General features: G+C 38.8%; 10 protein-coding genes and 1 long non-coding RNA gene across 17 annotated transcripts in view; 7 read left to right on the forward strand and 4 right to left on the reverse strand.

The window, feature by feature from the left end:
* Positions 1-8,748: 8,748 nt before the first annotated feature.
* Positions 8,749-14,710, forward strand: LOC306834271 (uncharacterized protein). Its single transcript, XM_079360103.1, has 6 exons — positions 8,749-8,906; positions 9,475-9,512; positions 9,974-10,088; positions 11,440-11,746; positions 14,260-14,398; positions 14,486-14,710. The coding sequence occupies exons 1-6, from the start codon at positions 8,762-8,764 to the stop codon at positions 14,669-14,671; spliced, it is 930 nt and encodes a 309-aa protein (XP_079216229.1). The 5' UTR covers positions 8,749-8,761; the 3' UTR covers positions 14,672-14,710.
* Positions 14,711-28,152: 13,442 nt separating this feature from the next.
* On the forward strand, positions 28,153-42,645 carry ttc34 (tetratricopeptide repeat domain 34). 3 transcript variants are annotated; one of them, XM_079359587.1, is made up of 9 exons: positions 28,153-28,467; positions 29,231-29,278; positions 29,418-31,192; positions 31,498-31,720; positions 32,343-32,535; positions 33,934-34,100; positions 34,503-34,776; positions 34,938-35,152; positions 41,501-42,645. In XM_079359587.1, the coding sequence occupies exons 3-9, from the start codon at positions 29,487-29,489 to the stop codon at positions 42,044-42,046; spliced, it is 3,324 nt and encodes a 1,107-aa protein (XP_079215713.1). In that variant the 5' UTR covers positions 28,153-28,467; positions 29,231-29,278; positions 29,418-29,486; the 3' UTR covers positions 42,047-42,645. The 3 variants fall into 3 exon arrangements, with proteins under 3 accessions (XP_079215713.1, XP_079215712.1, XP_079215714.1); XM_079359586.1 differs by lacking the exon at positions 29,231-29,278; XM_079359588.1 differs by lacking the exon at positions 29,231-29,278 and having other exon boundaries at positions 28,153-28,307.
* A 110-nt stretch (positions 42,646-42,755) lies between these two features.
* LOC306833944 (5-aminolevulinate synthase, erythroid-specific, mitochondrial-like) lies at positions 42,756-48,902 on the reverse strand. Of its 2 annotated transcripts, XM_079359589.1 has the most exons (10): positions 48,776-48,902; positions 47,549-47,907; positions 47,320-47,415; positions 47,011-47,233; positions 46,360-46,544; positions 45,979-46,158; positions 45,276-45,440; positions 43,882-44,150; positions 43,548-43,710; positions 42,756-43,338 (listed from the first exon to the last, which is right to left on the reverse strand). In XM_079359589.1, the coding sequence occupies exons 2-10, from the start codon at positions 47,877-47,879 to the stop codon at positions 43,175-43,177; spliced, it is 1,776 nt and encodes a 591-aa protein (XP_079215715.1). In that variant the 5' UTR covers positions 47,880-47,907; positions 48,776-48,902; the 3' UTR covers positions 42,756-43,174. The 2 variants fall into 2 exon arrangements, with proteins under 2 accessions (XP_079215715.1, XP_079215716.1); XM_079359590.1 differs by lacking the exon at positions 47,320-47,415.
* Positions 48,903-55,864: 6,962 nt separating this feature from the next.
* On the forward strand, positions 55,865-62,834 carry LOC306834284 (uncharacterized protein). The gene is made up of 4 exons (XM_079360115.1): positions 55,865-56,241; positions 61,143-61,308; positions 61,396-61,511; positions 61,757-62,834. The coding sequence occupies exons 1-4, from the start codon at positions 56,101-56,103 to the stop codon at positions 62,567-62,569; spliced, it is 1,236 nt and encodes a 411-aa protein (XP_079216241.1). The 5' UTR covers positions 55,865-56,100; the 3' UTR covers positions 62,570-62,834.
* Positions 62,835-62,991: 157 nt separating this feature from the next.
* On the reverse strand, positions 62,992-64,291 carry LOC306834352. 2 transcript variants are annotated; one of them, XR_013780480.1, is made up of 3 exons: positions 64,022-64,291; positions 63,771-63,940; positions 62,992-63,689 (listed from the first exon to the last, which is right to left on the reverse strand). It is a non-coding gene; the product is annotated as an uncharacterized lncRNA (long non-coding RNA). The 2 variants fall into 2 exon arrangements; XR_013780481.1 differs by having other exon boundaries at positions 62,992-63,940.
* Positions 64,292-71,660: 7,369 nt separating this feature from the next.
* On the forward strand, positions 71,661-104,642 carry LOC306833866 (N-terminal EF-hand calcium-binding protein 1-like). Its single transcript, XM_079359473.1, has 12 exons — positions 71,661-71,982; positions 87,449-87,473; positions 92,818-92,926; positions 94,700-94,725; positions 94,925-95,022; positions 100,265-100,523; positions 100,674-100,753; positions 101,756-101,809; positions 101,961-102,073; positions 102,229-102,306; positions 102,409-102,500; positions 103,372-104,642. The coding sequence occupies exons 1-12, from the start codon at positions 71,866-71,868 to the stop codon at positions 103,398-103,400; spliced, it is 1,080 nt and encodes a 359-aa protein (XP_079215599.1). The 5' UTR covers positions 71,661-71,865; the 3' UTR covers positions 103,401-104,642.
* A 6,969-nt stretch (positions 104,643-111,611) lies between these two features.
* On the forward strand, positions 111,612-120,842 carry LOC306833945 (large neutral amino acids transporter small subunit 1-like). Its single transcript, XM_079359591.1, has 11 exons — positions 111,612-112,595; positions 113,055-113,588; positions 113,734-113,859; positions 115,678-115,783; positions 115,919-115,963; positions 116,299-116,422; positions 116,540-116,643; positions 117,129-117,225; positions 117,525-117,674; positions 119,071-119,245; positions 119,515-120,842. Exons 1-11 carry the CDS (start codon positions 112,520-112,522, stop codon positions 119,589-119,591), a joined length of 1,614 nt encoding a protein of 537 aa, XP_079215717.1. The 5' UTR covers positions 111,612-112,519; the 3' UTR covers positions 119,592-120,842.
* A 3,046-nt stretch (positions 120,843-123,888) lies between these two features.
* On the reverse strand, positions 123,889-192,793 carry LOC306833862 (TOX high mobility group box family member 2-like). 2 transcript variants are annotated; one of them, XM_079359467.1, is made up of 9 exons: positions 192,153-192,792; positions 167,230-167,322; positions 158,490-158,549; positions 145,615-145,872; positions 132,067-132,297; positions 130,117-130,197; positions 127,142-127,540; positions 126,422-126,561; positions 123,889-125,503 (listed from the first exon to the last, which is right to left on the reverse strand). In XM_079359467.1, exons 1-9 carry the CDS (start codon positions 192,255-192,257, stop codon positions 125,461-125,463), a joined length of 1,410 nt encoding a protein of 469 aa, XP_079215593.1. In that variant the 5' UTR covers positions 192,258-192,792; the 3' UTR covers positions 123,889-125,460. The 2 variants fall into 2 exon arrangements, with proteins under 2 accessions (XP_079215593.1, XP_079215594.1); XM_079359468.1 differs by lacking the exon at positions 167,230-167,322 and having other exon boundaries at positions 192,153-192,793.
* Positions 192,794-222,161: 29,368 nt separating this feature from the next.
* On the forward strand, positions 222,162-223,761 carry wfdc2 (WAP four-disulfide core domain 2). Its single transcript, XM_079359340.1, has 4 exons — positions 222,162-222,332; positions 222,498-222,641; positions 222,814-222,951; positions 223,057-223,761. The coding sequence occupies exons 1-4, from the start codon at positions 222,239-222,241 to the stop codon at positions 223,188-223,190; spliced, it is 510 nt and encodes a 169-aa protein (XP_079215466.1). The 5' UTR covers positions 222,162-222,238; the 3' UTR covers positions 223,191-223,761.
* A 1,510-nt stretch (positions 223,762-225,271) lies between these two features.
* On the reverse strand, positions 225,272-232,685 carry pigt (phosphatidylinositol glycan anchor biosynthesis, class T). Its single transcript, XM_079359339.1, has 11 exons — positions 232,243-232,685; positions 231,944-232,121; positions 231,027-231,154; positions 230,764-230,864; positions 230,454-230,628; positions 230,225-230,322; positions 229,176-229,332; positions 228,664-228,864; positions 227,542-227,707; positions 226,906-226,989; positions 225,272-226,818 (listed from the first exon to the last, which is right to left on the reverse strand). The coding sequence occupies exons 1-11, from the start codon at positions 232,628-232,630 to the stop codon at positions 226,569-226,571; spliced, it is 1,926 nt and encodes a 641-aa protein (XP_079215465.1). The 5' UTR covers positions 232,631-232,685; the 3' UTR covers positions 225,272-226,568.
* Positions 232,686-233,431: 746 nt separating this feature from the next.
* The window catches only part of phactr3a (phosphatase and actin regulator 3a), a 30,662-nt gene continuing 28,189 nt past the window's right edge, over positions 233,432-235,904 (forward strand). Inside the window, exon 1 of one of the 2 annotated variants that reach the window (XM_079359465.1) lies at positions 233,432-233,734. In XM_079359465.1, the coding sequence (XP_079215591.1) occupies positions 233,632-233,734 (103 nt within the window). In that variant the 5' untranslated portion in view covers positions 233,432-233,631. The remainder of the gene's footprint in view (positions 233,735-235,904) is intronic. The other variant, XM_079359464.1, reaches the window with a different exon arrangement.

A 235,904-nucleotide genomic window follows, 5' to 3' on the forward strand; every position in this document is an offset into this window, starting at 1 on the left:
CTTTAAAAGTGCTATACAAGCTCAAGTCCCTTTACCATTTAATATTTACACAGAAATACACATTTCTAACTCACCTGTTATAGAAATTGTAGTAATACATACATGTTGCTTCTATTCAAATTTCAATTAAGTCCACTTTCAAGTTAGGGTTTTCTTGCAGATCCTGTGTTATATAGAATCTAATCTTGCAGCTTTGGTAGTGGCCTTTGCTTTCCTTGATAAAAAAGTTTCTGAAGCCATTAATATGCTTTAGAGCTTAAATTGCACTCTGACAAAAATACTCTACCTCAATCTCACTCCTATTTTGGCTCCTGTCTGCCTCTATCTCTTTTGTCTGAACCCCATCATCATCAGAGAGGTAAAATGGAATTATTGTAACAGAGGAACCCTATGTACTGTCACCTAAAGCAGTGGGTGGATTTTGATGTGTTTCCTGTTTCTCTGAAGACTCAAATACATACACACAGATCTTTGGTCGGAAATCTACAGATGACTTAAAGTGAGAGTGTTGCTTCTTGTTTTTGAATGCATTGATGTTTTATGGTGATATATTTTCATGAGCTGTCTGTTCCTATGAGTCGAACTAACACTCAGACGCTTATAATTTCCACACGGTCTAATGTGCCAGCATGGACGAGGTAAGTAATTTATTTCAGGTATTGTCTGTGGATCAGCTTAACAGTTTTACTGAAATATATTGTATGTGACTACAATTTAAATATCAACACCCATGTAATGGAACATTTTGTTACAATTTAGATGTTACCATGACAGTGAGAGTGACATAGAAAAATTTAAGAATAAACATTTGCTATGAGATTGGTTATAGGGACTTTTTTTTTATCATTTTATATGCTTATCATGTTTTGAGAACTTGTCATCTTCTGACTGCTGTGTGAGAGATGATCACGATATAAGAACAATGGCTAAACACGCTGCTTTTTACATCAAATCTTTAAAAACCCAACACATCCTGGATATAATGGGAGACCTTTTCATGGTTAATCAGTTGGTCTGCAAAATGTTTGGTGGATGGAAAAAGGTGCCCACAAAGTCTGTCAAAGATTATCCAAATAGTTGTGGACTGTTTTTTTTAAGTCAAATGCATTATTTTTTAAATTGTTAAACATTTGTAAGATATGGTTTATCAATGACCAAATGTGACGCATTGCTGAAACATCTATACCATAGTTAAAAAGAGATAATTTGTTAAAATGCAAACACATTTTTTTAAACCTTTTTTGTGTTTTCATGGGGATAATGAAGAGTTGTATTTCTTATATAAATGGTACACGTTTGCGGTCTGTTGCCTGGAGGGGGGGGGGGGGGTTCGATTGGGGTTCGATACCCAGCTCCTGCAGCAATATGTCTGATGTCCTTGGTCAAGACACATAACCCTGAATTGCTCCCGCTGCTAGCATTTGTGTGTTTCCGTTTCTGTGAAGACTCAAACACATACACAGACCTTGGTAGGAATTCTGATTAATACTCTGATTAATATTATTAATGTTTGATAAAACATTATTGTTTTATGTTGTTTAACATTTACAAAATATGGTTTATCAATGACCAAAATATCTGATGACACATTGCCGAAAAATGTATGTACTTAAGTTGAAAAGAGAATCCATACAACTGCATCTCTTTTCAGAGACAAACATGTATATTTTTTCTGTTAGCATTGGGTATTGTTCACTCCCAATTAATATTAATCTTTTTCAGTTCAGAGTTCTTTACAGGCCCCATTGAAAAGCAAAAATTGCAAAACTAAAACTCAAGCTTCAGGCATACAGGCCAAAGGCAGTTCAGGAGGACGGCCCATAGGCCGACCAGACACAGGGGATAAGTCAGGTGAGCGGCCAGGAGACTGACCAAACCCAGGGAATAGTCCAGGTTGGCGGCCGGGAGGCAGACCAAACGCGGGGGACAGATCAGGTGGATGGCCTGTAGGTCGACAAAACACAAGGGAAAGTTCTGGTGGGCGACCAGGAGGCCGAGCAAACCTCGGGGATTGTTCAGGTGGGCAGCCGGGAGGCCGAGCAGACACGGGGCAGAGTTCAGGTGGCTGATCAACCACGGGGACCAGTTCAGGGGGGCAGCCAAGTGGCTGACCGACCACCGGATTAAATTCAGGCTGACGGCCGGGTGACCAATCAGCGAAGGGCAGGACCTCCGCCAAGGGCCCAGGAGCCAGCAAAACCAACGATGAGAGGTCAGGAGCCAGCTGGACCACCGACAAGAGGCCACGAGCCGGGGAACTTCCCTCGGAGAGTCAAGAGCAGGCGGAACCTCCCTCGGAGAGCCAGGAACGGGCGGAACCTCCCTCGGAGAGCCAGGAACGGGCGGAACCTCCCTCGGAGAGCCAGGAGCGGGCGGAACCTCCCACGGAGAGCCAGGAGCGGGCATAACCTCCCATGGAGAGCCAGGAATGATCCCGAGGGAAATTCAAGGCATCCAGTAGCAGTATACAAGACATGCAGGACACAAGACATTAGTTACAATACACACTCGCTGTCCCCCTCCCCTCTGTATACAATAATCCCCAAACAAGATTTAGAAGCCTTCCTATGTGACTAAGAGTAAACATAATTACAGAATAAACCTGTGCCGCCAGGAGCGGGGGGAACCTCCCACAGAGAGACAGGAGTGGGCAGGTCCTCCCACGAAGAGAAATGAGCGAGGCAGACCACCGTGGTAACATCAGGCGTCCGCCAGACCGGCGAGATGTCATTGGGCTTCGGCCCGGCCCGCCTTAGAGATGTCATCGGGTGTCGGTAGGACCGCCGTAGAGACGTCATCGGACCGCCGGGTGAACATCAGGCATTAGCCTGACCGCGGGAATATGTACAGAAAGCATGAGGCGCTCAGCAGGACCAGGAACAGGAGGCAGATGGTGCTCTGCAGGAATGGGGACAGGAGGCAGATGGCGCTCTTCAGGATCAGGGACAGGAGGCAAAGGCAGCGCTCTGCAGGATCGGGGACAGGAAGTAGACAGCACTTTGCAGGAACAGGGACAGCAAGCAGACAGCGCTTTGCAGGAACAGGATCAGGAAACAGAATGCGCTCAGCGGGACCAGGAAGCAGGGAACATTCTGCAGAATCAGGAACTGGAATCCGGGGGCGTTCTGTGGGATCAGGAAGCAAGGAGTGCCCTTCGGAATCATGAACAGGAATCAGGGGGCCCTCTGCGGAATCAGTAGCAGGAAGCCGGGGCCTGGACTGAGGCTTGAGCTGAGGCTTTGTGGCACACAAGGACAGAGTCACTTGGGCGCTCAGCAAACGGGAACCATGGCGGCCACTTCTTCTTCTTTGGACCCCATGAGTACCAGTAAAAATGGCCAGGCGGGTGCCAGTAAATGGACACTGCTCAGAGGTAGTAGTGCTTCGGGCCAAACAATTTAAAAAAAAAATAAATAAAGAATGGTGGAAAAAGGGATCATATTATCAAAGTTTACTGCTGGGTCCATGTTTTTGGTCAGTTCATTCTGTCACGGGAACGGGCAGAAAAAAGGGAGGAGGACCCAAATGCAGGTAAATCAAAAGGAGCTGATTTATTGCCTTTATAAAGGCAAAACAAAAACTTACTTAAAAAAACAAATCCAAAATGTCCAAAATCCACAAGGAGAAAAACAAAGTAAATCCAGGAAGCAGAGGAAATAAACGACAGACTACAGACTGACTACACATGGCAATCAACAAACTAGACACAGATGAGACTGATGACACGGGTAAAAATAATCATGGTAATCAATAAGGTGGGAAACACAAGGAACACAGAACACAAGACCAGAACACTGAGGACAAGTACAAAACAAAACCTGACACTGAAAACACAACCCTTCCTGGGGTCGGCTGGACCCCAGGAAGACTAGCTGTCGTCTTGGCGTCAGCTAATGGGGATCCTTTTAAATAAACAAATAAACAAATAAACCTAAACAAGATATTACAAACTAGGGTCCTAAAAACAAGTTCATTCTGGTTCTTTTTATTTTTATTTTTTAAATTACTGTAGTTGTTTTACATCAAACAAAACACAGGAAATAAACTTACAGGCAACACAGGGAAACACACTGAAGACTTAAGTAAACAAATCTAGGAAACATAAAAACTCACATGGGAATCAATCAACACTAGGAAAAATAAACACAGAACACTGAGGAAAGAATGTAAACTAAAATTAAAACCGCAAGCGGTGATGAAGGGACCGAAGCACCCCGCGCATGTCAGCGCGTGTCGCGACCGCGAGAGTGCGACCGCGGGAGTGCAGCCGCGACAAGGGGCCAAGCAGCAGGCCTTACAGTCATCGAAGGTTAAAAAATTGGAGTGCGCCGAGACATCAAAGTTTGATGGTACGCCATGGCCACGCCCTTAAACGAAATAACGTGCGGAGCACAACGAGAGATCTTCAACATGTCTAGAATACACTGACAATGAGTTCACGATGATCGGATAAACGCTGTTGGAGTAGCTATGCAGTGAAACAGGAATTTCGGCCGTTTTTCTTGCATTCAAAAAATTATGGCGGACTTCCTGTTTAGTTTTGACTATGGGTGTAAGAGGATTTTATGTAGCTCCTGACATGCCCAATGAGCATAGAAAATGTCGTGCATGTAGGACAAAAAAACCTCAATGGGGAGGCCTTTTTGAAAATTTCAAGGGGGCGCCACTGAGTCATTTAGCCACACCCACTTTTTATGCCAACATGTCTAGTTTTATTTTTCCACTGGGATCATGTGTGTGATGTCTGATGAATGTATGACTATATTAAGGCCCGTAACAAACTACTTCCTGTTTGTGACGAACAACGCCTCCGTATGACCACGCCCTTTGAGGAAATAACGTGCAGAGCACAACAAGAGATCTTCAACATGTCGAGAACACACTGACATTCTCATTGTGTTAATCGGATAATTGCTTTTTTAGGAGTTCGTTCAAATAGCTAACCTTTCGCCATTGAAAAAAAATATGGCAGACTTCCTATTTGGTTTTGACTATGGGTGTAAGAGGATTTTATGTGAGATGTGTGCCTAAAAATTGTCGTGCACGTACGATGAAAAAACCTCAATGGGGAGGCCCTTTTGAAAATTTGAAGGGGGAGCCACTGAGTCATTTTGCGAATTTTTATTACGAAATGACGAGAATATCAAATTTTTCGCCAGACCCGATGACGTTGGAGATTTTGATGAGTTTTCATTCACGTTCAAGCCGTCAAAAATGGCGTCAAAGAGGAAGAAGAAGAAAAAAAAAAAGGAGAAAAATAATAATTCGAAAAACAATAGGGTCCTTCGCACTGGTCAGTGCTTCGGTCCCTAACAAGACAAAACACAGAACCAAAACATTACAAAGTCCCTTTTAATTTTTTATCACACAGTAGTTTTTCTCAACTGTCTAATGGCCCCATTTGAGGTTGCTCCTGCAGACTCAAAGATAATTGTAACCAAGCTGACTGATACACCTTTTGTTAGATTCCCTGATAGAATTTTTATTTTAGGACAGTGTATATAGTAAATATATTAAAAACATATGATTACCTATTACAGCCGTGTGTGACGTGACGTGTGTGTGTGTGTGTGTGTGTGTGTGTGTGTGTGTGTGTGTGTGTGTGTAATGTATCTAGTGTGCATTAGTCTATAGGGCCCGTCAAAATAGGTTGTTCTGGGTTCTGTCATGACCGCCGATGCCACTGATGCTGGATATCAAAGCTTTATAAAATTGACATATTATAATCATAGACGGTAAATATTGATGGACAAAGCCTGAGTGACGTGGGTCATCTGTTAAGGCAGGGGGCTCAGCAGGCCCATCAGCAGCAGCTGCCATGCTGGAAATCCTGTCTCAGCCTAAATTTCATTCAACCTAATGACAGGCTTAGAGCCGAAGCTGATGTGTGGGGTTTAAGCCTTTTGAAGAACCATTACATCGCACCCACTTCTCAGTCTTATCAGTTACGCGGCTAACTATAGATAACATGTATCCTTTTTCAAAATCAAAACAGAGTCGTTGAAAAAAAAAAGAACCCCGTCCAGGGTGTGCCACTGATGACAATAACTAATCAGACCATTTCATTTTTGTACCAGTCTGCACAAAAATTGTATTGTACAGCCTGGTATCTGTATTCATGCTGTAAAAATGTTTTTCTTTGCTAGTTATGTGTATGTGACTGGGTGTTCCTGGAGCCAGCCTCAAGAGAGCACTTGACAAACTGAAGGATTTTGCACTTCCTCATTTGCTTCATTTTTCAAGACAGGAGTTTGCCGCTTGATTTTAAGCCTATGATATGCCTTGATGATTAATACAAGCCAATATTCCAGAGTTGTCCTTTTGTATTGGTAGCTATGGTGTCAAAGTGTCAGGTGTTGCATCATTTATTTTATTCGAACTATATTGCTTATTATTGTTTACCTATGTTTCATATCATTATTAAGATGTAATATTTTATTATATTTTTCTCTCTTCCTAATGTTGTTGTAAGTGCAACTAACCTAATATTTCCCGGGATTTACGAAAGTGCTTCTGAATCAAATTATGATGATATAAATATTTTATCTTTTCACAGATTGTCCTGATACTTGCCTTCCTATCAACTGGACTGGGTTACGTCACTTTGACACAACAAACCAACATTTCATGTCATGCAAAGTGTCCAGCTGGTAAGCCATACGAAAGAACTGTATCCACTGACAAAGTCTTGTGTAACAGAATTATAGTGAAGTTATCACATTTTCACTCATTACCTTTTTTTTTATTCTGCTCCCAAGGATATTATAAAATTGGTGGCTGTGGAAATCCATTAAAAGAGTCCAAATGTAAAAAATGTGATAATGGCACATTCACAGATATACAAAACACTTTATCAAAGTGTGAGAGGTGTAGTGTGTGTAAACGTAAGTATCATGTCATTAATCATTTTGGGTAAAAGAAAAGTCTTGGTGTCTTATACATTGTTTATTCTTTTTAATTTTGATTTGGGCAATGAACATGGATTGGATAAATTGTTGAGGTTATGTTTGTGCTATTTGTGGTAGTTAGCACACAGCTCTTTAATGATCAAATTATCATTCTATTTAGACTAATTGATGGTATTAAGAAGTAGTTATTTAGCAAAATAAAATGTTTACTTTTTTTATATGCAATGACAATTATATTTTGTATTGTGAAGGAAGCACTGTTTATTTTGTTTCCTATAGACCAGGAGGTGGAAATTGAGCACTGTACCTACAATAGTGATACAAAATGTGACTGTCCAATAAATCATTACTATGTACGTGACCGTGCCTTTGGGAACTGCAGGCCATGCCCGAATAAACATTGTGAAGGTAGGTGAATTCAAAGAAAATGTAAGCTTTACTTAAGCATTTTCTATTGCCACATAGGTATAATCTGGCTAATGCACTTTAGTATAAACACATAAAAGTAAGATGCATCTTTTTTAATTCTCACAATCACAAATGTTTTTCAGAGGCTGCTGATTATGATGACTGCAAAAGGAAGTGTCAGAGGTAGGAATCAATTATACATGCTTCTTTCTTGGATACGCTGTTGATTATTTACATTGATAACTGACAACTTTTCCATAAACGAAGAAAAAAATAGCACTTTTATGATACTTTTATTAAAAGTCTTGATCTATATAAAGCCTGACATGATTTCACTTAATGGGGCATGTGGTGTTCTTGTCAGAGTGGAGGAAATGTTTTTACTCCCTATAAGACACTGAGTAGCCTATTTGTGGTTTTTAGTGAGGCCCTGCATTACCTGCTTTTAGCTTTGTGGCTAGGAGGCTGTGAATGTTAAAGTCTTTACATGAAAACATGTTTGCGAAAACGGCGAGGCTGTCTTTGTTGATAAAGTGTTGTAAGTGTGTACAAGATTTAACCTCCATTCCTTTTAAAATCCCTCAAACAAATGGGTACACAACTTTGGAGTAGTACTGTTAAAACATTAGAACAATCTTCTTGCTTAAAGCATTATTTTGGTTAATACCAACTGATATAACAGTGTGGACAATATCCACAGTTCTCATTTGGATGTGTGTGTGTGGATTTACTTTTAACAAAAGAAAAAGTAATCATATATGTCACTTATACACAAAGACAATGTGTGTGCGTGTAGGGGAGCTTCAGTCCATTTTTAGTAAATTCAAGCATGTAGCATATACTTTATTAGTGTTTATTTGTCATTTTAATTATCTAATCAGCCTGTCATATGGCAACAACCTGATGCATAGGCAAATAGACATGGCCATTATCCATTACTTTCAATGAAATCACAGTAGAAAAGTATCCTTTATTAGAATATGCAGAGTTAATACAGTAAGAAAGAACTGACTCAGTGTTCACAGATGGACTAGATTATTTGTAAGATTATTTGTAAGATTGAAAAAAATGGGGTATCCTTTGGTGTATGGTAAAATATGCTTCTGTTGTTATTTATATAAGTTTCTCTTTTTTTCAGCACAACTCTAGGTATTACTTCATTGATGTATGTACCTACAACTACATCTACAGTAAAACGTACGGGTATGAGAGCTACATCGAGCTTCAGACACTCCTGAAATGAACCCAATTCCACGTAACTGTTAATTTAATAATTTGAACAAGTAATGTAATGTGTTTTATTAGTATATGGATTAAATGCCTTTAAACTTACAATAGTTGTGACTATTTGTACATGTTTAACAGATCCTGAATGTTTCCTCTCGCTTTTAGATTGATTTTGGTGTTCGTTTGGTTTTTTTTCCATAGCAAGTGACCAATTGTCCATGTGGTTTCTGGTTGGAGTTGCAGTTTTTACTTTTCTGGTACTTCTGCTTCTTATCAAGAACATACAAAAATACCATGCCAGTTGTCCATTTTGGTGTATAAAGAAAGACCTGGAACTGCCTGTCGAGGAGCCAAAATTCAACGGTAACTATGCATAAAATTTAACTCAGCACTTGCACTCATTTAGCGTAATTAAGCACAGTTTGTTGTACTTGATTCATACTTGAGTATTTTTTTTAACCTTTAGGAAGAAAAGCTCATTGAGATTAAAAAACTCTTTTTTTAATAGTGTGACTTTGATTTTATGCAACTCATACATTTTCTTCACTATATTTCAGAGGCATACATTGTCCTTGCTATTTCTTTAATTTGGTAACTATAAATACCAAGTTACTTTAGACATGCAGTATATCTTTAAAAAGCAACATAAGATCAGCCAGTTTAGATACTGTATATATTCTTAAAAATTAAACTACCCAACTGTATCAGTAATTCCCTCTAATGATACTTGAACACTGCTAGGAGTTCCTCTATCTTAATTAATACCTTTTTAATTTTTGTCTTCACACTTATTGTCCCTCCACATGAATTTCATATTTATTTCACGTTTTTTTTCTCAGAAATTTTACTGATTACTTTTGAAAGTGTGCTCCTTAACCGAAAATGTGTTCAGACGGAAGCTTATAGATAACATCTGCTTTCCTCCTACTAGAACAAAACAATCTTCAAGGCAGCAGCCTGACCACACTGGTAAGTGCTAAACTTTGCACATTTTTTGTTCTGCATAGATAGAGCTCAAGTTTGTCAAAGGAAAGACAGAGGAATGTTTGAGTAAAGGGAGACATGCACCTAAAGGTCAATGTGAAAAAAAGTTCATTTTATATGTATGTATGTATGTATGTATGTATGTATGTATGTATGTATGTATGTATGTATGTATGTATGTATGTATGTATGTATGTATGTATGTGTGTGTGTGTGTGTGTGTGTGTGTGTGTGTGTATATATATATATATATATATATATATATACACAAAATTTGAGTAGCAAATTTTAAAGGAGCAGTGATGGGTCCAGAGACTAGACGACATAGTGTGACTGTGACATAGTGTGTCAGACAGTCTGATGAATTTCACCAATTGCACTCTGACACTTTAAAAAGTTTTTTGCCACAATGATATTTACTCCTCTTTGTTGTTTGTCCTTTTTAGACATTAAACATACCTGAGGAAACGCCGATAAAGACTCCAAAACAGGTGCTGGTTGCACAAGAACATCCCACACCAACCCACGACAGTCCTCTACTGCCAGTCACTGAACACAAAGGTAGGTTTCACTGCTTGATGTCAGGCAACAATACACAGTATGTAAACTGTAAACTGTTTGGAATTAGTTCAATTTATTGTGATCTTTGACATCCCTGTTTCTTACTGGTACAGGGGTATTTGATTTATAATACGTAAATGTGAATATATATGGTTATAAATATTTGGCCTAAAGCTTTAATTGGAATATGAATGAAGGAAGTAGCTGTTTGCGGCTGACTAATATTTTTCAGTTTGTATTGCATTTCTGTATAAAACAAATGTAACATGATACGGCATGTTAAAAATTCTCACTACTTGCAACTGTCAGAAAGGTTTACAAATGACTCACGAGCAATTATTGAGTTTAACTGGACAAAACTCCCAAGGAGGGAGGTTCTCACTTGACAACCCCAGCGACATCCTGGATCCATCAGTCCATCAGTCTACAAGTTGAGTTGTGAGGGCCAATAGGGCCATGTGGTAGGGTATAGTATCAGTGTTTTCCCAACATGACTAGCTTTAATAAACAGAGTCAGGGTCTGTTGAAGGTTGCTTTGCTGACAAGTAACAAAGTCCCATAAGGTAGGTTATGTAACTTTTCAGTAGGGCATAGGGCCATAAGTGGGAGGAGGGGTTTCTTCACTAAGCGCCTGTCCTTTCATTAGAGCACAAGTACCTTGTGTTACTTTTAAATTAAATAAAAGTTGAGTTGATAAATGGCAAAAACATTCAACTTTTATGTGAGAGTAATGATTTAACTTATCAGCATGAGAACATACAGTAGTTTGTTATCAAAGATATTAAACAGTTCTATCAAACTATTGCCTTAGGACACACAGTGGAAGTTTACCCTCAGAAGACATGAAGCTGCTAATGCCAAATGTTGAAATGAACAGAATGTCAAACTTGTTCTTTTTGTGGTCTTTTATCTTGAGCTTCAGCCTTTTTCATCTATGCCTGTTCAGCATGCAAGTTATCAATGATCACCCTCACTTGTACTGTCAGCTAGTCGGCCTTTGCAAATCAGATACGACTACATGTAACTGAACTGCAATTGCATCCTCTTCCTTCATGTGAAAATGTGAAAGGAGGAAAAATTCATGTATAATACCTATAATTATGTATATCTGTAAGCTGTTGTTGTCCTTTTGTGTTACTATGTATCATTTTGTAGAGTGACTTGACCACATGGCTGTTAGATCTGTTGCTATAGGTTTTGATCCCTATTTAGAAATGTAGAAAATAAATAAGGCATCTAGGAATCAGAAATAATTGTACTGGTAGCAGTGCTGCAACAGTTAAGTACACTGGATTCACTGCACATTAATGCAAGTTGTTCACCTCTGGTGCCTGTGATTCTTTCCGTACAGCTGGCGGAAAAGATGAACATTCAGAGCGCTGGCCTGCCATCGTCCTGTATGCGATTATCAAGGAGGTGCCCTTGCGTAGATGGAAGGAGTTCTTGCGTCTGCTCTCAGTGGCTGACCAGCAGCTGGAGCGGGTGGAGATGGAGGCTGGTTTAAGTCTGGACTCTAAAGAGAGGCAGTACCAGATGCTGAAGCTGTGGAGTCAGTGCTCCTCAGCGAGCTTGAAAGATGTCTTCTCTGCCTTGCATCACATGGATTTATCAAGCTCTGCACAGCTGCTTCAGGAAAGCCTAGAGAAGCTGCATTTGAGGTTGGACCTGAAGCAAGTTGTCACAGCAAGCACAAATTTCACACAATATGGTGAACGGGGCAATGCAGGAAACCGAAAGTTACATCTGCAGTGTAAAAGTACCACATTATCATTAAATTAGATTAGTCATCTAAACTAGAAAAGTACAGTTCCAGGACAGGGCATTATAGACCATGTATCCAATACATTGTTCAGCCATAGAAAACTTCAAAAATGACTGATACTTCAATCTAGCTAAGAGCTAATGTAGGCATCATGAAGCTCTGTTGTAATCCAAACAGGCTAAACAGGAATTTACATTTTTGCTGCATTTGTACTTCATGTAATGGCTAAATAGCATAAATTAACTTAATCCAAACACTTCCTTTCTTTGTGTTGTTTGGGTTGAGATTTATTTGTTTCTGAATAAGCTTGCGAAATTCACCACGTTCATACTAAATTAACGCATTTGTTGTATTCCAGAGTTAGCTTATCAGCAGTAACTTCATTTTAAGAATATTACAGCCTTTTCACTCTTCACTCAATCCTTTAATGTAGAAGGAAAAAACAAATAAAAAAACAAAACAAAGGGAAATCCCTGTTCTATCTTCAGAACACCTTAAAGCCCAACAATTATCTTTTAGCTCCTTGTGGTGTCTCTTAAATGCCAACAGTGTAGGGCTGTGGTTTTAAAGCTGAATTGTGCAATTGTTCAAGAAAAATCCTAGTTTGAATTCTAAAAACTTTTCCTACTTTGACCAGTCTATGTAAATATCTTCTAATTTAAATATTCACAATGTGTGAACTTTTCAGTTGACATCTGTGATGTTCTCCTTCATCTCTTTTGACTTGAAAGTTTGTTGTAGAAAACTCAGCCACTGGATTTTTACTGCACACCGTCACAAGGTTAGAAAACTGAAATCCCCACTGGACGTCATACTTTCAATTTCCTGTAAACAAATTGTGTCAGTGTGCAGCAAGCTGGGTTTTTCCTAACCACATATCCAGTCTGATGATTTTCTGCAGTTAGGTAGGGGTGTCTCACTTTGAGATTTTTTTTTACGTTAATTCAGTAATATCCAAAAGAGTAGTAGGACACTCCATTTATTGAAGTCTATAAGTGTATGTTTTTATATTAATGTCTGTAGTTTTTGGCTACAGGCCCAGAGACACATGTTGGCATATCAATATTTTTTGTTATGGGTATCATTTTCTAATAATGCTCATGGGTGGTTGCATATTTTATTACAGAGTTTAATGAGTTGATTATAAGTTGTATTTATTTTGTGAGCAAATTCCTGGCCACAAGGTGGGAGTATTGGCTTAGTGGCTTAACAACAGCAGTAGTTGCTAAGAACTTTAATTCACAAGTGTAAAACAAGAAAATGTTTGGATAGTGCTCAAGGAGCTAATACTCCTTAGCTGGATTAGTTAAATCTCATGAATGCTGATTCTGTTTCACTACAGGAACAGCTGCCCTCGGCTTCATTGTTGATTCAAAAACACTGGCACTATGTACGAACAGCTATGTCATTTATTTGCAGGAGCCCTATACACAAACATATTTGTATTCTAAAGCAGCTCTTTGCTTAGTAAATCATTGTATACATTTCAATTCCAACTGCTGTTTTGAGATGAAATATTAATTTAGTTGAATTCAACATTTGGATTTTATCTTATCACAGTCTATTTTGTTTTTTTCTTAAAGCAAAGATACAGTATAATTATGAATAACAAGCACATAGAAAGAATTTGAACACTTCAATAAATGTTGAGTTTCAAAGTTTTGGGTCTCGATCATGTAATTGACTATTAAAGGCCTATTAAAAGCAAGGTCATAACCAGGGTTTAAAAAATAGTGAGGTCTAAAATGTTTTATTTCAATGTATCATATTGAAGACATTATGGGGCATGCACAATTCATGCCCAACTGATATAGGAATGCAACCCAAGCTAAACATCTGACAGACAAACTCACACACATTACTTTCCATTTGTAACGTGAATGTGGGTTGTCATCTAAACAGAGCATCCAAGCCATTACAAAATTAAATTGGCCTTATTTACTGTTTAGTTCGTACAATGGAAAGGTGGAGTCTCCCCCAGAAATTTTTAAGCAGGCTGCATCTTTTGCTGAATTCTGGTCAGTTTTTCTTCACCAATTTTATTTTTTCTGCTTATAGTTTGTTTGTTTTTTCAGTTTGTGCCCTATACACAAAAATTAATGCAGTCATTTAAAACGTTTATAAACCTGTGGACTAGACAGTTGTTTCTGTACCATTACAGCCCTTCAAAGTTTCTTGGCCAAAGTATAGCCTAACTGTAAAGCTGATATCATTTAATATGAAATTCATTTGTTTTGCTTATGCACAAACAATATGAACATTTACACATCATCCAGTGGTGATTCATTTTCTGTTACACAATGGTATACACTACAGTTGTCATGATCCCTATCATGGCAGGTCCTTCCTTTCCTGTTGTGTGTTTCTTTGTATTCCCTGTCTGTGATCCTTGTTTCTTTCCTTTGTTAGTCTCTGTGTGTGTGGCAGTGGCCGTGGCTACCTGTGTGCAGGCTGCACCAGGTGTACCTCATATTCTCATCAACCCTGGCTGTACTTAAATCCGGATTTCCTCTGCCTCTGCGCCAGATCGTTTCGTCATACCAGTGTGGTAGTGGTGTTTATTAGATCACAGCCTTTGTATTCACCTATCTTTGTTAAGCTGGGTAACTAACTCCTCTGTGCTTTTCTACTTCAGATTACCATTGTTCGTAGACTCTTGTGTAACATTCTCACTGCCTGTTGCTACGACTCAGGAGGAACTTCACTACAGGATTGTTTGGAACACTCTTCACACTCAGACCGAGTGTACCACTGGGATCCCTGGACACTTCACCCCTTCTCCCTCACTGTCACTTATTGCTTCATTGTATCTGGATTGTGAGTTGTGCTTTGGGGTCCAATCCAGTAAGAGATCGTAACAACAGTGATCTTATATATATATATATATATATATATATATATATATATATATAGAGAGAGAGAGAGAGAGAGAGAGAGCAAAAAAACGAACAAAAAAAAAGACATTTAATGATATGCCTACAATAACAGATGCGTTCAAGGACTCAGTGGACACCGCACACCTCAAAGGAAGTGAATGGCAGTCTGTGACTTTGTAGTGTTTCTATGAGTATTTTAAAAAGCATCTGCGCTTCAAACATTGGTAGGCTAACCATTTTTGCTGTCTTGTTTTTAAAAACAATGACCAAGGTGTCCTAATAGATTACAACGAGATTACAACATCATAACATGTTGTCTAACATAAATGAGCGATTCACGATCGTTGTAGCCCTTCCCAGATAAAGAGATAAAGTGAGGCCCATTTCTGCTTCTGGAATATCTGTTCATTTACAGCCTGATGGACGCCTTTATGGAGATGCGCAAACACATTTTCTCATAACTTTTAATGTTGTTTTCACCTTTCCTAGAAACAGGGGCGTCACTAGGTTTTAAGGACAGGGGAGATGCACAGGATGTGAGCAAACGTAGCACGCGAACACAAAATTTCACAAACAGCTAACAAAGTTTGCACAGTAACAGTGTGTGTGTGTGTGTGTGTATATATATATATATATATATATATATATATATATATATATATATATATATATATATATATATATATATATGTGTGCGTGTGTGTGTGTAGGCTGTGTGGAGAATATTGGCTTTCTCCACTTTCAGATCTTTACTCTCCTTAATATAAGCTCAAGTTAAATAAGTCTTATATGGTGCACCTTGAGTGAAATGTTTCAAATTTCATATTCATATTGAATTCCATCATATTCAAGGACTGTCTGCATCACTAATGACTCTATCCTGTGAAATCATTTGGACTCACCTTTCCAGTAGAGAGCTCATCCCTCTGACTCCCTGTGCTTCTCTGCCCTGACTCCTACAGATCAATGGGGTGGTGGAGTGATTACTATTATTAGTGTATTGTTATCATTGTTATTATCCAGTGAATGAGCTCAGCCCTGTTTCAGGTGTGTATCCATAGATACAGTTAGAAACACAGTTGATGCTCCAGAAGGAAATCACCCCAAAGATAGTTTATGGTAAAGAAAGTGCACACTTAACTCTATAAACAACCAGGGCCTTCACAATGCATTTCACACTAACTAGCAAGCTAAGTTGTAGAATTCTTTTAGAGCTGGAATTAGTAAGGCTATTTTATCAGATATTTGGCCAATCTGGGAATACATTCCTTACCAATAGATTTCTTCACAACCGTGTTCATAAAGGTGTCTTATAACACATGTAAAAACATTTAAATCTAACTCGTCTAGGAAAATCTGTGAGAGCGACTCAAAGGCGGGGTACCTGGAATAGCACCTTATTGGTACCATATACTTATTGGTGAAATTTTGAAAATGTTAACCTTTGCTTTAGGTAGCTTGTGACGGGTCAAACTAGGGGTTCTTTGGGATTCTGAATCCATTGCAAATGTTTATTTTGCAAAAAAATCCACTCCTTGGTGGAGAAATGGCCACGCCCACTTTTACATGTAAATTTACAGTAGCTTTATATGTTGATTTTAATATCTCGAATACTAGTTAAAAAATATATTGCACCATATTGCTAAATGTAATAGGGGTCCAGGTCTGAGTTTTCTCCACACTACTGTTCTTAAAGTGGGGATTGGGACCCCCTGGGGGCTTGTGAGACACCTGAGAGGGGGGTCGTGAGATGCTTTCCATCACCAAATACAAAAGTTGAATGATCTAAAATTTCATATCTTACCCACTTTGGTGGAAAACATTCAAATATTCGTTGAATTTTAACTAATGATTAAAAAATGGTTGACAGTGGCAAAGTAATTTATGCTTCCCATAATTGAAACAATGCAGGTGTCTGCTGCTCCCTATGAATGAAATTTGACACCTACATAAACTGAGTGTCTGTTAAGGAAATTGTGAATGTCCACTCAGTCCTACTGTTTATACTAGAGCTGCAGCTATCGAATATTTTAGTAATCGAGTATTCTATCGAATATCCCGATCGATTAATCGAGTAATCGAATAAATCATACTTTTGCTTAATTAAGGTTTAACTCGTCTTGGGTCGTCCCTACAAACCTGCTTCTTTGCAGTTACCGTGGTAACGCCTGCTTGTTACAACCAACCACCTCTGCTCTACAGCTGCTGACACTCACTATATTACTGACAGGGTCCCAAATAAACTTTTTGATTCACTGGTCAAGGTGGCAGGTAAATTAAAAATACAGGCCAAACATGTTTTAATGGCTGAAATAGCAAATAGTGTTTTGTGTAGCCTACACATCTGTTACAGTACATTTAATTGAGAAAGCATTATGTTCTGTTGAATCAATCACAGAATCAATCATTATGTTAGATAAGGAAATTGAGAAACTTTAAATATATATTTGCTAAATTATTATTCCACAAACAAGTTCTGTCTTGATTTAGCTTTGAAGACATTAGACATTTCATATTATCAGCCTGTATATTGTTAAAAGTGTATCTCTGTCTGCTCCTGCAGCGCGTACATTCAGCGCGCTCACAGACTACAGAGACCATAGACATACGTCTGTGACAGAGACTGTGAGAGGACGTTGCTATCGTTATGTTAGCTGCAAACACGGAGAGAGTGAACGGAGAAAAGCCGACCGTTTGACCGGATCACGTGTTCCCGACTGGGTCGTCTGGATCACGGATCAACTGTGTGCTGAATAAAAGTTAAAAGGGGCGCGCCGCGCTCGCGTGTGTGCGTGTTAGCGCTGAAGTGTCTGTGCGTAAGAGAGAGGAGCTGCAGCTACATTAAACGTGTTTTATACACATAGCAAAGTTTTGATGACGCAAAAAAAAAAACTTAACGAAGCTTCGAGGCAGCGAAAATTCCTCGATTAATTTTTTTAATCGAATTATTCGAGTTATTCGAGGAATCGTTTCAGCTCTAGTTTATACATAACATTATTATACAGCCTTTCTTAGATTACTCTGCTGAAATCGAGACAGTGGGGTTCCCTGGTCTCTAGCAGTTATTTTGGGGCTCCAAAGCTGACATTTTTGGGAACCTCTGCATATCATAATTGATACAGTTCTTGCAAGTCATACCTTTGCCATTTAGCTTAAACTGTGCCCAATCCAACCTGACCTGAGCCAATGCAGGTTGTTACTCCCTCCGAGGTCTTAATCAAGGCTCAAGTCGTTCGTTTTGCTCACAGACATTTATTTCGCCACGTCTTCTTCTTGTTACCAACGATGCCAAAACAGTGCCAAATAATGCCGTCAGAACTAATAAAATAAGCAAACAAAACTTACAATTAGTCTGACATCCAAAAAGAAAACACATTAATTTCACATACATCAGAAATAATCATACCTCATTGGCCTCATGAACTCCAAGGGAATAAAGTTTCTTTTAATCCGAGACTCCATTAACTCTTCCAAACACTTGTCGTCCCATGCTTCTTTCTTAATGCGTCACCTATTAATTTGTCCCCCCAACAACGTAATCAACCGGAACAAAAAATATGTTCCCCACTCAATATACATGGGCTTGTAACCAAAATAAAAGGTACATGAACTTGCATAAATTAACGTAAAACATACCTTTTTAAATCACATTTTATGTACAATATGAACTCTATTTATGCATTGTATTTATTTATCTTCACCAACTATGAAAATTATGAATTATATACATGTTGCTTCTATCAGCAGCTACACAGGTTCTCTCTGAGCCCAGCCTGTCCTTTCAACTGTATTTGCGGGCTGAGCCTGACCAAAACCTTACAAGGTGACTTTTATAATTTGAGTTTGCACTTTTCGAATCAGATATCTGTTTACCTTCTTTTTGCACTGGTTGAAGTATTAGCCATTTTAGTTCAAACTGGTCATAATTGAAATAAATAATGAACACGATTCTGCCCGATGCAGCAGCGTTTAGTTTTTTTTTTTTTAAATTGCTCATTATGTCTAATGCCGCTCTGTGATGTTTTTTTTTTTTTTTTTTAACTTTCTTTTTTATTAATTTTCTTACATGAACAAAGAACATGAGAACATCATGGGTGTCACAGGCAAAACATCATCATAGTCTCTACATATACATCACAGTATAGTATTGTACAGTTCAGGGTGCATACACAATCCATTTTTCCCAGCTCTCAAGACATTTTCCCAGCTGAAGTCTTAAAACAAGGGTAAGTCTCTCCATATAGTAGATATCCTGGACTATCCCACGCCACTGGACCAGTGTAGGGGGGTCTGGTTGCAACCATTTTCTCGTTATAGCTTTCCTACTACACGCTAAGAGAATCTTCAGCAGGTATTTACCTTTCTGTGGGACTGACACCGGTATTTTACCGAGATATAAAGTAAGAAAAGAGAAGTCTAATTTCACTCCAATTATTCCATTAATCTCATTAGTAACGTCTCTCCAGAACGATTGGATTCTGGGACAGGCCCAAAAAATATGAAAGTGATTGGCCATGGGGATTCCACACTGTCTCCAACAGGAGCCTCGGCTCTGTGTGCCTGATTGCAAAGCTGATATTTTAGGGGTTATGAAAAATCTCACAGCATTCTTCCAGCCGAACTCTCTCAATGATCTTGAATTTGCAGTGGTCGCCTGTGTCTCACATATTTCCAACCAGATCTCTTCTGATATTTGCGTTCCTGATTCCTTCTCCCATTTTTGTTTAATGTACAGGGTAGAGTGATTTTTAGAGGCTTGTATAATGGCATATAGTCTTGAGATCAACTTGAAATTAAATCGTACTCCATCACCTCATCCCTCCGTAGTTTTTTATTATAGTAATCTCTGGCCTGTAGAAACCTAAAGAAGTCCTTCTTTCCAAGTCCAAATGTGCCTGAAATTAATTCATAACTCATAAACTTTCCTTTTGAGGTGAGAGAGCAGAAGGAAGTGATACCTCTCCCAGTCCACTGTTTAAAGCCCCTGTCCAATCTAGCAGGTTCAAACTCTGGATCAAATGCAACCCAGTTCAGGACCCCCATCTGTTTCTCTATGTGTAACTTCCCCAAAACCTTGAACCATAGCTTTAGCGTGAATAAGGTCCATTGATTCAAACTGTTATAATATATTGCGGCCAGGTTTTTATTTCCTAGTAAAGACTGTATTGGGATTTCGATCTGCGTACTTTCCAAGGTTTTCCACTGAGATTCATGATTTGGAGCACACCAATAAACTAAGGGTTTCAACTGAGCAGCATAGTAATAATCCTGTAAGCATGGTAAGGCTCTACCTCCCTTCCCTTTTTCCAGCTGCAGTGTCCTGAACTGGACCCTAGGCCTTCTATTATTCCAAATGAACCGTGAAATCCAGGCATTCCACTCATCAAATTGTCGTTGGGGTACCTCTAGGGGCAGGGACTGGAAGAGAAAAAGGAGTCGTGGCAACACGTTCATCTTAATTATTTCTATTCTGTTACTGATATCTAGTGGGAGGAGGGACCACCTCGAGACATCAGATTTAATCTCTTTATTAATGAGGCCGTAGTTGTTTTCAAAAAGTAGTGACATATCTTTAGTGAGGATTATTCCTAAATACTTAATGTTGGGCGAGTCCCATTTGAGATCATACTTCAATTGCGTATCTGGATGGGGAGAATATAATTGAATGCGAGGGTTTGCGTTTTATGAATATTCAACTTGTACCCTGAATATGAGTTATATTCATTTAGCAGGGACATCAACTTGGGGATGCTTGAATCTGGGTTTGTAATAAAGAGCAGAACATCGTCTGCGAAACATACAGATCTTGTGCTCTTCTCCTCTGATCATAACCCCCTTTATCTCTGGGTCCTCTCTGATTGCTTGAGCCAATGGTTCGATAAACAACGCAAATAGGGTCGGGCTCAGGGGACAGCCCTGACGCGTTCCCCTTCCCAGATGAATGGTTTGAGACAGTTGACCATTAACCCTGATCCTAGCTGTTGGAAAAAAGTATAACGCTCTGATACATTTGATAAACCCATCATTAAAGCCGAATCTTGCAAGTACCCTGCATAAATATTCCCAACCTACCGAGTCAAATGCCTTTTCGGCGTCTAGGCTGACCAACACTGCACCGATATTTTCTGATGTGATATGACTCATTACTTGTAGTGTTCTCCTTAAATTATCCTGGGTCTGTCTATTCAATACAAAGCCCGTTTGATCTAAGTCTACCAGCTCTGGGACAATGAGTTCTAATCTCTTAGCCAGGATTGAGGCAAACAATTTATAGTCTACATTTAAAACCGATATTGGTCTGTATGAGCTACATTCCTTCTTGTCCTTTCCTTCTTTGTGAATGATTGAGATAACTGCCTCCTTCCATGATTGAGGGGCTACCCCTGTTCTCAGAGTATAGTTAAAACTGTCAAGCAGAACAGGAGCTATCTGAGGTTTAAATGTTTTATACCACTCGGAGGGGAAACCGTCCGAGCCCGGAGCCTTGTTAGCTTTCAGTCTCGAGATGGCCCTATTTAGCTCTTCCGGTGTTATCTCAGCTATTATTTCTTTATTTTGTTGTTCACCTATGGATGGAAGGTCGAGAGAGCTTAGGAAAGACTCTATTACTGTATTATCAGCCCTGTCTGGTTGGGTGTACAATTCTTTATAGTACAGTTCAAAAGCACGTTGGATACCCTCTGGTTCACTGCAAATCTTTTGCGTCTTGGGATTCCTGATCATATAAATCGTATTCTTACCCCGCTGTTTTCGTATCCTCCAAGAAAGAAGTTTATTGCCTTAGACCCAGTCTCATAATACCGTTGCTTGGTAAATTTAAGTTGTTTTTCAATTTCCTCATCATATAAACCATTCAGTTCTTGTTTAATTCTGTTTAGCTTTGTTAGAGTCTGGGCATCCTTTTGCTCTGAGTGTCTGGTTTCTAATGATTTCATTTCCTCTTGTAGTTCAAGAAGTCTTCTCTGTTTCTCCTTTTTCCGAAAAGCCGTGAGTGCAATTATTTTTCCCCGGACGACTGCCTTTGCAGCATCCCATAAAGTGTTAGGGGACACTTCTCCATTATCATTATTTTGTAAATATGTTTCAAATTCCTGTTGGATTTGTTTCTGCACAGTTTTGTCATTCAAAATGCTTGTATTGAGTCTCCAAAGAGTATTTTTCCGTTGGGTAGTTAAGTGCAGGGTTAAGTAAACCCCTGAGTGGTCAGATACATCCCTAATCCCTATTTTACAGTCCCTAATTCTGTGCCAGTCTGATTTATATACAAATAGATAGTCAATTCTTGAATAAACGGAATAATAAGTGAATTGTCTTACTCCTGGATGGGATTCTCTCCACACATCAATCATGTCTAGCTCAGAAAGCAACCGCTGGACCAAGATTGCACTTGGACTTTTCTTTTGACGTCGAGACGACATATCTAAATTAGGTTGGAGTTGGACATTAAGATCACCGCCAAAAATTAAAGTTCCCTGCGCTTCCAAGACTAACAATTCAAATATTTTCCTGAAAAACGTTTTTTTGCTTCCCGGAGGGGCATATACATTGAACAGAGTTACCTCTACACCGTCTAATTTGCCCTTCACTAAAACAAATCTCCCTTCCTTGTCCTTCAGAGATAAATTCAAAATTGACTGCATTAGGGATCAGTATGGCCACTCCCCTCCTACGGCCTGATTTGTGAGACGAGTGATATGTATTTTGGAATCCAATTTTTTTTAATTTTTCATGTTCCGAAGGGGACAGATGGGTCTCCTGTCAAAAAACTACCTGCAGCTTTTCTCGTTTCATTTTAGCTATAATTTTACTCCTTTTGATTGGGTTATGCAGCCCATTGACATTTAGTGTGACTATCTTATACTCCTGATGATGCATATACTCCTTACAAACTGTCTACACCTAAGTAACATTACCCATGACATCTCAAACGTGAAAACAACAAAACACACAAACACGAACAAATGACTTCCAAGTCCGAAGTTCAAGTAAAACTTCAAGTTGAGAGGAAATCCTCAAATCTTTCAAGGGCCTTTCGAGGGTATCCAAAGGGATACTAGTCCGCACTGACAACATATTCAGGTCAGTAACCCCATTATTGGTATAAAGCTCCGTTCAGTCAAGCTCAGTAAATAATAATATCAAGACTCTTCTTAATTCTGCAGAGAGTCAGGAAACAAATATTGCTCATATCAGAATGATCACTTTTAGAAAGGGAAATTAAATTCCTTCTAGATTGAGAAGTAAATTACAACAGCTTTTCCCTTTTACAGGTGTAGAAAACAAGGTAAATTTGCGGCTAACCCAACATAACAAGAAGACTAGATTCGAAAACTCAAAAAAGAAAAAAAACAAACCCGAGTATTAAAGTTTCACATAAATCACCCACCTTACATGAGTTTACAACACTATTGGCCCGGAGACCAGTATTAAAGGTAAGAGTCCCCGTTGGGGCTTAAGGCCAGGTCCAGGTGATAGATGACATTTCAATTAACAGTTGTTGGGTTTACCTTCTATAGAGGTACATGGCTCCAGCCGGTAGCCACTCATCCTGTGATTTCGACGCAATGTTTACCCTCTGGCACTTCACTCGCCAGCAGCAGCTGCTCCCGGCGGCGCGCGATGAAAGCTCCGCAGCCTCTCTCTTATCTGCTTGTGGTCCACCACCCGTCTGTGGCTAGCTGCCCCTGTTTTTTCCCACGTAGAAAATCTCCGCTGCTTCGACTCTGGCTCCTTAACGTTTTCCATCGGAAATCCTCTCTTCTTCAGATCTTTACACGCCTCCGCTGCACTCTCGTAAACCTGTGTGCCGCTGTCAAAAAACACCTTCAGTTTAGCCAGGTGTGGCGTCTGGAAGCGGATTCCCTTGGCTTTGAGCTCTCTCAGTATCCCCACAGCCTTTCTTTTCTTTAATATCTCAGGAGGGTCATCTTGATCGAAATAGATCCTTTTCCCCTCATAGCGAACATCTTTCTTTTTCCACGCAGTATGCAGCACCTGTTCTTTCACTCTGAACTCCAAGAAACAGATCACCAGTGATCTAGGCGGCGCGTCATGGGGAGGCTTTGGGGCAAGTGCCCGGTGGCAGCGTTGTATTCCGAGGTCCATGTCCGCAACCGGCAGGCCGACCTCCGATAGTATCAGCTTCGTAACAAACTCCGATAGATTAGGCCCCTCTGATCCCTCTGGTACTCCGTATATACGCAGATTGTTCCGACGCGAGCGAGCCTCTAGCTCAGTTAGCCTAGCCTGCAAGACCTCCTGGTTCTCGAGAGCTTGAGTGAGAGCCTCCCTCGCAGCTACGTCCCATTCTTCAATGTCGGATATACGCTGTTCGGTGTCAGCCACACGAGCCGTCATAGCCTGTAGTTCACTTGTAGTTTCCTGTAGCCTCCGGTTGATTTCTCCTCTAAACTCACTCAACTCCTTCTTCATGTCGGCGCGAAGGGAATTTCGGAGTTCACTCATTTCACCTTTAATATCTGACCTGAGAGCACGAATCTCGTTATAAATTGCCTGCATGACAGGAGTAGCTGTGTCTTCAGTAGCAGCGCCATTGTTCTCATGGTTGTCCTCCTCGCTGTATGTTTCCCCAACTATCTCTCCTTTGTCACGTCTTGAGCCCTGTTTACATTTGTTTTTTTTATATTTATCCCCTTCCATGATAAATTTCAGTACAGTTTTTAACTTAATGTTCTTCCAAGGGGATAAATTTCCAATCAGTTGGGAGCACGGTTTTTAAGCCGCCATTCGTTTCAGCGCCACCGGAAGTCACACATTTAGAAATCGCTCTGTGATGTTTGGATGTACTTATTGTAATTTGAATTAGTGATTTTGATCTTATTTTAGCACAACACAGAAGCATCTATTATATAGAAAACAGCATATTTATAAGGTTCCCTGAGAAACACGTATCAAAACACAACAACATACTATTTTTACAAACTGTCTGCTCGTCTGCGATTGAGTTTCTAAGCAATAATCTAATAGTGTGAGTGTACCTCTACATTTAGCTCTGGATCATCGTGGTCCTGTGTCTCTGCTTGTGTTGTTACTATAGGCTGTAAATATGAATGGCAGAGTCTGAGTGACGTCACATCACCCATCTGTTACTGCAGGGGGCTTTGTAAACCGATTATATGCTCAAAATCCGGTCTCAACCTAACTTTCAGTAAACCTAACTTTGAGTCAACCTAACTACAGGCTGAGAGCTGGAGCTGAGGCAGGTTTTGAGCATTTTGACAACCAGCTACACCACGTCCGCCTGTCAGCTACTCGCCTTATTGTGAATGACTCTTATCCTTCAGCCAATCAAAACTGATGAGTCATCAAAACATTCACCCCCCCCCCCCCCTCTTTTACAGTGTGTGTGGATGGAGACATGAGCTAATCACACCTATTTTTTTTTTTTTTTAACCAGGCTGTGAACATGTTCATGTCTGCTGTAAAAACAGGCTTTTTGAATGGGTGTGTATGTAACTTCCTGTGCTTCTGCAGCCAGCCTCTAATGGACACTCGACGCACTGCAAGATTTGACACTTTCACATCGGCTTCATTTTTCAACATTAGAGGTTGCTGCACAAATGCACCAGGTACTTTGCACTTGGTGCCAAATGTACCATATCTGGTCAAATCTGTTGATCAAAACAGGAGTTCTTGGTTATAACAGTGAACTTTTTGCAAGTTACTATAGCCATCAAAGAACTGGTATCCACATTTTCTAACACACATATCATGCACCATATATTACTCTATACCTGGTGTCATTGTGTCTGATTTGATACAGGTTCTTATGGAAGGCAATGGCTGAGTTAATCTAACTCGAAACTGTACCTACAACAGAGGGTGAAGCTGCATAGCGATCTCTCCAGGCCTGTATCAAAACCTGGGATTGGAAGGTTCAACAGAGCATGTCTTTTGGACCCCAGTGACTATGGATGGGTGGGAGGACTATATGGTTATGAGCTGCTTCTAACACAGGACACCATGGCTCCTGAGGAGCCACTCTGGTTCACAAGCTTTAATTGTATGGAGAAAGGTGTTGAATGTATCTTGGCATGCAGAAATGGTAAAGGTACAGCGCGCAAGAACTGTATCAATGATGATGTAGAGAAGAAGTTACCATACATTTCAGCTTTGGACCCCCACAATAACTATGCTATAGACCGGGGACCCCGACTTATTTTAGAAATCTGTTGTAAGAAAGGCTAGAAGCAGAACATAAGTAATCTCTGTGTGTATAAACTGTAGGACTGAGTGGACATTCAACATTTAAGAAACAGACACTCAGGTGATGTCTGTATGTTTTCATTTGCTGGGAGCAACAAACACCTACATTGTTTTAATTGCTGTATGTCAATACCTCAATTAATTTTTTAACCATCAATTTAATTTCAGCAAAATTACTTTGCTACTGTAGTCGTATTTAAAATTCAACTAATATTTGAATGTTTTTTTCCACCATAATGGGAAAGGTATGAAATTTTAGATCGTATTTAAAATTCAACTAATATTTGAATGTTTTTTTCCACCATAATGGGAAAGGTATGAAATTTTAGATCATTCAACTTTTTTATTTGGTGATGGAAAGCATCTTGCGACCCCCCTCTCAGTGTCTCACAAGCCCCCAGGGGGTCCCAATCCCCACTTTAAGAACAGTAGAGTGTGGAGAAAACTCAGACCTGGACCCCTATTACATTTAGCAATATGGTGCAGTATATTTTTTAACTAGTATTCGAGATATTAAAATCAACATATAAAGCTACTGTAAATTTACATGTAAAAGTGGGCGTGGCCATTTCACGACCAAGGAGTGGATTTTTGCAAAACAAAAGGTTGCAATGGATTCAGAATTCCAAAGAACCCCTAGTTTTACCCCTCACAATCTACCAAAAGCAAAGGTTAACATTTTCAAATGTTCACCAATAAGTATATGGTACCAATAAGGTGCTATTCTAGGTACCCCGATTTTGAGTCGCTCTCACGGATTTTCCTAGACGAGTTGGATTTAAATGTTTTATATGTGTTATAAGACCCTTTATGAACACATTTGTGAAGAAATCTATTGGTAAGGAATTTATTCCCAGATTTTTTGCAATATTCCCTTACTAAATGTAACTAACAACGAAACAACGTGAATACGTGCATACTGTGCAAGCTAGGTTTTTATTTATTTGTCAAACTGGGAGCACTTGCTTCATTACATGGGACTTTCTGCTGTTAGCTGGGGGCTGCAGCTAACTAATTATTACTACCAGCAGAGAAGAATACTGACTTTCTTGAAAAACTTTCTGATATCCATTCTGCATTCACGTCCTTCTCCTAACGCTGTTCTATTACAGTCTGTGTTGTAGTCGCTCTGTGTGTGTACTTCATCTTACACACACAAATGCAGGAGTGCAAGCTAGGTCGCAGGGAAAACGCGGACTGAATTTTTAGTTATGTGGACGTTCTCTATATGAACAAGTGGAATGGATTGGATAACGAAGCTCTGAAGGGCCTCTCTCTACCTAACACGATGAAGTAAAAAGAAACTGACAGATTCATTATCATATTTAAGCAAATAATGACCGGTTACATGATTATGTATTTACGCACATATTCTGGCCACTTTATATTTAATTTGTCAGCACCTAAAAAAAAAGAATAAAAATAAATTATAAAAACACCAAATTATTTGGGGGGCTTCAGACCCCCTAAATGATAAAATAAGCCTAACGACGCTACTGCCTAGAACAGGGGTCGGCAACCCCTTTACCACTCAAAGAGCCATTTGGATCCTTTTCACACAGTAAAGAAAACACTGGGAGCCACAAAACTCGTTTGAAATTTAAAATGAAATAACACTGCATATAACGTTTTTTTTTTTTGCTTTTTGCTATGTGTATGTGTTATAAACAAACTATATATGTGTTACATTTATGAAATCAATGAACGACTGCAGAGAAAATGAAATAACATTTCTGCATGCAACAAAACATTTTTAACTCCGAAAAAAAGACGTCGGGTTGAAGGTTAAGTAAAATACTCAATGTCTACTTCACTCCTTCTTGTAGTAATGAAAAAACAAAACGCCGAATTTAAATTATCCACTGGCAGCAAACCAAAAATGCCGCTCTCTCTTTGTGTGACGTTATCCTTTTACTGGCGCTGTGCAGTCAGCTGTCAACCTGAATAATAAATTGTCTATTTCACTGAACAATTAAAATGTGATTTCTGCTCCTGAACCTCAGCACACAGCGTCTGCACATCGGGGCTGTATGACGTCACCTTCATCTTCACACAGGATTGTAAACTGTCATCTGAGCCGCATCAGAGGGATCAAAGAGCCGCATTCGGCTCCGGAGCCGCGGGTTGCCGACCCCTGGCCTAGAAGCACTAGCTACACATTTTGTCCGAGTCAAAGTGAGGAAACTAATAAGGAGCTGGTGTCTGCATTGTGGTGGCCTTCCCGGGATAACGAGCATTAATGGTTTCCACTGGCAACCGGGCCCATGCTTAGGAACAATATCACGCGCATCAGGGAAGTGTCATTCCGAAAACAGAAGAGGACACTGCAAGGAGGTGTTTGAAGCTTTCTTATGGGTCGGTGGAGCCTGCTTCTGTCTGCGGGAGCTTTTGTTGTATGAGTTTTCACGTTGTCATGGCAACCCTGAGCAGCCGGGCTATTAAATTACAATAATGGAGCCAATGTTTTCTACACGGAACGTTTAGTCATAGAAAATAAACGACAACAACCGTGTCGGTAAGTAGGCTAATTTCCATGTATAAAAAGTCACGAATTGAGTTTTTTTTTTTTTTAAGTTTTGTTACTGGTGTAGCTGCTAATGTTTGCAACATGAGGCTTTGTGCAGGTAGGATGCAGAAAATGCAAGAAACCGCCCTTTAACAGAGTCAAATTGGCCTACGCAGTGTTTTCATATCGCGATTACAGGTGTGCTATCCTAAAAGCTGTATGCAATTGGGCTTCTAGCCTAAATGAAATCGGTGAGTGTCCGACGTTTATATAATTATAGTAGGATAGCCTACAATGCGCGCAGCTCATTAACTTTTTATGCAGAACATGATTGGGTGAATGTGTGGCAAAAAGTTGGTGTCATCACCTCCCTTTCTCCTCTCTGTTCAAAAAAAAAAAAATGATACACTGCAACATCCCATCAAAAAAAGGAGGGGAGGTCAGTCATAGAATTCTCCAGGCTTATATCAGCTCATCCAGATAGATAGACCATCTCACAGCCATTTCTACTGTAAGGCATGTCAGTGGCCCTCAGTGTGACTCTTAATATGACCTCATCATCAAAAGGGATAATTAATTTAAACTGGTCAAATGAAAATAAATCATGAGAAAAATTACTTATAGGTCTATGATGAAAGTCATTTGGGTTACAGCCAAATAGATGCATGTTATTCTCAATGCTGAGATTAATTTAAATGTTTTGTTTGTTGTGCGGGTTTTGAAAAACAATCAATCATTCAATGTCTGCTTCCTCTATTTCCCCAATAAATAGTTGGACAGTTCCCTCAATAAAATGTTTCAATCTCACCACTGGTCACAAGTAACACGTGCTTTTCTTTAATTAACAATCAATGTCTGTTGTGAGACATTTTGTATCAGTACACTGAGAATGGACTTTTACATTGCTCAAAAGCCTTCAAATTATGTTTGACCTTATTTCCTTTTTATTAAACCATCAGGTGACATTAACGCTGTAATCACTCTCAATTACTGGGATGAGTAAGGAAAAAAGTGCCTGCTGACTGATCATGACTGCTGTGGTGCAACCTGGGATCAACGTTTCAGGGCTATGTGAGGAAGGAGACAAGTTCCTTGAAGCTGGAGAACTGGAGAAGGCTACCACTCTCTACATGGCTGCCTTTAGGACTCATGCTGCCTCTACTATGTCCCACATGCGGAAACTGAAGTCCAGCCTGGGTGGAGTGATCTCTACTATAGAAGGCTGGTTTGATGGAGACAACCAGCCTGCTGGTGGTCTAAATAAAGGCCTTGCAGCCGTGTTTTTGTCCACACTCTGCCCCAACAATCTGTCCGCCACCATTTTCAAAATGGAGTCTCTCCTTCAGAATGGTGGACAAAGCTGTGAGGAGATTTTTGCTCGCTGCACTGCTCTGCTTGAAGGGAAGCATGATTTTCATTCACAACGTAATACTGGTATTTTGTTGGAGATAACACAAGCTCTGGCTTGCTTGTTCTCTGAGCCACACAGTGTCAAGGGGCTGAAGATTTACCTTAGAGCTTACCTGAGAAATAAATCTGAAACTGTCACACTCATTCAAAGAAGACAACATCAGCACCTCCCCAAAATAGTGGGGGCTTATAGAGACCAACTACTGCAAATAATTCCTTCTTTGATGTTTGATAATGATTGTGCTGTTATGACAAAGGAGTATGAAAAGCTTGGTGTGGAGACTTCTTCAAAAGTTATTGAGTTTTTGTTAAAAATCTCCCCAGATAACAGTGAAGTGCAGGAACTCCAAGCAGCATATTTATTTTTGACAGGCAAGTTTGGTGACAGTGCAGAGGTTTACTCAGCTCTTTTGCTTCATGGTCATTGTCAGAAAACAGAGAGCAGTGAAGACATGTCATTCAAAGAAACTCACAAAAGAAGAGCAAAGCTCTTAACGTGTCATGCAGCAGCCTGCTTGTCAGCAGGTGGAAGGACTACAGAGGCATGCAGGGACCTGGGAGAGGCATTTGAGAGTCATCCTGCAACTGCCAGGATTTATTTCCAAAAGTTATTCACAGATCAAGGTACAGGGATGGCTGTTCGCAATCATCTCCGTCAGGAGGCAGAGAGGGGCCTGTCTGGTTACAGAGAACGGGTCCTCATCCGTCCAGACCTTCGATCTACTGATGGAGTTGAACTCCTGGATCCTGTGATCAGTCAGTTACAGACGCTGTGCCATTTGGAGCCTAACGGAGGAAGCAGAGAGCTGCGAGTACGACTAGCTGACTCTCTTTTACTCAGAGGGGAACACAAAGAGGCCCTCTCTATCTGCAGCCAGCTAGCTACTGCTAGAGGTCAGCAAAGCTATCAAAACACTGTACAGGTTCTTCGTGGATATGCACGACTTCTCTCTAATGAGCACAAGGGGGCGTTAGAAGACTTCCAGGCTGTGATTGAACACAGCGCCCCCCACCCAACCAGCTGTGTACGGGCACTGTGTGGAAGGGGCCTCCTGCGCATGATGGGCAGCTTAAATTACCTCACAGCTCTGGACTATGTGACCGCCAGCAGGCTACAGCCTCAAGAAACAGCACTGACTGTTCGCTGCTTGGTGCCGTGGAACTACCGGGGACTCCTGATCACTGTTTTACTGGAGCAGGGACGAATAATGCTGGAGGGGACAGGAGATTATGAATCCATGTCCTGTTCCCATGAAGACTCCCAACAACATCAGAAAGGGGATCATCTGCAAGCTCCATCAAAGAGAGACAATCAGAGATCAGGGTATAATGCTTGCCTCACATTTAGTTATAAATACTTTTTTTTTTTTGACAGTTTGACATGTGATGTTATCAAAATCCCTAGAAAGTCCTGCCTGTTTTATAAAGACATAACAAAGACCAACATAAATCTTTAAGAAATCCCATCAGGGATTATTAAAGTGAATGTTTGTAGAAGTCTGGTAATCTGCTAAAGTTTAGGTAATCAATTCGAAATACATTGTCAACAGTGCTAGTCTTGTTAATAAAATCAAAAGGTCCTCTTTCAGGATTGTTAATTTGTTGTTACTCTTCCCCTCTGTGCATCAGAATTCCTGCAGGTGTCCACTCCCTGGCATTGCTGTTGATGGAGCTCCAGCCCAGGAATGATGAGTCTCAGATAATAGCGGCGGATGCATTGTACCAGCTGGGCCGGGTGGAAGAAGCCTATCGGCTACTACTTTCCATTGGCCCCAGTAGTCCACGAGCATCCATACTGGCTCGCCTCGCTCTGCTGCAGCTGCACAGAGGCTTTTTATATGACACCAATCAGGTATGTAGGTTCAAGTCAGTGGGTCTAAAACTCTTGTTTTGTATAAAATGTTTGCTACAGTTGGGTTTGTAATTGCCTGTGCTTTTCTCATTCACTAAGATTGATCCCAAGAAAAAGCCTTAAAATAGCTAAATATGTAAAGGACCGTAACGACTATTTTACATCCCTCAAGTTGGATTTCTTTATTTGCGAAAGTATTTGTTAGAAATTTATCCATTGGATGTCAGTACATTAAATCTTTACTTGTCTCAATACTTAGAAGAACAGTCACACCAATATAAATATATTATTTTATTCATATTGCAGTGAGGGGGCATTTAATCATACATATAACCTGTTCCTTGCCAGTCTTAAGATTTAGAACTATACATAATGTTTTCTCATTTATTCTCTTCTCATTTATCTATAAAACTTCTGTGAATGGAATGATAAACAGTCAACACTACCTTTATTCTTCAAACAATGTACCTTATTATGACCTACAGAATTGTGACCGTGGATGTCCTTTTATTGAAAGAAGAAACATATTCCTCCAAACTAAAAAAAACATCTTAGTTTGGGAATGTCAGCTAGCGTTTATCACTAATTACAGATGAAACAGGCCATTTCATTTTTCTTACAGCTATTGAAAAAGCTCATCCATTGTGGCGATACATGCTGCTTGGGCCCTCTGTTGGCGGTGTCACAGCAAAAGGATCGGGCACTCCTGCAGGCACACTGTCACTCTGCTGCTAAACGCATCCTGGAGGGCACACAAGAGGAAAGCGCAGTGAGGGAGGCTGTGGCATATCTTTCCATTGCCATCATCGCATCTGGTTATTAATTTTAGTTAGTTAGTTGTTAGTAATTATCTTTTCATGACATGTGGATGTTTGTTATTTCAAATGTATGACTTTATTACTATAGTGGGTAATACTTACCTTTAGATTAGCTTATTTATTAAAGAAATAATAATTTTTGAATTGGCGTAATGATTAAAGAGATAAAGGTATTGGACTACGCAGATGTTTTTTTTTTCTTACTTGTTTGGCTTTGATAAAACAGAGGTACATAGGCTCACTAATTCTTAAGAATTGGGACAAAACCCTATGTTTGTTGTTTTTGAAAATTGACTAAGCTGAGAAAATATATTTTAGAAGATCAACATCAAGGCTATTAAACTTTCAATGTGCAGGTTGGCATAAACTCTTTGTATGAATTAGTGTGAACATAAATGTAATTATTATAACAAAAAAATACATCTCAAGGTGACACCTTAGCAATGGAGTTGACAGCCATCTGACTGAGATGACATCATATAAAGACTTGAGACTAAAATTTGCATCCCTAGTAGTAATTTAATTGACAATAAAGTTCTTATTCATTTGTTAACACATTATTCAATTATTAAAGGGAATTGAGTTAAATTACACCTGTCTGATGGAATATCTTAAAGAGTTGACATCTTACAGAGCACAAATGTTATATTTTTTCATTTGACAGCATAGCCATGGTCATTTGCGAATTTAGTTGCTTAGAGCTCTCTCAATACTAACCTAAACACAGATTTGTAAACAATTTTCCATATTTAGTTCTGATTTTGAGGTGATATAGAGTTAACCTGTTATGACTGGGACACACACAGTGGCAATATCATTTAATGAATTTCTAGGAAAACTAGAAAGCCTAATGATGTTTGAACAGCATAACCTCCTTTTTTGAATCCAGAAATGTAGACAGGCATCATTTAGCTGTTGCTTAATCCTTTATGTCTGCTTATATTAACTTTTTGTAAAAGTCAGACAGAGTTGAAAAAAATCTGGGACACAACTTGATTGGGATTATAAGAAAATCAATTTAAATGTAAATGGCAATAATAGTATCTGTGCTATTGGTGGGTATTGTAGGTATGATATTTTGAACGCTTTGCTTTAAACATCATGAAGGTTTAGAAGTTCAAAAAAATTAAAGTACAGCAAACATTTGACATTTCATATTTGAAATTATGAAATTTTACAGTATATATACAGTATAATATACATATTTCATATATAATATATATATATATAATGTGTATACACATACAGTACAATATACATATTTCATATATATATATATGCACACACACACACACACACACACACTCACACGTTTATAGATAAAGTTAGTAGAATGAAACATTTTAATGCTGTAAATATTTATATCATGTCACTCACATAACTGCATTGTTGTAGGTGGTGAGGCAGAAGACTCATTGCTGGAAAGAGCCAGGTGTTATGCATTGCTGGGCCAAGGAAAGACTGCCATCTTTGATTTCAGTGCCATTTTAAAGTGTCACCCAAAACATGTTCATGCACTCTGTGGAAGAGGCTTCACCTATCTAATGCTGAACAAACAACAGGTATTCTATTTACTGTCTATCATACTTTACAGATGTCTAGACTTTAATATTCATTTTTCAGATTTTCAAATTACGAACTGCTACCAGCTGTAAAAAGAAACTTAAAATTTTTTTAAGGTACACTTTGACTACATAGTAGATCACAATGCTCAGAAAAGATGTATGTTTTATGTTGGTAGATTTGTGAGCACACATACAGTATGTCTGTGGTTCAAGATATTAGGGAAACGTATTTCTCTTACATATTTTGCTGATACGATAGTAGATAGATAGATAGATAGATACTTTATTGATCCCGAGGGAAATTCAAGTCATAGTCATAGCTTAACAAAAAGTTGTTATAGCTGTAGGCAATATGCAATTCATAAAAACATAATAATTTTGAAATCTTTTTCCCTTTAGGAATGCACCAATGATATCTTGTCAGCACTTCAGATAAACCCAGAAATAGTCACCAAAGACATCCTGTCCCTCAAGGACAAGGCACGCAAGCTAGTCTGTGATTGGCTGCATCAGTTCTGTCGGTCTAATCTGTCAGACATCCTGGTCACTAACCCTGTCCCCTGCCACGAAGAGCACCTTAGAGGGGCTTTTATAATAAGTGGAGCTTTGATGAGGACTGACTGCAAAGACCCCAAGTGGCATCTTCTATATGTGGACACACTGTTAGCCAAAGGTGAAATTTTTATTTTTATTGGGCTGCTTGAAGTCAGTGTAAGCATTATGGTTACATTACATTATGGTTCAGGCTGTTTCCACTTTGATAAATGACATTCTATCAGGTACTCCTTGCTTACATTTATCCCTACCCCTACTGTTGTTGTCCATCTTCTCCAGGTGAAGTGAAAGTCGCAGGTGCTCATCTGGGCCAGATGTTTGGCCAGGAGCCAAGAGATGCAGAGGCTCAGGCCAGGCTGGGTGTAGTGGAGGCCTGGCAGAGTAACTATCACTGTGCAGCTCGTAGGCTCAGCAAACTTAATGAGAAAGAATCATCTAATCTGGATTTTCTGCTGTCCCTGATGCCAGTAAATAAGCGAAAACTCATTGCACAGGTATGTCTAGAACAAGCAGCCTCAATTCAGTATGGAGTCAGTTCCATTAATAACTTGATTGTGATAGCTTTTGATACATTTTTGTTTTACAACCATCAACAAATTAGTGTTTTTCTGCAAATTATTTCACATGACAAGAACAAAAACATGTCCATATCTCTGCTTCTTACAAGATTATTTAATTTCATTTTGCACTGTGTGATATTTAATTAAAAGTAAAAAAAAAAAAAAGCTCACCGATAATGTACTTTTATTAAAAGTCACTAGTTACTTTTTCTTTTTGTGTTTTCAATTGAAGGCAAAGCTTTACAAACAAACATTAACAGGGACAGGATGTTTCCTGCAAACATTCTCTTTGTACTCCAATAACAAAAACAAAATATAAAATACAAAGAGTCTTTTACTGTTTTCAGTTGAATTATTCTGTGGCTGCTTCATCTCAAATGCAGTCAAATGTCCTCAAAGGCTAATTTAGCTGAAACTAAAATGCACCAAGCCATAAGAAAGGTACTCTTGTTACTCCAGTTCAATGGCGTAAATCATTGATAGCAGGCCTCTATTTTTTACTCATTAGTGGATGTAATTTAAAATGTATGACAGAAAACTTACTCAAATAAAAACAAAGGTACAGATTTTAAAAACCACTTCAATATAATTTGTTACTTTACACCTCTTGTCTTGGTCCATCCATATTTGTTTATCAATTACAGAAGCAGCTTTTTGCATCCAGACTACATCTCTGACTGAGAGTAATTTTGTCTTCTAAGTACTCCTTATGGGTAACTAGAAAAACTTTGCCCAATTTATTCGCTCCTGTAATTGCCTTTGCAGCCTCATCAGCCACTTTGTTACTTTATGTGATTACCCACTAGTCGTATTTGGTTAAGTTTTCAAATAATTTCCTGGTCTTGTTCTTTCTGATCATGCTCTTTTTTCTAATATAGCTCAACTTGAAGTGCTATTTGATTTATATGCCCACTTTTCACCATACTTCCGAGACCAACCACCTCTGCTAATTTCCTCCGCACTGGCAGGGGAAGCCCCTTCTGTATCTTAGATCTCAAAATTTATCTTGAAAATTGAGGTCATTTCCTGTGACACTTCTGATGAGCCCTTGACACATAAGCTCTTGGGTTTTCCTGTGGGCCTAATGACTCAATGAAGATATTATCAGGTGTACGTTTGTTGCAATTGCATCTCTCAATGCTCTCCACGTTCGTCCTCTGTTTGCAGCCAACAATTCAACATCATACACTGCAGTCGCCACATATCTCTTAAGACCTGCAGCCTGCAGGATATCCTCCATTGCTGGGACCACAATAAGGCTACTTTTCACGTATTTGTGACATGTTTTTACTCTAAATATTGTCCTCATACAATCACTGGACACATCTTATCAAGTCTCTTTCCTTTTCTTTGATGCAAAGTGTATCCTAAAGTGTCAGACGTTTGAGCTTCATTTGAATCACTTTCACTTTCATCGTCAGTTTACAGTCTCTGAAATTGCTGTCCGCTCCAACTTCCAGACCAGGTCTTCTTTTTAGTGTTGCAGCTTGGGTACATCTTTATGGCAGGATAAGCCTTTCCTCACTCTTTGATTTGCTCATCGTCATCTGTGATGTGATAGTTACTTTCCTGTCTAATCACTGGGAGCCGAGGATAAAGATCAGCAAACTTCACCTCCTTCTCATTAGGTGGGGGCTTCTTTATTGATGCAGTATGTGAAAAAGATGTGTTTACCTTCTCCATCAACTTCTCTTTTGCCTTATCATGTGTTTTTATTAATTGTATACTGCTTTCTCTTTTTTTCACTTGCTTTTAACAGTTTCTGCCCCTCATTTTCAAACAACTACAGAATGCCATGTTCAGTTTGTCTTTTTTCCTTACGTCGCTTTCCCTTTTTTCCTTTCTTTTGGTTTGCTTTATAAGTAGACACAAGCACCTGCATTGTTTTAATCACACTGGATTCAAAGTCCCTTCCACTAGCCAAGGTCGATCAATGTCAGGCCAACGCTTGCTCCACTGAGTCATTATTCCTTTGATTTACCAAAAGTTTCAAATAGTCAGTTTGTTGCCAAGAACCCCTACGAACTAATTACAATGTTAGATATAAAAAGAAATACTGTACGCCTGTATGTGAGAAAAACTAACAAAAATTTATCAGAAATATTAGCTATCAATGAATGTATATTCATATAGATAAATGCAGGTTTCTTTTTGGAAGAGTTTGTAAATAAAACCTCACAGGCCTTGTTTAAGATGGCTTAAGAATCCACACACACAGCATCTGCCTTTTGGACTGATTTGCTTCAGACACGTAATTTCCTCTGTCTTTCTTCCTCCAGTGCTCTCACAATCATAGGAAAATAGAGGAGACAAAAAAAGAAAGAAACATAACAGAAGTTTAGTGTCTGAGACTTTCAATTCTTGTACACATTGCAATAACAATTTATGATTTGTGAATCATGCACACTTTATCTGTAAATACTTTGGCTCACTTTAATCTATCTCAATAGAATAGAATAGAATGCCTTTATTGTCATTATACAAATTGTACAACGAGATTACTTGGCTTCACCTTAAAGTCCACACAGCTAAAAACAAAAAACCACAATAAGAGTATGGGTCAAAAAATAAAGAAAAAAAGAGTGACCCTAGTTAACGGAAGGTGGTGTGGTAAGACTCATTACAGTTTGCAGCATACTAAATTTAAATGGACAAACAGCTGTCTTCATGTAAAAGTGTTCTCACATGCCCAACCAGGGGCCTCATTGTAGGGGAAACGTGAGACTATACGTAAGGATCCAATGTAGAGGGAGCCAATGATCTTAATTCTTTTTTTTGTTGTATTCTCCAAGTTATAGCTGCAAAAAGATAACTAAATTGTCAGAATTAACAAACAAACAATAAAAATTCCTGTCTTGAAAAAATGTTGACTCTCTCTTAGAGGGCTCCTCTCCCCCCTACTGAATATACAGAATGGTTTAGTCTGACTGCTCCTGTCTCCTAAATCAAGAGTGAGAGTGAGTGCAGGCTGCAACTTAAGCTAACAAGAATTCAGAAATGGTTCATATCTATGTTTTTTCCTGTATAAATGTATCTCATTAATCTGCCCCTATTGGTGTGATTTCATATAACCCTATTTGATAAAGGTGCTATTAATTCCTTTCTCATTGAGCTACAGTGGCATCTTTTATATCAACAGATTTTCATTATAAACTGTAAATTCAAATAATATCAATACAACTTTGAACTGCTACTTCTGTGCAAAATGGAAGTAAGCTCTGAGCTTAGAGGAACTAATACAACTTTATTTTAAAGTCATACCAACAAGTGTAGCACCATCTAATTCAGATTTCTTTTACGTTTACGTTTATTGTTCATGTCAGTAGAATTCCATTGTAATTATTTAACCAACGCAATCACTGTTTTACAATCAAGAAATGGTTCAAATGTCTGCAAGATGAATATACTAGACAGTTTAAACTATTTTCTAAGCTATGGGGACAAATTAAAGTAGTTATTTATTTCCTATTTTAAGAGTGGAAAACAAAGCATAGTTCTCTAAAGTCCGATTTGGTCATTTGCATAATGGATGCATGCACATACTAGTGAGCTCCAACAGATTCCTCATTTCTTATGCTTTTTAAATTGATCAATTCTTAATTTTACCTATGTCTAAAAGCCCAAATCATTCATAATTCAGCCAGACATCTCCCCCAATTCCTCCTTTTTTATTTCTCTTTTTATTCCTCTCTCCATCCAACAGAGAAAGAGTGGGGGCTCATTCTTCTCCCCTCTGATGGAGACTTTAAAGCACCTCCTCTAGCGCCACCTTTTAAATTTAGCTTCCAGTACAGTCTGGCTATCAGATAGTCAACATCCTCTCTAAGGTCTCTTTTAAGGTGCAGATCCACTCAGTGCACGGAGTCAACAAGCACACACATGGTCGAGCAGTCTTCTTCCAGTCAGGAGCCAAAATATAAAATGAATACTTACTAACTTCTCCTAACTATGCACATTTATAGTTTGTTTTTTCAGATTTAAACTTTTAGCAGGAGATTTTTGTCTTCTCTTTCTCCTTTAATCAATATTCTACTGTAATTGCCTATAATTATTATATTTTGTTTATCAGCTACACTTAAACAATAACATTTAACAGGCTTTTACACACAAATAATTCACTGTGCAGCACCGACACCCACACCCACACCCACACCCACACCCACACGCACACACACACACACACACACACACACACACACACACACACACACACACACATATATACACAGGCTGTCCAGCAGCACAGCCACAAATCTCCAAAGACTCCATTCTCTTTAGTCGATTCATTTAATATTTTCCTCTATTCCTTCATTAAAAATGTCACTTTTGTAAAAACTTTTTAGCAAATTGTTAGAGGGTTATTCCACAAAGCATGCTCAATGCACACTTTTTTTTCACTTAGTGCTTCTATTTTTCATACTTTTTCTTAAACTTCTTATTTTTCATTTATCATTTCTTCATCTCATCTTCATTTCTCTTATTTTCATTATTCATCTTCATTCCTACACTACAGTTAAATTCTATTAATTCCCCTGGCCAGGGTTATTTCCCTGTTTTTATTTTACACAAACTAGACTATTTCTCATTAAAGCCAACTTTCACTCCATAGTTAATATACATATGTCTTACCCTTAAGAAGATGTGGGCCCTGACTTCATTAATCCTGCATAGTGTTATTTAACTACCTTTTTTTTTTTGCTAATCATTGCGCTTATTCTAAATATTTACCTATATTTTCCGACTCCATTGTCAGAAAATATTTAGTGTCTTTACACTTCATTTCTTATTTATCTTTATTTTATTCCTTTCTGTTATTTTCCTACCATTTTAACTCAATAAAACTGCAATTTAGAAGGAAAATCACTTCAAAATCAACACATCATCTCCTGTCCATACAAGTTCTTTGATAAGTTGAGCCAAGGTCCCCAGGGCATGAAATGTCTGACGTGTACTCAGTTTGAACTAAAAAAAAAAAACAAAGTCATAAGTAGCCTTAAATAACTCAAAACGGATTTATTTTCCTGTGTGGTTCCAATAACCAAAACGCTCAAAATACAAAGAAAATAAGAGCACAGTCGAAACTATTTGCTCCTTCCACACCATCCTTAAACATTAATCACAGCATCTTAAAACACCTGTAGCCACCCTCAGCCCACACAAGGTGGCACCCCAGCCTGACCTCTGGTGGCCTGGGGTAAAACAATCATGGCTCTTACAGCAAAGGATTCAGGGACACCTTGCCTTGTCAATCCTTGGCTTTAAGGAGAAGAATGCAGTGTTCATGTTTCAATGTTTCAGTGTCTTATAAAACTCAACTGTGTATCAATCCAGCTCTGCATGGGCTCTTGCCAGACTGCATGGACATAGCTGCTGCTCTATCACTGATGAACGATAGATTTTTTTCCAAGTCAATAACAACATCAGGGCAGATATAAGTTATATTAAGTGAATTCCAAAAAATGTCCAAGTGTGAAATATCTTCTTCATTTTCAGAAGTATATGGTGAGATTAAAGACCCTTTCGTCTGTGTCCACCACCTTATCTGTATTTTACACATGGTGATGGCGTTGCTATTTTGTTAACTCTCCCTCTCACAGACGCACCCAACCACACACACACACACACTTTTGCCACTTTGTTTGTTTGTAAATACTTTGGTGCTGTAGCTTAGTTTATAATAGTTATTTGTTTGATTGAGTTTAATTGATTGCAGTTGATGTGCTTTGTTAAATATATTCTGGTGATGTCCATTGTTGTGTTTGTGTAGGTCGGTCCGGATATGTTTGTCCGCCGCCTTGTTTGCCTCTGATGGACCCACTGCCCAACAGACCTGTAGTATTGCTTAATGAGTGAATTATGTAATCTGGAACTTGACTCTATCTAATACCATATATATATATATATATATACACACACACACACACACATATATACATACATACATAGTATATGATATAATAATGAATAATTAATTAATATTGACAGTTATCTGTCATTAGGTGCTATTTTTTTCTCCAACTTTTTCCTCATTTGTCCCTTCTGTTGCGTCTATTGTGTGCTAGCTAGCCAATCGCATTTGCTATCAAGATCGTCAATCGTCATTGCACATTTTCACATTGTGATGACTAAAGTGGTTAATTGTTCAGACCTACTAATAATGATACATTGTTTGTATTTGGATAAGTACAGTTTCTTTTCTTAAAGCTTAAATGCTGTAAATAAGGAATGATGCATTTATCAACTGCGCATTTACTCTCTGCCTTTTTCTCCACACTATTACAGGCAGCAGCAGAGGTAGTCAGCAGTGTGTCATCAGGTGGTCACTGGGATCAGGCCCTGACACTCCTGAATGTTGCAGTTCATGCAGCGGGCAATCAAAGACTTCAGTATCTTCGTCAGCGGGCTGCCTGTCTTGCTCAGCTGGGCTTACACGAACATGCTATAGCTGACCTTGATAGAGTTATCCAGAGACACCAGGGAGCTGACTCCAGCTGCTCAGATGAACCTCAAGTTTGGGCGGAGGACCTCTGTAGACGTGGCCACAGCCTGTTAATTTGTTCCAGAGAGGGAGCAGCCCTAGACGACTTTACTCAAGCTTTGGAACTCCATAAAGACCAGACCATCCAATGTGTGGAGATTGGTGTGGGGAGGCTGTGTCTGGCTGAGTGCTTCCTGCGGGGGGCCCTGCAGCACTATGGAGCACATCAGCTCAGTAAAGCGTGGGCATTTATTGAATGTGGGCTAATTATCAACTGTGAGAATCCAGAGCTTCGAAGACTGAAGGCAAAGGTCAAAAGAGAAGTTGCCAGCCCCTGCAATGTCAACTAGTGAGGATCGTTAGAATCATTAAGTAGCTTTGGCGGAGGTCACATAATGTAATCATGCAAGTGCCGATACCTCTAGGCTCCTTTAAGTAACTTTTGGTTTAAATGCATTTTGGCAATCCCTGTGGACAAAGTAGTACCTCTAATCTTTTTGCTGACATTGACCTCCTGATTAATAATTTGCATTTTCTTCATTAAAAGTCTCAACCTGTAAAACATATTTCCCATCATGAATCAGAAGTTATAGGCATTACAAATTACTGTAATAATCCATTTAATTGCTGATGTTCTTGTTTTCTTTAAGTAAATATATGAGGCATTGTTATTAATTTCATTTTGTTTCATTACCAAAAACTCCTCATTGGAGCTGCAGCGTGTCATAGAACGAAATTGATTGGAGCTGAAGTACAGGGCTAAAATATATAGTTACAAGTTTGAACATTTTTAGAGGACACTTAACAACACACATCTTATGTCTTCCATTTTCAATTCAAGTCTTAAGGTTAACTGGAATGGTATGTATGCTCTATAATTTATTGTGATGTATCTTGCATCATATATAATTAATTCTTCATATAATTATTATATTACAGTATGAATGGTGTACCAAATAACTTTGATAGTGCATCAATTACTGAATGAAACATTAGTTGATACATTGTGAATAAACAGACAATAATCATCATGAGTACATTGTATGAAATCACACCACATAAGATTAAATATTGTTTTATTCAATTCATGACAACCAAGTAAGAGATTTAAGAAAGTGCCTAATGTGCAGGTTTTTATGCTCCTATAATTAAGAAGGCACACTTGAAAAAATCCTATCCATTATAGCAAACTCAATTTAGTATTGTTGCATGAAAACAAATTAATACTGGAATTACTCCATATCACTGACATTAAGTAATGTTGAAATTATAACTTCAGTACTCTCCCCGGTGCACCTGAAGTATGTCTGTATGATTTATCAATCAATTAATCAATCTTTATTTGTATAGCGTCAATTCATAACAGGTGTTTTCTCGAGACAGTTTACAAAAAGCAGGTAAAGGACCTTACTAAATAGATGTAAGTATACATTTACATTTTTATGTTGCTATGCTGATGATTACTGTTAAGACAATAATTATACAGACACTGTTATGTATTGTGGTTCCATGTTGCCAAAGTAGGATTTTTCCCACTCACTCATAAGGTCGAAGTGCAGTGGACGGTCACAGAAGGTGCAAGATGCCCTGGCAGCACTGTTGAGCCTGAGCCCGGAGTCCTGCCACACCTCCACCAGTTTCTCTGTGATAAAACACAAGCATTCATAAACATGAACACTTACATGCAGATATTTACTTCTTTACTACTTTTTGGCTTAAAAACAAATATCTAGTCATTAAGATTACTGTGTTATTTTTGTGATGGGAGCATTGTTCCCCCATAGACTAACAAACAAAATTCACTAACAAAAACAACACAGATCTAGTTTCTCTCAGGTTTCCTGCACTCACCCACAAAATAGTTCATCATCGTGGGATCATGATGAGGGGATGGAGCCAGACGTAATAGCTCTTCACCTCGAGGCACTGTTGGGTAGTTGATGGCCTGGACATAGATGTTGTGTCTCTCAAGAAGTGTGTCACACACCTTACTGTTCAGCTCAGCGTTGCCCACCTAAAATGTTTTTATTAAAAGTTAATTGTTTTTCCAGTCCTATTATAGATAAATACTGTACATCCTTTCATATGATAAACATCTGATCTTAAACTCTAACTACCAGAAAAGTCAGATGATGATTTGCTGAAGTGATGGTCTTAATGTACCAGCACTGCTAGACTCTCATACCTGAATGGGTATGATGTGACTGGGACAGTTGACCACAGGTAGGCCCTTATCCATCAGTAGCTGTCTCATGTGTTTGACGTTCCTCTGGTGGGCTCTGCGGAGCCCCTGGCCCTCAGGACTCTTTAGGACCCGGACTGACTCCAGAGCTCCAGACAGGACCATGGGGGGCAAGGCAGTTGTGAAGATGAAGCCTGCAGCGTAGGAGCGCACAGTATCAACCAGGGCGGCGCTGCTGGCAATGTAGCCTCCAACGCAGCCGAAGGCTTTGCCTGGAACAGCAACAGATGATAAAAAAGTATGTTAGGGGAGTGAACAGAAATAATTCCGAGATTGAAATCATTGATGATCCAAATGCGACATATTGTGACTATTATGACTTTATATTGCTCGTTTTACTTAGAACTTAAAGGTAAAGTGACATTGAAGATTAACATTTCACATTTGAACATATTTAATTCTGAGCACACAAAACATATATTTTACTACAATGTGACACTTTGAAAAGTGGTACATTTTTTAAAACATGCACTAAAATATTTAAATGGTAAATGGACTTCTATTGTTCTCAATACTCCGAGCACTTTTACACTGCAGGCTCACCCATTCACACCCATTTACACACTGATGGCAGAGGGTCCTATGTTAAGTGTACACTAGTAATAACTAATCCGATTCATCCATGTTTATACCACACCAAAAAAGCAGTGAAAAAGGCATTAAAGGAGCGCTCCGCTGTACTCCTAATATTTACAGTCTATGACTGTACTTCAGCCATAGACAGCAACACTACCGCTAGGCCTACTGTTAAACTATTCACGTTGCTCTTTGTAGTGACTGTTACTGCTGTTACTATTACTTTTTCTTCCTTTTGAGCAATTGCAACCATATAGCCTAAGTAAAGTTGATGTTGAAACTGTTGACAGGGACTCCTACCTAAAACCATTCGTCTGTCTTAAGGCTACACAGCATGAAATCCCTATTGATGGTTTTATAAGAGCAATCAGAGAGGGAGTAGAGCTGGCACCCAGCAGATACAGTATCTGCTTCCTCTGAGCTCTCTCGTCCTCTACTGTCCTCATTTAACCTATATATGAGAAGTGACATGCTTTTTCAGAGATAGCCTATTGCTGCCTTTTTGCACTACAACAGTTTTTGTCAGTTCAATTGACTGGAAGTGAGAGTTTTTCTAAGAAGACGGGCAATAATCTGCGACAGTTTGAGGCTGTTTGCCTTGCCCTTGTAAAAGGACATACTGTTTAGGACAACAGTTATCAGCTAAGGAGTGGCCTTAAATATATGTATTTTATGCATAGGATATATCATCATCATAATGATTAAATAAAACAGGTGGGTAACAAAGATGTAACGTTTTTCAAAGAAGGCACATTTCTCACCTAAGGTCCCAGAAACAATGTCAATCTTGTGCATCACATTGTCCCTCTCTCCCACTCCAGCTCCATGTGCTCCATACAGACCCACAGCATGAACCTCATCAACAAACGTCAGAGCTCCGTAACGGTGAGACACATCGCACAGCTCTTCCAGAGGACATATGCCCCCTGAAAGCCACACAGAATAAAATTGTATAAGTGAGCCATAAAGGTGATCAGCAGGAAATATGTGCTGCAAATTTCCCTAAAGTCTATAATCTAGATATTCATTATTCACTTAAAATACATGTTGGGAGTTATCTACATTGTTTTTGAAAGTCAGGCAACTGACTTTCTCTTTATTAGCTATTGATTATGAATTTTAATGATCATTAGGTAGGCCTACTAGACTTAATTGACAAAATACATAAAGAATTACATGTCAATTTATTTAATTAGCAATGTATATACAACTTTGAAAATTCCAAACTTGTTCAGACTTTTATAACTTTCTCCTTTTTCACATTATAAACTATTATACACACAATTGTATACAGTAATTTATTGAGTAAATACACATAAAGAATACAATTGCATATAAATTATCGTATTATTTAAAGAAAATATAATAAAAGCTTAGTTTCAGTATTTTAACTACACCATATGTTTGAATCAATTACATAAAAAAAGTTACTCTAGCACTGCAAATATACATAAATATTCTCACCGTCCATTGAGTGCACAGTTTCAAAGGCCACTATTTTGGGAATCTTTGGATCAGAGCGTTGCAGCAGCTCCTCGAGGTGCTGGCTATCGTTGTGGCGGAATATGAAGCGTTTGACTCTGCTATTCCTGATTCCTTGAATCATTGATGCGTGGTTTCCTGCATCAGAGTAGATTTCGCAACCTGCACAGTAAACACATAATAAAACCAGTGAAGTTGATTTCTCTCTGAACATAACAAATCCTAATAACATGTTATATATGTAATATACTGTATCTGTAGTATTTAATATAATAAATTAACAGGCCATATCACCTCTGAAACGTTTCTGATAGACTTCACTATTCATTACTGTTGAATCTATTCCATCAAACCATTGTTTACCTGGAAGCATCTTTGCCAAAGTGAAGAGAGTGGAGTCATTTGCCACATAGCAAGAGGAGAAGACCAGAGCTGCTTTTTTCTGGTGCAGCTCAGCAAGCTCCTTTTCCAGAGACACGTGAAAATGACTGGTGCCTGATATGTTCCTGGTCCCCCCTGCTCCTGCACCGTGTCTCTCCAGGGCATCACTGAGGACATCCAGAACACAATGATGGAACATCATGCCACAAAAGCTATCCAATCCTTTTTTTCAATTATATTTTAATTCAAAGCTTTGTAATATTTGCATGTACTGCAAAACCCACTCAATAAATGGGTCTTAAAAGTGGCTGTTGCTGTTTCACTGGTAGTTCTCCACATTTGCCTCCTTGACTAAAGAGTAGATAGAAGTAAAAACATTAAAGTCTCAAAAGTTTAACCTGGTATAACAACGTAGGAATAAAAAAACATGAAAAAGGCATTCATAGACTGGTCCTTTCACACAATAATTAATCACTGACACTACAAATTCAATGGACGTTAGAGCCATTATGTAAAATAATAACCCATAAACAGTTTTGAACTGCAAAATTCAGTTTTAGAAAACTAAAGTTTGAGCTCATCTTTTAAACTTTAACACAATAATTTCACATTTGTATTTCTGTCTCACTTTACCTGATTGCACTGAGAACCTTAGGGTGCCGACTCATTCCCAGATAGTCGTTGCTGCACCAGACAGACACTTGGGAGCCCTCTCGCCCGATGACAGAATAATCATCAGCAAAAGGGAATACCTCAGCACTTCTGTTGACTGTTTTAAAGACTCTGTATGTGTGGTCCTTCTTTTTCTCTGCAATCTTTTCAATGAAGAAATGATCATAGTCGTAGCTGGGGCCAACTGCAAGAAGAACAGTGTTATTTTTTTGAATGAGTGCAAATAACAGGTTATATAAGCTTTTTGATTATTTTGGCTATAAGACATACTCATGTTGTCTTTAAGAAGGTGGGTGACAGTGTTTGTTTGAGCAGATTTTTGGAGAATTGAATCCTTTAAACCCTTCAAGAGAGAGCTCATCAAACCTGAAAAAGGGAGTGAGGGTCTATCAAATCTTGGATTCTTTTTGGTATTTAAAAGTAGCTTTGCCTCTGTTTGAATTCAAATTTTATTCCTCTGATGTTGGATGTGTTTCTTGCAGAATCAACAATTACTTACCTTCTTTGACGTCCTCCTGCACTTCAGGGCTGGCTTTGACCATCCCAATCTGAGTGGTGACAAAAGGGCAGCTTTTTGACAGAGACATAGCTACTTGAGTAGCTGTTTGGGCATACAGCTGCCTTTGGTCCACAGTGGGGAGAAGGTGTCTCTTTGTTTTTGTGGGTGAGACAGTCAGCTTGTTCTCTAGAGAGCCCAGGCCGCTCAAACATATCTGTCGAGTGATGATTGGACATTGGTCGGCCATAGACAGCAGGGTGGCTCCGGTTCTTCTCAAAGCTGGCTTAGGCACGGACTTAAGGAAGGGACAGTGATGTAGGAAGGCTGCCATTGTTCTTCAATGAAGTGATGTTCTGAGTCTAAGTTAAAATTGAGTCAAAACAAAAGAAACATTTGAAAACAGGAAGGAAGAAACAGGAAGAAAACATGATCCAACTTGAAACTTAGCTCCATAAAATTAACATCCCATCATTCCAAAGTATGTTATTAATGAAGGCAATATGATGTATGTATTGGTTTAGTTAAGCTATAGGAACCAGTAGGTGCCTCCTCCAGGGTGCGGCAGGTTGCTGCTTCTTATCTTTACCCTGCAGACACTCAAGAGCTGCCCTGACAGACGTCATTAACTCTTTCTATGCACTGACTAATATGTATAAAACACTCAATAATTTATTAAACAGTGTCAAAAATTGTTGATACTCTTTAATATTTGCTGATGATACTATTTAGTTAAAGATGGACCATCCCTACAATTTCCAGCACAATCTCCTGCGGTCTGCAGATAAGAGCAATTCTTGGGATTGTGGCTCTCTTGTGGTTAGATGTTATCTAAGTCACGAGTGCCTTTAAACACAAGAAGTACATAACTCGATTTTGTGTGTAATTTCTTTCCAAAACATTACATTTTTGATCACATTATAAAAATATATCCTTTAGCCACAGTTTGTAAATCTAATACAATATTGTTTTGGCAAAACTGTGCTTTAAACTTAATTAATCTAACAATACAATTGTTAAACAGTGATGTTTAACATTGTATATTACAACAGGACTGCTACTAATAATGTTTATGATATTGCTAAAAGTGATACAACTCGTACTATTACTACAAAATAATGAAAGACATGTTGACAGCAAAATTTACAAAAAAAGACAAAGCCTCTACTTACTACCAATATAAAATAAATGAATAAAAAATGTAAGAGAAAACAAAGTCAGAAAGCTTACCTGTTGACCTGCACTGAGGACGAACTTCAAAACAGCAAATAGGCAAAGGTATTGCAGTTAACTGGATGAATGTTAAAGACTTAAGACCTGACACATGCATCAGGCTCCCTATAACCCTTCAGATAAGTCAGATGGGGTTCAACTTGGGGGCCAGTCTAGGAGTTATGTAAGGCGTATGCCTGTGGGTGTGTGTGTGCGCGCGCATGTGCGTGTGTGCATGGGAGGTGCAAAGTAATGATAGAGCTCCACAGAACCTGAAAATGTTTGGACATGTATTAACAGTTTGAACAATGATGACGCCTTTTCAAAAATATAAATACATAAAAAATGTTTTGACAAACATCAAAGTGATGCTAATTGTAATGATAGAAAAAGTAACCTTGTGTTTTTACATTCCCATTTTTAAGTGTGACATAAAAACAACAACATATACCCGCCAGTAAACTTTAGGAACATTTTATGCATGAAAGTGTAATAAATACCTACTTTGAACTATGTTGTTTATAAAATGAATCAGGGTAATAAAGACCTAGGATTAATTACGTTTGTAGTTCTTCCTACTTCTTTTTGTTTATGTGAAATGGTGAAAAAAAAACAGTTTTTTGTTGTTCCTTTTTTTTTTTTTTTTTACACATTTTTCATATAGCACTTGTTGGTGTTTCATACTACACGGAAAAAAAGGCATCAATCAATCAAAAAAATCAATCACTCAATAGCCTAATGGTTCACAATAGAGTCAACTACACATGCACGATTAGTGTAGAAGGGTCCAGGGGTAAAAAGGAAACTTGAGACCTATCATGATTTAATTGTAATATGCAAATTACAAGTGGGATTAAAATGTTAAGCGTCATAACTACTCAACCACTTTAAGGAATCATTACTGCTGAGTGTCACTGTAATGATTCCTTAAAGTGGTTGCTGTCCTGAAAACCAATGTAGCCACAATGATTTGGCCTGTTTTTTTGTTTTGGAATCATAGTGGTGATTAAAGGAATAAATATAGCCAAAGTGAAAATACACATATTTAGCCTAATGTTACTCTGATAAAAATATTTTAAAAGTCCGGATTCAAATTTGATGGTTTAGCCTTGTTAGTACAAAAGTAGTTCATTTTTCTCAGTCGCTATGGTAAATTTCTCGAATCATCCTCTATATTTGCAAAACAGTGACAGTAAATATTTCTCAAAACAATTCATACAAATACAGGCAAAACACCATGGCTCAAATAAGATTAAATTGCTTAGTCATGTTGTCAATACTGTTGTCAGTACTCTGGAGGGAGGTTCTGATGTAAATCATGGCTAAAGTTTTGATGACAATCATTGTAAATTGGAGGTTATATTGTCGTGTATGTGGGAGTTTTATTGCAAGAGACTGGACAAAATTCACATTCACGCTTTAATGGTTTGTACTGTAATTTGTTGACAGAACACGTCATTGTGATACAGAGAGGGAAAGACAACACTGCATAGTACAGAGAAAAAGAAACAAAAGTAGAAACGTAAACATAGGACTATCTACCTAGGAAAAACTGTACATGCAGTGCTGTAGGAATTACAGTTGCAAACCATTGCCTGGTGATGTTGAAGTGATGAAAAATGACATTGTCCCAAACTGTCACATACTTTGGCAGGTCATCTCCAATCTGACCCCTCTCTTCTTTAGGGTTAAGATCCCTGTAGAGTAGTGTTTAATAAGGTGACAAGACGCTCTGTGTTATACAGCCCAATAATGGGAATATGCCTTGGTACACCATTCTCAGAGATAGCAGCACCCATGATTATGTTTCCGCCCCAATCAACTGTAGCTCTGTGGCCGACAAAATTTCAACCATGCCTTCTGAGTTTTGTTAGATTGAAGCCAGCCTCATCCATCATACGCTATATCCAGAAAATGACAGATGAATTTGATGACTTACATGCATTTTCATTTGGGAAAGATACAGTTACATCACATACGGATTGGATCTGCTTTTCTATAGCCATAGCAAATGTGTAAAGGTCACACTTAGGGCCTGATTTACTAAACATTTGCGTGTATTAAAACGTGTGCAAACTTGATACCACCAGCAAAAAATTTACTATCTGATTTACTAACAGCGTGCAGTGAGGATTGCATCTTTCAAATGAGCAAAACAACACGTATTGTCCAAATAGTTTGCCTTAATGAATATGCAATACGAGGCGTTTCTGCCTCAGCGTGCAAAATACTGGGAGGAGAAAATGCAATGAAGTTAAGTTAGTACACGCGATGTGATTTAACAAGCCAGGCAAAAATTGCGGTGATTGTGACGGTGTTTGAATTTAACACCTTTGAAAAGAACGTGCTAATCCAAGAGCCCCAGTGTTACACACAGCAGGCTGCAGTTAGGAGGAGACATAGGCACAATAAAAGACGTGTTAACATGTTTAAATGACAGAAAAATTAAGGGTATGCATTTTTTTTTTATCTTGCTTTAATAATAGTTTAAAACAAATGCCATGATTAAACTATAACTGAACATTCACAGCGTCTGCATTCTAAAGAATTTCAACATTGACATGTCGTCCTATTTCCCTCTTTTCGCCAACATTACATTCTAAACTGGGCATTTCATTTTCTCGGTTTGCGTGTCTCTGGTGCGCGCCAGGCGCGCTCGTCTCTTTACTCTACATCCCTCTACCTCGCTGCTGCACTGTGGGACGCTTGAATGCGGGGCTTACCATGTTTGTACCCTCAACTTCAGTACCTGTTGCCATGGCATTTATGTCCGATCAGACACAGCGCTGACCAGCTTCTGCTGCGCAACGATGGCACGAGTGGCACACACACTGAGCACCAGTGCCACAGAGGACTCGCACCTCCTGCGCAATGTATTACAATTCATTCAAAAGAGGGAGGGAAGAAAAGAGAGGCCCTGTTTAATACTGAGGTTTTCTTATAAGCCACTTTTTCCTTTTGTTATATTCATATTTATCTGCTATTATTTGAAAATACTTGACGTTCATTTGCCTCTCACTAAGACATATTTTGTACTGTCAGTCGTCCAGCTTTCCGTCCAAACTCTCTGTGATGTAAACCAGTAGAACACACAAAAGCTTGACAGAAATACTACCGCCTCCACAAGGTTTGCACCTGACATCATTCACGCAAATGTTCTTAATAAATCACGTCCGCAAAACGCCCACAAGCCAAATGTGCAAACTTTTGCAATGAACATGCAATTTAGTACTTTTTAATTGAATCTTAGTAAATCAGGCCCTTACTTACGTATATCACTATACAATGTTGTACTGTTGTACTGTGATGCCGCATGCTCATACATGTCTTACCTGTGCATACTGGTAGTGCAGCTCCTTCACTCTTTCACCATTTATTTCAAATGAAACGGTGTACAGCTGCTTCACACACACACATTTGGTGTCTTTTCAGCACCAATCAGCATCCGCATCAATGGTTGAGATGCTGATGTTGAATGTTATTAAAAAATGCTGTTGTCCTCTATAATGGCACTCTGTATCTCCCTTAGTCCGATGGCATTGTTTTCTACAACAATGGTGCAAATAGCCTCCCCTGTTCAGGTGTGAAAAGGGGCCTCTGCCACCCCTGTGAGGTTGTCTTGTGGAAAAAAGACTAATCCAAAAGATTAATCGAAAACAAAACAAAAATGTCACTTTTTATACACTTACAATTATACTTACTGTATAATGTAAAATGCGAGTGGAATAATGTAATATTGTATTAAGCGTGTATTAAGCGTGCAGCAAAGACATCGAGCTGCTGGCGGTAGGTCTCCGTCCATATTACATGCCCAGGGAGTTCTCCCACGCCATTGTTGTTTGTGTTTACATTCCTCCGCGAGCGCACGTCGAGACTGCGTGTGACGTCATCCAGTCGAACATCTCAAGATTACAAACACTGCACCCTGATGCTTTCATTGCCATCTCAGGGGACTTTAACCATGTTCCATTGAACACTACACTACCGGACTTTCACCAGTTTGTAAGCTGTCCCACCAGGAAGAACAGGACAATAGACCTCCTGTATGCAAACGTGAAGGACGCCGACACTGCCACCCCCTTACCACCTCTGGGGAAGTCCGATCACAACCTGGTCCTACTCAAACCACAGTACAAGACAAAGATCCAGAGACAACCGGTAACGACAAGCACCTTCAAAAAGTGGTCTCGTGAGGCAGAGAAGGCTCTCAGAGACTGTTTTGAGACCACTGACTGGAGTGCCCTGCACTGTCTCTACACATGGTGAGAACATTGAGGGGGTCACACATTGCACAACTGACTACATGAACTTCTGTATGGACGTTGTGGTTCCCACTAAAACTGTGCGCTGCTTCCCAAACAACAAGCCCTGGATTACCAGCGATGTCAAGGAGATCCTCAACAGGAAGAAAAGGGCATTCAAGGAGAGAGACCAGGCAGAGCTGAAGCGTGTGCAGGGGGAACTCAAGGTCAGACTCCGAGAGGCAAAGGAGGAGTATAGAAGAAAGGTAGCGCAGAAGCTGCAGAAGAACAACATGAGGGAGGTCTGGGAGGGCATGAAAACCATCACAGGCTGTAAGAAGAAAAACAACAATGCAGAAGACGGGGACCCTGAGAGAACAAACCAGCTCAACTTGTTTTTTAACAGGTTTGACTGCCCCATCGCTGCAGACAGTGCCTGTCCCCCCAGCACCCCTCTACACACCCCCTCCCTCTCTCTCACCCCCCCCAACACCTCCACTAGGACAAACACAACATCCCAGGACTGCGCAACCCCCTCCATCTCCAGAGACATCATCCCCCCTCCCCTCCACCATCACTAGACAGTGCCTGTCCCCCCAGCACCCCTCTACACACCCCCTCCCTCCCTCTCACTCCCCCCAACACTCCCACCAGGACAAACACAATCTCCAGAGACAATTCACCCCCCCCCCCCCCCCCCCCCCCCCCATCACCAGGGACCAGGTGAGCAAGGAGCTGAAAAGACTCCGCCCCAGGAAGGCAGCAGGCCCAGACAAGGTGTGTCCCAGGATGCTAAAGACCTGCTCTGCTGAGCTGGGGGAGCCGCTTCAGCACGTCTTCAACATGAGCCTGCGGCTTGGGAAGGTTCCTGTGCTCTGGAGACTTCGTGCCTCCCCAAGAAGAAAAACCCCAGTGAGCCAGGCGACTTCAGACCAATTGCTCTGACATCCCACGTTATGAAGACCTTTGAACGGCTGCTGCTCCAACATCTCAGACCCCAGGTCCAACACACACAGGATCCCCTGCAGTTTGCATACCAGGCAAAGGTGGGCGTGGACGATGCCATCCTCTATCTTCTACACAGGGCTTACTCTCATCTGGACAAAGGGAGCAGCGTGATATGAGTCATGTTCTTTGATTTCTCAAGCGCCTTTGACACCATCCATCCCCTCCTACTGAGAGACAAGCTGACCGAGTTGAGGGTGGACTCGCACCTGGTGAGGTGGATCACTGACTACCTCACAGAGAGACCACAGTACGTCAGACTGAAGGACTGCACATCTGACACTGTGCGATCTTATGTTAAAGCAATGAGTGGTTTCAAGAAGAGCTTGGTTTAACATCAACAAGCATGCAGTGGTTTATTAGGGGTCGTTTCCTTAAGACTGATTAGGATAACATTTGGGTCTAAAACAGGAGTAAACTGGTGTTGATCCTGAGAAAGAGATCATAAAAGTCAACCCGGCATGGAGTTGTAAATCTTAAGGCCATAAGTTCAGAGTAAGTTTAAGGAGGCTAACAGTTGTTGTCCTAAGTCCAAATAAGGACTTGGATGGTTTTCTGTTTTCTTTGACCAATGCTGTATAAGTACGAGTGTCTTTCTTTGTTTGAGGGGGCTCACATTTCGCTGGTGACTCTCCCAGGTGCCATGGCTAACCTGGACTGACGCTGTTTCTTGTCTTTGTAAATAAATGTCTTACATTACAAGCAAGTCAGTGTCAGCGGATATTTCTTCATCATCTATACATCATCGTCAAAGGAGGAGAACTTAAGAAACTACATTAATGGCGCTCCAAGCAGGGTCAGTTTGGAGCGTTATTGCAGCTAGAAGCTTCTTCAATTCTACAGCATTTTGGGTGAGTGAACACATGTCAGAGTGCTGATTTATGTTGAGGTAGTTGTGCTGGCTCCACTGTCAAAGAACTTGGAGTGAAAAGAGATGATGTGTTGATGTTTGAAGTAATTTCTGTTTAAATTGGGATTTATTGAGAAACAAGAAAGAAAGAAGAAGAAAGAAAGAAGAAGAAAAAGAGTTAGAGTTAGTATAGCAGAATTAGTAATAAGGAAGTTGGAAAAAAAACCATGCAAGAGTATGAATCAGGGCCCAGATCATAACAGTAAGACATGTGTATTTTAGCTTCTGCGTGAAAGTTGGCTTTAATGGGATGTAGTCTGATTTGTGAACTGAATTATGAGGGTGATAACTAAAAGATAAACTAAACGTATAGTCAAGAAGTAAGACATAAAAAAGGAAAGAGTTAAAAGACTAAAATCTGGATAAAGTGAAAGTATCTGGAGATAAGAAGTGTGGGTTAAAAGCATGCAGGAAAAAATAAAAGACAAAATGTGGCAACAAAGAATTTTTGTTGATACATTAGAGAGAAATCTTAGACTTTAACAAAAAACAAAACTTTAAAGTAACATAGAATGGTGGAGTTCTTTGGAGGTGTGTGTGCTAATGGATCCTGGGTGTGTGAGAATGTGGGCTGCAGGACAGTCTTTTTGTGTGTGTTGAGCTCTGTGTAATGTCTGTGTTTATGTGTATGTGTTAAAATATGTTTAGGTTGATGTATTGGTGTGTGGTTTCTGTCTTTTTCTGTGTGTATGTGTGATTTTTGTGGTGTTGGTTTGACCTGACTTAAAGAGGATCTTTAGATAGGATGTTCACTCTCTGATAGTCAGCCCATACTGGAAGTGATTGCTAAATTTAAGAGGTGGCGCAAAGGGAGGTGCTTTAAATGTGTTAAAGAGTTTATTGCTTCTGAGAGAGGAGAGAGAGCCATCTCCTTTCTTTTTCTCTTTTTTAGATAAGAGAGATACAATAAAGCCAAAGAGATATCAGAGTGAATGATATGCTCTTAAGGCCGGTTCACACGGCAGGATTTTAAAATTGTCGGCCGATTTCCCAAACTGTAGAGACCACACACATGGCGATAAATAATCGGAGGTTTTACAGTTTCGGTCGTACAGTGTGTGGTGTGCAGCCACACGGCAACATCAACACACCACACACGAACCGATTTCACTCGCGAACATCCCCCGATCAGACAGGAAATCTCGCAAAACCTCACGAGATTAAACGTGATTCCAGAGTAAACAAACATGACGGGCGAAGAGGATGCGGTTTTGATCGTTAGTGCTGTGTTTTTATGCGACAAAACACGTTTTAAAAAGAAAAGGCGTTGGTCAAAGGAGTGGAGACAACGGGAGCGTGGACTGTACGTGCTCCATGATGATATCGCGGTGAGTAGTTGTTTTTTTCTCATAGAAATGTCGTTACGTACAACCCTGATTGTTTACCATTGAAATAAACGTTCATAAACGTTTTTACATTCATAAGATACATAATACATAAGAGTTTTTGCGTTCCTGAAACACAGTATAATCACGTATATATGTATATGTATATATATATATCACTCATTCTTGAGATAAGGGACAAAACAGGTTTTAAAAATGTTTTTTTTAAATGCACACAGCATTCTTTGTATGTGCATATGTTTGTAGAGAAATGTCTCAACAATTTAACCATGTAAAGGAACAGGTCCTAAATGAAATATTTTTTAATGAAAATTATCATGTTGCATTTTGGAACTTGATTTGTGTCAACTCCGTCAGACACACTAAAAAGTATAGAATTTTAACTCCTCCAGTCCAAGAAAAATCCAAAGTCCTGAAATAGATTGCTGTAGTGTTTAGTTACTCTGATATGCCATAAAATATAATATATAAACTTCTATTGTGATGTCACACTATTTTGAAAACCCCAATTTCTAAATATCTGCATTTTCAATATTTGTTTTTAATTTTAGTATTATAAAAACAATTTTCTTAAATAAATAAGACATAAGACATGTAGATAAGACAGTCTTTAATAACATTGAAAACACAAACTGAATAAAAAACAAACTGTATTTATCAAAAATCAACAAAAACATGTATCTGACGGTGTTGACATTGAACTGACGGTGTTGACATTGAACTGACGGTGTTGACGTCTATTACAAAACATTGTAGAACAGAACAATAAGCGCCATTCTCCTCCTCTTCTTGCTCTCCCCATCCCCATCCATGTCTTCTTCTCCACTTGTTCCTCTCCTCCACATCATCTCCCTGTACTTCCCTTCCTCTCCTCCTGTGTTCCTCTCCCCTTCATTTTGCTCTATTAATGCTCTTCTTTTCTCCTCAATCTGCGTCGGATGTGCTCACGCTCTATGAAGTCCATCATATCAGTGGCTATGGTATACATCTCTCTCGTTGGGCTTGACTTGAGTGGTGTTGCATTTCCCATTAGTTTTACAATGATGTCTTCAACTGGGCAGAAACAGACATCCCTCCAGCCAGACTTTGGTTTGAACTTTGTTGTTGGACCATGGGGATGTAGAAACTCGACTTTCACATCTTGGTGCTCAGTATCCACAGCAATGGTCCTGGCTAGCCACCAGTGGTCATCATACACAACTGCAAGCCAGTCTCCATTATTAAGGCTGCCAACAGTAGGTGCTAACAAAGCACTATCAGGATGTTTTAAAGGCTCCTCATCCAACTCCCCCTCCATCACATCTTCCCTCTCCTCCTCCATCTCTCCTTCCATCTCCCCTTCCATCTCCTCCATCAACACAGCCAAAGGTCCTTTCTTCCTTGCAGTCCTTGCATCACACTGCTGTTCCTCTGTGTAGACAGGGAAATAGACAGAAGCTGGGCAGAAGCACTGGCAAACCAACATCTCACTGCAAAAGCAGGATAGTTGTCTGTGGTAGATTCTGTTCTCATATGTTATGACCTGATGTATTTGTCTTGTTGAGGGAATCTGTTTGAGAGGTTGCATTAGAAGTGTGTCATATGTTTGCATGTCTTCTTCTGCAATATAGTACAGCTCAACACCCTTCAGACTGTTTGAGACCTTTTCAAAGAATGTATTTCCATCTGCCACGTCATTTCCTCTTAGGACCAAGTTGTCAGCTGTTCTTTTCACTGTTCCTCCAATGCCGTCAGGGGCGCCCTTACCATGGGAAGTGGGGAAGAAGTTCCATGTTGCTCTTTCAAAACCCAGTGTAGGTGGGACAGCAGAGACAAGAAAAAAATTCTTCTTGTTCTTATACTGTTTGCTTGGACCATCAGACCAAAAGTGCACAGTGATAATCTGTGGATATTTCATCTTGATTTCTTTTAGGACAGGATCCATGTGTGTCCAGATTGCTGCAGCATCCTGTCTCTTCGACTCTGAAACTGTGCAAAACCCTGCCTTTCCACCCTTAGTGTAATACATCCCAGTATGCAGTGTTATCTGTGGCAAATTTTGTCCAAAATGGCAGGCCTGAACTTCTGATTGATACCGGCATCTCCATGATTCAGCAAAGTCAACATGGACAATTGCTGTACTTTCATCACAGTTCTCAATTAGGTTTCTGTATTCTTTTGACTGGTTTCGCATTTGACACACATGTGTTGTAGTTTCATTTCTGAGTTTTTGCTCATAGAGTTTGATGAGCTCTGAAAGACTGCCACTGTGTTGGACAAGCTTAGTGTTCACATGGATTCCATTGGCTGTGTCCTCTTTTACTCTCTCCCACTGCTTCCACTGCACATGAATGTTGTCTTGCTCATGGGTTGGAACTGTGCATTTGCTTAGACATCTTGAGCAGGTGCGAAGAAGACAGGCCTCACTTACTGGACAGCAACACACTAATCGAAAACTTTCATCCAGTTTGTTCGACTTCACAATACCAGTCGATCTCAGGACCTCAAGCATTAAGCATGCATTTTCATGCATTTGGCACAGACATGTCTTCCGATCAGAAGCTTTTGGGGCTGTAACATAGAATGGCCTCAGAGTACAGAATGCAGAATAGCTTAGCTTCAAAGTTGGGTTTCTAATGAGGAAATCAGTGTGGAGGTTGATCATGGAGTCTGTAAGGATCATTCTCTGGTGCTTCATCTTTTTCCTTGTGATGGTGTCCATTTTATCAGTTGTTACATGTGCAGAGTTGATGAGGAAATCTTGAACAGTCTGTGTGATACCTTGGAGGAATGTTTTCTTTTTCTGTGCTGTCTGTTTCTTTCCTCTTATTAATTTGTAAGTTAATCCAAACTCTTGGATTTTGTTAAGGAGGCGATACTTCTTCAAAATCCTGCCTGACAAACTTAGCAATGGTGAAGGACGCCGTAACACAGGAGTTTGTTTGTTTTCCTGAAGCTCTCTTCTGAGAATGTTGTGGAAAAGAAGGGCTTTCTTGATTTCTGGATTTACAAGTTTGCTTCCTGACAGCATTTTCTTAGTTTCTGTCCCTGGGGAGTCCAGTATTGTTTTAATTGTAGCCTTTTTTCCTCGCCATTTTTGCTTTCTCAATTTGTTTCGCTCTTTTGCTACTTTCTTAAGCTTCTCTTTCAAAGCTTGTATTTCTCTTGAATGCCTTTTCCTACTTTTTCTTCTCTCCCTTTCACTTCTGCGAGACTGTCTGGTATTGCATTCATCAATACTCTGATCTAGTGGACTGTCTGGGGGTGTGTCTCCTTGCAGCAGTGCACCTTCACTGGACATTCGCTGTCTGGACCTTTTCTTTGCATCTCTCCAATACTTTCTCTTTTGCCTTTTTGCCCTGTCTCCTATGTTGCCTATTTGCATTACTTTTTTGTCTTGAACTCTTTTCTTCCACCTTTGTCTTTCCTTCTCTTGCATCTCATTTTTTATCTGGGGGTCACTGTTCAATTTCTCTCTTCTCTTTTTTTGGTAATCTCTATTTCTTCTCCTTTGCTCCTCAACAGACAATTTCTGTCTAGCCATGTTTTCCTACAATATAGTGAGAAATAATTAAAAAAAATCCAATCATATTAGAACAAACTGCTAAAATCAGCAACTTTTATTTAATATAGAATTATAATATATAAATTCTGGGACTGTTACACAGTAATAAGTAGACCACATTCTGTCCATACTCTACAAGTCAGAAGTGTAGGGGATGCATCACAAAGGTTAATAACACAATTCATGTTATATATGTACATTTGTGTGTTAATATACCACTGAAATAACATTTCAATCTTTTACTTTGTTTACAGATAATATTATATTTGCACATTTAGAGGTTCTTGGTGGATTTTTCAACTCCGTCAGCTTTCATGTCAACTCCGTCAGTTATAAAAACTGACGGAGTTGACGTCTGACGGAGTTGACAAAAGGGAATTTTTTTCCCTCCAAAACTTGTATTGTTCTCTGCAGCTAGCTGGATTGTTCTCAGTTGCTAGATGCCCAAACAACCTTACTAAAAAGCCTAAATTCTATTCACTACTGTTTTAAAAAAATCATGTTAAAGGGGAGACGGTGTTGACATATTCTAGCTGTGACCTTTGTAATATCAACTTTGTTTATCTAAAATATTAAAAAATGTCAAACTTACCAGAGCATCAGTGCTAGTGCTGCACTCAGCACAGTCAGGAAGAGGAAAGGGAGTCTTCAGGGATATAGTTTACCACACTATTGTCTAATTTAGTGGGGATTGCTGAAAAATCTGACGGAGTTGACAGAAACTGAGGACATAACTTTGATAGGCAGGTTTATGGGGAAAATATTATTTAAACTTCACTGTATATATTTTTTTATAAATTCATGACCATTCTTTTTATTGAAAATATATGTTTCTGAACTTGTACAGTTTTTTAAAGTTTTTTTGGGCATGTGAATATTTTGTCCTCTTACTGAGGACAGGTTGAATAACATGGACCCCCAACGACAGACCAGACAATCAAAGAAATTCACACAAAATAATAAAAAAATGGATGATAAAAATTACATAGGTATACTCAATTCCTTCAGATTGAACTTTTTAAGCATGGGAATCATGATGAATGTATTGATTTTTAACATAAATCTGACTTTTTTTGGTAGGACATGTTTTGTCCCAGTTTTCAAGAATGAGTGATATATATATATACATATATACACACACACATATATATATATATATATATATATATGTATATGTATGTATATGTATATGTGTATATATATATATGTGTGTGTGTGTGTGTGTGTGTGTGTGTGTGTGTGTGTGTGTGTATATGTATATATATATGTATATTCTGTACTCTGGTGGACTGCAGCTGTGGATGTTTATGCCGATCATTTATATTTTCATATTTCACAGGTCTCTGACAGAGAAGGGGTCAGGGAGTTACTGCGAATGAATATGGAGGAGCTTGAGTTTGTCCTCAATAAAGTAGCCCCATTGATCACAAAGCAGGACACAAACATGAGGCTGTCCATTTCTGCGAAGGAGAGACTGGTGTTAACGCTAAGATTCTTGGCAACAGGTTTGTTTGCAAAAGTCTGCTTTGTTTATCGTGTTTACTTTTACTTAATCGGGTGAATGAAACTCATGTTGTTTCTTTATCTTGTAGGAGACTCCTTTTCATCATTAAACTTCCAGTTTAGAGTTGGAAAGTCAACCATTTCCAAGATTGTCACCGAAACATGTGAAGCCCTGTACCAAGCATTTGCTAAGGATTATCTCAAGGTAAGTCTAATTAAATGTTTTTTTGAAATACACACACAAATTAAACACATACTGCATGTGATCTCTTTTTATATATCAGTATGTATTTGATTTTAACAGTAAACATTTTTAAAATGTATTTCTTTAAAATATGTTCTCAGTATTATTTATATGTGAAATACAGAAAGCCAAGGAAAAAGATATATACACAATGGAAGTTGAACTATTTGAGGTCTTTTCCCATATGCATAATTCTGTCATTTCAGACACCAACTACAGAGGAGGAATGGCTGGAGATTGCGCAAGATTTTCATCAGAAGTGGCAGTTCCCCCATTGTCTTGGTGCCCTAGATGGCAAACATATCAGCATTTTGCCCCCTGCTCATAGTGGAAGTGTCTTCCGTAATTACAAGGGGCATTTCTCTGTATTAATGATGGCTCTTGTTGATGCAAAGTATCAGTTTCTTTATGTTAGTGTGGGGGCACAGGGAAGAGCGTCAGATGCAGGTGTGTTTAATGAATCGGATTTCAAGAAAGCGCTGGACCAGGGCCTTCTAAATATCCCTGCAGCAAAACCACTTCCACAGTCAGACATAGAAGCACCCTTTGTGATCCTGGGTGATGATGCTTATCCTTTGCGCACGGACCTCATGAAGCCGTACTCCTTTCGTCAAATGGACTATGAGCAGAGAGTCTTTAACTACAGGCTTTCTCGAGCACGCAGAGTGGTCGAAAATGGATTTGGAATACTTGCCAACAGGTGGAGAGTTTTCCGCACCACCATAATGCTCGACGCAGACAAGGTACAGAAGGTTGCCTTAGCATGTGTTTGTCTCCACAATTATTTATGTGGGATTAGGTCTGCCACATATGCACCTCCAGCCCTGATGGACTCAGACGACTGTTACCACAGAATTGTTGAGGGTACCTGGAGACAAAATGGTCTGGCACCCATGCTCCCTCTTCAACCAGGAAAACCCTGCAATAGCTCCATTGCTGCCAAACAAAACAGAGACAAGCTGAAGAGCTACTTTGTTTCCTCTGCAGGCAAGATTCCCTGGCAGGACAACTACATATAGGCTTTGGCATGTTAAAGCCTCTTAAAGCTGACGTAACGTTTTTTTTTTATAGCATTTAATATGTTGTTATAATACATTTCTGGAAATTAAAAAATAATTAGAAATTGAAATGTAATGGATAAACTTTTAATATTCCAAGATTTAGAATATTTTATATACACACCTTTTGTTTGTGCTTCTTTGTTTATTTTAGTGTTCAAATTTATATAGTATTTATATTTTGATATTTGATTTACCTGAAATTCCCTGTGCAAAAAATTAAACTTTCTCCATGTCCAATTGCTCTTGCATCTTCATATTTGAATGAAATACTTGTGTTGCTTTTTCTACTTGTATTATTTTTATGAAATTCCATATTTCAATCCTGAAGCCATCTATCCAGTTGGATAGAGGTCAACTTTGAAAACATGAAAAACAGTCTGTGGGATCAAATAAATAACTTTATTATTCACTTCAGGATACAAGCAATCTTTACTCCTATATATAACAAAAGTTCAATTAAAACGAAGACATCAAAAAAGAATGCAACTGAAGATGCACTTGAAAATAACCACAAAACAGGTAGTTGAGTCTGACAATCTCCCCCTGTATGTATTCACTCGTCTTCTAACATTCTCCTGTAGTTATGTATGTAGTGATATGGCTCTTGTTGAATTGTGTGTGTGAGTAGAGGGGTTGGTTGTGTGTTTGGCATATGTACAGAGGAGGGTACAGGGTAAATAGGTGGCACCTGTGCATCATTCTCCTGAGCCTCATATAAATCGTTCATGATTTTTCTCTTTATTCTTGTCTTTAGCACAGCGTTTTTAATTGACCTCAACTCCTCAGCTACTTGTTGTCCAAAGTGGCTGTCACTATCTTTGCTTCTTCCAGCGTTAAAAGCTGTTGACATCTGCTGTAAAATTTTCAGTTTTTCGATTTCAATTACATCATTAGATTGGCTTTTCTTAAGCTTTTTCGCAGGTGGTACATGAGCTACAGGAGGGGAAGGGTCGTCATCATTTTGTAGAAAAAATGTATCCTCAGCAGATGTTTCCTCAGAGGCCGGAGAGAGGTCATCATCTACATCACTCAGGAGGTCCCTCTCAGCAGCCAGAGCATCTTTAATTGTTTGAGGCAGCTATAAAAGTTATAAAAAATATTAATGGATATTTAGACAACACTTAAATATTGATAAGAAGTCTACAATCAGGATACATACACTGCTTTCAGTTGGACGTTGGGTGACATGCTTCTTCAGAAACATCAGTGTCTTCATGAGCCACCTTTGTTTGCTTGTTAGTGGCTTTTGCAAACTCCCACTGGGTTTACTTTTCAGAAGCTTGCTGTACTGGGTCCTCAAAGTTGTGGCCCGTGTCTTTACTTCTTCCACTGTCATTAACAATAACAAGACATTTACATGAATGACCGTTATCATCAAGTTAACGGTTGGTAGTGTAGAAGAAAAGTTACCGTTTATCTCAAGTGCAGCGGCAATTTCTGTCCAACTCCTCTCCTTGTCCTGTCGGTTATGATACTCTTTGCATGAAACATTGTATAAACATTCATGATGTTGCCATAGGTTGACGAGTTGGTCCTCCATCTCCGATGTCCACCGGACTTTCTGTTGCGCCATCATGACAGCTGTTTTTTTTTATGCTCCCGGAGTTTCCTCGCCTCTACGTCACCTCGCTTTCTGATTGGCTACACATCAACCGTCAACAGGCTCGTGCTCGTTTTCTCCTCGGGAGACACCACACATGATGAGAGATCGGGCCAAAACAATCCAACATGTTGAATATCCCCGATTTGAGATCGGAGCGGTCCCGACATTCTTCCGACCAGACGAGAGCGGTCTGAACACACCACACACGGCAGGATGATCTTATAAGATTATTTTATGATGATCGGGCGTCCTTAAGATTATCGGAAGGAGAGAATCGGAGCCGAAATCGGCGTGATTATCCTGCCGTGTGAACCAGGCTTTAGGGTTTTTAAATACAAAATAGAATTTAGTAATGATCAATTTAAACCGTAGGTTAAAACTTCAAGAATATACACATTTATCCCTCATTCTGAAAATGACCCATTTAGTTATTTTTAGGAAATAAACAAACATTGTTTACTGTGTAAATCCTATTATCTTATTGGTAAAATAATTCAATTAAAATTCCACTAATATTAATGATGAAATATAAACATAAAACAAACCTGAACTACACTGTGTCACACTTCTTTAAAACAAAAATTATAATAGTTCTTTTTAGTTTTGAGTTCATTTTCATTGTTTCAACATTGAATTATCTGTTGTTTTATATCTGAAGCTTAAAATGTTGTGTATAAGAATCTGGAGTGACTAAGACATTAACCTTCTGTTTTGTTTTCTATTTTTTCATATGTTGTGTGAGAGCTGGAGTAAAGACAGAGGAGATGGAATGTGTCTGAAGTGAAGCAGTCCAAAAGGCAGATGAGAGGACACCATGCAGTGATTCATGGACACTGAAGCTTTGCAGATTACAACTCAGAGGAATCCTGAATTCAGCTTGATCAAGGCCAGTACGATTTTATTCATAAACTCTTTCAACAAACACCTGCATTTATCTATGAGCATACATTCATTTGTAAACTAGTAGTTTATGATATGTTTGGTTTGTTTTCGCATATAGGATTATGGTAAATTACATTGTAATTTTTTAGGAGGAATCTTGGCAACAGACTGATTAATTTATGCATCTGGTTGACTAATGAAGCAGTGTTGGTTGGGTTGCTTATTGTGTTGGAAAGTTGATTTGATTCAAAGGTGTTGAGTGCTGTGAATGTTGGTTTCATCATCTGAGGAAGGTTTAGTTTGATGTGAGTTTGTCTTGAGATGGAACATTGACTCTATTTCCATAGTTTTGAGATATTTGGGTGTGATTGGTGATACAGGGTTGCTTGGCACTCACGGTTGGCTGGATCTCTGCCAGGGTATGTGATGTCCATGATGAAAGGGCTGGAGGCTGCATTCTCAGCCAGGCTTAAGGCTGCAGAGGCTCATGAGAGGTAAAAAATGTATCATGAAACCAATGTTTGTCACGATGCTTATAAGATGGGTGAGATGGTGTGGTTGAATAACAGATGAAGTTGGCACCTCATTGGAAGGGCCCATACCGGGTCATGGAGGTGTTGGCGGCTGGGAGTGAGGCTGCATTAACTTACCACATCATCGATCCACTGGACTCTCTGGAGAGGACTCAGGTGATGACAGACTGAAACGTTACACTTTGCCGGTGCCTTCAGTGACTGTTAGTGGCTCTTCTCCTTCCATTCAAGCATCTCCTCTTTTGGGGGCTTTGCCACTCCCCTTGTCGCCACAGATGGGTGAGCAACAGGTGCTTGGGGGGTTTTTAGGGACTGAACTAGGGCAATCGCGTGGGGGATGTGTACTGCGGCCACCATCACACCTTAAGGATGTTGTGAGGTTCTGAATGGTTTTCATTGGTGGTGGGACTTTCTTGAAAAACTAATTAACTCAGGGCTTTCTAATTAACTAATCAAAATTAATTGCATCCATTTAGCGATTGAATTTGTGACTTGGTTGAGTTTGGGCTGCAAACGCCTCTTGTTTGTACTAGTAGCCGTTAGCTGTATGTTAGCTAGCACTAGTAGCTCCAATGGTTTGTGTGCTTACTCTGACGTGCTTTGCATTGAGATGGTACTGGAGTGTTGAATTGCCTCGGTGGTATGCAAGCTCTTTTATTGCAGTTTGCCCAGAACCACGCCTTTATCAAGGCTACCATCAGGTCGTTTCTTGAAATAAGAATTATTTCAATAAGTACTTGCATTGGCTATAACAGTGTGCTTTCATCCAGGTATTTTGGTAGCCTTTGGCCAAACTCTGACATCACATGTGCATCAGTGTAATCGGAGTACCTGAAAAAATGTGCAATGACAAACAGTTCCGCCTTGTTTATGAAGCAAGCAGAGGTTGTCATAGGGTTTTGTCTTTTCTCAGGTATAGTTCTGTTCATGGTCTGTTTCAAGGGGTTTCCTGTCTTCTCATGTATGTCTGCACTGTTGAAAGTGAAACAAGGACGTTGTAGGAGCTTATTGTTAGCATGTTATTTAGTTTTGATATTTCTTGCATATTATTTTCCACTCGTGACACTGAAGGCACAGGGGTGTGTTTATCTATGAGCATAGGTGACAAGAAGAGGAGGGAAACAGGAAGGGGGAGCACAAACAGTTCTCACCAGACCAGCACTCATGTGACAACCAGCACTCAGAAAAACCACTGGAAATGGTATGTTTTTTTTCTCATTTTTTATTAATCAAATCACTACAATAAACCATCAAGTCAACAACAATTACGACTGGATTATCATGATTGCGTCTGCGTAAAACTTCATCCCTGCCTGCCTGTTAATGGCAATCATTGGAAAGGAGGATCAAAATTGGAAAATTGCCATTACAGAGGGGGGAGTTGAGGGGGGAACATATGCAACAGATTGTTGTGTGGTTGCTATTGGTACAGTTTCTAGAGTGAAGTGTTTCTAGAGAGTTACCGAAGGTACCGTAAAGCGGTGGCGGGGATTGTTATCCAGTTGGCTGTACTACAGGTGGGTAAAAATAAAGTGGAAGCCACGACTGAGGAAGCTCCTTGTCCAGTGCTGGCCCGTCGCTAGTGCCCCAAATGAGTGAGGAAAAAACGTTGAAGATAAGAAGAAGAAATAGAAGAAAAAATGTGTTTGAATATGACTAAATATGATTAGTCTATAATCATTTTCATGCTATTATTTAGTAATGTTACAAAATAAGCCATGTACACAAAGCTACATCACATATTTTTAAAGGCTCTGTTTTCTTGGCTCCTGCTAGCAGTGCAAGTGCTTGTTACCTGCTTATTGTGGAGGAGAAGGGAAGCTGACTCTTTAGAAGTAAGTGACACAGATCGTACAGATTAATATCACGTTATAAACGACCGTGAAGTAAAAACGACGACAAAGTGACCAGGAGCCCAGGGACTAAAAAGTAGAAGAGGAGGAAGAATCTGAAGAAGACAAAGACGTAACGAGATGCACGGATCAATGATTTATCAGTTGGATTTAAACTAGCTTATTATGGATGGATGATAGCGACTTCAGTAGAACCTTTTTCCTAATCAATCGCTAGATTTAACCTAAGTTATTCCACTGTAGCCTACTTTTAATTTACTTTCATTCTTATTTAGTCTTTATTCACTTATTTTGCCCTTATGTTGTTCTAGGCGGAAAACCTACTTCTATATTTATTGACATCTTTGTTCTAAGTTAGTTTCACCCTGAAATGTTTATTTTCCACCTCCGGATGCCATTATTAGTTTGAAGCTCTTTCCTTTATAGTATTATGTCTATGATCATGAATGCATTTTGTACAGATGTTCTCACTGATTTGTGCATGGTGCAGTTATGGTGGTTACGAGGAAAACTGTTAAACTCTCCTGAAAAACTCTGCTGAGGTTAAAATAATACTTTGTGTTCATACTAATATAAAATGTCTATCATTTCACAAATGCTAATCTTCTCTCTCCAGGTACAATTTAAAAACATTTAAAACCATTCCCTGCTGTCCCTGAGCCGTCTGTGAACTCTTCTGCTCTGGCACTGGTTTGTTTGATCTGGGTATATGAATTTATTTTTATTTTGTATATATCTATAAGAATTGCTACCATTTTGTTCATATTTGTTTAGAAGTATTACTATTTTAAAGTAAAGAAATTATGTTGAATATAAAGCTGAATGCCACTTTTCTTGAAGTGTATGAATGTTGTCTTCGTTGAACCAACTGGCTGCAAAATAAGGAAATCTTGCCCAGGGCACCAAAATGGTTAGAGCCAGCTCTGTCCCTGTCTATGTGTCGTTTATTGTTTTTCATTGTGTATCAGGTCAGACGAACCCAGACAGCTTGGTTATCCTACAGTTAACCAGCCACAACCTGCACATTTCTGACCACCTGGCCATCACCATGGACATAGACATCCCTGTCCCCACCACTAAACAAAACTGGACCATAACTTTCAGAAATCTCAAATCCATCTCCCCCTCAGCTCTCTCAGCCTCACTCACCCACTGTCTGTCCGTCTCTCCTCCACCACCATCCGACGACCCCACAGACCTTGTAAACCATTACAACAACACACTCTCCTCCTGCTTAGATCAGTTAGCTCCCGTCAAAACGAAAACTGTCTCTTTCACACACTCTGCCCCCTGGTTCACCCCCGCACTCCGCCAAATGAAGACCCGGAAAAGGCAACTCGAAAGACTCCACAATAAAACCGGACTATCAGTTCATCGATCGGCATACATCGATCACCTTCAACAATACAAAGAAGAACTCAACGCTGCCCGGTCCACCTACTACTCCCACCTCATCCACTCTGGCTCCAACAACCCCAAGGCTCTGTTTTCCACCATCAACACCCTCCTCAAACCTCACGACAACATCTCGTCATCATTTACCGCTGAAAAATGCCAAACCTTCTTATCATTCCTCCAATCAAAAATCAACACCATCTACAGTAACCTCAACATCCTCAGGATCCCTCCCATCTCCCAACCTGCGTTCCCCCCTGCTTCACCACCTGCCTCACTGCCCACCACTACCCATCACCTGACCCATTTCTCTCCATTACTGCCAGCACAACTTAAAACCATTATGACCGGATTAAAAACCTCCACCTGTACCCTGGACCCCATACCCTCCAAACTCATCAAGGACTGCCTCCATGTCATCTCCCCACTCATCATCGATATCATTAACTCCTCCCTCTGCACAGGCTCTGTTCCCCAAACCCTCAAACTGGCTGCCATCACACCCATCATCAAAAAACCCGGTCTTGATCATGAAAACCCAAACAACTTCCGCCCCATCTCCAACCTCCCCTTCCTATCAAAAATTCTAGAACGCGCTGTCGCCACACAACTCACAACCCACCTCACCTCCAATAACCTTTTTGAATCATTCCAGTCTGGTTTCCGTTCCAAACACAGCACTGAGACAGCTCTTTTAAAAGTCACCAACGACCTCCTCCTTGCAGCCGACTCCGGACACCTCACCATCCTCATCCTCCTTGACCTCACAGCTGCTTTCGACACCATCAACCACTCCATCCTGCTCTCCCGTCTGGAATCCTGTCTTCACATCACCGGCACAGCACTCTCCTGGTTTCACTCCTACCTCACTGACAGACAACAGTTCATTAATATCAACAACTGCACCTCTCCCACCGCTCCCCTGTCACAAGGTGTCCCCCAGGGGTCGGTGCTTGGTCCCCTCCTCTTCATTCTTTACCTCCTCCCCCTTGGCCAGATCATCCGTCAACATAACCTTCAGTTTCACTGCTACGCCGATGACATCCAACTATACATCTCCTCCAAAGCCATCTCCAACACCACCCACTCCACACTCAGAAACTGCCTCACCGAAATCAAATCATGGATGCAAGCAAACTATCTTCAACTCAACAGCGATAAATCAGACATAATCATCATTGACCCCACATCCCGCACCAAAGCCAGTCACAACTTCTCCCTCACCTTTGACAACTGCACTCTATCCCCCTCACCGCACACCCGCAACCTAGGAATCATCTTTGACAATAACCTAAGGTTCGACCTCCACATCAAACACATCACCAGGACCGCCTTCTTCCACCTCAAAAACATTGCCCGCCTCCGCCCCTCACTCACATTCCCTGCTGCAGAAACTCTCATCCATGCATTCATCACATCCAGACTAGATTACTGTAACAGCATCCTCCATGGTTTACCATCCAAACTCCTCAATAAACTGCAATACATCCAGAACTCAGCCGCACGCCTGCTCACCCACACCCGCTCCAGAGACCACATCACCCCCGTCCTCCGTGACCTGCACTGGCTCCCCATCACTCACCGCATACAGTTTAAAATCATCCTCCTCACACACAAAGCACTAAATAACCTGGCCCCACCTTACCTCACTGACCTGCTTCACCACCACACCCCCTCCCATGACCTCCGCTCATCTAAAGGAAACACCCTCTCCCCACCTACACGGACTAAGCACCGAACCTGGGGAGACAGAGCCTTCTCCATCGCTGCCCCCTCCCTCTGGAACTCACTCCCCAAACCCATCCGTTCCTGCACACACCTCCCAACTTTCAAGACCATGCTCAAAACCCACCTCTATAAACTAGCTTTTAATACTTAACTTCTTCTTTCCCCTCTTCTCTTTCTGTTTCTCTGTCTTTTAATGCTCTTCTACTGTTTTTAACTGTTTACTGTGATTTTTTTTACATGTAAAGTGCCTTTGAGCCCTCGTAAAAGCGCTTACAAATTAAATGTATTATTATTATTATTTATTATTGGTTAGAATTCTGAAAAATGTACCAAAGCGACTGAGAAAAACTGTAATAAATATGCATTAAAAAATTAAGGTAAGCCTATAGCTTACCTAAAAACTCAATGAATAAAGGTTTACTCTCACAAAACGTTAGTTTCACAACAAGGAATAAAACGAATAAATATGAAACAAAGGGCATTGACGTGTGAGGCGATTAATGGCAGTGTCGGTAATTTTCGAAAACTAGCATGATTTTGAAAGTAGCGTCTTCTGTATTCATGTATTCACCACAGACTGTATTCACCCACCCCTCCCCTCTGTGCTCCCTGCCCCTCACTTACATGCACTAGCACCATTGGTCCAGAAGCGGATTTCAGCTCATACTTTGAGTGTGGGCTCGTGCATGCATAGGGTAGAGAGGCTTGATTGGTTTATGAAAAAACGAACCAATCAATCAATCAATCTCACATTGGTCAACGTTGTTACAGGTTTACAGCTGCTACAGATGACGGATTTTCTTCGTTCCTTTTTCAGAGCATAAAGATCTTAATTACTGTCAGGACATAAAGACAATTTCAACCAAAAACGTATAAAGTTTGTCTGGAGGAAATTGCCTACCCTGCCTTTAAACCATGACAGTTTCAAATATTGTCTCATCCCTTTGCCTCCTATTTTCCTGCGTCCTGTCATTAGATGTGCGCGCTCTCACCAGAAGATGGTGCATTCCTCTGGCTTTTATGAATCGATGATGGAGTCTTGTATAGAGGCGGGGTTTTCCCTGCTGTATACGTACAGGCGACGGGCAGCAGCGGCCGAAGCAGCAGCTGTAGCAGGCAGTGTCTATCATCATCATCCTGACCGGATCACAGAAACGCAATAATCACTATTCACCGCACATCCTGAAAAGGACAACCGCATCGCAAATAACAAACAAGAACTGTCCTTTTTTGTAAAGGGAGGTAAATAATATCGACAAGATGCTGGCCTGCACAGAGATGATTACCATGTGTCTTCAATCGACCAAACAAGAACACCTGAGAAAGCAGCAGGAGCTGGACTACAAGAAGAACCAAGGCATCTCTCTGGTTCAGGATGTAAGTAGAACCTATTTTGTCATTTTAAGACGGTGTTATTGTATCAAAAACCCTACCTATTCTTGTTTTTGGTTAATTATGTACCAGTACCCTTGGTATATGAATGAGTAGACGTTTTTTGTTGCGTTCACCACAGTTAAAAAGGCACAATTTCAGTCCTCAACTGTGATTATACTCCTCTGGTTCACCATGAGCTTATGTTCTCATTCACATGTGGTTGATGCATGTTATGTAAGAACAGTGACTGCATGTCCTTTAGTGCGTTAACAACACAATGGATGCCTTAATAGGGTCACGTTTGCATTTATTTAACCTTTTAACCTCTAAAGCATTGCAATCTAAGTATTTACATGTGTACATGTTATTTCTCTCCCCTTTAATGAGCTCATAGAGCCAATGACATTGGTTGAAGACTAAAATAGATAGACAAAGAGTAAGATCCTTTACCTGCTTTTTGTAAAGTGTCTTGAGATAATGCAGTGAAGGGGCTAACCAATATAGAATAACTGGTGATTAAATGAAACCGGAAGATGCTCCGTCACTGTCATATTTCCCTAGCGTGCATCATTGGAGATATTGCATCAATCTTACAAACACCAGAGGAAGCAAACTGGTAGATGTATGTAAAATCTGGGAAACGATTTGAGCACAATCTACATCAGCTATACAAATAAAGATTGGCTACATTTTGAAAGAGCACTAACAGTCAAATGTAAGCTTGTACATTTTTTTAAATTATTTTATGAGGATATTGCTTGCAGACAGAATATGATTCACATGGAGCTCCAACTCAGCTGTGTATCAGTTTTTGTTACAAAAATGTGTAATAGAAAAAAATATAACAACACATGATCCCTCCATAACAAGATGTCAGTACAATGTACATTAAGTATTAAATCTAAAAAATATTGCTTAGTTTTGGATCCTATGGCTGTTTTCCCTCTTTAATCTTGCTATTTTTCTTCACTAAACCTTATACAGTGGCAAGATAATGGTCATATATTTTGTTAAAGCTGCATGACTAAACCAGGTTAAACTTTTTTTCAAGCCTGCAAAATCAAATTTTTTACACTTTTATTTGCGATATTCTACTTAATATTGTCTTAGGTGCTTTTCCTTCTCTAAACACACCTACAGTAATTTAGCTTGAGCATGATTCTGTTTTAAATCTTTCTTTCTAAACAAGGTCTGTTTTTTCTGTCTTCATTGGACACGTTGAAGGACTCACTTTATTTGATCCAACAGACTCACAGTTGTGCAAAAGCTCTGAGCCTTCACATACTTTCATGCTGTTCTTTTTGAGAAAATTACTTTCTCCAGAGACTGATAGGAAGTATGTCATACCCAGCCAGGTTGAATAGATGTTTAGACGGTGTCAGATTCTCCTCCTGCTGTAGCTTTATTGCGCCCAGACCCCAGGGACTAACTGAGAGGGAAATTACTACCGAACATCATCATTGCAGCTAATGCTGCTTTCAGTAGATCTTCATTCACTGTGTGGGATGAAAATAGTTTAATCAACTTCCAGATTTTACATTTGCCAGTTTGCTTCCTCTGGTGTTTTTTTAGATTGATGCCCATCTCCACTGATAAAAGCTAGGGAGATATGACAGTGACAGAGCATCTACCGGGTTCATTTCATCGCAGTTGTTCTAAATTGGTTAGCCCCTTCAATGCATAGCCTTTAAAACATATTGATATAAATTATTATTTAAATGATTAAAGTAAGCTTTTTTAATAAATTAATGAATGAAAGATTTATTTCAAACCAAAAATGAAAGGGTATATATTATAATAAATCCACTTTTACAGTGTTTTTGAACATTTATTTGGGTAAGTCTGTTGATGCACAAAATTGAAATTAAAACATCCAGTCCTTTGTGGTCTGCTTGAGTCTTACAACACAGAGAAAAGTGCTCCGTTTTCAAATTTGGTTTCAAATCAGTTTGTGACATCACAAGCTGGATTCTGGTAAGAAAATCTCCACTTCCAGTCTAGAGCTAAACTTTTGTGCAGGTCCGCCATCTTTATTGTCTCTACAGAGGAGTGATGTCTACTGGTAAAAGTCAGGGGGTCTCATTGCATTTAAAGAGACACACAAACCAAAACGGAGCATTTTGAGAGAGCTGGTTTCTGCAGTGTCACAATCCTCCTCTGGTGTCTAATTCATGTGATATTTGGACCAAAGCACAACACAGATGTTGCATTTAGAGCACAAGGGACTGTTTAAAAAGTTGGAGAAAGGGGATAATATGTCCCCTTTAAAAAAGCAACAAAAAACAAACAAACAAACAAGTAACAGTGTAAAAGGACTAACAACAAATAAAACATATTTTACCCTTATAATTAACATCTATATATTTCAATGCATGTGACTTTAAAAGCAGTGTGTTCTTGTGTTCTTTCTTGTGTATTGTACCATCCTCATTGCTCTCTTTCTTAGTATGCATAATGGTTGTAAGTTGCCTTTATAAGATTTGCCCCAAACTTCCAAACAATAGTTATGGTATTAGCAAAAAGTTCAGATGATGCAAATGATGCTTAGATACTAAGTTTTTGTGTGGATACAAGTGCTTGAATAGTTTGTGGTGTTCAACAATCAAATGCATCAGATAAACTGTCATACCTTGAGTGGAAGAAGGTGAAAAAACTAAGTTCATTATTTGAAGCAACAACCGTAACAACAGTTTCCTGCAGGGATAATGTCGCCAAACAGCAGTGGGATGTTTTTCACAAGACAAAACGTCTGGATAAAATTCAAACCAATGCCATTGCCAGCGCTATCCTAGATGATCTTTGTAGGACGTTTTTTTCTTTCTAAAAATCTTAGAAAGCAAGTCTTGTTCTGAGATGTGTTGTTTGAGGTATCCGAACAGAAATTTGATCTCATACTGAGTCACACCCTCAAGAAGATCATGCATGATATCACATGAGTAGTTATTACAAACATGAAAGTACTTTAAGTGTCGAATTCTTTTTTAAACCATACAATGATCTCAGTTCTGGGTTTTCTTGTACAGCCTGGCAATGCATTTGAAACACATCTTTTCCTCGAATAAGTGAGGATCATCCTCACTGAAAACGGTTTGACAATCACTTTCCTCAATCAAACAAAGGCGGCAGAAATTACGGCTACTGAATGACTCATTGAAACCGAGAATTGCATGGATACCGAGATTATCTCCAGTGACCTGTGAAATTGTACCATGTACAGGCTCATCAGAAAATGGAAGACTTATCCCTTGGCTTTCCAGTTTTTTCACATCATTTATCAACGGTTCAAGTCAAAAACAATCAAAACCATACTTTTCTAGCTCTTGTGTGTGAAAAAGTGACACCAAATGAATATTCATTAAAGCTGAGTTAAACTTAGGAGGCAAGTTTCTCACAACAAAATAAAGTCAGCCCATTTTGTGAATTCCTCGTATTGAACCAAGGGGATTGGCTGTTTCAAAATCATCATTGTAAATTTGGATTCGTAAGCAGGTCTTTCAGATGTGAACAAAGGGTGGGTCTCAAAATAACTTCTGTCAAAAAAGTGTCAGGCTCAGATTTCCCCTCTTTATGTCGTAAGGCACACGTCTGGATTTTTGCACATGAACTTCAGTGTTTCTAAAATTGGCATATAGATAAAGGTATCCCTCATAGATACCTGATCAAAAGTACCAGATTCTGATTCTGCCTGTTATCATATCTTACTCCCAACGTTATTTCTCCCCATTTTTGGTTAAAGAATTTGTTTCTTTTCCATTATGTATTCAGATTTGTGAATGGGTTTTCAAATGTCCCAAAACATTCATTTATCACAGATATATTGGGGTCAGTCTTAGGAAAGCCGAACTAACACAATGTTTTGCATATGATTGAAGCACGCTTGTTAGCTCCTCCAAATCTCCTTGGAGGATACCAAAGTGTTTGAGATCCCACTCCCCTGCAGTTTGGCCACAATGCATCCATCCATCCATCCATTTTCTACCGCTTATCCGGGGCCGGGTCGCGGGGCAGCAGTCTAAGCAGAGACACCCAGACTTCCCTCACCCCAGACACCTCCTCCAACTCTTCCGGTGGGACCCCGAGGCGTTCCCAAGCCAGCCGAGAGATATAGTCTCTCCAGCGTGTCCTGGGTCTACCCCTGGGTCTACCCCGAGGCCTCCTCCTGGAAGGACATGCCTGGAACACCTCCCTAGGGAGGCGTCCAGGGGGCATCCGGACCAGATGCCCGAACCACCTCAACTGACTCCTCTCGATGTGGAGGAGTAACGGCTCTACTCCGAGCTCCTCCCTGGTGACCGAGCTCCTCATCCTATCTCTAATGGTGCGCCCAGCCACCCTACGGAGGAAGCCCATTTCGGCCGCTTGTATCCGAGATCTCGTTCTTTCGGTCATGACCCAAAGCTCATGACCATAGGTGAGGGTAGGAATGAAGATCGACCGGTAAATCGAGAGCTTCGCCTTTCGGCTTAGCTCCTTCTTCACCACGACGGACCGATACAGCGACTGCATGACTGCAGATGCCGCACCAATCCGTCTGTCGATCTCACGCGCCATCTTCCCCCCACTCGTGAACAAGACATACTTAAACTCCTCCACCTGGGGCAAGGACTCCCCACCAACCCGAAGGGGGCAAGCCACCTTTTTCCGGTCGAGAACCATGGCCTCAGATTTAGAGGTGCTGATCCTCATCCCAGCCGCCTCACACTCGGTAGCGAACCGCCCCAGGTCCGGGTTCGATGGAGCCAACAAGACCACATCATCCGCAAAAAGCAGAGACGAGATCCTGTGGTCCCCGAACCGGACCCCCTCCGGCCCCTGGCTGCGCCTAGAAATTCTGTCCATAAAAGTAATGAACAGAACCGGTGACAAAGGGCAGCCCTGCCGGAGGCCAACGCGCACCGGGAACAGGTCCGACTTACTACCGGCAATGCGAACCATACTCCTGCTCCGGTCGTACAAGGACCGAACCGCCCTTAGCAAAGGGCTCCGAACCCCATACTCACAGAGCACCCCCCACAGGGCGCCGCGAGGGACACGGTCGAATGCCTTCTCCAAATCCACAAAGCACATGTGGACTGGTTGGGCAAACTCCCATGAACCCTCGAGCACCCACTGGAGAGTGTAGAACTGGTCCAGTGTTCCACGGCCAGGACGAAAACCGCATTGTTCCTCTTGAATCCGAGGTTCGACTAACAGCCGGATCCTCCTCTCCAGTACCCTGGAATAGACTTTCCCAGGGAGGCTGAGGAGTGTGATTCCCCGGTAGTTGGAACACACCCTCCGGTCCCCCTTCTTGAAAAGAGGGACCACCACCCCGGTCTGCCAGTCCAGAGGCACTGTCCCCGACCTCCACGCGATGTTACAGAGACGTGTCAACCATGACAGCCCCTGCACATCCAGAGACTTAAGGTACTCAGGGCGAATCTCATCCACCCCAGGAGCCTTGCCACCAAGGAGCTTGCCAACTACCTTGGTGACTTCGGCTTGGGTGATGAATGAATCCACCTCTGAGCACTCAGCCTCTGCTTCCTCAGTGGAAGACGTGACGGTGGGATTGAGGAGATCCTCGAAGTATTCCTTCCACTGTCCGACTACATCCCCTGTTGAGGTCAGCAGCTCCCCACCTCCACTGTAAACAGTGTTGGTGAAGCACTGCTTCTCCCTCCTGAGGCGACGGACGGTTTGCCAGAATTTCCTCGAGGCCAACCGAAAGTCCTCCTCCATGGCCTCCCCGAACTCCTCCCAGGCCCGAGTTTTTGCCTCCACGACCGCCCGGGCTGCGGAACGCCTGGCCTGCTGGTACCCGTCAGCTGCCTCAGGAGTCCTATGCGCTAGCAGCGCCCGATAGGACTCCTTCTTCAGCTTGACGGCCTCCCTTACTTCCGGTGTCCACCACCGGGTTCTGGGATTGCCGCCACAACAGGCACCAGAGACCCTGCGACCACAGCTCAGAGCAGCTGCTTTGACAATGGAGGTGGAGAACATGGTCCACTCGGACTCAATGTCCCCAGCCTCCCCCGGGATCTGTGAAAAGCTCGTCCGAAGGTGGGAGTTGAAGACCTCGCTAACAGAGGGTTCAGCCAGACGTTCCCAGCAGACCCTCACTACACGTTTGGGCCTGCCGAGTCTGACCGGCTTCCTCCCCTGCCAGCGCATCCAACTCACCACCAGGTGGTGATCAGTTGACAGCTCAGCCCCTCTCTTCACCCGAGTGTCCGAGACACACGGCCGGAGGTCAGATGACATGACCACAAAGTCTATCATCGACCTCCGGCCTGGTGCCACGTGCACTTATGGACATCCCTGTGCTCGAACATGGTGTTTGTTATGGACAAACTGTGACTAGCACAGGTGATCCATATCCAAGTCCAATAACAGAACACCACTCTGGTTCAGATCAGGGAGGCCGTTCATCCCAATCACCCCACTCCAGATCTCACTGTCGTTGCCCATGTGAGCATTGAAGTCCCCCAGTCCCCCAGTTGGAGCACTGTCCAGCACCCCTCCCAGGGACTCCAAGAAGGCCGGGTACTCCGCACTGCCGTTCGGGCCGTAGGCCGAAACGACCGTTAGAGACCTGTCCCCTACCCGAAGGCGTAGGGACACGACCCTCTCGTTCACCAGGGTGAACTCCAACACCTGGCGGCTGAGCTGTGGGGCTATGAGCAAGCCCACACCAGCCCGCCGCCTCTCACCGCGGGCAACTCCAGAGAAGTAGAGAGTCCAGCCCCTCTCGAGGAGCTGGGTTCCAGAGTCCAAGCAGTGCGTGGAGGTCAGCCCGACTATATCTAGCCGGTACCTCTCAACCTCCTGCACAAGCTCAGGCTCCTTCCCCCCCAGTGAGGTGACGTTCCACGTCCCAAGCGCCAGAAGCTGCGTCCGGGGTTCGGGTCGCCGAGGCCCCCGCCGTCGACTGCCGCCCGATCCACTTTGCACCCAACCCCTACGGCTTCCTCTGTGGATGGTGGGTCCACAGGAGGACGGGCCCGTGTCGTCCTTTCGGGCTGAACCCGGCCGGGCCCCGCGGGCAAAGGCCCGGCCACCAGGCGCTCTCCTGCGGGCCCCAACCCCAGGCCTATCTCCAGGGTGGGGCCCCGGCTCCGCCATGCCGGGCAACGTCACGGTCCTAGTTGTATTTTTCATCATAGGGGTTTATGAACTGCTTTTAGTCTGACCCGTCGCCTAGGCTTTGGTTAGATCTTTATGAAGTCCTGAATCATTGCTCTCAGGAAAAAGACTGGATGGGCTACATTGATTAAGGGGATTAATTTTGTCACTACTTTGCGCCTGACCTGAACTTTCAACTGGTTCACTGGAGGAACATGTTTGAGCATTTTGCTGAACAGTGCTATGCACAGTATTAAGGTGCTTTCGAAAGCCTGCATAAGTAAGGAACTGACACCTGCAATTTTCCTGAGAACAAAACAGTTTGAACTTAGGTCCAGGGTAGTAACCGTGTTCAACCCTTAAATGTGAAATCAGCAGCTGACTGTCAGCATACTGTTTCTGGCACATGAAACAGCTCAACATTGTTTCAGCCTTTTACTCGAAGAATGAGAGTTGTAATAACTGGTTAAGCAGTCTGGCTCTCAACTCTCTCACTCTGGGTGACTCCTTCATTTTCCCCACATCAATGTTATACAATGTTGTCTGCAAGAATGTGTAGAAATTCACCAATGCTGCATCATAAGACAAGATGAACACAAAATGTCCTTTGAAAAGTTCATCAAATGCTCCAAGGGAGCGGTTTGCCTGGCATGGAATGAGATGCTTATCCATGGCGATGTAGAAGTTGTCAATCTTGCTCTTCTGACGTCCAACAGCGAGGATGTATGGATGATGACTCTGCTAGTTGTGGAGATGCTCCTCCAGACTGCAGCATGACTGGGGAAAAATTATAGAGAAGAATAATGTGCAGCTACTCCCAAAGTGAAAACCACATTGCAGAAGTGACTGTTTAAACATTTTCTCACTGGCTAATGTAAGAGGCGAAGACCTGTTTTTGTTTCATTCACTTTTTAACAAGAGTAAACATAATTACAGATTGAACCTGTGCAGTTAGCATTAGACTTAAACTTATATAGCATAAATGTACATAACCTGTGAAGGAGAGAAAACATGTGCTGATTAAAAGATACCTGTAAACAGTTAAAGAGCCTTAGAAACAAAAAGTGCTGACCTTCTAGAAACTAGTGTTGTTTGTGCATATACAGTGGTGTTTGTACAGAGGAATGACACTAGGCCAGAGGTGTGAGTACAGTTATTAAACAGTCAATGCAGACAGGAAGGGACAGAGCCGTCTGTACTTCCTGAGAAGGCTGGGGTCCTTCAACATCTGCAAAAAGCTGCTGCAGATGTTCTACCAGTCTGTGGTGTCAGTCAGTGTCCTCTTCTACACAGTGGTGAGCTGGGGAGGAAACTGCAAGAAGAGGGACGCAGCACGCCTGGACAGACTGGTGATGGGGGCTGGCTCTGTGGTGGGTACAGAGCTGGACTCACTGGTGACAGTGGTAGAGAGGAGGACTCTGGACAAAATACTCTCCATCATGGACAACACACACCACCCTCTGCACAGCACCTTCACCGGGCAGAGGAGCATGTTCAGTGATAGGCTGCTGTCACAGTCGTGCTCCACGGACAGACTCAAGAACTCTTTTGTCCCCCTGGCCATAAGACTGTACAACACTTCACTGTCACTTTTTTCTCACTCCTCATCTGCACTGCTGACCTCAGAGTCAGCCTCCAGTTGGACACTTTAATGCATATAGATAGTCACCTTACTGAGCACTGGTCACTTTAATGATAATCACCCTAATTATGTCTGGTTTCATCCTACTGTATTGTTATGCTACATCTGTAATGGTTGACATGATCACCCTAATTAGGTCAAGTTTCACTCTATTGTCTTTGACGCTTAATGCTAATCTGCTCCTTAATAGTTGGATACTTCAATGACAATCACCCTACTCACTCCTATTTTCACCTTATTGTTTTGGATACTTAATGCTAATCACTGCTCCTTTATGTTGCTGAGCATTTTAATGGCCCAATCTGCACTTAATCTGCATCCCTAACTGCAGGTAGTGTCCATGTTAGGCGACCAGTCCAGCTTGTCATCTAGTTGCAGCCCCAGATACGTGTAGGTCCTGATCACCTCCACGTCAACCCCCCGATGGAAACAGGTTTTAGATGTGGTTTGTTCCTTCGGAAGTCCACCACCATCTCCTTGGTCTTGGAGGTGTTTAGCTGCAGATGGTTGGGACTGCACCATGTCACAAAGTCCTCAATCAGGCTCCTGTACTCCTCCTCCTGTCCATCCCTGACACAACCAACTATCGCAGTGTCGTCCGAGTATTTCTGCATGTGGCAGAGCTCCAAGTTATACTGGAAGTCAGAGGTATACAGGGTGAACAGGACGGGGGAGAGCACAGTCCCCTGTGGTGCTCCGGTGCTGCTGACCACAGTGTCAGATGTGCAGTCCTTCAGTCTGACGTACTGTGGTCTCTCTGTGAGGTAGTCAGTGATCCACCTCACCAGGTGCGAGTCCACCCTCATCTCGGTCAGCTTGTCTCTCAGTAGGAGGGGATGGATGGTGTCGAAGGCGCTTTGAGAAATCAAAGAACATGATTCTTTGTCCAGATGAGAGTAAGCCCTGTGTAGAAGATAGAGGATGGCATCGTCCACGCCCACCTTCGCCTGGTATGCAAACTGCAGGGGATCCTGTGCGTGTTGGACCTGGGGTCTGAGATGTTGGAGCAGCAGCCGTTCAAAGGTCTTCATAACGTGGGATGTCAGAGCAATTGGTCTGAAGTCGCCTGGCTCACTGGGGTTTTTCTTCTTGGGGAGGCACGAAGTCTCCAGAGCACAGGAACCTTCCCAAGCCGCAGGCTCATGTTGAAGACGTGCTGAAGCGGCTCCCCCAGCTCAGCAGAGCAGGTCTTTAGCATCCTGGGACACACCTTGTCTGGGCCTGCTGCCTTCCTGGGGCGGAGTCTTTTCAGCTCCTGGCTCACCTGGTCCCTGGTGATGGTGGGGGGGGTGAATTGTCTCTGGAGATTGTGTTTGTCCTGGTGGGAGTGTTGGGGGGAGTAAGAGGGAGGGAGGGTGTGTGTAGAGGGGTGCTGGGGGGACAGGCACTGTCTAGTGATGGTGGAGGGGAGGGGGGATGATGTCTCTGGAGATGGAGGGGGTTGCGCAGTCCTGGGATGTTGTGTTTGTCCTAGTGGAGGTGTTGGGGAGGGGGGGGTGAGAGAGAGGGAGGGGGTGTGTAGAGGGGTGCTGGGGGGACAGGCACTGTCTGCAGCGATGGGGCAGTCAAACCTGTTAAAAAACAAGTTGAGCTGGTTTGTTCTCTCAGGGTCCCCGTCTTCTGCATTGTTGTTTTTCTTCTTACAGCCTGTGATGGTTTTCATGCCCTCCCAGACCTCCCTCATGTTGTTCTTCTGCAGCTTCTGCTCTACCTTTCTTCTATACTCCTCCTCTCGGAGTCTGACCTTGAGTTCCCCCTGCACACGCTTCAGCTCTGCCTGGTCTCCCTCCTTGAATGCCCTTTTCTTCCTGTTGAGGATCTCCTTGACATCGCTGGTAATCCAGGGCTTGTTGTTTGGGAAGCAGCGCACAGTTTTAGTGGGAACCACAACGTCCATACAGAAGTTCATGTAGTCAGTTGTGCAATGTGTGACCCCCTCAATGTTCTCACCATGTGTAGAGACAGTGCAGGGCACTCCAGTCAGTGGTCTCAAAACAGTCTCTGAGAGCCTTCTCTGCCTCACGAGACCACTTTTTGAAGGTGCGTGTCGCTACCGGTTGTCTCTGGATCTTTGTCTTGTACTGTGGTTTGAGTAGGACCAGGTTGTGATCAGACTTCCTCAGAAGTGGTAGGGGGTGGCGGTGGAGGCGTCCTTCACGTTTGCATAGAGCAGGTCTATTGTCCTGTTCTTCCTGGTGGGACAGTTTACAAACTGGTGAAAGTCCGGTAGTGTAGAGTTCAATGGAACATGGTTAAAGTCCCCTGAGATGGCAATGAAAGCATCAGGGTGCAGTGTTTGTAATCTTGAGATGTTCGACTGGATGACGTCACACGCAGTCTCAACGTGCGCTCGCGGAGGAATGTAAACAACAACAACAATGGCGTGGGAGAACTCCCTGGGCATGTAATATGGACGGAGACCGACCGCCAGCAGCTCGATGTCTTTGCTGCACGATGCCTCCTTCACAGTAACATGCCCATTTTGGCACCATCTGGTGTTAATAAACGGCGCAAGTCCTCCTCCTTTCCGTTTGCCGCTGCGTTTAGTGTCTCTGTCCGCTTTCACTGTAGTGAAGCCCGGTAGATCCACGTCAGCCAGGTTTCTGTGAGGCACATTAAACTGCACACTCTAAATGTCCGGTTGTTCCTCACAAGAGCAGCCAGCTCGTCTGTCTTGTTTGGTTAGACAGTTTACGTTCCCCATAACTATGGGTACGTCTAACTTTTCTTATTTGCAGTCTCCTCGGTCCTCGGTCCTCGGCCGAACCGGAAGTAGTTCCAAAGCCGCTATGTTGAGGATCGTCCCAAAGCTCTAATAGCGAACGGAGGAGAGAGGAACGAGGAGAGAGGAGGCTGATCCGAGGAGCGATGACCGAGGAGACACGAGAGCTGACTTCACGGAAGTCTTCTCACTGACAGACACGCCCCCTTCTCGTATATCACTCATTGATTGGACGCTGCACGGGATCAGAGTTCAGTGAAACTTCTCAACATGAGCAGAGTTTAATACGGGAGAAAAGACGGACATTAAAAAGACGCGAAACGGAGCGTCGGACATTTAAACAGATGATGAACATCAGTGAGTTTGTAAAGAGTCGCTCTGTGATGAGCTGGGATTAAAAAGAGTGTGACGAAGAGGAGTCCGTTTTATATTCTCACTTATTTATCTTCTGAACGTTTCATCATTTAGATTCTAATCAATCATTTTCAGTATCCTGACACATAAATATCTGTGTTTATAAAATACAGAGTTGGTTGTCTAAATACAGGCTAGGTTCAGTCCAAACTGTTTAATAATAATCAATAATTGTAGACAATTCAAAATCTTTTAGTCAGTAGAAACTGTCCTTTTGGTTATGAGTAGACTGCAGGTTGTTCTTCAGGTAAAGACACTAAACACTGTAACTGTGTGTGTTTGATTAGAAATAATACAGTGCGTGTTTGTGTGGACATAAACAGCTGTTTGTGTGGACATAAACAGCTGTTCGGCTGATTGACAGCTGAACGTGATCAGCTGATGTTGCGTCATGTGACGCTGTCGAGGAAACGACGTCTCAGGTGTCTTAAAGCTGATTTCCTCGGTCCTCTCTCCTCGGCTTCGTTTCCTCCGTGCATCTCTGGTGGGCGGGACTAAGACGCAAGTGGAGGAGACAACTCGGAGGACACTCGGTGCAAATAAGGGAACTGAGAAAGGCCCTATCACTGGAACCGAGGGCTTGTGCATCCATCGCTTAGCCGCTAACCTAGCTTTTAGCTTAGTGCCAGCTCTGCAGCCACTGTACCGCCGTCTCAGCTCCTCAGGTATCGGGTGAACAATGCCGGCTTGTCCCACTGTCTGGAGTGAGAGCAGCTTCTCCCTTGAATTAAGTTTTCCGCTGCTATTTTCCCGAAAACACGAAAAAGTATCCATAGGATATATAAAGTTATACACTGTAAGTGTACTATAAAAACTATAAAAGTAGAAGTTGGCACAGAGCAAAAACAGACTAATAACATATCAAGACGAGTACGACAGGGACTGAATGTGCGGCCACTCGCGTCGGCGCACAGGTATTGACTGCCATAGCCGTCTTAGACATGTCTTTGTTAGAGCATAATACAAAGTCTTTTGGCATGAAAACACATATTTTTCAACGTGTCAAATGTCTTGTATCATAACTACATTTATGCTGTTTGTAACAAACCAAACTGTGTGAAAATGATGATGATTGTAATTGAAGATAGACCCTCCTCAATAGAAATGATAGATAGATAGATAGATAGATAGATAGATAGATAGATAGATAGATAGATAGATAGATAGATAGATAGATAGATAGATAGATAGATAGATAGATAGATAGATAGATAGATAGATAGATAGATAGATAGATAGATAGATAGATAGATAGATAGATAGATAGATAGATACTTTATTGATCCCGAGGGAAATTCAGAGCAGAGCGGGCGGAACAGAGACCCATCCAAGATGGCGGCCACGCTGCACGTCAGCTCCAATAGACAGCGTCAGTCTATGAGGCGTCTACATGTCTATGGTACACGACCCCATGGTGTGACCCAATAAGTATCAAGACATTCTAATGTGTGGTTTCAAAATAAAAGCCCATCAAATTGTCAAACATGATACATTTTACTATGATTTTCGACTCAATTCAAAAGGAAAGGCCCTGTTATCACAGACTAATTCAACTTCAGGGTTATAGTACACGACCCCATGGTGTGATCCAATAGGTATCAAGACATTCTGACGTGTAGTTTCAAAATAAAAGCCTGTCAAATTGTCAAACATGATACATATTACATTTGATTTTCGACTCAATTCAAAACCCGTCAAAGTGTCAAATATGAGACATATTGCGTATGATTTTGGATTTAATTTTAAAAGGACACGCCCTGTTATCACAGACTAATTCCACTTCAGGGTTATAGTACACGACCCCATGGTTTGACCCATGAAGACATTCTGATGTGTAGTTTCAAAATAAAAGTCCACCAAAGTGTCAAATATGAGACATATTACTTATCATTTTGGAAGAAGAGAATGCCCTGTTATCAAAGACTAATTCCACTTCAGGGTTATACGTTGGTACACAATCTTGGAGGTGCGCGGCATTATTGTCTGTGTCATCGTTTTTCTTCTACTCTTAGTCTAAGTCTTTAATGTCGGGTGGCAACTACCGTTTAGGCGCATTAGCCTTTGTTTGGGTGTTGTAATTACATGTTTAATTTATCAAATTTCACTGAAAACATTTGTATATATATTGAGAAAAAACATATTGCCATAATTATCATTAGATTAATCGCATCGGCTTAATTAACGCTAAAATAAGAAAAAAAAATCTGGCGGTGGTCACTGGACAACTACATGAAACGTGCCTGCATGTTTGGACAGTGCAGGGGGTAAAAAAATAAAATGGAGCAACATTAGCTTAACCTCAAAAACAGACACAAAAAAGCATACTTTCATTGCTACAAGCTTTAAAAGTTGTTTAAGTTATTAGTATTTATTGATAGGTTAATGATTGTTTAATTCATTGATATTTAATGGTTCGCTAACGGTAAGATACAGCTAGCTGACATTAGCTTCTCAATGTGACATGTGACTGTAGCCATTTAGTTCACGGCAATAAACAAGGCCTTTCACAGTACATATTCTCCACAAATATAATATTTTACAGTAGTTCAGAGAATTAATGTACTTTATTTCATTACATTAGGCTGTATTTTACTTACCACGTAGAACTGCACAGGAGCAAAATGTTCTTCACTGTTCTCCTCTCTCCAACCCTTGTAGTGAAATGAGCGGGAAGCCTGGGCGGAGCTACCAATGGATCAACACTGAAATAATTCCAATACTAAACACCATTTAACTCAGAATGAGTTAAACAACCCATTTGGAGTTAAAATCAACTCTGAAATGTTTAACCCTGAAATTTCAACTCTCCAAGTTTTGCTGTGTATACAAGTGAAAAATATGTAATGTACAGTGATTTTTGGTCCAGAATGTGTTTTGTTTTCTCAAAGAAAGTTATGCTCTTTGCCAGCTTTGATCTACATAGTTGATGTCAGCTGATTTTGTGGTACAAAATCACACCCAGAAATTAGTTTTTATACACTTAACCTGATCAACGATCATTTGTGCTTGTTTATCTATGTTACGGTTTCCAAACAACATTTTCTGAACTTGCAATAAGCCAATCAATAATCCTGCCACAAAGTCAGCTATGTTCTCTCTCTCACTCAGTTACCATAGTCTATACCAAACACTTACAGATAATCTTAGTGGTAGTTTTTTTAACACCACACACACACTCTCAAATACTTAAACAGTTTTATATAAATTTATTTTACGATTGCAGCAACACACTCATACAAAGACACAGCAAACAGTTTTACCTAAAATAAATGTTTGCCGAATGTTGACCTCGGTATTTCAAAAATCCTGGCTACGGCCCTGCGTCCTACTGTACTTTGCTACAAGCAAGAGGAAAATTCTGTGCTTCTATGGATAGCTGAATTCAAATAAACTGCATTACTTCTTTTTAAATATTAAAACAATATTTGTAATTCTATTGCATTTCATGTTCAACTTAAAGAAATGTCCCACATGAAAAAAATGCTTTAAATATCACACGTACATTTTAAATTATTTTTCTGCTGTTTGTTATTTGTGCTGTGTTCCTTAACCCTAAACCTTCAACATGGTTTTCTCTTCTCTTGCAGATATTCCGTCGGGCAGACAAAAATGGTGAGTTAGCAAAATATGCAGATTAGTAGATGGTGTAAGAGCCAATATGCATTGATTCCAAAGATTGATTCCAAATATCTAGTTAGATTGATTTATTCCAAATATCTAGTTAAAAATGATAAAATCTGGTTTTCAGTAATTTCATGTTAATTCACAATGTTTAAAATAGTTATAAAAGGCATAATTTAGTCATTATAAATGAAGAAAAGGTTATTTTTTTATGTTTATGAATGTTTCGGTCATGACATCACTGCGTAATTAAATGTGACGGATGTAGCGTAAGCAGTTGGAGTCAAATATTAATGGCAACTGGAGTTTAAATTTTTTGACCGTTAGACCTTCTGTTAAATCTTTATTTTACTTTGAAATTTTTTCAGTAAACCTTTTGAAACGAAGGAAAGTTGTCCTCTTTTTTTCGCTCTTGTTGCAAATACTGTGAGTTGACTCCAAACAGGTGGTTCAGAGGACGAAGAAGAGACGGAGTGCCACTACACATGGCACAGCTCATTAAACTCAATGAAAAACTCATTGAAGAAGCAAATTGAACACAAAATTAGGATGCACTAGGAAAAAAGGGCACCGCTTTGATAGATTTGTTCAGAATGATGACTCTGAGTTGATTTATGTGACCCAGGTGAAAGCTTTATTTCTGTTTCACTGCGGTCTGTGACAGCTCGTTGTAGAAAAGACTAAAGTAACCAAGGTCAAGCACATGTGCACATATATTTTTGTGCTATCTTGGAATTGTCAAATCTGTTGAAGTGTCTATATATGATCTGCAATTCCTTTTGATGGGTTGCAAGAGAGGCTAGTGAGGAATGCATATAGTGTATTCACAAACTGATCAATTTCCTTAGGAGGATGGCGGATGTGTTATGTAAGAGCATGATTAATGACACAACATGTGCCGCCATGAGCAGGAGTTGCCCCACAGCTCTTGTGGAGATATTTAGTTACCAAAAAAACCCACTTCAGTTTGTGAATAATAAAGGAGCCCTCAGAGAGTCTATCAGTTGTGAAGAAACGGTAGAAAGTAGAAAGAAGGGTGAACGGTTTACAGTATTCCAGGTTGTGTTTCAGAAGATCGCTGTATGGATTAGCTGGAAATTCAGGGCCAGATTTACTAAGATCTCAATTAAAGAGTACTAAATTGCGTGTTCACCGCAAAAGTTTGCACATTTGGCTTGTGGGCGTTTTGCGGGTGATTTACTAAGAACATTTGCGTGAATGATGTCAGGTGCAAACCTTGTGGAGGCGGTAGTATTTCTGTCAGGCTTTTGCGCGTTCTACTGGTTTACGTCACAGAGAGTTTGGACGGAAAGCTGGACGACTGCATGCACAAAATAGATATTAGTTAGAGGCAAATGAACGTCAAGTATTTTCAAGTAATAGCATATAAATGTGAATACAACAAAAGGAAAAAGTGGCTTATCAGAAAACCTTTTTAAATCAAACACGGTCCTCTCTGGCACTGGTGCTCAAGTGTGTGTGCCACTCGGGCCATCGTTGCGCAGCAGAAGCTGGTCAGCGCTGTGTCTGATCGGACATAAATCTCATGGCAACAGGTACTGAAGTTGGGGGTACAAGCATGATGAGCCCCGCATTCAAGCGTCCCACAGTGCAGCAGCAGGGGAGGGGGCTGTAGAGTGAAGAGACAAGCGCGCTCTGGAGAAGCGCTCCGGAACACACCAGAGATGCGTAACCCGAGAAAATGAAATGCCCAGTTTAGAATGTAATGTTGGCGAAAAGAGGGAAATAGGACGACATGTCAATGTTGAAATTCTTTAGCATGCAGACGCTGTGAATGTTCAGTTACAGTTTAATCATGGCGTTTCTTTTAAACTATTATTGAAGCAAGATACAAATAAATACATACCATTTATTTTTCTGTCATTTAAACATGTTAACACGTCTTTTATTGTGCGTATGTCTCCTCCTAACTGCAGCCTGCAGTGCATAACACTGGGGCTCTTGGATTAGCACGTTCTTTTTAAAGGTGTTAAATTCAAACACCGTCACAACCACCGCAATTTTTGCCTGGCTTGGTAAATCACATTGCGTGTACTAACTTAACTTCATTGCATGTTCTCCTCCCAGTATTTTGCGCACTTGGGCAGAAACGCCTCATTTTGCATATTCATTAAGGCAAACGTACTAAATGAACAGTATGTGTTGTTTTGCTCATATGAAAGACGCAATCCTCACTGCACGCTGTTAGTAAATCAGATAGCACATTTTTTGATGGTGGTATCAAGTTTGCACACGTTTTAATACACGCAAACCTTTAGTAAATCTGGCCTTAAGTGTCTAAAAAAACAGCACTAGTTTGTTATCTGTTTCACTCGTTCCATTTTTCACCAACCACCCTCCAGCCCTCACACCAGGCTTTTTTTCCCTCTCTCTCGTGGAAGAGGGAAGATAAGCAAAATGAGAAAACCCTGTATGCTTGTTGGTGGTAGTTATCTTTAATATGCAGCCAAGCTCTGCTGGCTTCCCATCTTCACAAACTCGTTGTGTACCCGAGAAGGAAAGTACCTCCTACCTATCAGCTCTGAGTGGGTTGCCATGATCGCTTTGAGCACTGCAGATTTGCCACATAATGAGTGCTGGCTACCAACCTACTTAACTCCTATTCCTCTGTGCTATTGTAATAAGGATAAAAAAAATATTTAAAACAATTGCGAGAATCCAAGCTTAAAAAGCTTTATGTTGTCATGTGTATGCTGAAATTAATTTCTAATACGAAAAACGGGACGTATGCAGAATGTAAAGGAATGTAATCGAGTCTTAGTTCTATGTCAAATTTTGATTTGTCATCAGTTTAAATCCAATTGTAAATAAAGTTATAAACAGTAGCAGTATATAATTTGCCAGGCGACTGATTGGTCCCTGACTCCCTGCCTTAACACAACAGTTTTATAACCTTATATTGTGTTCTCTCACTATATTTATTTCCAAATTTGTTGTCAATTTTTTCTTTCATACATTTTGTTGGACAACAATTTTAATGAATTTAAGGTGGATGACATTCTTTTGAGTTCTTCTCTTTATCAATCAATCTTTAATTTTATAGCACCAATTCATAACAAGTTTTATCTTAAGACACTTTTCAAAAAGAGCTGCTCTAGACCTTAGTCTCTGTTACACTTTTTACTAAGACTAAATATTAATCCATCATGAGCACAGCACTAAGCAATGTTTAGCAAAGTTACAGTGGCAAGGAAAAACTGCCTTAATGATTCATAAACAAAAAGCTGCTGAAACTGTATTGGGCTAGAAAACTGGGATGGAGGGAGATGCTGAATGAAAGAGATGAATTGAGTACAAAAAGGAGCAACAACAACACTGGACACTACTTAGACAGTTGTGAGCTTTCTGTCTCCAACACTTTTTGATTAAAACTTAATTCAGGGCTGTAGTAGAGAGGATTGTAGACAATCTTACCAGATGTAGCGATGTTCATAATGTCTGCAGCTTGAAATGGAAAAATGGTTGCAGACAGCTAGCTTTCATTTCGCTGGATGTTGTTAAAATGTATTGCATTGTAAATTCCTCAAATTTGGACTCCTACGTGACCAATAAATATATTTATTTTGATATATTCAGCGATACAATACGTTTTATAATGACTTAAAGTTTAAAGTCTGTAAGACTTAGTTCACAGTGTTTTTGTCAGGTGGGTTTATTCTTGTCTTTGTGTACTTGTCTGTCTTTTGTTTTCTTTATATTATCCGAATAGCACTGTTGGGCTTTATTAATTATTGTTGCTGCTTAGGTTTAAGCACTTTCAGCATTAGGATCTCCTGGAGGAAATTTGTTCTTGGCTAGACTCAGCTTCATAACAGGGAGAGATTTTCATTTAGGTCACTGTAGCGGTTTTATTTATTGAGACAATTACAGCTAGTAAGCAGTCCCCCATCTGCAGTTTGGCACTGATTTATAATCCATGTAAACAACACTTTAAATTTCACTATAGAGGTAGTTGTTAGTGAAGTGTTAGTTTTTTAAAAAAAAATCTTTAGTTGACATTCATAAGCACAGAAAGGTAGAAAATTATTTTATTTTGGAACCTGGAAGCTAAAACACAAACTTGTCTCTGCCCTCTAAAATGTATTAGAACTCTGTCATCATATTTACAAAAGTTTAAGTTCAGTTAATGTGATTTATAGCATCTTAAAGCAATAACAATACCACATTAATTCAGCCTTTACTTTCACAAAAAGTTATTCTGACAAAAGTCAAGAATACTAAAACATGACTCAAACTGCCTTTAGGGCAAATCAAGTCTCTGACAAATACTTGGTTATCTGAGCTGCACCTGGGTGTTTAATTATATGAGCATATTCACTAAAGAAGTTCAAATGGAGAAGGCTGGAGAATGAGTCAGAGAAGCAACAGATTGTGTTTACTCCCACATCATGTAGAAAGAAGAAGTCCTCTGCAAAGTTTGAAAAAGGACTTAGAAATCTGACTCCTCAAATAGCTTAATCTTCCAATCGAAGTTTAACAAGGTCAGAACACAACAAATGTTCCAATATACACATTTTCATCTTAAAGCAACAGTGGGTAGATTAAATGGTTCTATACGCAGAAATTGAGTATCAGTATAGTAACTATAATTTTTAATTAGTGAATATATGGTATAGTTGCCCCGAACAGACAAACAAAACACTGGATCATTGCTTTTTATAGTTCGTGTATCTGGCCAGTGTTGTTTCTTCCTGTACAAATTAGTTATAAAGTAAGAGACACAAAAATTATAAAAAGTTTTTTCTTTTATCCACTTTTATGCAATAAACATAGAAAATACAAATACAAATAGCTGAAATGAAAAACAAATATGTTCTTGAACTGCATCATTTGGTTATTACGCTGCAAATGCATCATGTCCAGAGCCTGTGTGAGCAGGCAAAAAGTCAAAATAGTCCTTACCCACTCCCAAATGATGTGATTTATTGTTGGCTCAGCCCTGTTAGTCTGAGCCCTGCTGCCTTGCGGGGATGTCAGAGCAAACTGGCGAGATGGAGGAGAGATCTCGTTGTCGTCTGAAGTTTGTCTGTTATTGAGCTCTGCAACAAACTAGCCCTCACCCCTTTTGTCTCTTAATTTGTCACGAGCCCTTGAGGCTGCTGATCAGAGGCCTCATACTTAACTTCAGCAGACTAACTACCTGCCATTAATGTAACTACACACTGATAACTGTACTAAACTGTATTAAAAAAAGAACTATTAGAAGCCACATGATTTTTTTTTATTATGAATGATTGATAACTATTCATTAAGGAAATAAAGCCTCTCTGGTTTTTATGAGGTGGGATTTTCATAGATTTGTCTCCCTTTTCAGATGATGGGAAGCTGTCTTTGGAGGAGTTTCAGTCGTACTTCACTGATGGTATCCTGACTGCCGAGCAGATGCAAGAGCTATATTACTCCATTGACAGGCAGCAGACAGAGTAAGCTTATATTTCTCTTGTAAGTCCTCTAAATCTGCTGCCATCTGCAACCCCTCCTGCTCCCCTGCTGCCTCGCAGTGAGATGTCAACACATCAATTCAAGGAAAAGGATGTCAAATTCAGTAGTCAATAAAGAGCTTTATTGAAGCGTGAAAGTATGTAAAAACAGTTATCTGTGCCACTGACAGAAACCAAAATTGTAGACTTAAAGTGATACTTCACCCATTTACATGAAGCTGTGTATCATTAGAAACATGGTAGTAGTGTTGAATGGTCATGACTCCAAACCTCATTTTGCCCTGAGACGAGAAAAATGTGTTTTTCTTTGCTTGAAAGTTTTCTTCATGTGATGCAAAAAGCGTCACATTGCATCATGGGTGAAGTATCCCTTTAATGACGAAACAATAGTTTTTCTATGATGCGTTTAAAACATTTCAATTGCTTAGAAAACATTTTTTATTCAATCAATCAATCATTCTTTATTTGGATAGCTTCAATTCATAACAGGTGTTATCTCGAGACACTACAAAAAGCAGGTAGAGGACCTTACTTTTTGTCTGTTAACATTACAAAAGAGCAGGTAAACAGACCATGCTCATCGTTATTTTGACAAAAAGCAGGCGAAAGACCTTACTTATTGCTATATTACAAGAGCCCAACTCAACCTGTCACAGCGTGGCAAGAAAAAACTTCCCTTTAACAGGGAGAAGGGGGGCGAGATAAAGAAAAAGGAGAGGTTAGTAAATTTAAAGATAGAGACATGCTGTAATAAGATATGAAATCAGGGAGAGAGAGAAAGAGGGAGAGAGAGATAAGAGTTTAAGGTGCCAGTTCCCTTGGTAGTCTAGGCCTATAGCAGCATAACTATGAGCTGGTCTATACCTACGCCAGCCCTAACTGTAAGATTTATCAAAAAGAAAAGTTTTAAGTCTATTCTTGAAAATACATAGTGTGTCTGCCTCCCGGACACCGACTGGTAGACGATTCCAAAAGAACGGTGCCTGATAACTGAAGGCTCTACCTCCTGTTGTACATTTAGAAACTGTAGGTACCACGAGCAGGCCTGCATTCTGGGAGCTCAAATTTCTCAATGGGTAGTACGGTACAATTAACTCTTTGAGATAGAATGGTGCCTGACCATTTAGAGCTTTGTAAGTGAGAAGAAGGATTTTAAATTCTACTCCAGATTTTATAGGGAGCCAGTGAAGAGAAGCCAATACAGGAGTAATGTGGTCCTGTTTCCTAGTTCAAGTCAGTACACGAGCTGCAGCGTTTTGGACTAGCTGAAGGGTCTTTAGAGATTTACCAGAGCACCCTGATAAAAGATAATTACAGTAATCCAATCTAGAGGTAGCAAATGCATGAACTAGTTTTACTGCATCGTTTTGTAACAGGATCTGCCTGATCTTAGAGATATTACGAGGGTGAAAGTAAGCCGTCTTTGAAATTTGTTTAATGTGAGAGTCAAAGGACATATCCTGATCAAAAAGAACTCCTAGATTCTTAACAGTGGTACTAGAGGCTACGCTAATACCACTAAGGGCCGTTATATTGTCAGAAAAAGTCTCTGAGGTTCTTAGGTCCAATCACTATAACTTCAGGCTTGTCTGAGTTGAGCAGCAAAACGTTTCTGGTCATCAAGATCCTGATGTCCTTGAGGCAGGCTTTCAATTTAAGTAATTGATTGGTGTCTTCTGGCTTCATTGATACATATAGCTGAGTATTGTCTGCATAGCAATGAAAATATTCTGTTCTTTTCTTATTGTTTTACAGCAACTTGGACATAGACAAACTCTCAGGTAATTATGTGCGACTTTTATTTTTTACATTCGGTTTTTTAACTAATTACTAACACAAGCAAATGAAATCATGCTTTTGTTTTAACAAAAGCCCAACCTGTCATGGTTTTGGATTTTTCTATTGGCTTTGCACAGTGATGGGTGTGCAAATAAACAAAATGTATGCTGAAAGTGCTTATAAAATCTTATTCTCCTCTAGCATACTTTACTCCACATCTGGGGGAATACGTCAATGTCCTGTCTGCTCTGGAAAAGCTGAATGTGGCCATTCTGAAGGCCATGGATAAAACTAAAGAGGTAGGTGATAAAACCAACAAGGCTCACACCTCTGTACCTAGTAGAATTTTGCATGTCAAGATATCATGAAGGATCCAACAACTAGACTACAATCTGCTCTAAAAGCTTTGTTAGCATAATTTATGCCTCTGAGCACTTAGACAGGCTCCCTGTTTGTACCTCAGCTGTCAGTTCCAAACACTCTAAGAGGTCTTTGAGATCTCTCTGCTGTGGAAGCAGGAAAGAGAGAAAGAGAGCTGAGCAGCATGATTGACTCTGCTTGCAATCAATCAATCTTTATTTGTATAGTGTCAATTTAATTTTTTTTTAATCTCAAGACACTTTACGAAAAGCTGGAAAATAACCTTACTCTTTGTCTGTTAATATAACAAAAAAGCAAGTAAAAAGACCATGCTCATTGTTATGTTACAAAAAGCAGGTAACAGACCTTACTTATTGCTAGATTATAATGCTATTATTATTATTATTATGACAATAATTATTAATATTATACTTATTGCTATATGCTCTACCTCTCCTTACTTACAGTTTATCTCCAAATATAAGCTCGGACAACTTTGTAAGAACAGCTATGATTAAAAATAGACCCTTTTCTAAGTAGTTTTCTAAGTTGTGTGTAATGAATTGTAATGAGGCCATTGTAATTCATAACACAGGTATAATGTAAGCATAGCTGGTGAATTTCTTGTTCAGTAAATTATGTTTTTTATTCATTGCAATAAATTCAGACTTTTGCAATGTGTTTAGCAGATGCTCGTGTCATGATAATTCCACATTCAGCCATGCTTACAGTTGTATGAGACTACACTCAAGACTAATACAGTTTATCATGGTTTTCCTGGGTAAGCTTGCTTAGCTCTATGCCTGAATCTACTGAGTCTGGTAAGAATGACAAGGAGTATGACTTATATGCTTTGAAACTCCAATATTAGATCAATAAATAATTTGATCCGGTTATGACCATATGAAGTTAATAGATTATCAGTTCGGGTAAGAAGCAGTTCACCCAACTGGTTATCATAGCCAGTTGGATGCAGCAATACACCTGCTAAGTAGAGCATTATTAAATCCTCTTCTGAAGGCTGGTTGAGGAGAGCCTGGTCGGCTGTTGTGGTTTGTTTTATGTTGTGACACTGTTATAGTGTCAAAACATAGTCCAGTGCATGACTGGATATGTTTTTATTTAAGCTTCCAGTAAGACATGATCAATAGCTCAGTTCACTTTTAATCAGCCTCACATTCATCTGCATGAAAAGCCAATAAATGATGGTTATGTTATGGGCATGGTTAGAGACTCTGGTTTGGACTGTGAATAAAGAAGGGTGTGAATGCAGACTCATTATGACATTTTCTTTGGTTTGTAGCAACTGCAATGCAGGAAGTGGTTAAAGTGATGATATTCAGAGACAGAACATAGGGTAAAGAGCGTGGATGACAGTAAATGAGGCTGACAATCCCCCAAGCTATCAAACTGATCTGACTGATCTGTCCTCAACAAACACATCACTGCTTTTCAACTGCTCCAATCTCGTTCTCTTTCCTTAATTTTATTGCTTTTCTATTATTCTATTATTTTTTCTCATTTTTGTGTCACTTTTATCTCTTTTCTTTTGGACTTGTCTTTTCTGCTTTGCCTTCTTGCCTGGCTGTTTTTGTGTCCTCCTTTTTTCCTCTTCTGTAGAGCAACCTTTTCCTTCCTACATTGTATGCATTTTTCATGTTGCTCTTAGTCAAAGATTTTTTTTACCTAGAGCAGATGCTCTCCATGTTTCATGTGAGATTGGCATTCGTTATTATATACTCCTTTGCTGTATAAAACAAATGAACATGTAGCAGTGCTACAGTAAGTGACAACCCCAGTTTGCAATCCTTGTGTTTATTAGTGTTTATGAAACACAAATCCCGAAACTTTGATGTATTTGGGCAAAACAGGGCTCAAGTGCAAATACACAAATACATGTTTTAAACTACTATGCCTAAAGCATTAATGTCAAGTCTTATTTCTTCATACATTATGAACACAAGGTATACTGTATAGTATACTAGAGTTTGTGCTTTTTATTAAATATTATAGTTATCTTTCTTTTTTATGAAACAGCTTTTAAGCATAGAGATCAATCCAACAAACATTTAATATCAGATGTAAAAAATAAAAAAAAAATGGCAGTGTTGAGGTTTTGGAGGAGCTAATACGTGGTCAACATTTATGTTGGGTTTTATAAAGTAAAATTTTGCTATCAAATTAACATTAAAAATTAACTTTATAAACCTAGGGGCACAACCCTGAAATCAGGGAACAGCCAAAATATTACATTAGTCTCAAAATTAATTGGTCAAATACTACTGTTATTAATAATTAACAATCCGTATTTAATTGAAGCCCTTGCATTCAGTCACAATGCAAATACACCAGCAATCACAAACCACTGCTCTTTAAGTTATAACAAAATTCATTTAATCAATTTAATCAATGAGACTCCATCTAACAAATAAGTATTATAAACTTAACTACATAAAACAGAGCATAAACAAACGTGGAATGTGTGTGTTTGTGTGTGTGAGAGAGAGAGAGAGAGACAGACACACAGAGAGAGGAAGGAGGGGTAGAAAAGAGAGATCAAGGTGGCGTTGTAACTGTAATCACGTGATGGTGGACATCATAGACTGTAAAAATGTGGACACTGATCACAGTCTATGCAGTGTCAGAATGGCTACAGATCTCTATGTGTGTACGTCTGCGCCGAAAGGTGCGTGTATGTTGAAAAAGGGAGAGTAGAAAAGAAACATCTGAAGAGGCTGAATCAGTCTGAAACTCACTCACCACTTGGGAATAGGTGTTTACACTGGTCTTTCTGACCATGAATCCTATTACCTGGTTATGACGCTACAGTTCACAGAGAAACAGATGAGAGGTTGATGAGAGAACATTTTTGAAGATAAAACCAGAGCTCCAGTCTGTTTCTGTGCAAAAGAGTTGTGATAGTGGCATCTTCTCAGAGGTTGAATGTCTGTGGATGTCCTGTGCAGCACGGAACAAGACGTAATCTCTAAAGTCTCTAACTCCCCTTTTAATTTGGTATATGAATATGACACTCTATGAGAAATTTTGGATTTTGGAGTAGACTTGCGTCAGCTGGGGTGGCTCTGGTGAACAACATATCGGATTTGTCCTTGGGCAAAACACTTAACCCCCCCTCAAACCAGCACCGGAGTGTCTCCCGGTGTCAAGAACAGAGGTAGAAAAACAAAGAGGAGGACCCATGTGCAGAAAACCAAAATATTTATTAAACAAAAGGCAAAACAAAACGTACTCAAAAAATCCAAAACGTCCAAAAAAACCAAGCAGAGAAAACCAAAGCAAATCTGGGGAAGCAGGGAACAAACGACAGGCTTAGACTCACAATGAGCAATATAAACAATATACTGACAAACTGCAAACAATGAACTGACAACATGAGGGGATGAACACAGAGACTAAATAGACATTGGGTAATCAGACGCAGGTGAAACTAACAAGACAGGTGAGGACAATCAGGGTAATCAAGACAGGAGGGAAACAGAGAGGCAGGAAACCAGACAATACTAATAACATGGAACATGGAACACTGAAGAAACACAAGGAACTAAAGGATATAAGAAAACACAGAAGCACAGGGAGAAGACTTTACAAAACTGGAAACACTAAAGACTGAACAAGTAAACACCAGAGGCCTATACTACGAAGCGAGTTCAACATATCCAGGGTCTCTTTGGGTTATCTGGTTTAACAAACTCTGACATATGAGATCGTGATTATCAGTCCTACAATGCCGGTGATCAACCTGATCCGTTAACCCAGGGTTGCCAAGAGCACGTTCATGTAAAAGGGGCGGAGTTAGCGTCATTTAACCTATCACAATCATCACCGCGTCTGCCGTCAGCAGATCATCATATCTACAAACATTATATTTACAAAACTAAAAACTGTATTAACGATAAGACAAACGTTAAGATACGTTATGACGAACAGGCTCCCAAGAGACACAGCTGCAGCAACAAATGCAGGAAGGACAAAAAAAAGGAAAATCTGCAAGTAAAAACTGCAGCTTATATTTGTCCCCTCGTTAGTTCACAACTGACTATAATAAATCGTTACTTCTCTGAACTGAATGTGTTGCTCTGACTCTTTAAAGTGGAGAGTAGAAAACGGGTTAGAAGTTATATGTAAACTGCAGCTCACAAACAGAGCGACTTTGAGACATTAAACTTTAATGAATATACAATTCAAAGCCACAAGAAAATATTCGTAATTGTACATCTTCAATTAAAATGTTACGGCGCTTTCTTCAGTCTCTGTTGAAGGATATCAGTGAAACATAATCATTAACTAAACGGACTATACTCTAATGTAAAATCATGCGGGACACATAAAGTGTCCTCCCCCTCTCGATCAGCTCCGGGAGCTCCTCGGTCAAAAGATCTGATTGGTCAGTGGGCGGAGATTTTCAAAGTTTGATCTCTTATCTCCAACATAACCTGCTCCGGAGCAGGTTAGGTGTTCAGGATAAGTTACCGTGGTGATATACCCAGGTAAAAAGTAATCGACCCTCGTAGGACTGAAAACCCAGGGTTAACCCTGAAATTACCCCGCTAAGCTCAAATCCTGCTTCGTAGTATAGGCCTCAGGAATCATACACACAGGAAACAAACTTACAGCCAACATAGAAGGACACAAGGATACAGGGAAACACACTAAAGACTAGGACTAAACATAAAATCAGAAAAGACTTAGACACAGGTAAACACTAGGGAAAACATGAGAACTAAAGACAAGACAGGAAATCAAGATCATGACAGCCGGGGGCTGCTTCGTCACTCTGAGCGTAAACACCTAATTTCCCTTCGGGGATCAATAATGTAAAATCTTCTTCTTCTTGTGTCTCTGGATGCTGGGAGCATTTGAAGAGAGAGAACAATGGGAGGCAACTGCTTTTATTCACCCCAAATTTCACACCTATGTGTTGGGTGTCTTTTGACGTGTTCCCAGTTAAATTACTAACAGTCGTGGCTCTCAAAAATGACATAGATCTGAGTTTTGTCTGGCATTCTGGCAGGACCCAACAGCAAGATTTTATCTTGCTTTCCTACTAGGACTTCTGTATATTTTCATTGAAATTATACATAAATTGTGTCATTATAAGTAAGTGAATCATTACATTATGGCCTGTAGTCTCTCTCCATTTCCACTTCCTCTTCCATGCAGGAGTATCAGGGTTCATCAGTGCTTGGTCAGTTTGTGACACGCTTCCTGCTAAGGGAAACCTCCACCCAGCTGCAGTCCCTTCAGTCGTCACTGGACTGCGCTATGGAGGCCGTTCATGACCAGGACTTCACAGGGAGGAGGGTGCTGAAGAAACCAGAGGACCTGCCCATCCAGAGGGTGACCAAACGCCCCAGTCGACGTATCCAGAGGAATATGTGTCTCTCCCCTACTGACCCCTACTCTGGCATGCTCACTACAGGTAAGTTTCAGGAAGCAAATACCAGAGGATAATAATAATATGTTTGAAAACGATATTGGATTTATTGCCACAATTTGGCCAAATAGGAAACGTTCACTTTTAACAAATATGCCATTGTGCTCGTTTTTGGTTTATTTTCTCTGTGGTCAGGGGTCAGTGTGGAGCCAGACAACCACTGGGGCTCCCAGATCAATCAGCTGGAGCAGCTCATTGACAAACTGGAGTGTGAGGTTTGTATAAAAACATTGTTTTTCTTTCAGCCTGTTTGCTTGGTTAAGCTAGCCTGAACTTATTCTGGCTCTATTTAGAAATATAGCAAAACACAAGTGTGACATCAACCTCTCAGTGAGAGACCTCTCAGAGAGATTTAAAAAAAAAAAAAGACAATCCATTCCATTAAATTGATAGTTATTATAATCGAGTGCTATCTCTAGCTGCTTTGTTTTATGTCCAAAATGTGTGACGTAATTCAAAGTTATATGAAACTCATCTCTGTACTTTCAGAATACTATAAATAGTAGACTCTTATAGATAGGAATGGATGTTGTTGTTAAGAATTCCAAAAAATATTTTAGAAGTTTCACATGTTAGAAATACTCTTTGCTTTGTGTCATAGGGGAGAATTGCTGTCTTTTAGAATCAGGTTAAACAGCTGTTACAGACAATAAACAATCTTTGAGCCCAGGTGTTTTTGCAGACACACAAAGTTTGTCTGACAGGGAACGTAATTCTACAGCCATTTCATGAGACTTTCCAGAGTAGTCTTTCTGAAATAATCGAGATATTGCATTTGTGAGAAAGTTTTCAATAAACTGATGAGACTTGGCAGTTGTTTAAAAATGTGAGATAGCTTCATCAACACTGTACATGTATTTTATTTGGAATGGATGTTTACAGATGTCTTGAATTTCTTGACCATGTTCAATACAGCCAATATTTTGCCTGAATATATGAAGAAGAGCACAAATAGCTGCAAGTTTGGGATTTTTTTTTAAGTTTCTATGGTTAAAGATATTATATTTTAAAATGTTCACCTAAGAATATAGATGTGAGCCATCGAGCAAACTCTCCCTTAGAGAGGTCTTCTCCAAGGATTAATTCCTTTGCTGCAAGGGTAATAAACTATCTTGCTTATAGTCAAACATGTACATGTTATTGGAACCTTTTTATTTATTTATTTAATATTTCTTCTACTACTAATGGCTGAATGCATGATTTATACCCCCATTTAGAGCCCACACCTTGAACCTTTCAAAGAGGACACATTGGCAGGAACATACAAATCGGTAAGTGCAACTGTGCTTAAAATTTTTGGTATCAGATATTATACAATCCTAAAAAACATCACTGTTGCTGCTTATTGTGCAGGTTATTTATCATCATCATTATTATTGATGTTGTTGTGTTGATCAGGGTTTGTTTCTATCCTCTCTCCAGAACATTCTTCTAGTCCAGAGGCAAATGTCAGTGAAAGAGCGAGATGTTGAGCAGTTTCAGACCGCTCTTAAAATCTACACTGATGCCACATGCAGCCAGCTGAACAACCTGCAGTATGTCCATTGTTTGCCTCTGTGGCTCTGTTTAACTTGGAATGCCTCTTTGATTTGAAGCGGCCACTTCCAATCACTTCAATATTCCCAAACATATTAGATAACTCCCTCTACCCTTTTTCTCTTTCTATGTTTATTTTTCTTTTTCCTTTCAGCATTTCAGTGCAGAACTTACCAGACAGATCATGCTTCATCATGTACGAGTTTTGGCAAGACCGTCTCTCCTGGATGAGGTAAGATCAGATGAGTTTTACAGCAGATAAAAGAATATCTGAGAATGTCACTACTACTACTACGCTTAAAATCTCATCCTTCTCGCTCCTCTGTTCTCTCAGCTACCTGCAGTCATCTATCAGTAAGACCTTCCAGCGATGCATAATTAACACGCTGGAGGAAGCTGAGATGATCTCCACCATGCTTCTCCCAGGTATACAGTATTTACAGTCCAGTAGTTCACCAAAATCTCACTTAAATACTGGACATATACAGCCAAACCAGATATTGTTATTATTTATTATTTAGATATTGAATGGGCAATAAAAGACATGGCCTTTGTGAAAAATTTAATTTTGCATTAATTCACTCAGGTTGGGCATATACACAGTCATGGATATTTGGAATCTGACTCTTGTACGAAACTCCTGTAACTTTCAGTTAGCATCTTGTGTAAACGTGAACACACATTTCTCATTCTGACTTTACCCAGATATTTCCAGGAAGCCTCCAAATAAATTTACAGGGTGAATTCAGAATTAGCTGATGTGATAACACAGAGGGAAATATTCTGGAAAATTCACCTTGAAAGTGCAGGAGGGGATGTTGACTTTTATATTCTGCCACCTGCACACAATGCACTGTATGAATGATACCAGTCAGATCTCTGTGCACTTGTTTTTGGCAATATGTTCCTCTTCTCGTCTTAGCTGAAATTGGAATTGTGTTGAACTACAGCTAGAAATTGTTGTTAAAGGGTTGTAAATCAGACCTCTATACTTTTTCTACACCATTTTTTGTTGAGACTTGCCTCCTAAGAGGCTCCTAAATAGGCAACTGTTTCCCAAGAAGTCAGACAAATCAACTGTAATGTCAAGTGTTGCTGCTGTAGTCTGTTTTTGATGCACCCGCGTGGCCAAAACAGCTGGTGCAGGCTTATAGAGCAGATAGCTCCATAATAATTAATGTAAAAGACCATTACTTTCGGGGTTTTTTTATTGTTGTTTTTTTTGTAATTGCTCATTTGATTTGCTCAAGAGACCTAAGAACGTTGATGATTTATTGTTTTTTTTGTCATTTAACAGCCTCTTGGTGGATTATGAACAACAACTGACAGAATGCAGCTTTTGCTGCTATTCAACACAAGAAAAGTAGAAGGAAGAGGATAATGTATAATCGTTTAAATTGTTTACTTTCTTTAATATCCACTTTGTCCTCATAGCATGACCAGGATTGTTTGTGTAGAAGAAGAAGAAAGACAACTGCTTAGAAAAATGAGTCAACAGTGAAGCAACTTAATATCTTGGAGAGAAATAAAGTGGTAATGCAATATTTGATTGTCTGATAAAGATGTGAACAAGCATACAGTTGACTGTGCTGGCACATGATTGCTTCTGATTTGATTAAAAAACGTGCATGATTTTCCTAGTACTAGCTTATTTTAAAAAAACATTTTAGAGTAGATTAAGTGTCAGTGCTGCCACAAAAAAAAAAAATTGTGAATGACACCTGATTTCTTTATTGATCGGCTTTCATCACTATACTTTATGATACAGACATAAACACTGATAGGATTAACTTTCACCTCTCCTTGTTTTCTCTTGTTCTGGTATTATCTTTGTTGTCTCCTTAGGGCTTTGCTGCTCAACATGTTTTTGTTGATGGGATAGATAATAAGATAATAAGAAAATGAATAAAGATCCCTATCTAAACGTATATCATCTGTGTGTCACTCCTGCACTTTTACACTGAAACATGGACCTAAATGTGAACAACATATTATTAATTGAAGTCTGTCCTTTAAAATTGATATAATAAGCCAAATGCTGCACTGAAGTACAGTGAGACATTGACAGAGATTGCAAAAAATCTAATAATTCTGCATTCTGCCTGTACTGTAACTCTAAAAATACAATTCGCAAGCCATTATTTTACATATGCAGTGTGCATTCAGAAAAGATTAAAAGCACAGACAACACAAATAGAAATTTATATTTTGAGTACAGAATTAAGTTAGGAAGTGTAGAGTAAAAATTGTGTACAGTAGTTAAATAAAGCTGTACGTTGTAAGTAATTGTTGTAGAAAATTGGTTAATGTACAGTATGTTTATTGAGATTTGATTGCTCTGTTAATAAGAAGAATGTATGTGTTCACTGTTTCTTTGATGTGTTTAAAAATGTCCTTCATGAAGAGTAAATCGTTATGTTGATGTTGTTTGTTTTCCGCACGAATTAATTCTTGTTGATGATTTGACTTGATGCATTTTTGTCTCTATGCTTGAGGCAATATTTTTTAATTGTGGTCTTATGGAGAAAATATGGATGTTTAAGTAAATTAAAGTTATCGTTGATTTTGTCCTTTGCATTGAGTTTTTTTTATGTTTGTCTAATTTGTATGTCAGGAATAATTGGAATATTCTCGATGTATTGTAAGCCCCACGACCATACACTTACCTTTACATAGATTTTTCTGCCTTTTGACTCACTGTAATCCATGATTTTCTTCTCATTAACCGGGAGGCTTCTTCATGGGTGTCCGGGCTAGGTAATTAGGCAAAAAAACTAATTTAACATGCTTCATAACTGGTACACCCTGAGTATGAAGTTCGAGATGGAAGAAAACAAGGCAGATCAGTCAATAGCTTAATTTCCAGGCTAGTTTAGAGGCAGTCAAAAAAGGATTCTACCATGACTCAAGGCTCAAAATATTTTGTGTAAGCATTTGATCTTTTTTTATCAGATGGGCTCCATTGCACGCGTCAGTGGCTGGGGGTGGGGGTGGTGCACCAGTTTATGGGCAGAGAGCTGCAGAGAATTTTGGTATTTTTTTTCCTGTTTAGTGTACATTTTACATATAGCATTAAGATCAGTTCTTCTTGCATCTGTCAGAATAAAAGGAGAATGATGAAATTTGTTGTTCCAGAACAGAGAAGAAAATCTTTCTTTTAACATGCAAACATCAGTGCTGCAACACCTATCATTTTATTACATTTGCAGTTTCATGTCCAAATGTGCCATTGTGTGTCTGCCATTGTCTGTGTCTAAATTGTGTTTTATTCATAAAGATGTACCAAAAAATATAAGAGCAAAGTTGTTTCCCTGCTTAACAAGCTTCAGATTACCTAAACAGTTAGGTAATGATATATAGAGTCTGCCGAAAAAAATCTTGTCCAAGCAACAAAGAGATTTTGGAGATATGTGCATCTTAGTTTGTAAGGACAAGAATTGCAGGATGAAACCAGAAAACAATAGAAAAGACAAGGATGAGGTAAGATATAAAGACAGATATAAGCGTCTCTTCATCATCTCTGAAACCGTTGGTTCTGTGTAACAAGCAGCATTTTGATTTGCCTCAAACTCTGGCTTCCAAACGCACCATTGCAAGTTTTATGAGAAAGTTGGTCTGTCTTTCTTATACACCCATAGAATGGAGCACTGGTATATGCTTCTTTATAAGCCAATTTTGCACAAACTGCCTCCTTATCTGTATTCTCTCCTAATTCCTAGAACAAACAGTACTCGAAACATTCAGTTAAGCAGTTTTATTGAATAATGTTCCTTGGACCCCCACAACAGTGAGACTTGGAGGAGGTGATTGGGATGAATGGCCTCCCCAGTCTGAACCAGAGCGGTGTTCTGTCATTGGACAGAGTGCAGGAGGGGATGTTGACTTTTCTGCGCTAGTCACAGTTTGTGGAGAGCTTCTCACAGATCCCGGGGGAGGCTGGAGACATTGAGACCGAGTGGACCATGTTCTCCACCTCCATTGTCGAAGCGCTGTGGTCGCAGGGTCTCTGATGCCTGTCATGGTAGAAGTCCCCGAACTCTGTGGTGGACACCGGAAGTAAGGGAGGCCGCCAAGCTGAAGAAGGAGTCCTATTGGGTGTTGCTAGCATAGGACTTCTGAGGCAGCTGGCAGGCCAGGTGTGCCGCAGCAGCCCGAGCTGTTCTGGAGCTGAAAACTCTGGCCTGAGAGGAGTTTGAGGAAGTCATGGACGAAGACTTTCGCAGGGCGCAAGGAAATTCTGGCAAACTGTCCCACGTCTGAGGAGTGGGAAGCAATGCTTCACCAACTGTTTACAGTGGAGGTGCTGCTGACACCTGGGGATGTAGTCAGGCAGTGGAAGGAATACTTTGAGGATCTCCTCAATCACACCACCACGTCTTCCACTGTAGAAGCAGAGTCCTTAGTAGTAGACTTGTTCATTACCCTGTTCATTTATATTAACCATTTTGTAGTTGTGCCATAATGAAAAGAGATGAGCACAAACAACTTGGACATTTTTTTATTGCCTTTTCCCATCATGGCCAGGGGACTACAGATGAAAACTAGCCTTCTGGCTAATTCTGGCTTTTTTAAACCATGTGTAATCATATGTTTGATGAAATTGCACTGTCTCTTTTTAAATAAACAAATACTACTAATACTACTTTAAATTCAATGCTGAAGAAATGAAACATGAAAGACATCGGCTTTTATCATAGTTGGATAAAATGCTATATGATGACTGAAAGTGATGCCTAAAAAGAAGTCCCTGTTGCTGAAATGAGCATTTTTCCATCAACATTTGCCAACACTGTTACACAGTTTCCTCATATTATAGAATAGAATGCCTTCATTGTCATTATACAAATTGTACAACATGATTTCTTGGCTTCACTTTAAAGTGCACAGTGAAAAACAAAAACAAGAAGAATATAAAAAGTGACCTGACTTATTATACTATATATCTTATTATACATCATGCTATATGCATCATACTAAGCAGAAATATTTGTCAGTTTATCAGAAAGCATTAAATGCCTGACAGACTGTGCAAAGCCTTAACTTTTTTATTATTTCAGAATAGGCTTAAGTGCATGATACACTATTGTCTAAAAAATTCTCCTGCTGGTAAGCTATAAGGCAAACTTACAACTAAGAAAAAACTAAATAAACCAACAGGGATCTAATTTCTTTTATTAAATCTGCAAATTTTCTGTCAGTAAAATCATAATAATAATAATAATAATTGAATTGAATAATAAGTAGCCTACATTTAGCAAAGCAATATTAAATAGGTACTTGCATAAAAGGCTACTTACAAATTTCCATTTTCTAATTGACAAAGGTAAATCTGCAAAAGTCTTACTTAAGCAATTACAGCTTAAATATACAATGTAAGTCATGAACTATAGTCGGTCAAATATAAGGGACTGATTTTCTCTGTACCAACAAAAATAATACAATACTTCTGAGATAAGCTAATAGTCTAATTACCATGTGATACTATACAAACTACTGTATACGCTATACACCCATGAGTTATAGATCCAGATTTCAGGTTGAAAGGCAAGACATGCCTGGGGTCTGTATATTTGGGAATTGATCACACAATAGAAGAGGAATTGGGATGTAGAATTGTGATAAAGAATATTATACACAAGAAAGCCAGTGCAGATGACATCTGTGGAGGAGACTCAGATTTTTGGGTATTTGAGTATACCCATGAACTTTTTATGACTCTGGCAGCATCAGCATCTGCTGGAGCATTCAAGAACAAACTGAACAAACTGGTGAAGAGGCTCATTTCCCACCCCTGTATGGTACATTAACTGCACTGGGCAGCTCCTTCAGGGGTAGGCTTCATTATCCTTGGTGTGAGAAGGAGAGATACCACAGGTCCTTCCTTTCTGCTGCATTTAGGCTCTTTAACCTTTTGCAAAACAAACAAACACACAAGCTGGACACAATTTAACAATATTATCATATTACAATGTATAGCCTATAATTTTATATAATCTGATAGGCTACTTATTTGCAATAATATGGATCACTTGGTGCAATAACAATAACATGTTCAAAATAGACCTGTGCATTAGCACTGTGCATGATAGTTTTTTTTCTAGTTGTATTCTGAATACAGTTGTTTGTCTACCCTTACTCTTTACTGCTTTAACTGAATTGACCCGTTGTGGGATTATTTAAAGGTTTATGTTATCTTAAATTCCTTGAAGTAGTCTACTTTTTTTTCTAACTGTGTTCTGCTTAAAATAAATTTCAATATTGACTTTCTAGTCAAAGTTTACATCAGAAAAAAAAATTCGTCATGTGTGAGAAGACCTTGTGGATTTCGAAATGCATAGAGATTTTCAAATGAAACTTTATTTAATTTGCTTCCTGTTCAATTGAACTACGTCCTTGAGATTTCCCATGATTCTTCGCGGTTTACGCGTTGTTTCCACAACACGTAAACGTACACGGATGCTCGTGAACGCCGAAGATTATCTTAAAAGCAGAATACCACTTTTACTTTCCAACTGTAACGTTACAATGCGAAAATATTATCACATTTTTAAACACCATGATTGAAAATGTATTAAAATATGTTTTAGTTCATATACCTCCTGTTGTACCAATTACATCCGGGCATTCGGAAAGCTTGCATTCTGGGCTACAAACGGAGAGCTCAGTTTCTCCCTCATTCGCCCAGGGGAAAGTCCCCGGACACGCGGCAGAAAGTGCCCTGGATGATTCCAACGTCGACAAGCGCTCTCACTCATTAGCTAAGATGCTTATAGGAGCTGAGCTTGGAGATTGCTTGTCGACTTTGTCAGCGTTGCTAGTAATGCAAGTGAGCATGTACTGGCGCTCAAACAGAACGGGGCTCATTCTCGGAATGCTCATTTTGCTGAAGTATTGAACGGCCAATGTATCCTTTAAAAACAGTTGTCATTAAATGTAATTATTACTAACTTTGTAGTAGGCAAGTTAGCGTTGAGTAAAACCAAGCTCAAGCCCCGAACTGCTGTGTGCGCAGGGCTGTAACAAGGGTTTAGAAAATTGCGAGGTCTAATATGTTTTATTTTAATGTATCATATTGAGGGCCTTATATCGGATGCCCACCCGATATAGAACTGCAACCCAATCTAAACATCTGACAGACAGTAAATGCTACGTGGATAATGTGTGGCCCATGGTTTGCTATTTAACACGGAAAGGGAGAGCAGTTTAAGCAGCTTACATTTGTTTTCCTACATTCTGGTCAGTTTTTATTCACCCATTTTAGTTTTCCCCCCCCAGCTGATCTAGTCCCACTAAAATGAATGCAACAATTGAATACTTTAATAAACGTGGACTAGACAGTTATTTCTGCAGCCATTCACAATTTCTTGAGCCTATATGTAAAGCTGATAATTTAGTACATTATTCTGTTTTGTTTATGCAATTGTAGGAATGGTTAACAAGATGAAAATGTAAACATGATCCAGCTGTGATTCATTTTCTGTGACACAAGGTACAGCAGTGGTTCTCAATTATTTTCTGTCATGCCTCCCCTATGAGACACACGTTTTTCCAAGCCCTCCTATTTGTTCCTGGCACCAGCAGTCAGCACCTGATTAAAAAAAATAGATTAATAAAACGAACTGAGATAACATCTGCACCAAACTTCTATCAATTTCCAAGTTTATTTACATCAGACATTTCGATGAAAAAGTCCAGTGGCCTATTGACATAACTGGGGTGTAAGGTCTCCAGTGCCATCTCAATTAGTTTGGTATCATGTTGTCCGCTGCCAGAGTTTTAAAAACAGAAAAAAACACAAGTTTTTAATTATTTCCGAGCGCATTCACGGTAAACTCAAGGGCTATGTAGGCTTCGTCGTATTTTCTGGTCTACACCGGTTACCATCACTTGCTTTTCTTGACTCCGACGCCACTTCTATTTTTCTTTTTTACTTGTCTCTCTCCTCAGTGGCCTCGTCAGCTCTACACATCCTTGTTTCTGAGAAGCCGACTTCTTCTACTGAGTTGAACTAGCAGCCTATTGATTAGTTTTAGCACTGGTGCCACCTTGTGACTAGACACTTGTTTATCTTTCAAGCATGAATACAGAGAGAAAGTCCCCCTGCCTCTCACCCCCCACTCCGCTAAGTGACCTTATTAGGCATGTTGTAACGTTTTTCTGGGAGATTCTTGTTCTAAGAGGGGTCAGGACAGTTTGATTGAGAGAGAGAAAGAGAAAGAGAGAGAGACTTCCACAGACAGACAGACATACAGAGTAAATGCAACAACCTGTAATAAATCTTTATAAATGAAAAAATGATTAAATAAAAGAGCAGCTTTTTCCTAGCTATTTTTCCTATCTAAGCTTTGGGAGATCCCTGTTTTAAAAAGTTTTACATTGTTGTGTATCACAACATGTGAGCTTGCTGAGGAGAGACAAAGCAGCAAATAAGAGAGAGCCCAATCACATCTGCAGCAAGCAGCTGCAAAAAAGAAAAAACCCCAAAACCCACAACATTAGAATTAAAACCGAAGCCCGAAGCACCCCCTGAATGTCGGGGCATGTAGTGCAACTGCGAAATGTGGCCAAGCGCCAGGCCTTACAGTTTGATTTGTGTAAGGCCACGCCCTTTTGTGTAGAATCGTGCGGAGCACAACTGGAGATCCTTAACGTTCTACACTAAACTGACACTGAGCTGGCAATGATCACCTGGACAGGAAAGTATGTTCAAATAGTAAGTGTGAAAATGCAAAATTGGGTCATTATTAAAATCAAAAAAATTATAATGGATTGGTTAACGTGCATAAAAATTGCCATAAATGCATGCTGTCAAAAGAGGGCGCCCTTGAGCTATTTTGCAAACTTTTTATTACGAAAACACGAAAATATCACATTTTCAGATTACCTAAACATTTTGGTGAGTTTTTGTTTATGTTTATGTTCAGGCCCTTAAAAATGGCTGCAAAGGGGCGGAAGAATAAAAACACTCCTAAGAGATACACCAGGGTCCTTCGCACTGTCAGTCCTTTTGGCCCTAACAACATACTGAAACAGATTAAGTCCATTCAACGAGTCCCAACAGCTTACATCGCACTATCCCCCTCTCTCTGCTCAACTGCAGAGGTTTTTTTTTCCACAACTAGATAGATGCACATGTTAGTTGCAGCGAGAAACACAGGAGCAGTGTGGTGTTGGGCCGTCTGTGACTTTGTAACTTTTGTATTTTCAAAGTAAAACCCATTTAGCTTTTCATACATTGATCGGGAACCATTTTGTTTGCTCGGTGTCCTCCTTGTCAAGGCCGTGTGTGTGTGTGTGTGTGTGTGTGTGTAATTGTGTGTGTGTGTAATTGTGTGTAAGTGTGTGTAATTCACATTTCAGTTCATATTAAGCTTCTCATGGTCGCCATCTGGTGGTTTAAATTGAACTAAACGTCTTTTCACATCAGAGTAACTGACATAATTTGAGGAAATCTGTACTTTGGCACCAATCCATGTTTGTAAATTGGTGTCATCTGTATTATATTTTTATTATTATTATTATTATGTCTTTTTTATTTCAAATCTGTCCCATATTTCCAACTAAATAATTTAATGAGTACCATCACACAATCCATGTGTCTGTACATTAGTACCTAAATTGTAATAGTGCAGTATAAAAATTGAAATTCTGAAAAGGCTTATCCTGTTAAATCAACTTTTGAAAATTTAGACACTTTTCTTGAAATAAATCGATTGATAAAAATAAGCATCAGGCAATGCACATATTGCTTGATGCAGTCCACATACTGTCCACATACTGTGGCTCATCTCTGTTACCCTGTATTTTCTACATTGAAAATGGCTGGTCTCCATTTTCTCTGGCGTCACCTTCTTGCATGTCAGGGAGAACAAAGACACTTGTTTTACTTTCGTAACACCACTAGAGGGAGTCCCAGATTTATAACATCCTTCCCTAATTTACTTTGACATGATGGCAAAACAGACACATTGACAGACTGTAGACTACAGGATTAGGTAGCACTAGGAGAGATTACAGCATCACATGACAAACCCTCCAAATGGTGCCTGCAAGTAACCTACTTCCCACTCTGAGCAATCCCATCATCCAGTTGGAGTGGGTGTGGGCTCAGGAAGCAACAGCATCACAAAGGTTCAGCTCCTCCCTGCTGTATCATGGAGAGACAGAGGGAGGGAGGGAGGGAGGGAGAGTCAGCGAGAGGATCAGGGTCAGCTCGATTCCAGTCTGTGTGACGGAGGCAACGTGCTTGCAAATGAAGAGGAGAGAGCGTGTGCATGTGTGCGAAAGAGGACGAATCAGAGAGGGTTAAAGGCGGGGTGGGATTTTGTATGTGAGGAGGCAGAGAGGAAATCCAGGCAGTAGGAGGAAAGGGACATAAAGGGAGGAAGGAAAGGGGGATAAGGAGGAAACAGACAAGACAAGGGCACCCAAATTAAGAGGAGAAGATGGCTGAGCCGGAGCTGAAATCACGAAGCAGTCGGGAAAGCATTGCCAAGGCGGTGAGCCAGGAGAAGATGGGGGGTAGGTACAGTGCATGCTCAGTCTCCGGTAGATACCACATGGTGCAAGGCTGCATTATCCCACCATGCGCTCTGATGCAAAATTGCCTAATGCAAAAGTACATTCTTTTTGATTTTGCTGTAATTCCATCATTCATCTTAATGATTATGATGTTGGTAGGTGAACTAACTGAAACATGAGAAGTATTAACTTACATTATCTTATTAAAGACCTGTGTGGCTTATGTGTGCCTACTTTACTTCCCTTTTTGACACATATTGTGACATTAGAGAAAAGGCTGTTAATGTGGTCATGAAAGTTTTGTATAAATATTGTGTTAATTAATATATTGCATACAAATTGAAAATAAAAACACACTATTGATTGACATTGGTTTAAATCTTCACTCGCTAAATGTTTGTACCCCAAGTGTTAAGCTCTTTTATTTAATCCTCCGGTATGTTTTCCTCTCTCCTCCAGCAACTGAAGCACACCCGGACCAAGATGATCAGATTGTGGAGCAGCCATCATCTCCAACCACCCCTATGGTATCTGCTGCTGCTGTCACCAGCCCAGCCAGCAACTCACCTGCCAAAGGGGAGAAGATTGAGCTTAAACGCAGCATCACCCTCTTTAATGGTGTGGGAATGATCATTGGCACAATCATCGGCTCTGGCATTTTTGTCACTCCTACAGGCGTGGTCAAAGAGACTGGCTCGGCTGGGCTCTCCCTGATTGTCTGGTCTGTTTGTGGAGTGATCTCCACTATGGGTGCCCTGTGCTATGCCGAGTTGGGCACCACCATTACCAAGTCAGGGGGTGATTATACCTACATCTTGGAGGTATACGGTGAACTGGCGGCCTTTCTGAAGTTGTGGGTTGAGATGCTAATAATACGGCCTTCATCCCAGTATGTGGTTTCCCTGGTGTTCGCAACATACCTTCTGAAACCCCTCTACCCAAATTGCTCTGTGCCTGACAATGCTGCCAAGCTCATTGCCTGCCTGTGTCTTAGTGAGTGAAAGATTTTTGCTTGATTTTAACAAAGAACAACAATAGAAGCACATTTTCTTAAACATTACAACCAAATTCAGCTGTATGATTTATTTCTTTTGACGTGATTTTACCCCTAATTATTCTTCTTTTTCATTTCCTGTAGCCTCTCTGACATTTGTAAACTGTATCAGTGTGCGAGCTGCCACCAAGGTCCAGGACTTGTTCACAGCATCCAAGTTGCTAGCCCTTCTGATCATCATCCTCTTTGGCTTCATCCAGATTTCCACAGGTGAGTTCCACCTACTCATAGAGCAACAGATGGAATCACAGCACATTTCAGACTCTTTGTTTTTCGTTATTTTATAGTTTGTAATGGTCATGTAAGGAGCAGGCAGTTATAATAACACATTAATCACGTAGAATAATGTTATTACTCACCCATATATAATTTTTTATAAATACCAGCTTGGTTTTTGCAGCCTTTTATGTTTCACTACCTGGTATTATGCCATGTAATAAACATCATGATCACAACATGGAAGTAGAAAGAACAAACTAAAAATGTTAAACAAGTGTATAGTGATTGTGAATATTTAATCCCAAGCAATTTCATTAACACTTAACTGTTCAAGAAAAACTGGCTGCAGTGTTGTGAGCATGTTGTGAAAGTTCAGTCAAGATTAAATTCACTGTAAAATTCATGATCCCTTGTCAAAATGAACAACTTAACTCCAAATAAAGATTTTGATGTAATGTAAAACCCTTAAGAGTATAATTCAATGATCAGTTAAAAAAAAAAAAGTTAAGTTCTGTATTTCGGCTTTTGCTTTTCAAAAGTGTGCATTGTCCAACACAAACAGTTTATACAATCAATGCATCATTGTTTTCATTATTTACTGCAATATTGATGGTAATGAAAGTGCGACAAAAATAAGGTAATGTCAACCTTCTTATCAAAGTATAGTTTTATTTATTTGTGTTTAATCCAGATGACTGTTTGTTGGCACTACAACCAAGGTTAATTTCTTTTGACTCTAATGATCAACAAATAGTTGACAAACACTAATGAGCCCAATCAAGCAGACTGCCCTCCTTTCACTCTGTTAACACACAGAGTGTGTGAGTTTGAACACAAGGTCTGTCTGTCTGCAGCCAAGTGATTGGGTCTGAGCCACTGTGCAGCCATGTGCATGTGAGCGGGTGTGCTTTGAAGCTGAATCCTGCTAGGTATAGTGTTACCCATGACCCATCTGTACATCATTCACCTAAAAGAACAAAATGGAATTAATGCATATGAAGGTTTGTATCTTGTATAATATTAGAGCCTATGAACTTACATTTATTCTTTGCAAAACTGAAACAGCGGAGCAACTGAATGAACTAGTCAAGTTATTCAAATTTTTAAAAAGCGGGAAGACAGGGAGGAAATGGTTTGCTCCATGCTACATCTGCTGCTCTCCCCCTTTTGCAAGCCAAGCCCACCACCATTGTGCTCTACACTGTGTAACCATGGAAACTAGGCGGCAAAGCTGTTGTCACACTGTGGTCTTTCAAAGCGCACGAGAGAAGGACAGAGTGAGAAAATAATATGTGTGTGATAGGCCTCATGGAGAGCAGAGTCATTACCATCTGAAAGCGACAGGTAGAGAAGGGAGTCCTGCTCAACAGAGAATCTAAGCACACACACTCCTAAACACACAAACATTACTTGACAGGTTTTCCTTTTTTAATGACACACTAGATGTGTTTTTAGCTGCTGTGACTACATCTGTGTATGTGAGATATTTCTGCTCTTTTTTCAAATGTCACTTGGACAGGGTCTGATTATATTTCAGTACAACAAAGCAGATGCTCAAACAAAGTGAGACAAAGTGATCAGATGAAGACTAAACAAGCAAGCTCCTGGTTGAAAATGTCAAGTGTGTGAATGGGCAAGCAAATACAGACAAATACAGCATTCATGCAAGAATTGAGAAGTGACCGCAACCCTCAGTTTGAATCTACAAAAGGCCTGTAAATCCACAGGATTATTTCACTTTGATTTTGAGAGAGAAATATTTTTCTTTCAGTTTTTTTATACTCAACTTTACTGCTTATTTATGTGCAGGTGATGTGCCGTACCTTAGACCTGAAAAGGCATTTGAAGGCAGTAAAATGGGAGTGGACAACATTGTATTGGCCTTATACAGTGGTCTTTTTGCTTTTGGAGGCTGGTAAGGGAACTGTAACTATGTAAATAAAAAAAATAACTAACCACAAATATTGTTTTTTATAGCAGCTAACTGTTTGCTATTTCAAGTCTTTACCCAGTCCCTAAAATAGTGCTCTTGCTCCATATTTTCTTCTAGGAATTACCTGAACTATGTAACGGAGGAGATGATCAATCCAGAGAGGTGACTTAAATGTGATGATGCTTGTATTGAGGATTGTACAGCATGCAAACGTCATGATTACCAGCATCCAGGATTGAAGTTGTTGTCAATTGACTGAATGGAGAAAGTATACTTGATGTTTTTTATATTTTAATATGATGAAAATCCAATAAAGTAACAGCCTTAAAGTGCTGTTGAGTCTCAAAAACAATAAGCAAAATATGTTTTGCATTGCATTGTATACACATTATTACATAGTCTAACATGACTGATCACAAACCTCGTCAAACATCAAACATAGTATATAGTGCAGTACTTTCAAATGGTCTAACAGAGTTAACCCCCCTCCCCTACAGGAACCTGCCCTTGTCGATAATCATATCAATGCCTATAGTGACGGTGGTGTATGTTCTTACCAACCTGGCCTACTTCACCACCATCTCACCTGAAGTCATGGTGGAGTCCGAGGCTGTTGCGGTGGTGAGCTTTGCACTTCTTTCATAACAAATACAAGAGCTACAAAACTGGCAGACTTAATTTCAAAGGTTGTGTTTTTACGAAATGGGAGCATCCATAATTCATATTGTTGTTTGGCAGAGTTTTGGGGAGTATCATCTTGGTGTAATGGCCTGGCTTATTCCTGTCTTTGTGGGATTGTCCTGTTTTGGAGCTGTCAATGGGTCCTTATTCACCTCTGCAAGGTTTGTTTTTGTTGTGTGCTTTGTTACACCCCAGCTTATGACATTTCTCTTTTTCTAAATTAACAAAATAAGTTTGAGTTTGGAATGATAGTTGTAATTGTGCACTGATGCATCATTGAACATTTGTATCAGCTGATATCGCTCTGTTGACAGACTTCGGCCCATCTGTAAATATTGTACCTTGAACTGATGGCAATAGCCGATGTTTACTTGTTGCATCCAGTCAATACTGGTGAAAAAAACTTTAACGGCTGATTCAGAGTAGATGTACAGTATGTAGCTCTGAATGTTTTCTATAGTCAAACATGAAAGAAATGCTGGCAGTCTTACACTGACAAACAAGTTTTATGCAGAGAGATTTCAACAGCAATTTGAATACATCAAATCTTGCAGCTTTATTGAAAAACCAACACAAGGAATTACAAAGTATTGAAGAAAAAAACTGTTTGGGAATTTAAATGATCAAGTGATTTCTCACCTTCCAGGTTGTTTTATGCTGGGGCGAGAGAGGGTCAACTCCCTGCTGCTCTGGGGTTGGTCCACACAGACCTCTTCACACCAGTGCCGTCCCTTATCTTCACTGTAAGAACCTTCCAGCCACATTCTGAGGGTTACTGAAAGAGTTTTTTAATGGATGACCATTACAAACTCTTCATGTCAAATCAGCTAAATGTTCAATAATGATGACATGATAAATTGATAGAATCCGTCATGAGTGCCTTTATTGATTTTACCACTTTCTTCAACACAAAACGGAGAAAAGCTTCAATAGCTTCCAAAGATTCCAGGCCTTTTCAGACTACACCAGAAGTTTTTTTTTTTTTTGCTTTTTACTGTTTGTAAGACTAAAACAGCCTTGTCTTTCTTTTCCCTTGCTTTAGTGTTTTCTGTCCATGATGTACACCATCTCTCAGGATATCTTCTCAGTCATAAATCTCTTCAGCTTCTTCACTTGGCTTTGTGTTGGTATGGCCATTGCAGGCATGCTCTGGCTGCGCATTACTAAACCTGACCTCAGAAGGCCCATTAAGGTAAAATGCCAATGTCTGAAAAGTTTTATTACAGATTGTGTCAATCAATCAATCAATCAATCAATCAACCAATCAATCAATCAATCTTTATTTGTATAGCGTCAATTCATAACAGATGTTATCTCGAGACACTTTACAAAAAGCAGGTAAAGGACCTTACTATTTGTCTGTTAACATTAACAAAAGAGTAGGTAACAAGACCATGCTCATCGTTATGTTTACAAAAAGCAGGTAAAGGACCTTACTTATTTCTATATTACAAGAGCCCAGCTTAATCCGTCATAGCGTGGCAAGAAAAAACTTCCTTTTAACAGGCAGAAATCTTCAGCAGACCTGATGTGTATGCTTGTTATCCGATATATCTATGAAAAGCCATTTTTAAGACTTACTGAAGGGTAACCAAGACCTTTCGTCTACCTGAACCTCAGCCAGTTCTTTGTCTGTACAAAACATAAACATGTCTCCTGGTTTCATACAGCACCTACATTTTATATTTCATTGTTTATTTTTTTTTTATTAAAGCCCCATTGTACCACTGCCTTTGTTATTATCTGGAAGTGGACCATGCTGTGTTTTCAGGATGAGGGGAGTGGTTTTAAGCACAAATACATGACTCTTTGTTCCTCTTTCATCATGGTGATATTACTTTGGTTGATCACAGTCTTTTATCTTTTCTTTTGAGCCAGAGTATCTGAAACTTCTTGTTTTTAAAGTGAACCTCTTGCAAGTATAAGTAGAGCTGTCGTTATACGTATGTAAACCATTAATGAATCTAGACAGTTGCATCTAAACATCTAAAGTCAGAGCCAGAGACAGAGAACAATACACTAAACATCATTAGCTTGTGATGCTCACCCAGCCTTGGAACCAATTTGACAAAATAAAAATGTTTCTTTAATGATAGTTAGACGACAGCAGGGTCTAAATTTTTTTTGCAGTAATAAACTGCCAGTTCAAAATGATATAAAAGTCAAGATGCATTTAAATCAGTGTGAGCTGTATACATGTAATGGACAATGTCATGAATGTCCACATAACATTTGAACTGCTCATTTAGCATTTAAAAAAAACATTGATCAGTACATTTTTTGTTTCTCCTGGATTGTTCAAGTTTTTTTAAAAATAATTATTCCAAGAAAATGTAAGTGGAGACTGTATTTCAAAATTGTAATCACTAAATGCACTGTGTGAACATTCCAATTGCTCACACTTCCCAAGTATTTGAAGCAAAATATTACATTTGAGAAATTTCACAAAAAGATGTATCCTTTGAAAATAGCTAACTACAGGATTTTACAAGATTGGTTCTTTAAAAATATTTAGATTTTGTCACATAGGATTTTATTGTCCGTTTTTTAACAATAACCTATGCCTATTATGTTTTCTTTTTAATCAGGTGTATCTCTTCATCCCTGTGACTTTTGTTTTGGGCTGTGTCTTCATGATCGCCGTTTCCTTCTGGGCAGCTCCATTCGAGTGCCTGATAGGCTGCAGCATTATTCTCACAGGCATCCCAGCGTACCTCCTGGGCTACAAATGGAAGAAACCCCATGTGGTCAAGAAGATGCTGGGTGAGTGAAGCATTCATATTTTTTTAACTGCTGTGTGTATTTGTTCAAGCATGGATGGAAAAGCATTTATTACAGTTTGTTATGAAATTCCTGCAAGATTATCTACTGATACGCAGCACTAATACATTTAGTTTGTTTGTATAGTCGGTGCAAGAGACAGAAACCAATATGTTACTCAGATTTTTTATACAAGCTGAAGAAATCTGACCTATACCAACTGAGTGATGGAAAAAAGACAGCTAATATCATGAGTTGTTTGTAATTCCCAGAAATCTTCACCATGTTCTGTCAGAAGATCTTTATGTCTGTTCCTGAGGAGAGGGGGCAGCATGAGGCAGCTGAATAATCCTGGACAGTCTGAACAGGATGACGGACTGAGACCATATGTCTGCAGATTCACAACATGTTTACATTCATTCATTTCTGATTTAGCTACAGCTGTTTTTTGTTGTTTTGTGTGTGTGTTGTTTTTTTTAAATTCATTAACTCGCAAAAATTGAGCCTTGCCATTTGCTGTTTACATACAGTAAATTAATGCTATGTTGTACAAAGTAGCAAATTTTATGAACACTAAATATTTGAAGAAATAATTAGATCAAAGAGAGGTTTTACATTGTTTTGGGACATTTTCAACTGCTTTGTTCTAAACATATTTAACAATTATATCTCCTCAAATGGGAGCACATGCATATACATGTTGCATGTTAGTTAGCTGATGGAGTCATATACAATCACAAGCTACATACTCAAGTGGCCTATTGTTCACCTAAAGTGTTCATAGTAGTAGCTTAGTGAGGCAAGAATCACATTTTGACTTTCTTTACAATTAACACACATTAACAAACAAACTACACACGTTTTATTGTAGTTTTTAGTTTAATAGAAATCTAAAACAATGATGTTCAAGTTTTACTTTCTGCTTTAATGTTAGATGGAGGTTAAGAGATCTCATATAAGAAGCATTCACTGGAAGTGTACATTAAGTTCATGGTTAATAGAGGATTAAGCTTTCTAGCATAGATCAATCCTACTCATACATTACTAATATTTATGTTAAATATTAGTTGATTTTCATTTTTGTATTTTTGTATTCACTTGTAACATGAACCTTCAGCCCAATCTTAAAGCACACCCTAAAGTGAGATATAGCAGTGTATGTAATGTTTCTTTTAAAAAATGTTGCTGTGAAAGAGGTCTTCTTTCTGTATCATTTTATTATTGTATCAGACCATGTTAGAGTCCTTTCCATATTTGATGATATGACAGTGTATACCAGCACATGTTGGTGAGACATTATTAGAAGAAACTGAAGTCTTGTACAGATGTCTTTCCAATTGTATAAAGTAAACACAATTCGTGTGTTAGTGTTTTGTATTATTTGTATAGTTTATGACGGACATGTGATTGCTGTTATTCAAGTTTTTGGTTTTATTGAAATTATAAGACCAAAATGAATGTTGCAGATTTGCCTTTAAAAAAATTGAAAATGTACTTTTGAATCAAGATTTTGTGAGGTATTCCAAAAAATACTGCACGCACTTTCCCATTCTACTCTATATCCAAAGGAAAATAAAGGAAGGGTGGAGGTTGTGCCAGTTGGGAAAGTTTGTTCTTTTTGTAATTTTTTTAGAAAAAATCAAGACTGTTCCCATAAACATAAAACACTGGTAAGTGGATTGTGATCCTTAACTCATTACAATCACAGTCCACTTAATATTGTACTGAAAATGTATACCAATACACAGTATATTAAAGACACTGTTTAGCCAGCAAAAAAAAGATGCAGTCTGATGTACCCCCCACAAACATGTCTTAACCTTCTTTTGAGATTGAAGTCCCCCTTTAACACAACTGTCACCTTTTTCTTATGAAAAGTGGAGCAAGGCGTTTTCAAAAGATCAGAGTTTAGAAATTCCACTTTGAATATTTTTTGCCTGAAAAGACGAGAGCACATCAGATGACTCACAAAGTCAAATAAAGATAACTACATATTTTAAAAGATGTACTTAACGTAATACAACTTTTACGTTGCAAGCACAACATTAAAAAAAACAATGCTTGAAGAAACAAATGGAGGTTATACCCTCCCAGACATGCATCAGACTATTTTAAAACAGTGCATACATGTTGAAACACATACAGCTTATTAATAGTTGGGATATGTTAAATGGTTTCTACATATTATATGAGCATATCATATTATGCACAACAAAATGTGTACCAAATATTGCTGTGTGTATTGATTGGATAAATCAAAGGTATAAAATGTACCTTATTTTTAATGTTAACAGTTAAAATAATGCTCTGTCAGTTTTTGTAACTGTTTTATGTAAGTGGCCATGAAAAGTATAAATATAAATATTTTTGTTGCCTGGTTTTTTGTGTTTTTTAAAGTAATAGTCAACAAAGTAAGTTTTCCTCAGAGAATCCTAATGTACCTGCATCAGTAAACAAAAGGACTGCCTGTCTCTCTGCAGATAACACATCCAAATAGATTAAGCAATTCCAAATCAGAAGATAGCTTTCACCCAAATGATGACGTTTTCACAAGCGTGATTCTCTCCAAATGTCGTCTTGAGGGTGTTATCATTGGAGTTATCAAGTGATAGGTTTGTGATCTATATGAAACAACCTGTCCCTTCTTGTTTGCCTGCTCTTGTTTGTTGGCCAGCAGACAATGATGGGTCTGATGACAGTGCTGTCAGCAGAGTTCATATCCGTCTGAAAAGGAAATGAGAGGGTCTAAGGCTACAGACGAAACAAGTATCAGAGCTGCTGGACACAATATTAGTGATGGAAGATTGGACAGACAAAGAAAGAATATTGCATATTTTGATACCTTTTGTATAAAAAAGGGTGTCATAAAGGAAATGGAGAAGCTCAAACAATGTTTGAAAAAAACCTGCCAAAAACGTTTACTAAACAGTAAGTAAAAACCTGGAGTGAGTCACATCAGAAACATTGAATCAACAATCTCATACATGGATTTGTAATGTATTAAAAAACTTTTTTTTTCTCCAAAGGATCCTAGTTATATTTTTCAGATTTGTGTGAAAACCGAATAATGTGTCTTTGATAGATTAAACTAGTTGATTTGTATGAGAAGCTGCATAGACAATAAATGCATTATTTGCTCCCAGATACATACAAACCTTGTTTGCACAAACATACATACTCCAACTAATCAACTATTGATACATATTCAATTAAGTCTATGTTTTAATTAATGTTTAAGACGATTAATCTTTATATTTTTACAAGCATTAACATCGAATCAGAGAGATGTTCTTATGTTTTCAGAGTTCAAAAGCTCAACAAGCCCAACTAGGGGGTGCTGGTCATTAAGCCAGTCACACCTGCCATTGACCCCAGAAATCAGATTATTCAGAGCCACTGCACATATGAGATACATCCTCTGTTCACACATATACAGCATACATACTTAGCTCACACACATGTATGTGCAAGAAAGGATATATGCATGTTTTGTGTGCAAGTTTGTATAAAACTGCAAGCAAAGTATGCCTTTTTTTTTATATACCTTTGCTTCTTCCCATATCTTTGTGTTGCATTTTACAAAACAAAGATTTATCAATTCATTCTGTTGTGTAGTCTCTTAGATTTATATATATATACACACACACACACACACACACACACACACACACATGATATATAGGTTTACAATGTTTTTTCCCCTTCATTTATATACTTAATAATGTTGGGATTCGGTAAAACTGAAATTAACTTGAGAATCAGATATTTATCCCAAAACTAGAATCCACCAGCAGATGGAGCTATAGCAACATTGTTATGAGACGTTAACATAGGACAGAGGTACAGACTAAAGCTTAATCTTTTTTTATTTTTTTTGCAATGTCCAGTTGTAATCAGCCTTAGCATTTTCATATACAAACATCTGTCTTTAAAAAGGAGTGCTTTAATTAAATATGTACATGTTTTTCTCACTTGTTGTTGACAGTGCAATGCTATTCTTATTTTGCCATATCTAAATTTCTATTCAATTCCATTATAATCTGTTTATTTATTAAAAAGACTTCCTCCAAGGTGATAACAAATAACATTTAGGTTACTCAACAGTAAGCTGACTATTTCACTTGAGACAGGGGTACTGAAGAAGGAGTTTGCTGAATTATCTCTAGGGGGCACTGCATCATCAAGGAGGGTGAAAGAGAGAGAGAGGAGAGGAGGGGACGGTTGATAGATTCCATTTCTGTTTTGCCTTTCATCCAATTGTAAATTCATAGGTAAAAGGCTGTCATTTTTTTCTTCTCAGTCGTAAGACTTAGACTTAAACGCATAGTTTAATCACCACACCTTTACCAAAAAAAAAAAGAAGATGACTAGTGGGCAGAAAATTGTTGGCAGTTATACCGTATTGTTCATTTCTCGATTTGAAAAACTGTACAAACGTGAATATTCATGAAAATGCACTGGAAAGCTTAAACTCTTCAGCTAAAGTAATTCTGCTGTTAAATCTATGATAAATCATATTTACATCAATTTATATTTAAAGGCATTAATGTGCACATCATATTACTAATTAATGTGTTTTGATATAATAATAACGAAACAACATTAAAACAAACGACTCCAATAAGTAGACATGCACATCATTTCTCCACTTAAAACATTTTATTACAGACAAAAGAAAACAAAAGAAGTAATTATGACACAAAATGAAGCTAATGCTGGCACACTGTCAATGCACCAACAACCGCAACACAAAAAATATGTATTATTCTAATAAAAATCAGTTTTTGATCAAAACAATTATTATTATTAATAATAATAATTTTTAATCACCCTGATGAAAATAAGCCAAAATTTTACTTCATATTATTCATAAATAGATTTAAAACCTGCCATCAAATTAAATAGAATGACCATATTGTAAAACATATGATTTTCAACAAAACAAAATGGTTCTCTCATTACTGGCTTTACAAATTAAAGAAGTACATTTGGCAGGTTTATACACAATTGAAATGTCTACCCCCATGAATGCTCCTCACAAATGCAAATCCTGCTACAGTGGAAAAAAAACAACTTATGAAATCTTTTCTCTTCACAAAAAAATTATAAATATGAGTTTAAAACAATTCTAAAACACCTAATAAAACTAGTCAAAAACTTTAAAACCCACTGTTATGTTTTTTTTTATTTAGTAACGTTTCACATTTATCAACTCTTTTTTTATTCACCTGTACAAGTGGTGTTGGGACTATAGGGGTGGTGGGCAGGGTTGCAGGTGAAGGGGCGGTCCTTATTGACCAACAGGGGAAGGAGCTAAAAGGAGAGGTATCAACCTTAGACCTCTACAGTTCTGTAACGTCCTGAGGCCATGTAAAGAGAGTAACTCTCTTTATCAGAGCTCCGCCATGTTAGGAGGAAATATTTTTCAGCATTACATTTCTCTCTTGTTTTAAGAGAAAAAAACCCAGTGAACACAGTTTCAACACAACTTTTAGTGTGTGTATTCCCTCACTGAATCCGCCTGCACAAAAATCACAAAACCAAACAAAAAGGATGCTTGAAAGAAAAAGAGAGCAAGAGACTGCAGCTAAATACACACATAAGTGGGGTCTGTTTTGTGATATATACAATCACTTTGTGAGAAAGAAAAGAACTGAGCAAGTCTGATTTACAAATGTCTCATGTGTTTAAAAACTATCTTCATAACATTTTGCTTAGCCTTCTTTCAGTCTGGGTGTAGCAATCTGTCCTGATTGACATCCACCCCTGCTGTGGCGACTTTATTCTAGTTTACTGTATAAGCCTTTCTCACTCAGACCCCTATGCTTTAGTATGCTTGGAGCATTTCATCTCCCCAATGAGGGTGGTCCATGGCAAACAAGGTAATGGAGGGAAGAGCAGAGAAAGTATCTTTTAAAAAAAAGAAAAAAAACAACAACTTTTTTTTGGTCTTCATTTCCAGTATGTTTGCATGAGCTTAAAGCTCACTGCCGCAGCAAAAAAATCACTGGTTAGGAGGAAAAAAAGCAAGAGAGTGCCTTAGGCTTCTGGCTGATCTAAGTGCTTGGCAAATAGGTGAAGTTACTGTAGCAGTATTTAGGATTTTCAAAATCCGTCACAAAAATAGGAGAAAAAATGGTGTAGAAGCAGATACATTGATGATGTTGTTGTTATGTTGGAAAGCTCCCTGGAGTCTGACATTTGGAGGTCTTTCAACTTCAAGTGAGGTAGAGAGGCTTCTCCCGAGCTCCCATGCCACTGCTGATAAAGAAGAACAAAAGATATTAGTGTTGATTAGAGCAAATATAAATACAATGATTTTCTGATTGCATGTGTTGCTGTTTTTTTTTTTAATTTACCAGGAAATCCTAGCCAACATAAATGTCTTTTAAGGAAGATGTGAATAAGAAAAGGCTACAGAAAACACTAAAGCTCTCAACCAACAAAAGAAAACAAAAAGAAAAATACTAAAGTCAGAAATTGCAGATCACTTGGAACTTGACATTTCAAACACAAGGTCTGTTCAACAGATACAGAAAGAATTCAGTACTCTCCAAAACTCCAAACTACAATGATCTGACACAGAGGGAGAAGGTTTAAAGCAAAGACTGAATCAACTTAAAAAAAAATCAAATACAATTTGACCCAGGCATGATCCCATTTGACATCCAGATGAATCAACTCTAAATACAGAAGATACTTCCGCCTCTCAGAATAGCATCACCAAATTTCAGGTGTGAGACAAACAACATTCTTCTTGTACCTGCTTGAATAGCTTGATTCAATAAGGCAATGTGTGCTGAGCGAAACACAGGAAAACTTAATTGGATGTCACAGTTTTTCCAAGCTCGCTAATAGCATTGTTCTACTGCTGCGTTACTCATTTCAATTTCAAGGAGATGCTCTGCTTTAGTAGAGAAATCACAGTTTATGATTAATGCTGTCAGATTCTCTAAGTGTGAAAGGGAAGTGGTTCAGAGCAACTAATTTTCCAAATGAGTAACTGTCAGAAAGCTACTCACTATGCCTAACAATCAAATGTCCCCGATCGGATTTACAGAAGAGACAGTTTTACTTTGGTCATTCTTTCTCTGAGACTCACATGATGTTGTTTCTTCTGCTTCCACAACACAAAACACATATGGAGACTAATGTTTATCACAATAGTCTCCACCTCACCTGCAGTGGTTGGGTCCACAGTCCCTGTTGCAATACTCGCTGTCCCAGTCAGGGTTCTGGCCATGGACTTGGTTAGGGGCACCTGGAGACTGTGAGCCCCCGACACTGTTCTGGTAATCAGCCTGAATGTGGGAAAATCCCTGTAGATTAAAAAAGAAGAAAAGACAAGGGGAAAAGAGATTGTTGATTTTTACTTTTTGAATGTCAGCACTTTGCTCAGTATGAGATGGAAACATAAAGATAGATGACAACAGCCTACACATAATAGACTCATAAGAAGAAGGAAAATAGTTTGTTTGTAGGGGAAAATAAGTTAAAAAACAACTCTTGTGCTTAAAATTGGGTGTGTCATATTGAAAATACTTCCTTAAACTAACTTCAAGCTTATTATGGTTAATTATGCATAAATCCGAGATTTATTATGATGCAAATAGTGAGTTATAAAACCTCAGCATCTCAACATGCTGTAAATGTGTTCTTAAAATGGCCTTTAATGGGGATTCCTAGCTTTTATTTTAGTCTGCCTCAAGTGGACAGCCATTTGTGCAGTGCAGTGGATTGTTTTCTAAGTTTTCCTACCATGAAGACAATAGCAAGAAAAAACAAGCTTTTTATTTCATTGAACATAATTAAAATTTTACAGATGTTTTATACAGTGATAATATGAGGAACTTTAGGATATTTGTTTTAAATAATTTTGCTAATGGTTGCAAGTCATACCTGTTGGCTGAGAGGGGGGGAGTGCAGAGGTGCCTGGAGCCCCATTTGGTGTGAGATGATTGGCTGCGACTGCTGCATGCGGATTGGCTGGTTGAGCAGAGAGCTCTGGTGCAGGGAGAGCTGTGCATGGGGGTGAAGAGGGGGGCTGATCTGGAAGGGAGATGGGGGAGAGGCACTCATGCTGGGCGACAGCATCTGGGATTGGCTGAGGGTCTGGGCAAGTGCATGGCGGGGTGGCCCGGCGTAGCTCTGGAGGTCCGACAGGGGGAAAGACCCCGGTGGGCCAAGGTAGGGTGAGGAGGGCTGGGGTGGCACACTGTATAGGGGCTGCTTTGGGGGCAGCATGTGAGAGGGCTGGCTGGTTTGCTGGGCACTTTTTGGTTCAGGATCATTGTAGGTCTGTGGAAGAGCATATTTTAAACAACTGTCAATCAATATTCATAAATCAATAAAACCTCTAACACAATACAATAACACATCAATCATAATTTATTTAGCAATGATCTCTTTTATTATAATAGAATCATCACTTAAAACCTTTTTTTAGACCTGACCTGTAACTTAAAAAGGAAGGTTTTTATTTATGGCTGTATCAAAAAGGTAAATTACAAGTTACATTTTTCACATTATTAATATTAAACCTGGCGAAACATGGCTTTTAACGTACAAAACTTGATTTAACACGTATTACAAGCCATTAGCGGCACACATTTGGAGGAAAAGGTGTTTGTTTGCAGTTAAGTTTTAAAAAAAATGTTTTTCTGAAAACATGCCATATCTTATGGGGGACGTGAGTCTCTGATTTTGCCTTATATTTTCAGTCGTATGTCTCTTTTCTTCTTCTTCTTATTATGATCAACTTTATTTGTAAAGGGACCATATGCAATATTAAACATAAACGTTGCCATTTGATGTATTGCACCAGATTTAGCTCAGAGCTAGTTTACATCTGCAGTCCCTCGGTTACAATAAAAACCTAAGGTTTTCTTTCTATCTTTATGAAGTACAGACGCAAAAAATTCAGAATAAACATTTTTTCATTTAAGATCCTTAAGAGCAACAAGTCACAAGTCTTTACACGTACATTGTTCACTTCAGACCCGAACTGTATCAATCAATGAAACCTCATGCAGAACCAGAGTTTTTAATACCCTACCCTGATTTAAAAAAAGTATCAGACAAAGCAACATCAATGTTATATGAGGATATTTTCCTTTAAATCAGTGCAACATGTAGTTAATCGGAATCACAATATAAACTTGAGAGTGGAGAAGAAAACACTGGCGAGCAGAAACATAATTCTCTGGATAATATCCTGCTGGGTTCTCACATCATATCACTCTGTAGAAAATACTACGGGGCTGGAAGAAGAAACTGGGGCCCTATCTTACAGTACCTACTCATATTAAAATAGATGAGTGAATGGACGACACTTTAATGCACAACTTCTGCAAAAAATGTTGTTGGTGTCAGTTTATTTACAACATAATGGAGATGAACATTATTTGAAGGGGCCCCCGGTGATTTTTTTGTGCTTTGGGCCTCAAAAGACTACCACAACACATTGATTCCCTTGGGTCTTCAACATGCAAGGCACCCCTTTAAATATTTTGAAGCTGGTACGTCAGCCATGATACCAAACTAGGTTATTTGACTTTTTGTTTCCCAACTTTTTACTTAAATTGTATTTATATAAACATAAACATTGAAAGGAATATTTGGAAAAACATTTTTTTTTGTCTTTTTAACTCTTTGGTAAAAAACTTGACCGAGTCGTTACCACTCGTTTCAAGCTAAGCTAACATTCCACAAATTTCTATCAGCTGCCTCACTACAGAGCTGTCTTACACAGTTGGATTAACTGTTTTAAGCATATTGATGTCCTCTTTGAGGTCAGACAAATGACAGCTTTCACTAGTTTCGCATCACTTCACTCACACTTACAGATACGTTAAAGGGTTAAGGTTAAATGGGATGCATTACTTTGGCCTCAAACACCAAACTCTAATGAAATCACCCAAATTCAAACTTTCTGATTTTTGATAGTATCACTCTTTACAGGGCACCAACTTTATAACCCCATCCAACCTTCCCCCACTATTCAGGCCTCTATGATGAGCTGTCAGATTGCTCATCTATAGTCATCAGGGTTGATTAGAACGTAATGGGGCCCATTTGTATGAATAGACCCGTGGCCGAGGTAATGATCAATAGACACCTTGACAGATAGATGGGAAACACACACACCCACACACACACATATGCAGAGGCCTAGGCAGATAAACTAGGCTGTTTGCCTGCAGAGCAAATGGAATGACAAAAGGAATCTTCCCCACACTACATTCTGTATTGTTAATACAGGATGGCACTAAACAATGCAATCTACAGCTCTCTTCATTGCTTTTCTTTATTCCCCATGCTGCTATGCTGGTCCATACCAGCCATCATTCACCAGGCAAAAAGGATGTCATAGATCTGAGTAAGAAGAAATGTCTCAGAATTTGAAACAATGGGTGAAGTCTATGATTACATGCATCGATATAGATAAACTTCCTGTTTCAGATGTACGAAAATTGATGATTTAGTCTATGACACAGGTGTATGTATATTTCAAAGTGTATTTTTTGTACTGATGCACATAATACAGACTTAAGCATGGTACAGCACATAAGAGGGCAATCCTTTTCTATCCTCCACCCCAAATACATGATATGGCCACATGCTTGTGCTGAAACCTCCCCCACCTTTCCCACAATTCATACTACAATCACCCCAACCCCCAACATCTACACCCTATGGAAATCAGGTATTGTTCCAAATATGGCCTGCTCTTTTTGCATCAAATACCCCCAACCACCCTCTCCACCATTACATCCAGCACCACCTCCACTTAAGCCACGCCCTGCCCATTAGCTGGGATTTTCCATCCAATCCATCATCAGTCTTAGCCAGGGCCTGTGTGTCATAAGTGTTACCTTGGAAACCAGACTGGCTCGGTATGCGGCCAAGGCTTTCAGGTACTCTTTCTTGGCCGCCTCGGTTTTCCTCTTGTAGCCCTGTGAAGACAAAAAATCAAAACAAAAGGCTTCAGGTCAGACGAGAGCTTGACATGCTCATAAATGTGCACACAAATGTCATGCTCTCAAAACAAACACAACACATACAAAGCACTAACGCACGGCAGCTTGAGTACTTGCACAAACACATGCACGCATCTACACACGTGCACACAGGCATTTTATCTTACATGTCTCTAAATATATAATGTAATGCACAAACAGAAACACTCTTAATGTTTCCCTTTCCATCAGAACCAATGGTACAGAACACCTCTATTTCCTCATCACAGCACTAAAACTCTCTCATCTCAATTCTTCTCCCTCTATGGTAGTAACACATCATTTCCATTCCAATCCACCTAGAGAAATGAACTGGAACTTCTCTCTCCCTCTGCTTTTATCTCCACCATAACATTCCTTTCAGCATGCTGACATTAGTGATACACCACAATGATTGTTGTCATTCAGCACATTAGGATGCAATCCCTGCCTGTGGATGAGTTTTGTTTTTAAACTGCCTTCCCAATTGTTATTGTGATTCAACAACCCTCATTGTCATACGACTAAATTAAGTCAGTGTGTTTGCATAAAGAATGTGGGTATATAAGTACATAAGAATTCTTTTTTGCATTTGTTTTTGCATGTAGGCAATTTCTGTTTTGGATGTTGCAGATGTAGGAGTAGGTCTAAAAGATATAGGCTATTGACAAAATGATGTCTATTATGCAACATTAAAGGGTCAGAAAAGCAATCTGTTTATGCATTATACTTTTTACGTGTCCCAGATGTGCAGATTCTTGAATAAATTCCTTACCATATTAAATTTTCTTTTTTTTCAAAGAATAAAAAACCAAACTTAAGTTGAGACATTAAGAAATTAAGTTGTTATCAACCAAAGGGAGCTACACTGCTCAAATGTCTGTCTGTCAAATAAATAAGAGAAAAAATGGGATTTTGATTTAAATCAGGAAATTCTGATTATGCTGTACATTTGATGATGCTTACTTTTGTTCCATATACACGTTTGGAAAAATTAGCTTTTAATGCATTTAACTTTGTCGAACACTGTCTCTACCGAGTAACCTTTATTACAAGTAGGCGAAACCTTCCTAATCCCAAGAAAGTTGCCGATAGCGATATAAGACAACCACTGTGGTTTCACTTGGATTTCAATCCCCGCAAGGAAAAACTCTACAACCCCCAATAACTCTGTCATCATTAGCATCTCCTACCAATTACTGCTGAGCTGGATATGATGTGAAACTGCAAAAAAAAACAAAAAAAAAACAACTACCTAAAACAAAAGACTTCTTTTCCTAGATAGCTGAGATGCCCTTCAGCTAAATCCAAGGACAAGATGAAAGTGAGGGTGGAGGGGGGGATGGATCACTAATTTTATATTCTGGGGATGATCAAAATAGCAAGAGTGGGATATAAATGATGAGAAAGGAAATAAGAACTCTACACATCCCTGCTTGTCAAAAGGTCAATAAAGATGCATGGCTGGCTACGGAGGCTGGAGGTGCAGAAAAAGTTAGGTCTGGGCCCAGAGATTGTTTTTTTCAGGCAAAGAACATGTGTTTTCAATATTTCATTATATATTTTTTTTATGTTGATGCATCATCACAAGTAAGACAAACAGCAAGGATTTGTGTGTCTGTAACCAAAACTCCACAGCCCTTCTCTTCCTTCCATTTTATATTATTAAATTGAGAAAACGTATCTCACAGAAATGTTACTCACACAGGACAAAAAGTCAGGCAGAGGCCAGAATTTGGGCACATGACTCTTTCAGTCAATGCCTGTGTATATCTTTTTTTTTGATTCCACCTATTCTTTCAAATATCCGAAACCTGCTTTTTGTACCTGCTTCTGTTCTTCACCTAGGCTGTCCCACATGGAAGCCACGATTTTGGACACATCCCCAAAGGTGGCGTTGGGGTTTTGGCCCTTGATGGCTGCCTGGGTGTCTCTGAAAAAGAGGGCGTAGGCTGACACAGGTTTCTGTGGCTCATTGGGGTCCTTCTTCTTCTTCTTCTTTTGAGGTTTGGGTTTGGGCTTCATCATCTCTGCTGTGGCACGCTTGTCAGTGCTTATCTGGAAGGCGAAAATGAAGAGAAAAAGACATTGCTGGTCATAATCTAAATCATAAAAACAGCATGAGGAAAGGCTAAATGTAATGTAAAAAAAACCCCTCAAAACTAACAACTGTGTACTTGAGAACAATGAATAAAGTTTGGACAGAGGCTGAAAACAGAAGAGTTCTGCGAATGGCAGCAGCATGTTGTATTTAGCAGATAAAACGGATCAATTAAGACATGGGTGAATGAAGACTAACAGGATGTCAATGAAACAGGTTAGCCACTGGGGTGCTGGATAGAGGGAGATAGCCATGTAAGGTTACAGAGAAACTGTGCAAATTTAAACCGGGAGAGAGGGGGTTCTAGGCTAATGAAATTATCATTGGTTGCAATATTCACATGCTTTTCCTACTCTTTCATCTGTTGAATCACTGGATTCACAGATGTTTTCTGCCTCTCAGAATTACATTCACATACTTTAAAAAGGGATTTAATTTATATTTTCCTTAAAATGTACTCAGCTGGTCTGTCAAAAGTAACAAACAGCTATCTCAGTGAATTTTCAGGAGGCAAAAAAAAAAAAAAGAAAGCTAAAAATTGTGTGATGTACTCGATGCATTTCCATATATTCCGTACAGGACTTTGACAGGGAGTCAAATCCAGGTCACCTGATCCTGGTTGTGATTCTATATGGAAATTGCCTTCTTTGCTGAGGAGAGAAGACATCAAGCACGGAAAAGGGAGAGAAAAAGAAATGGGGGGGGGAGAGGAAAGATAAGGAAAAAAGAAAGAAGAGGTGCAGCTGAGGAAGGAAGAAGTGACAGCTTGATGTTCCCATTAGTATTGGTAGAAAATCAGAAATCCTGTTTCTTGGTTGCAATAAAGACATGAAAAACTTGCTGATTTCCAAGCAAATAATAAAAGATTTAATGACATACTGAATTTATAATGATATAAATTGTTGCTATGTATAATGTTTTTTTATGTGCACTTTTTGCAGTTGAGAGGTTTTGTTAAGGTGCATTGAGTGAAGTCAGTTGAACACTTTCTTTTTTGGCAAAGAGAGCCTATCTCCAATGCCAACTTCCTATTTCATCAGGTTGCATTTAAGACATTTTAAACAGCTTTGAATGCTTACTTTCATGATACACTGATCCTCGGTTTCAGAGTTAAAACTCAGCAGGAGGGGAAAACAAACCATGAAAAAGATTTGTCCCTGCGTGGGTATCAAACAGCAACTTGAGGACATTTAAACACGTTCAAATCCATCTAATGCATACTTATCATGGGATTAAGCAACGGCTATGTTTTCCCCTTTAACCATCAAATGGAAAACAGGAAATGACTGCCTTTGAAAAATGCATTGTTTCAGAAAAGCCTTTGCAGCCCAAGAACCGACTATATTCCACACAGCATGAAATTAACTAATCAAAATTCAAGGTCCAGGAGCACATTTGGCAGCTGAAGAAAAACTTCAAAATGGCTTTTGTGGTGTGTAAATGAATGGATGTTCTTATTCAGGCTGATGTGAAAGTATTGCATGTCTATTTCACAGCTTACAGGTAATATTCATTTTTGTGTTTGTGAGTGCACGTCATTTCATTAAAAAATAATCATCCCTCACTTTTAGGCAATGAGGCAGAAGACAGGTATTTGAAACGACATCTGTTCCACCCGAGCCTTTGAAGGGAAAATAGAATAAACTGAAGGTAGAGCTAATGGAATGGGGAGAAAAAAAAGAAAAGGCTAAATGATCTCAGACAAAATTTACATGTATTCTTACAGTCAGAGGAGTGATGACATTATTATAATTTCTAAAATTGACTTCAATATTGTCAGTACACAATCTGTGGCTTTACTTAGCTTATCAAGGCCAGCTAAAAATCCTCATGTATTGTATCATGGGTTGATTACATATTTAAACAACTTAAACCTTGAGCTTAGGATGCTCAGTGGTAAGGGCCTCACAGTGAGAAGGCGTCTAGTTTCAGATCCCCTACAGATAGGGCCTTTCTGTGTGGAGTTTATATGTTCCCCCTGTATATGCATGTGATTCCTCCAAGTACTTAGGCTTTCAACGATAGACATGATTTTTGCATTAAATATTCACTCTAAAATGATGTCAGTGAGAACGTGAGTGTGATTGGTTGTTTGTTTCAACATCTCAGCCTTGTGATTTATTGGCTGACAGTCAGCATGTACCCGACCTCACGCCCAATGACAGCTTGCAACGGCTCCAGCCACTCTGTGACCCAATGAGGGACGAGCGAATAGATAATGGATGTATGAATATTAAACTTGGTTTAGAAATATAGTTACAACTTTTTTTTGACAAGAGCTGATAACAACGACAAACAGTTTGAAAAAAGTTCTGACATTTATAAACAGCATTGAGAATCGTAATGATTACAACATTTTTCACATTGTCTCAAAATGTAAAAAATGAAGGTAGGAATTTGGAATGCAATGCTCTTTGAATTTGAAAGGAATAACATTTATACCACATATCTGATGCTGACTAATATAGTTGAGCACTTCAGTACATGTGTACTTGTATTTGTTCTTCCCAGAAGCAAATTCATGAGGCTGGTTTTACAAATGATCTAGAGTGGATAAAAAATATCCACAATGTGTCCACTACACAATATTAAGCTTATTTGCTTTTCTCATGCAGGTGCAGAAAAAAAGTAATTATTGTGACAGCTGTTAAAAAAAAGAGCATCACATCCCTTATTCATAATGCAGCATCTTGTGACTGCATTGCATTCTATTCTCGTCTATTTCTTGGCACTGTCAGCAGAGAGATATATCTGGTCCTGTTGTACCATGTGTGGCTGTTGATTTTCACTGGTGACATGTTGTCATATTGTACACATTTGGCAAAGTATCTACAGTAAAATGAAAAACACACTTAAACATCCAAAATAAGAAAATAGTAAACAATGTGATGGTATGACTGATTGTTGAAGTCAAGATTACACAATCTAGACTTAAAGGCCACAAATTATATATATTTTTTTTAATATTCCTTGAACAGGTGTCAGCCAAGTTATGGAGTACTGGTGTAAGAAAAAGGCATCTCATACTGTTGGGTAAGACCCCATATGTTCTGTGTAGAACAGTCTAAATGTGTTTTGTACACAGCTTTCTTTTACTTACAATAGATGAACTCTAGTGTCACATCATCAGCATTTCTATTGTCTAATAAAGAGGAGTTGAGGAAGGAAATGCAAAGTAAATAGAGAAGGGGTAAGAGAGTGTGTAGATGAATAGAAAGCAGATAAAAGGAGGAGACAAGGTGGAGGGATGTAAAGAGAAGAGAGGGTTGATAAGAAAAGGATGAGTGAATACCCTGAGACTTTGAGAGGCTAAGAGACATGGAAATTAGATAATAAAACCATGTAATAATACAGGAGAGTGTCAAAGTGTTTGTCCATTCGTAGGCACCTGAATACTGTACATACGTAATCATCATCATCATCATCATCATCATCATCATCACTAAGCTGCAGAGTAAAGAATGCTGCATGTTATATCGATTTCAAAAGGCCATACAAACAAACAGGAACTACTCTGAGTTGATGCATTGACATGCTCTCTCTTTACGGTGAGGCTCATTACACCAAAGCATGATGCAGATACTGAGCATAGCACTTAATAATATCTGCATGCAGCCACTGCATAAGTGTATTATGTCCATGCTTTCAAGCTGAATAACTGTAAAAAGTGAACATTTTATACACAGCTTTTAATTTAAATTCCTAATTTGTAATGCTAGAATTGTGCAAGGAAATATTTGAATGTGAAGTGGCCTGAAGAACAGAGATGATGCAGAAGACAATGTTGCAGAAGAGGTTACTGGTTCGCTCATGTTCTGATGAGCTCATGTGTCGATTTTCACACACTGTTATCTTTTGATAACTCTGTCAGCTGTATGTCAAGAGGCTTAAAACCTGCCTCAGCTTGTCATTAGGTTGACTGAAAGTTAAGCTGAGACAGCATTTCCAGCATGGCAAGGGATATGCTTCCAAAGCCCCCTGCAGTAACAAGTTTCGTCCATTCATATTTACAGTCTATGATTTGATTTAAAAGTGACATTATGAATTCAGTTTGGTGCGCTTTGACACCCACAAAAGGTCTCTGAGTTCAACTTTTCTGTCGTGAAACAGTGCTGTCACAGACAATGTGATTTTGTGGACAAGCAGGAGGGAAACCCTGACAAGGTGTAGTAATATAACCGTATTTTACGCAATTATGACTCTGCTAACGTGAAGCTTAATATAGAGACAACAATTCGTTAAAAATGGTTTTATTTAGTAATTTGTGTGCAAGCCTGACACATAGCTTAGGTTTGATGACTTTTTGCAACATGTAAACAATGACACTGGCTCAATATCATAAAAACTAAGGTGATATATAATCTGGAGACAACATTTAGTGGTATATAAATCCCTGTGACCACATTGCTGTACAATTAGTCATAGATTAGAAAGAAACCATGGCTTATAATAAAGACTCTTACAATTAAAAAAAATACATTAACGTAAAAGCTGTTCATATAGTATAACATAGAGTGGAATAGATCTCTTTGCAGTATGAACCACACTCCTCTCCACAACAGCATTGAGCAGTTCAGCTTTGTGCAGCTGTTACACACTCTAAGCTTTGTGGATTTATAAATAGATAAATGGCCATGCTTAGAGGAGCAGCAGTGAGAATAATGTCATTTCAAGTTGCCATATATAATTTTTACGAGGCTTTAACTAAGCAATTTTCTAACAAACCAACAGCTGTAACTCACAGCATGAAGGAAAAATGAGGGTTCCTGAAGGTTGTTGTGTAGTGCAAAAAATGAATAAATATCAGAGCAGTTCATGCTGGGTGGCTACAAAGTCGGCTGGGTTAAAAAAAAAGAAAAAGTGTTTGTCAATAGAATGTTCCATCCAGTTATCTGCAGTTAGTAGGAGGCAGGCACTAAAGAAGCGGCTGTGGCTCAGTTGGCAGAGTCGGTTGTCTCTCAACCGGAAGGAAGGGGTTCGATCCCTACAGTAGCTCCTGCGGCAACATGTCTGATGCGTCCTTGGGAAGGACACTTAAAACTAAATGACAGTGTATGCATGTCTATAACTGGATTAGTTATTTCTGAGGTCACTATACTTAGCAGCGTAAGCATTTACCGAAGAAGCATATGATAATTGATGAATGCTTTGCCATGTTTTTTTCAGAACACATTCAGTTGGTTTCAAAGGCAGAAGAGGATGAATTTTGAGTTAAAACAGTACTGATGCCACTGATGTAAAGTATCCTTAATAATGGTTGGGGATCATGTGGACTTACATTTTGGTTTGTATTACATGCATTTCGGTTTCAACTTGCATTTTAAAGTACCCCTTAGTGTAATTCTGTCAAGATTGTGTCCTGTTGGCAGACCGACTGAAAAATAAAGAAAGCTGTTTGAAATGACAAAAACTGTACTGAAGCTGAGGGATGATAAAAAAAACAAGATGCTTGTAAAAATAATTTCTTTCTTCTTCTTTCATCGTGTTTATACATCAAATAGTGTTTGATACTGAAGCTACTGTACAAGGTTCTTTAAATTCTAGAAATGTGTTATTATGTTTTGTTTAAGTAATCCCCTCTTATAGTTATATAGTATTTATAGTTATATATGAAGTCACATCTGAAAATATATAGAGCTCTTGTCATATGGAAGTTATAATGGCTCCCTTTTAGACATCTGTAAGAAATAAGCAGTACTGCATGTCAAAGCGGCTGCATAGATCTCTGAGCAGAAGCAGGCATGTGTCCAGAGAGCAGCACAAAAATTCAGCCTGGCCCAATCAATATTGAAGTACAGAATCATGGTCAGTATAGTTGAGCCATGAAAGGACAGAGAGAGTCATACAGAGCTGAAACTGTATAAAACTTGTTAACACTACTGATGGCATGTCTGAACAAATAAACACTTTGGACACTGGTCTTTATTTTGTGGGGTATTTCGCAATTGTTTCAAACATGCACTACCAAGCGAGCAATGTGGATTTGATTTCAACCAATTTTTCTTTGCAGATATTTTCATTCAACCTCGAAGCCCAGAGCTGTGTCGGAACTTAGCTGCATGATTTATCTGACTGTGGAAGATGACTGACAGCTCTCAGCAGCTCCTCCCTGTGAGCTTTCCCTTACAGCACTGGACCTACTTAATCAGTCTAAATTGCAAAGTCGAGGCCCTTATATTCGATAATGTGGTGAAAACAGAGGCAAGTGAGAGCTAATTAGATTAACGGTAGTTTAACGAGCTGTTGGAGGGGGCCCCCATAGATTGGATTTTAATAAATAGTGGCAAAAGCATCTGCTATGCACTTCCTGGCTCTGCTGGCATCCTAATTGGCCCCAGTGGGTTTCTGTAGCTCAGCACTACACCGCAATTTAAGAGGAGGGTAAAAAGGCAAAATGCTTATCTTCAGACCAGGTACGTCTGGGGGAAAGAAATAAAAAAAATAGTTCTAATAATTGAACAGCTTCACAGGCAAGACTTTATCAAGATTAATACAACACTAGTACAATCTCTAAGACTTTTATCACCACAGAACATCCACACAATGTCGACAAAGCAGGTCGAGAGAATGAAACCAGATTTGGATAAATTCATCCGCTTCTATTGTTTGTTTTTAAGATGTAATTTTCCCATGATTAAATCTTTGTAGGGGCACCAGCATGGACAGGAAAAAAAACAATTAATCAAACATGAATGAGCGACTAGAGCCGGGTTATTTCCATAGCAACTGCCCAAGGGGACAACTTGAACCCTTTAATGTGAGCTGGTGATGTCTCTTTGTAAACATCTGCACAGCAGGGGGAGAAAGCCAATGAGAGAGCCTGGCAACAGAAGCATCACAGGGCAGCAACCTCTTGGTATCAGTCAAACTTACTTAATTCTACTGTAGAAATGACCTAAATGTGCTCTGAAAATATAATTTGGAAGCATTTGAAGTTGATAAGCATCTTTGTAGAAGGGCTTTTAAGTGTCCAGAGACATTGAGGTTTTTAGAGTGAAGAATGTGGCTACTGAAAACAGAAAATGATGGAAGAGTTAGCTTACATTAAAACTGAATGCATTCCTTCATACTTGTAATACCTCTTATATCAGCAACAAATGTCATCATAATCTCCTAAACTCATCCCTTATGCAACCTACAAGCAGTCCACTCATACACCCTCCAGCTGTGACCAACAGAAGGCAGTTTGCAAGGGCACAAACAGCTTTATCAAGGGTAGCCATAAAGGCACAGGGACTAATGTTGTTTTACACTCTGCCACCTGAATTTGTAAAAGAGTAACTCATCAAATTTAACAAATTAAAGTTTCAAAAAGGAAAGCATGAGCTGCAGTAAAATAGGGCCATGTGAACCAAAAAAGCTAAAAAAAAAGTAAACTGAATACAGTCTAAAAATGACCAGAACTGCACGAGTACTGTATATATATTAGAAGAACAGCAATTTAGTTGACCATGATGATGTCTGCACATAAAAAGAAATGAGAAGTCTGTAGTTCTCTGCAGTCCATGCTCTAGTCAACAATCCCTCAGACTAATCTTCCAGCAGCACCCGGTAAAGAACTAGCATCCAAAAAGAATAAAATATAACTGTCTTTAAAGGCTACAGTAATTATGTGATTTACGACTCTTGCTTGGTGCAGAAACACCTCAGCAGTGACTGTGTGGTACATGAAGCCTGGCAGCTCCACTTCTGGCAGGGAGCAGGTATCTGTAACCTCTCCGACAAACACTCTTGTCCCAAACATCAGTGGTTTCTTGGACAAGAGTAATGGCTTCTTTGCACTGGGCTGCGCCATGCTATTGTAGAATTAAACAGCGGTTAATTGAAACAAATGACTCTAATAATGGGATATTATCCCCACGGGCTGCCTTTGTGGTGGGCCTAATTAACAATGCGGTGGTGGCGAGAAGGACGAGTCACCACACTGATCCCTCAGAGAAAGCAGTCATGGCCCCCTTCAAAGCAGGCAGTAAGGGATTCCTCTACAACCAAGCATGTTAGGGGTCCAGGCTCTTTCACATGTTCTTTAACTCTTTAAAATAAATCAGCTTTCAGATTTGCTGTCAATACAAGAAAATGTTTTAATAGAAATGCAACACAGACATTATGAAGCTATGCTTTTTTTTGTTTTGTTTTATAAAATGTTGAGTATAGTGACAAGTTATGGATCAGTTCACCTTGTCCTCTTGCATTTCATCACATTCTCCTCAAAAGCATCGATGGCCTGTAACTAATGTGACAAAATGGTATATAGTTTTCCAGATGTATTTTGATCACTACTAAAAGCAGTTTTCACGTTTCCTAATTGTTTAGCCCTGTACATGATGATCCTGGAAAGTCAGCTGTAATGTAATGTTCAAATCTGTGTGACCAAGTTGTTTTAAATATTCATTAGTTGTAACAGTCGCCTAAGGTTATTTGAATTAGCAACATGAATATTCATGAAATGCAATGCATGAGCATTTGTTTTTAATGTTCAATCTGTTAATATTCTTAATTTCACTGTGAATCCTGAATGATAAGTAGCACAACACAAAGCACTACTTTTTAAAAGCACAGTTGTCTAAGGAAGCTTATTTGTTTCAGTGAAAATGAAGCAGGCACGCCCGACCAATTATCTTGCTGTCATTTCTCCTGACAACTACAAGACACATTGTTCACCCCTGTGTTGGAGAGTAACACTGAGGGGCATCAGTCTTTTTGTGGAATGAAAGCAACCTCAGAAAACATTTCTTCTGTTACAAACAGTGATTTATCTGGGAACGTCACTGAGATGTCATATCTATCCCAGTGAAAAGCAGCAGAGCAAGCAGGTCATATGAGATATGTCTCAACCCACATGGAAAAAAAATGATGGTGTTACGAATAAAAAAAACACAAGTTATCCAGCAGCTCTGAGCTAGTGAAGACAAGTCAAATGTTAAAAATTTTTAATAGATAGTTAGCTATTTTTTCAAAAAATAAAAGCTATAGAAGGATGGTTACAATCCAAAAAAGGTGATCTTGGAAGTGCCACACATACTTGATGTGAGCCTCTGCATTTCAAAATAACCCTTTTGAATCTGGAGAAATATACTGTTAAAATATATATTACACAGAGATTTTTGTAATATATTAAGTCAAGCTCACACAAACTAACAATCAGTGACAATGGCAAATACAGATACCCTAGCCCTCAAACAAAGGCAAAAACTTACACTTTTTAAAAGCAATGTGCAGTAGCTGAACATGCTACACCAAAGCTCCCACAAAGCTCCCACAAACTCGACAAAGCAAAACACAAAAAGTTCATTTGCTGACAGATTTTACGGACATCACACACCTTTTCAAAATCATGAATCCAGCTGCACGTTTTTTATCAAATTGAAAAAAGTCTGAGGACTTATCGGAATGTGTAACATAAACTTGTAAAGCTGACAGCTGCTTTTTTGGCAATAGGGGCATTACCCCTCCCTCACCAGCCTCATTACACTGGTAATGAGATAGGGACCAGTGCTCTGTTTCAATATTTAAATGTGCCGGTGTCTCTAAAGACTCCGTGCTGGGCACGTTCAGCAAACTCCTCCACGACCTCTCATTACTGTCTACTGGCAAGTATCCTCCCTGTTTTTTTTTCAAAGTGCTTGATCTTACTTAATTCTCCCCTCACTGTGTCTTTGCCAGACCCCAGCAATCAGAGGGCTTGTTGAACATGAGACCCTTGGGCGCCACCTTCCTGAGTTTAACAGAAGTCTGACAGCTAAGGGTGAGACAGGGAATCTCTCTCAGCAGTGCAACAATGATCATTTCATACTATGCAGCGATCTAAGACTTGGCCCTGTTTGCCTTGACTCAAAGGAACCGTTTGAGTAGGTCAGTATGTGTGGGGAAGAGTTAAGAGAACTTAAGACAATTCTGACTGACAGCTTGTTTTTTATGACTCGGATGTTGATCCTTGTTGATTCTGCTCATTGGAGTCTGGTGCAATTTTAAGTTTGACAAATGTTTAAAAAATGGCCTTTAAGGCTTTTTAAAACTGATACAGAAAACATTGTACAAATAAACTCAGTTGGCAAAGTTTTTCTCTTTCAAAGAGAAAAGTGTAAGGTTTGATCCCCAGTTCCTGTGAGCTACATGTTAGATGTGTCCTTTGGCAAGACACCTAACCCTGTATTTGCTCCCCACTTGCTGCACACCCCTCTGTTTTACCAATTAATATTTCTGTGTCCAGTGGAGTCATAATTTGATCATAGAGGCTGTCAGACAGAATAAACTTAGACGTAAAAAACAAGGTTTTGAAGAAGAAAATGCTGTCAAACAAGAAATCATAGGAATATTAAAGTAAATTTATATACTTTAAAGCTACCAAGACAAATTGTTGAAAATGGTATGCCTTTTCAGTATGATGATGGCAAATCCACTGCTCAGAACCCTGTAATGATTTAACTGTGTTTGCTGTAGGATCGATGTGCACTGCAAAAGAGAATCCCAAAGCAGGGAGAAGTTTACAGAGCTTTAGCCTGAGGCTAAATGTTGTACAAAAACCAGCAACAACATCCCTTGAGATGAAGCGCATCTCTTGCTCCAGCTGAGTTTGTACTTGTAGGAGGTTTATATGTGCGCTGAAGGATAGCTTTTATTGAAGAGAAGTATATCCTTAAGGTAACGCTGTTGACTTTTAATTTATTCTGCATCGATGTTGAAAGAAGACTGGTGAATGATCAGAGATTCGCTTTTTCAGCTATCTCCTCCAATGTTTGTTTGTCAGGCTTTTGTTAATACAACACAGCAAAGCTAAGGGCTCGTCCTTTTTTACATCAGACCCAGATTATACAAAAAGTATGTTTACATTCATCCCTGATAGACTTTTAAGAATCCAGCTAAATTGTTTAAATCTTTCTTATTAGAGCTTTATCAGTATGAGTATCAGTGCCCTAACCTTAAGAATTAAGGTTAATTTACTTTGCTGGGGAAACTTCAAATGACACACCTCTAATGAACTAAAAAGGAAAATCTCCAATAACTTTAAAATATTTCTCAAAAATATGGCCCACTATACTATTTCGCAGCCTTAGAAATAAGCTCACCTTGTCCCAGGAGATAATAAATGAATTAAATCCCCTCCCCAATCCCCCCACCCGCCCTGTCTTCCTTCTTCCTTATCGGTCATCTATTTTTCCAGAGTAAGCTATTACTTGCTGTGGTTGCTAGGCAACAAGAAATATTAATAGCGGCTATTATTAGCTAGGCCCTGCTAGAGTAGTACTAAAATGTGGATGTGGGAAACATGAATGTGTTACATAAATCTCTGGACCTTTCACAGTGTGTGCAAGTCTCTGTTTGTGCTGTGATTTATTGCAAAGACGGTTCATTTATGAGAAAAGGGGGTGTGAAATAAGACAATGGAACATTACCCTGAAGAGCTATTTGAGAATAAATAATTGCAAAGGTGAAACAAAAGCTGTTTAAGACTCCGACACTCCTTCTCTCTTTCCTGTTAAAATGCTATTCCATAAAAGAGTGTGCTTTGTTACACATACATTTGCATGCATTATAACATAAACTTTCTTCTTTATACTAAATCCAGGCACACACAGTTTTGATGTTGTCATGTACTCAAATCAAACAGGTCCAATGTTTTTATAGGATTTGTAAAATCAGCTGTCCACAAAAAAAGTTAATGTTAACGCTAACAGCATCTTTCCCCTGCACTGAGCATATTCAGCACACTAGCCCATGGATTTTGACCTAATCCAGGAGACTGGCTTTAATAAAGACCTAAGCTACCACCCACGTAAAAAAAGGAGCCTGCAACTTATGCAGTTTGATTCTGAAAATCACATAAGACCTGATTAACGGAGGATAAATGCCACGGATGCTCACATTAAAGCATAAATATTCAAGATAGAGGGCAGAAAAAAGTAATATTTATGTCAGATGAAAGTATATTACGTTGAATAATTCAACACACAGGCCATCTATAATTCAGCTTGTTCGATCCAATGATTAAAGCATTCGAATGTGTTCGCCAGCAGTGTTTACATGTTCGGTCTGAAGCATGTTTAACACATGAAAAAGTCCCTATACTGGAAGCGGGAGAGGGGGTTCTGAACAACCCTTTGAAAACAAAAAGTAGTTGACAAGGGATAGTCCCCCCCACCTTGTCAAGATCTTATTTTAAAACCCCATGCTTTCTATACTTTCCTGGTTTGCTATGCAGATCAAAACTAAAAGAATTGTGCTGTACTGAGTTTTCTGCTCCTTTTTTAGTGCAGTTTAAGGCAGTAAAATCTTGAGAGTTTTTTTTTTAACCGAATAGATATTAAAGAAGCTCTGCTGCAAAGGTTTCTGTGTTAAGGAGGAAACAGCACTCTGTATTTATGAATGTTGCATGCACAGTCTCTGGCTTCAGACTGTCTCAGCTTTCTTGACCTCTAATTATCACTCTTATAAGAGTGCTTTGCAATACTGAGAGGATTATCCAAGACTATTAAAGGGGCTATATGTAACTTTCAAAAATAAGTGGTGATAAACGTGAGAGTCTGTTAAGGAGTCTGTGTCTAATTCTCCATCAAACAACAATCTCAGCAAGGACTGCCTGAGAGCAGGAGTGTGTGATGAGTTTGTAGTTTGTACTGTTGATTTCTGTAAGCGGAGCAGAGTGAGGAGGACGTTGAGGACGTCTTTATGACACTTTGATGAAACTTTAGTCTTTTGTTGACTCTTTATCTTTGGTCAAAGGTCAGTTTTTTTAATTGAAATGAATTGAATTGAGAACGCAAATAAAATGAAACTTCCTGGAGATTTTGTGGAAAATCAGACACGGGCAAAATTGTATATGGGCAACACGGATAGATAGTAAGCATCAAATTTTTTGCACAAGTTAAATGTTAGCGTGTAAAAAGTCACATATGCAACTTGTGGCTATACATAAATCATTTGTCCATTAGGCTGTTCATCTGAAAGTCATGTGGTATCACCACAAAAGCAATATTTTTGAAAGTTACGTATCGCAACTTTAAGAGTGCCATAAAGAAGAATTTGTCATTTTGACTTTTTTATTGCTGTTTGAAAGTGTTTAAAGCTGGATCAGAGCTCATAAGATCAATATTGTTTGGCAACATTCTGAAAGATTGAACTTTCTGTGACATGAACATATGCTGCCTTCAGAGAAAATGTTCTGACTTCCTGTCCTCTGACCACAGAGATTAGTAGTGTACTACAGCGCTTGACTCGCATGTTCACAAAGGGCGCACAGCTACAAAAAGGGATGGATGAAATAAAGGTGTACTTACCGAGTGCATGGGCCCCGTGAGCAGGTGGGTGTCCTGACCCAGCATGTTGGACATCATGAGAGCAGGCAGCTCAGGGTAGGAGTAGGTGTTTAGCAGGCCATTGTGAGGCAGGGAGTGAAAGGGGTAACCTGACTCGTGCTCCATTAGGTGCAACAGAGAGGGGTCAGCATGGTTGGGGGGCGTGATGGGGGGGATCTCGTAGTCTTCATCTCCTGTTCCTCCGCCACCACTGCTGCCTCTGCCCTGACTGGAGTAGCTCTAAAGAAGACACAAATAAAAGAATAGAATGTTGTTAATTTATGGAAGAGGATGAATAAGCAACAAAAGCAGTCTTTAATCATTTATCTACTAGTTCCAATACCTTTTTTTGCACCTAAAAAACAAAGAAAACACTTCAGAGTAAATACATACAGTTGTGATTTGAATAAGAGAAAAGTGGGAGGAATACAAAGGGATAATCCACATGCACACAAACCAACAACAAAAATAATATAGTTTCTCATAATAATAAAGTTGCATTTTGAATACTATAGGGGCTGGTTTAAACTCTTGCTTAGTTTTGTAGCAGTACAGGGGAGAAAATAGCCAACAAAGGGAAGTTCCAGAGTATTTAAATTGCTTCATAATTGCCTTTTAATGCAACTTCTGAGATTTTTTCTCTCTTGATTTTTTTTGTTTATTTTTATTTTTTTTATTTTGAGAAGCAGCTCAATTCAGGCTGTTTTGCTGAAATTGAAAACTGTAAACCTGCATGCTTTTAAATACACTTAATCAAATTCATTATGTGGAAAAAGACCATTAATACTCACTTATTGGCTATTTTATAATCTTAAGCCAATAAGCCAATCTGTTTTGTTTTAGAAACAGAAAACAAATTGAATAAATACGCTGAAATTCTTCATTATGAAATGTATCCAGCATGTCCAAACCAGGTAATATAACAGAGATTTTAAGGCACTAATAAGGTGATACATGAACAGAGACTGTGCTTGTCTCTTTCCAGGCCTATCTTGACATAATATTGCACAGAGAAATATGGTTTCTGCTCTCAAAGAGCATACTGAGGGTATTCACAAGGGAACGAAAAGCAATTTTGTCAGAGGCAATCTGATGCCAGCTCCCCTTTATAATGACTGAAGAAAATTAATCATCACAAATAATATTCCAGTGTCAGCCATTCAAGAGCTTTTTAATAGAATTTTTATTATTCATGTCTCGTGGTACACATCAACTAGTCCCGTTCTGCAACATTTCAGAAATCAATTCAATATCATCTTGGTGTATGCTGTCATCTCGCCTGCCAGAGCAGCAATTCATCTTGCAAACAAATACTTTAGCAAACAAATGGCAAGAAACATCAAGAAGCAGCTACAATGTCCTCACAAGAACTGGAGCTTGAAGATAGGATAAAAGTTTCATAATGTGCGCCATCATTAGGAAGAAAATAATAATAATACATGTGTTTACCATCAAGATGTGATGTGCTATTTGCTTCCCATAAAACTCAGTTTCCTTGCACAGTGCTTGTTCAGGAATATTAACACTGATACCTCCTTTTCCCACGGTAGAGTGTGAGTTGTATGTTACTGTATGTTTTCACAGATTACAACCATATGCACTAGGTTCCATTTTACATAAATATAAACAAATCTCATTTGTTTGTGTCAATTTATGACAATATATTGCCATTCATTAAATTGAAATTGACTGGACAGATGACATATTTTAGATAAATGACTCAAAGACATTAAGGATAGGGAAATATAAATGTTTAAAGAACCAGACTAACTCCAGTATTAACGGTTTTACTACTGCTCTTACTTTATTGCAGCCTCAATAATCAGCTTTAATGGTAAGTTCAGTGATTGATTTGTAAATAGACAGAAAAGGGATCAGTAATAGTTTTGATAGTTGGGTCACAATGCTATTTGAAAAGCAAAAATTCAACAAATTGATTTAATACTCAAAATGAAAATCTTGTTTCATGAAGTATTTGGACATTTCACCTTGCTCTTTTAATCAAAATCTATGATGTTGACATATTATTAATAAAAGATCAAACTGTCTGAGATCCATAAGAAGCATTAGCTGAAGCAAATTAAATATGATAAAAAAATAAATAATTGTGATATACGTATACTGTGAATAATATAAAATGGAGTTTACAATTGCCTTTTAGGTTAGGGTATTTAATTACTTGAAAATTACTTTGTTAGGGTATAATTAGAAAAACTTTTTGCAATTCACACATTTTTTCAGTATTCACATAGGGAAACTTTTACACTTAAACAACTGATTTATGAAGAAAAGCACAAGTTTGCCTTTGTAGATCCCTGTAAAAAAAATCTTTGAAAATTAACATTAATATACAATTGAAAAAAGTACTCTTTAGATTAAATCAAACTGATCAGTGGGCTGTCCAGCAAGAGGCTGTTCCCATCAACAATCTTGAGGAACCTAGCTTTACTGCTGCATGCTCATGGATATGTGCATGTAGGGGTACTTAATAGGTACAAAGGGTGACAATCCAAAACTGGGACTCTTGTCAGAAAACTCGTCGGTGTGGTGAAACCATTCTTATCTCTGAAAAGTTAAATTAAAGAATTTGGCAAGAATGAGTTTGCCTACCAAAAAACACATTGTGGTAGGCTATGAAACAAAAATTGTAAGTGCTGTCAGATCCTAAATCTTCAGCAAGTCTTCCACTGCTTTAGTGATTCTTATTTTTCTTTGCAGCTTTCAATGATGCCCTTGAAGTTAAGGCACAGGACAAGGCCATCACACTTTAAACATTTTCAGATAAATAATTCATATATGTGTACTGTCTTTCAGGGAACAGGGGGGAGTGGATAAAAGAGAACGGGGTCCGACAGACATGCCAAATGTTCATTCAGCCTTCACCCTTCAGAGGTGAATTTAAAAAACAAAAACAAAAAAAATGCAAAGAATCGTTCTTTGGATCTTTGAAAAATCTAGACATCAATTGGTTCTATATGTTCTATTTTTGTAACTCAATAGTAGTAAAAATTAAAACAGGCATGTGAATCACTGAAACAATGTATAAAAAATGATTTGAAGAAGAATCTCAGGGATCTCTTTTGCTTTAAATGAAAAACAAAATAACTTAAATTAACTGCAAAAATAAACAACTGAACAAGGTGTTACAAGCTGAAGAAAACAAATTGCAGTTTGCTTATTCATAACCTTCATTAGTTGGTAGAGTCGTCTCTCAACCAGAAGGTCGAGGGTTCGATCCCCAGCTATGTATGAATGTGTTTGTGGGTTGGTGCTCTTACGGTCAATCACTTGGTGCTTTTCTGTGCCATTAAATTGCCCCTGGTGAAAAATAAAGTTAAAAAAAGAAAAGAAAATAATGCTAGCCATCGGAGAGAGTGTCCTAATTTAAAGGTACTGTATAACTAGTACTGTAAGTAAATAGCAGGTAGATGTCATTTAAAAAGTTAACATGATGACTATACGATAAAATAGAGAAATCTTTCTGCAAAATGAGTGAAGGTTCAAAATAAAGTCTGCATCACAAAATTTGATCCTGCACTGTGATATCAACAATTTATTTTAAGTGCAAACAAAATAATCAGCTGAGCTCATGATGATATATTTGTGGGTGAATTGAATGGTTGCACAGTACAGCAGAAAAAAGTCATATATATATATATATATATATATATATATATAGTCTATTGGAGGTCAAATTATTAAAACTTAAGTGTTATAGCTCCTCAAAAAAACAACCTCATATGCGTAGATGCATATAACTTTAAATCAGTATACAAAGTCCTATGGAAAGTCATTCAGCCATATGCTACTTTGTGAAAAATATGACAGTGCAGCATGGTTTCATAGACAAACAACAGCTGGCGGTGCATACATAAAGGTCTTCATGTCCACTCTGTGTTTTCAAGATAGACAGATGGCAACAGTAAATCTTTAAAACATTTCATTTCTAAATTCACCTTCAAGGATCAACCTTGAGGAGCAAAGAAAGGGGCAAGAAATAAAATTCATTATCAGCAGAAGGTGTTGAACATTTCTCAGTCAAGCAACCTATTGAACATTATGGCACCAGCCTACATAGTCCACGAAATCATCTGAACTGACTTTGAAACAACTAGGACCTCCATTTGGGTGATGTTTCAAGAGACGCACAAGGCTGGTAAAATAGGAGAATGAAATAGCAACCCAACCGGCTGACTGACAGTGAGACTGAACTGCTATAAAGGAAGTATGCAAGGATGGGTTGGAGGATGAGGGGTGGGGAGGGGTTACCATGACCAATAGAAACTCAGGGTCATTCGAACCATCACTCACAAAAGGTGGGCTATGGTATTTTTCAACCAATGGCAAAGAAGAGAGCAAACCTCTTCCATGCTCCCCCATGCACTGGTTATTCTCTCAAATGTCACATTAGAATGGATCTCATTTAGGCGGGTTAAAAGGACCTGCCTCTTCTTTGCAGATGAAGGCGGCCTGTGTTGGATTGGGGCTGAACTTTAAAAAAAAAAAGAATTGTGAAAAGGTGTTAAAAAAAGGCCTATGCAGCATATTTATGTCAGTTCAATTTGAGAATAAATATCACAATTATAGATCAAAGATGAAAGGTGAAAAATATGTCTGTTCTTTGTCCAGAAACAGAGAGGAATAGACATTCTTTAATGTTTGGACTGGAAGATGCGTTTTTCTTTTTTTTTTTCATTTCTTTTTTTAACGAGTGGACCAATACTGTTGTCTCAGCCACATTTCCTATTCTTATTCATGAGAGTGAATTGTAAAAATAAATAAAATATGTTGTCTCGTAGTCACTCATCCTCCCCAGGGGAACATGGAAGCCCCAGTAATCACATATGGCACAATAGCTCACCCATAATCCCCTTTATTTTTATTTTCATGATGTCACTCTTTAAGCCCCTTGCTTTATGAGTCGCAAATGGAGTGGAGAGGGGAGGAAAGGAGGTGCACGGAGAGGAGAGGAAAAAGCAAGGGAGGGGTGAAAACAAATGATGTGAATCCTTCATTGTTCTTTCTCTATGCCCTCATTCCAGTCAGGGTAATAAGAGAACATTGTGATTTACTGTCAGTGAAGCGCAAGAGTGCATCAGAGAGAATCCACTGCGGCAGGGGCCATTAAAATAGATTTAACTTCCCACAGTATTAGGCCAGATGTCTACACTTCTATTATATTTCAATCAGCCATGACCTTGGTCTCCATATGATGAGAAAGATCACTGTGAGAGAGAGAGGGAACAAGAGAGTGAAAATACACGTGGAAAACCAATAGAAATATCAAACTACTTAGTCCCACTAAATCCCTCTGCTCCATCCCTTGTGCAGCGGGCAGAGAGAAAAAGAGAAGGAGAGACCAGGACCGAAATAGACCCAAGGTTTCAAGTTCTCTTAAAAGAGTGTATGAATCATTGAGTGCACTTTCACTGCTGATAAGTTGAATTTTTTTCATGGGGTTGTTTGGTGGTGCTTCTTTTCTAAAACATTTGGGGAGGGACTGAGGAAGTGTGCTCAAAAGAGTGGGACTGTGTTGTTTTGAAGTTCTTAAAAGCTTCCCATATAAAAAAAGAAACAGAGAATATGAAAGATAAATGTTTTATATCAACTAATGTAAATACTGACTGCTCACATCACAATGGATCTCTGTCTCAGACACTTATATCTTAGAGTTTTTATTATTTTACATCTGTATATAATAATAATAATAATAATAATAATAATAATAATAATAATAATAATAATAATAATAATAATAATAATAATATAATACCTCATATTAACAATATAGTCCCATTGTGATCTTTTTTTAAAAACCCTTTGTGGCACAGAAAGAATTTCCATCCATGCAACCCTTTCAGCTAGCAGATCAGAGGTCAAAGCTTACTCTCTTTCAGAGGCTGATGGTAATTGGACTTATTGGTTGACATGGCCTGACCTACATAAAGAACTCACAATCCCTGGTTACAACTGTAACTTACAATTCCCATCGAGCACAGGCGTGGATGTTGTGCTGATGTTTCTCTTACACTCCTCCAGCATTGTTTTCAGGTATTGACGTCCCAGCTGGTTTAGAGCTGGAAACTATCGTCTCGAAATTGAAATACGTAACGTACCATATTTATCTCTACTTTATTTGTGCGACCTTGCCAACGGCTTGGTAAGGCCTCAAAGAGGGAGTATGTTGCCATTTTCTAGACCCTCAATTTTAATGCTTCATCCTTTGTCTCCATGTCCTCCTAACTTTTTTTCTTGCAGCGGAAACAATGTATGGAAGGAAAGAGAGAAGTAGAAAGAGAAACACATTCAGGGAAGTATGGGGGGGGGGGGGGGGGGGGGGGGGGTAATGGTGCACTGTGAGTCACTGTTAAGTAACAGTGCCTTTCCACATCAGCATCGCCCACATTGGGTGTGCAGTGCCAGAGTGCCTCTTTCTCAGACAGAAAGAGAGGGAGATAGAGGGGAGAGAGTGAAAGATGGAGAATAGGGGGTGGGGGCTAATCCACTGATACAAACATCTGTATTGCTATTTTTGGTTGACTGACAAAAAATAACATTTTCGTCAAGAAGTTGGGATGAGCAAATGTATAAAAGCAGTAGGTAGCATTCAGGTAAATAAGTGGTTAGGGATGGTGATTTTAATATGGTGTGACCAACACATAACTTGTGTCCCATCAGAATCTATGCAACTAGTATTTAATGAAGCTGCTTTGTTTTGTTTTCTGCTGGCCTTTATGTTTTCCTCTGGTCTTTCATTTACAAATAGCATTGATATAAAGTCCAACTCTGTTCCTTGTCCCCAAATGGTCAATCTTCCAGCTGTTGGGGACATTTGTGAAAATCTTTCTGGAGTAATGTTTGTAAACGCTTTATGCTAACTTCAAATCTAATTATATTTTTCTTAATGTATCTAATTGTTTTTACAATACCTTAAAGTTATTGAAAAAAAAAATAGATATCTCAAAATGAGAATGAGAGACTGGAAGAAAGTGTCGGAGTAAAAAAAATATATGAACAGACAGAAGTCAGAAGACATGGAGAGAGATAGATAGAGAGAGAGAGAGAGAGAGAGAGAGAGAGAGAGAGAGAGAGAGAGAGAGAGAGAGAGAGAGCGAGAGAGAGAGAGAGAGAGAGAGAGAGAGAGACAGAGACTTTTCAAACAAGTGAGGTTTCTATTTTAAACTCAACCATGAGCCACTTTTTTCGCTTGCAGTCGGCCAAATCGATAGAGACACAAGGCACAGCAAGACACCTGAAAACAGAAAAAAACACAAAGGCACATACAGTCTCAAACTTGCTGCTTCTCTGAATACCATGTGGCCCTGAGCTTCCTCTTCTGCACGGGACACAATGCAACAAGTACAACACAAGAAAGGAAGAGGCACAGAAATGTACTCTTCCTCTTCCTGCCACTGGCTGATTTTCTCTTTCAAACGTCCTCCCTAACCCACTATTTCTAGTTTTGGTCTCTAATCCCCTTGTTAATCATATGCACACATGTGCATCCACATGATGCAGAGACTGATTATAGGGCAAGGAGGGGAACACACAGAAATATGCATGGAGGTATAAGTCTGCAAAGTCACTTAAACAGATCCAGCCTGACATGAATCCAAATGAAGAACACCAATTGTCCTTTGTACAAAATTAGAATTTATGTTGGTTTGGTTGAAGGTAACCATTTTGGTTTGGTTGAAATCACTCTCATCTAGCTATTACAGAAATACACAAGGCAATCAGCTTTATTGTGTGATAGCCGAATAATCAGATTTAATGACAGTGTACACCTTAACATTTAAATGAAATAACAGAGTTTTTCTTTTGAAATTGGCTTGTAATTTACCTGTTGCATTCCTATGTTATTTTCTGCCAACATATGCAACACCAATTGTTGCAAAAAAATTTGTTTTCCTCCCAATTGTATGCCTTTTGTGTCAATAATCAGAGTTACACATAGTTAAACCCTCAATGAAATACATATAAACATAATAAACAAATTCCCTTAGAAGTCCTGTTTGTGTGCAGATATATTCATCCTTTATCAACAAAATAACACACTCATACTTTCACAGATAATCTAAATGTCTGGAAGATCCATATGTGCATGTATTTTACAGAAACCGTACAAAATTCAAAGCCTTGAAAACATCTTGTTTGAATGGACAGATTGTGTCCAAGCATACAGTAAGGCTGTTTCTGATTAGCGGTTTTCTCTTTTTAAAAGCTGAGATGTTATGTGTAATGCAATCCTCTGGTTGTGTCAAACTGCTACCTCAGTACATGTGCTGTGGAAGACCCCAGGCATGCATACAAAGAAGTCTCTGTTCTGGCTACATGCACCTTTTTCACAGGCAAACGTCATGTAAAGGCTCTCAAGGCTTCTCAACACAGTGTTAAACCCTGCCTTAAGGCAAATAAGGGCTTTCTTTCACAAATTGTTGACCATAGTAAAGGGCCTAAATCTCTGAGGATTTTCAAAGAACCCACATTTTACCACAACGCTGTGCACACAAAATAAGGAGAAAATAAATAGTACAAATGTTATTGCATTGCATCTATGCATCTTGTGATTTTACAAACACAGTTGAAGGAGTGATTTAAAAATGAGTAGCACTTAAAAAAAACATTTACACACGCATTATAGGTTATTTACTTCCAATATTCATCAGACAGTATTTCATATTGTTTCCATATTTGAATCTCTTGTAAGCCTTGTATTACCATATTTTACTAAATACTGAACAGCTAATAATAAAACTTAGCATCAATTATGAAATGATGCAAGCCATCAGAGTGACAAGATTTGCAAATAGAAAATGCAGATATGCATGTGGTGGCTTGAAAGATATTTCTGTTTTATCTCTTCAGACCCTTTAGCGGGTTAACCTTTGCAAATTCATGGCCTATTCCCAAATACTGTTAAAATTCGGGTCAAGTTCCATTGGAGGACATGCTAAATTATAAGGAGACATTTTTGTAACATGTGCACAAGTCAGGTATAGAATTTAATGATTTTGGATGTTCTATAACCAAACAGTTTTATGCCTAGTTATACAGAAATGGAAACATATGTTGAAAGGTTTACAATTACATTCACTTTCATTCATTGTGCAAGAGGTCTGTGCAACCTTCAGTGTAAGAGTAAAAAGTGTGCATTCCAAATTTCAATTTAAATCTGCTGGATTAACAAACCATAAACCCAACAGTGAACTATTATTATAACAGAGCAATTTCGGCTTTTCAAAACTGGTGTGTAAGCCTCTGTTTGATGGCACTGGCAGAGCATCAACAGCAACTGACATGTTTTGAAAAGCCTAAATTGTCTTGTCCCCAAAGAAGGTGTTTGTTGACACAACACTGCAAACCTGCAGTGGGTGTAGATGATTGACACATGACCGCTGCTGTAGAGAGACTACATAGCTGGACATTTATCCCAATTAGCAAGCAGCTGTGTTTGCAAGCAAACTGACATAATTAGAGCAGAAATGTGGCTAACAACGACGGACCTCAGACTCTGTGATGTGTGCTATAAGTAGACAATAAGCTTCTAAAGCTCCCACTCGACCCTTCATTCTACTCACTCAATCCCAACATCAAAGGGAAGACAACCTTATGTCTATGTGATGATGGTGTGCCTCTCTCGAGGGTTTACAAGCGTATGGCTGTGTGTGTGTGTGTGTGTGTGTGTTGTGTGCAAGTGTGTTTGTATGTGTGTGTTTATAAGCGTAAGTGTGCATGTTTATTGGCATATGTTCTGGTTTTTCAATGTTTGAATTTAAATTTCTCATGGAGATTTGTGCATTTTTTGTAAGTGGGGACATTTTTCGGCTATTTCTGAGGGTTGTTTGAGGGTTAAGACATTGTTTTTAACAATTAATGAAATACTGCAGGTTTCATTAGAGGGTCCAGCTCAATACATTTGCAAGCACACTGTACTGCAACAAAGAAAGTTAAAGTAAGATTTGTAAATGTTTTATGGGAAATGTGTGTTGAGCCTATGCATCTTTTACACAAATGGACGCATTTTTCAGAGGCAGATATATCTCACATGCCTCTAAAACTGAAGACATTACTAGGCACCAAGCAGACAAGAGAAATAAAGCATGGTGTTTGTAAAGTAATTGATTGAACCTAAATGAAACTGAGAAAATGGACTGAAAATGTGCTAATGGCCTAACTATGTGGATAACTTTGTGCCAGAAAGGTGTGTATCAGGTGTGTGTGGTCAGTGTGTGTGCGCGTGTCTTGCTGTCCTAGTCCCTCTGGTCTCATCCTGTTACTCTCTGACAACATTTGCAGGGTGCTAATTGACGAGGAGCATCACCATGTTTTGTCAGAACATGAAGGACTCGCTGCTGGATTAACAAATCCAAGAGCTCAAAATTCTGCCATATGTCTGGCCATGTGTTCCCATCCACCAGCTTGGAGCAGTCAGTGCCGAGCCTGTCTAACTCACTGACACTACGACTGTGCTGCTTCAGACTGGAACTAGAACTTTAGTAAACCTTGCATAGAGAAATGTAGGTGACTTGACAAGCTCATTGAAATTACATTTCGGCGGCTGTGGCTCAGTTGGTAGAGTCGTCGCCCCTCAATCGGAAGGTTGAGGGTTCGATCCCCAGCTCCTGCGAGCAACATGTCCGATGTGTCCTTGGGCAAGACACTTAACCCCAAATTGCTCCCCCTGCTGCGTCTGAGGCGTATGAATGTGCGTGAATGGATAGATACTGGATGGGCCACATATCCAGCCCATCAGTGTGAATGGGTCTGAATGGGTAGGTGTAAAAGTGCTTTGAGTAGTCGGAAGACTAGAAAAGCGCTATACAAGCTCAAGTCCATTTACCATTTACATTACACTAACACTGTCAGATTGAGGGTTTAATCTTTCTAATGATAAAGTTACCAATGGCACATTAACATGCTCTGGAAAATGTTTTCTCTCAAATGGTATACTGTATGTGAAAGCGATACTTTTGCTTATGAGACATTCATTCATTTTTTTGTGACTTAGCGAGAGAGGGTGAAAGTCGTTGGAAAATGTTTTTGATAACTTCAGCGTAAATTGTAATTAGTAATTTTGTCTCCTCACATTGTTTTTTTGTTTTGTTTTTTCTTTACCAAGCTCTGGCCCAAAAGCTGGTGTAATTAAATGATCAGACAAATGGAGGATGTGTGGAATTAAGGAACAGCTCAAACAGGAATTGTAACTCAATGACTTAATCTATGGATTTGTTTAAACAAACTGTATGATCAAAACTCAACTAAGGTCCCGTGTCCACCTAGCGTTTTTTCCCTGCAGAAAAGTGTTGGCTCTGCTCTCGGAAGCGCTCGCATGAGCGTTTTGTGTGCTGAGAGAAAAAGCGCTGTACGTCAGCTCTGTCTCCATGACAACAGTTTGTTGACAATGGCTGGTATGAACGACGATGTTAGAAGATGTTACTTTTTACTGCATATTTTATTATACTTGAATTGTTTGTTCCCTTTACTATGAGCATCAATCAAAATATTCTCGAACTGTTACTTTGTCTGGATGATGAGCTTCATAATGTCGGCCCCGCTATCACAGCTCCGATCAGACACAGAGCGAGGAGGATGTGGGTACAACACGATCTTTAGGAGACAACAATACTGGGAATATGACCGTCTTGTCCAGGAGATGCTACTGGATGAAGCCCAGTTCTAGTCATATTTCAGGCTTAAATAAATGAATAAAATAAATATGAAAGCGAAACGACCAAGACCAACTTCTCCGCCATTGTTTTTGATTGTCAAGGTGACGAATAACAGCCTTTCAACCTTGTGATTGGTTCGTTCAAAAAAGCGCTGGTGACGTCAGCAGCGCCTTTTTGAAAAATTGAAAGATTTTTAACTTTAGCACACGGAGCAGCCGCACAAAAACAGCAGAGCGCTTGCTGAAAAGACCCTGGGAATTGTGCTTTTCATCCAAGCGGCCGCTTTCTGCTCTACCTATTAAAAACACATGAAAAAAGGCGCTGGCGCTGAGAAAAAAATGCTAGGTGGACACAGGGCATTAGAGTCTATAGCTACAATGTAAACTCTGATTCCATTCCAAACTCCATTTTGTGATTTTAGATAGATGCCAATCATGCCAGTGTTAAGAGGGCAAATATGAATTAAGTGAAGCTATAAGTATATGGAAAAGTTGTCTGTTGTGTAAATAAAGCAAAGTTAGATTTCATTATTAAAGCAATTGTTTTTTATGAGGTATGCTCGGAAGAGATTGACTCAAAACAATTACTAAGTGGTTTTAGAATATCTTCTATTCAGCAATTTGTTTTTCATCAATATGGTCTGGTTACATGAACATTAACATCAAAACATTACTATGGAAATAAAAAAAATCTCAGTTGACAAAAAGATGTCAAAGACCCAGTTTGCATGTCCAGCTATTGCAGTAGAAACACCGTTAAAAAAAACAAAAAACATTTGCAATGACCCCTACTAGTCTTATCTCCAAGAGTTATCTTTTATAGTGCAAAACAAGCATGCCCTGTAATTAGATAATAATTAACACATAATTAAGTAGGAGCTATTTTTTCAGATTTGCACAAAGGAAATTTTAAGTTGTAATTGTTTATGTTTTCAATCATATACGGTGGCTTGTTATGACAGATTAACAGACAACAATACAATACAACTTTAAAAAGTAAAAGTGAGCTATTTCCAGGTACAGGGTTAGGGTCTAAATGACTAACCAACCACATCTTCAATGAGAAATGAAAACTTTTATGTGCAAACATGTATACTGGGTGTGTGTATATATATATATATATATATATATATATATATATATATATATATATATATATATATATATAACACAGGGGATTTCTTACCTGGTTTGGAGACCTAAACTCTTGGTTATTGTCATTCATGTACATGTTGTCACCATCAAACTGTGGACAGAAAGAGAAAGGAGGAATTCACATGGTTGATTATGCAAAAGGAGTTGTGAAAAATGTGGGGGCCAGGAAGGAGGTGTGAAGAGGAAAAGCTCTTTACGGGTGGCCTGAAGTGTGAGACTAATGACTTTGTCACTTTGGTTAAACCTCATGGTGGCATGGCAGCATGGGTAATTACTGTTCGTCAGCAGGCTGGTAATTAGGCTACATGAGCACAGTGACGAGAGATGGGCTTTTCCCTGTGGGTACTGCTGTGTTTCTGAGACAGAGAATGAATGTGAATGAATATGTGAGCGCAAACAGTGGTTAAGGATGTGTGTGTGTGTGTGTGTGTGTGTGTGTGTGTGTGTGTGTGTGTGTGTGTGTGTGTGTGTATGTGTGTGTCTTTGAAGCGGGATGGAGTATGCATGTGTTATTTTGTCTGCTGCAGAGTTGGCATGCTGTGTCATTACTGGGTTAATCAGGTTATGAAAGATCGCTTGCTGAGGGTACCAAAACACAGTTTGACATCCTGTAACAACAAATGACCCTTGATCCCAGAGGGTGCTCAGAAACAACCCCAGGTCAAGTGCTACATTCTACATGCTAGTTGTGATGTCTAGTGTGTTGGTAAGCTTAATCCTGAAGAATCTTATTGGAAAGTTATTTTAAAGTTTGCTACAAATGTGTTTTGGTTGGAAATTAAAATCTGGCCCACAAATGGCTCAGCAATAGAACCTGTGTTGTATCAAGGAGACTTAAATACAACTGCTATGTTAAAAAGAGCTGCAATTTGAAATGCCCTTGCCATCCAATGTCACAAAGCTTTGTCATAGCACTCTCATAGCAAATGGAACAAAACTTGACTTGATATAGCACATACACACACAAACACCAAATGTTTCAAATAAAGCCCCTTTAATTAGTTTGTTGAAGGGGGTCATTATTGGTATATCAATTTGCAAGACAAATTCGGCTCGGGCAATAAAGGTTTTCATTTCATCAATACAGAGAACAATCAAAAAACAGAAAGCATAGATAACATGATCAAATTAGATAGAATTCTATTTCAAATTCCCCAAATGTGAAGATACAGGAGATGTCTGTTTGAAAGCTAGATATGACTGAAAACAAATATTATATACCTCATAGACACAATAGTAGGCTTTAATGGACGGCAATTGGTAGAATTCCTATTGGTGAGGTCTAATATCTACAATGTTAACGAGGGAAGAAGTGGAAGCTGCTTAGTGAGCATGTGAGTGGTGAGACAGAGAAATTACTGTACATTATTGCAGAAGAAAGGCTGTGGGACTGAGCGCCTGCCTTGGGGCAATGGTTGGTTAACGATGCATATCATAGAAGCCCTTGTGAGGATTCACTTGGTTATTCTAATGATTACATTTACATTCAGCCACAAATGCAAACATGAAATGGAGACTAACACTTGCAATAAGCCTCATTAAAATCTCACATGATTAATCTGAAAACCCAGCAGTGTTTGTTTAAAGCCAAATTAAATGCTGACGAATTGTCATTGTTACATTTCAGGAGATACAGAAGCTAATTAGCTTAATGGAGCATGGTAGACATATGTGTATCTTACTCATAGTAGCAAGGTGATGTTGACCTAAAAGACATATTGGAGCCTCTGGTTACCTACCAGCATCCTCTGGATACAATTTTCTCAGGGTTAGTCATTTAAGATTTAAGATTTACTTTCTTGATCCCACAATCCTGAAATTCGGTTTAAACACTCTTGTAATCATGCAACACACACATACGCTGAAAAATACATGTGCACAAACAGGATCCTATGGACATGCACTAATGGGGAGATGTCAGAGTGACGGAGCTGGGGGTGGGGTAGGGGGGGGCCACACCCCATCAGTTTTTAGGAAGTGCTTTGGAAGCAAATTCCATATTTGGTCAACACAGGGACTTGAACTGGCGATCTACGGACTGAGCTATTGCTGCCCCCTTGTATTTAAGAATTTTCTAAAACCACAGAAAACTGAAAGATCTTGTATTTTAGCACATTTTGTGAAGATTAGGGATGTTATGATTAATCGATTAAACGCTGTAAAGAGTTTAACAGATTAAACATTTATTAACCAACAAGCCGTTAACAATTTTACGAGCAGTCACATGCAATACCATTTCTTATTAAAGGGGGCCTCTGTCACCTTTGCAAGTCACAAAATGACTGTTCTTACTCCTAAAGGAAGAAGCTGTACAGAGAAAAGTGAGGTGAAATTGACAGTTACTGGAGAGATACCGTAAATACCGTTTGCATTTAATGAATTAATGTTCCACGTAACTAATGTGCTGCGATAATGGTTTTAATAAAACATAAACAGAGTTAAATATGCCTATTGTAGCTCATCATTTATTAATGATTAATTGTTAATTTATCATTAACGTGTTCAACTATTGTTAAGGGAAAAAAATGTGCATCCCTATTTAAGATACAGTCTTCTGCTCATCACCGAAAGTAAACCTAGAGCTGTTTTTGTGAGTTTCAGAGCACACACTGTTGTGATCGATGGAAGGGTCTACTATATTAACCACACTTTACAAAACAAAACAAGTGCATGTAAATGTTTAATCTTGATTGTCCTGTCGCCATGAATATGGGAAGCTAAAATTGAAATTAAAACGTCAATAATTGCCCAGCACTTATATAACATTCATCATAAAGGCTTGGAAAGGTCAGCCATTTTGTGCTGCAACATGGCTGCCCATATATTGCAAGGTAAAGCTGTTTTCCCCTGCCCCTCTCTCTCGAAAGCTCTTTTTTTTTTTTTTTTTTTTAGCAATGTCTCGCTCTCCCACTTAAAATGCCAATTTATCCTCGGCTCAATGCTATCAGCTCTGCCATTACTCCACATTTACTGCAGAAATCATCCTCTCTTTTCTCTGTAGTTCCTCTTCTCTTCCTTTTCACCCTTTTGCTCTAATCTCTCACTCTCTCCATCTTCTCTTTCAACTTACCTTAGCTTTGACTTTCTTTTTTTTTCTCTTTTTTCGTATCACTGATTTCTCTCTATTCTCATCCTAAAATTTTAATAGTCCTTATCTTTCTTTCTTTCTCTTCCAACACTCTTTCCCTCTCTTTCTTCAGCAGGGCCTTGCCTTCACTCTTTCTCATAGGCAGTCTAATTGGGCATTCTGCCTGAGACAAGGGCCTCATTAAGCAGTAATTACACACATGTTGTTTTCGGCAAACATCTCTATTTGGATTGCTTTGCATAGTAATTGTTCAGCAGGGACCACTGCTCACAATGTTTCCCTCTGTGGCTCATGTGGTGCTGGCAGAGAGGAATAAAAACATGGAGAGGAGTATGGGGGGACTGAGAGGAGCAGAGAGAGGAAAAGGAAGAGAGATGTAGAAGAAAAATAATGGGATGGGGACAGGAGACAAATTGAGATATAAAGAATGCATACGTGAGAGAGAAGGAGTATAAGAGGAAGAGAGAGGCAAAAAAGAGAGAAACTCAAAGGATGAAGGTGAGGCAGAGGCAGTAAATGAAGAAAGACGATGAATAAATGACAAAGAAAGAAGAAGACAGATTCAGTGTGAGGAGAAAATGAAGGGATGGAGAAGGGATGACAACGTTGTGGAGAATCAGTAAATGAGGAAGACAAGTGAGAAAGTAAAGAGAGACAGGGAGCGAGAGAGAAAGTTGCAGAACTAGGTCAATGCCTTGCAATCATCAACAAAGCTCAGTGTTTCAAAAATAATGAAGCCACAAGGTGGAAGTAATACTAACTAGCGTATCCAGGGAAAACATGTAATATTTACACAGGGCTAATGGGGCAATACAATGCTGGAATCTTTTCATCTTTTAGTGCAGCAATGAGACAGTTGATGGCAGGATTGTACGCTAAATTATAGACTCCATTGAAGCTTGTTTTCGATTGATGGACAATTTACAAAAGCTTCTCATAAACCCTTCTGGGCAACATCTGTTCGGTAGAGATGAAGCACTTGTGTGATTGTGTAATGTCATACCTGTAAGGTCATGAGAGAAAAATTGCAAACAAAATTTTAAAAGATATGCAGTAATTTATTTTAATAAAACTTAGATAATCAAACTACTTACTTATTTGAAGTACACATAACATAGAAACCTGTTGTTATAATTCAAGTAAACACACTTCTACAACAGCATCATGGGTAGCGGAAATTAAGGCAGAACATGAGCTATATTACTCATTGGGAATTTTTTTTTTTTTCTCATCTGCATTTTGGAGGCACTTTATAAGACAACAACTTATATCTTACTGCAGAGGAGGTTTTACAGTAAAATATTTCACATACTGTATGGATTAAAATAGTTTGATTAGCAAGTCATGTAAAATATTACAGTTTATTTATAAGGTCTGATATTTATATGGCATGGTATACATCTATATGAATAAAGTAAGTATAGAAACTATAAGCAGAGTGTTATAGCAGTGACTTTAATAGCCTTTGCAAGTATATCAACTTTCTTAAAATAACTCTCTCACTAAGCGGAATTAATAAGTCCAGAACAGTACACAGCCATTCTGTGAAGAAATGGGTGTGGTATTGTAGAGAAGGTGGTGGTGGGAGGGGGGGGGGGGCTCATGCAATATGTATGCCTATTTGAGCACTCTACTTCCTCAACTACCCTGTTCCTCTCTTTATTTCTCTTTTTACAACTCTCTCTGTCTTTCTCTTCTCCTCTATTCAGTTAAGGAAGAGTCATGAAGAATCTCAATCTGAGACCCTGTACCACTGAATTTTGATGTTGCCCAACTTGTCACCAGTGGTTTCAAGGTTCTTTATTTGTCAATTCCAAAATATGTCAGACATACAGTGAAGCTAGATGCTAGATGAGAGGATGAGTAAGACAGATAGACACGCACATGAAAGAAAGAAAGAAAGAAAGAAAGAAAGAAAGAAAGAAAGAAAGAAAGAAAGAAAGAAAGAAAGAAAGAAAGAAAGAAAGAAAGAAAGAAAGAAAGAAAGAAAGAAAGAAATTGGAATGGAATTCAAGAGTTATTGGCAAAAGGGAAAAAAAGAGTGAGAGAAGAGAGACCAAAGTAACAACTCTGGTGTTGCACCACACCCCAAGCAAACAATGAATATGGGCAAACAATGAGTATGGCACACATACACACATGCACACAAAGCCCATAAAAAGCGCAGCCTGTGCCCATGGCGACACATGCTCTGTTGTCGTTAGATAAGGGGAACAGGGCCTCTTCCTGGGTGTGAGAATTTGATCCTTCACACAAACAAAATACATTTGCACACTCAGCTGTAGCAGCACCAGGGTCACATCCACCAATGCCCAGCATTTGATGTATCATCACCTTTATCAACTGCATGGCTCATTTTCCTATGCAAAACCCAGGCTATGTTTGTCTGGACTGGTTTGTACAGGGTCAGTAGGCGCAGAAACGCCATGATCAGATACTGAAGAGATATACAGAGCAGCTCTGCATTTCTCACAAAGGAATTTTGAAGGAATTCTGTTTGGAATTTGCTGGAGTTGTGCCAACATAGAACGTTTAGTTTGAAGAATTGTAAACATGAATCTACGCAGTCTTGTATTTCCTCTTAAAAGCTCCCAGCATTAGCTCTCCAGTTGATTCCATTTATATTTAGTTCAAGTGATGGTGTTGTCTTTTTGCCTACATATAACAAGCATCAGTCATTGGTGAGGGTCAAAACCCTTCTACAAAGATACATTACAGAAAACCCCAATCTTCCTATTAGAAACGGTTAGGAAAAAGAAAAAAAAATTCACAAAAGAAAAAATCAAAACAGGTTCCAAGAGCTTTAGGCTCCACCTATATCTTATGATGTGTAAAAACAAAAAAAGAAAGCTAAAGCTCTCATTCATCCGCTTGCTGTTGCATTGTAACAACCACAAAACAGAACTGACAGTCAACTGCAGAGATGGGAGGGGAGATTGAGGAGAAATTCACAATTGTGTGTGTGTGTGTGTGTGTGTGTGTGTGTGTGAGCGTGTGTAAAGTGTGGGGTGCTAAATAGGGTTTTGTTTCCACCATGAACCTAGGTTCACTGTGAGTTGCTGAGTTCACAAGATAACAATTTAAACAATGATTTAGGCATGATTACTTACAATGCTTCAACAGCAATTAAAGGATAATAGCTTTACATACTATATGTTTTTTTGCTGTCTCTTTAATAAAAAAAAAAGACTGTTATAACAGGGTTCGGTTAAACCCTGTCAAACGTATGTTGTTGTTCAATCTAACCAGGTGTGACATTTGGTCACAGCTTCTCTGCCTATAGAACTTGTTTGATGAACCAGAACAAATATCTTGATAGAGCATTATCAGTATAATCAATCTGTCTGTACAGAGAAGTATGCAAAAGAGGTCATAAACAAGAAGGGCCCTATTGTATGCTTGGTGCAAAGCTGGGGCATACCTATCACCTTAGAACACCTTAAACCTGGTCTAAAGTCTGAAGTCTGTGGCACAGAATATTGCTGCTATTTAGAGTACTCACTGGTAAGATGGGCATTAGGGCATAAAACTGCACGTTTATAGAGCATTTCTACTAAGCTTGTTCCACACATACATTGGATGCACTACAGTGCACACTCTCTACAGTTTAATATCAGAGCATTTTCTGATATATTGAAATTGAGATTTTAATAATGTCGAGGACGGAGAGACAGAAAGTTGTAGTTTCTTTTTGTATGGAAGCACATGCAGAAGAATACAAACAGAGAGAGTTGGATCATAAATCTTTAACATAACTATGACACCAATAATCAAGCCCACAGATATTAATTCAGACTGCCCAGTGTCCATTACGCACAGATTATAAAAGAAGAATTTCAGTAAAGATAATGTATAATGTAACATTATTTAACATAATCGTTTTACCTATCCGTTCCTGTCGGCATGTCTGGAGGGTTACGCTTTTGTGCCTCATGCTGCAATGATCACTTTGTCTTTTTGGTAATTTATGATATTGTGGAATTAATTTAGTGATTTTGGAAATATAACTTTGGTCCAAAATACATATATTTCTTACAGTGTCCTACGTGTGTCACATGTTAACATATTTAAAGGAAAGAAATTAACTGAGCCAGACAGCAGATTTTATTCGAAAATAGACTGAACTCTTTGTAAATAGAAATGCACCTGCCTGTGGGCGCACCTGGCTCTGAAAGGGAATGAGAGCTGAGACTCTGATTGGTTTGATCATCTAATACAACCTCTTTGCGCTCTATACATCTTGTCTTTGTGTAACTAGCAAAAGGTAGTCAGACATTCCCAAAATCACTTAGCACCACGTGCTTTAGATAATGTGCTTCACATTGTCAAAACAGGACTTAAAGTCTACCAAAGTTTGAGTGCATATGCAAGACATAACAGAATAAAGTATGTCAGACCAAAGTGCCAGCCACAGACTCTCCCTCATCCTGCAGTTGTGGCCTTCAGCATGCTGCCTGCAAACCAGAACTGGTAAACACTTTCTCAGCATTAAGCCGAGTAGCATTATATGCAATTAGCAGGTAGCCTTCAGGGGATAAATTCTGCTAATCCTTGCACTACAGGCGCTACATGTTAAGAAGTTTTCAAACAGGTCTATGTGACACTTAAACTTTCTAAACCGAAGTGGGAACGTTTATGTTTTTATGTTCGTATTTGAAGTTTTGGTGTAAAATATGTGACTATTTCAGCAAAGTTTCTCAGAGAGAGAATGCAGAGCCAGAATCACTTTTAACCGACTGAGGTAAACAGTGATGAGAGACGATAAAGGGCAGAGTGAATGTCACATTACCCCAGCCTTTACCTTTGCTCGCCGCAGCATCAGATAACTGCCACTGGAAAAAAGTTAGGTTTCCTCTAGCATATAATTGGTTATCTTATTGCAATCTACTGCTATCTTGCCTCTGCACAGAATATAGTAAAAAAGAGCAAAGGGAGAAGAGGACAAAAAGGTTGATTTCAGACTACTGACTAAAATAAATCATTATGAACATGGGAGACTCATCACTCTATTTCTTTTGGAAGACTCTTCTTCTCCACGTTGGAGAAGAAATAACAAATGTGCGGCAAAAAAACTTGCAGTTAAATAACAAAGGGCTTTCGTAGTTATGGGAAACATATTTCAATGATACTGTATGGTGTGTTAACTTTTAAACAGCATTAGTTAAATAAATAAAGAGTCAAACATTCACTGATATTTAACCAAAAACTTATGTTTTGACTTAGATATAGGTGTTGGGTCAAACCAAATGATAAATAGGCTGCCACAAGAGATCCTATGAGTCTTTTGGAGTCAGATTGGCATCTTATTTTATTTTGCATTAAAAACCACTGATGCAATAAGCCCAACTGTAACTTTGAATGATTCCACACAAATGTGACAGTGCTTGAAAACTTCATAATCTGCAATTACTTTAAGTGTGCTTGTTTGTAAAAACAAACACGTATAGTTTTTATGGTTTGGGAAAACTTTATTAGAGAATTTTCTCATGTGTTTATGTTTGTGATTTTATGTGTTTGAAAGGGTTTTTATGAGTTTAAGCAATTTAATTTAAGCTGTACAGATCACTAGAGCAGAGCCTTCAAATTGCCTAGGTTCGTACCTTGAGGTACACCTTTCTCAATCAATTGGCAAGCACAAAGAATAAAGGTTTCATAAATTTGAGGCTTGGCTGCTGTATCTCACCACAGCAGCGGGCAGTCTTTTCCTAGCTGGATTGATGCCTGGAGGGGCAGTAGTGTGAAGCCTAACCCCTCGTTCAGCGACACTGTACCGGGCCTGTGTTAAGAGAGAGACAGCAGAGAGAGAAAAAGAAGAAACAGAGAAGACAAAAGGGAGGAAGGAAACAAGACGCCGGGGCTTTAGTTTGTGAGATACAAGCAGGGCATTTGTAACATGTCAAGTGGCTCCCATCCCTGGTCAACCTTTCCCCCACTATCCCTTTCTTTGGTTGCTCTGCTCTTCCCCTCGTGCCACACACGTGCAGGGGGAGGAGTAATGACATGAGACTTGCACAGTAACTGAGCTGACATCCCCTCCAACTTGAACACGCCTTCTACTGATGCCCAGCTCCAAACTCTCTAAAACAAGCATGAATGCCACCCCTGACAAGAAAGATGGGCTGAATGCTGGCACTGAGCCAAATAACTTGAGAACAAATGAAGCGCCATGAAGCAATGAATGGATTTACACTGTATGCACATTACATACACAGCTATCGTTGGTTTATGAATGAATCATTTTATAATACTTCAGTTATTGTGACCTGCAAACATTAGCTAATTCTGGAAAAAGTGCACATTTTACTGCCTCACTGATGGCAGAAAATTGAGCATAAACAGAAAACAGAACTAAAAGGTTATAAAATGTGTGGGGCAAAAAGTGCAGTTTAGCTTAAAAAAGACATATCTTTTATTTTACAAGAACAAAAGGGTTCATCTTTGTGCTACACTGTATTCAACGTTGTATTCTAACCCAGTGACAAGAAGAGTAAATGACCAGAATCACTCAGCTAGGGGAAAAAATGTCCAACCGCAATTGTAAGCATCTTACCAAACAATGATCTCTGATGCGCAACTGCTGACTTGTTAAGGACAAACACCTCTTGCACCCTGACCACAGACAGCATGCTAAACACATCATGCTATTATAGTGCATATAGAGACCTGTGAACAGACTTTCAGCTGCTCACCCATTTCTTGGTTGTCACGTGGTGGTGTGTGGGTGTATAAGATGTCAACTAAAACCTCAGTGGCCTTTAAGTTGCATCACCAGAAAACCAACATATAAAGGTGAGAATTTTTTTTTAACAGATAAGAGTTCAAGCACATGCAGACACGTATAACACAAAGAAAAGTAGAAAACATAAGGAGGCTTGTAGCAAAGGTTTAGAAAACTTTTCTGAAGATAAAGACTTGAAATTGAAGTTGAATGCAAATTATTGGAAACAAATGGCATTTGCATGAAACCATGTCAGGTGCAGGTGCACTAAGCACTGACATGAGAAAGATGTATTGGTTTGTTGTAAGACAACACAAAACTGCTGGTGTCATGTATAACTTAAGCTTTTGACTAAGCTCAATGATGGCCTGCAGACAAAACCTTACACCTTTCACAAGACGTATGCAACAAACTAAACTGTGAGCCTTGTTAAATGTGATTCTTCTATTTATGTACAGTATCCTACTGTAATAGCTGTTGTAACTAAATAACTTTAAATCCAACAAGTTGATTTTTTCAGAATGCATGAGGATAAAACAATCTTTCAGCAAAGAAAAGTACATCACCAAAAGCAGTAAAGGAACTGATAAAGGTGCAGGACAACAGTTTTACAGAGCTGAAACAATGGAAGACTGATGGTGTGTCATTAGCGCCCATTGTGAATCCTTTCAGTTAGTAATTTGTGGGAAGGCTTTTGCATTTTTAATATTCTTAAACTGAAGAGCCCTCGGAACACAAACTACATAAAATAATAACATGCATTTCACCTTAGCACTATCCAAGCCTCTCAATTATTTACTCCTAATGAATTGCCCCAGGCATTTTTCATCCAAAGTACAATATTAACCATCCCAGAGAGGCTGAATCAGCTCGTTCAAATACTTAAATACATTTACTCAATTATGCTCACTGTTCCTGATATCAAAGAGACAAGAGTGTTCAAGCTTCTTTTTTTGAGAAAATATTTACATGCACAACACGATTACCAAACACAAAAACTGACAAAAGTGACAACATTTTTCAAATGTTCCTCTGTTTTTTGCATCTATGGTGTGGGTGGACGATTACACAACGTTTGCTGTTGTAGTTATTGTGGTGTCTGACCTCTGTAGTGCAGAAACATGCAGCCCAACATGCCAACATCTTGTCACTCAACTGTTTAGACTTAAACTGACAGGTTTGAAAAGGACTGAGTTAAGGTATGGGAATTTGCCAAATAAGAAAAAACAATATCATGTGTTGAGTCATGTGATTTATGATGTCATCATAGACAAGTCATTTGAGTACTGCTTATTTCAACCAAAGTCTCCACAAGTGCAGGAAACTGCAATAACCTTAAGTCAAGAAACACATCACCTAAGTGGATGTAAATAGATTCTACCATCTGTTAGCTTCAGCTATAGGGGGCAACTTCTCACTGCGGAAAAAAATGTTTGTGTGCTTTAGCGTAATATTTGTTTCTTTAGCCAGTGCTTATTATGATCTTATTTATCTCCATCCAAAGGCAAAAACACATTCATCAAAAGACACTAGATTTGCTTGATTATTTTACGAGAGAATAAAACATGGAGGCAGTTGATTTTCAGATATTCCTGTATGTCATAAATGTGTCTATTTTATAATTACAGAAAACTAAAAGTAACTAACAGAAGCAATCTACTATATTTTAAAACTCCAAATTGTATATCCATTGGATCTGAACATTTCACAACTCTGACACCTTCAGTACAACATACATTCTTCAGTTAATTCCATGCTGTCCAGATGTAATCATTAGTCTTTGGCTGTAACTAACCAAAGAGATATTTAAGTGCAAAGCATCCCGTTCCTAGACAGCTGGTAGTGGTAAATTCCTCTAAGGGAGGGAGAGAGTTTAAAAGAAAACATATACTATTTTCATTTCAACTGCTTTAGGGATTAAGGCTTGGAGCCCCAGAAAAAAATGCATTAAAATAATCCACCATTTGCATGTTTTATCTCACAAAGGAGGATCACATACACACATATAACAACCCCCACTCTAACTCCCTCCCTCCCTTCTTCAACTACATCCCCTCCCCCAGACGGAGTGAGCACACATACAAAAGGACACACACTTCCCACAAATACACACTGGCATCATTAAACACACACAAACACATACACACACATTGAGATCAACCTGCTGCCATCTGCTCTACGCGCTCTGTACACTCCTTGCAGAATACATTATTCACTACAATACATCACATCACATTCCCTCAATGTCATAGCCTTGTGCTGGAAAAGAGTAAGAGAGAGAATGGAAGCGAGCAGAGAGCAGAACATCTATTGTACTCTGAACAGATAGAGAAACAGAAAGAGGGAGATATATATATATATATATATATATATATATATATATATATATATATATATATATATATATAGAGAGAGAGAGAGAGAGAGAGAGAGAGAGAGAGAGAGAGAGAAGTTTGGCCATGCTACAGTGGTAGAGACATTAAAGACAGTTTGAATTGGCTTTTAGGTGAAACAAGGTTGTCAGTTCTAGTTACAGCTACCAAACTAGATGAAAAATCCTGACAAGGATTTTAATGCCTGAAAGAGAAGGATACAAGTGTTTGAGAAAGTGAGAGAAAGATTTAAAGGAAGGCGACACTTGGCAAAATTGGCAGCAGATTATACGGAATGACTTCTTGTCATACACTGATGCATACTTCTGTGTAGGAAGTATTTAAGTGTGTAATTTCAAGTGTTAAGCATAAGGCAGGTGTTACTTGATATTTTTAGGGGTCAACAATCCAATGAAGCACCAAAACCAACAGAATGTTACTTCATCATTTAATACTTTACAACTTCCCCAATCTGTCTCAGGCTTTCATTTGCAATTTTTGTTGGAAATTGCAACCATCGATAATGGATTTTAACTAAATACTTTCAACTGCTTAAAAAAAGGCTCTGTCAAAGAATTCTATGGAGCATTTACTGTCGCAGTTTAACTTGAAACTTGCAGAGGGCTACACGTCCAATACCAATACAGCAACCAAAGAAACTAAACAATAAGTTTGTGCTAACTTAGCTGATGTAGTATAATATACCTGTCATAACACTTAAATCAAGGACCATTACAACCAATTTATTCAAGTGGAGTAATACTCGAACAGGAGCAAAGATGGCTATGTTTCAATACACATAGCAATAATAATAATAATAATAATAATAATAAACAGTGCATTGATGAGCAACTACTGTATGAAACCGAGACAGTATGACTTCATGTGTTTTATATTTTCACACAGCAGTATCTAAGGGTTTGGCCAAAGGGTTTTATTAATTCCTTTTCATTCTAAAACTATTTATATATTGTTCTTTGGTATCCAATACTACTTGAAGAAGGTTGAAAATAAGTGTTTTATATTTTTCTTATTTTAAAGAATATGTAATTATGTGGGATTTACTTCGCTTTTACTCCACTGAACTAACTTTTAAATGAGAATAAAACATACAAACAAGAATATACTGTATGTTTACCTCTCTTTACATGTCTAACTCGACCTCTGTTAGTGCTAAGCTTAAAAACATGTGTAGGTCTGTGTGTATGAGTGGGTTGTGTGTGTGTGTGTGTCAGAACAGAGGGAGTGAACAGCTGGCAGGCCCACACTTGACTACATATTGACCTGCTTTGCATTCACCTGTTATTCAGCCGAACCTAATGTTTCCACTTGGCTCTGCTGCTGCTGAGCTGCAATTAACCTCACTGTGAGAGTAAGGCAGGCAAATCTTAAGTAATTTGTCAAGGTACTTGGTCCAACTTTGCTAAATGTCATTCAACACAATTCTGTGAGATACATCGTTTTCTACTTCAGTTTTCACACTTTGAAATAATGAAAACAAGTTATGTTTGAAATAGGGTTTCAAGCAACTACTGTATTTTTATCTCATTCACAGCTCCTGTGAATGCATCCAATTTTTAAAATTGCTATTACATTTTTTTTTCAAGGTTTTCAAGGCAGATTGTAGGTGATCTCCTGACTGCAGGTAATTAGCCTCTAAAAACACGATTCTGGAGAAAGTTATGCTGCATTCTGTCTCTCTGTTACTCTACTTTTTCCCTCCTCTCATTTTTTCCCACCCTCCATTCCCTCCCTCTTTTTTTTTTTCTTGGCTCTTGTCTGTGTTTAGGCTGCAACTGCGTGGGGTCACAGCCTGCCTTGTTCTCACATGGGGAGCAATAAGCTGTGTGTGTGTTTGTATGTGTGTGTGTGTGTGTGTGTGACAGCGAGAGAGAGAGAGAGATAGAGAGAGAGAGAGAAAGACAGAGAGAGAGAGAGAGAGACAGAGAGAGAGAGAGAGAGAGAGAATATTCTTGTCTGTGGATGATTATATGAATGAGTGTGTCAAAAAAAGAGGTGTTCAAGTGTGTGAATTTTCCAAATGATGTGCAGTTCAGCTGCATACCAGTGTGTGCTTTTCCCACTGCATGTATTTCAATGAGTTTGGGTGTGAGTCTAATACTGTGTGTGTATTTGCGTGTGCGTGTGTGCCTTGCGAGCTCAGTGCCAGGTCTCTCTAATGAGTCTGTCAGGCGCTGTTAGCGACGGCGTGCTCCCCTGGCTCAGCGCACTCCTACAGTCACACTGTGATTAGCCAGGCCAACGGCACGCAATTGGGCCAGATTAAACACTCACCATGCCGCCAGGGAACACACACACACACACACTCTGCAAAGCATACATTACCACAAGCACTCACACAGAAGTATTTAGACACACAGGCACACACAGCTTTATCATCATTGTGCCTATTAGCCTCCTGTGATACAGCAACAAGTACTTGCCCTCCACAGCCAGGAGTTGATGCTGCTGGAATTGAAATTAACATGAAATACAAACATTATACAGCCTGCTACAGCAATGCTGAAAAAGTGCATTTTCATTAATATGTCAGTCTTTATTGAATTCCTGTCTGCAGCTAATCTTGAACATCCCTCAGAATTAAGGCCAGCCTGTCTGGCTCAAACAGCTTTCAACATCTTTATTAAAGCGACAAGATTCACTAATTACAGGTAATTACCCTTTAATGAGCGGTTCAGATGAATGAGCAGATATGTAGAGCAGGGGTAGGCCTGAGGACATGTCATTATTTATTCCTCACAGGCCAAGAGCAGACTCAGTCTGGATGCTACAGATTTATAGTTACCTTACTTGTGGTGGTCTTGTTAGACAAGGATGGCACTCTCAAACACACACTGGCTAGAGCTTCCTGAACTTGGGTAACTTAAGGTTTTGAACAATGCTGGCAGTAAGTAGGTTGTTTCAGCTCTCATAAAACTAGGGTCAGTAACAAAAAAGGCTACAACCAACCAGTCACGACAAACTATTTTAGTGTTCAGATTTCTTTTTGTAAATATATCATTAACTACAGGCAGATAAGTAATACCTTTTTATTTTCTACAACTTTTTCCCTATCACCTTTTAAGACTTGCCTGATGGGTTTTAATCTTCAATTTACTATCAAATGTTCAATATCAAATTTACAAGATTGCTGTTTGTCCATGTGTGTTGCATTCTTACACCAATCTTTCCTCTTTTATCTATTCCTCTTAACCATTGTGTTTGGTAACCTCAAACAATCTAAACTGTAATATTGAAAGCTCAGTTTATTTTCAACTTTTTTGCCTTAACTCTGACACAACTGGGAAAAAAGAAAAACACTCTTCTGTTTACAATACACTAATCTAATCACCATGCTAAAGTTCATTCAATTCATGCCCTTACAGTGAACTTCCTCCTCCTCCTCTAAAGCATATTTATCATGATGCCATATGCCCCAACACAACACAGTGTTTTTCTCTGGCTGAAATGTGCAAAATGTGATATACTGTACTGTGTGGCACAATGGAATAATTGTGTTTTGTCCGCAGGGGGGGAAAGTATGAGCTTGAAGAGGAGAAATATCACCATGGGATGAATGTTTTCCAACCCTGCAGGACCATCCAGCTTTGAGTGAGGACAGCTTCCAGACTTATAAATAAGCAACTTGATGAATTGCCTTACATCTATTAGAAGAGCTTTAGCGGGTTTCTTAGCCTTTTAATGTCATACTGTATTAAATATTTTTGCTGCACTTTACTACAATAAACTTTAATAACATTCTGTCTGCAGGGCATACATGAGGCCTTTAGGTGTAAACTCCTCAGAATCACTTCCAGATGTATGTGTGTGTTTAAAATTCTTTTACAAAAGACAAATATACATTAGGACCAAAAAATTATAAACAATGACATGCCAACAGACTGCATGAAGTGAATGGTTCTCTTTTTGTTGCACCTCTCTCTCTAGTCCCTCCAGTGTGACACTGTGCCTCTTTTGTTCTTCCACTCCATACTTATGTTACTGTAGAGCACTAATGCACACAGATCAATGGCATACTTTCCATCTCAACACATTGAGCTGATGTACGGACATGCAGTGGTAATTGATCCCATCCTGTCAACACAAAGTTGGAGGTCTCTCTTTATTTATTTTTTTGTCTGTCTGATGCAAAAAAAGGGGTATTTTTTCACAGCATGTTCGCAATCTCAAACTTCTTTACAACTTGACATCCATGTATTAGATGTTAAAGAAAAATGTTGCTGATGATTATGCAAGGCTCGATAAGAAGCATCAAGATCAAATCCAAGTATCTGACCAATTTCAAAGACTAAGGTAATTTACTAAGACATCCGAGCATTAATGATCAAAAGGTAAAAATTATACTGCCTTAAATAAAACAAACATTCTGTATTTTAAGTCATAGCAGAGTTCAACAAATGCATTGTAATACACAAATGAAATGACCAGTCTGAAAGAAGAAAACACACACACTGAAGGTGAGAAAAAATGAACTTAGCAAAATAAAAAAAAACAATTTCTTCCTCAACAGGATGTCCATGCTAGCAGTTTTAAACAATTCCAAAAGGTGCAACAAAGCATGCATACTTTAAGAAAGCAAATCTATCAATCTCCATTTTTAACAAAGTGGTTTGAAACCTTACTCGCATGACAGCTGTAAACAGGAACTGGCTTCTGTCACTCAACAGGCCAAAGTGTTCGATTTAGTGTATAAAGAAAGACGTTTTTTTAAATTGTCATGAGTTTGAAGAAACCTAGGCAACAATGTCTTCCAGGTATTTGCATCTGCAAACAATTAAGTTTTGCATGAAATCAAGAAAAAGTGTGTCATTTATTTAGTGGCAGAATTTTGTCAAAGTAAAATAACTTCCTGCAGTTGACCAGTATAACGTGCATGCATGTGAGTTTACAACCTGCTGCAGGCTATACAGCACATCATTACACCTTCGACAATTAAACCTTTTTGTTAAAATCTCTGATCTTTCTTGTTCACAAGAATAAAAAACAAAACCAGGAAGAATCACAATAGGTCCCCCCAGCTATAACGCATATAATAGTTTTAAAAAGTGATATACTGTAGGTGGAAACTTCTCACATCAGTTCATGCAATACAGTATGTGCTTCTGAAACTAAAGTCAAACGTTTTCAGTGACAACAATAAAACTCTTCTTGGTTTGTTGAACCAAACTATCAGCTTGTGAAAGGCATAGATGGAGAGTGAGAAACAGAGAGGGAGGGAGAGAGACAGAGAGAGAGAAATAGAGAGAGCACTAATCTCATTACCTTCTCTTCCTGGCATGAGAGAATATTCATCTCTCTATGGAAGGAGGGTGACAGCGGAAAAAAATTCAATCGTACATCCCACCATTTCATTTTCCATGTAATTAAATCAGTTAAATGTTATAAAAACATGTAAACTCCGTCAATGACTTTGAGCCATTTGCATTTTTAATCAGGCCAGATTAATTCTAATAAGCGAGCCTGGTTTAGGCGATGACAGAGCAGGCCCATTGTGTGTCTGTCACACTCATTTAATTCTGTCATTATGTCCCATATCCTATTATACTAATTGCCTTTTTATTCTCAATCAACAGCCAGCCAAAGCTATTAAGTAATAATCTCTGACTGTAGTGCACTTTTAACCTGAAACATAACTCAAGTAAGCCACCTTAAAAACAACAAATAGAAGGAAGGAAAAATGCAAAAACAATGCATTGCTTCTTTAACCATGCTATACTTGCTCCAAATAAAAAATGACTGTCAAGAAGCTGCATGTTGACACTTGGCATCGGGTGTAAGCAAACACATTAGATGAAGAAAATAGGTATCACTATCTTCCCCCTGCAAGGTAACTAAGCAGGGAAGACAAATGTGTCTGATGTGTTCCGCCATTTTCTTTACTGCCTCTCTAGGGAGTCACTCCAAATCTGGCCATGCTCTTTAATTGAAAGACTGCAGCAAACAAACAGGAGACCTAATATACTGAAGTAGGTCTGCACAATATTATAAAAAGCTGACCATAAAATATAAATTGGGATATGAAAAATACAGAAAATCAAACCAGATAAATGCAGTTATTTTACCTTAATTAGGCCTGCAAGATAATACGACAATGAGTAATTGCTTTTTTTTTTTTAGCATTTAGATATCTAAATTTAAGTATGGTAAAGAAAGAAAGTTTTTGCCAAAACTGCCCCTCCTGTGGCCAAAAAAGCATTTTTTTCAACCGATAAATTGGCACCAATTAATCTGAAAGTAGCTGATAGTTAGCTTTGGTTAAATCTACTGTAACTCTTGTTATTGTAAGTCATTTGATGCAGGCCAACTATGTAGGCATGGTATGAGCTCTGAGCTACCTCGGAGTTTCAGTGTTTTACCTTTAAAACCAAATTGAACTAAATCAAACAATTGTTATACTGTCTACTCTACAAGTTAAGACAAATGTTGTAACATTTAGGACATTTGTAGGTTAGCAAACTGTTTATTGTACTTCTGATTTGGTTAAACCCCAAGCATGGCTGAAATGAATCACAATTTCATTGTTATTGCAACATTAGCGCTCACAATAGTATAATCGAAAAGTTATTTTCCATGCTTTAACACAATTTTATACTGTCACATCAGTCACATTACATTTAAACTGGCCATCAACTACCATCAAATTATTGTTGCCAATTTAGTGGTAAAACAAAATGCTCTTGGTATTTAATTTTGGACTCAGAAGAAAAAAACACAATGTTTGATAAAAACTTGAAGAAGAGCAGAAACTTTCTTTTTTAACAGAAATTGTAAGATAGAGCTCTAATGTTATTACTTTTAAGTATTCATCGAACAATATCATGTGGGATCTAATCTTACCAAAGATGATAAAAGCATTTCCTATACAAGCCCCACCTGAGTCCCTTGGCAGTTTTATTTAAGAGAAGCACTCACGTGCAATGTGTTGTGTTTATTAAAAGATGCTAACAAGTTAGCAAGCAGTGGTGTAAACTTGTGATCATGGTACATTTTTCAATCTGTCCACAATAATGCAGCAGGGAAGTCTGCAACAACATGTGGAACATGCACATTGCAATTGTTTCTCTAAACTTATTGTCTGTAAACTGTTTCTTAATGATGGACTTTTTATTATGAAGTGTGCTGCTGTCCCCTTGGCCAGGTCACCCTAGTAAAAGGGTTAAATGGTTAAATACAAAAACATATTTGTAAGGGAAATTATACTTTGAGCTTTAATGATACAAGATGCAGATTTTGCAGCCAGGGGGCTCTTAATCTTCTCTCGTGAAGACAAAAATGTATTAATTATAATACTCTTCATCTTTGACCTTGTCAGTCCCTTTGTCATACACCGCTACAGCAATGGAAAAAAGTAATCAATCTAAATGTTCTGTAAACAATGCCAGGAAATGGTTGGGGCTGATTTTATTTTAACAGAAACCCCCCTCATACAAGTGACAGTTGGACCTTAAATGTTTCACAGTTTCTTACTGGCTTCTGTCCTCAGGATAAAATGCTCATACAGTCTTCTAACTCATATTCCTAACCTAAAATCGGCCGCACAGTGCAGCAGGCTGTCAGTACTGATTCAGTTGGACAGGTACAACTAGAATGTATTAATTTTCTGAGCATAAGGAGTTCGGTGCTTTTCCAGGTTTCTGTACTGCCTTCTTGTTGTACATTAGTGTCTGTTTCAGAAGCCATTTCTTTTAGCTGATTTTTGGAGACAGATTTTCTCCAATCCAAAAAGACAGATGCAGAAAAGCAAAGTAGGGCCTCTCAACACTCCTTTATCATATGCACTAGTTAATCAAATAGAGAAAAAGCCACAGTATCTCAACTCTCACTCGCTGATGTTATGAGTAAGTCCGATATGTCCTTGCTATGCAGCTATTCCCCCACCCCCACAAGCATTTTCACTTTTACTGCTTCAAAGACACGATTTAATAAACCTTTTCATTTCACAGTCAGACCTCATGAAATTGCTGCATGGCCTCACAATTTATTTTACTCACTAGTTATTGTAAGGAGGACCTAATAAGTTCCCTCTTGAGTACACTCATGGTGAGTGTTACTATGGGGACACACAGCTCCTTCTGTACACCACCACGCTGAGGCCTGCTTTATTGTGGCAAGAGACAACAGCTGTCTTTACCTTTTGCAGGCAAACAGGCTCATTAACAACGGCCATGTTTGTTTTAGTGCCCGATACCTAGGCCTGAGCAAACATGTCCATATCTCCACTCCACAGAGCCTTGCAGTCTCAACATTTCCTTCCCTATTGTGGAGGGAGGCCCTGGCATGTTCAACCTGACGTTCCCTCCCTTCCATCTCGGATCTAGCTGCAAGTGGCTATCAAAAATGCTGAATTGAGAAGTTTAGTGAAGGTTGGAGCTGATGAAATACTTGAGCACAATGTTTATATGCTGCAAATATTGTGTATGTTTTATATTGTAAGTCATTATACGACCTGATATCCCAACTTGTGGTATGTCACAACAAAGCCCTCTTTGTTTGTTGGGCAGCTGACATGATAAAGACGTTATTATTTGCTCTGTTCAAATCCAATAGAAGAGATCTGCAGTGAAAGCTTTCATTCCCATACTTTCTCTTCTCTCAGCACTGTCTCTGGCTTGAGTGACAAGACAGGTTAAATTCATAATGTGTTGACAAAAATTCCATTTAAGATGGAAAATGGCATTGAATGTCATTCTATTACTGCAGACAACAAACATGGGAACATTTTAACCCAGAAGGCATTCACATTAACTTACACAAAACAGCAGAAATAATATTTATCGGCTCTGATTATGTATGTACAGTCCTCTAGTATATTTTCAGCCAAAATATACTTACTTATTTGATTTCATCCCTTTTCACCATTTGTTAAGCCAAAAGTCACAATGCATTGTAAAATGAGTTCTTAATGTGGAGTAATGAGGCTGTCATGGCCAAGCACTCTCTGCTTGTTTGAATTTGACTCATGTCGTAGATTCAATTAAATCAGCTGAAGTCAAGCTGGCCTAAGGCCAGATCGGTAATGGGTGACCTCATTCAAACAATGCCCTGACATATTGAAACAATAAGAGGAAGGGCCTTGAGTCCAACGCAGAAGCAAACTCCACTCATAGAATATACAGGAAAAATTAGAGTGAAGTCACCAAAGAGAAAGATTCATGTAACATTATTCTTGTGTAAATTATTGTTATTATTTGTTGTTGTTTATATTTCATACCATTAAACAAGCTGACTGTGCATTTGTGTGTGTGGCCATTATTCCAAAAATATAACACACAAACATAAAGCATTTTTACTGTTATAACCCACATATGCTTGGTGAACTTCCACTGACTGTGACAACTAAAAACAAAATTGCTCTGGCTCTACAGATAAGACTTTTAAACAACAGGCTAATTTCTTCTTATAGAGGTTTACTTGTGCTCAGAAGTCTACACTGATTTATTTGGATGTTGTGAAATGTGTGGAATCTAAATCATGACAAAAACACTCCCAAGGCTATGTAAACAACCTTTTTGGTTCCAGGCTATAGCCACACTTTCTGAGCAACAGAAAGGACAAAACACTTCATACTTTTTGACGTCTTCACTGTTGCGCTGTTATTAAGAGTCTGTATAAAATGGATTAGCTATTGCTAAAATGCTTATTCTGACTTCACTGTCAGTGCACTATTAAGTTACTTATTTTAAGTACGTCTTTGCATTTTATTATTTAAATATACAGTTTGGCAAGACAGAAACAGCCTGAGTGCTTTGTAGAATTAGTGGAAAAAAAGTAACAGGGGCAATAACAGTAACACACCACACACGCACACACTAACACACGCGCACTCACAAACACACAGTAACTGCATCTCATTAAGCTGCATTCCCTCTGGCCCTTATTCCATTAGAAATTAAAACTCTGGACAATTAGTGGTAAATTGGTCCCAGCTCAAGGCTCCAAGATGACTTAATTACAGTCTCATCTGAAAAAACTGTGCCATGACACTGTTTTCAAATATACAGAGAATACCTGGAGTAATGGTCATTCATGAAAAAAAATCATTGACGAAGAAATAGCTGCACAGATCTGTCGTCTAAAAAACAACAACATCCAACTAGGTCAACATAAAGAGAGAAATGTTTTCATGAAGTATTGGCTGTGAGGAGTGTTTGTGACAAATTTTGATTTTTGATGATTTTAAAAATGCAGTGAATAATCACACACAAATTCCGTACACAATACTGGGTTGTTAGCTTAACCCTGTTAGTTTCTTATCTCAGGCGATAGGGGAGGTTAAAAGTCAAATGTTGGTGAGTTCAGATTTCTGTTAAGAGCAGTCATTTCCTTGTTTAAGACACAGTTTAGGTTTCACTCGCATGTTTGTGTTTGTTGCTCTTCCAAAGATTAAGGGATTTTGACATCTATCATCTATCTATCATCAAGTATCTATCTATCTATCTATCTATCTATCTATCTATCTATCTATCTATCTATCTATCTATCTATCTATCTATCTATCTATCTATCTATCTATCTATCTATCTATCTATCTATCTATCTATCTATCTATCTATGGGCCAATAGTTGAGATTTTAGATTGAGTTTGGACAAGATTGGGAGATCTATTAGTGTGAAGCCCCCCTTGTCATTTAAGCGTACAGTACAGATTTTTTGTTTGTCAGTCAAACCTGAATGAATTATCACGAGAAATATCAACCAAGTGAGCACATACAGTAAAAAATGTATTCTATCAAAACCCTGAGGGACCACGGATAACTTACTTGTATTTTATCTGCTTCATCACTCTACTTCTGACAAGGACACAAAGCACATTTTTCTGTAATTGAACCAACTGTAGTTTATGTAACAACTGACCGTTCTGCCCTTCAAGCGAGAAAGGGAGGCAGAGAGAGCCATTTGATCGCCCTGTGCACTTGCACTTTGTCATGTGGCCCCATGTACCATCTTATTGTGATGTTGTCATAGAAGGAGAGGAAATGAACTGCCTTCAAGCTATATGGGAAGTGTGTGAGCATGAGTGTGTGTTGGTTTTTGTGTGGTGGTTTTATGGTAGGAATTTCAGTGGTTTAAAAATGAGTAAAGTGTAGGGGTCCTACACTTAATTTTAAGGGGTCCTTAAAATTATATTGCAACTCATTACAAAATGTATTTTTGTACTCTGAGACAAGAATGCAAAACTGCATTGAAGGTATTCAATTTAGTAAGTAAAACCAACAGTTACCCATTTGTATGCAAACCAACACCTAATAATGAGGCAATGAAATTCTGTAGATGATATTTTTGGTAGTTTAAACAAATACCAGTTAACATGAGGGTAAAATAAAGTCAGACCTGTCCCAAAAGCCAATGTTTATCCCACAACAACAGCTTGTGACAGCTGAGTGCATGTAGTGCAGATTCTAACACTCAAAATGAGCATGTTGTATATGTTTATTGAAGCTATACCACCCTTAATTGACAGCACTGACTGACAACTAAGGCTGAACGATTTTTTAGTTTTTCTGATTGAAATCGCGATTTCAAAAAACGCGATCACGTGATTGCCAAAGCAGTTTTTTTGGCAGTGCTTCTCCCGACTGACCCAGGAGCTGTTGTGTCAATTAAGACTGATACACAGCTCGACAGATAGCTCACAGTTTTCCTCCAATAAAGAAGCTGAAGTTTATTTGTCCAGTATTTAATAAAGGAAGCACTGTAAAACTAAACAGACATCAAAACAGAAGTTATTCATCACATAATATGCTAAACAACCGAAAAGTCCAAAAGTAGGAATGCTAGCGGTTAGCATCGCGAATGTATCAATTGCTTCTATCTCACGTTGTAACCTTATTAAACATACTTAAAAGAAACAATGCAAGATCTGAACATGACGCTCACAGGCAAATGTTTCGGCCGTATGGCTAGAAGAAAATATGGAGACATTGTTGGCTTCTCTTGTTGCATAACTTCTGTGAACTAAGTCACCTAAGGCAACCCCAAAGGCACAACAAATATATCAACAATGATGACCAGATTTCTGTCAAACTGACACTAAAACCAAGAACACCACACTGTCTGTGTGTTTCTTCTTAATAAATAAATCTGAAATCAAATCAACTTTAGTTTTCATTCTATTAATTTAGAGTTCAAGCATTTAAAGTTTTAACTGGTATGATGTAATTTCCTGTCATGTTTGTAAATGTTACTGTACATTTAGAACATTGCACAAGCTTGATGGGAAGAAAATCGTGATAAAAATCGAAATCGCAATTCAATCTTTTCCTAAAATCGTTCAGCCTTACTGACAACCATCCCAGCAAAGAAAGAACAGATCTCTTTTTACTTTACGTCTCAGGTTCCAAACAAACCCAAAGAGAGAAAAAAAAACACATCTACACACTGATTGTACCAATGAAAGCTATTAGCTACCTCAACCCTTAACAAAAGCCTTGTAGTTCTGCCAATAATCCTCGCTTTGAACACAGCTCAGTTCTGAATTTTGATACATTTTATGCAAATGTGAAGCCTGATGGTATATATGGGCTGTGTGAAAGCTTGTGTCTTACACTGCAGCAATGTGAATATCCTTATGGAATAATTTGAATTTATCTGCTTTGTGTCTGAATAAATGATCATTCATAAGACTTCCTCTGGCTGCTCTGAAGTGGCTGACAAGGTTAATAAGTTCAATAGCACAGTGTTAAAGTGGATAACCGCACAATACTGACTGATTATTATTTGTATCTGGTGTCTATGACTTTTTTTTTTTTCATATTGACTCATTTCATGATGATAAGAATAAAACCCATTTATGAAAATATTTTCTTCTTGTGATTCATGAGTTGTAACTAAGATACAGAGATGGATCTTTGTATCTATCAGTTTATGTAGAGGGGGTTTTAAGTGTAAACCACCAGGTGTAATCACAGCATGAATTCAACTCAGAGAATAGAGTTTGAGTTTGCTTTTCATTACACCTGCACATATTTGGAATTATTGTGGCAGATGGCTGATGTTTGTGCCAATAAACCAGGTCAGATTACATCATTATTTGCGACCCCGATAATATTAACAGTTTAATGAAGAAGCTGTCTTAATCCCAGAAAAGCAAGATGATATAAATATATGCATAGATGGCTACTTCCACACACATGGCAGATTTTAACGAGATGGAAATGGAAATGTTTCTTCCTAAGATACCATTGTTTTTCAAACACATCCCTGTGTCAGTTGAGAATTTCCTTTGTGTGCGTCTGTGTGTTCGGGGATGTTGCATGAATGGGCAGTCAGCATTTAGGGTTCAAAAGAAAACAGCAGTCTGAGCTCCAGTCTGTGTGAACACCAAGGCTGCGGTGCTCTGGATCGAGTGCCATTGTTTTGGTAATAGTAAACCTGGGGCACTTGCCAGGAGGCATTAGTCATTCATCTAACAAGTTCCACAAAGCAAACCACAAAGTGCTCCACTGTCGACTTCCTCTTATTGAATTCTGAGCACATGTGCACATTTCCAAGTGTCTTAAAACAAGGTAGAAACTTTCTGATGACTAGCTGCCTGATATTATGGCTACCATGATTGTTTACTTGTGTGTTTCCCTTGCAGGAAAACGGCTCATTTGGAGGTATGTAACTTTCCTTTTTTTGAGTGAGGGAGTTTGAACAGAGGGAAGAAGGGAGGTGGCGGAAAAGAGGCGTTTAGGAGGGGATTAGGCGGGGAGCATTTTTTCAGCAGGCCAGGCATATGACATGATCCCTAATTACCCACAAAGCACTGTGTAACCCAAACCCCAGATTAAGCCGTATTATCAGACTTAATAAAACATGACCATCTTTCAGTTTCACTCCCTTTGCCTGCCCTGCTGCTGCAAACATTTTTTCTAGCTTATGACTTGCCCAATGCCTTCATTGAGTGAGCAGTTCTAATGTACCTCTTGTATCACAGGCAAATCTCATGTATCTCTATAATCTAGAGAGATCTAGGTTATTGTAGTCAATGAAGGTATAATACTGTACCTCCCTCAAGTACAAGTGATTTAGAAAGTCTACATTTTTACATTCCACAACTGTAAATTATAGCAGCATAGCACGAATGGGAACTTTTCATCCATAAAATAGGTATATTAACTTTATTCTGTAAGTACAATTCGTTGCTAATATTGTCTAACCTTACGATAAAATTTTCACAGCAAAAATTGACCTGTAATACTGTTTTTCTTTCGTGAGATAATGCTAGTTCAACTTACATAAAGGATATAAACACTTCTTTTAACATGTTTATGGTGCCAGCAATAAACACAAAGGCATGCACGCATACTTTTGTGCTCACATACAGAATATACATCCTTGCTTGATTCACAGAGGGCTGTGCCAGTAAGTGCTGCTTTAGGCTATGGTTTTCACTACTTTCTACTGTGTTATTAACAATTCTATAAAAAGATCTCCTCAAGTTTCTCTTTCCTGTGTGTGTTAACAGGCCTGCAGTACAGAGCCACTGAGAGCTTGTTCAAGCCTTGTTAAGAGAAAGACATAGTCATCGACAGCATAACACCAATGTCTGCATGTCATCATTTTCAATATCGTACTTTTCTTTCTTCCGTTTGTTTTTCTTAGCAACATCAGTCATCAGCATGGCTTGTGACCAACTTCAGACTAAATAACTCTTCTACACACAGAGAGGGCTTCTTTTTCTATTTCTCTCTTTAATAATAATCTCTTCTTACCTCACAACCTTTGTTTTGCTTCAATGACATCCATCTCTATCCTAGTCCTTGTCCCACATTTTAAACCAACAACAATAGCAAAGAACTTAAATCACTGTATCACCTGTATTTGGTATCACACTTCCCTGACCATTATGACCGATAATGGAGTTCATCATTAGCTCTTGAATAGGACGAACAAACCACAGCTTGATTACCTCAGAGGCTAGGTGGGCTCCCGCAGCCTCTGCTGACTGATTTGGTCTCAGACAATTACAGCCTTTCACAGGCAATTAAATCTGCCTGCTAAATATGTCACACATTATAAACACATGCTCCTGACAGACAGGGGGAAGCAGTCACAGCTGACGAAATAGGAGTGAGAGCAAATTCAGGATCATATGGATTTATCAACCCTGTCAACCTCAAGTGGAAACCTCTTACAGATTAAAATGCAATGTCAGAGAAATAATTAAGACAACGCTGCTTAGGTTAGAAAACAAAAATCTGATCATGAAGCTAAACAGTATTCTGAAAATCATATTCCTTAACAGTTTTTTTCTCAATTTCGGGTGTTTTGTTATTATTAGGTAAGTTAATATGGGCACTATCAGGCTGCAGTGCAGCCGATAATATTAACCCTACCCTAAAGGATATTTAGTGAATACCACAGGAAGCTGAGACAACTGGAAAAGTTTATCACGCTTCCATGCTCTTCCATACATTCATACATATACAGTACATATATGTATACATACATACAGTACATGCATAGAAATATATACACATACATACATTGTATGCATACATACAGTGCATGCATGCATACATCCATCAGTAAATATACTGTAAAAAATGTGTTTTCACTTGCTTAATAAAATAGGATCAGAGGTAGATAGATAAACTAACACATAGGGGTTACTCTGCAGCAGGTGCTTGCATTGTTTCTTTCTTCTTTTTATGTGGTAAAAATGAAAATGCCATTGCACTGCCCCATGGGAAGGCCCCAGTTGACTAATGTAAGCATGCTTCAATGGGGCGACTGGTCTTAATTATGGTAACAGACGCTGAGGGGGGCCCACTGGTGCCCACCAACGAGAAAGTCGCTTAGCAGCACTGCCTGGGCCAATAATTAGCACATGGGTATTTCCCACCACCACATGTGCCACATACTTTCATAACATATATTTCATAACCTACATCAAGCACAAATGTTGCATTTAAAGGCCATAAGAAGAGACATGGACATTAAAATGGTAAAGCTATTAATAAGTCTCATTTTCCCTTTTCTTAATCTATCTTTTTAAAGTCTCTTCAAGGCTAAAACTACAACAGTCTGACATTTCAGTGGAAGAATGGCAAGAAGTCTGCTTAAAAGCCCAAACACAATCCATAAACACCCGCTTTAAATTAATTCAATTCAAGTGGTTAATGAGAACCTATATAACACCAATCTTGCTAAATAAATTTGACCCCAATACCCCTGATATGTGTGAGACATAGCAACTAAGTGAAAACTAAGCAAGGATGATAAGAAATTGACTGTATATTGCCTATTACAAGCTAAACATACCAAAGCCAGATGTTGGAGATCTGTTAACAAACCAAGTGTACAAGTGTGGCTTGCTGGGTTGTCAAACTCTCTCAGACTTTTGAAAAACTTACTTTTGCAAGTAAGGATAAATATTCTACCTTTGATAGGATTTGGAGTCATTTTCTATCTTTTCTGGAAGCCATTGAAGCTTTCTTACCATAATAGAACAATTTTATTTGCCATGTTTATCTTTTTTCTCTTTAATTGTATGTATACTTACATTTTTAAACATGCGGTTTATTTTAGGCCTTGTAGAGTAAATCATGTAGTGCCCTGTCATAGAACTGTTTTGGAAGATTTTTCATGCACCATAAGCCTCGTTTCCACTCAGCAGTCCGGTACGGATCGGTGCAGTTTAGTACGGTTTGGTTCGATTAAGCCCGATACTGTTTGCGTTTCCACAGCCACCCTTACCCTATTTGGTAGGCATGTAAGGCGGATGATGATAGCCGCTATGTAAATAGCGTCATATGATAGCAGCTAACCGCTAACTAATAAATTCAACAAAGGAGAAAAACGGTACACAAACAAAACCAACGCTGGAAGACATCCAGCAGTTCATCCACTTTGTCATTGGCATGACTCTTTATTATAAAAACTCAATCACGCTTTGTTTCAGAGAAGGCTGTGTGCGGCGAGGAGAAATACAGACGTAAACCATCAGCTGTGTATTACAGTCAATGATTTAAACACAGCAGAGTTTTGTTTGCCGACATAACACGTGAAGTGACCATTCTTTCAACCAATCAACGGACTGCAGTGTTTAGCTCCACCTTTTCGGGTCAGCTCGACATTCTTGGCACCCCAACGGAAGGGTCCCAAAAAGTGGGACGATACGGATCGGTTATTTGGGAATCTTTCCGGGGATTAGTCTATGGAAACGCTGCAACATGCGTGCCGTACAGAGACGAACTGAGCCGGACCGCTACCTTGTGGTTGGTGTAGAAAGGACTTTTCAGTCTCCTATAAGTAATAAAAAAATATATAAGGCAAGAACTCTGCCCCATATGCATAATAAGTGACTCAGCCAATCTCAGATACATTTCCAGTTATATTGAAATGATTTCCAATTGCTGTAATCCCCATTAAAAATATCTTGGGTGTGTAGAGGCAGGCATAATCTGATTAAGAGACTTTTTTCGCTCTTGCTCACGGTGTGTCACTGGACCTTACTGTGGTATGCATGGCCTTTCTCTGCACAGGGCTATGAAAGCAATTGTGATTCTATAGTCAGCAAAACGCTTGAATGGCCCCGAGTTAGCATGAGAACACACACACTCACACACACGCACACACTGGTCCACTGATTACTTTAACCCATTTGACTCTCAGTCATCCCTTGATTTTCTGCCTCTCTCACATAGCAGACTATTAGCTAATAAGACAACTCCACTTAACGTGAAAATATACTACAGCCTGCTTCACAAGGACTGCTTAATTTATCAGCCATGTTAAAATACTAAATATCTTAAAAAATGAACCATATAAAATTAACATATTATATATATATATATATATATATACACACACACACACATATATATATATGAGTTGCTTCAATAGCTTGTTTCACCTGATTGAAACTGTCTGAATATGTTAATGCAATGTAATCAAACCTTTGCAGAACATCAGTGCAGCTCTGTAATATGAAATAAAACTAAGATAAGCCATTCAAATGGAGTGCATCATTCCCTCAGCTTATCTAAGGCAGAGGAGACCACCAGCTAACAAAGCCTGCTCTTCAGTCATGCCCTATCTAAGCAGATATCAGTTGTTGGGAGGATATATGAGCTGGGTGGGGCCTGGATGGATAAACACAGGGCCTGCTCGTTCTCTACTACTTACTAAGTGCTGTACTGTAGGCAGCAGCTCAGCTCAGCATTAGAAGCAGCAGTTGGCTCTGTTTGATTAAGGTATTCAAATAAAGAAGCAGACACTCTGTTCCCATTTCACAAAGCAAACTGAAAGGCCCTGAAAAACAAGTAGCCACAGTGCAATTACAGCTGAACATGTGCTATATGACACGTTTTATACTTTCAATGATTTTCAAAAAAATCAAGTGAAACTATTTGCACAGTATAGATATGTTAGGTAAACTGTATACTGTACCATGCATCCTGCAGTAGATATCAAAACAAAGCACAGTTTAATATTACCATGAGAGCACAAAGCTGTTCTCACAGTATTATTCTTTTTAATTTCTCTTCGGCTGCATAAGAGTGCCACAGTAATAACAGATCCATGCACTTGCAGCAAAATAAAGTGAGTATTGAAATTATTGAAGTAGACATCTTCAGGGTTATTTATGGATCTGTCTGAATCATCTCAGTCTGTACTTGAAGTATCTTCTAAGGAGAAAAATGTAAGAAATGTAGAAATGTAAGCTTTAAGAAGGAACCCATTGCAAATATTGTCCACAATTACTTGAGAAGATTCGCAGTTTCAACTTGCATTATGCTGTTTTTTTTTTTTTAATATTCAAGCAACATATATAATCCACACTTTAAGTAGTGATCCCATAAATTATCTGCAAAAAGAATATGGCAAAAAAAAGTAAAACATCCAGTTGCGTGCGTGCACAATAAAGGAAACAAGATGTCACTGCAAATGAGCAGCGTAACAAAGACTGTGAGCATCAAAGCAGCACGTGTTCCCTGCAAAAAGTAACATAAAGTTCCTAATTTATTCAACTAGGCTTGTGTCTGCAGACAGCAACCATAGAGAGTCGTTCACACAAGACAAGTTTGTCAAATAAACAAACTGTAAAGCTAAAGCACTAGCACATGCTCATTATGTCCAATTGATCTTATGTGTGATTCAAATTAATACTGTAAACTTAGCAGTGATACAAGGATCGATGTTTACCCAGTCTAAGACTTATTTGAAAAAAGAGATATTGACAAGCCAGAAATGACAAATTGTAAATCAACTTGAGCTTGTATAGCGCTTTTCTAGTCTTCTGACAACTCAAATCCCACCAACACATTCACAAGGGTGGCAGAGGTTGCTATGTAAGGTGGCCATTAAAAGGAGCTAATCCCATTCACATACCACTGACAGGAGGAGAAATTTGGAGGTAGTTTTCTGGCCCATCAGACATACGCAGAAGCTGGAAATCAAACCCCGACCTTCCAACCGACTCTACCAACTGAGACACAGCCACCCCTCTACACAAACCACACGTTTTTTTTGTTTTTTAATAATCATTTTCCAATAAAATCACCCCAAAAGAAGTTCTCAAGCTGATGAAGAGCAAATTAATACACCAAAAAAATGAAACAGAAGTACCAGAAAAAACCCCCCAAAAAACCCCAAAATCAACCCCAATGCTATGATTAGCTTTTTGCAAAGCTTTTAGCATCCTAATAAAATTTACTAACCGATGTGCCAGGTATGAATATAAACAGGCAGATGTGCTCCGTAGGTACATCACCTACGTACATAACAAGTCAGATGTCTTTTTAATGCCAGTCAGTGTGACACTAGTCTCAGGAGGGGAACTTATCCTGGTTAACAGGACACCTAATGATCCCTGCTGCTCCAGGCCTTCATTTGCATTGCCACTGAAGGTTGTTAGTACAACTCATGTGATGATAGCAAATTATATCTCGACCTATGTAAAGAGCTACCTCAAGCAAAGGGATTTGGAATGTTTCAATACTTCAAATGATAACTTGAAATCTTAGGGGGTTGCCACACTTTTTTTTTCAGTTACCAAACTTGGTGACACTTTCTCTTTTATGAACACACCCTTTTTCAGCTTTGTTTCCAGGATTCATGTGCTGAGTGGATATCAGCATATTATTGGGATTATCTGCATTGGAGGATGGTCCTTAATCCTGTGATAAAAAGGTAGCCTGTGCGAAGTAACTGATTATATACTGTAAATCCATTTGTGTGTCACAGGTGTTAACGGACTGTAAACATCATTGAATGTTTTATGTAGACCTTATTCCATCTGATATCCAAATAAATTGGTTATGCTGTCTGTCCTAATTGAACACATGTTCACCTCAGAAAAGATTTGTGTTGCATTTATTTTTCAAACTGTGAGATGATGTTTTCAGTTTTATCACTGGAATGTTCCGCTGTGTTACAGAGATTTTCCAATGCCCACACATCGAAAGACAATTTACCCACAAACATAATTCCCCTCATCATCAAACACTTGCCAAAATATCTGATAGAGAAGCAAATTTACTCCATCAAGTCTTTATCTCAAAACATCTTCATCGACAGCATGGTCAACATCTGGAGCCACAAACATGGTAAGTAAACACAACACAGTCTGAACCTGTCATCACAGATGTTGTTTTTAGGAAAGTTTATACCTATTGTGTTTTTGTCCCTCATAAGTAATTTTAATGTGATTTTATCTTACTTTGAGGTTGTTGTTTTTTAATCTGTGATGGCTGGATTTCAATATCTTGAGATTTGTGTTTCCCTGTCCTGATTCATAAAATGATTACCAAACATGGCTTGCTTTTCAATAGATGATTGTTATTTCTATGAAAATGTCCAACTTAAATGTATTCATAGTGTTGTTTTAAATGCCACCTGTTCTTGGAATAAAGTCAGATCAGGTCACAAGCCAAAAAGCTGTGGGGCGTCCAAACCGAGAGGGAGAGAAAAGAGTGATCAGTTATACCAAGACTTTGCGGTGATCCTTACAAAGTAATTAACAGTACATTACTGGCACACATCCATTTAATCGCTGAACTCCCAGCGGAAAAGCATAGGGTATGAGAAATCATTGAGAGGGAGGATAATGTTGGAGCAGAGAGCAGAGTGGGGCAGTATGGATTCTATACAGCCCCTGGTATTCCACATCGGGTGGGTCTCTTAATGCCAGCTTTGAGCAAAACACAACTGCAAGAGCTCACCGGGGAAATAACATAATAAGTATGTTGGTTAGAGGAGAAAAAAAAGTTGGACTAAACGTTTTCTTACAACATAAAAATAGAAAGATTGCATGTTTCATTTTAAGCTTACAGTAAATAAAAATTCTGTGTCCTGTTCCAGACCAAATTAAAAGCAGCATAGATCACTTTATTTGCTGACACTTGACACATTTTTTTGAGAGTGCAGCTGTGTGTTTGGGGCAAGAGAGCGCGCATGGATCCAAGGCATCCAAGGCTTTGCGTAAACGTTGCAAACTCAAATAAAGACAGGTGAGCCATAAAGCATTTCAGTGCACGAGAACACACTTCTTTTTTCTTTTTTTACCTTGTTCGAGTGGTAATAGTCCAACGAGCTCAGGCAACTTGGTTCGGTCGGTAGAGAGCATGAACCCACATTAGCCGGGGGCGCAGGATAAAATCTCACGTCCATCTCAGGTTGTGCAAGACCGAAGGCATGAAATCAGTTTCAGCGTATTTGACTCACTATTGTCTCAGCAAACACAAAACACGCCGAAGCAGGAGAGAGTGAAAAAAAAACAAGTGGAGTTTGACTCGGCACTCTTTTCCTTCACATCCGTTTGCGTCCGAACTTCGGCACCAACTCTGTTGATGCGCAGTCCTCCTCAGGATGCCAAACACTTACTCTAAACGGGGAGGACAAATTGCATGGAGACACACGTGTTCTCAAAACTATCCCGTTGTTCCCGAAAAAATAAAAGCAAACCTCCAACTTACATCCTCTTTCTAAAGTCTATTTATCGGCTGAATAGCTGTCCATAAATGTGCAGCCTGTGTTTCCCCACCGTTCTCAGCACTCCATACAGGCTTTGTTATGGAGGTGCATATTCTTGCATTGGTTCCAGTACAGAAGTGGTTGGACTTCCCTCTGCCATGCGACCTCTGCCGATAATAAACGGGAAAGAGGAACGGAGGGAGAAGGGGGAGGGGAGATTGGTGGCTGCCTTGGCAACCGCTCTCCTTTCTGCAACTGCGTGCTTCTGATTAGCTGGAAATGTAGTAGTGTGCACGACTGTGCATTATACAGTGTGCTCTCTTTCCATCAGCGCTTCATAAAGGCTTCCATTTGGGTTATTGTGCCAAGGCGGATAGGAGGAGGTTGTACAGTCTCTTAAGTGCTGCCGTTTTTATTTTATTTTATTTGCATGTAAGAAATAAAATAAAATAAAATATGATGTTCTAGATGCCGTATTAGCAGTGACACAAATAACATGGATAGGCTCTGTTGTCTATTGAGAATGAACTTTCTTTTTAAAGTTTACCTTATTATCAGAAACTTTTACCACTTTTATGATAAAAGACTAAAATAGTAAAATGCCTTAATACGTCCTCCTTGAAGCATAGGAACAAACTTTGTAAAATACTATCATTCTTACATATTCAGATTTTTATTTTACTTTTTTTCAAAGTAAAATGCAACTTGTATTTTAAGTTTGCATTTAAGTTTAAAAAACAGTGTTGGGAAATTAAACTAAAAGTGTGTGTAAAAAAGAGTGTAAAAATGAAGCAAAACCTACACATACTCTGAAGTGTATAGAGAACCGCACTTCTAATTGTGAATGCTCTGAAGTGTGTAGAATGTACAACTGCTCAGGATAGAACATGCACAAGGATGTTTAATCTTGTATTGCCATGCAGTTGCAAATGTGTGTGCAGAGAAGCTGTGCGGCTGTGAGAGCTGCCTCTGACAGCTCACTGAATGTGATGGATAGCACACCCTTGCCCTGTGATGTGCATGCACATTTGATGTTGAAATGGCCTATCCATGGGACCATTGTCTTTCAATCATGTCAAGGCAAAGTACAGAACAGAGCACATTTTCTGCTGCCTGGCGTTATTACTATGCCACAGTTTTACAGCACAATCCATGCACCATGACTGCACAGAGAGATATTACTCTCCTGATGCTTTTCTGTTCAAAAGAAAACTAATTTCATGTGTTCCTTTTTATTCACCAGAATTAAAAACAGTGATAAAACTGTGCTATCCATTATATCCCTCCTTAGACAGGCTTTCATTAGCTAAACCTGGATGTGCATAAACCAACATGTAAACCGAGAAGGGTACAATTGTTTTTACACAAACTATAACAGCCGCATCTGCCCACTAGCTTTTATGGTCCCAACCTTCTGAAATGTGAAAACTCTATTATGTTACAGTGTGATCTCTTATTTGACAAGTGGGCCTTTGCTGGTAGGCACAGCATGCCACTCTCTGCAGCCCAGCACACTCAGGGTTAACCACATGGCTTGGTGCCATGGCTTCATGGGAATGGAATGTGGAGTGCTGTGTGTGCAGGGCTTCTTTCCCAGCATCCCTCACTGCCTAGGCGCATGCTAATGATCAGTATTATTGAAGCACAATTGATGGGCTAGCAACCAAACAAGAGAAACTAATTACTACTAAGGCTTTATTGTCCTTTAATTACTGAAGCTCTATAGCAATTAGAGCTTCACAAAAACACAGGCCTACTTTAATCTTAAATAAAATGTGATGCAGATGAAAACATTTGGAAAATGAAAGGTAGATAAGATAATTTTGCTTTCAGTTAGGTCCTGGAGACATGATGGCTGATTTGAGGAAAGTATAGGAGAACAAAAGAAGTGCTGAGGGGTGTGCACATCCAAATCCAAAATCATTAAAAAAAAAACCACAATCATTGTGAGATATTTCTGTGACCTTGGATGGATACTTTTCGAAATGCTAACACTAACAAGTGTTTCCTAAATGTACATAAAGTTATAGCAGCAAGCTACAAAGCAAGCTTTCATCATGTGATGGCAAACATGTTGACTAAAAAAACAGTTGTTACTTTTATGAACTTCAGGGCTTTTAAAACTCTGACATTTTTCTATACAACCAAGGAAACTGCAAAATGCAATGGTTGCGTAAATTATTTATTTTATAATGTTCAGGAAAAACAAACTGTGGATAACATTACTGTGCTCCAACAAAGGTGTATGCATTCCAAACATTCTATCATTATGTACATTTAACTTTGGGGATTCTTTTTTTGTCAAATTTTCCATACTGCAGTAAGTGAAAGCACTGAACATTGGCTTAACGTATCGTCTTTAAGTGAATAAAGAATCCACCATTTAGTGGTTTCAAGACTTCAAATAATGACTCTGCAACCCAGATTTAAGCTGAGTGTCAATTTTCTTTAAACCTATACTGTCAGAACGTTCACAGTCAACTAGCTCTCAAATGCATATAACCTATGCAAGTCTAACTCCAGACAGCTATTTGGGTGAATTTAGGCACCTGATACAAATTAAAAAGAGAACATTTTTTCCCTTATGAGGATCTTCGGATAGCTATAGGAAACTCATTTATATTTTCAGTCTTTGAGTGTCTGATCTTCAGCTATTGGAGCTCAGATAAACTCTGTGAACAGCCACTTATTTAAAATTGTATTGTTTTGTCAGATTCCTTTTATGTAAACATACTTTGCTTATATTTATGTTTTCAGAGCATTCTTCAAATTATTATTATTATTTTTTAATGTATTTCCAGTTTAAGGAAGCTGGGTGAATTGCCTTGCAGGATTGAATGTTTTTTGAAGATTAAATATGGATTCAAAAGTAAAATAGGCACTGAATTGTGTTGTAGGATATGTCGGCTGTGGATTTAAATAAAAACACTTAAACTACTTTGTTCATAGCATTGTCATACACAAAAACAGATGTCTTTTTTTCTGATTTACATGACACTCCCACATTTGTCCTTTCATTCAGTATGTTTTGCACATTTTGATCTGTACAAATATATCATAACACACAGGAAGCTCGCTAATGGAAGGTATACAGACTTGCTACTGGAAGGTATATGTACTTGCTACTGGAAGATACTGTACTTGCAGATGATACAGTTAGTTTAAATGAATGCTGTCTATTTCTAACACAAGGGACATTCTACAATCTCATTATGCATCTAAAATATAAGTGGTTATTTCACTGAATATTAGAAATAATCATACATATGTGTATCAGATGTTCAAAATAAAACAAACTGTTATCAATTGTTTGTTTTAAGTTGAAAAACATGTCCCTTTGCTTCATTTTATGAACCTCACACCACCTGTCTATAGTTACTGAAATGAGCTGTACTTTAAAGTTTAAACACGGGGGGAATTTGGAACTAATTTCATTCTACTGCCAAGACATATTTCAAAGATGATAAAATACAAAACATTTACATAAATCCATATAAGGAAAGTAAGTGTCATCAGTGGTGCTGTTGGGATGTGGATTTGGAAAAAAACAAACAAACAGAAAAAAAAACTCTAGAAACAAATCCAGACTTCCAAAAACAAAGGTTTTGAATCACACCTGAAGAAAACTATTTTTTCCCACTCAGCCTGCTGACCTTTGAGCTCTGTGCCAAGTCACACTGACCCACTTGTTCCAGAGAGGCATGGGAGCCAGAAGTGTGTCCTCACTGTCCTGAGTGTGTCAACAATATAGTAAAGGAAGACAAACATCAGCTAAGATAATGATTCAAGGAATAATTAATTTAATGGAAGACAAATGGATGAGTTATAATTTTCCATTTGTCATTTTAAATGTTAAAACAGTGAACACAGTGACATTATTTAAACACTCCTACTAATGTAAAAGAGGTGATCATATAGTGTCCTTAATGCAGCTACTGTATGTAGACAAGGAGGTCATGCCCTGGTCTCCCCAGAGGTTGGCTTCCTCACTCTGCTGCAGACCTTTAAACCTGAGGAATCCTAACCACTAAATGATTATGTCCATGTGTTTTTTTATTTAATTCTTTCCATACATAGAAATGCAGACTTTCTAACAGATGTCAGATACAGTATAGTAAATGGCGTGAAGAAAAACGCTTTGAATATTATGTGACGGACATCATGTCCTCATTGTGTCATCCACTTTGCAAATTACCCTGAAGCTTAATTAAAGGAAATCACCACAGGCCTTACATGCATTGACTCTTGATGTGGTAAAAAGACACATGTATACCTTTTCCCTCTGCATGCAGGGCTGCAGGAAGACAGAGAAGCTCAGTATAAAGAAAGAGCACTTGTCAGTCTGACCACGTTTCATTTAGCACTTCATTTCAAGGAAATTCTAGAGACTCTTCTAATTGCCTATAGCATTTCAGCTCTCATTTGAAGAAGAATGTATTTCATTTTGCAGGAGTTGAGCTTAGTGTCATTAAAATGGCCATTATTTGCACATGGTGATAATGTCAAGTGAGTTCACATTTTCTACTTTTGAGGGTTATATAAAACAGAAAGTGTGATGGTTTTCAGTTGTTGGTACTAACTATTTTGGACAAAAAAAGTATCTCCTAGGAAAATGGGACCTACTCTTATTTCCACTAAACAAGACATGTGGCATCATTTGTCAGAGAAAATTGTTTGTCATTCAAGCGAAGACATTGTTAGTCATTCTTATATAAAGAACTTCAAGCATCTAATCATGGTCCCTTTCAGATGAGCAATTAAGATTCTTTTTGAGAAGCTCAAATTATAAATGTTCTTACAAAAAGGGGGAAAAGGAAACAAGATAAATGAGGCTCGTTTGAATTCAGGCCTTTTTTGTAATGTGATCCCAACAAGCATTAAATGCCTTTAATTTCCTTGCGAATGCAACATTCTTATGTGTATGACCCCTTTTCAGCAGCTGTTAACTTTGGCAGCCTTTGCCAATGTTGAAATCCACTATCTAGGCAGCTCTGTATGTGATACAAACATCAACTTTGTTTCTGTCTTTACTTTTTTTGGTCCATACATGCAGTTCCTAAGTAACCTCTATTGGACGTGAGCATGATGGTGAGACTACGCTTCTGCATAACTTGTTCAATACACTGATTAAATAAAGTTCTAAATAACTATCCATTATGATGCCTCACTTTGTTCTTTAATTAATCATGAATGACAAGTTATTGGCTTCCAATTAACTAATGGTTTTTAGTAAGTTACTCATTCATTACCTAGTAACTATAAAAAACGTTATGTACCATATCTACCAACTCATGGTTAACTACTAATTAGTTTCTCATTTGATCCCCAGTGACAATGCAAAATGTGTTCCATAAAGTGTTAATAGTACCCTGCAATAGAGGTAAAATATCTGGGGACAATTTTTAATTCTGAATTACAATACTTATGTATTATATATATTGTACATATACATATTGTGCTGTAACAACTTTTTCTGTGAAAGGTGCAAAATCCTGGTTGTCACTACCTGATCACTCGAAACTTGATGAAAACTTTACCACTTTTAAGAGAGCCACCATTGATTCAGCAACAAACCTACCGTATACTTGTCTTATTTGTTGTAGTTATGAAATCACTACATGTATATCTTGCTGTATCCAGTTAGACTTGTCTTTTTAACTTTTAGATATTTTAATATTTGATACACACAGAAGTCATTCTGGGGATCGGTGTTGAAAATTAGAAACGTAGCTATAAATGCCATGATTATTGCATTGCTTGGCTGTTTTCAGTTCATCTATGTATATTGTATATGTCCCTTACAAATAAATCATGAATAAAAATAACAAAATAACTCCACTGCTTGTAAAAGGAAGCCTGATTGTACTCATGGCCCTGAATCTCACTTGAATTATCACCCCATAACATTTCCCTTAACCGTGTAGTTCTGATTAACAGTTTAAAGTTTTTTTGGCAACATGTTTATTTATAAATAAAATAGATGAAAAAGCAGGGTATTCTTGAGATCTAGCTATCTGTAATCTAAAATCTGCTACCATGATGCTCCTGAACCACAATTCTCCAGTCAAACCTTGATAAGATTAACTGCTTTTTGCTACTCTTTATTCATTTTAAGGAATTGGAAACTACCTTCTGAGGAAAAACATGACAAACTGACTTTGGGTGAAAGAGTAACTTTCAGGTGAGTCCTGCTCTTAACCCTTTCACATATACAATCAATACAGTGGACAGCTTTTCTAGCATTTATGGGCAGCTGTTGTTCACTGAAAGAGTTGAGTTGCTGTGTCAGCAGTGTGAGAATGTGTATGAAGGGAATTAGTTAATACTAGTGGACACTTTACACAACAGCCTCTGCCATCAGTGTATGAGTGGTGTGAATGTGACATGCAGAGTAAAAAGTTCTTTCTTTGAATGATTTCACATTAGCCACCTCAGTGATATTTTGCACAATATTGTGTTTATTTATACAGACCATTTTAAACATTGCTCACTTAAGCTAACACTGCTGAAAAGATTAGAAAGTCTCTTGAAGTCTTTGTTCCAGAAACAAGTGCATGCCATGGTTTTTACAACACGGATCACTTGGACGCATAAATCTCTTTGAATTTGGCAACAGCAACTTAAATTAGGTGTTTATGTCACAGTACGTTTTTCAAACATAAAAGTGAAGTTTAAATTGAAAAAAGATACTTCAGTATTTCTTATAATTCTTCATGTAACCAAGGAAAAGAAAATGGTGGCAACATTGTTTAGCATATTTAGCGTAAAAATGTTTTGAGTGTCTGTTTTTGTAAATTATAAATTGCATTATAACTTTAATCAAATTATAATGGTTATTATACTACCAAATTTCTTTTTTAACACTAAAGCTGTTGAGTTTTTTTTTTTTTTTTATGTGAAATGATTATTTATGATCTGAGAATTAAACATGGTGAGAACTGTGTTGTAACAATAAATGTAAGTGGCCAGAACTTAAAGTCCTTCACATCTGGGTGATGGAAAATTGTATACATTTTTTTTTTTCCAACAGAGTTAAGTATAGATTCATTATTCTTGTAATTCAAGGCTATGTTCCTAATGCCTTCTCTTCTTGGTTTTACGAAGGGCAAATAATAGTATCATATAATAACTTATTCCAATGTGGTGAGTAGTGTCAGTTATTACAATCTGCACAAACAATAAAATATGTTAGACTGAGTCTTACAAAGATCGAGCAGCTCATTCTCCTATTTGGAAAATATCAAAGTATAAACATTCGCATTTCCACTGAGTATCCATCAGAGTCATTGGGACCAGAGTCAACAAGTGAGATTAAAAATAAAAAAATCTATGGTTCTGCCTGCTTTTATTTGTTTGTCTGACGGAGAACCAGTCCAGACTGTATATTGTTCCACTGTTGAGTTCTTGCTAAGCTCCACCTTCCTCCTGTGCTGGCATTTAACAGCTGGAGGATTTAAAAGAGAACGTTACGCAAGTTTGACCTATTGCAGAGCAGGTGCCTGTTGGGAGGCCGGAGTGCCTTATAATGTATAAGCACACTTAGTGATGGTTTCAGCCTCTATCCGCATGGAAGGAGGGGCATTGTTGCAAAATGGAAAGTGGAGTGGAGAAAATACTTTCTGGCTGGATCCCTAGAGAGATTGGAGATTAGAGTTTTTATCTGTGCTACCTTGCAACGGGGTGAGGATTTTCTCCCAGAGACCGACAGAGTTTAGCAGAAGTCGATGTACTGTACGGGTCTGTGTCGGACATGACTGTCCACATGAATAAAACATAGTAGATCAAAATGCTGTTGAACACACTTTGGAAACAACAATATCCTTTTAAGAATAATTCTACTCAGGCTGAGTGTCCTCAGCAGCCTTAACCCTCATTTTTATTTCTCTACAACCAATGAATACACAGATTCAAGGGTGAAAGAATGCTACGTTGCTAGCTGCTGGTAACAGTGAACACAGAGTCCAGGGAAAGAGAGAAGACAGAGGGTAGGGAGGGAGGAAAGGGGATAAAATCCATTAGATTTGATGGCATGGTGATATAGATAATGTTTTCTCTTTTCAGCCTCGCTCAGAGAGGAAAGAAGGCACAACACAACCACTTCCCTTCACTCACACACCCTGTGTTTTGAATAAAGGGGAGCACAATGTACCAGTTTGTGTGTCTAACATGCCGCTTTGTGCACAAACACCGTGCCCTTTTACCTATCAGAATGGTTGCTCCACCATTATTTGATTTAATGGTAAAAAACACATTCTCTTAATCCGGCTATATACGACACTCTGGCAGAGGAGCTGAGCTTATATGATGGAGGAAAAAAGAGCATAATTATCCAGTTCCTCATCTGTTTGCACAAATACGACAGAAAAGCCCAGAAAAAGCATGTGATGCTGCGGTAATTTGCTGCACAGAAACATTGAAAAACAAATGCGTTGAGGAAATGTAGATGGGTTTTTTAGGTCTGAAAGCCACAGCTGCTTGGCAAGCATAGCTGCCTCCTTTTGTCTTTTATCTTCTTCTGTAATGTGCACAGGTGCTGCTTAATTCAATTGGAGAACGTTGCCATGGTTTTACATTAATATATTTCCATGTTACCATTACGACTGTTGTCATGGAGATGATAGGACCTATTTGAACTGAAAGCAGAGATGTTTTTATGGGGGTATTGCTCTCTCTCTCTCTCTCTCTCTCTCTCTATTTCTCTCTCTCTCTCTCTCTATCTATCTATCTATCTATCTATCTATCTATCTATCTATCTATCTATCTATCTATCTATCTATCTATCTATCTATGTATGTCACTGTCTTTCATTTGGTTGCTCCATGTCAATTCTCATGGTCTGTAGCCAGATTAACGCTTGACTTCACTGTTCATTTCACCCTTTTAGATATTGGTTGTAACTGAGTTGAGTTGAGTATTTTAATTGTACCTTGCAAACAAAACATTCAACAATAAAAACGTTTCTATTTTCTTTAAGAGGGCTCATTTATGTTCTTGGTGCACAATTACCCTGTGTTATGTACCAAACTCATTTTAACATTGACATTGAACACATTTTTCACAGATTTTCCCATTGACTTTTTTTTCCTCACCATTCCACCTATGTTGATTGAATGTATTTTGCCCAGAGAAAATGCACACAGTAAAATAAACAGGCTAATCATGCACAAAGGTTGAGCTGCACTGGAAATAGAATTTGCTCAAAATCCAAAACAACTATGTATAATGCAGATTTTTTTTTTTTTTTAACATAGTCTACTATGAGCATCTAATCGAGACACGGTTATTCCAATTAAAGTAATTGCACACTTTCATAAAATCAATACGGTTCCCTGGTACCATAATTGCTTCTTTCAATCAATTTGATGCATTTTCTAGAACAAAAGGCAAAGCAGGGGTATTCAATTTACTCAAGCATACCAAAGTTGATGGAACGCTTGTATTGGCTATTAAGGCAGTGGTTGTTTTCTTCTTCTTAAGGATGCTGGTGCATATCTTTCGGAGGCAAGTACAAAGTCACCTTGTTATCTCTGGGTTTTGTCTTTGCTACCACTGTAACTCATTATATCTGCACACACAAGAGGAGAAACATTAGTACTCTCCTCCCTTAAATGCAAAATGTAACACAATATTCCGTTTGTTGGAATCTACCTTAGTTTCTGCTAATGAAAAAGCCTATGGGCACACACACATAAACACACACACCTTGGTTGAAGGTCCAAACAAAGAGAAAAAAAATCTAACAAAAATATCCATGAGAAACTGAGCTATTCTGACAGCTTTGATCCATCAGCAAGCTATGATGCAAAGCAAACTCAAATGTGTCCTACTTTTCTTTGCATTGTGTGAGTTCCAAATATTTTTCACATTTTTATACATATACTGTATTTTAGTTCACCCTCCGCTCTGTACTGTTGTGAAATGGAATAATTTAGAATTAGAAATGGGTTATGGTTGGCGGCTTTTTCCTCTCACTCCCTCTCAGCCACACAGACACGGTAACAAAGACACACACACATGCTTAACAGACGGACAGAAATGTTTCAGCCGTCACCATTTTCTGTTTTTCACTCATTTCATTCCTTTTTCTATGATATGAAACTCTGCACTGGCAGTGTAGCAGCCAGCTTTCTGCTATTCTTAAACAAACACATAGTGACAAGATGGTTACTCTCTGTGCACACTGACAGTTCATTCCAGACTAGGAAAAATGTCAAAAATGTTTAGTCACGGCTGAGTGGACTTAATTACCGTCCTCTAGGCTGCCTCAGAACTCAGTGCCACTAATGGTCTTGAGCTACAGATAAAATTCCATTTATAGGAGCGTTGTGGCCACGAGATCTGATTTGGCCAATATAAAATATTTACATTTATGTAATTAAAGTGACAATGCTTATCAGCCATTCTGGCTCAAGTAGAAGGAATTGCCCTGTTAAGATGTACTGTATATGTAAACAACCATTTAGTAATGTTTTGTTTTGTAATAATTGAAAAGGTGATCTTATTGAAGAAACTTTTGTGAATATTTTTGTCTCTCCATTGTCTCTCCATCATATATATATATATATATATATATATATATATATATATATATATATATATATATATATATATATATGTGTGTGTGTGTGTGTGTCTGTATACAAAAATATGAAGTAAACATAGTTCATCGTTCATAATTGTTAGTTTGCTTGTGTTTGCCTTTTTTCTACAACAATCCATATTCTGCATCTTCAATTTGCTGAATTTTCTTTTTTAAATTTTAGCCTGAAGCAAAGAGCTAGACTGTCACATTGTCATCCCCAAAACCACACTGCTAGCTATATGTTAACAATCTATTGAATATGTACAGTATTTAAATAAATGCATGATGTGATGTTCCATGGTAAAATACAGGCATCCAACATGTTCTCACTTATGAGCTATTGTGTGACCATTTGTGCCACTCCCCATCCTTTACATTTAACATGTAAACATGAGATCATATGTATCAGTGCTAACATAATCATAGCAGAGAGTGACATTCAGAATGACTAAAAAAGACACAAATGAAAATGTTTACAAAGACTGATAAAAAAGATGGATCTTTATTTATTTATAGTTAGCGGCTAAGTAACCAGCTGATGATTTGACAAAAATTCTCTGTGGGGCCCTTCCAACCAAAGTTCGTTATAAATAGTCTGAAACCAACACAAATAGGAAAAGTAAACGTTCTGTTGAAAATTTCAAAGTAAAAATAAAACAGTAATTGAAAACTTTGAAATTTCAAAATGAAAATACAAGGAACAATTAAAATATCAAAGAATAAACACCATAACTAAAGACTATAGTGGGTTTTAGTTTTTAGGGTATCTCTCGTTAACAACATTCAATCATTTACTTTTCTATGAGTGACTGCTGGAAGATGTGACTCATTTGGGGAAGCCTTTGCAAACTTTGCACATTTTGAGCTACTGCTGGGATTTGAAGTTTGTCAGAATGTAGAGCCCCTCTATTGGCCTGGGGCCCCAAGCAGTTGCATGCCTTGCCTGTTGACAAGCAGCTCCTCTGGATGAAGTGTGCAGTTGCTGACAGCCCTGGGATGATTTCATTCCTGATTATTTAAATAACAATAAAGTCAACATCATATTTACAGAATTTAACAGATGTATGTTTTAAGGGGAAATGTTTTCCTGTTCACTGAAGTTTGTATCTGACATTTATGAATGGCGTGTCAGTGTAATACCAACTTTGTGCAATTCGCTGTATTGTGTTTATTTGAGTAAGCTCAGACAGAAAAAACACAAAAGGAGAAATTGCCCATGTTTAATACATGGGTCTCATTGGTGTTATATAGCACTACTGTAACTGCCTGCGCAGTGGCTTGCAGCAATTAGTGCTGGTCTTTGTTGATTAGATGGTAAATGCAATAAGCTTATTTTCAGGAGGGCCTTTTTCTATGTTTCAAACATTGGCTATCAAGTCTTCTTAATAAATACATTTCTTGTCATGCAAATTCAGGCACAGCATAACAGAAGATGATGTCAAGTAATTGTCTTTAAGGTTTTTTTTCTCTTTTATAGTTGAATAAAAAGTCACCTGCTCTTATCTTAATAATGATGATGAAGTGTAACTGTTGACTTTTAAATCAGAGTATTCACTTTTGTAACAATCAGTTGATTTCAGAAACATTGCTTTGTCTGTACACAAGGCATTTGCTTTCAGTTCAATATGAAAGCATGTTTGGTATAACATACTGTATATCACATGATAGTAAGTAACAGTGTTTTCCAGTTTAAGACTGTTTGCGGCTTATGAGCCCTTGTTGGAACTTGAGTTCAGATTACTCTCAAAATGTGCCAAAGAAATGCTGTAAGATTTTATAAAATTTACATTTCTATTTTGACGATAGTAAATGTTAAAATGGGGTAACGTGTTCACTATTTTTCTGCTGCTGCTTTAAAACCATGTCTTTTCCCTCCTCAGTCCCAGTTTTTCCAAGTCCATATTTACCTCAGTGAGACTAACATGCAAGCGCCCTGCTGTGCACTGTCTTTATTCTCTCTCCCCCTTCTCCCTGCTCTCCCTCCTCATCTCCCTCTGCCTGTAACCTGAATTCAGTTGCACAGTGGTCCAATCGATCACAGGGAGTCCTTTTTTTCATCCTGGCAATTTTCCTCTGAGGAAAGGGGGAATCATGTGAGCTAACAGTGTGGAAAATCAATGCTTCACTGGCATAGAATAACTTGGAGTCTGGCTGGCAGAGAGCACCAGGCTCCATAAGGCCAGTTTGAGTGATAAAGCCACCCTACGTCCCGACTCTCATCCTGCATGATATGCAGCTGCTCTTGCCAGGCCACACTTGCTCTGAACAGTGGGTTAACAGTTTTATTCCCCAAATCCTGTGGATTTACAAGATGCATGCTTGTACTAGGATTTTTTTGTGCATGATAGCTTGTGTGAGTATAACTGTGTGTAATGCATGTCTCTGAACATGCCAGTGTTTTAGGGACTATAAATGTTTGTGCCTCAGGGTTGTATTGTGTTCAAACTAAATAAATAAACTTTTTTTTTTTTAATGCATTAAGTAATGGGAGATGGCTGATTACCAATGAGTCTTTTCGCTCAAGATTTCTGCACTCCTATTGAAGTTTTTACTATTTCCAAGTGCTTGATCATTGTTGGACCCTAATGCATCATTATGGAAATTTTTATCCATAAAGGCACATTTTTCATCTTTATCTGGCCATCATTTTGGCTATGTTAGTGCATATGGCATAACTGTTTTGTAAGAAAGTCAATCTCGTGATACATTTTTGAATACAAATTGTAATTCTTTTAATAGATCAATAGAACACTTTGGAGAAAAAAAGTACCACTCTTTAAGTCATTTAGGACAAAAATGTCCACTCCCAAAAACTGCTTTAAGAATATTACAGATTAATATTTTTACTTTTTTCTGCATAAATCTCTTTGGCAATTTCAGCCCTGATCAAAACTATAAAATATTTAATATTTTTCAGGACCCTTTAGATGAATCATCTAATCAAAATATGATTTAAAGGGTTAAAATCCTGATCCTGATAAGAGGTTAGTAAATTAAACTGATGCCTAAAGGTAATGTTTGACCTCTTTAAGAATATAAAAGAATAATGTCTAGACCTGCTCTATATGTGAAATATGATAAAAACTATCTTTATCAAGAGCCTATTGACACCTATACACTATTAAATGTGCATTGCAGGGTTTAGGCACATGCTACACTGCAAAAACAGCGCCTCAGCTGTGAAATAGGTTTCATAATCAACAAGACATTGTCATTTCTCATAACAGGTACACCACAAAGTGTGCTTGTTTACATGTTTGTGTTTGTGTCTATTTTATAAGATGCCATCTCCTTCACCCACCCACACCGACCCAAACACACTCAAACCTGCTGATGTTGCTTTCAGTGAAGGAGATAGATAGATAGATAGATAGATAGATAGATAGATAGATAGATAGATAGATAGATAGATAGATAGATAGATAGATAGATAGATAGATAGATAGATAGATAGATAGATAGATAGATAGATAGATAGATAGATAGATAGATAGATAGATAGATAGATAGATAGATAGATAGATAGATAGATAGATAGATAGATAGTCTGTTTCATAGATAGTCTGATTGATAAACTGCTTGATAGACTGATTGATGACAGTGACAGGTAAAGACTTTTAAGTTAGTTTACTTTCAAAGAGTTGGGAAGCCTTTGCATATTTGAAATATAAACATCATAATCAAGCAACAGCCTGCCTCTTCATTAAGAACTTCATGTTGTAACAAAGCACAGACACACTCTGGAGACACCAGTCACATCTTGTCTTGCCAATTACACTTTGCATGAATCCTCCCCCAAATTAGGATGAGCCAAGACAGAAAATGATTCTTGGCATGTCGTGGGCCCTAATTATCCATTGAACAAATGGAAACATTGTTGATGTTGTGTTCTTTATTCAGCCATAGACAGAGAGCGACAAAGCGCACTGACAGATTTTTGGCTTGTAAAATAAAGTGCGAGAAAGAAAGCCTAAAATATTGTTGTCTTGAAACACCTACCTGGTCATTAAAGTTTATTTGTGTAGGACGCAGATTTCTTCATAGATTCCTCTAGCTGTCGTTTATTTGTGTATTTATAGAGCAGTTTATTTTAACATGGTCTATTACTGATGTAAAAAATGACAAAGACTTCATGAATACGAAGCTTATTGGTGCTTGGGAGTGACAAACACAATGAAAAACAAACTGCATTGTATTTCAGGAAGTTTCCGATTGTGTTGTTGTCTATAAGGAGCAGAACTTGAATCATGAGAACATTCTCGGAGTGAATACGACAAAAACACAACCTCTCAGAAACTGATTGCTTGAAGAAATATTACCTATCATATTCTCAAGCCTCACTTCCAAAGAGAGACACAAACAGATCCCTGCAGCTACCTCTGCTTGTTATTCACAAATGCACAGCCACAATGAGACAAATATTATTTAAAAGAAACTTTAGATATGTTGTTCATCTGCAAATTTGACTTTATAGGGATAGCAGGAAAATAACATTACCATAAGCTTGGTGCAATGCATGCATAATAGATTGTTGTTTTCACTCTGCATATGGTAGGAGCTGGAATCGCTTCAAAGTGCACCAAATTTGCATGATTCGATGTGAGGGATTCTGGGATTAGAGAACACCACTCCCCCTCCCTCCCAAGCCCCCCACTCTCTCTTTCACTCAGCTAAAGAAAGGTATCACATTCCCACAGATGGTGGGGGACATTGTGAAAATATTTCTATTATAATCCTGAATCATGCTTTCAATATTAAAAGCATTGCTTTATGTAAAGTAAGACATCAATTTTGACACTCCTGTCTGATTCATAATCATTTTCACCAAATGCAATGTGTTAAAATCATGGTTTAAGAACTAAAATATAATTTCTGCCTCTGTGTTTTGACACTCGACATTTTGTGATTGAGAGGAAAGGTGACAGCTTGAACATGTTGCCAGGAGAGCCCAGCATCAACAGACAGCACACCTCTGAGCAGCTGCTTGTTGCTGACATCCCTCACCCTTGTCTTCTTTCACTTAAAACTGACAGAAAACAGAGCAGGAGAGGAGAAAGCCTGTTTGACTGCAGACAGGCCCCAGAGGCTGCTGCTGAACACTGTCTGGCATACAAGAACAAACTGATACACAAAGTATTAAGGGCTCTCTGAGCAGTCGTATTTATGAAAAACAAATGGTATAAAAGAAGGAAACTGCATCTTCACAACCCATGTGAATAATTTTCTCTCTTTTTTAAACATCTGTCGTCATGTCATTGTGTGAGTTTGGATCTTTGCATTTGTAGATAGAGCACCCTAAAGGGATATGTTGCAGGCAAAGGGGGTTTCATAGCATTGTGTACTTTTATGCAAATTACATTCGCCTTTAATGATGAGCTGTCCTTCTTCTCATTGGATAACCTGATTATAATTTAGATCAGGATGTCCATCTGTTAGATGAACACCCACGCACAGAATTCACATGTTGTGTGAATGAAAAACCCCATGGTTTTCCAGATGAGCACTGATATGACCGGGGGTGTGAATTGCTTTTGCCTGCACCACATTGACTTTCAGTGAACAAACCATAGCAATCTACAAACCCTATTCCCTAAAAAGTTAGAAATGAAGTTTATACTGTATTTAACAACTTAGGTACAGGAGCAGGACAACGCCCGAACAACACCTTCAAACCTACTGAGCCATCACACTCTCACACTCACAGCCTGTTTTTTCCACCTACTCTCCCTTCCTCTCATTCATTCAACCTCTTTCCTCCTCTCATCATCTTGTTAGTCTAATTCTAGGAACACACTTCAGACAGAAACCCCATCCTGAGTCTCCCTCTCCCCTGCAGTCTGTCTATCCTTTCAGACCAGCCACTTGACAACTTCCTACGTAAGCCTTTTCTTACCACACATTCATCTGTCTCATCATTCACATAATCCATTAATAAATATCTAAAATGCATTTGATTGTGGCGTGGTCCTGGCTGTTAAATCTAAATAAAAACTGTGTGAGGATTTTCCAAATATTGAAATCCCTTAATTAATTGGAAATAAAATTAAAATAACATCAAAGGGTTAAAACAGAGAAATGCATATGCATATTTTGAACCTTTTGAACATAATTATTTTGTGTTTCACTGCATGGACTGAAGCACACTTTTACAAACAATTGCGGTCGTTGTATTGGTCCGTCGTGGTGAAGAAGGAGCTATGTCGAAAAGCAAGGCTCTCGATTTACCGGTCGATCTTCGTTCCTACCCTCACCTAGGGTCATGAGCTTTGGGTCATGACCGAAAGAACGAAATCCCGGATACAAGCGGCTGAAATGGGCTTCCTCCGTAGGGTGACCGGGCACACCCTTAGAGATAGGGTGAGGAGCTCGGCCACCAGGGAGGAGCTCGGAGTAGAGCTGCTACTCCTCCACATCGAGGGGAGTCAGCTGAGGTGGCTCGGGCATCTGTTCTGGATGCCCCCTGGACGTCTCCCTAGGAAGGTGTTCCAGGCATGTTCCTCCGGGAGGAGGCCTCGTGGTAGACCCAGGACATGCTGGAGAGACTAACTTTCTCGACTGACCTGGGAACGCCTTGGGGTCCCACTGGAAGAGCTGGAGAAAGTTGTCTGGGGTGAGGGAAGTCTGGGCGTCTCTGCTAAGACTGTTGCCCCCGCGACCCGGCCCCGGATAAACGGTGGAAAATGGATGTGAGCTCAAAAAAATTATTGATTGATTGACAGCAGAGAATAACGGAGTTGTAGTTTTATAAATAGACAAATTAAGGCTTGACCTATTGGTGCACGTTCAGTAAACAACAACTTTATTGCATTTGAAAAAAAAGAGAACAGGAATCTCTTAATCAGAGTTGTCAATAGTTGTAGAGACATTTCAAACAAGTAGATAGAAATGCTGTGGCTCTGTGGAGGAGTCATTTTTCTTTCAAACAGGAGGTTGGGGGTTCGTTCCCCAGCTCCTAAACCAACATGTTGAAATGTCCTTTGATCTGAATTGGAAATTGCTCAGCAGCATATGAATGCATATTAATTGTTAATATGGACACTACAAAGCAATGGGAATGTTTGTGAATGGTGAATATGGTATGCTGTGTAAAAAGTACTTTGCATAGTCAGAAGTAAATCCATTTACCATTGCAATCTATTGGAGCTATAGTATGGCTGTAAAGTCTTAATCGCAAAACAAAATTGGGTCTGTTGTTCCTGCTTTGCTATGGGAAATAGATTATCCCCAAATGTTTTTGACTTTATTACTAGTTTGGATTAAAAACGTGTTGTAATCAGCAAACTAAAGATTTTTTTTTCACAGGTGACATATCTTCCATCAGTTGCAGATAAACTTGCTCTCTGTAATGTCCTTTCCTTCTTGTAGGTAAACCAGAGAATCAGAGGAAAACACATGCTCTCTTTCTGGCAGGTGGTGGAGGTCTTATGATGTTCCTGATCTAATATGGCTTGACTATCAGCTGAGAATCAGGTGCTTGCTAAATATTAAGGCTAATGAATACTTCCTGCTGGGACTCATCATAAGGTTCAACAGGCTTCTTCACTCTGTCTTACTGCAGTATTTATGCAAGTGATGCAACTGTATTGTACCTCTTTAATTTAAATGTATGCCACTTTGTTCTTCCACAGCACATTTCAAAGGGAACAAATCTAGATTAAACTTGAAACGACTAAAATAATAAGAATTCATATCATTTATTGTATATCACCACCAGTTTATAACTTTGTTCGTCTTGTCTCACACCTGCTATGTCTGTGTCTATTACTGTGCTTCTGCAGCCAGCCTCAAGTGGACACCAGATAACCTGTTGTTTTTTGCACTTGCAAATGGTTTCATTTTTCAAAATGAGGTTTCCGCTTGAATCGATCACATACTGTATACAGCAGGTATCATAGAGACTGAGTGTGGGAAGAAATCATTTTTCATGAAACAACATAAAGAAAATCTTCAGTTTTCTTTAATGAAGGTCAAAGGTCCTTCAAAGCATTTTAAAAATTAGGATTTTCTTCCCTTCCAATGAGTGTTTCCTACAAAATTGTTTGTCCTTTTACAGGGCTAATGGCTTTAAGCTGTATGTACAACATGTGAACATGTTTTGTAAGGTGTCATTGACCTAACTTACCAACACCAAGATGTTATACATTCTATGAGACTTGTGTTTTCACTAAAAGTATCCTGCTTTCAGACTCCAAACTCTGTGTTTCAGCTCACTGATGACCTCCCATTAATGAGCATACTTGATGAAATGCTAACAAGTCAAGTAAAGCTTAAAAATGATAGCTGATGTACAATATGCTGACATGTAATTGAAATGTCCCCTTAACTTTGCTTTCCCCGTAATATGAAGCTATTTAAAAACAGATGAGGTTTCTGATGATAACAGAGGAGTAGATGATACTTAATCAACTAATTGACACAACAAAGACCTTTTTAGAGTGTGTTTGTGTGTTCAATAACATCTGGCCCCTCTCATGTTCAGTGCTGAATTATTTATCAGCAGGACTTTTTGCATCCAAGCAGGAACTTTGGTTTCAGATGTTATTGACAGCAAATGTTTAAGGTCAAAGTATGGAAAGTAAAAGTTAACTAAACTTTGTGGAAAATGTGCTGGTCTGAATCACAACGTCTCTTTGTTAATATGATGATTAACAAACTGGTACAGTATCTTTAGACAAACTGTCTCATTGAACATAAAAAACATGGAGCCTCGGTTTCATTGATTAGCTATTTCATTAAATGTTATTACTTGTCAGGCTTTTTGGATCAAAGGCAATTATTCATAATTCACCTTTCCCAAATCCTGTGGTGCTGCTCTGTACTACAAAAGCAACACAGAACACGGAATGCAATTTAATGGATTACCATTTTTTCCCTGTGCCTTATGACACAATGACACAATTACCTTGAAGCTTGTTTTCGAAGCGGGAAAAAGAGGATTGGGTGACAGAAAAATAAGGCGGATAATGTGCTCTATTGTACATAAACTCTGACAAAGTTACAGGCTCAAGGCGTAACCATTTCCTTGTCGTTGCTGTCATGCTGCACAGAGTGGGAAGGGCCCCGCACACTGCAGCTACAGGTCACTGTTGCCGTATAGATGAACTAAGTGACAATAATTGAGTTAAGAGGGGAAACAAATGATGTCATGAGTGCATGAAGTGGAAAGAGTCAACTGATTTATTTTCCAAAACAATACATGCCAAAGCAAATCAGTTTTATTGGGAGGAGCTGCGATGGGGAGGGGATTAAACTGTAGCTTTAGTTCAGTAGGCCTCACTGCAGTGCCGTGGAGAGTGACTGTCTGTGCCAAATGAAGTGACAATAAGTCACTTTTATCTGTGATGAGTGGAAGAACAAAGTCAGGATGTGATGGAAAAAGCATTAAGATGTGACAGGAAGTAAAGGCAGCTGTATGACAATGTAACAATACAGTGTTTTTTCATACTTGACAATGTCAGTGTAAGGAAAGAAAGTTACAAGAGAACAACACCAAGTGTGCAGGTGTGAAAAGCATGATTTGTCAATACATTTGTATAGCCAAAAAGACAGAATTGACAATACACATAATACAAAACATAAACATTTTCAACAACTACCTTCTGCTAAATTTCTAGGAGTCATTGAGAAAATTTCCCTGAAAAAGTATATACAGATATAAACTATAATATAATAGTTATAAAGGACGATGTGCAGATATATATAGTACCTGTATAATTAAATACATAATTTGTAGAACAACCAAGGAATTATTAAAGTGACAAAGGTTCTGCCTGTTAGTGTCCGTTAACTGTCCAATGGCTTCATAAAGGAGAGACTTATTTTACGATATGATAGAGATACAGCTTTGTCTGTCTGTCTGTCTGTCTGTCTGTCTGTCTATGAAGCAATTAAATACATACATTTAAAATGGACATTTAATTGGTCAAAGGTTTTTATATCAGTGATCTTTTCCTTTATGGACATTTTCAAATGTTTGCCTATATAATTACTTTAGACTACATCCAATCACATCTGTTAAACATTCAAGCTGCACCAGCTTATAAAAAAAGAGACTGTCCCAGTTTTAGCATAGTCGACAGTGGCAAGCATGCTGAGCTAGTAACTTCAGTATGTGAAAAGTTTCCCAGTCTGTAGGTGTGTGGTAAAGCTGGTGCTTTCGTTGTATTGATGTAGAATATGACTCATAATCCTAGATGACTCATATGGTTCGTTCAAGTCACATAGGGGTTCTCAAAATATGATGATTTTCATGCTGATACAGGATGGGTACAGTGTAGAGGAGGTTGTAGCTTCCTCTTATTGTTACACGTTTTAATTCTTTATTTTCATTTCATGGAGAATCTTAAAATGTGCTCTGAGACTGGCTTTTGCCTGAAAAGCTAGATTTGAACAACTGTGCAAGAGAAACTACAAAGTTTGTTAATATGCAGTGTAGCCTACTGCAACAGGAATGCACAGCTCAGGCCAACATGACCAATGCATTTAGCCACAATTAAGTAGTCTATGTTTTTTTACGTGGTAACTGGTCATTATTTTTACAAGATGGAAAAGGCACAGAACAAAATATGTGTTGAATGAGATACTGTTGTTTAACAATGGAGGTCAAAATGTATCTTAAAGGTTTATTTAATAACCTAAACCTTTAAATTGTTTGTTGTGTGTTTTCAATGCATTGTGGTAAAATGTTTTTGCACTGATTTACTGTTTACTTTTCACATTGGGCATAGCCTCTGCCAATGTTCCTTAAAATCCAATTGCAAAGAAGAGCATTTTTAAGTATTTACTTAAAATGTGTTTATTCAAACAGGAGACATTTAGAAACCTGGTCAGTGCCATTTCCTATGTTTACAGACTAAAACAGTATTAGATCCCAATGTTTTCACTGGACTCATTTATTGATGTTTGCTGGCAACATGCAGGGGCCGGACACAGACATTGTTAGAGGTGCACTTGGAGGAGCTCATTCCCTCTACATTTTCAGGTCAGTGGCTTCCATCAGATGTAATGGGGGGGTTGGTTGCTAAATTATGAATGAAGAAGCACTCTGGACGATGGGGATGATGCAGATTATTCATCCCTGCATCCTTGGAAGCCACTTCTCAGCTGAGGGATTTCACACCAAAGGAATAAGGACTCTTCAACTCAAAAGTGCGAAGTAAGTAGATTACAGGCTGTAGCCAGAGACTACATCACCATTTGGATTATGTCCTGGATCTGGGGATCCCAAACTTTTTCATGTTAAATAAGTCTGTGTTGTTGTACATTGAAAGATAAGATTTTATTCAAGGATACTTCCACAGTTCTTTTTCTTGTGATATTTTTTTTCTTATTTTCTTTTTTCTTAACTGTCCTTTTAATTCAAGGATCATCCGGATTTTGGTTTTCAAAGAATCCTTGCCAAAAAGCAATGAAAAATTACAACTACAGAGAAAAAGAGCAAAGGGTGGGGGAGGGTGTTGTTCAGACAGACCATCTACCAATGATTCCGGGGGGGGGGTTCATGCAGGCTGCCCACCAAAGACTGATAACAGGTCGATCAAAACTAAAAACAATTAATTACCCCTTTTACTGAGGATCCTCTGCAATATGAAATAGGGCCAAGGAAGGTAACATGGATCCTTAAGCTTAGAAAATATTTCCCTAAAGATGATACCAACGATGCTTCTGGAGGAGCAGTATCAGAATAATTTTTGACATAGATGATGATGATGATGACGATAATGATAAGATGACCAGACCGTCCTGAACTTCATCCTCCATCGTCACTTCCTCTTTTTGTCATAAAAACAAGCAAGCAGTTAAAGAAAGCAGCAGAAGGAATAATGTTTTTTTTTTATTTGCTTTTAAAACTGTCTGTGTCTGGCAGTTTGTGAGCCTGTAGGCCAAACATCAGCAACTTGGCAAAGAAGAATCATTGCTGCTGATCATGCAGGATGCCAGCTGCTGATGAATTTATTGGTACAGATCAAGTTATGGATAATTAATTTTGACACTGAATCAATGTGTGTTGTTGGTTTCATCAGGACCTCACTGACCTCAAAAGCCGTCATTTGGTGGGCTAGTTGGTGGTGTAAAAGACTTTCCTGTTTTCAAAATTAATGATAGCTTAAAAGAACAACTTTCCTATTATTTTAATTATTTTAATGTAAAGCAATTAACAAGAAAGTCAATATATTACTTTTGCCTTTATTTAATTGACTCAACGCAAGTTCATTTAAATCACTCTATTTAAAACTACTTGCTTCACATCAGAACCATGACCACAGGAAAAAGAACAAAAATTCAAATTCATATATAGTAAGAGTAAGACAACAAAATTGGACGATGAAAGAAAACACAGTTGCAAGATTAATAAATAAATAAAAACATTAAGACATTAAAAAATAAACAAAATGTACAACATAAAAAAGACAACCAATGTAACTTGAATAAATGTATTTCAAAAAAACATTGAAAAGCGTAGTCTTGTTAAAACAATGCCTTTAAATAAAAAGCCAGATAAGAATCCAAATAGTTTCCAAAATGAATATCACCTGTATGCCCCAACTTCGTTCTCATTATATAAACATAGGGGAGCAAATCATTAGATATATATTATTTTCAAACTGTAAATACATGTCCAGTTCTGAGAGCTACAATATGATTGTGCATTGTTTCCTCTCATGCTGTCTGATGGAGGAGGAGAAAAAAAGAAGGAGGAGCCAGGAGAGGAGAAATGAGGTTGAGCCCTAATGAGGATGAGTGAGAAGAGAAAAGGGAGTACGGGTGGGGGGTAGGGACAGAGAGAGGTGGAGAAAAAGGGGAGCGATAGGGAGGGAGAGAAAGGGTGCTGAGGGGTCCAACTCTGGCATAAAAGTAAATTTAAATGAATTATTCATGGCTCTCTGTGTCAAAATATCATTTACGTGTGCTGTGTTGACTCATGGCTCGTAAAATGAGAAGGACATGAAAAGAAAGAAGGGATGGAGGAAATAAACAACTCAGGAGGCTTTCTCTATTCTTAGCCTGAAAAGAAAAAAAGAAGCCCTATAGTGCGCTATCCTCCAACTTATTAGGCATTAATTATTTATTTTTCTCTCTGCTTACTATTCTTTATCAGTGTATAAGCAGCCACAGCAGTCAAAGAAAGTCTCAAATCCGACTTCAAAGTTTGCATGTTTGTAAGGGACGGTGTATCTCACCATGTTAGTGTACAATATTTTCGCTGAAAAAAAATCCCTTCTTGATATTGACCTTAAAACTCAAAGCACCACGCCTTGACAATTTTCAAATCAACCTCAATTTTCCTGTCAGAGAAAATCTAGTTATTCAGTTCATTACTTCAAATCTGGGCCAAGATAACCAGCTGTTTGCAAACCTTTTTTTTCCTGAATTTTAATTTTTGGGATATAGTAATTGTTGCCACTTCTGTAACATCTTCCTCTGTCTGGGACCATTGACTTGATACTGTAATCACACTGTTACCACAGCAGCCCCTACAGGTAGAGCACAGTACTAAAGATGCTTTAAGATAAGATAAGATAATCCTTTAATCATCTCGCAAACAAAGAAAGGTATAGTGTTACAGCAGCAAAGCAGGCTAGCAGAAGAAAATCAGAGTTCAAAATGAAGTTAGATTAAAATATAAAAATGTAAAAAACTGAAAATGTGTAGTGTAGGCTAAATGTAAAGGGTTGTGGATGCAGATTATTTTGGGTTCCCAAGCATGTTGCTTCATTTTAAAGTAATTGAATGGCCAAAATATCTGTTTTTATCTAAAGCTGAAGACATTTTAGTGATTCGTAATAAAATGGTTTGGTCAAACTTGAGATGGAAATAAAACATTCAGATCTTAACTTTGATAAATCTTTGTTTATGTTTTTTTTTAAAGTTATAAAATATTAAGAAATGGTACTATATGCTATATTAGTTTTAAGTCTAACTGCTAATGCTAACTGCACAGGTTTAACATATAATTATGTTTATTCTTAGTCACATAGGGGCTGCTATATCTTGTTTGGGGGATTTTGTATACAGAGGGGAGGGGGGACAGCGGGTGTGTATTGTAACTAATGTCTTGTGTCCTGCCTGTCTGTATACTGCTACTGGATGCCTTGAATTTCCCTCGGGATCAATAAAGTATCTATCTATCTATCTATCTATCTATCTATCTATAAAGGGAAAATACATTTTTTTAGGGGATTAAGCAATTTGAATTTGTAACACTCATGTTGTAGATGTTTAAGATGCATTCTTAAACATCCGCTGATTTCATCCTTTTCTTCATCTTTTTTTCACTCATGTTAGTATGCATAGATACTGCATATATGTGCACATGCCTGTGTAAATGTGTGTTTGTGTGTATGTGTGTATGTAGGTGTGTGTGTGTGGGGGGGTGTGTGTGTGTGTGTGTGTGTGTGTGTGCGTGTGTGTGTGTGTGTGTGTGTGTGTAGTTAGGGTGGGGGCACATCTGACCTGCTCCACTTTTATTTTGATTTATAAGGCTGGTGGAGAGCATCATCACAGAATCGCTTCATCTTCTCTCCTTTATTACACTACATTTGTTTTCATTTTATCCCCAAGGCCTGGCTGAATACATTACACATTTCCCATGGGGCTTCAGGGGCAGCTTTTGCACTGTGGGGAGACAATGGGATGACGGGGAGGGATTGCTGAGCATGTTTTATCATTAGAGGCATTAGCATTATTTTGACTCCAAAACACCAACACAGGATTATCATTACTCTCAGAGTTAGAGGGAAGTAGACATGTTTGTTGGTGCGTAAGTCAAGTGTTTGGTCCTAATAAAGGCATTTAATAATTGCTTAATGACAATTAGACTCACGAAAATAAGAAGTTTTAAAAGCGCTAGATTTTTATTATTCAACTCTTCTTATGGAAAGAGATCAGATTTCCTCTTACACATTAACTTTCAGTTTCTGATGAAGACAAAAATGATGCTAATGATGCAACCTCTATTTCATTTCCATTTGTAGTGTCCCCCATTGGACATCCATCCGTGCAAAGGAACATTTTTTGATGCCAGAGGCTGAAGTGAGACAAAAAAAAATCTGATTCAGACCCATAAAGATAGAACAATTATGATTGAGGTAAAATGGCAATTGGGTTTAGCATACAGAGGTCAATGGCAGGTTAATGCAACTAATACATGATTGACTACTGAAGCACAGGGGGGAGGGGCCTTGTGGTTCAGGGGTTTTGCTGAGATTTGTTTTGGGTCAGGATGGAAAACATGAGAGAGAGGTGGAGAATTATTCCCATTTATCATGTTTGTCACATGAATTTGGCTGCGAAGATATCTGCACCTTGCTATAACACTTTTCTAAAGCAGAGAGCTTATGCTTTGCATTCATAATATAGATGTAATGTGACACCCCAACTAAAATAAATTTCTTTTGATCTCTAAAGTGAGATAATTTATTATTTTTAAGAGCAAGTAATGCTGAAAAATATCATGTCCCACAATTCCAGCTGTTATCATACGTGCTACAATTGTCACTGACAGTCACACTGAACCATCTCTTTTTTTCTGACTCATTCTTACGTCTAACATCTATGACCATGCAGCAATGAAAGTGATAGCATCTACATCATTTCAAGGACATACAATAACATCCACCAGCCCATCCGTGTTACATGAATACATTGAGGAAAGGTTTCTAGGTTTTCATGATTGAATTCCCAAGGACAAGAGGAAAGAAAAAAAAGGAAAATGGGGAAATGGAAAGGGAGGGAAGGGAGCAGGTACAAGGTGTCTCTACAGTTCAGTATTGCAAAAATGCAACATAGTATAAGAAAATAACTTACCCTATGCATGTGTATTCTGAGCATACATTAAAACATGGGATACTGGAAGGTGTCAAAAAGGTCGGCATGTCTATGAAATTAAACCAGAATAACAAATTCAAGCTTTTAAAAAAAATCTCACAGCTGAGCCCAAGTTGCTGAGCTTGCTGTGAGCAATGCAGTTGGACATGTAAATGTCATTGCCTTAGCACTCCAGGGGCTAAAATCACTCCTCCGGTACCCTGCACCCAGAATAATAGCCCCCTGGATTTTCCCTGTTAGTGAATTTTAGGGATAGGTGTCAATCAAATCAAAGCCAGATAGAATGTATTTACATAATTAGGCTACATCACAACAACTAAGGGATGCTTGGGTTTGGATCCAAAAAATGATATATGACTAATTGTTACCTACAGTTACACTTGTACTGATGGATCTCTATGGGTTCTAGATCTTTAAGGGTGCTACTATGTTTTATCATCCAATTAAATTGATAGTGACAGCAACAAAGATTGATGGAAGCTTGAACAAAGGGCAATACTGCTGAGATCGTCTAGTGGAGACCCCCATCTAGAGGTAATTGATTGTACTGCATCTCAAAGCAGCATGCTGATCTTATTTACAAACCAGCCTTTAAAGATGACATTTTCAATGAAAGTGCAGAAGGAATAACATAATGAACACTCGCATATAACTCCAAAAATCATGTTTAATGTTTTTTTCCAGAATCCTGTTTATCACTCAACACATTATAGATTCAATGATTGATTCACCCAGTGTAAGTAAGTAAGTACATGTTCTGCTCTTTTAATACTTAAGATAAAGAGCATTTCTAAGGAAAATAATCTACTTTGTTCTACCACTAAGTATTAAGAGCAACGTAGTAGATACTTGAAGTACTGTATGCTGTTTACACTAAGTTGTAAATTATTTTAAATGTTCATCAAAAGCAAAGGAATAAAGTCAGCCTATGATAACCTTTTAAAAGAGAGTGGAGTCAGAGCACATTCAACACATTTGTCTGTGTGTCGCAAAGAAGCTGAAAACAGCATGTTTCACTGCTTATGAAAACTGTTTCGGTGGCCTCTTTTACCTTATCCTGAATGCTTATTTTATAATGTGCATATTGCATTTAGCCTGGTACACCATGGCACAACACAACAGACTGCTACTTTGTCAGGATTAGGGTTTAAAATGATAGATAGATAGATAGATAGATAGATAGATAGATAGATAGATAGATAGATAGATAGATAGATAGATAGATAGATAGATAGATAGATAGATAGATAGATAGATAGATAGATAGATAGATAGATAGATAGATAGATAGATAGATAGATAGATAGATAGATAGATAGATAGATAGATACTTTATTGATCCCGAGGGAAATTCAAGGCATCCAGTAGCAGTATACAGACAGGCAGGACACAAGACATTAGTTACAATACACACCCGCTGTCCCCCCTCCCCTCTGTATACAATAATCCCCCAAACAAGATTTAGCAGCCCCTATGTGACTAAGAATAAACATAATTATATGTTAAACCTGTGCAGTTAGCATTAGCAGTTAGACTTAAAACTAATATAGCATAATGTAGATAACCTGTGAGGAGAGAAAAACATGTGTTGGTTAAAAGAGACCTGTAAACAGTTAAAGAGCCTTAGAAACAAAGTGCTGACCTTCTAGAAACTTGCTGACCAAAATCAGATACACTGTCCAGTCTGAGGGAGCACGGCCAGCCTGATCTGAAATCTAATACCTCAGGCTGCTCATGAGGAAACTAATATGTAATTGTGTAGACTATCTCATTAACCATCGTCATGGCTTTTGAATACAGCATTGTGTTTTGATATTATGAATACAGTCAGACTGTATCTACAGCACACCATAGTATAAAGAGAGCGAATTAACAAACAGACACATACCATTCAATATGAAAGCAGTAACATAGCATAACTAATATAAATGATGACAACATTTTATTTTACTGGCAACACAGAACATTTAATCACTTACGTAGCTTAAAAAGCCACAGCTTTGGAGAATAAGTTTCAAAAAGCTGTAAGCAGTTATATATTTTGGTGCAATAATTGTTTACAAGGCCAGAATAAGGTTGAGTAATAAAGTCTTACTATATGTAATAACAAACAAAAAAACATAAACTACAGGTAAAAGCTGAGAATGAAAGGATATTTAAAGGGTTGAACTCAAAACAGTGAGTTGTTAAAGCTGATTTATAGGAAAAATAAACAGCTTATAAAACTCTATCTCCAAATTCATTTCATGAAAGAGGACCTCTCTTATATAAGTGTGTTACGATGTCCATCCTTTTTTTTTTTAAATCTGCTCTGACTGCTCTTGGGAAAGAGCTTTTGTTTTAATGAATATTAACAAAAACAGTTTGTAAAAGTGCCCTGAAAAGCAAGATGTCAATATTGAAAGGACCATTGGAGTGGCCTGTTCTCTCAAATGTCATAACAGAGTGAAAAATAATTATTCTTGCATTTACAAGGAAAAACTTTGGACAAATGAAAAACACAACAAAGGTGTTATTGCTCAACACGATTGAATCATCTTCCATTAAATATCTAACATGTCACTCCTGATTTTGCCAATAGATGGCAGTATGCTGACTGAGAATTCCTGGACAGTTGTTGTCGCAGACAAAAACAGTCACTCTCCTTTGTATTTCTTGTTTGCTGATTGCTGATGAACTAAAAGGCCTCAAATAAAGATTTAAGTTCAAGTAATTTTTGCTTGAAAAAGAAAACAAAAGCAAAGGGGTACAAAAGGCAAGCACAGAGAAAAACAAAGACTGTAAATGTGAAGGAAGCCAAGTTGATGTAACATCAAAAAGACCTTGAAGTAAATGAGGCCAATCGCAGATAAAACTATAATCATATAATTGTCCTCACTATCTACAACGACATGCTCTTTGTAACTTTTGCAGTTAAAGAAACAGGGCAAACAAATGTTGTCCTCTTTCAAATTTTTGTTTCATAGTTTTTTCTGTTGTCATAATAATAATAATTTAGTCAAAATAATATACATAGCAAATTCAAAAATACAAAGATAGATTTTAATGAATACAAATAAATCATTCTCCATTATTACAGACTGAACTATTTCCATTAGCAGAAGCAGATGAGGAAAAGTGTGTTTTCTATGCCATCCGATAAAAGCATGGGATTGTAATTCTGCAGGCACAGGGACCCAGCATTCTGTGATGAAGCTGCTCAGCCTGCAGGTTGTGTACTGGGATATTTGTCCTAACAGGAGAACATTCTTGTGTGCAAGAAGTTAACATGGAGAAATCCTGCCCAGTGGTATATGCGCTGATTTTAACGCTTGCATTTCTGCACATTGCTTTTGCTGCAGAAGCTGATGGCAACTTAACAGGTATGTTTGTTTTAAAAAATATTCTGTATCTCTACAAATTAGAAAAAGTTGTTTGCAAAGATGTCTGCTTTATGACACAAACAAGTTTTATAGCTATTTTAGTACCCCAGTGATCAAAGCTGATGTGTCTCCTTTTGTGATCCATTTTATCTATCTCTCTATCAGTGATTCTTCAAAAGCCAGGCCACTGCCCTCGACTCCTGAATGCTGTCCCATCACATAAGGGCTGTGTATGTGATGATGACTGTCCTGAAGACCACAAATGCTGTGTCTTTGACTGTGGAGCTGTCTGTGTCCCTCCTGCTTTCAGTATGAACTACAATGTTAAACGTTTCTCAAGTGTGCAGAATATTTTCAGAGACTAAACTGACTTTGATGGGAATTCAATTGGACAACAGATTGTCCAGTCCAATTAAAAGCTGTTTTCCAGACTGTGTTACAAATGTCATTCCAATTTATTCCATTTTTCTTGTCCCTATAGCAAAGCCTGGAGTATGTCCTCGCAGGCAGTGGGGTTCAGGCCTTTGCGCTGAGTATTGCTCTAATGACAGTGACTGCCCCAATGAAGAGAAGTGTTGTCACAATGGATGTGGACATGAGTGCATTGCACCATACACAGGTTAGATCTGGACAACCTAAAAACCTTGCATGTCGCGAAATGTTGTGTGATGACCTATGTGTGTGAGTTCTTTTAAACAAGATATTTTTGTCTTTGGTATTTCAGTGAAGCCAGGTCGCTGTGCTCTACCCCAGGGAACCCCCATGTGTGCAGAGTACTGCTATCATGACGGTCAGTGTCCAGGGGAGCAGAAGTGCTGCAGAACGACCTGCGGTCATGCCTGCAGTGAGCCTTGTTGATTTACCAGACAGAAACACTGTCGAGTTACTTTTCATTCAAAATAGAACATGTATCAAGTAAGGAGATTGTCTGTTTAGTGTCACACGGTCATACAGTAACCATTAGTTGTTTTATATTTAAGAGATAAATTCCATTGAAATTCATTAATTGCAAAGGAGTTTGCTATATGTCTTCACTTTAAGCACAAAGAACTGCATATTTTTGTACATTTTTTTGAGTATTTTAGTCTACGGTTGGAAAAGAAAGAACTTTACAGTAACAAGTTAATTTGTTGCCATTACTCAGTCAGGATTTTTTTGGTGGATTGCCATCCATTGTCTTGAAATAATCTGAAGATTACTAGTCGGTTGTCACTAGTGGGAACTTTTATTTGACCTTCTTTTGATGCAATAACCCTTTAGTGCAAAAAAAACAAACAAAAAAAAAACCTTTGAAAGATAATTAAAGCTCTTCAGGTAGAGTATACATGACGACAATATTTCTGTACTTTATATGGTGCTTGCTTACATGTTGGGGGTTTGGATCAATGTAGCTTCAATATGTATTTAAACAATAAAGATTTTACCAGGACTTTGAAAGTTAGGCTTAAGTGTATCATGTTTCTTTTAAGGCTTTCATAGAAATGAACTGGACTGTGAAAACAAATGAAATATGCCAAGAATGAGTAGTTCTTCCTCGTGGAAAACCAATCTCTATGAATGAGTGAACAACTACCATTCGTTATCAATTTTCATTTACCTTTATTTATTGTTGAGGAATCATTGAGGGGAGGCCCTCATTTACAATGATGTCGAGAGATAGTCGAGAGTCAATTCAAGATGTATGAAAATTAGATTTGCATAACTCAAAGGTAACATTATGCAAAATTCACTTCATGTTTTTCAACACTGGCATGTGTCCCAAATCACAAAACTCTCAATTATGAGAAAGGTCCGTCCACTTTCCTGCTGCATTTTTCAGAAAAGGTGTGCTCAGACTTGTCTTTTGAAGATTTCCCCTTTGTGACATCCCAATGAACAGTAAGTAACCTCTCGCCTAGGTGGATGACACTCCTACAACTAGGTGTTTGTTCTGCCCTCTCACCATAAACAATTGGGCATGGTGCTAGAGAGCCAAAGGCACATCCACTTCCACAGGGGCGTGGACAATTCACTTGCATCTCTAGTTATAGACATAGGTTTTTGAGCAGGGCTGTAACGAAGGGGTTTAAATGCATGATAAAGTACGGGATCAGACAGGATTTTTGACAAGAAACTTCACAGACATGTCTTTGGGAGCTCTGAGAATTATTTAAATTTGTTAAAAGAAGGGGGCGGCTGTGGCTCAGTTGTTGTCGCTCAAGTGGAAGGAACATGTAGAGAACATGTCCAATGTGTCCTTGGGCAAGACCCCGAATTGCTCCCCCTGCTGCGTCAGGGTCATGTGAATGAGTATGAATGGGATTAGTTACCTCTGATGTTCAAAATACTTAGCAATCACTGCCATCAGTGTGTGAATGGGTAGGTGTGACATGCAGTGTAAAAGCGCTTTGAATAGTCAGAAGACTAGAAAAGTGTTATATAAGCCCAAGTCCCTTTTGCCATTTAAAAAGTAACATATGTTATAATAAAAACACAGCTTAAATTGCTTTTTTTAACATCCAAATGTAATTATTAAAGTGCAAAAACTGTATAAAGTGAACTTGTCATAGACGTATGTAACAGATTAGGTAAAAGATTTGTTGGTAAGAGTCAAACAAGGCACATAATGCTGCATCCCTTAAACACAGAGCCTGAAGGCAAGGCTCTGCTCTCTACTTGCTTCAGAGATAGCATAGCTTTCAGCTGACCAGAGATCCACATCACATATGTGGAATGCTGTTATTTCCTTTGTTTTTGTTTCATGCTGTTGCCAAACGTGTAGCGGTGAGAATCGCTGACTGGCCAAATACAGAGACATCTGTGTTCGTTCTTCATGAGTCTGCCAGAAGGGGCCAAGTTTGTTTACACAAAAATGTGGGCACTCAGTGCAAGTAATAGAGCTACAGCTCAGCTAAGGGAAACTTCTTTCACAGTTGGTACTTTGAATCAAATGAAGAAAAGATGTTTATCCGTTTATTGAAAAGGAAACAAAGAACATTAAAGATTCAACACAAACCCATTCATTCACACAGCACTGCTTCAAACTTTTGGACAGACAAGCAGCACAGAGAAAAAGTTCACTATTGCAAGTTACTATTACTCGGAAGAGTCCAATGTTTTTCATAATTCACCGTGAACTTAGCTCAAACTGCATTAAACTGATGAGTATGTGAAGTAACAACCTGCCAAATCAAAGGCAAAAACATTCAAACATATACCCAACAGCCAATGAGAACGAAATATAACACACTTTAAAAAAAGTTTTGGTAATTTTTCAGTATTTCTGTAGTCACATTTTATCGCATATATTCAAAAATGAATAAGTAACTTTTAAATAAGGAGGGGATATATGTGGACATTTTAAAATCAGGCTGTGATTCTGTTTGTATTTGTTTTCGGTAAGAGGCAATTAGAGTTGTTGATCTATTAGTTGCTTTCATGCAATGACTTAGTGATAGTACGTATTTTTATGGATTGCTTCATCTTGATAAATGTGTGGATATATCTTTAATTGTGTCAACCATGTGAGAGTAATTATTTTAGGTTTCTGAAGCTGTAATACATGTAAAAGATCTTATTACAGCAGCAGTTATATGGGGTTTGGAGCTAACTGTCTGTTGTTGATGAGTGATTTGTTATGTTATTTGACCATGGCTAAATAAAGCTATGATGATCCACATGTCTCTTTAACAATGTTCTCCTCATTCATTCAACACAGATATAGAAACCCTTACCTTACACTCAGCTTTTTAAAACTATGTCAAATTGCTTTCGGTCAGGAACGCAGTAAGATGAGGACGCTGTATAACGCAGTGCAAGACCTTGAGTGTTAAATTCTTACAAACTTAAATACAGTTATGAATACAAACATTCATAAAAGAAAAACAATCAAACCTTAACAGTTGGAAGCAGTTAGTGCAGCAGTAATCTGAACAGCTTTGGTTCCTCCAGCTTTGTTTTGTTAAACAATAACAAAACACTGACTTTTTAACACAGTAGGCCAATGTCTACATTATCAATAATCATACAAATAATCCTTCAATCAAACAAGAAGAAAAGTATCCTGAACAGTAATGTCCAAAAGACATTTTTGTCTTCTTTCAAAACAAAACCCTCAAGTTGTCTGTACGAAAAGAAACATCCAAACCAGTGCTTCAGACTCAACGTGTCCCTGAATGTGTCACATGTTTACCAGTGGTTACACAAAAAGGAAAACTTCCCTTCTTAAATTAGAGCATGTTGGATTTGTGTCCGGCCTCAGAGTGGCGGCACACCTCTCATTTTGCGGATGATGTTGGCTATCCGTTTAGCCAGTCCTGGGCTGGGCTCTTCTATCTGGAAACTCCGGGTCAGTAGGTTGTAAAGGGAACCATAGCCCACGGCAACCACAGTGCAGGTCAGGCAGATGACATTATAAGGCATGCTAAAGTCTGGTGTGGGCAGGTTGACCAGGAGAGGCTCTGTGTACACTCGTACAAAGTAGCTGGACTCCTCTTTACATGGGAAACTGGAAAATATGAGGGACAAGATCATTTAACTTTCTCTACTGAAACAAATACAAGACATGAATGAGCAGCAATAACTCAATACTTACAAGCTGCTGAATAGTGGGCGTTCTTGAGTGCTGTTAATATCCATGGCAACAATGCTTGGTACAAGTGAACTAATTACTGATGACCTAGATGTGGGGGGAAAAAAAGATTTTTTGTCTTTTTGAATGTTAGAAAGATATGACAGATCCTAACAATAAACCCCAAACCTCAAAAAGAAGTCTTTCACAAGTCGACACATATTCTGCTCTAACATCAGCTGTCAAATGAAAGACCATTTGTTATATAATGTATTTTAGACATTTGCACTATGACACCTTTTTTTTTAACCTTATCTACCATTCCCAACTCTATATTTAACACTAAGAAAACGTTTTAATAAAAAGGATAATACATGCACTGTAAATTAAAATGTGCAAGCTTCCAGTGGGTTGTTTTCAGATGTCATCTTTAGAAAGATTAGAGGCATCACATTTAGCAAAATCTGATTTGTTTTAATTATTTGACAAAAAAAGTTATTAGCAAAAGATCTGATTTATGATGAACACAGTCAGATTGTTTTTTATTATTTGTATATAGTTATATATATCCAGTTTTATGTAAATAAATAAGGTAAAACTGAAACATACATCCCTCCAAATCAGACAGAACCTACATCAGAAGAAACCTTTGTTGCCTACCCAACATAGAAGCCATGGTTGGGATCAGGGGTGTATTCAGTCCACTTGAGCAGAGCCCTCTCAAACTGTACTGTGACCTCAGTGACGGAGTTCGGAGGAAGTTGAACCAACATCTCCAGTAGGTGAGGCCTCACACGGTCCTTAGAGGGCTGGTAGTGGATGTAGCCTACAGTTTTGAGAATATTAAAAACACATCATGGCTAAGTTGTACAACACAATATGAAAACATAACATAAATACCAACCATTAGACAAGTGGGCAGTAAAAAGGCTTTTCTTTTTTAACTTTAACTATGACAGGAAATATGACTCATTTTCACCTCCTTCTGGTGAAAAGAAGCATCTGCATGGAAGTGACTAAAATAATGATTCCTACACAATAACTTGGAAGGTAAAGGTACATATAAAGTACAACATTTTGAAAAAGCATATTTTGGGAATCAGCCTGTTCTCATCTTTGTTTGCTATCACTAAATGGAACTGCAAGGCAAATCACTGATCATAAACTCCTGAGTGAATCTGTACATGGAAGATATTTGATAAGACATGTTTGTTATTGATTGTTTCAAAATCATTTTTAGATAAAGTGAGGAATATTTGGAGCTTATAATCATGCTTTCCATGCATGCATGATGAAGGTGGTGTGACCTGTGATGTACAAGAGCTGCCCGAAGTCTAGAAGACTAGAAAGCCCTACACAAGCTCAAATCCAGTTACTGTCTTTTAAATCTCAGACCAAGGACTGATACTGATATGACATTCTGCTTCTCATGAAGTGACCTGTTGTGACCTGCTTTATTAATTTCTATTTTCTCTTTAAAAAACTAGGAGGCCTTTATCAGGGCAGGAGATGAAGGCTGAAACCTGTTAGCATGTTTGTACGAGTCTGTGACCCTGATGAAATATAGGCTTTTTATTTACATCCCTCTGAGTGCATCAGATCTCTTCAATAACTTCTCGGTTGGATTCCCACACTGACGAGCACCAGAGGGACACTTCTCTGTAACCATTTTTCGATATTTTTGCACACCCATGTAGCACTTCATGACTTTTTCACAAGGCTTTTGGATCCTTTGCAGTCTCATGTTGACTTTTATTCTCTATTCTCCATAAAGTGACTTACTGGGTATGTTGTCCTTTCCCTTGCTGGTGACAGTGAGGGTGTGGATGTAGAGTCGAAGGTACCATGGCACAGAGTCCAGTAGCAGCACAGGGAAAGACCTATAGGGGTGGTTGTTGTACATCAACGTGTGAATCTCTCCCGTCTGCAGACCATAACCAGCGACATAACGCTCCGCGTGGAGCAGGGGACGCAGCATGTCACCTTCAGGCAGCCAAAATGAGAGGAGGTTTTAATGATAATCCATGCAGCTGAGACAAGAAATATGACAGTAAAACCAAATGAAGATTCTTTCATTCTTTGTTAAAAACATCCTGTATCTTAAAACTATCACCATGTGTGACAAAACAACTTGGAATTATCTTTCATTGACCCCCAATTCACAAAACAAGACTTGTCCTGTTTTATTGCATTTAATGATGATCTGGAAAACATATTTTTTTATATGATAAACGATCACACACATCCAGCTATTTACCCAAAGCTGTGTGTCACACTGTGCTCGTCTCACTCACCCTCACTGGTTTTCCACCTGATCAACAGGTTAAGGGAGCGCATAGTGCCAAAGGTGATTTGTTGGGTCAGATCGTAGACAGAGAAGGTCCGTCTGTCCCCCAGCACCACCGCTTTGCTCAGCAGGGGAGTGGCCGGGGTCACCTCAAACTGCTCCCCCTGCAAATGACATCAAATCTCTCTCAGGCTGCAGTTTCACACCTCAATACAGTACATACTATTAAATGAAATATTAGAAATACAACATTCACTTTGTAATCTGCTGCATTGGTGTAAACCTTTTAAAGGTTCCAGTTGAGTTTATTTTGTAAAAATGTACAATGTTAACAACTGCTGTTTTGAATGAGAGCACATTATGTGTCTTTGAGGATCATCTAATGTGGCGAATAGACTCTTTTACTACAAGAGGAATACATCTAACTGGCTATATTTAATGCAACACACATGTAAAATCTAACAAGTATGGTTTGTGATTAATGTGGTCGATGAAAAATGGGTTATCATTGTGTAAAGAAATGTACTTCTGCTGAATCCTTGGGCATAAATAGGACCACAATTTAGTCTCACAAAAATGTGCACACACTTTTTAGAAGAAATACCATTTGTCCCTAAATGCATGCTCCCCGTTTGAAGGAGCAGGGGCCTGATATTCTTTACTAACCCAAAGTTGTTGTGCTATAAACAAGACATATATTTTCTTTTTTGTTTTCTTTAAACAGCACTTTGTCTTTTAGAGGGCAAAATTCCAGCTGCTCAAGTCTCTTTTTTTACTCTGTGTGCTTGGCCTACACACGCATGCAATCAAATGACAATAAAGCTTTGTGTAATTTAATGCACAAGGGGTTTATTTAATTAACCAAAACCCCAATGTCATGACTTAGCTAGTGAAGTCAGGAATCGGATGTTAGCATGATGGCAATAAATACCACAGGTAATATTTCAATATCTAAACTTTTATACTACTCTTGACAGTCAACTTTGGTTTTAATCACTGCATTAAAGGAATGACAAAATCATTTAGAATGGAAAGCATATTATGTGGGAATCAAACCTCGGGATTGTCTGTGACGTCGATGTAGATTTTACTGGACGAGGCAAGTGGACAAGCTTCGGTCAGGGTACGAGAAAACATCTTGAACAGTGACCACTCTGAAGAGACAAAACGCTGAGGTTAACTTTGGCCAGAGTACTGTCATCATGTTTTCCCCAAAGACATTCAGCGCCGTCAAACTCTGGATTTTATTGTTGGAATAATGCAGTTAGAATGTTATTTTGCATACCTCGTTTTCCCTGTGCCGAGGTGTGCAAGTCAAACACCACATTCAGTGTCTGTCTCAGCTCCCAGGAGGAAGTTTTGCACTCCGGGTCCTGACATACAGGTCTGATATGCACTGTCTGGGAATGGAAACTGCTGTGAAAGAGTTTCTCTGATTTCAACAGGACAGCGAGACCAGCCTGTGCGTGCAACATAAGAAAAACAGAGTTAAGACAGCTCTAACATTTGAACAGTAAAGGTTCAGGTCTCATAAAGCAGGTTCAGGATTAAAGTCAGTGTTGGGCACATTTGTATCGACATACAGAAAAACTGACCTTTGATCCACATGGCAAGAGTTTCTTCCAGGGTGTCAAATTCTCAGTACAAACAATCTCTCGTGGGAGGGTAGCATAGCGAAGAAATCGATGATCTGTATCTGCAAGTCCCCCCCCAAAAAAGAAGCTTTTTGATATCCAATAAATCTTTGACAGTTTCAATAAAATGCTGCACAATTGCAAGACACATTATGGTACAATTAGCATTAGACAGTTCATCAATACAGAGATTGCAAATTGAGATGCAAGAAATCTTTTTGTACCATTTCCTATTCCCAGCGGTTTGAAAGATGCACTGGGCTGAACAGTGTTGGTGGAGTCTATGAAGTTCAGTGAAGCACAGAAGATCCCAGACAAGACATTTGTCAGCTCCTTCCATGCGCCATCCACACTAAAAGGAGCAGAGAAGTTGCATATTAATTCATGGAGCAAAACATAAGATAGCCAAGCACACCACAGGTGCAGCCATTTTTTTTTTAAAGTTAAAAGGTTTTGCATATAGAAGTTGTCGAAACAAAAATGAACCTTTGCTTACGGCCAAGCAAGCTACACTGCTTTAATTTTGGTCATCTCGAATTGTTTTTTACGAAGCTGTATTTTACTTATTGGTGTAACCAGTTTTACCTTGTCATGCCTCATGTGTTTGGAGATAGTTATTTCCTAAATTTCAGGTTAGTGTGACACATACCTTTCTCCAGATACATTTCTTTCAGCAAGATCTATCAGCATTGGCAGATAAATGACAAATGAGACTTGGTCCTTCTATAGGACTTAGCAGAACCCTACAATTCATGCACGAGCACGCGTTGTGCTCACGCTCTGTGTTGTTCTCCAATGGACAGACGTGGACTCAGCTGCGCATCCCTATTTTTCCCTTTTCTCTTGAGTGTGTCTATCTAGTAAACTGAGCATGTGTCATAATAATAAAGCAATGCATTATGTACAAGAGGTCACTGTGCTTAGGCCTGGTTTGTTGTGGAGCAAGTCGGAAGGAGGAAGGGGGGGGGGGGCAATCGTGCTTCGGTACGGCATTGTAGAGATTGCGCCCTTAGTCTCAGTCTCGCCTAGCTCATCGATGACAACTGTTTTGTTTGTCTCAGATAACATTTTAATCTCATCATTTGATAAACTAGAGCACATTTCTTTCAATGCTCTGCAGTAAATAAAGGGCCACACTCACTCTGTCACAGAATCTTGGAACCAGACCCAGAGTTCAGCTCCTGGAGGAGAGGGCAGAAAAGGCTGCCCCCACTGCATGGTCCTCCAGTAGCCCTGTGTGAAGGAGATGTGCAGCTCACGCACTGAGAACTTGGAGATCACCTGGCCCAGAGACTTTGGATACAGCCGATAGTGGGATACTAAAGAAACGCAGGATTATACAGAGAGAAGTTATTTTGATATGTTGTAGCTTTAAACATCATTTAGTAAATTCTTATGAGGTGAAGTTTACAAGCCTCATAAAGCTAACAGTTAGCTTACCTTTCTTTCCACTCATGAAATCTGTTTCCCACAGTGTGCGGAACTGGAAGCTGGCATAAATATCTCCTGAGTGCAAGGGTCTGATGACCAATTCCTCTTGGAAATCATCTTTAAAGTGTGGTACTGAAGACGGGACCACTGTTTGATGGGCAGCATCCTCCGGAGGAGCTTCGACCTGAGTAGCCTCCCACTGGACCTCCTCCTCTTCTTCCGCAGGCTGTTCGCTCAAATGTTCGACGGGTTCGGTTTGAGTTTGAGGATTTTCAACAACAGTGGCACGGTGGTCAGTCAGCTGCGTTTCTTGACTTTCTGCGACAATAAACGCTAACCAGCTAACGCAACACAAAATGGGCAGAATAGCCAAGAAGCTGCAACTGTGAGCTGCCATTTTTTCCGGCAGTGGTTAACTTCCGCATTGATGCGTCATACACAGAACCAGCCAATGGGATGCCTCCGGACAGATTCATAAGGCATTGATATGAGCCTTCTTTGTTAGAACCTAAAAAATATTATTTCTAGTGCCAACGTGGAAATACTACATTGTTCATAATTAGAAACATTTATAGAAATTGACTCCTTTTCTTTTATTAAATACATTATAAATTTGAATTTTTAGCCGAATTTCCATATTCCCTTTTCTAACCGCACTTTAGACGAGAGAATTTCTATTTTAGAGTAAAAAAAAAAAAAAAAAGAGAAGATAATCGTTCCACTATTCTAAACCGTTGAGTTCTCCTTGATAGATAAAATTCAATTCAAAAAACTGTTTGTCCCTGGGGGGCAATTTAAACATATATTATACTGAAAAATATCCATTATCAATATACCCTTTATATAGCCTATAATAGCCTATATCTGAATTGATATATTCTAAGTCATTAACTAATAATACTATCGATTAAACCAATCTATGATTACTTGACTTTGGCTACTCTGGCATTTCATCAACATACATTGGATACTTGAACCTATAATAATATCAAATTCTTTTTGCGAGGGGGACGCGTGAAAGAACATGAAAAGATTCTCATTCATACATTTTCAGTATGCTCTTAATATTCAACAATGCAGCATAGTTCTGAAAATGTGGTCGTGTTGCTGGACAGGGACGGGCATCATCGGGTCATTTCACCCCTCCCACATCTACACATCCTAGACACACACGCGCGTGCACGTACACATGCGCGCGCGCACGCACGCACACACACACACACACACACATCCATACACACTCGGAATTTCAGCTCAGCCATGGCTCCCTGGTAGATGCTAAAAGCGGCTGTTGTCAGAGCGAGTTAAATCTGCACTAGCTCGCTGCTTTCCTCCTGACCTTGCCTGCCTCTGGTTGGGTTTTCAATATTTTATTCAGGATTCCTCTGCTGTCTCCCCATGGCTACATCAGATGGACTAGACGGCTGTCTGCATCGGGGCAGATCTCAAAGTGACCCGAACATACTCACCGAACCGGGTATCGATTTGGCTCATGGCACAGGTAAGACAGACGCGACATTGTCTGGATAATTATTATTATTATTTTTTTGCGCGTGTTTTAATTTAGCCGCTTTTTATAGATGCGGCGATGCAACCCTGCTTTTCCGGCTGGATATTAGCGCACAGAGGGATAATTAGCGCATATATGCCAATCTTGGTCGTAAAATATGGACTGTAACGCTGAATTGCGGAGCTGCAAATTGAAAATTAATGTGCCATATCTGCTTCTATGACTGGCTGCATGCCCCTCCAGATTTGCGCGTTTTAAAGACGCCTGTAGCCCGTTGAGCTGTTATGGCTCCAAGTAGTATTTAGGAATCAGCATGTAGGCCATTAGATTTATAATATTAGCTTGTGCAACATTTACAACCTTTGCTGCTTTCTACATAATGCCAACCCTCCTATTTAGCACGAATAATTATCATCACAAATCTGTTTGTGGTCCATGATGTCAGGATGAGTGTAGCCTATTTGATGTCCTATCTAAGCCACCATAACAGCCTCACAGAGCCACATGGGTTTTGATATGTTGCATTGTAAAAAGGCACATGCACACCATTTACAGCTTATATATCCATCCACCCTGTCACCATGACAGCCATGTCATTTCCACCCCTTCCCTCTGCCACATACTGAACCGACCACTGTTATGATCAATGACTGGCAGTCCATGTGATGCATCCTATAGGTGAAAATGCCCCAGTTCAGCACAGCCATGCTCTCACAAGAGATCGATTCAGCAATTCATGGATCCTGCAGGTGTGCTTTCCAACATGGAGCCCTTGTGCAATTCTCTGTGATCTGTTAGTCATCCCCTCTGCATATGGAATAATGAATTGATCTTTCATTAATAAGAGGAGAACACCAGGGAGCAGTCATGCTCTGCACTTCTCTGTAAAGAAACTTAATGTGATGTTTATTGTGTTTTCTCTAATGCTCATTGCTGCTGAATTACCAAAATAGGCTACTTCCAGTGCAAATTTATGGGTTAGTTTTTATGTAAGTGAGGCTATTTATGGCTGTATTCTGTGGGCTTGGAGAGAATCATTGCTCACTCCCACACATGTTGAGTTTTACGCACATGTAGAATACTTGACTGAATGAATTAGAAAAAACAGTGTCATTCACCTTTCAACCAATTAGCACCACGTTTTTACTTCCCTGAAATCACACCTGACTCCACTTATCGACCCATAGCACATTTTGAATGGACTCTTGCTGAATTTAAGCCTTCTATGGATGGTTTAATTCACACATAGGCGGATGTGAAAATGCCACACTGGGTTTTTGACACACCTAAGTAAACAGCATGGTAGCTTTGACGATCAGCAATGCTAGTGAGGAGAGCTAATTCTATTAGGATACATAACTATCAGCCAAATACCCTGGAATTTACACAACCACATCACTGTTTAAGATGTTAATAGACTACAAATAAAAGACACAGTAATACAGTTGTCAATGCAAGGACAATGTCAGTGTCTGGTGACCTAAAGTACATCATAACCCACCCCCTCTCTGTGTGGATCATTGCTGTGCTAGCGTCTGGGACACCAGTCTTTGCCAAAGGATTACTTTGGCCGAGACTGCCTTTTTCCCCCCAGCACAGTGGCCCTTGCAGCTGCAGAGCCTGACACTGTATTCATCCACTTACTCAACACTGAGGGGAAGAGTCAATAGAAACAGCAGCTTCATTTGACCATCGCAGAGTATCCGACCAATGTTCCCTTAGCAAACAGCAGGAGCCTTAGAGAAGGAAAAGTCAGAGCAAATCTGTCCAAAATATTTGTTTTAAAATCTGTGCTTTTGCTATATTGTTGTATGTCTTGAATATGTAAAACTTAATGGACAGTTCATTTTTCAATTTTAGGTATACATTCTCATGTAAAAGTTATTAAGCCATAAGTGCAGTCACTGGAGCTTCAACGGATTAATACATTAAATAAATTGTCATGAAAACATTGAAAATACACCAAATGTCAAATATCCAAAGAGACTTCAAAACAACAACAAAACGTGTTTGCAGAGCTGAGTTGCAGAAATCAAGTACAGCAATTATTTGAACATGTTTAAAACACTGCTTAAGTAGGTGTCAATTACCTACTACCACTTGTGTGAAAATCCATCCTAATAAAGATTTTAAAAAAGCTGATATAATTTAAGTAAATTAC

The sequence above is a fragment of the Symphodus melops genome (genome assembly GCF_947650265.1).
Source record: "Symphodus melops genome assembly, chromosome: 13".
NCBI lineage: Eukaryota > Metazoa > Chordata > Actinopteri > Labriformes > Labridae > Symphodus > Symphodus melops.

Coding starts and splice junctions, on each gene's coding strand:
- LOC306834271 (XM_079360103.1), top strand. CDS start 8,762: ATGTGGTTTCTGGTTGGAGTTGCAGTTTTTACTTTTCTGGTACTTCTG. Junction 8,907..9,474: donor CGAGGAGCCAAAATTCAACG/GTAACTATGCAT, acceptor TCCTCCTACTAG/AACAAAACAATCTTCAAGGC. Junction 10,089..11,439: donor GCCAGTCACTGAACACAAAG/GTAGGTTTCACT, acceptor CTTTCCGTACAG/CTGGCGGAAAAGATGAACAT.
- ttc34 (XM_079359587.1), top strand. CDS start 29,487: ATGACTGCTGTGGTGCAACCTGGGATCAACGTTTCAGGGCTATGTGAG. Junction 31,721..32,342: donor TTTTATATGACACCAATCAG/GTATGTAGGTTC, acceptor TTTTTCTTACAG/CTATTGAAAAAGCTCATCCA. Junction 34,777..34,937: donor GGACACACTGTTAGCCAAAG/GTGAAATTTTTA, acceptor CATCTTCTCCAG/GTGAAGTGAAAGTCGCAGGT.
- LOC306833944 (XM_079359589.1), bottom strand. CDS start 47,879: ATGGCAGCCTTCCTACATCACTGTCCCTTCCTTAAGTCCGTGCCTAAG. Junction 46,545..47,010: donor AAGGTTCTCAGTGCAATCAG/GTAAAGTGAGAC, acceptor GGATGTCCTCAG/TGATGCCCTGGAGAGACACG. Junction 43,339..43,547: donor GATGATGAACTATTTTGTGG/GTGAGTGCAGGA, acceptor GTTTTATCACAG/AGAAACTGGTGGAGGTGTGG.
- LOC306834284 (XM_079360115.1), top strand. CDS start 56,101: ATGACGGGCGAAGAGGATGCGGTTTTGATCGTTAGTGCTGTGTTTTTA. Junction 61,309..61,395: donor GCTAAGATTCTTGGCAACAG/GTTTGTTTGCAA, acceptor TTTATCTTGTAG/GAGACTCCTTTTCATCATTA. Junction 61,512..61,756: donor TTGCTAAGGATTATCTCAAG/GTAAGTCTAATT, acceptor CTGTCATTTCAG/ACACCAACTACAGAGGAGGA.
- LOC306833866 (XM_079359473.1), top strand. CDS start 71,866: ATGCTGGCCTGCACAGAGATGATTACCATGTGTCTTCAATCGACCAAA. Junction 94,726..94,924: donor GGACATAGACAAACTCTCAG/GTAATTATGTGC, acceptor ATTCTCCTCTAG/CATACTTTACTCCACATCTG. Junction 102,501..103,371: donor CTCCACCATGCTTCTCCCAG/GTATACAGTATT, acceptor GTCATTTAACAG/CCTCTTGGTGGATTATGAAC.
- LOC306833945 (XM_079359591.1), top strand. CDS start 112,520: ATGGCTGAGCCGGAGCTGAAATCACGAAGCAGTCGGGAAAGCATTGCC. Junction 116,644..117,128: donor TCCTTATTCACCTCTGCAAG/GTTTGTTTTTGT, acceptor CTCACCTTCCAG/GTTGTTTTATGCTGGGGCGA. Junction 117,675..119,070: donor ACCTCAGAAGGCCCATTAAG/GTAAAATGCCAA, acceptor CTTTTTAATCAG/GTGTATCTCTTCATCCCTGT.
- LOC306833862 (XM_079359467.1), bottom strand. CDS start 192,257: ATGGACGTGAGATTTTATCCTGCGCCCCCGGCTAATGTGGGTTCATGC. Junction 158,550..167,229: donor AAAGACTGCCCGCTGCTGTG/GTGAGATACAGC, acceptor TTCTGTCCACAG/TTTGATGGTGACAACATGTA. Junction 126,562..127,141: donor CCCCCCCTCTCAGCCAACAG/GTATGACTTGCA, acceptor TTTAATCTACAG/GGATTTTCCCACATTCAGGC.
- wfdc2 (XM_079359340.1), top strand. CDS start 222,239: ATGGAGAAATCCTGCCCAGTGGTATATGCGCTGATTTTAACGCTTGCA. Junction 222,642..222,813: donor CTGTGTCCCTCCTGCTTTCA/GTATGAACTACA, acceptor TTGTCCCTATAG/CAAAGCCTGGAGTATGTCCT. Junction 222,952..223,056: donor GTGCATTGCACCATACACAG/GTTAGATCTGGA, acceptor TTGGTATTTCAG/TGAAGCCAGGTCGCTGTGCT.
- pigt (XM_079359339.1), bottom strand. CDS start 232,630: ATGGCAGCTCACAGTTGCAGCTTCTTGGCTATTCTGCCCATTTTGTGT. Junction 230,629..230,763: donor TCTTGCCATGTGGATCAAAG/GTCAGTTTTTCT, acceptor TTGCACGCACAG/GCTGGTCTCGCTGTCCTGTT. Junction 228,865..229,175: donor CAGGTGGAAAACCAGTGAGG/GTGAGTGAGACG, acceptor GGCTGCCTGAAG/GTGACATGCTGCGTCCCCTG.